This window comes from Saimiri boliviensis, chromosome 1 (genome assembly GCF_048565385.1).
Source record: "Saimiri boliviensis isolate mSaiBol1 chromosome 1, mSaiBol1.pri, whole genome shotgun sequence".
Taxonomy (NCBI): Eukaryota; Metazoa; Chordata; class Mammalia; order Primates; family Cebidae; genus Saimiri; species Saimiri boliviensis.
In genome coordinates this window covers 170215705-170500188 of record NC_133449.1, presented here as the reverse complement: position 1 = coordinate 170500188, position 284484 = coordinate 170215705, and the positions used below count along the sequence as shown (strand labels likewise).

Below are 284484 nucleotides of genomic sequence, written 5' to 3'. Positions count from 1 at the left end.
AGAGCACTTCCAGAATCTTGGACCCGATGGTACATCATCTGCTTAATCTTCATAACAAACCCATTCTGCTGATGAAGAGACTTAGGAAATTTACATAACCTACTCAGCTTTGTGAGTGGTGGATTCGCAACACAAACTGAGATTTGTCAGGCTCTAAAACGTGAGTGCTGCTTTGGGTATGGAGAGAAATACAGGACATAAAAAGACAAGAGATAGAATTTCTCCATCATGGAGTCTTCATGATGAAATAGAGATGATATTCAAGACATTTTTAAATATAAAACTTACAAGTTAATTGCAACCATGTTGAGCTACATTAACTAATGCTGAGAGATACTGAAGAGAATTACGTTGCAAGGTGGGCTACTCAGGTAAGGATTGGGAAGAAAGGGTTTTGAATGAGAAAAGGGCTTTGCTGGCTGGGTGCAGTGGCTCACGCCTGTAACCCCAGTAGTTTCGGAGGCCGAGGTAAGCAAATCACCTGAGGTTGGGAGTTCAAGACCAGCCTGACCAACATGGGGAAACCCCATCTCTACTAAAAATACAAAATTAGCCAGGCGTGGTGGGGCATGACTGTAATCCCAGCCACTTGGGTGGCTGAGGCAGGAGAATCACTTGAACCCAAGAGGTGGTGAGCAGAGATCGAGCCACTGCACTCCAGCCTGGGCAACAAGAGCGAAACTCTATCTCAAAAAAAAAAAAAAAAAAAAAAAAAAAAAAAAGAAAGAAAGAAAGAAAAAGAAAAAAAAAAAAAGGAGAGAAGGGCTTTGCTGTCATGGGAAGAGAGAAAGTTGTCAACCTAAAATAACAATAGAGAGATTCTCCAAAGACAATGAATTTATTTGAGAACCCACAAGATTGCAATCTGGGATATGTGTGCAATTCAGGAAGGCATAGATGTACTCAGAGAGCAAAAGGAAGGCAAAGGTTTTTAAAGGCAAAATGAGGAAGATTACATAAGTTGTTTTGGAAACTATTATCCTTGGCTACAAGGATCAATAACAAGGGTGGCATCACTCCAAGGCTAAACAGACAGTTGCTAGGCAGACATCCTTGTAGTATTCTGTGTGTGAGGTTGTGGTGGCCTTTGTTCAAGGTTGTGGTTTTCAGTAAGTCTAATCTAAAAATAGATTTTAAAATAGACATGTGTGCATCAGAGCCCCTCCTTTATGGCCTCCCGACTCCTATTTGTATGGCATAAGTGACTCCATTTTGATTCTTACAGCTTTTACAAAGTCATGACTATAATAGTACAAAAGCTTAGAACTTAGCTTAGAACACAGCCTTAGAGCTTAGCAAACTTTTATGTTAAGGAATAGATAGAAATGTTTCAGGCTTTGTGGACCATAGCTCTGTTGCAGCTACTCCACTTTGCCATTGTGATTGTGAGCACAGCCATAAACAATACCAAATTGGCATGACTGTGTTCCAATAAAACCTTACTTATGATCATTGAAATGCGAATTGCATATGATTTTTTATTTTTATTTATTTATTTTTGAGATGGAGTCTCACTCTGTTGCCCAGGCTGGAGTGCATTGGCATGTTCTTGGCTCACTGCAACCTTCGCCTCCTGGGTTCAAGCAATTCTCCTGTCCCAGCCTCCCTTGTAGCTGGGATTACAGCCACCTGCCACCATGCCCAGCTAATTTTTGTATTTTTAGTAGAGATGAGGTTTCACTATGTTGGCCAGGTTGATCTTGAACTCCTGACTTCAGGCAATCTGCCCATCTCAGCCTCCCAAAGTGCTGGGATTACAGGCGTCAGCCACTGCACCCAGCCTCAACATACGATTTTTATGTGTCGTGAACTATTCTTCTTCTTTTGATTTTTTTTTCCAACTAGTTCAAAATGTAAAAACTGGTCAAGTACAGTGGCTCATGCCTGTAATCCCAGCACTTTGAGAGGCTGATAACCAGAGGATCACTTGAGGCCAAAAGATTGAGACCAGCCTAGGCAATATAGCAAAACTCTGTCTTTAAAAAAAAAAAAAAAAAAAAAAAAAAAAGCCGTTAGTCAAGCATGGTGGCAAATGCTTGTGGTGCCAGCTAGTCAGGAGGTTGAGGCAGGAGGATCACTTGAACACAGGACTTTGAGGCTGCAGTGAGCTATGATCATGTCACTGCATATCAGCTCTACACAGCAGAGCAAGACCACATTTAAAAAAAAAAAAAGTAAAAACTCTTCTCAACTCTCAGGTCAAACAAAAACAGGCAGCAGCCTGGACTTGGCCCCTGGGCAGTAGTTCGCTAATCCCAAGTTTAGTAGCAAGACAAGATAAGTTATTTGCTAAAAGATTAAGTAGAGACTTTAAGCCAGAGACTAATGCTGAACACCTCCTGAAAAGGAAAGAGAAAGGAAGATACAAATTTATAAAAGATCATAAAATATAAACAGGTAAATGGCTTTTATGAAAAGGTGAGTCAGAGGCTGGATGCCTTGGCTCATGCCTGTAATCCCCACTTTGGGAGGCCAAGGTGGGTGGTTCACCTGAGGCCAGGAGTTCCAGACCAGCCTGGCCAACATGGCAAAATCCTGTCTCTACTCAAAATACAAAAATTAGCTGGGTGTGGTGGCACACGCCTGCAATCCTAGCTACTCGGGAGGCTGAGGCAGGAGAATCACTTGAACCAGGGAACAGACGTTGCAGTGAGCCAAGATGATGCCACTATACTCTAGCCTGGGGGATAGAGCAAGACTCCGCCTCAAAAAAAAAAAAAAAAAAAAAAAGAAAGAAAAAGAAAAAGAAAAAAGAAAAAGAAAAAAGGAAGGGGAGGGAAGGGGAATGGATGGGGGTGGGAGAGGGGAGGGTCAGGCTAGGTGCAGTGGCTCACACCTGTAATCCCAACACTTTGGGACTCCAAGGCAGGCAGATCATCTGAGGTCAGGAATTCGAGACCAGCCTGGTCAACATGGTGAAACCTCATCTCTACTAAAAAGACAAAAATTAGCTGGGCCTGGTGGTGTGCACCTGTAATTCCAGCTACCTGGGAGGCTGAGACAAGAGAATCACTTGAACCTAGAAGGTAGAGGTTGCAGTGAGCTGGGATGGCGCCATTGCACTCTAGCCTGGGCAACATAGCAAGACTCCATCTCAAAAAGAAAAAAAAGAAAAGAAAAAGAAAACGTGAGTCAGAGGAAAGGGGTTCACCAATAAGAATTCAACATGGGACTCCCGATTCCTTGGTTTGCCCTCTTGCCACTGGAATTCCACAGATTTATTCCTTTCAGCAAATATTAATTTAGCGCCACTATAGACAAACACTGTGACTTTATGCCTAGACCCTGAAACTATTTAAAAAATGGTCTCTCTATTCTACAAAATGAAATTAACTAATTTCTCCTGTGATTTCTTCTTTTACCCATTGGCTATTTAAGAGTGTGGTTTGATTTCCACATATCTGCAAATTTCCCAAATTTCTTTCTGTTATTTCTAATTTTATCTCATTATATTTGGAGAATATATTTTGCATCATTTCAATCCTTTTAAATTTATTGAGGTTTGCTTTATGGCCTAGAATATTAGGTCTACCCTGGAGAATGTTCCACATATGCCAAAGAATAATATATAGTCTGCTGTTGTTGGGTGTTCAGGAAGTTTAAACCTTCCCTCTGAGGGTTCAGTAATTAGGTCTGTTGAAATAAACTGACAAAAGACAGATTAACAGAAGAGGCATACAAACGTATTAACCTGCAAGCCAATGGGAGTCATACCAAGTATGAAACTCAAAGGACCTGAAAGATGAAATTTAAATGTCTTCACAGGGGAGATGAAGGCAATTTTAAAGAAAGAGTGATATGGTTAGGCTTTGTGTCCCCACCCAAATCTCATCTTGAATTGTAATCCCTAAGTGTCAAAGGAGAGATCAGGTGGAGGTAATGGAATCATGGGGGTGGTTTCCCCCAGGCTGTTCTCATGATAGTTCCTGAGATCTGATGGTTTTATGAGGAACTCCTCCCCCTTCACTCAGCACTTCTCCTTCCTGCTACCTTGTGGAGAAGTATTGCCTGGCTTCCCCTTTGCCTTCTGCCATGATTGTCAGTTTCCTGAGGCCTTCCTAACCATGTTGAACTGTGAGTCAATTAAGCCTCTTTCTTTTTTTTCTGAGATGGAGTCTCACTCTGCCACCATGCTGGAGTGCAGTGGCGAGATCTCGGCTCACTGCAACCTCTGCCACCTAGGTTTGAGCGATTCTCCTGCCTCAGCCTCCCGAGTAGCTGGGATTACAGGTGCTGGCCACCATGCCTGGCTAATTTTTTGTATCTTTAGTAGCAATGGGGTTTCACCAGCTTGGCCAGGCTGGTCTTGAACTCCTGACCTTGTGATCCACCCGCCTCGGCCTCCCAAAGTGCTGGGATTACAGGTGTGAGCCACTGTGCCCAGCCAGGCCTCTTTCTTTTATAAATTACCCAGTTACGGGCAGTTCTTTGTGGCAGTGTGAAAATGGACTAATACAAAAAGTAATTTTTAGAGAAGACGAATGGGCCCAAAGAACAGACAATAGCCTGGGACAAAGGTCCTCTGGGCTCTGGGGAAGGTGGTGACAAGTTTTGGGAAGGTAAGGGGCAGAACTGCAATGGAAAGATTGTCTTACTATGCAAATAAGGTCTCTCAGGCAATATGAAAAGTCTGCTTGGGTGGGTGTAGTGACCCAAGAACATTTTGTTTCTTTTTCCAGATTAATCTTCCCTATGCAATGAGATTTTATTTATTTATTTATTTATTCATTTATTTATTTATTTAGAGACACAGTTTCACTCTGTCACCCATGCTGGAGTGCAGCGGCATGATCTTGGCTCACTGCAACCTCAGCCTCCTGGGTTCAAGTGATTCTCATGCCTTAGCCTCCTGAGTAGCTGGGATTACAGGCTTGCACCACCACACCCGGTGAATTTGTGTATTGTTAGTAGAGATGGGGTTTTGCCATGTTGGCCAGGCTGGTCTTGAACTCCTGACCTCAAGTGATCCACTCACCTCAGCCTTCCAAAGCACTGGGATTACAGGCATGAGCCACTGCACCAGGCTGGCAATGAGATTTTAAACAGTGGATTGAAGGCAATTGTGGTTTTTTTTTTTTTTGGAAGAACTTCCTTCAGTGAGAGATAAGGGACCTTCAGAGACAGCCTGTCCCTGCCCTTGTAGAGAGAAACAAGAGAAGGTCAGAGAGACCTTGATTCTGACCTTCTAAGCTTCTAAGGCTTTCAATTTCCTTTAATTCAAAGTACTCAGTATTCAAATAATACACCATACTTTGGCTTTAGCTGGCTAATAGTAGGATTTAAGACTTCTATTTCCTTATTGATCTTCTACTTAGTTGTTCTCTCCGTTATTGAAAATGGGTTGATGAAGTCTCTAACTGTTGCTGTTGATGGTCTATTTTCCCTTCAGTTGTGTCAGTTTTGCTTCATGTATTTTGCTGCTCTATTGTTAGGTGGACATATATTTATAATATCCACTTATTTTATGCATTGTCTTGATCCAGAAAGGATCTAGGAGGTTACAGTATAGCAAGAAATCACAGATTAGACATAGATGAGAAAGAAAAAGCAAGAGTAGCAACATAAAATAGACTTTATCTTCTTGTTCACTTTTGTTGCCATGTGAACAGAGCCTGTCACATAATAAGTCTTCATAGAATTAAAATAACACTAAGAATAAGGTCAATACAAAAATGAAGTTATACATTATAAGTGCACTGTAAACTTGGCATCCAAATAAAGTGGAGACCTGATTAGTTATACAATTGATAGTGATCCTGAGCAAAGTAAAACAAGAGATGATACCAAGAACAATAGAGAAATTCCTTCCCAGGGTCATCACTAACATTCAATTATAAATATACCAAAACAGACTCCTCCATCCTAAGCATAATATATGCTTTAAGTTAGTGAATTTCCCCTTCCCAGGAGTGATGCTACGGTTAGTCCACATGGGCTGCCACATCTGATTGTGCAAATTGTGTACTGCCCAACTCCAGGATATCCATCACATTGCAGTCTATACAAACAACACCCTCTCCCCAACCACACGCACTCTGCATTGGGCAATAAACAACCTAGGCTTCTACAGGAGAGACTCCATAAAATCTCTGAGTGATTCCTCTTCTGACAAATGGCTTAGTGTTCACTATATATTTAAGGATTGTAAAAGAACAGAATATGCTACCCCAAAATATGCCTCTTTGGCATAAGGCTTATTTTGAGCCGATTATTTTTAGGAATAGCAGACATGGGAGAATCTCTGGAAACAGAGAAGTTTCCCATTTGAAAAGGAAATTTACATTTATAAAGGAAATCTCCATGTGTAGGGATGTCTTTCTCTGTACTAGGAAGAGAAAGATATTCTAAATCACAAGAAATTCTTATCAATGGAGAAGGCACCAACTTATGTCTGCATAACAAAGCTTATACTTGTTTACTGTACATTTCCTGGTTGCCTTCTTATAATTTACCTCCACCACACAATTCTCTCACTGATTTAGCTGAAGATGGTGTTTAAGCTGGAATTCTAAGCCACCTCTCTGAGATTTACTCGTTTCCCTGACCTCCCACGTTTCTGTGAGATATACCTGTCAGTAAACTTCTGTTTTGTTTTTCTTCTTCTTCTCCTACTTTTTTTTTTCCAAATATTTCTTTCTCTCCTTTTTTTTTTTTTTTTTTTTTTTAAGAGATAGAATTCACCTTGTTGCATAGGCTAGTTTCAAATTCCTGGATTCAAGTGATTTACCTGCCTTGGCCTCCCAAAATGCTGAGATTATAGGAATGAGCCACCACAGTCAGCCAAGATACACATCTTAGTAAACTTCTGTTTGGTTTTCTCTTGTTAATCTGTCTTTTGTTACAGGAGCCCCAGCAGAGAACTTAGAAGGGTTGAAGGAAAATTATTTTTTCAAATAATTTTTTTTAAACATGCTGTGGGTGGCCAAGAAATGAGGAACAGTAGAGTGTTCATCTACAAGGAAATGAAGTCTCTGAACCTCATCTTTGGACACAATGTTCCTATCAGTTGCCTTAACCAAGTGCCTTGAAAAAAGAATAAGGTGAGTAGAGAAGGTGATTCACTTTTCCAAGCTCCCACGGTGATCAGGGGGTTCTCACATTTCCTAGGATGGTAGTTTTCTCACTGCATTTAGGGAGTATCACAAGAAACACAACTACACATGGGAAATGCTAAAGCTAGGAGCTCTGCACTGCCTGCAGTGTGTCAGGGAGACACAATATGCATTAATTATGGAGCAGAAGAGAAGTGACCCTCAGGGGCCCTCAGGGGAAGAAGCTTTGGTGGCTTGCACTCAACAGCAGCTTGTGAACATGCATGCTGGTTACTATAGGTCTTCAGGGAGCTCTGCTCAGGTGACTCAGAACAGGCCTCAGGCAAAGTACAAGAGAATCTCTAGTTCTAAATAAGATTACACAAGGAACAGAAAATAATACCTGAGTTTTTGTTTTGTTTTTAGACAGAGTCTTGCTCTGTTGCCTGGGCTGGAAGTACAGTGATGCGATCTTGGCTCACTGTAATCTCCGACTCCCGGGTTCAAGCGAATCTCCTGCCTCAGCCTCCTAAGTAGCTGAAATTGCAGGCGTGCACCACCACACCCGGCTGATTTTTGTGTTTTTAGTAGAGACAGGGGTTTCATCATATTAGTCAGGCTGGTCTGGAACTCTTGACCTCAGTTGATCCACCCACCTCAGCCTTTCAAAGTGCTGGAAGTATAGGTGTGAGCCACCATGCCCGGCTGCTGATTTTTTTAAAAGTAGTATAGAAATCCTGACCCAGTTATTCATAACTTCCCTCTCACCCTATCCCTAAGTTGGGACAGTCCTTTGTCACATCTTCAGTAACTAAAGCCTAGAGAGCAGCAAAGACAAGGCCCCCTCTATGTCAGCTCCCTCCCCTGGAGTGAGCACTGTTATGAGAGAACTGAGGTACAAGGTGGGACACCATCTGGCAATGAGGCCTTTTCCGAGTTCATTATGACAAAACAGCCCACAAAACCTCAGATTTCCATTTCAAACAGGATAACAGGCCACCTGCTTCGTGGCTGAAGGGAGGCTGGTTTTGTTTTTTGTTTTGTTTTGTTTTGTTTTTGCCTCTTGACACACCAAACATCCTCTTGCCTTATTTTTCCTTCACCTGGTGAGCCTGTGTCACTCCATCAGAAAGCGTGGTCAGATTAGCTTACAGCTGCTCCAGAACACCAGCGTACATTCTCCGTGATGTATTTCACCATAAAAAGTTGTAAGGCACATATTTTACTGTTCAGTGGCCTAACAAAGGGTCCTCGGATGTCATGGGTCCCAAAAACACTGTTTAAATAGCACATGACTTGAGCACTTACTTTAAGTGAAGGACTGTGCCAAATGATTTATATTTATCATCTTTTTTATTACTCACAATAAACACATGAGGCAGTGTTTATTTCTATTTCTATGAGTGAAAGAACAGGTCATATGGAGGTTAATTATTTTGTGTGTGTGTGTGTGTGTGTGTGTGTGTGTGTGTGTGTGTGTGTGTGTCTGTGTGCATGTTATTTTTCATTTTTATTATTGTTTTTTATTTTTATTTTTTTGAGACGGAGTCTCACTCTGTCACCCAGGCTGGAGTGCAGTGGTGCAATCTTGGCTCACTGCAACGTCCACCTCTCGGGTTCTAGTGATTCTCCTGCCTCAGCCTCCTGCGTGGCTGGGGCTACAGGTGCCTGCCACCACACCCAGCTAATTTTTGTAGTTTTAGTAGAGATGGGGGGAGTTCACTGTGTTGGCCAGGTTGGTCCTGAACTCCTGACCTCTGGTGATATACTTTCCTCTGCCTCCCAAAGTGCTGGAATTAGAGGCGCGAGTCACCGTGCCCAGGCTTTGTGTGTGTGTTGTTAGAAGATTAGGGCCAAGAGGACTTTATTTGGTTTAAGCCTTCATTTTACAGATGAGAAAACTGAGCTCAAAGGGGTTAAGTCACATGCCCATAATCACGCAGCCAGGAAGTGGCTTTAGGGTGGCACACGTCATCTGGCTCTCTGCGAGTCTGTGACCTAGACTTTCATGATTTGAGGGTTTATGCCACCCCCAAGTATTCTGTCATCTTGCAGCCAAACTATGCTAAAAGCGGGGGGGCAGGCACCCCACTCTCTCTGCATCAGATTGAAGTCAAACTTTGTGCCTCAGAACACACAGTCTGTCTGGCCCTTAACAATTTTCTGTTCAGGAAATCTGCCAAGTACTTGGTTACCTTTTGAGTTCTTCCTGGGTGTCAGGGAACACTTCTAAAAATAGATCTGTCCCCAGCTCTCCCAGAAGAGGCTTGTAACTTAAAAATGTCATTCCCTCCTCCCTTCCAAAACACAGACTTCACTGCTCCTTCCTTCCAACCCAGCAGCTGCCTAAGAATATACCTTCCTCTTACCTGAAGACTAGACTTCCTTCTTCAGGAAGGGACAATAGTGTCTCTTGCCAGGCAGGAAAGACGTTTCATATTAACTTTGGCAAAAATTGGCTTTCTCTAAAGCAGAATGACTTCAGGGAAAAGGATGTGGGTCTTGACCTGGTCTTTCATCTTAAAATCCATGAAATGAGACAATGGATGTAAAAGTATTTTATAAATTGTGGATACCAGGAACTATCATGTGTCTCTGCATGTGTTCCCTGTATCTTCAAAATTGCAGTGGGTGGAAGGGAGGCTTCTCTAGTGATACCTCTGGTGACACAGATTTTCCAGCCACAGAAACCCGGGGAAGTTTTTCCTGGCGTGGGCTTTCTGTGGGTAACGCCTTGTGTGCTGACATGACATTAGAACCATTGCAGAGAGCAGGCCTGAGTCTGGGCTGGGCTCACACCAGCTAAAATTGAGTCTTAAGCAAGCCAACAGAATTGGGGAGACAAAGAAAAAGAGCCTGTTCACCCGTGGGAGTCTCTCCGAGTTGATTCTGTAGCCTTGTTAACCCGGAGTTGGTCTTAACACCAAGACGCGTTTGCTAGCATCTCACCAGTACCATGCAGTGCTTGAGCTCCATCGAACACTTCGTCATGTTAGAGGTGTTTTCCGCTTTTTTCGTTTTATTCATGCATTCACTCATTCGGGCTGGAGTGCAGTGGCACAATCTCAGCTCACTGCAACCTCTGTCTTCCAGGTGCAAGCAATTCTCCTGCCTCGGCCCCAATGCCCCCTCCTAGTAGCTGAGACTACAGGCGTGTGCCACCATGCCCAGCTAGTTTTTGTATTTTTAGTAGTGACGTGGTTTCACTGTGTTATTTAGGCTGGTCTCAAACTCCTGACCTCAAGTGATCCTCCCACCTCAGCCTCCCAAAATGCTGGGATTACAGGCGTGACCCACTGCCCTGGGCCCCCCTACTTCTTTTTCACTCAGCTATTCATATGTTTATTGGTGTCCTGTTTTTTAGAAGATAATTCACAAAGACTTCAACATACAAACTAGATAACCTAAGAAAACAGAACTGTTCAGGCTACAGATAGAAAGCTGTCCTAATTGCCCCTAAAATTATTCAATTTTTAAAAAGCTAAAATTTTTACATATTTTTATATCAGCTTTATTGACACATAATTTATATACCACACAATTCTCCCATTTAAAAGATACAATCCAGTGGCTTTAAGTATACTGACAATTGTATAACCTTCACCACAATCAATTTTAGAACTAAAGAAAAGATAGCAGGCCCAAAATGGTGTCACTCATGCTAAGGTTCTATGCCACCAAACTGATAGCTAAGTTGTTTGCTTATAAGACCTTCTGAGAAACCAGGAGAAAGGTGATGGCCAAATCCCATAAAGCCAACAGGATTTCCTTTACACGTCTACAAGGAAAGTCGTCTTGAAATGATTAACATACTGTTGGTTCATTGTTTCTTCTTTCCTGCATTTTTTTTCTACATGTAAGACTCATCCATTCTGTCTAGCTTGTGAGAGCTCTTTTCTGTGTTTTACTTTATTTATTTATTTGTTTAAACAGGGTCTTTGTTGCCCAGGCTGGAGCACAGTGGCATGATATGTCTCCCTGCAGCCTCAAACTCATGAGCTCAAGTGATCCTCCAGCTTTAGTGTCCTGAGTAGCTAGGACTATAGATATATGCCACCATACCTATATGGCTGGCTAATTGTTTTTTTTTTTTTTTTTGAGACGGAGTTTCGCTCTTGTTACCCAGGCTGGAGTGCAATGGCGCGATCTCGGCTCACCACAACCTCCGCCTCCTGGGTTCAGGCAATTCTCCTGCCTCAGCCTCCTGAGGAGCTGGGATTGCAGGCACGTGCCACCATGCCCAGCTAATTTTTTGTATTTTTAGTAGAGACGGGGTTTCACCATGTTGACCAGGTTGGTCTTGATCTCTTGACCTCGTGATCCACCCGCCTCAGCCTCCCAAAGTGCTGGGATTACAGGCTTGAGCCACCGCGCCCGGCTAATGTCTGGCTAATTGTTTTGGTGGTGGTGCAGGGGCATAAGGTCTTGCTATGCTATTCAGGCTGGTCTTGAACTCTTGGCCTCAAGCAATCCTTCTATCTCAGCTTCCCAAAGCACAGGGATTATGTGTTAGCCACGGTGCCCAGCCCTCTGTGTTTTAGACTAGATGCTGCTCAGTTCATGAATTGCTACTAAAAACCAATTCGATCTTTGAAATTAAATTTGTTGAAATTTTGTTATTTGACAGAACATTTCCATCACCCCGCAAGGAACATTTCATATAAATGGAATCATACAATAGGCGGCCTTTTCTATCTGGCTTCTTTCACTTAAGATACTTTCAAAATTCATCCATAGTAGAATATATATCCACATTTAATTTATTTCTTTTTTAAAATTGAGATAAGGTTCATATACCATGAACTTAATCATTTTAAAGTATTTAATTCAGTACTATTTAGCACCTTCATTATGTTGTGAATTCATCACCTCTATCTAATTCCAAAGCATTTTCATCATCCAAAAAGCAAACCATATGTTCATTAAGCAGTCACTCCCCATTCCTCCCCTCTAGCCCCTGGCAACCACTAATTTACTTTCTGTCTCTATGTGGGTTTGCATGTTTTGGACATTTAATGTAAATGAGATTACACAGTATGTAACCTTTTGTGACTAGATTCTTTCATTTAGCATAATGTTTCTCAGGTTCATTCATATTATAGCATGTACATATACTTCATTTTTTTATTGTCAAATATTCCATTGTATGGACATATCACACTTTGTTGATTCATTCATCAGTTGATGTACATTTTCATAATTGCCACTTTTGCCTACTATGCATAATGCTGCTATGAACTTCTTGTACAAGTTTTTATGTGGACTATACACTTTCTTTAAAAGAACTATATTTTTTGCAAGAACATCATCATGCTACCTGACTTCAAACTATACTACAAGGCTAACCAAAATAGCATGGTACTGGTACCAAAACAGATATGCAGACCAATGGAACAGAACAGAGGCCTCAGAAATAATGCCATATATCAACAACCATCTGATCTTTGACAAACCCGACAAAACAAGCAATGGAGAAAGGATTCCCTATTTAATAATCGGTGCTGGGAAAACTGGCTAGCCATGTGCAGAAAAATGAAACTGGACTCCTTCCTTACACCTTACACAAAAATTAACTCAAGATGGATTAAAGACTTAAACTTAAGACCTAAAACCATAAAAACTGTAGACGAAAACCTAGGCAATACCATTCAGGACATAGGCATGGGCAAAGACTTCATGACTAAAACACCAAAGCAATGGCAACAAAAGCCAAAATTGGCAAATTGAATCTAATCAAACTAAAGAGTTTCTGGACAGCAAAAGAAACTATCAGAGTGAACAGGAAACCTACATAATGGGAGAAAATGTTTGTAGTCTATCCATCTGACAACAGGTTAGTAATCCAGAATCTACAAAGAACTTAAACAAATTTACAAGAGAAAAACAACCCCATCAAAAGATAGGCGAAGGATATGAACAGACACTTCTCAAAAGAAGACATTTATGCGGCCAACAAACATATGGCTTCTTATTATCACTGGTCATTAGAGAAATGCAAATCAAAACCACAATCAAAACCATATCCCTCCAGTTAGAATGGCAATCATTAAAAAGTCAGGAAACAACAGATGCTGGAGAGTATGTGGAAAAATAGGAACACTTTTACACTGTTGGTGGGAGTGTAAATTAGTTCAACCATTGTGGAAGACAGTGTGGTGATTCCTCAAGGATCTAGAACCAGAAATACCATTTGACTGAGCAATCCCATCACTGGGTATATACCCAAAGGATTATAAATCATTCTACTATAAAGACACATGAACATGTATGTTTGTTGAAGCACTGTTCACAATAGCAAAGACTTGGAACCAGCCCAAATGCCCATTAATGATAGACTGAAAAAAGAAAATGTGGCACATATACATCATGGAATACTATGCAGCCATTAAAAAGAATGAGTTTATGTCCTTTGCAGGGATATGGATGAAGCTTGAAACCATCATTCTTAGCAAACTAACACAGGAACAGAAAACCGAACACCCCATGTTCTCACTCATAAGTGGGAGTTGAACAATGAGAACACAGGGACACAGGGAGGGGAACATCACACACCGGGGCCTGTTGGGGGGTGGAAAGCTAGGGGACGTATAGCATTAGGAGAAATACCTAACGCAGATGATGGGTTGATGGTTGCAGCAAACCACCATGGCATGTGTATATCTATGTAACAAACCTGCACGTTCTGCACATGTATCTCAGAACTTAAAGTATAATAAAAAAAAAACTTTTTTTTTATAAAATCATATAATTTATGTGTAATATTAGTCCTGTGAGTCATCTTTTCAGGATGATTAAAAAGTTTATTTGCCCACAACCTTTTTCTTTTTTTTGATAAGGAGTCTCACTCTGTTGCCCAGGCTGGATTGCAGTGGCATGATCAATCACAGCCCACTGCAACCTCCATCTCCTGGGTTCAAGTGAGTCCCCTGCCTCGGCCTCCTGAGTAGCTGAGATTACAGGCATGCCTCAGTCTTCTGAATAGCTGGGATTACAGGCATGCCTCAGCCTCCTGAGTAGCTGAGATTACAGGCATGTGCCACCATGCCCGCCTACTTTTTTTGTACTTTTAGTAGAGACAGGTTTTCACCATGTTGCCCATGGCTGGTCTCGAACTCCTGACTTCAAGTGATCCACCCACCTCAGCCTCCCAAAGAGCTGGGATTACAGGTGTGAACCACCGCACTGAGCCACAACTTTGTTCCTTTAAAGCCAAATGTAATTTCATTTGTGAAAGCTTTAATGCTATTAGTCTATGCTAACTTAAACCACCAAGGAAAAAACTAAATTAAGAAATTTAAGCTGAGCATTGTGGCTTATGCCTATGATCCCAGCACTTTGAGAGGTTGAGGCAGGAGAATCTTTTGTGTCCAAAAGTTCGAGACCAACTTGGGCAACATAGTAAGACCTTGTTTCTATAAAAAAGAAATTTAAGAAAATTACTCAAGAAAACCGTAATCTGGGGGGATCATGTCTAGGTGGCTGCTCAAAAGGACCCGATGATGATGGAAGTGCTGCTGAAGTAACTCTATTCATGTCTTTATGTACTAGGGGCAACTCTATTTAATTACATACTGGAGGTTCGATTTTAAAATTAACATAAACATCTAATAGATTTTGCCTATGAATCCTGCCATTAATAGGATTGCAACAGATGGTTTAGTAAAATCAAAGAAGCAAAACACAGGACAAGGTTTTTTTAATGGACTCAGTCCCCCTCTAGACTCTAAGTTCTTTTTATTTTTATGTTTAATTAATTAATTAATTTAAAAGCCAGTCAAATTTAGCAGTGGGGGGTTGTATACCAACTTTAGTTGACACTAATGTTAATAAGTTCTGATAACCCACTACCATCGGACCAGCCTAGACTCTAAGTTCTTAAGAGCAACGATTGCATCTTGTTTGTGGTGGGCACATCAGAAATATTTGTTCAATTAAAAAATGAGGAAAGCTGTGTCCAGAATCAGATTTCCTAGCTTTTGCCCCACCCACCCACTCCCACCCTATTGTTTGCTCCTTCCCCAGCCCCCAGCCCTACCTAATTCCAAGGGACAAGATAGGCAGAGTCTCAAATCACAACATATCGAAGGCAGGTGTAGTTGTGGGGAAAGGAGGGAGTAGCATCAGCAATGGCAAACCAAATGATCACGTTCCATCCTGTGCACCTCATTTGCCAGTTTTGGAGAGACAGCAATTTTTTAATACCTTGGAACATTGGAGTTCGTATTGAGAAACAAAACAAAAAAGCCCCCAGGTGGCTGTGGAGGTCTCTGTTCCCTTCTTCCAAGGCTCCCTGAGCCCTCAGTGACCTGTAATTATAGCTCTGGGAGAAACAGAATAAGCAGACGGTTCAATGCTGCTGTTTTAGGCACCCAGTCTGGTTAGTTGCTGTGGACAGCAGACACTGGGGTTGGTGGAAGAAGCAATTACTAACCAGAGAGCCATGTACTTGGTGAGCCCCACTGCAGACACACCGGAGGGAGGTCCAAAAGCCCTTTACAGGGAAAGGCCTCTTTCCTCCTTGTTAGTTAAACCTTGACAAACATGCTGGGCAGGAATGACATACTCTATGTGTAAGTACCTGGAAAACCCCACGGTGCTCCCACACACTCACCTTAACCGGAAGCAGCATTTTCAGATCTGTTCATGCTGGTTCTTTTGTATTCGTTGATACTCAGTTCAGATTTCAGATGTGACTTTCCCAGAAGGGGCCTCCCTGGTGCCTCATGAAGGCCAAGAGACCACAAAAGTTGAATGGCCACACCCGGCTGGGCAGACGCAGTGCCCTGGCTATCTTCTCTTCTGCCGCAGAAGCAAACTACGGGTGATGGGCAGTAGTGAGTGGGAGGGCCACCATCTAAAATGTGCTGGTCCTTTTGATTAGTTGGTAGTCAGTTTTTCTGTTTTTAGCTCCTCTTCCGAAGAAATGATTGTGATTTTCACCCCATCCCCAACCAAACAGAACTGTGACCTATGTTTCCCAATGTTCATTGTGCATTTCATGCACCATTAAGTTTTGTAGTCTCCCATGTCCATTAGACTTTGCTTCCCCCTCTGGGATGTTGGGACATTGTGGGGAGCATATTGTGATGTGTTGGCATGCTGGCGACGGGGAGGCCACAGTTGACTTGGGAGAATACGTCCCTGGGTGACACTCACCCACACTGAGCACGGTCTTCAGACAAGGCAAGTCGACTCTTACTCCACTCCCCACCCTCACTCCATGGCAGCCTGACTCACCAACCACAGCTAAGCCCGGTGTGACCCCTTGGTTCTTCTCAACGCAGTTCTCCAGGCAGCCACCACCAATTGAACTGAATTGGCACTATTTGATAATCCGGCCTGACTTAAAATAACAATTGAAAAAGAAAAGACAAGACCGGGTGCGGTGGCTCACGCCTGTAATCCCAGCACTTTCGGAGTCCGAGACGGGTGGATCATGAGGTCAAGAGATCGAGACCATCCTGGTCAACATAGTGAAACCCCGTCTCTACTAAAAATACAAAAAATTAGCTGGGCATGGTGGCGTGTGCCTGTAATCCCAGCTACTTAGGAGGCTGAGGCAGGAGAATTGCCTGAACCCAGGAGGCAGAGGTTGCAGTGAGCCGAGATGGCGCCATTGAACTCCAGCCTGGGTAACAAGAGCAAAACTCCATCTCAAAAAAAAAAGAAAAAAGAAAAAGAAAAGACAAATCTGTCCTCCAGACTGGATTGTTATCATAGCATTGCTTGAATCTATTGTATTACTTGGAGCCCTGCACTTACAGTGCTATTCTGTGAATTTCTCCTAATGGCGAGAGTCCATATGGTAAGAGGTTCCTTGTTCTTTCAAAGAGAAAGAAAATCTCTCATAAAGCACCATTTAAACTTAAATTTTAATGTTGTTCAAGTATGAAGAAGTACAGACAAGAAAACATGTGATGGCCCACAGTCTTATTGCCTAGCTTGCTCCTGTCTGTATTAGATAATAATTATGATGTTACAATAGTAATACATGCATGTGGGTAGAAATATTAAACATGAGCCAGGCGCGGTGGCTCAAGCCTGTAATCCCAGCACTTTGGGAGGCTGAGGCGGGCGGATCACGAGGTCAAGGGATCGAGACCATCCTGGTCAACATAGTGAAACCCCGTCTCTACTAAAAATACAAAAAATTAGCTGGGCATGGTGGCGTGTGCCTGTAATCCCAGCTACTCAGGAAGCTGAGGCAGGAGAATTGCCTGAACCCAGGAGGCAGAGGTTGCGGTGAGCCAAGATCGCGCCATTGCACTCCAGCCTGGGTAACAAGAGCGAAACTCCGTCTCAAAAAAAAAAAAAAAAAAAAAAGAAATATTAAACATGAAAGTGTAACATAACAAGTGCTAACTTCTATTCCTTCCTTCCTAATGATAACAGCTGTTGATTATTAATAGTTTTTAATAGGTTCTACCAGCAAAAGTATATGTATGTATATGTTCTTTTCTAAAAGTGACAAAGAAGGGGAAAAGGGTGAAGCACGCACTACAGTATGTTCAGCAGTTTGCTTTTTTTTTTTTTCTTACTGAATTCTACATCTTGCATTCTTTCCTGATCCACCTCATTCATTCATTCACACGGTCTTCCAGCATATGGATGTGCCATAATATACTTAGTCAGTACCCTGTTAATGGTAAAACATCTTTTAAAGACTTCAGGGGGTCTTTAGCCACTTGAACTGTTATTCATCAACAAAGGAGGAGGGACACATTTCATTCATTCACTCAAAATCCTGCAGTTCCAAAGATTATTCAGCTTGGTCCATAACTTCTGGCAAATACAACTACAAAGGAAAGCATCAGCAGAGCTGGGGCTGGGGTGTGGTTTGAATAAAGTCATTTGCAATGCACCAGAATAAAGATCACTTGCAATGATCATCAGCCGTAAACACTGACAGTCCTAGAAGACTTGGTCATGTGATAGACCAGGTGGCATTGCCTGGAGTGACATGCAGCATTGCTTCAAGACCAGTATCTCCCAGAAGCCTTACAGCACTGAAAATGCTTCACTGTATTTTAATCATTAGGGGCATATTCACTATAGCTGCTGAGCCTGCTAAGCCAGACATGCTTTCCTATCACCAAGATGCCTTGGTGATACAGCCATCTTAATATAAACTTATTTAAAAATCATTCATGAAAAACACCTTTACTTTGTCTAACTTTCATTGTGCCAGGGAATTGAGTAGTCAGTTCAGATAATATTGAAACTAGCCTATTGACTACTTGTTATTTACATGTCCTAGAGCGTATCATCTAACCATTCTAAGCCTATAAAATGAAGGTAATGATGCCTACCCCACAGCGTTGATGGGATGATTAACTAGGACAATTTGTATCCACAGAAAACATGTATGGTATGCTCCCACTTATGTATTTAAACAGGTATCTCTATGTTTATCTACAAAGAGAGATGTCTGGAAAGATGTTTATCAAAATGTTAAGCTTGGTTTTCTCTGGGTGTGAGATTTCTGAAGATTTTACTTTTTTCCTAGTTCTTTTCCATGTTGATTGGATTTGTTTGTTTTGGCTATGTAATGGTTAGGAGTGATTTTTATATTAAAAAAAAGCCATTTTCAAAATGTAATAATGTTTATAAGGAAAATCACACATAAGTACTCAATCAGCATTGTTACTGTTAAAAGCTATCAGGAAAAGACCACTCACTTTATACCAGAAAAATCACCATTTAGCTATATTTAAGACCTACCAAAACCAATTCTTTAGGTTGTTTGTTTTTAGAGATAGGATCTCACTCTGTCACTCAGGCAGTAGTGCAGTGGCATGATCATGGTTCACTATAATCTCAAACTCCTGGGCTCCAGCAATCCTCCCACATCAGCCTCTCAAGTATCTAGGACTATAGGTGCATACCACCATTTACCACACCCAGGTGATTTTAATTAAAAATTTTTCTTTTTTTTTTGTAGAGACAAGGTCTTGCTATGTTACCCAGGCTGCTCTCGAGCTCCCAGTCTCAAGTGATCCACCCTGATCACCTTGTGCTGGTATTACAGTTCTGAGCCACCATGCCTGGCCCCAATTCTTAATAATACGGATTTTGGAATTTAAAAAAAAATGGATGTTTTCCTCCCTACAGCATTTTTTTTTTTGGCCACAGGGTTTTGCTCTGTTACCCAGGCTGGAGTACAGTGGTGTGATCTTGGCTCACTGCAACCTCTGCCCTCCACGCTCAAGCGATCCTTGCACCTCAGCTTTCTGAGCAGCTGGGACTACAGGTGTGCTACTACACCTGACAATTTTTTGTATTTTTGGTAGAGATGGGGTTTCATCATGTTGCCCAGGCTGGGTCTGAAACTCCTGAGCTCAAGCAATCAGTGCACCTCAGCCTCCCAAAGTACTGGGATTACAGGCATGAGCCACCATGCCCAGCCATGCTACGTCTTTTTTTTTTTTTTTTTTTTGAGATGAATTCTCGTGCGTCTTTTTAGATGCTACATTTTGAGGAAAACACTTCGCCCTTTGTAGCCTTGGTTCCTCCTCTGTAAAATAAAATGCTTTTCTCCTCTATCCAATAACCCAAATCCTACACAATCTTCAGACCTTTCAGTGTTTCCAGCTGTCCCAAACACTTGGGATTCCTAGAGTACTTGCAAGCAGGGCCCTGGATATAATAACAAAACCTAGTCATGGCCAACACAGCTAATTCTCTACGCAATGTCTACTCTTCTCTTTCTCTTTACCAACAGAACTTGGATTTTATGCAGAGTGGCAATGTGCCCAGTTAAAAATATTCAATTAGCCAGGTGTGGTGGCTCCTGCCTGCAATCCCAGCTACTAGGGGGTCTAAGGCAGGAGGATTGCTTAAGGCCAGGAGTTTAAAATCAGCCTGGGAAACAAAAGCAAGACCCCATATCTGAAATAAATAAATAAACAAAAGTTAAAATCACCTTCCAGACTTAATTGCCACTCAGAGTGGCTCAGTTTGACTACTGAGAAGTATGTCAGCAGTGTGAGGTATGTGTTAGTCTGTTTTCACATTGCTATAAAGAACTGCCCAAGAGTGGGTAATTTATAAAGGAAAGAGGCTTAATTGACTCACAGTCCAGCTGGCTGGGGAGGCCTCAGGAAACTTACACTCATGGTAGAAGATGAAGGGGAAACAAGGCACCGTCATAAGGCGGGAGGAAGGAAAAGTGCTGAGCAAAGAGGGAAGAGCCCCTTGTAAAACCATCAGACCTTGTGAAGACTCACTTACTATCAGGAGAACAGCATGCGGAAAACTGGTTTTTCCCACGATTCAGTTACCTCCACCTAGTCTTTCCCTAGACACCTGGGGATTTTGGAGATTAGGACGATTACAATTCATGGTGAGATTTGGGTGGGGACACAAAGCCACCCTATCAAAGTATAAGCAGTATTATCATATAAGGGGCTTCAAACACAATTGTACCCCTCATCAGAAGGGAAAGATTCAGCTGATACATGCTCTTTGAACTTCATTCTTCCCCTGTTCCTGCCTGAAGAAAGAAAACGACACCTAGAGTGGTTGCAATCATCTTATGAATATAAGAACCACACTCTAAGAATGACAGAACAGGAAAGCAGAAGAAACCCAGGTCTTCGTGGGTTGTTGATAAATCCTGGACCACATGCCCCAGACTTCTTGTTATATGATAAAATTAAACTCTTAGTGGGTTAAGCCACTATTGTCAGGATTCAGTTACATGCAGCCAAATGCAGTCCCGAATGAATATCCTATCTTAAAAGGTTGCTGTGAAAATTTGTTTGAGATAATGTTTGCGAAACAACCCAGTACCTGGAACAGAGGCATAGCCTAATAAATATTTGCTGATGAGTTGCAGTTTTCTTCCTTATAAAAGAGAATTAAGGGCTGAGAGCGGTGGCTCACACCTAAAATCCCAGCACTTTGTGAGGCTGAGGTAGGTGGATCACTTGAGGTCAGAGTTCGAGACCAGCCTGACCAACATGGTGAAACCCTGTCTCTACTAATAATACAAAAATTAGCTGGGCACAATGGCATGTGCCTGTAATCCCAGCTACTCAGGAGGCTGAGGCAGGAGAATTAGTGGAACCTGGGAGGCAGAGGTTGCAGTGAGGTGAGATTATGCCTCTGCACTCTAGCCTGGGTGACAGAGCAAGACTCTGTCTCAAAAAAAAAAAAAAAAAAAAAGAAAAAGAAAAAGAAAGAGGATTAGGAATTGAAAATCTGATCCAGATAATGCACGATAATAGAAAGTTGGGAACTTTATTTGCCAAGGTCTTAGAATAATGCCCAGCACACAAGAAACACTTTATAAGTATTTAATAAATAAGTATAATCCTAACAGATGTTTATTGAATGCCTGTTATGTGCCAGGCACTGTTCTAGATGCTGGGGCTACAGCAGCGAGCAAGACAGTGTTCCTGCTATTATGGTACTTTCACTTTAGAAAAAGTAGGCGGTGGTAAACAGTAAGAAAATAAAGGTCAAGAAATTGTCAAGAAAACAAGATGATGTGAAGGAACGTCTTGGGTGAGTTATAGAGGGAATGCCTTCTGAAGGTGGTGACATTTGAGAACTACAAAACCCTTGGCACAAATGACTCCATCCAATACCATCAACCACCCTCCCACCCTTGCTGCACTAAGAGACTTGACTAAACTCTAGCATGACTTCTGGCCCAGCCTCACTTTAAGTGCCTGCTCGAGAAAGTTTGGCATTGATAAAGAATCTGTTAGTTCCCCCCAAGACCTGACAATAGGCTCCTGATCTCTTTATTCTTAGAGCATTAACTTTAGAAAGCTTGCCATTATGAATCCTTTCCCTGACACTTTGAGATGTAAATATGTTACATTCAGAAATGTTTCCTCAAGGACTTGGGGGCCATCTCTTTGAAAGGTAGACATCCAGGGAGGTAGTGCTTCTGTCTCCCAGTTCCTTTGGAAGAGTAAGAGCCTAACTTCTGTAGGGGGCCTGCTCCAATTTACAAAACTACCTCCGGTCCTAATGATAGGAGCAGTTTGTTTCTCCTCCACAAAAGTTCCAGTGAACAAACCCAGATAGTCCAATCGGATAGATTAAGGTCCCTTAAGGTCCTTTAGTATCTTTCCTTTAGCACACCTCAGCATTTAAACGGCCTCCAAGCTTTTGTTTTGGTGGAGTTGAACTTCGTTTACACTGAAGTCTTTCTCCCTTGCTGCAGCAGTACTGAATAAATTTTGTCTTACCACCTGTAACAAGTGTCTGGCTCTGTTGATCTTTGACACATTGAAAGTAAGACCTTATTTGTAAGAAGGAACCAACTCCTAAAAGGTCTGGAGGAAGAACATTGCAGGCAGAGGGAGACTTGTCAAAGGACCTAAAGAAGTTAAGAGTTTGGCATTATGGAGGAATAGTCTTTCTGATATTAGCAAAAATTTGTATTTGCAACCACAGAGAGGAATGGGTATACAGGGAAAGTTCATATTTTGTGCAGCCTGAGGTTTATATAATTTGGATAACCCTCTTTAAGAAAAAGAACACAAATTTCCAAATATAAATGGGGCTTTGGAAGGGACCTTTGCAAGTGAGTGGGCCCCAAAGCTTAAGCTTCAGCTTTATGAACTTCCTAGAAAATCTGTTTAGACATAATCTGATGATGAAAACTAGATTTGAAGTATGAATTATTCAGAATTATTTGACTCTTTTAGCAGTGAGAAACCCATTTGTGCTAGAGTAAGTAAAAAAACTAAGTGATTTATAAAAAATTAAGTGATTTATAACAAGAATCCAGGGTATCTCACAGGACAAAGCATGAAAATTTAGCTGGGGCAAATATATGTTGCAACAGAGACTCAAACACCAGCAGCACTCCCCATCTTTCACCTCTACCTCTCTAAACCTACACATGCACTTTGTATTAATCTTTTCTTTGCAGATAAGCTCCATCTGCTTTTCTGACCCATGGGATAGAAAATCATGGCCATCTGGAGCAGCAGTCATCAATCTTTTTGGCACCAGGGACTGGTTTCACAGAAGACAATTTCCAGGGACAGGAGATGGAGGGATGGTTTTGGGATGAAACTGTTCCACCTCAGATCATCAGGCATTAGTTAGATTCTCACAAGGAGTGCTGAGTGCGTACCCAGATCCCTCACGTGCACAATTCACAATAGAGTTCCTGCTCCTATCAGAATCGAATGCTGCTGCTGATCTGACAGCAGGCGGAGCTCAGGCAGTAATGCTTGCTCACCTGCTACTCACCTCCTGCCATGCAGCCCAATTCCTAACGGGCCATGGACTGGTACAGGTCCACAACCCAGGGATTCGGAACCCCTGATCTAGAGCACTTCCTTAGGTGGCCTGCTCCAATCTACAAAACTACCTCCTATCCTAATGATAGGAGCAGTTTGTTTCTCCTCCTAACAAAAGTTTCAAATAGAATATAAAACTGTATTTCTCCTCCTAACAAAAGTTTCAAATAGAATATAAAACCAACTGGTGGTTGGTTACAGCTCCAACCACCAATTACATCCACATTCTCATGAAAGCACTCTGACTGAGAGGCTTGAGTCACATTCCATCCTCTGGTCAAAAACCAGCACCACTGTAATAGAACACTCAACCCTGGGATCAAGACAAAGGCAGTCATCTGAGAAAGAGGGATCACTGTGTTCCAAGAAGTAAACTCAAGAGGTGTCTGCCTCACCTGTTAATGTCTGACTGTAGAACAACTCTTCCCAAAAGAAATATAATGCAAGCCATAAATGTGGGCCACACATCATCTTCAGTTTTCTAGTAGACACATTAAAGAAATACAAAGAAACATATGAGATTAATTTTAGCAATGTACTTTATTTAGCTTAACATTATAACTTTAAATTGTACTCAATACAAAAATAAGATATGCTATATTCTTTTTTTTTGAGATGGAGTCTTGATCTGTCTTCCAAGCTGGAGTGCAGTGGCACAATCTCCACCAACCAGGTTCAAGCGATTCTCCTCCCTCATCCTCCCTAGTAGCTGGGATCACAGGTGTGAGCCACCATGCCAAGATAAGTTTTTGTATTTTTAGTAGAGATGGGGTTTCACCATGTTGGCCAGGCTGGTCTTGAACTCCTGACCTCAAGTGATCTGCTTGCCTTGGCCTCCGATTCTCCTGCCTCATCCTCCCTAGTAGCTGGGATTACAGGTGTGAGCCACCATGCCCAGATAAATTTTTGTAGTTTTAGTAGAGATGGGGTTTCACCATGTTGGCCAGGCTGGTCTTGAACTCCTGACCTCAAGTGATCTGCCCGCCTTGGCCTCCCAAAGTGCTGGGATTACAGGCATGAGCCACTTTACCCAGCCTGTTATGTTCTTTTTTACATACTGTCTTCAAAGTCCAGTATGTGCTTTACATTTACAGCACATCTCAGTTTGGGCTAGCCACATTTCAAGTGCTCAGTAGCCACACAAGGCAGGTGGCTATCACAGTGGACATGCAGGTTTCCATTTCTTGGCTGAGATCTGGTTGATGCTGCCACCCCTGTACATCACAGCAGACCCAAGTCTGTAGTGATCAAACGCAACCATTATCTTGCCTGATGCAATTCTTGTTATTGTGTCTCTACTCTTGAGCTCAGATAAGTGTGCAGGATTAATCATCACTGGCTTTCACAGTGCACGTAGCAGAAGCATCCTCACTGCCAAATTGCAATTACAGAGTTCTTTCTTTGATGAACTCAGAGTTAATGTCTTTGTACTTCCTTTATTCCAGAAATGAAATAAAAGCCACACACACACACACACACACACACACGGAGAAAGCTGCAGCTCCATCAGCAAATTGTTCAGGCATGGTGAGGATATCATTAGACTGGTTTTATATGGAGGCCATAAAGCATCAGGAGAGCAGATATATTTCAAAAAACTGGTTACTCAGCTGTACTTCAGCTCAGCCTCCCAAGGGTACTAAATGCATTTCTCCAAAGTGTGTCTGCTTTCTCTTCAATTTGTTGTATCCAGGTGCGTAAGTTCTATGAGGCATATTTTTTTCTCATTATATATGTATATTCCAAGCTTGACAACATGGATATTTACAGGTCAGACCTGCTCCATCTCACTTTGAGACCCTGGTTTCTAGTCTGTCTATAGATTTTTCAGGTGAGTTTTGTTCAAAAGAGCAGATGTAATGGTTTAGAAGTCTTATTTTTCCTTCTGGAGGCAATTTGTACCAATGGTCTACTAATTTGATAGCTACAATAAATTGAGCACTTATTATGTGCCAGCATCAGGTCAAGTGATTACAAACATGATGTTGTTAATTCTTGCAACAGTGCCATAGGTAAGTATTGTGAACCCCCATATTATAGAGAAGGAAATAGAGGTTCAAGAAGGATTGAATAATTCACAGAAAGTCACCCAGCTACTAAGCATCATAAGCAAGATTTGAACCCAAGTTGCCCGACTCCAAAGCCTTATTTGCTGAGTTCGCCATGCAAGTTAGGATAATTTCTGAAATAAAAGGTCAGAAATTACCCCAAGGCTTGCTTTAAAGTTTGCCATGCAATTTGAGATAATTTCTGAAATAAAAGGTCAGAAATTATCCCAAGGCTTGCTTTAAAGGGCTAGCACTTTCACCAGATGGCTTTTTGGGGCATGGTATCTGAGAAGAGAGGGCAGTGGGAAGAAGGTCACCAGTAAGTAGGGCTGGAAGCAAGCAAAACTGGTTTTTTTTTAATGTCAGAAAATATGCAGACAGATGTGCAAGTGCCTGGGAAGGAGGCAGCTGACCAATCCTAGCGAAGAAGAGCTGGTCTCCAGTTGGCAGCCATTGTAAACCAGCTTTGACCTCACTTAGCGGCCGTGGGCAGGCCACCTGGCTTTCAGTAATGTAGAGATATTGGCTCCAGCAGGTCTCCCTAAGGGGCTATTTGGATTAACTAGTTAATGGTTATATACTAGTTTGAATAGGCAAAGTACCCAATAAATTCTCTACTCAAGCTTTTTTAGCACAGAACTGAGCCCCTGTTGATTATAAACTTTAAAGGAAGATCAAGCCCTCTTGAGTTTTATTGTATTAAGCCATTTGGCAATACTAGGCCAGACAGGAAAATAATAGCATGCCCACATTAATTAGCCTACTTTACTCTGACAGAAAACGCCAGTCATGTTCTTAGATCCCGAATTTAATCTTGGCAACCTCAGTCGGAGGGCAGGCCTTAAGTAAATGTTTGTTGAAAGACTAAATGCAAGAATTTGGGACCGGGCGTGGTGGCTCACACCTGTAATCCCAGCACTTTGGGAGGCTGAGGTGGGAGGATTGCCTGAGGTCAGGAGTTCAAGACAAGCCTGGCCAACATGGTGAAACCTCATCTCTACTAAAAATGCAAAAATTAGCTGGGCATGGTGGCGGGTGCCTGTAATCCCTGCTGCTCGAGAGGCTGAGGTAGGAGAATCGCTTGAACTCAGGAGGAGGAGGTTGCAGTGAGCTAAGATCGTACCACTACACTCCAGCCTGGGTGACACAGCAAGACTCCATTTCCAAAAAAAACAAACAAAAAAGAATTTGGCATTTGCTTGAGCACTTATTATGTGCCAGACAGTGTATTACAAATATATATCAAGCTTTTTTTTTTTCTTTTTTTTTGAGACAGAGTCTCGCTCTGTCACCCAGGCTGGATATTGGACTTGGAGGCTGGGAAGTCCAATATCAAGGTACTGGCATCTGGCAAGAGCCTTCTTGCTGTGTCTTCATGTGGAGGAAGACAGGAAGGCAAGAGAGAGCAAGAGAGGGTCAAACTCATCATTTTATTAATGGCACCAATCCCAACCATGAGGGTGGAGTCATATGACTAATATGGTTTAGATTTGTGTTGCAGCCCAAATCTCATGGGAATTGGAGAAAGGGCCTGGCGGGAGGTGATTGGATCATGGAGGCAAATTTCCCCCTTGCTGTTCTCATAATAGTGAGTGAGTTCTCACGAGATCTGCTGGTTGAAAGGTGTGTGGCACTTCCCCATTTGTGTGCACTCTCTCTCTCCTGCTCCGCCATGGGACTAATGTGCCTTGCTTCCTCTTCACCTTCTGCCATGATTGTAAGCTTCCCCAGCCATGTGGAACTCTGAGTCAATTAAACCTGTTTTCTTCATAAACTACCCAGTCTCAGGTAGTTCTTTATAATTAAGTGAAAACGGAATAATAAAATAATCTGATCACCTCTTAAAGGTCTCATCTCTTAATACTGTTATAATGGCAATTAAATTTCATCATGCGTTTTGGAGGGGGCAAACATTCAAATCATAGCATAGAGGGAGGACAGAGAGCTTTTCTTGTATCTACTTCTCAATTGCCTTCAGCTCCAAATAATTGCTAGGTCTAAAGTGATATATTGTGAGGGGCATATTCTAATACCCTTCAGAAACATGTAGCATTTATTAAAACAAGAAAACAGGCCAGGCGCAGTGGCTGTAATCCCAGCACTTTGGGAGGCCGAAGCGGGTGGATCACCTGAAGTCAACAGTTCGAGACCAGCTTGGACAACAACGTCGCTACTAAAAAAATACAAAAATTAGCTGGATGTGGTGGCAGGTGCCTCTAATTCCAGCTACTTGGGAGGCTGAGGCAGAAGAATCACTTGAACCTGGAAGGTGGAGGTTGCAGTGAACTGAGATCGCACCACTGCACTCCAACCTGGGCAACAAGAGTGAAACTCCATTTCAAAAAAATAAATAAATAAGTAAATAATGGCCTGGCGCGGTGGATCATGCACTCTAGGAGGCCAAGGCAGGTGAATCACAGGTCAAGAAATCGAGACCGTCCTGGTTAACATAGTGAAACCCTGTCTCTACTAAACATATCAAAAATTAGCTGGGTGTGGTGGCATGCACCTGTAATCTCAACTACTCTGGAGGCTGAGGCAGGAAAATCGCTTGAACCTCAGAGGCAGAGGTTGCAGAGAACTGAGTTCGTGCCACTGCACTCCGGCCTGGTGACACAGTGAGACTCCATCTCACACAAAACAAAACAAAATGAAAACCAACCAACCAAACAGGAAAACAATAATCCAAACCATTAAATGCCATGAGCAGGCTGGGCACAGTGGCTCAGACCTGTAATCCTAGCACTTTGGAAGACTGAGGCAGGCGGATCACGAGGTCAGGAGTTCAAGACCAGCCTAGCCAACATGGTGAAACCACCATAGCTACTAAAAATACAAAAATTAGCTGGGCGTGGTGGCACGTGCCTGTAGTCCCAGCTACTCAGGGGGCTGAGGCAAGAGAATTGCTGGAACCCGGGAGATACAGGTTGCAGTGAGCCGAAATCTCGCCACCGCACTCCAGCCAGGAGACAGAGCAAGACTCCATTTTGGAAAAAATAAATTAATTAATTCAATGAAATTAACAAGCCATGAGCAAAGCAGATAAAGCTGTGAAAATTCAGAGAAGAAAATTCAGCTTCATGGAGAAAGTAGCTAAGTGGTGCCGGAGTTGGGATTTAAAGGATGAGTATGATTTGCATATACAAAATGGAGGTAGGCGGGGCATATTAGCACAAAGGACAAGCTGTAACTGATCAAAAGTAATCAATCTTGTTTTATAATATATATGTTAGTAAAACAGGTTGGAAACAGACTTTAATCTTGCCTTGAAACATTTATCTAAATGAAGTTTTAAAGCAGCTGTTGTTCTTAATTCAACTGAACACTCAACATCAGTCTATGAGGAATAGTCAAAAGAGTTAAAAATTGAGCACCTGCTGGTGGTGCAAACCTGTAGTAACAGCTACTGGGAAGGCTGAGACAGGAGGATCACTTGACCCCAGGATTTGGAGGCTGTAGTGTGCCATGACCACATTTAGGAACAGCCATTGCACTATAGCCTGGGTAACATAGGGAGACCCCATTTCTTAAAAATAAATATATAAAAAGAGTGGCAAATTGGTTTTATCTCATATGCCCTTGGAGGAACAGATATATTGTGTGTTGTGTGTACTGTGTGTTGCAAATAATTCTGAGGCTTTACTAAAAAGGGCTTGTGATTGATTACTGACATCAGGAACAGGCACAGGATGTAGCAGTGGCTCTGTTTGCCATCCGTGGATTCAGCTCAGATGTCTGAATTGCCTAGTGAAAAATGCTCCATAACAGTGGTTTTCAAATTGTTTTTGTTTTTGTTCTTTGCGGCAGAACCCATGGTTTCAATGAAATCTTACTCAGAATCCCTATCTATTAAAGAGTGGAGCTGTCCTTCTTGAAGCAGAGATTTGAGGGGTCAAGGGTCTCACTGCTGACCCTCCTCATCCTTCACCATAGGGTACCCAGAGCACTCCCTGAAAAATTGCTGCTTATGAGACTGTTGGTTTTCATGCGACAAGAAGAAAAGCACATGATAATTTGTTTATGTTGATTTCAACAAGAGGGATGATCATCACCATTTTACAGATGCAGAAACTAAGGTCCAAAGAGGTGAAGTGTTAAGCCCCAGGCTCATGAAAGATGGTTAGTGAAAAAGTCAAGAACTAGAAGCCAGATCTCCCACTTACATGAGCTAGGATGTCACTGGTCTCTGGCCCTGCAGCTCCATCAGAACTTGCCAGGAGACTGAACACCAGGGACTTCTGAAGAGAGCTGAGTTTGGGTTTAAATAAATGCAGTGAAAAAGGAGATAGTCCTGCCCTTCTGTCCGAAAATCTGTCTCACTCTGCCTTCGACTACATAAGATTTTCAAAGGCTCCTTTGTCATTGACACATCAGAGCAGCTCCAGACTCCAGCACAGGCTGAACTTTCCTCCACACTCCATGCGACTTGCAGGAACTGTGGCAACCTGAGCTTCCACTTCTTCCCTCAGCTGTTTTAAGGAGAGCCTGTCATCTCTGCCTGGACTAGAGCATGGGGTGGAGCTGCAAAGGGTGGTTTCAGGGATAGGGTGGTCACAGTGAGTCCATAGTAGGGCGTTTTACAAATTATAAAGCGTGTTTGTTACCCCACCAACCCGCTCTCGCATCCTCACCACCGCCACGTGTAGCCTGGACCACTACAGCAGCCTCCCGCTTCTCTCCTTACCCACTCTGGCCTCACTACGATCCCTTCCATTTTCCACACTGCAGGCAGAGAGGTCATTTAATAATGCAAATCTGACTGGGTCACTGCCTTGCTTAAAACCCTTCAAGAGCTTCCTATTTTCCTTAGTACCAGGCTGGAAGAGTACTTACTTGTGAAAAATTGTGTGTGTGTGTGTGTGTGTGTGTGTGTGTGTGTGTGTGTGTGTGTATATGCATGTATACTCTCGCAAAGGAGGGTGGTTTATGATATTTATTATTATTATTATTTTTTGAGACGGAGTTTTGCTCTTGTCACCCAGGCTGGAGTGCAATGGCGCGATCTCGGCTCACCGCAACCTCCGCCTCCTGGGTTCAGGCAATTCTCCTGCCTCAGCCTCCTGAGGAGCTGGGATTACAGGCACGCGCCACCATGCCCAGCTAATTTTTTGTATTTTTAGTAGAGACGGGGTTTCACCATGTTGACCAGGTTGGTCTCGATCTCTCGACCTTGTGATCCACCCGCCTCGGCCTCCCAAAGTGCTGGGATTACAGGCTTGAGCCACCGCGCCCGGCCTTTATGATATTTAAACTGGAACATGACATTAGTATAAGCTTCATTTGATACACAGAAGGATATATTTATTTATTCATATATATTTATTTAGGTCCTGGCTCATCCATGAAAGAATTGAAATGGCTGGGTATATAGAACTGTTTCCACCAGGCATGGTGGCTCACCCCTTTAATCCCAGCACTTTGGGAAGCTGAGTTGGAAGGATTGCTTAAGCCTAGGAGATTGAGATCAGCCTGGGCAACACAGCCAGATCCCAAGAAAGAAAAGAGAGAGAGAGAGAGAGAGAGAGAAAGCAAGGAAACTGAGTTGGAAGGATTGCTTAAGCCAGGACATTGAGATCAGCCTGGGCAATATAGCCAGATCCTGTAAAAGAAGAAAGAAAGAAAAAAGAGAGAAAGAGAGAGAGAGAGAAAGAAGGGAGGAAGGAAGGAGGGAAGGAAGGAAGGAAGGAAGGAAGGGAAAATTAGCTGGGTGTGGTTTGAGCCTGAGAGGTTGAGGCTGTAGAGAAATGTCAATCCTGTTGTATGTCAACTATAGTATTAAATACTAATAAATTAGTATTCCATTATTCTGAAAGTCCTGAAAGGAAACTAAGGAAATGAGATTCCTGCAGAGTTGCTCTCTCATAGCATCACGATTACTTCTGAATCACTCAAAGGGCATTGCAACGTGCACGGGAGAAACTGTGTCATTGCCTAAGACAGTATCCTCTTGTTTTTTGTTTTCCTTTTTGTTTTTTTGAAATAGAGTCTCTGTGTTGTCCAGGCTGGAGTGCAGTGGCACAATCTCGGCTCACTACAACCTCCGCCTCCTGGGTTCAAGTGATTTTCCTGCCTCAGCCTCCTGAGTAGCTGGGATTACAGGCATCCACCACCACACCCAGCTAATTTTTAATATTTTTAGTAGAGATAGCGTTTCACCAGGTTGGCCAGGCTAGTCTCAAACTCCTGACCTCAGGTGGTCTGCCTTCCTCAGCCTCCCAATGTGCTGGGATTACAGGCGTGAGCCACTGCACCCAGGCTCCTCTTGTATTAATATCATCCTAACAGTGGCCCCAGGCTCCTAAGTCATGGGGGCCATTCCCCTAACCATGTCTCTCACAATTTATTATTAGAAAAGGGCCCTTGGTGGACCAATTTTTAAAACATTTTCTTTGAAGTTACTTATTTTGAATTAGGTAACACAAAATATTTCAAAAGTCCAAAGGTACAAGAGTGCTTAAGACAAAGCTGCTCCTTCCCACTTGTCTTCCAGCCAGAACAATCACTGTTAATAGTTTCTAGAAATAGTCCGTGCATACACCAGTCTGCATGTTTGTGGTTTTAATTTTCATTCAAATAGTGGAATTCTCTTCAATGTCTTGTGCCTTGTTTGTTTCCCTATCTTGCTTTTTCACTCAACAGTTTATCTTGAGGCCCAGCTTCGCTAAGTGACTGCTCTCAACTATGACAGGCCTGTGTGCTTGAGACCCTTAAAGGGCAGGAGGGATTTGGTTCCCAATAAAGTCAAACTGTCTGACTTGGGGTGGGAGGGGTTCGGCCCATGTCTACTCAGCCTGATTCAGAAGCTCATCACCTGCAGGAAGGGTAGGTCTGGGGTTAGACAATCAGTGCTAGCCTTCTTAAGCACCTCACTCGGGGACGCATTTATTTTTAGAGATTTTAAATTACATAGGAAATACACAAATGTATTCCTGCTAGAAAAAAAAAAGTCAAACAATACAATTGAAGTAAAAGCCCATTTGAATTCCCAAATCCAAGTTTACTCTCTATTCAGAAGTATTCACTGTAGGCCGGGTGCAGTGGCTCATGCCTATAATCCCAGCACTTTGGGAGGTTGAAGTGGGTGGATCATCTGAGGTCAGGAGTTCAAGACCAGCCTAGCCAACACGATAAAACCCCATGTTTACTAAAAATACAAAAATTAGCCAGGCATGGTGGCACATGCCTGTAATCCCAGCTACTTGGGAGACTGAAGCAGGAAAATAACTTGAACCTGGGTGGCAGAGGTTGCAGTAAGCAGAGATAGCACCACTGCACTCAAGCCTGGGCAACAGAGCAAGACTGCATCTCAAAAAAATATATATATAGTCACTGTAGCCATTTGATATTTTGCGTGTTTTGAGATTTTTTTAACTTTTATTTTTATTTATTTATTTTTGAGGAGGAGTCTCACTCTCACCCAGACTGAGTGCAGGCTCACTTCAACCTCTGCCTTCTGGGCTCAAGCAATCCTTCTGTCACAGCCTCCCAAGAAGCTAGGATCACAAGTGCATGCCACTATGCCCAGCTAATATTTTTTAGAGATGGGGTTTTCCCATGTCACCCAGGCTGGTCTCAAACTCCTGAGCTCAAGCTATTCACCTGCCCCGGCCTCCCAAAGTGCTGGGATTACAGCCTTGAGCCACCACTCCCAGCCCTGAGACTCTTTTTTAATGGAGAGGTCGTTTTTGTTGTTTTCCTACTATCAAGGACTTCAAGAGGCTGCTATCACCAGACCCTTTCAGCAAACTGCTCATGGTTAATTGCAGTGACCCAGAAAGAAGTTTTTATTCCATGGAGCCTCTTTCTGAGATGCTCTGCTCATCACAAACTATGAGTAATGGGATTTTCTCAAGTCCTCCAGCTTTTTTCCCCATTCCACAGACCATGGCAAGGCCAGCTACCTCCCTAGGACTTCTGTGGATTCCAGGGCTGCTTATGTTTTCCTAGTCACCTCCCATCACCACTTCCTGCTTCCCCCGCCTTTTGGGACAGGGCCTCACTCTGTCACTCAGGCTGGGGTGGCATGGCCTCATCACTGCTCACTGCATCCTCCACCGGCTGGGCTCAAGCGTTCCTCCTGTCTTAGCCTCCAAGCAGCTGGAACTACAGGTGTGCGCCACCACATCTGGCTAATTTTTTATTTTTCTGTGGAGACAAGGTCTCCTTATGTTGCCAGGGCTGGTCCTGAACTCCTGGTTCAAGCCGTCTTCCTGCCTCAGTCTCCCAAAGTGCTGGGATTACAGGCGTGAGCCACAGTGCCCCGCCTACTTCCTGCTCTTCAATCTGCTGTTGGGCTCTTTGTTCTGACATCTCTTCCCATGCTTACCATCGCCACCATCCCTTCTTTATTCTCCCAAACACTAACCATTTTACTGACGTCTGTGGGTGAAGGAGAGGTGTTAGAGAACAATGTCAAACGGAAAATAAAATTACAAAAGAATTTTCCAGGCATCACTCTTCTGAAAAACTCCTCAGCCACTGTACCTTGGGAGGAATAGCTGGCTGAGTTCCTTAAGCCCTGATCTCAGGGCAACTTGAGTTACCTTCTTTTTTCCAAAATCCCTGTGCCATCTCCCTCAAATCTCTTCCCATTCAACTCTCCAGGAATAGCTTCCAAATTCCTATTGCTTTATCTAGTCTAGAAATTAACTCTCTTGGTATTGCAGAGTAGTTAAATGACTCCATCTGTTTGAATCAGGGCTCTGCTACTTGCTGCCTGGTAACCTCAGATGAGTTACTTAACCTCGCTCCACTCCAGTTTCTTAATATATGACAGGACTCAGGAGGCTGAGGTGGGAGGATCACTTGAGCCCAGGAGTTGAGGTTGCAGTTAGCGATGACTGCACCACTGCACTCCAGACTGGGTGACAGAGCAAGACCTGTCTCTTAAAAAATACATGTCTTTTTAAATATTATACATACATACATGCTATATATATATATATATACACACACACACATATATATGTGTGTATATATAATTATATCTATATAGGCTGGGCGTGGTGGCTTATCACTTTGGGAGGCCAAGGTGGGCAGATCACTTGAGGTCAAGAGTTTGAGACCAACCTGGCCAACATGGTGAAACCACTGCCCTGGCCCAGGTGAGAGCTAATGGGCCCCTACCTATGCTGGTGCAGGTGGAGATAGCGGATTTGCAGGTAAGCCCAGCAGGACTTGCTAGGGGACTGAGGGTGGAAGACAGGGGAAAGGGGACTCAAAGATGAGTTTCAGGTCAATACATTCTAATTTGGCCGGGCGCGGTGGCTCAAGCCTGTAATCCCAGCACTTTGGGAGGCCGAGGCGGGTGGATCACAAGGTCAAGAGATCAAGACCATCCTGGTCAACATGGTGAAACCCCGTCTCTACTAAAAATACAAAAAATTAGCTGGGCATGGTGGCTCGTGCCTGTAATCCCAGCTACTCAGGAGGCTGAGGCAGGAGAATTGCCTGAGCCCAGGAGGCGGAGGTTGCGGTGAGCCGAGATCACGCCATTGCACTCCAGCCTGGGTAACAAGAGCGAAACTCCGTCTCAAAAAAAAAAAAAAAACATTCTAATTTAACCTCTGTTTTATATATAGATATATATGTATATAGATAGAGAGAGACAAAATTATTATTATTATTTTGAGGCAGAGTCTCAGGCTGGAGTGCAGCAGCATGATCTCAGTTCACTGCAACCTCTGCCTGCCCAAGTGATTCTCCTGCCTCAGCCTCCCAAGTATCTGGGATTACAGGGCCACCACGCCCAGATAATTTTTATATTTTTAGTAGAGGGCAAACATGTTTCACCATGTGGGCCAGGTTGGTCTCAAACTCTTGACCTCAAGTGATCTGCCCACCTTGGTCTCCCAAAGTGCTGGGATTACAGGCATGAGCTACCACATCCAGCCTATATAGTGTGTGTGCGTGTATGTGTGTGTGTGTGTGTGTGTGTGTGTATATATATATATATATATATATATATATATATAATATTTAAAAAGACCTATATCTTTTAAGAGACAGGTCTTGCTCTATCACCTAGTCTGGACTGCAGTGGTGCAATCATCGCTAACTGCAACCTCCAACTCCTGGGCTCAAGTGATCCTCCCACCTCAGCCTCCTGAGTCCTGTCATATATTAAATCTGAGACTCTCTCTGTCCACTTATTTATGTGCTATGTTCTCCCCAACTAAACCGGAGGCTCCCTGAGGGCAGGAGCCTCGGCTGTCTTGTTCACTGCTCTGGCCTAGCATCTTGCACGGTGTACACTTGTTGAATGAATGAACAGATGAATGAACGAATGAGGAAAATGAAGAGGAAATGCCAGGGAAATATGGTCTGAGGAAGTATTCCAAGGTAGGGGTCCCAAGAGAACTATCACTCCATACAGGAGCCTGGTTCCTCCCTGTGAGGTGGGTGCTGATCTGAGCCAGGAGCATTGGCCCCGGAGTCTAGGGGCCTCCTGAGTGTCTTCCTGAGATGGAAGAGGGAGCATCCTCACCCTGCCCCAGTCATAAATACCCAGACTGCTGGACCAAAAGGGCAGAGCTGCTGCCTCCAATGCCGATTTCCACACAGCCGCTGCCTTCTTCCACCCACCAGAGAGCCCCTGAGTTTCCATAGCAACAGAGGACTGCACCAGAGTCCAAATAGGGATGTCTGCACCTCCCAGCACTTCTAGCTGGGGAGGCAGGGGATGGTCAGTCCACAGCTGTGCCTGTGCCCTCTCTCTGGCCTGTCTTGATCTCTAAGCAAACACCCTCCTCGGCCTTTCCACCCTCATTTCACTCCCTCACTTGAAAATATTAAGAGGATCTGAAAAAATATGGGTACTAGGCTTAATACCTGAGTGACAAAATAATCTGTACAACAAACTCCCATGCACTTTGGGAGTCTGAGGTGGGTGGATCACCTGAGGTCAGGAGTTCAGGACCAGCCTGACCAACATAGTGAAACCCTGTTTCTACTAAAAATGCAAAAATTAGCCGGGCGTGGTGGCACATACCTGTAATTCCAGCTACCCAGGAGGCTGAGGAAGGAGAACTGCTTGAACCTGGGAGATAGAGGTTGCAGTGAGCCAAGATTACGCCACTGCATTCCAGCCTGGGTGACAGAGAGACACTCCGTCTCTAAATAAATATAATTAATTAATTAAAATAAAATAAAACAAAATCTCAGGAAGCATTTATTTCAGGGTCTTCTCCTCTGCTTTCTCTCCCCACTGTGGAAGGAGAGGGGAAGGATGGCCTTATCTTTGTGTCCTGTCCAGGCCCACAAATTGGACGAAAGAACAAAGGAGCAGGATTCTCTGATCACTTACAGCTCTCAAGCCTGTCTGAAGAATGTTTTCTTTTTAAATACCACTTGGTTAGTCTAGCTGATCACCTCCCGGAGTGTTTTGGTTTCTATCAGCTGCCTTTTTGGTACCCCAAAAGAGACCCCTGAAGAAGCAAAACCTGCCTTTTACGTCCCAGAAGCTAAGAGCCTTTTGGAGTAGCTGCTGTTGTCTGTCAAAACAACAACAGCATCTACCACGCACTAAGTGAATGTGTGACATGCATCACTTCTCTCCATCCTTACAACTGCCCTGCAAAAAACATATGAGTAGTCCCATTTTGTTATATAAGGAAACTGAGGCCACACAGCTGTTAAGAGACCACACTGCAATCTGAGCCCTGGACTCGCAGACTCTAAAACCCAAGCCACTGGCCGCTGCTCTATGCTGGGAGGCATGGCCAGCTCCATGGAATGACATATTTAGCTTCCCCAGCCCCAGCCAATCCCTGGGTCCTCACGTGGCTCCCTCCCAGCCATGGTGGCCAGCAGTTGTTGGCTCTGTCCCCATGCCGTGTAACCCCCGCAGGGATCTGATGGAAATTTGCTCAAAGTGGGAACAAAGGCAGCATTTTTAGCCCCTTCTTTAGAAACCTTGACTCCCTGCCACATACGTGGCCGCTGGGATTGGCTGTTACCATGGCAACTGGCTGCCGCTCTCTGTCCAATTATGTCAGCCCTGAACTGCAGGGCTTCCATACCCATTTCCTGCCAGATCTCCCCAGCCCACCAGCCCAGCCCCTCTGACCTCCAGGCGGCTTTGAATGCCTGTGCTTTCTAATTACAGCTGCCTTTCAATTCTCTGGTCTTTTCTGAACCCTTTGTAATCTGCATGGAACTTCTCCTCCCACAGCCCAGCGTTACACTCGGCCCTCTGGCCCTTTATCTGTGGTTTCTACAGCATTAATTGTGTATCTGGCCTTGTACCCAGCATACACACACGCTCCAATGGGCACACAGCTTGGACACAGAAATATCAACTATCCCAGGCTCAGTGCCTAGCCCTGAGATGTTTCTCCTGCAATTGTGACCTTGCTGGGGGTCTCAGTGGTCTGATTTCAGGCCAGCTTCTTTGTACATTCATTTATTCATTCAGTGACTCATGAGCACCTATGATGTTGCAGGCACTAGGGATACCAAGTTAAACAAGACAAAATGGAACTTTATATTTTTGGGAGGTGCAGGGGTGATAAAACGTAAAATGGTAAGCAATTAAATAAATACATGTGATTTTGGAACATGTTAAGTGTGGTGAAGAGAAAGAAATGAGGGACCCCATTTCTGGGATGAACATTTGCCTCTGTCCTCACTTAAGCTCCCCACTTCCAGCCAGAGGGGCTCACTAGATGAAGGAGATGAGGAGGAGGTGCTTGGGGTTCATCGGGCACTTTGGATGCAAGTGGCAGAGACCAAACTTCAGTAGCTTAGGGAAGAGGGTGCTGTGTGCAGAGCTGCAGCTGGAACTCTGAGGCTTGAAAGTTACCAAGACTCAGTATTATCTTTTCTCTGCATCCCTCTCGGGGTGCCAGCTTCCTTTCCTCGAAGTAGCTTTTCTTTTATTTTTCTTTTTTTATTTTTTTGAGACAGAGTCTCACACTATTGCCCAGGCTGGAGTGCAGTGGTGTGATTTTGGCTCACTGCAACCTCCACCTTTGGGTTCAAGTGATTCTCCTGCCTCAGCCTCCTGAGTAGCTGGGATTACAGGCGTCTGCCACCATGCCCAGCTCATTTTTTGAATATTTATTTATTTATTGAGACAGAGTCTCGCTCTTGTCACCCAGGCTGGAGGGCAATGGCGTGATCTCCGTTGATTGCAACCTCAGCCTCCAGTGTTCAAGCAATTCTCCTGCCTCAGCTTCCCAAGTAGCTGGGATCATAGGTGTGCCCTATCACACCTGGATAATTTTGTATTTTTAGTAGAGACGGGGTTTCACCATGTTGGCCAGGCTAGTCTCAAACTCCTGACCTCAGGTGATCTACCCATCTCACGCTCCCAAAGTGCTGGGATTACTGGTGTGAGCCACTGTGCCCGGCCTTTTTCTCAATTTTTGAACTTTTATTATTATTATTGAGATGGAGTCTCGCTCCGTCGCCCAGGCTGGAGTGCAGTGGTACAATCTCAGCTCACTGCAACCTCACCCTCCTGGGTCCAGGTGATTCTCCTGTCTCAGCCTCCTGAGTAGCTGGGATTATAGGAATGCGCCACCACGCCCAGCTAATTTTTGTCTTTTTAGTGGGGATAGGGTTTCACTACGTTGGTCAGGCTGGTCTCAAACTCCTGACTTTGTGATCTGCCCCCCTCGGCCTCCCAAAGTGCTGGGATTAAAGGCATGAGCCACCGTGCCTGACTCAAAATAAATTTTTTTTTTTTTTTTTTTCAGACAGAGTCTAGCTCTGTCACCCAGGCTGGAGTGCAGTGGCGTGATCTCGGCTCACCACAACCTCCGCCTCGCAGGTTCAAGCAATTTTCCTGTCTCAGCCTCCTCAGTAGCTTGGATTACAGGTGTGCACCACCACATCCGACTAATTTTTGTATTTTTATTAGAGACGGGGTTCCACTGTGTTGGCCAGACTAGTCCCAAAATCCTGACCTACCACTTCAGCCTCCTAAAGTGCTAGGATTACAAGCGTGAGCCACAAAGCCCAGCCCAAAAAAATAATTTTTATAAAAAGAATTTGAGACAGGCATCTGAGAAAGTGTGCCCTTACACCTCTCCAGCTGCTTCAAGTGGTTTCTATGAGCAATCAGGGCCCTCTCTGTGGCATCCCAGGGCCTAGGCAGGGATAGATGCTCTGCCCGGGGCACTCACGCATAGATCTGCTGCTTTGTCTGACAGGCCATTTGCAGTCTTCTGGAGGCAGCGGTAAGAAACCAGATGCACACTTCGCTCCCCCAGAGAATTTATATGAAGAGAATTACCAAGATCTTGGTGTTCATTCCTTAGAAATCTGCTTCCTTTTTATAAACTCTAAGCAAACCGCAGGCTGTTTCTGAAAATGCATTTTACTTTGAATCTAAAGCTAGGCTGTGTGGTTGTTGAGATCTCTTCCCCTTCTTACATGATGGAAGTAGCAGGTATATTGGAGTAAGCACTGGGCCAGGAACCACGGAATTTTGTCATCTGGTTTTAGCCCTGATGAGGTCTGACCTTGAGTAAGCCCTTGCATGGCAGGGCCAGAGATTCCTTATCTGTTAAATGCATGTTTTGACTGGCATAATTTTCTAACATCTCAGCCACTCGAATCCACCATCATAATTTTTGTCATACCTGTGTGTCACCTGTATTTTTATATACTTAGTATTCTTCTGAAAACTGAACTAGCTTTTTAACTTGGATTCATGCCAGGCAATATGTCCAAGGAATCACATATTTAATGTACTAGTTTTATTTTTACCACTGTGTACTAGAACACTTTTTTGTTTTAGAAGACAGTCTCACTCTGTTGCCCAGGCTGGAGTGCTGTGGCGCAATTTTGGCTCACTGCAACCTCAGCCTCCTGGGTTCAAGTGATTCTTCTCTTTTGTCTCAGCCTCCTGAGTAGCTGGGATTACAGGCACATACCACCATGCCTGGGTAATTTTTTTTGTTTGTTTGTATTTTTAGTAGAGACAGAGTTTCACCATGTTGGCCAGGCTTGTCTTGAACTCCTGACGTCAAGTGATCCATCTGCCTCAGCTTCTCGAGTAGCTGGGACTACAGTCACATACCACCATGTCTGGCTAATTTTTTTTGTATTTTTAGTAGAGACAGGGTTTCACCATGTTGGCCAGGCTTCTCTTGAACTCCTAACCTCAAGTGATCTGCCTACCTCAGCTTCCCAAAGTGCTAGGATCACAGGCGTGAGCCACTGCGCCCAGCTTAGAATTATTCTTAATCATATTTATCTGCATAACCTCTGAAACCATCCTGTATCACCCTTTGGGAAATACTGGACTAGAACATCACTGTGGTTACCCAATGTCTTCTCCCCTACTGAGAAACTGTAATAATTCCAAAAGGAAATGCAATTTCAGAAACAAAGAAGAAGAAGAATAATATATATATATATATATATATATATATATATATATATATATATTCATTCCTGAGCCAACAACAGTCAGCATAACCCTTGAAACAAAATGGTTGTGTTTTGACAACTTTCTGTCTCCCATCACAGGTATGGGACCCAACTCTTACTTCCATGCTCCCATTTCCTGAGTCTGAGGAGTCTCCTGGGCCCTGCTCACTTTCCCTTGGAAGTACCACAGAATTCCCTGCAGCCTCCCAAGTAGCTGGGGTTACAGGCACCTGCCACCCATGCCCAGCTAAGTTTTGTATTTTTAGTAGAGACAGGATTTCATCATGTTGGTTGAACTCCTGACCTCAGATGATCCACCCGTCTTGGCCTCCCAAAGTGCTGGGATTACAAGCATGAGCCACCACGCCCCGCCACTCCTAGGTATTTACTCATGAGAAATGAAAACATATTTATAGCAGCTTTATTCATTATAGCCCCAAACAACCCAAAAATTTCAGAGGCCCAAATAGATGAAGAGATAAACAAATTGAGAAATAGCCAGATAGCAGAATGTGATTCAGCAGTAACAAGAACTGTACTATTGATATAACACACGAAACAACATGGATGAATCCCAGAAACGTACAAGAAACGAAACCAGGCACATAGAAAAATGATTTTTTTCTTGTCTTTTTTTAAATGTAAGTGAAACTGTGAACAGAAAAGAATGCATATTGTATGATTCCATTAATACTACATTCAAGAACAGGCAAAAATACTCTGTGGTGACAGAAATCAGAACCGTGGTTGTCCATGCAGGATAGGGATTGAGAAGAAGGGGAAATTTTCTGGGGTCATGGAAATGTTCTCTATCTCCTTTGGGGTGTTGGATATGCCAGTGTATACATTTGTCAAAACTCATCCAGTTACACTCTAAAGATTTTTGTGTTTCATTGTTTGCAATTTTACCTTAATTTTAAAAACAAAACTAAAAAAATTCATTCTCTGGCCCCACCCTACTGAATTCCTACTGAATGAGAATTCTTGGAAAACCTGCAAGTTTATGTTTTACACAACTTCCCAGGTGATTCTGACACACAGCCAAGTTTGGGAACCTTTGGCTCCCAAGCAAGTTTCTGCTGACTCATAGTTAATTAAATTTGGGGAAGTTACATGGCTGCTATTAGAAGGAGAGACCATAATAACATCTATTGCTTATTGAGCATTTATCTTCTCAAATTCTCCCAGTAACTCAGCAAGGCAGGTATTATTGTCTTCATTTTGCAGATAAAGAAACTGAGGGCAAGGCATTTGCTCAGATCAGCTGGGCAAATAGCAAAAATGACTTATCCCAACTCTTCCTTACCACAACCATCTCATTCTTTCTACCATTCATTCATTCATTCATTCAGCAATCAAAAACAGATAAGTACTGTGTGCCTTCTTGGTGTCAGGCACTATGCTGGGCATAATGCCACACCCACCTCCCTGAGAAGGCTACAGTGAGCAGCGATAGCTGTGCTAGATGAAGGCTATAAAGCAGCCTTTGCCTCTGCCTTGCAGACTTGGGCAGGGAAAAGGTTTCCAGGCCTCTCTTGATTTTAATTATTCAGGTAGTTTCAGAGAGAGGCAGGAGGTTTATGGTTATATAAACATGACTAAAGAAAACCTCTGTGTTGCTTACTTTGGGAACTTTCCAGAAGCTAACACCAATAACAGATCATGTTAAAAATGGGTTAAAGTCATTATGAGATTATGAATAATTCACCAGGCACCCCCTGTTGCCCATTCCATTTTGTACTACATAATTGCTTCCTGGAAGTCTGCTCCCAGTGCAGGGAATTGGGAGTATCCATGAAATTGAATATTTCTGCTTTTGACAAGTAAATTTAAACAAAATTGCCGATTAGTTTCAGTCCACTGCTGCCTGTACCCTTTGAGTTGATAAGACTGGTCCTTTACCCCCAGCAAAATAGTTGAGTGAGTAAAAAAGGGTCCAGTTCCTTTGAAAGGGAAATTAGCCCCAGATCCTATTCACACCAGGCAGTGTCCCAAAGAGTCTAAGTATTTTGGAGGGCTGAGTGTGGAAGTGGGGGCTGGAGGAGGGATGTCTAAAGGAGAATCAGAGTCAAGCCACAAAATGGACTCTGGATGGTGTGATATAAAAAAAGGGAATTACCAGAATAAGAAGAGCAATCATACTTTAAAAAAAAATTGGGGCCAGGCACAGTGGCTCACACCTGTAATCCCAGCACTTTGGGAGGCTGAGGCAGGAAGATCACAAGGTCAAGAGATTAAGACCATCCTGGTCCACAGGGTGAAACCCCATCTCTACTAAAAATATACAAAAAATCATCTGGGTCTGGTAGCAGGAGCCTATACTCCCAGCTACTTGGGAGGTTGAGGCACGTGAATCACTTAAACCCAGGAGGCGGAGGTTTCAGTGAGCTGAGATCGAGCCACTGCACTCCAGCCTAGGTGACAAAGTGAGACTCTGCTTCAAAAAAACAAACAAACAAACAAACAATTGGATTAGGTTGGTCTCCATGGCTCATGACTATAACCCCAGCACTTTGGGAGGCCGAGGCAGGTGGATCACTTGCATCCAGGAGTTCAAGACCAGCCTGGGCAAAATGGTGAAACTCCCTCTCTACAAAAATACAAAAATTACTGGGCATGGTGGTGCATGCCTGTAGTCCCAGTTATTCAGGAGGCTGAGGTGGGAGGATCACTTGAGCCCAGGAGGTTGAGGCTACAGTGAGCTGTGATTGCAACACTGCACTCCAGCCAGAGCAACAGAGTAAAACCCTGTCTCAAAAAAAAAAAAAAAGAAAGTTGGATTAGATGTAACTCATGTACCCAATATTAATCCTTTTAAAGTATACTTGCCACTGGTTTTTAGTATATTCACAAGATTGTGCAACCGTCACTATCTAATTCCAGAACATTTTCATTTTCATGTCCCGAAAGAAATTCTATATCCATTAGCAGCTACTCTCCATTCCCCTCTCTCTCCAGTCCCAACAACCACTAATCTACTTTCTGTCTCTATGGGTTTGCCTATTGTAGACATTTCATATACATGGAATCATGCAATTTGTTGCCTTTCGTTACTGGCTCCTTTTGCTTAGCATGATATTCTCAAAGTTCGTCCGTGTCATGGCATGTATCAAAACTTCATTCCTTTTTATTGCTGAATAACATTCTCTTGTATGGATAAACTAAATTTTGTTTACACATTCATTCACTGATGAGCAATTGGATTGTTTCTACTGTTTTGGCTATTATAAGTAATGTTGCTGTGAACATTTATGTACAGGTTTTTGTATGAAAATATGTTTTCAGGGTAGGTACAGTGGCTCATACCTGTAATCCCAGCACTTTGGGAGGCCGAGGTGGAAGGATCACTTAAACTCGGAAGTTCGAGACCAGCCTGGGCAACATAGCGAGAGCCCTTTCCCTACAAAAACAAAAAACAAAAACAAAAAAATTTAAAGAAAGTGTGTTTCAATTCTCTTGGGTATATACCTAGAAGTAGAATTGCTGGGAATATGGTAACATGTGTATAATCTTTTGGGGAACTGCCAGACTCTTTTCTACAGTGGCTACACCATTTTACATTCCTACCAGCAATATTCAAGGGTTCTGCCCTTCTCTACAATGTCCGACTTCTCTAGCAATGTCCTTACTTTATCTTCCTTGTCAAAACTTATCTGTTCTATGTACTATTCACAGCTTATATGAAAACCTCATCAACATTACTGATTCCCTGTGTCATCCTTTCTAGATAACATATTCACAGCTCAAGAAGAGCTTCCTGGAGGGACAATTAATCAGGACACTCCCAAATCCAAGTGGTCTGAAACAAAAAGAAAATTTATTTACTTATGTAGCTGGGAAGATAATGGGGTAGTTTATAGACTTTAAGGGGGAGTTATAGAAACCAAGACTTCAGGGTAACACCTTCTCTCTCTCTCCCTTGCTCCCTCTATCTCTCCTCCTCCTCCTCTCCCCTCTACCCCAACCCCTCCTCCTCTCCCTGTTTCTTTGCCCCTTTTCTTCTTCTCCTTCTTCTTCTTCTTCTTCTTCTTCTCCTGCTCCTCCTCCTCCTCTTCTTTTTTGAGATGTTTCAGTCAGTCACCCAGGCTGGAGTGCATCGACACCATCTCGGCTCACCACAATCTCCACCTTCCACATTCAAACACTCCTCCTACCTCAGCCTCCTTGGGTAGCTGGGATCACATGTGCACACCAGCTCAACCCGCCCATTTTTCCTTTTTTTTTTTTTTTTTTTGAGACAGAGTTTCACTCTTGTTACCCAGGCTGGAATGCAATGGCACGATCTCGGCTCACTGCAACGTCCACCTCCTGGGTTCAGGCAATTCTCCTGCCTCAGCCTCCTGAGTAGCTGGGATTACAGGCACGCGCCACCATGCCCAGCTAATTTTTCTATTTTTAGTAGAGACGGGGTTTCACCATGTTGATCAGGATGGTCTCGATCTCTTAACCTTGTGATCCACCCGCCTCGGCCTCCCAAAGTGCTGGGATTACAGGAGTGAGCCACCGCGCCTGGCCTCACCCCACCCATTTTTATATTTTTGTAGAGGCAGGGTTTCACCCTGTTGCTCAGGCTGATCTCAAACTCCTGAGTTCAAGTGACTGCCAGCCTTGGCCTCCCAAAGTGCTAGGATTACAGGCATGAGCCACCATGCCTGGCCTGGTGTCCCCTTTCTACGGCTCTCTTTCCACCTCTCATCTCTGTTGCCTCTGCTTGGCCTCATTCCACAGTCAGTTTCTTTCCTTTTAAGAATGATGTCTGGTGGAAGACTCAGACTAACACCCTCCCAGTTTAGTAACTCAGGGACAGGGGCCCTCTCTCTCCCAGCATTGGCTATGCCATGCCCATCCCAGGACCAATCATGTGTACAGGAAAATGTAGTCTAATGTTTGGCCCACACGGGCTCCCATGCCTGTCTCTGTAGCTAGATCAGAAGAAGGGGAAGGGATGTGTGGAAGTAGGCAGTGGCAGGCACACACTGGGCAGCCAGAATTAATTGTTGCCAAAAATCTTAATTTAAAGGAGAAGCTCCAGTGATAGGAATTTCGGACACCATGGCAGACAGGTAGAAGGGTATCTGGGGACAGGAGGAGCTGGAAATCAACCTCAGAGCTTACTCTGTCTAAGTCTGGAGGCATCCCTGCTCTGGACAGACTCCTGGGGTAGTAGAGAATACTGAGCCCCTAAAAAGCCAACAGGCACTTTTCAAATTATAGTGCAACATGCACCACCACACCAACCTGGAGACCAGGGAAGGCCCAGCACTTGACCGCATAACCGCCTCCCTAGTCATTTCAATCTGTGTAATTTTACTTTTTCCAAGTGAGTAGAGCAGTCTTTTTTAGAAAATGGAGGAATAACTTCAGTAATTGAAAACATTTTCTTTACTCTCAGTGGGTCCCAAAATCTGAGGACTCTTAAGGGACTTGAAAACACTTCTCAACTACGATTAAACAAGATATTAGAGTCCACACATTAAAAAGAGGAAATGAGCTGAATCCTCAGATGTCAGAACTGGAAGAGCCCATGGGACCACTTAGTTCCTTCTGTTGTTTTATAGAGGGAGAATCTGAGGCCAAGGGCTGGAAGGGACCTGTCTGGTCCTCCAGAGCACAGGCGGCAGAGCCAGCACTAAATCCAGGTCTCCCGGCTCAGCGTCCTTTCCCCCTGACCAGGCCTCTTCTTGGCTGTCCTCTCCCTCATGAGCAGGAACTCAGATTAAAAAATACAGCTCCAGGTACATAGTAAGTAAGGTGCCGAACCCATGCAAAGACTTTCCTGTTTTAATTTTCTCTTTGGGCATCATTGCAGGAACACAATCTATGTCTTGGGGCGGGTTTTTTGCTGAAATCAGCACTGCCTGTGCCGTAATCTAGCTGTGAGTCACAGATTGCACAGGAAGCATCTTAATGACATTGCTCTGAGAGAGACAAGAGGAGAGTACTTGGGGGGAGGAGCAGAAAGAAACGCAGGCATTTTTGGAAGTGGTATAACGAGCTGCAATCAACAGATCAATTCTGAGTACTGACAGCCTGTGACGTTCTGTGAGCAGTATGAAGACATTTCAGACACAGTGCTGTCTTCCACGACTACAATCTAGGGAAGCACACCTACTGCTGGGACATGCTTTGAGTCCTTTTGTTGTTGTTGTTTTCACATGAAAGTGTAAACGTCCTTTATTCAAGGGTTTAGTTCTTGTCTGTCTTATAGGTTGCAAATATTCCTCTTCAGTTTTCATTTGTCTTTTGACTTGTTCTTCTCTTCTGAAGTATTTAATTTGCATATGTAATCATGTCTATCAGTCTCTGGTGTCGCCTAAGCTTTGGTGTCATAGTTCAATAGCCTTTCTACTTCAATTTAGTTTTATTTTTAGTTTTTGAAACAGGGTCTCACTCTGTCACCCAGGCTGGCCAGGCTGCAGTGCAGCAGTGCTGCAATCACAGCTCACTTCAGCCTTGAACCCCTGAGCTCAAGTGATCCTCCCTCTTCAGCCTCCTGAGTAGCTGAGACAATAGGCCCAGGCCACTACACTCAGCTTTTTTTAAATTTTACTTTATTTTTTTTGGTAGAATCAAGGTCTCCTCATGTTGCTTAGGTTGGTCTTAAACTACTAACCTTAAGTGATTTTCCCACCTTGGCCTCCCAAAGTGCTATGATTACAGACATGAGCCACTGTACCTAAACTCTACTTCAATTTTCTTTACTGGAATTTTTTCTAATACTTCTAAACACTTAAACTATCTGGAATTTATTTTGGCAGAAAATGTAAGGTAGAAATCTAAGTTTTTTGTTTGTTTTTTTTCCAATGGTTCATTCAGTTATCATAATAATATTTATTGACTAATAATTTCCCTCACTTGCCAGTAATGTTTTATAGAGGCACAGGCAAAAAATGTGTGCTTGTTTTGTTGTTGTCTGAGACAGAGTTTCACTTGTATCACCCAGTGGGGACTGCAATGCCGCAATCTCAGCTCACTGCCACCTTCACCTTCCAGTTTTAAGTAATACTCCTGCCTCAGCCTCCTGAGTAGCTGGGATTATGGGCATACGCCACCATGCCTGGCTAATTTTTGTATTTTCAGTAGAGATGGGGTTTCACCATGCTGGCCAGGTCTAACTCCTGACCTCAGGTGATCCACTTGCCTCAGCCTCCCAGACTGCTGAGATTACAGGCGTGAGCCACCATGCCTGGCTGTTGTTTTTTTTAAAGTATGTGCACAAATTTTGGGCCACTACTTTTTCCTAAAGGTGCAATTTCATTTCGCTTTCCTTGAGTGTCAATGGACTTAATAAGTTCGCTCTCTCTCTCTCTTTTTAGAGACAGATCTCCCCTCTGCTACTCAGGCTGAAATGTAGTGGCACAATCATAGCTCACTGCAACTTCAAATTCCTGAGCTCAAGAAATCCTCCAACCTCAGACTCCCGAGGAGCTAGGAATACAGGTGCACACCACCACATCTAGCTAATTTAATTTTTTTTTTTTTTTTTTTAGAGACAGAGTCTCTCTCTGTTGCCCACCCTGTTCTCAAACTCCTGGCCTCAAGTGATTTTCCCACCTTAGCCTACCAAAGTGCTGGGAATATAGGCATGTGCCACTATGTCTGGACTGGACTTAGTAAATTTTAATGACTAAAATATGCTGGATAGTGTGAGTGAGTGACATGTGACTTCTGAGACTAAGTCATATTATAAAAGGCATGCAGCTTGCTTCTCGCTGTCTTGGATACCTACCCCAGGGGACACTCAAGCAGCCCTACGGGAAAGGAACTGAGGCTCCCCAGCCAACAGCCATGAGAGTACACCTCTTAGAAGTGGATCTATAGCCATTGTCAAGCCTTCAAATGACTGCAGCCCCAGTCACTGCCTTGAGTGTAAGTTCATAAGATACCCTGAGGACTGGGGGCGGTGGCTCAAGGCTGTAATCCTAGCACTTTGGGAGGCTGAGGCTGGAGGATCATCTGAGCCCAGGAGTTCGAGACCAGGCTGGGCAACATGGCAAAAACCCATCACTACAAAAAATACAAAAATTAGCCAAGCATGGTGGCATGTACCTATAGTCCCAGCTACTCAGGAGGCTGAGGTGGGAGGATCACCTGAGCCCAGAGGATCACCTGATCCCAGAGAGGTTGAGGCTGCAGTAAGCCATGATCATGCCACTACACTTCAGCCTGGGCAACAGCGTGAGATCCTGTCTCAAAAAAAAAAAAAAAAAAAAAAAAAAAGCCCCTGGGCCATAATTACCCAGCTAAGCCACTCCTGAATGCCTGACCCAGAGAAATTATGAAATAATATGTTTGTTATTTTAAGCTGCTACGTGTCGGGGCAGTTTGCTATGAAACAATAGATAATCAATACAATAATTATAGGATATTTGTTGAATGAATCAATTAGATTGTGGTGTGTTTACCATCTATCTATTCTTTTTCTCACCTCCTACCTTTCATTACATTCCCCTTGTGCTATTTGTATAATCTAAAAAGGCTAATTAGACCATTCTGTAAAATCTCCCCGATCTGCAGTAAGTCATATTAGTTGAGATGTTTGTTCAGCTGTTTTAACAAAGACCAAATAAAAACAGTTTTTAAAAGATAGATATGGCCAGGCACGGTGGCTCACATCTGTAATCTCAGCACTTTGGGAGGCCAAGGCAGGTGGATCACCTGAGGTCAGGAGTTCAAGACCAGCCTGGTCAACATGGCAAAACCCCATCTCTACTAAAAATACAAAAATTAGCTGGGCATGGTGGTGGGTTCCTGTAATCCTAGCTACTTGGGAGGCTGAGACATGAAAATCACTTGAACCCAGGAGGCAGAGATTGCAGTGAGCTGAGATCGTATCACTGCAATCCAGCCTGGGCAACAGAGTGAGACTCTGTCAAAAAAAAAAAGGTAGATATTTATATCTCTGCTATGTGAAAGTCTGAGCCTAGGTGGCCTGGAGGAAAGGGGAGGCTCTGCTTCCTGAGGGGGGCCCAGGCACTCAGATGCCTTCTATCTTGTTGCTCTGCCATCTCCAAGAGCCACGCTATCCAAAACTGCAGCCACTACACACAGGTGGCTCTTTTACTTAATTAAAATTAAATAAAATGAAAGATTCAAGCTCTCAATTACACTTGTCATATTTCAAGTGCTTAATAGTCACATGTGGCTAGTGGTTCCATATTGGATAGTGCAGATACAGATGTAGTATTTCCATCATCACTCTGCTCCAGAGGGTTACCTTCATCCACACATCCACAAGGTAGACAATTCTGCTCTACCATGTCCACATTCTAATTTAGAGAAAGAGAGAAAATAAAGTTTCCTTTCAGTGCCATGACCCAGAGGATGAATGGGTCACTTCTGTGCTCACATCCCATTGGCCAGATCTAGTCATGTGGCCACACCTATCTATAAGAGAAGCAGAAAAATATTGCCTCTTGGGAGAGTGGCTAACTTCAAGGTGAGACAGCCTCTTCCTGGAAGGAAGACTCAGAGAATGGGGAACCATTAGCAGGGTGTGCCCAGTCATGTTCCTCCAGGAGTCACCAGGTCTTCTCACACAGCATGCATGTTTCTTCCCACAGCCCATTAGGCTGCTGGCTCCACAGCCCTCTCCTCCACAATCCCCTTGGAAGAGCATCACCTCTGCCTTAACCATCATGAGGAGCCTGAGGCTTTCCTGGGCCCCAAGGCAAAGCGTTTCCTGCAGAGCTGGCCTCTCTGAGCTACACTGCCTTGCCTGGGCCCTCAAGCAGCTCTGCTTGGCCCTGAATTTTGGGAAGTCCCATCTTAAACTGTTCCGTCAGCTCATTCTTGCTCTAAGCCCCCTCCTTATAGAGTGCTTATGTCCAGTCTGACGGAGTGAGTAGGGGACACAAGTACTTCCATCTATTCCCAGACATTTCTTCTCCCTCTCACAGAGCAAAACTTCCCACATAAACCGATGGAGATCAAGGAGAGCTGTTGGGGATATGGATTGTCAGAATCAACAGCTGCCATATCACAGTGTGCTGTTCTGACCTCTCTCTGTTGACCTCACCTGAACCCCTCTGGCCTGACTCACCTGGTGAGCATCTGCCCGCTCACAGATCCACATTTCCCTCCCTAGACTTCTTCTCCGGAAACCCAACAGCTCCTGCTTGGCCCCAGAGATAACTGGCTTGCCTGTGCTTTTGTGTTATAGATTACTTAGCATTCTTGGGGAAAGAGTGCCTCCTGCACATGAGAAGGAGCAATCCTGTGTTCTAGAGAGGATTGTCTTCCCCTCTCCTCTTCAAACTGGCAATCATTGGTTAGAAATAGGTTTTTGTCTCAAGGGTGGGGAGGCAGCTGCTCAGGTGGACAGCTTGGCAACCTTCAAATCATTCATACCAGCCTTTTAACAAGCAGCTCCACTCGGAAATTTTAAAGGACACAAACAAAGATTTAGTGGCAAGATGCTCACTGTAACTTTGTTTATAATAGTGAAAAACTGACAATAGTCTAAATGCTCAAGAAGAAGAGGATTGACTAACTTATAGACAGCCATATGATAGAACATTAGTTGGCTTTTAAAAAGTATAATGTTTATAAATATTCATAGACATGGAAAGATGATCATAGTAAAGTGTTGAAAAAATATTGTAGTATGCTGCCTTTTTTGTTAATATACACACTGATACACATGCAGATGGATATATATCAAATGTTAACAGTGATTCGCTTGAGATCATGAGTATTTTTACTACCTTCTTTTTGCCTATGTGTATCTTCTTTGTAAAGGAAAGAAAATGATGAGAATTCTTTGCAATTCAAAACTAGACTGCTGGCTGCGTACCGTGGCTGGAGCCTATAATCCCAGCACTTTGGGGAAGCCAAGGCAGGTGAATCACTTGAGGTCAGGAGTTTACTTGACAAATATGGCAAAACCCCATCTCTAGTAAAAATACAAAAATTATTTGGGCATGGTGGCGAGCACCTGTAATCCCACCTACTTGGGAGGCTGAGGCACAAGAATCGCTTGAACCCAGTGGGCATTAGTTGTGGATAGCCAAGATTGTGCCACTGCACTACAGCCTGGGCGATGGAGTGAGACTCTGTCTCAAAACAAACTAACAAACCACCAACCAACCAACCAACAAAAAACCCAAAAAACAAAAATGAAAAAACTACACTGCCTCCCAATCAGACTAGCTAAAATCCAAAGGACTGATGAAACCAAATGTTGGTGAGGACATGGAGCAACCAGGATTCTCATCCATGGCTGATGGGAGTGGAAATTCTAACAATCACTTTGGAAACCTCCACCTCCCAGGTTCAAGTGATTCTCCTGCATCAGCCTCCTGAGTACCTGGGATTACAGATGGGGTTTTGAAATACTGACCAGGCTGGTCTCGAACTCCTGACCTCAGGTGATCTGCCCACCTCAGCCTCACAGGACTATATCTTGAGTGGTGGCTTTAATGGTACTTTTATAAAAATTCATCAAGCTGTATGTACACTTAAGATATAAAAGTTATATATCAATAAAATAATTTTTTAAAATTTAAAAAACTTTTTTTTTTTCTTGTGACAGAATTTCGCTCTTGTTGCCCAGGCTAGAGTGCAGTGGCTCAATATTGGCTCACTCCGCAACCTCTGCCTCTTGGGTTCAAGAGATTCTCCTGCCTCAGCCTCCCAAGTAGGTGGGATTATAGGCATGTGCCACCACGCCTGACTAATTTTGTATTTTTGTAGAGACAGGGTTTCTCCATGTTGCTCAGGCTGGTCTCAAACTCTCAACCTCAGGTGATCCACCCCCATCTACCTCCCAAAGTGCTAGGATTACAAGCATGAGCCACTGCATCCGGCCTTAAAAACCTTTTTAAAAAGAGGTTTAAGAGGCTGAGACAGGCAGATCACCTGAGGTCAGGAATTAGAACCAGTCTGGCCAACATGGTGAAAGCCCTTCTCTACTAAAAATACAAAAATTAGCCGGGCATGGTGTTGGGAGCTACTCGGGAGGCTGAGGCAGGAGAATCGCTTGAACCCAGGAGGCAGAGGTTGCAGTGAGCTGAGATTGTGCCACTGTACTCCAGCCTGGGCAACAGAGGCACTTTGGGAGGCCAAAGTGGGCAGATCACCTGAGGTTGGGAGTTCTAGACCACCCTGGCCAACATGGAGAAATCCTGTCTCTATAAAAAAAATTAAAAATAAAAATAATTTTTGTTTGTTGGTTGGTTTAAAAGAGGTTTAAGAGTTATATCAAGCAAAGAGCAGCTGCGCCAGGCCCAACATGGTTCAGCATTCCAAGGGCAACCCCTCAGGTCAGCTGACTTACTCACATGACAGAGACTCCACCCAGGGTGTGTGGTAGAGCAGAAATCAGTTCCACTAAGAGAAGGAAGAATGCCGAGTGCAGTCGTGTTCTCAGATGCCTGTAGTCCCAGCTACTCGGGAGGCTGAGACTAGAGGATGGCGTGAGTCCAGGAGTTCTGGGTTGTAATGTGCTGTGCCGATTGGGTGTCCGCACTAAGTTCGGCATCAATATGGTGACCTCCCGGGAGCGGGGGACCACCAAGTTGCCTAAGGAGGGGTGAACTGGCCCAGGTCAGAAACGGAGAAGGTCAAAACTCCTGTGCTGATCAGTAGTGGGATCATGCCTGTGAATAGCCACTACACGCCAGCAGCCTGGGCAACATAGCGAGACTCTGTTTCTAAAAAAAAAAAAGAAGGAAGAACAGAAACTTGGGGAGAATAGCCTACTGCTAATAGAGGTGTGGAGTGATTCTAAAGGTCTGCATTCAGCTCTTTATCACTGTTGGCTCCACAGCTGAAGACAGTGCTAGGGGACTCATGCAGAAGAAAGGCAGGCAAGATCTTGAAAAGGTCCTCATGGAAATAGCTGGTCCTTGTTCCACTCAAGCCCGAGAAAATCCACCTCCAAAGATCTACTCCAAGCCCCACAACTTAGGCCAGTGTTCCTGAGGTGGCATACACATATCAGATTATTTTAGTGGTATACCAGTACATTTTTTTTTTTACTAGTTGTGTATTTATTTAAAATGATAAGGCCAAGTGCAGTGGCTCATGCGTATAATCCCAGTGCTTTGCAGGGGCTGAGGTGGACAAATCACCTAACATTAGGAGTTCGAGACCAGCCTGGCTAACGTGGTGAAACCCTATATCTACTAAAAATACAAAAATAAGCTGGGTGTGGTGGTGTGTACCTGTAATCCTAACTACTGGGGAGGCTGAGGCAGGAGAATCACTTGGATCTGGAAGGCAGAGGGTGCAGTAAGCTAGATCACGCCACTGCACTCCATCCTGGCGACAGAGTGAGACTCTATCTCAAAAAAAAATATTATACATATATAAGTTTGTGTGTATATTTAAAGGAACATAAAATCCATGACTTTATAGGCAACAATTGATTAGGGTAATGTTGAAGTTTAAAAGATGATTGTAAGGCTGGGTTCAATGGCTCACAACTATAATGCCAGCACTTTAAGAAGCTAAGGCAGAAGGATCGCTTGAACTCAGGGGTTCGAGACCAGCCTGGGCAACATAATGAGATCCCATTTCTCCAAAAAACTTTTTTAAATTACCTGATCATGGTGACACATGCCAGTAGTCCTAGCTACTTGGGAGGTTGAGGTGGGAGGATCTCTTGGCCAGGAAGACGAGGCTACAGTGAGCTGTAATTGTGCCAGTGCACTTCAGCCTGGGAAACACAAAGAGTCCTTGCCTAAAAAAAAAAGAAAGAAAGAAAGAAAAATACTGCGTAAATAATGACACAAATAGTACATAAATAGAGAAAAATATCATGAAGTATGCAAATCTTTGAGGTTTAAAAAACAGTGGTTTATGCCACTTTCCCTCTGTGAACTGATCCTGAAGACCCAGGATTTTAGGGATGGGGAAAGGGAAAGTACAGAAGGGGCTACTCTATGTGGGTAAATCAGGAGCAAAATTAAATCTGCAATTTGTTCGGAATCTCTCTAACAGCTATCTGAAACTGCCCGTTGGAAGTTAATAGGCCACTTGCTAGAAAAACGAAGACTTCTGTAGAGACCAGGAAGACCTTTGGCTCTGAAGATTCACTGAAAAATCAACTGCAAAGAGAGATTAATTGGAGAAAAGTTGTAAAAATTTATTAATCATGTATATACAGGAGCTTTCAGAAAGAAGACCCAAAGATACAGAGGAAATTGTGCATTATTATGCTTAGCTTCAACAAATTATGGACAGCTGTGTTGAAATATGATTGGACCAAAAAGATATGCTCTAGCTCGGTGCAATGGCTCATGCCTGTAATCCCAGCACTTTAGGAGGCCCAGGAGGGCAGATCGCTTGAAGTCAGGAGTTCAAGACCAGCCTGACCAACATGGTAAAACCCTGTCTCTATCAAAAATACAAAAATAAGCCAGGCATGGTGGTGCGTGCCTGTAGTCCCAGCTACTTGGGAGGGTGAGGCAGGAGAATCACCTGAATCCGGGAGGCAGAGTTTGCAGTGAGCAGAGACTGAGCCACGTTACTTTAGCCTGGGTGACAGAGCAAGACTCTGTCTCAAAAAAAAGAAAAAAGACACTCCCTAGACAGAATGTGGTAACCAAGCCAGGCTTGTCTGTCTAGATTCTCCTTGGCCTTTCTGAGCAACATTCCTTCCTCCTGGTGTGAGGCAGGACCCTCTCTAGAAGGGGGTGTCTTATGGCCTGCAACCAAGTAAAGTAGGCCAGACCATTGCTTTACGGCCAGTTTTTTTACACAGAAAAGTCGGGAGGAAGTTATGAGTAATATTTTCATGTTTTATGGCTGGCTTTGGTGAAACGGGGCTCTGGTTGCTATGAATCTCCTTAGGGAAGGGGGATCTATGGGTAACCTCAGGGGAGAATGGGACTGAGAGACATGAGGGCAGGAGAAGGTCACAGAAAAACTTTTGCTCCTGTTGCTGTGAGGCTTTCATTTTGGGGTGTTATTTTCTGAGACTCAACACTTTTAAAAGACAGCAAACGGTGCAGCTTTCTCTACAGGAGCTTATACTGTAGTCGCAATAGAGATTTCCTTTTTGGTTTCCTAGGGCAAAGAGCAAAGGCTCCCACTCCTCACCCAGGTGACATCCCCAGAGCCATGCTCTTCCCAGTTCAGCCATCTCTCCACATGGAACTTCCTGTTTGTGGGGACCACAGACAAAATGGCTGCCCACAGGACAGAACAAAGGCTGGGATGTCTGACAGGATGATGACCTGACAGGGTTGACAGCCATGGGGAAGTACATATACTAAACTGTTAAACAAAAAGAGACATGGAACAGTAGTGGCCAGTATCTTAAATTCTACCAGTAGATCCATTTAGGTTGCCAGGCCAGGTGCAGTGGCTCACACCTGTAATTCCAGCACTTTGGGAGGCCAAGGTGGGTGGATTACCTGACATTAGGAGTTCCAGACCAGCCTGGCCAACATGGCAAAACCCCATCTCTACTAAAAATACAAAAATTATCCAGGCACCGTGGTGCATGCCTCTAATCCCAACTACTTGGGAGGCTGAGGCAGGAGAATCACTTGAACCTGGGAGGCAGAGGCTACAGTGAGCCAAGATTGTGCCACTGCACTCCAGCCTGGGTGACAGAGTGAGACTCTGTCAAAAAAAAAAAAAAGATGAAGAAAAGAAAAAAAGAAAGGAGGAAGGGAGGGAAACAAGGAGGGAGGGAAGGAGAAAAGAAGGATTTACACCAGATGCTTAAGTTATTGCTGTTAGAAAAGAAAGCGAGAAAGAAAGAAAAGAAAGAAACTACACCAGAGACCAGGTGTGGGTGTCATATCTGACTCTGCCTTTCACCAGATGAATGACAATTAGTGCCTCTAGACCTCAGTCTCTCCATTTGTGTAACAGCAAAATATGTATATTCAAGAGACACATAGATATATCATATATAATAGATATACATCATATCTATATAAATTCACCTTAAAGGTTTGTGCAAGGATTAAGTGAAATAAATATGTGCCTAAAGTTCTTGGAGCAGTGCTCAGAACACAGTAAATGCTTAATAAATACTGGCAATTACTTACACTGCTTGAGGTAGGTACTCTTATTGCCTCCACTTTTTAAAATTGTGGTAAAAATACATAAAATTTACCATTTTAACCATTTTTCAGTGCAGTTGGTGAAGTACATTCACACTGATGTGCAATCATCATCACCACCATCCATCACTAGAATTTTTCTCATCTTTCCAAACTAAAACTTTATCATTAAACAATAACTTATTCTCCTCCAGCAGCCACCTTCTACTTTCTGTCTCTATTTTGACTACTCCAGGTACCTCATATACCTAGAGCTATATGAATCAAAAAGTATTTGTCCTTTTTATGACTGGCTTATTTCACTTAGCATAGTGTGTTCACTGTTGATCCATGTTGTAGCGTGTCAGAATTTTCTTCCTTTCTAAGACTAATATTCCATTGTATATATGTACACATTTTGCTTATCCATTCATCTTTTGATGCATGCTTGAGTTAGTTCCATGTTTTAACTACCTGTATTCAGAATATTGCTTCCAGGAATACAGGTGCTGATAAAGCAGACTAAATATAGTCTGAGAAGGACTCTGTACATCCATATTTGAATCCTAGTGGACGAACTATAACATAGCCTAATAGGGAGACAAGATTGAAAACCTAACTTAGGAGTGTACACCTGTAACAATAGCTGAGTCTGCCAATCCCAGCAGCCACACTTCAACCACTCATACGCTGCTAAGTGTTCATCAAGGCTGACACCAACTTGTAACAGATCCAGCTATTTTTATACCTCACTTCTGATTTCTGTACATCATGTTCCTTTTTTTTTTTTTTTTTGTCTATAAATCTTCTTCTGCCACTTGGCTGTGCTGGAGTCTCTTTGAATCCGCTGTGATTCCGGGGGCTGCCCAATTCATGAATCCTTCATTGTTCAAACTCCTTTAAATTTAATTCAGCTGAAGTTTTTCTTTTAAGAGTATATAAATATCTCTTCAAGATTCTGCTTTCAATTCTTTTTGACATGTACCCAGAAGTTATATTGATAGATCATATGGCAAATCTGATTTTTTTTTTACCTTGAAAAAAATAAAAAGAAGCTGGGCGCAGTGGCTCATGCCGGTAATCTCAGCACTTTGGGAGGCTGAGGCAGGTGGATCACCTGAGGTCAGGAGTTTGAGACTGGCCTGACTAACATGGTGAAACCCCCATCTCCACTAAAAATACAAAAACTAGCCAGGTGTGGTGGCACGTGCCTGTAATCCCAGCTACTCCGGGTGGCTGAGGCAGGAGAACTGCTTGAACCCTGGAGGCAGAGGTTGCAGTGAGCCAAGATTGCACCATTGTACTCCAGCCTGGGCGACAAGAGTGAAACTCCATCTCAAACAATAAAAAATTTAAAAATAAAAATAAAATAAAAAGAGACAAGGCCTCACTATGCTGCCCAGGCTGGTCTCAAACTTCTGAGTTTGAGTGATCCACCCATCTCAGCCTCCCAAAGTGCTAATATTACAAGCATGAGCCACCACACCCAGCCCTGTTTGATATTTGAGAAACTGCTTTCCAGGATGGCTGCACCATGTTACATTCTTACCAACAGTGCACAAGAGTTCCAATTTATCCACAACCTCACCAACACCTGCTCTGTTGTTTCGATAGCTGCCATCCTAATGGGTGTGACTTACATCTCACTGCAGTTTGGATTTGCCTTTAAGTAAAGATTAGTGATGCTGGGCATCTTTTCCTGTGCTAGCCATTTGTATATCAAAGAACTTCAACTCAAGTACTTTGCCCATTTTTTAACTGATTGTTTTTTCTTGCAGTTGTTGTTGAGTTGCAGCAAAGTGTTTTACATGCATGTATTTCTTTCTTCCCACATGTAACTCCCTAGAAGGAGTGACATCCTCCAGGGCACCTCAGACACCCTCAGATGATAAATGAAGTCTGCAATAGTAGCTAGAGACAAGAAGTACACAAACAGAAAGGAGGGAGGGGAAGGCCAGCCAGGATAAAACAAACAGGCTCCAGTTCTCAGTCCAGTTCATATTAAATTAGCTACAAATTATCAGTGCCTCAAATCCAAAGACAAACTGATTTCATATAAATTTCATCCTTGAGCTTCACAAGGGAAATGGGTCTTTTGCACACTCTAGAGGCACCCTTCCAACCTCCCCATCAATGGAAGAGTGGCAACAAAGACCAGATGAAATAAGAAAAAGTTTGAGAGGCTTGGGAAGATGTTAGATCCTGTGCAAACCGCCTTTTGGAAGAAAAAACAGAGACAGTGCTTGCTCTCCCACCACATTCTTCAGAGGTGGAGTCTTTGAACCACAGTCTAATAAGGAAGTTGATGGCAACAAAACAAATGAGGCCATGATAAAAAGTTACGCAGAAGTGCTCGCCTCAGCAGCACATATACTAAAATTGCAACGATACAGAGATTAGCATGGTCCCTGCGCAACGATGACACGCAAATTCGTGAAGTGTTCCATATTTTTAAACAAACAAGTTATGGGCAAAATTCTTGCCAAGAGAATTAATGTGCGTATTGAGCACATCAAGCACTCTAAGAGCCGAGACAGCTTCCTGAAACGTGTGAAGGAAAATGATCAGAAAAAGAAAGAAGCCAAAGAGAAAGGTACCTGGCTTCAACTGAAGTGCCAGCCTGCTCCACTCAGAGAAGCACACTTTTAAAAACCAATGGGAAGGAGCCTGAGCGGCTGGAACCTATTCCCTATGAATTCATGGCATAAGAGTTGTTAAAAATAAAAAAAAAGACCTCTGGACTGCAAAAAAAAAAAAAAAAAAAAGTTGTGCAAAAGACATGTGAGAGTGAAATCACAGACCTCTAGAAAATGTAACCGGGGACCTTAGTTTTAAAAATCACCCACTTTTCCAGCCTGGGCAACATAGTGAAACCACGTCTTTACAAAAAAAATACAAAAATTAACCAGACGTGGTGGTGTGCCCCTGTAGTCCCAGGTGCTTGGGAGGCTGAGTTGGGAGCATCGCTTGAACATGGAAGTCAAGGTTGCAGTGAGCTGAGATTGCACCACTGCATTCCAACCTGGGTGATAAAGAGAGACCCTGTCTCAAGAAAACAAAAAAACAAAACACCTGCTTTTTTTTTTTTTTTTTTTTTTTGAGATAGAGTCTTGCTCTGTTGCCCAGGCTAGAGTGCAGTGGCATGATCTCAGTTCACTGCAACCTCTGCCTCCTGGGTTCAAGCAATTCTCCTGCCTCAGCCTCCCAAGCAGCTGGAACTACAGGCACACACCACCACACCCAGCTAATTTTTGTACTTTTAGTAGAGATGGGGTTTCACCATATTGGCCAGGCTGGTCTCAAACTCCTGACCTCATGATCCACCTGCCTTGGCCTCCCAAAGTGCTGGGATTATAGGCATGAGCCACCGCACCCAGCCTTTCTTTTTTTTTTAATTTTAGTTTTTAGCTCTAGGGTACATGTGCAGGATATGCAGATTTGTTACATAGGTAAATGTGTGCCATGGTGGTTTGCTGCACCTATCAACACATCACCTAGGTATTAATCCCTGCATGCATTAGCTATTTTTCCTAATACTCTCCTTGCTACCGCACTCCCCTGACGGGCCCAGGGTGTGTTGTTCCCCTCCCTGTGTCCATGTGTTCTCATTATTCAGCTCCCACTTAAAAGTGAGAACATGCAGTGTTTGGTTTTCTGTTCCTGTGTTAGTTTGCTGAGGATAATGGCTTCCAGCTTCATCCATGTCCCTGCAAAGGACATGATCTCATTTTTTCCTATGGCTGTTTAGTGTTCCATGGTGTATACATACCACATTTTCTTTATCCAGTCTATCTTTGATGGGCATTTGGGTTGATTCCATGTCTTTGCTATTGAAAGACTCACTTTCTTTTTCTTCCTTCCTTCCCCTCTCATCTCTTCCTTTTTCTCCCCTATGGACACTCCCTCTGGCTATGCATGCTAAGATGATCTAATTATGCTCTTGCTTAAGAAATCCCAGAGGCTAATCTTGAAACCAGGCATGGAGTCCCTTTTTTGGAATCCTGTTTAGGGGGAGTCACGAACAATTAGTCCACCACCATCAGGCCAAAATCAAGATAATACCAGCCAGACCTCAGAACAGGCAATTAGCCAAGATAGCCATCAGAACAAGACACACAGATATACAGATCCTGCACCCTGCACTGCTCCCCCATGTCTCTCATACCAAGTTTCCCTTTAAAAACCTAATGGTAAGTGTTTAAATTTAAGATCGTCCTTTAGAATGCTAGTTCACCTCTTATGTTTGGCTTTTTTTTTTTTTTTTTTTTTTTTTTTTGAGATGGAGTCTTGCCCTGTTGCCCAGGCTGGAGCACAGGGGTGACCTCAGCTCACTGCAACCTCTGTCACCTGGGTTCAAGCAATTCTCCTGCCTCAGCCTCCTGAGTAGCTGGGATTACAGGCACCCACCACCACGCCCAGCTAAGTTTTGCATTTTTAGTAGAGGTGGGGTTTCACCATGTTGGCCAGGCTGGTCTTGAACTCCTGATCTCAGGTGATCCACCACCTCAGCCTCTCAAAGCGCTGGGATTACAGGCGTGAGCCACTGCACCCGGTGGTGCTTCGTGTTTGAACGCAGAGTAGAGCAGACAAACCTGGCTCCAGTTACAGAAAGGCAGTAATCTATGAGGCACTTTGTAAACATACTCGCTCCTCTAACGGTGATTGCAGTCCTGCCCCAGGTTCCTCCCCTTAACATTAGAGTAAGACTATAGCTAGGCTTAGGAAATGTGCTAAAAATGCAGGGTCATGGGCACCATCCTTGAGACATGGCCCCAGTAAGTCAAGGTGGACCCAGGAGCCTGCATCTTTATCCAGATACCCACAAGGAAGGTGTTGCTGGTGGTCAGAGCCCACAATCTGTGTGAGCCATGCTGGCTACTGTCAGTGACAAAGAGACTCCCCTGGGCTTTCCCCAGTGTGTGGAACAGTGGTCATAGACTCTGTTCCACCTTTTCCTCCTCATATCCTGGAGAGGATTCCTGAGATTATAAACAGAAAAATCAGAGGGTGAGGACATATATCCCGTGACAACAGGATTCTTTCCTTCCCTAAAGAATTTGCTAAGAGATGCTCTTGTTTTTCAGGAACTTGCCTGTGTTTGCCATGTTAAGTGTGCAAGGGAGCAGTCTGGCAGATGTTCAGGGGACAGATAGCATTCAAGAGCTGTGGTGAACTGTGCATTGCTGAGCAATGAAGATAAAATGGGAATCATAAGCTAAAGTTACAAACAGAATAGGGTTTGACTTATATACTTGTCAAGAACACATCCATTTGTAATTGAAATAATAATGACAGTCTTGTCTAGATATGGTGGCTCACGCCTATAATCCCAGCACTTTCAGAAGCAAGGTAGGAGGACTGCTTGAGCTCAGAGTTTGAGACCAACTTAGGTTAACATAGTAAGACCTCCTCTATCTCTACAAAAGTAAAAAACAAAAGAAAAATTAGCCAGGTATGGTACATGCTTGTGGTCTTAGCTACTTGGGAGGCTGAGATGGAAGGATCACTTGAGCCCAGGAGGTCGAGGCTGCAGTGAGCCATGACTGTGCCACTGTACTCCAGCCTGGGTGACAAGAGTGATACCCCATCTCAAAATAATAACAATAACAACAGTCTCATGAGCAAGTCCTTGTGCTAATTAGGCTTTATATATTAATTCACTTAAAAATATATTCACATGGCCGGGCATGGTGGCTCATGTCTGTAATCCCAGCACTTTGGGAGGCCAAGGTGGGCAAATTGCCTGAGGTCAGGAGTTCGATACCAGCTTGGGCAACACGGTGAAACCCTGTCTCTACTAAAATACAAAAAATTAGAGGGGCGTGGCAGTGTGTGCTCATAATCCCACTACTCGGGAGGCTGAGGCAGGAGAATTGCAAGAACCCAGGAGGCGGAAGTTGCAATGAGCCGAGACTGAGTCACTGCACTCCAGCCTGGGTGACAGAGCAAGACTCCATCTCAACATATAATGTGCACATAAATTAACAAGTAAAAATTATTAAGAGGCTGCATTTACAGATGGTCACAGATCAGTTGAGCAATGCAGCCTGTGGTTTAGCCCATGAGCTCTAGGTAACTTCTGATTCGAGTCCTGGCTCTGTCATTTATCAACCATGTGACCTTCATAAGGAACAACTTCAGGCCTCAGTTTCCTCATCTGTTAAATGAGATGACACATGGAAAGCTCTTAGCACAGTCCTTGGCAGGTAGTAAAACAGCCTCTAAGTGTTTTTAGTGATTATTATTGTCATTAGTGCTGCCAGAACAGAGCATGCGTCCCTGCCCTGAATCAGAATGAGTCGGGGCTGAAGCCACTTTGGACTTCACATGGCCACAGAGAGATCCACAGGGATCCAAGGAGCGCTGTCAGGCTGGCCTAGATACCGAGATGGGATCATGAGATGACAGCAACCTGCCATCTTTTCTTTGTGTCCCTTTGATGAGTGGGACATCACTAGCGCTCAGGCTGGATGACTCTCCCTACACAGAAAGTATGTCCTAGAAACTGGGGAGACCTATAAAATAAGTGTGGGTTTGCTAAGAATCAAATGAGGTAGTAAACATACCGTGCCTGGCACATGGCAAATAATCATTATTATGCATTATTATAATCTATAATTTTATATAATTTGTTGTAGTGTCTCCAAAGCACAACCTCACAAATAACAATTAGCATTAATTGAGCACCTACTCCAAGAGCCATCCACTGGGTCTGGATGCCCAGTATCTTTACCTTTTCCTGATGACAGCACTCCATTTTCCTTTGGGGAACTGCCTACCCCATCCCATTGTTCTGGTGGGACTACCAATCACAGTCCTCTATTCCAATCCCTGACAGTTTCTTTAAAACTTGATCACCCAGAGACCACCAGGAATGAGCCTACAGTCTGATGAAATCAGATTTCTTGTCTCCAAGCAGTGAGGTGGGGCACTCCGGAAGATCTCCAGAAGGAGAGTAGCTCTCTTGCAAGATGTGAGTTCCTGCCCAAGGATTCTAAAGAGGGTTGAAGGAAAGCAGGAATCCATTCTGGATTGGATGCTGTTTTGGATGAGGGATTAAGAGGAGCAAGGATTAACTAGGGATTGAGCATTGTCATGAGGCCAGGGCGGCTGAGCAGTTGGTTATCCCCAGTATTAGATGAGAATAGCAAAGCATGCCTTTGCCTTTGTCTTTGGTCCTAGGTAAGAGAGCAGTGGCCACTTGCAGAGGGTCCTTATAGCATTTCACAGCCACTACATGACTTTGGGAGGAACAATGTTTCTTGCAGGCTTTGTAGCTGACTTTAACTTTTCTGTCCTCTTAACCTACTGTTTCGTTTCCAGGACAAGTTGATTTTCACTTTCAGTCCCCGGTAGAGTTTTACTCTTTTGCCCCAACTGTGACTTTGAACAGACACCTTTCCTCAAGACACTTTAGTGCTATTTACTAGAAAATTGTCACAATGAGTGTTCAAACCTCTGATGACTATGATGAGTAGCCCCTGACATTTACAAAGCCTGACTGCAATTATAGGCAGCAGCCCTGGCCCACATGCCCTGAGCTGGGGCAATCAGACATTGGGACCTGAGGCAGGACCCTCAGGTGGGAGGCAAAGGTTGGAGCAGGCTATCTAAGGAAAAGCCCCAAGAGAGGCTGGGCCACAAACAGTTGTCACTGAAATTCCTGTCACTGCCTGAGCTCTTCAGGGCCTCCCTGAGGATTGTTTATCTCTTCTTTTGAATTTGGAGCCATCCCAATCATTTCCTAGTAATCCTTGTTAAACTGAGCTAGTCAGTTTCTATTGCTTACAACCCCAGAACCCTAAATAACGTATCTGTTTTTGTAGGTCTTATGTTCGGTGCTCGGATAGAGAGGAATCACGTGCAGGCCCACTGGTGTACTCACTGTGTACCTATGATGTAAGGGAGTGACTACTCCCATGACAAAATGATTTTTCCGTTTCCAAAATAATTCACCCCTGGGTCCTTCTCTTTCTCTCCTGACCCCTCAATCTGTAAACTTTATGAATTCTCACTATATCTCCAGTGCCTGGCCCACAGTGAGCCCTCGACAGATTCACTGAATGAATGAATGATTGAATGAATGTTATCTACACCTCCATTTCTACAGATAAGAAAACTGAGCCTCAAAGAGACTCATAACTAAGCTATGCACATGCTATTAACAAGTGGTAGAGAAGAAATTCAAAACCAGGCCAGTCTGCATCTTCACTATACCACACATACTTCTCTTATTCATAACCAAGGTCCCAATGAAAAATTTTAATGTCAAAATGTCACCTTCCAATTTGGTGACTCCTCAAAAAGTTAAATGTAGAATTACCATATAACTGGCCAGGCACGGTGTCTCATGCATGTAATCCTGGCACTTTGGGTGGCCGAGGTGGGTGAATCACGAGGTCAGGAGATCTAGACCATCCGGGCCAACACGGTGAAACCCGTCTCTACTAAAATACAAAAAATTAGCTGGGCATGGTGACACATGGCTGTAGTCTCAGCTACTCAGGAGGTTGAGGCAGAGGAAACATTTGAACCCGGGAGGTGGAGGTTGCAGTGAGTCACGGTTGCACCACTGCACTCCAGCCTGGTGACAGAGCAAGACTCTATCCCAAAAAACAAAAATAAACAAACAAAAAAGAATTGCTATATAACCCAGCAATTCCACTCCTAAGTACCCCCCAAAAGAGTTTAAAGCAGCTACTCAAATAAGTACATGTACACACATGTTCATAGCAGCACTATTTGCAATAGCCTAAAGGAAGAAACAGCGCAAATCTCCATCAATGGATGAATGGATAAATTGTATATATACACACAACAAAATATTATGCAGTCATAAAAAAGGAGTATTGATACATGATGTAGATGAACTTCAAAAGCACTTCAAGTAAAAGAAGTTAAACACAAAAGGTCACATATTTTATGATTCAAGTTATATAAAATATCCAGAATAGGTAGATCCATAGAGACAGAACACAGATTGGTGGTTACCGGGACAGGAGGGAGAGGGAATGGGGAGAAACTGCTTATTAGGTACAGAGCTTCCTTTTGGGGTAATGAAAGTATTTGAACTTTCCAAAGTGGTGGTTGTGCAATACCATGAAAGTCCTAAATGCCTCCAACTAGTTCACATTAAAATGGCTAATATTTTGGTCAGATGTGGAGGCTCACACCTATCATCCCAGCACTTTGGGAGGCTGAAACAGGTGGATTGATTGGGCCCAGGAGTTTGAGACCAGCCTGGGCAACATAGGGATACCCTGTATCTACAAAAAGATTACAAACAAAAAAATAAAAAATTTTAAATGGCCCTAATTTAAAATTAATTTAAAAGTTTTTTAAATTTAAAATTAAAAAATTTTAACATCTCTATGTTATATGAATTTCACCTCAATAATAACAAAAATCTTAAATTTAGCCACTGAACCGTACATTTAAAATGGCTTAAATGGTAGATTTTATGTTATGTATATTTTACATACACACAAAATTCACACTCCAGGAGCCACCCTGCCACTCAGAAACACCAAATGTTTCCTATGGCATCTCTCCTAGCCCTGGGAAACACAATAAGGACTCAATGAATACTGATATTTTTAACTCGTTTTGAGGCTGTGCCGGAGAGAAGCCCTCTCCTGGAGGCAGTACGGTCGAATGGCCAGTAGTACAGGCAGCTGAGTTCAAACCTCAGGTCAGCTACTTATCAGCTTGGTGACCTTGGGTGATTTATAAATCTGTCTGTGCAAGTTTTCTCGTCAAGAAAATTGGAAACACAGTGCCTGCTGCACAGGTCAAGTGAAATGATCATGTGTGAAATGTACTTGGAACCATCCCTAAGACACAGTAAGTGTTCAGTATCAGCTGCTGGGATGAGGGTGATTATATGCTACAGTGGGTTCTGCTGCTCCCAATCCGTCCATTTTCACCAGTGTTTACCATACTACCTCTCTGTAATACATTTTGTGCTTCAGATAACTGTTTTTGGCAGGAAAGGAGCAGTACCTTCAAAGCAAGCTGACTCCCCAAAGAGAAGCCTTCTTGTGATGAAATCCCAAGGAAGCTCCAGAGAACCCCTCCTGGGTGTTTATGTCCGTCAGCAGTAGGCAGCTCCCACGAGATGAATTCTACACAGAATGATCAGTGGTTCTTGTGCCCTCTGGCTGCTTGTGTAGTTAAGCACATTTATCATGAGCTCCTCTTCTCAGTCATTTGCTAGGTGGGATGACGCTGCTGCCCTCCGGGATTAGGACTTCTCCCATTTCCACCCGGGCTGTTTCTTGTGCTCCATATGATGTGGAAGATACTTAGAGACGTGGGAAGCATCCTACACAGCTGATCAGCCAGGCACGGAGGTCCACCCACCTGCAGAAGGGTCACCAGGCTTGGAAACATCCTGTCCACACCTGCAAATCTATCCATGCCTCTTGTTCATGCCTAGCCCACACATTTGATTTTTTTCTAAATTCATTGTTTTCGAAATAATTAAAAGTCTCTTGCTTACTCTGACAAAATAAGCTGCCATGTTGTGAGATGTTCAGCCGAGAGGCCTATGTGGCAAGGACCAAGGGAAGGCTCCAGCTGACAGCTCATGAGAAACGGAATCCTACCAATAAACATGGGAGTGAAGGCCGGGCGCGGTGGCTGAAGCCTGTAATCCCAGCACTTTGGGAGGCCGAGGTGGGTGGTTCACAAGGTCAAGAGATCAAGACCATCCTGGTCAACATGGTGAAACCCCATCTCTACTAAAAATACAAAAAATTAGCTGGGTATGGTGGTGCGTGCCTGTAATCCCAGGTACTCAGGAGACTAAGGCAGGAGAATTGCCTGAACCCAGGAGGCGGAGGTTGCGGTGAGCAGAGATCACACCATTGCACTCCAGCCTGGGTAACAAGAGCGAAACTCTGTCTCAAAAAAAAAAAAACAAAAAAAAAAACGAACATGGGAGTGAGCCAGTGTTCCGCAAAAGGGCCGGATATGCAGAGCGACCCCAAATGCTAAAGAAGCCAAGAAACCAAAGGAGGCTGACAAATCCAGCTTGATGGTGAAGGATGATCTGCTGAGGTAACTTACAGACAGAAGGTGGTCTTTGGTGGCCACAAGACAGGTAGGTCTGTTACTCCCCAGACCTAAGGATTATATACGATGGGGAAATAGTAAATATGCTCTGGCAAGACAGTTAAAGGCAGCCCGCCAGAACAGTCAAGAATGCTGTGTGTTGCAGCCTACCATGTGTGCAATAACATCAAGGTTGCTTTTTTTCTTATACTAGGGACAACAAATAAAGCAGAAACCAGGAGACAAAAATAGCTGGGTGTGGTGGCACGCACCTGTAATCCCAGCTACTTGGGGGGCTGAGGCAGGAGAATCGCTTGAACCCAGGAGATAGATGGAAGTTGCAATGAGCTGAGATCACACCCCCGCACTCCAGCCTGGGCAACAAGAGCAAAACTGTTTATTTGTTTGTTTGTTTTAAAGACCTAGAGGGGCTAGGTGTGACAGCTCAATCCTGTAATCCCAGTATTTTGGGAGGCTGAAGCAGGAAGACTGAGGCAGGAGGATCACTTGAAACCGAAAGACCAGCCTGGGTAACAAAGTTAGATCCTGTCTCTACAAAAAAAAAAAAAAAAAAAAAGTAGGGGGCGGGGGAAGACCCAACTAAACCGCACCTAGATTCCTGACCTGCAGCGACTTTAAGATAATGTTGTTGCTTTAAAGCCCTAAATTTTAGTATAATTTGTCATGCAGTGAAGAATGACTAATATAGGTTGAGGGTCAGTTTTACATGTTAACTTGTCTAGGCTACAGTCCTCAGTTATTCTATCAAACAGTAATTTAGTTGTTGCTGTGAAAGTTATTTTGTAGATATGATTAAAGTCTAAAGTCAGTTAACTTTAGGAAATAGAGGCCAAGCATGGGGGCTCACACCTGTAATCCCAGCACTCTGGGAGGCCAAGACAGGTGGATTGCTGGAGTCTAGGAGTTCAACACCAGACTGGGCAACATAGTGCAACTCTGCCTCTAGAAAAAATACAAAAAATTAGCCGGGCATGGTGGCACATGCCTGTGGTCCCAGCTACTTGGGAGGCTGAGGTGGGAGGACTGCTTGAACCCAGGAGGTGAAGGTTGCAGTGAGTCGAGATCATGACACTGTACTCCAGCCTGGGCGAGAGAGTGAGACTCTGTCTCAGAAAAATAAAGGGAAGGCGAAGGGGAAAGGGAAGGGGAAGAGGAAGGGGAAGGGGAGGGAAGAGGAAGGGGAAGGGGTAGGGAAAGGGGAAAGGGAAGGGAAGGGGAAGGGAAAGGGGAAGGGGGGAGGGGAAGGGAAAAAAGGAAGGAAAGGAGGGAGGGAAATAAATAAGAGATTGTCCAAAATAATCTATGTGGGCCTGATTCAATCAGTTGAAAGGCCTTAGAAGAGAAGAGCTGACGTTTCCCAGAAGAAGAAATTCTTCCTGTGGACAGCAGCTTCAGTTCATGCCCAGGAGTTCCCACTTGCCGTCATCCCAGCCTGACCTATGGACTTCAGAATTGCCCTGCCATCTCCCACAATAATGTCAGCCAATTCCTTGTAATAAAATGTCTCTCTTTCTCTCTCTCTCTCTCTATATATAGAATAATCAAAATTGTTTATATAATGCATCACAGAGAATAAAGAAACCAAAACAATAACAAAAGGATATGCCATAAAAAGGAAGACTCCCTCCACTTGCTGCCTTTGAGCTCCCTTCCCCCAAGGAGATCAGTGCGACCTGTTTAACATCCTTCTAGAAATAAATAGTCTACGCATGCAGGAACATATATTTATTCTTACCTCCTGATCCTCATGTTTTAGCACACATTTTATACGCAGAGTTCTGTATCTTGCTTTTTAAAATTTATCTAACTATTGTGGTCGTCCTCCTATCAGTTTATGGAACTGGCTCCTTTTTAGTAGCTGTATTGCATCCCATTTTACAGATGTGCAAAACTATTCGATCAGTCCCTGATTGACGGATATTTAGGTTGTTCCAATCTTTTTCTTTAATAAGCCGGGATACCATGGATGCCCTTCCAGAAGGACAAAGGACTTAAGATTTCTTTCTGTTGGGTATGGGGCTTTCCCTCCCTTTCCCTCTCACTTTCCCCTTGGAGAGGGAATATCCTGGCTATATATGTAGGGTACATCCTGTATTTTGTCCGACTCGACTTTGTCAAGATTCCTTGAATGTCCTGTGTTCAGCTTTTTTTTTTTTTTTTCTTTTTTCTTTTTTTGAGACGGAGTCTCGTTCTGTCGCCCAGGCTGGAGTACAGTGGCATGATCTCGGCTCACTGCAACCTCCGCCCCATCAGTTGAAGTGAGTCTCCTGCCTCAGCCTCCTGAGTAGCTGGAATTACAGGTGCGCACCACTACCGACCGGCTAATTTTTGAATTTTTAGTAAAGATGGGGTTTCACCGTGTTGGCCAGTCTGGTCTTGAACTCCTGACCTCAGGTGATCTGCCCACCAGGGCCTCCCAAAAAGCTGGGATTAAAGGTGTGAGCCACCGTGCCCAACCCAGCTTTTTAAAAATACATTCGAAAATTCACCAGAGCTGCTTTTCTTCCACAGTAATTGGCGCCTAAATTAAATCACCTAAAAGGTAACACTAGCTGAAAAGGGGTATCTCCATAAAGATTTGGACAGTACCTTTCTGGTTTCATGCAGGTTCGGCTGAGGGAAGAAGGGAAGACTGAGAATTAAGGGTACTGATTTTCTTCTTCGGGAAAGGAAAACACTGTTCTTTGGCAGAAGTCCCAAGTCTTACACAGGAGCCACCGTTAATCAGAGATAACTTCCAATCATACACACGTCCTGAAAATCAGCCAGTCGGCGACAGCCCCTCGGCAGTGACTGCAGTCCTAAACCTAAGCAGATCCGCAGCAGCCGGAAAGGCAGCGCTCAGAGCCCGCCCCTCGGTGCTCGGCAGCAGCCAATCAGCAACTGTCTCGCTCCCGCGCCTGCGCCGCCGGAAGTCGGGGCGAAAGGCTGCTTTCGCCTGTGATTTGCTAAAACAGCTGAAAGGCCTTAGATTCTTAAATACTTACGCATCAGAAACGCCACCGGCCCCTGCAAGCCTCGCTTCCCTAAACCTTACACTAAGTCAACCCTGGGGTGTTGGGAGACTTTGCTGCACAAGTACAGATCTCTCTTGCACGCAAACCGGAAGTTCACTTTTTCTTTTCTTTTCTTTTTTTGGCGTTAGATGTCAGGTTCAATGCAACGCAACTTACCAGTCGGACTTTGTTTACGGTATGAGTTTGGACTTAACGAGTGACAGATGTACTGAAGCGGCTGTGAACTTGGCAAAATGAATCTCTTCCATTCTTGCAGTAGTTTATATGATCTGCTTTTTATTTGTGTGTATTTGAACCCCTGATTGCCAAAAAGCAAGTGTAAATTTTGTGATGAAATTTCTGAGCAGTGGACGTTTATTGAACAAGTAAAAAGTCCTTTTGAAGTGCTTTGTGCAGTATGCAATTGTTCATTTAGTATAAAAATGATAGAAAATTAGATGGAAACTAGCATATATTAATGGCTAAATATAAAAGAGATGTAAGATTTTCTCAATAGTACTAAGAAAAGTGATACAATAACACTTATTTTTATTAAGAGAAACTCAGATTAAGAAGACAAAATAGTTGTAACAGAAGTTCTAATGGTCTTCCACACTATATCATTATCAGTCTTTCTGCTGAAATAACTGTTTGAACATACTGCTAACAAAGTATTTCCTGGTTCCAAAATTGCAAGCACAATTTCAAATGCTACAATAAAATCGACTGCCCTAATAAAAAATATAATTGCTTAATTTATTATTACAGATTATCAAATATCTAAATGCCTCACCTTTTTATGGCATAGCCACAATACAAGCCTCACAATACATGTACAACTTTTCCTGCACGCATTAGTTTTCTCATGAAAAACACATGCAATAAGACAACTGCAGGTAGAATCTCTTCCAGGTGAGACTTCAGAAACAATAGCGAATTTTTTACAGCACCTCTTGAGTTAGCACTTAATGAGAAAAATTTTATTGCTTTTGTTGGAGATAATACAAATAGAACTTTTGGTGGATGTATGCATACAAGTACAGCATTTATTTGATGTTGAAGCAAAGCCTCAATGATCCTGTGGAAGATATTGGTAGTCCTGCCCATATTCTCATAATGCTGCGTAAATAGCATTGTATGTCTTCTACTGAAACCAAAGTAATTATCATGAAATTGGTCTCCTACTTTAGTACTTATAACATTCTAACTGAACATTTTAAAGATTTTTATGATTTTTTGGCATTCAGAATTCTTCATTTCTCTTGCATTCAAAAATCCATTGGCTCTAACAAATGCAGTTGAGAGAATCTTCCATTTATTTCAAGCACTGAAATTATACTTTAATTATGAATGAAGGCCCCCAAATTCTTGACTTTTTAAAAAATCCATTGAATGATGACTACTTCTCATAGTTTTCAATGTCAATTTTGCAATAGGATTCTGCAAATTGAAAGAGCAAATAGTGTTATGGAAGTACTACTCCATTGCTAAATGTATTTGTTGAATGTGTTGAAGGAGAATTGATGAAAACTGCATCCCTTGAATTACCAAAGCTATTCTTAAAAGGGACATTACATATAAACAGGAAAATAAATTTTAGTTCAAAGTGGACAATTATTAAAACACTTGCTATGACCATCTTTCAAGATGGATTTCATCCTTTGAAAAATTTATTTTTTTTTACACGGATGTTACTCTAAATAAATACTCTGCCAATATGGGTACAAGTGGAATCATCGTGTGTGGTGTGATGAAAAAGAAAGAAAAAAAATCTACACTACACTATATTACATGTATATTTTTTATCTAATACATGAGTTTTTATTCCTTCTTTTCACTACGCTACATTATGTGTTACACATACATGTAAAATGTTTATTCAAAGTCGAAACAAAGCCTAAATGATTAAACTACATGAAAAATTTCATGATAATGACTTCAGTCTCAAAAGAAGACATCCAATGCTATTTAAGCAGCATTATGAGAACATGGGCAGGACAGCCAATATCTTTCATAGGATCATTCAGGCTTTGCTTCCACTTTGAATAAACATTGTACTTGTTTCCACGCATCCATCGAAAGTTCTATTTGTAATCTATGTGTAGTGTAGTGAAAAAAATACATAAATACTGATAACAGTGCTTCTTTTTGTCAGTGGAAATTTTAGAGTCATTGACCAAAATATGCAATGTGATTCTGAAGAATGGAAAAGCAAGTTATGCATGAAAGATGATACATGTGCTTCAGCCAATCAAATTTGAAGAGTGATTCTCAGAGCTGGTAAATTTATGCCCGTACATATTCAATACACTGACTTGTAATGCTAATGTCGAGCATGATTTCTCATTAATGAATGTGCGGTGGCCAAAGGAACAAAATAAATTGAATTCGACGTCTGTAGAAGTCCTGATAAAATGTAAATGGAAAACAGACTATTGCAAGGAATTTTATAAACAAATTCTGCAAAATGAAGAACTATTAGGGAGCACCAAATCTCCAGGGAAATATAATAAAAGAGGTATGTAATTTAGATACTTATAATTTATTTTAGATAAGCAATGAATTAGCATATGAAACAAAGCAATGAAAAAGTACGAGTGCGTGCATGCAATATTTTTCTGTCCCAATGTACATATGCACAGGCAATTATAAAGAAGTCAGATTTCACTGATGTTCTATATTTTATTTGTTAAATCTACTCCCTCAGCCTCTGTGCTGCTGTGCCTTTGTGCCTGTCTGTAATGCCTTCCTCCTCCTCTTAAATGATCAAATCCTGACTCTTTTGAGCCCATCTCAAAATCCTGGTAATAATAGTAATGCTCCCTTAGTGAGGGCTAACTCTGTGCCAGGCACTGTTCTAAGTGCTTTATATATATTAAATCATTTGCTTCTCCCTGAGATTATTATTCTTGAGAATAATAGTACATACTATGTGGCAGGTATTATTTGCCCTAGATGCATTACATCATTTACCTTTCATGAGGCTTTTGATAATAATAGTACATACCATAAGGTAGATATTATTTTTCGTTTTTTGTGGGTGAAGCCATTAGGGAACAAAGACATATCACAAATTCCCAGAAGTTACACAGCCCAAAAGTGGTAGAGCTGGGATTCAAGCCAGATAGTGTGGTCGTGGAGTCCATTTCTGAACCCCCCGCCCCCGCATGTGCCCTGCTTTGCCCTGTGAGACTCTCCAAGATATGATCCGCTTTCCCATTTAATGTTGAAATCACACAATTTATTATATTGTTTTTTCCTTGTGATGGAGGCTAAAATTACTATATTTGTTCTCATTTCCCTCTTTAAAAGGAATTCTGCCATAGCCAAGAGGTAGAATCAACTCAAATATCCATCAACAGATGAATGGATAATCAAAATGTGGCAGGGAAAGGCATAACTACAGTGATGATAAGAAGTTCAATGAGGCTGAGTGTGGTGGCTCATGCCTGTAATCCCAACACTTTGGGAGGCTGAGGGGGGTGGATTACTTGAGCTCAAGAGTTCAAGACCAGCCTGGGCAACATGGCAAAACCCCATCTACACACACACACACACACACACACACACACACATACACACACTAGCTGGGCATGGTGGTGTGTGACTGTAACCCTAGCATTTTGAGAGGTCAGTGCAGCAGGATTGCTTGAGCTCAGGAGTTTGAGACTAACCTGAGCAACACAGTGAGATGCCCATCTCTACAAAAAAAAAAAATTAACAATTAGCTAGGCATTTTGGCCCATGCCTGTACTCCCAGCTACAGAGGAGGCTGAGATGTGAGGATTGCTTAAGTCTGGGTGGCGGAGGCTGCACCACTGCACTCCAGCCTGGGCAAAAGAGCAAGACCCTGTCTCAAAAATAAATGAAGAGCAAGACCCTGTCTCAAAAATAAATAAATAAATAAACAAACAAATAAACAGTTTAGTGATTGCCAAGGGGTTCAGAGAGTTAAATAGGTCTGAAATTATAGTGTCACAGAATTTAGTTTCACTGTCCTAAAAAAAAAAATCTCTTATTTTTTAGAGGATTTTTGACACTGTGTATGTGTCAAAATCCATAGAATTTTATAGCACAAAGAGCATACAAATAAAAATAATAATTTAGGTGAAGGATACCAGGACAGAATATAGAATATGACAAAACAATATAACTGCATTAAAATATATGAAACAACCCCACTGAAAGCTACAGTGGGGGGGAAAGATGCTGACAAAACTTTGGAAATTAGTGAAGCCTGTCAGATGAAAGGCAAAAGAAACTGTACATAAGTGCTGTGCTCTACTTGACAAACTTGTTTCAAATGGGAGTGTGGGTTACAATTCTGATACCGATATACATGTGTACTGCAATAAAATAATTAAATAAATTATTACGATTAGCAGATAGTAGGGTCAAGTGTGGTATATACATTCAATGGAATATTATTCAACCTTGAAAAGGAAGGAAATCCTGTCGCATGCTACAATATGGATGAACCTTGAGGACATTAAGTCAAAAAAGCTAGTCACAAAAAGACAATCCCTGTGTAATTCCACTTACATGAAGTATCTAGAGCAGTCAAACTCATACAGACAGAAAGTAGAATGGTAGTTTCTAGGGGCTGAGAGAGGGGAAAATGAGGAATTGTTTAATGGCTATAGAGTTTCAGTTTTGTGAGATGAAGAACTTCTGGAGACTGGTCACACAACAAGGTGAATATAGTTACCACTACTGACTTACAGACTTAGAAATGGTTAAGATGGTAAGCTTAATGGTGTGTGTGTGTGTGTGTGTGTGTGTGTGTGTGTGTGTGTGTTTACCAAATTAAAAGGAAAAAGAAAAAGGGATTCTGCCTTTGCCTTCTGAGCTTCTCCCCTCTCTCCTGCCCCTTAAGAAGCCAGTTTTTGGTGGTTTCAAATCTGGGCTTTTGAGATGAGAGAGAAGGGAGAAACAACTGAGACGCCAAAACTAGGCATTTGCATCGAAAAGGACTGAGAAATTTACTACAAGGAAGAGGAGAACAGAGCTAAATTAAAAGGAAAGCAAGGTAGAAACCTACTTTGGCTGATCATATGGGTGTGGTGTTGGGGCAAAGAGATTTTTTAGTTGAGGATTAAGAATGAGTGGCTGGCCGGGCGCGGTGGCTCAAGCCTGTAATCCCAGCACTTTGGGAGGCCGAGGCGGGTGGATCACGAGGTCGAGAGATCGAGACCATCCTGGTCAACATGGTGAAACCCCGTCTCTACTAAAAGTGCAAAAAATTAGCTGGGCATGGTGGCGCGTGCCTGTAATCCCAGCTACTCAGGAGGCTGAGGCAGGAGAATTGCCTGAGCCCAGGAGGCGGAGGTTGCGGTGAGCCGAGATCGCGCCATTGCACTCCAGCCTGGGTAACAAGGGTGAAACTCCGTCTCAAAAAAAAAAAAAAAAAAAGAATGAGTGGCTGGCTGGGTGCAGTGGCTCATGCCTGTAATCCAGCACTTTGGGAGGCTGAGGCAGGCAGATCACTTGAGGTCAGGAGTTCGAGACCAGCCTGGCCAACATGGTGAAACCCCATCTCTACTAAAAATACAAAAATTAGCTGGGCATGGTGGCACATGCCTGTAGTCCCAGCTACTTGGGAGGCTGAGGCAGGAGAATCACTTGAACTGGAGACGTGAAGGTTGCAGGGAGCCGAGATCGCACCACTGCATTCCATCTGGCAACAGAGCAAGACTTCATCTCAAAAAAAAAAAAAAAAAAAAAAAAAAAAAAGAGTAGAGAAGAAAGATTTACTGGTTAGCAACAAAAGAAATTAAAGAGGGAGAATTTTCAGAGGTGCTCTGAGTTCCAATTTGGAACATCTTTGATTTTCTTCTAGAGACACTAATAAAAATACTAATTTTCAGTTGCTGGATTGTTCCTCTGAATATCTCTGATGAGATGATAATAACAATATTAGGTTAAACAATATGAAATTGCTGATATTTTATAGTTTTTGATCCAGAAAAGTCACAACTGGTATTTATTGACCACTTGCCATGTGTCAGGTGTAGTTCCAAATGCTCTACATGTGTCAATTCATTTCATCCTCACATCAATCCTATGAGTGGCCATTATGATTACCCTCATTTTACAGTAGAGGGAGCTGAACTACAGAAAGGTTAAGAAAAGCATCCCAGCTAATTAGTGGTTGATTCAGAATCTGAATCCAATGGGCTTCGGAGCCAGGGTTCTGATCCGCATGGGGCTTTGGGTTTTCAATGCAAGGTACTACTGAGCTAGGGAGCATGGGAAACGCAGGGAGTCGTGACATATGGCTATCATTACAGGAGGTAAGACATGGCCTCAGCAAATGAGAAGGTGGAAAACAGCAAGTAACAATAAGAAAGGCTAAGTGAAAGCCTTGGCAGGGGATTCCAAAAACAGGTGGAAGGGGGCATGATGTTGGAGCATAGGGGTGGGGAGTGGGGAGTCTCTGATGGGTCTGATATTGCACCTCCAGACACAAGGGAGTAGGTACAAAGGTTGAATCTCTTGTTCACCACCCTCCCCCTTTGTGAATTTTTTTTCCTGAGTGTATTAGATATATTGCTGCATAACAAATCACTCCCAATTTAACAGCTTAAAACCACAAGTGTTTATTATCTCACAGCTTCTGTGGGTCGAGAATTCAAGAATGACTTAGTTGAGTGGTTGTGGTTAAGGGTCTTTCATGAGATTTCAGTGAAGCTACTGGCCAGGGTTGCAGTCATTTGCAGGCTTGACTGGGACTGGAGGATCGGCTTCCAAGACAGCTCCCATGGCTGTCGGGAGGAAGCCTTGTTTCCTTGCCACCTGGGCTTTTCCATAAGGCTGTTCGAGTGTGTCCCCCAAATGGTAGCTGACAACCACTGAGAAAGTGATCCCAGAGCCGAGTGCGGTGGCTCACGCCTGTAATCCCAGCACTTTCGGAGGCCAAGGTGGGTGGATCATGAGGTCAGGAGTTTGAGACCAGCCTGACCAACATGGTGAAACCCCATCTCTACTAAATATACAAAAATTAGCTGGGCATGGTGACAGGTGCCTGTAATCCCAGCTACTCAAGAGGCTGAGGCCTGAACCCAGGAAGTGGAGGTTGCAGTGAGTCGAGATCGTGCCACTGCACTCCAGCCTGGGCGGCAGAGTGAGACTCTGCCTCAAAAAAAAAAAAAAAAAAAAGAAGAGAGACAGCAAGCAAAGAAGAAGCTGACAGGGCTTTTATGCGCTAAGCCTAGAAGACACATCCATCATTTCTGCAATAACCTATTGGTTACTCAGGTCACCCCTACCCACTGTGGAATCACATGAGAGTGTGAATCACTAGGAGCCGTCTTGGAGGCTATCACACCGAGTTACTAAAATTCATAAAACTGTAGTTTCTAGAGCCTGGAGGTCCATGAGGGTGTGGACTTTGCTTTATTCATTGTTGTGTCCCCAGAACCTAAAACAGTGCTGGCCACATAGTAAAGGCTCAATAAATATTTTATAAATGAATGAAAAAGAGGACCACAGGGAACAGGTGGCACTTTATTCGGCTTGAATGGAAGCATACGATTCATTAAGTTTGCAAACTTTTTGCTGTTGTTTTTCCTTCAAGACAAAATCAATCATTTCATACAAATATTAGGCAGAAAGTATCCTACCCCGTAGTACCCCCTTTAAAAAATATGATGAGTCAATGAGACAATGCTTTAAAAACCTTTAGCACAGTGCCCAGCACAGAGTAGATGGTCGATTACTTTGATCAAATCTTTTTATTAAAATTCCTTTTTCTTTTTTTTGCCAAATGTGTCGAGGTTTGTTTGTTTGTTTGAGAGTCTTGCTCTGTCACCCAGGCTACAGTGCAGTGGTGCAATCTCGGCTCACTGCAATCTTCACCTCCCAGGTTCAAATGATCCTCGTGCATCAGCGTCCTGAGTAGCTGGAATTACAGGTGCGTACCACCACTCCTGGCTAACTTTTATATTTTTAGTGGAGACAGGGTTTCACCATGTTGGCCAGGCTGGTCTCAAACTCCTGGGTTCAAGTGATCCGCCAGCCCTGGCCTCCCAAAGTGCTGGGATTACAGGCATGAGCCACCCGTCCTGGCCAGATAAAATCTAAGTAACAAGTTAGTGTGTCTGTAGCAGATTGTATTTTTTAAACTGGCCATACTTATATGTGTATCCCATCCAACATGCACTTCTTGTAATATTACTGAATTTCTTACACAGAGAGATGGGGGTCTATGTTTTCTCTTTTTAAATCTGGGAAGGGGCTTGTGATTTCTCCAACCCACAGAGCTCAGCAGAAGTGATGCTATATGACTTCTGAGACCACGTCAGGAAAAGGACACAGCCTTAGCCCATCTTTGTCTCTTGATATACTTGCCCTGGGAACCCACTGCTACGTTATGAGGCAGCCCAGGAGACGAGGATGGCCATGTGTGAGTGTTCTACTGACAGTGAGCACCAGATGCCAGACGTGTGAGCCAATTAGCTTTCATATGATTCCAGCCTCAGACTTTGAGTCTTTTTAGTAGAGATGGGGTTTCACCATGATATCATTGCCACTGTATCCTGTCTGAATTTCTAGCCCACAGAAATTGTGAGAAATAAGTCATTATTGTTGTTTTCAGCCACTAAGTTTTGGGGTGATCTGTTATGCAGCAACAGATAACTAATAAAATATCCTTCCAGAATTTCCTCTAACTAGCTTCAGGGGAAAATATTTAATTATGTATTCACTCATTCACGCACTCAACCATGAAACCCAACAGGGTATATGTGGCTTCAGACATGCTACTCTAGGAGGCGCAAATGTCATCAGAGTTCTCTGTCTTCTGTTTGTTGTACCTTTCGGGAGTTCTAAGCTTTCCTCCATTTTTTTTTTTTTTTTTTTTTTAAGACGGGGTTTCACCATGTTGGCCAGGCTGGTCTTGAACTCCCGACCTCAGGTGATCCGCCCACCTTGGCCTCCAAAGTGCTTGGATTACAGGCATGAGCCACCGCGCAAGATCTCAGGAGAGGTGTATTTCCCCCGAGTAGCTGCATAAGCCCCAAGGAAGACCTGAGTCACCTGCTGTGGCAGTGAGTCACGTTTTCAATTTCAAGTCACAGGAAATCTCCTAGCAATGAGTTTAACCGTGAGTTTAAGCTATAAGGACATTTATTATTTAGTGAGAAGACGTGCAGAAGTAGGAGGCCCCAGCACTAGTCAGGCATCAAGGATGTCAGTGTTGTCTCTCCTCCACTTTACCCTTGTGCTTGGTGCTTCACAGTCACATCGTGGCTTCCCCAGCTTCAGTCATCGCATTGCTTTCAAGGCAGAAAGAAAGGGAAGGAACCAGAAACCGCCAGCTTGTTTCTCAAGCACAACACTTTTCTCAGGAAGTAAAATATCTAACCAGAAGCCATCCTCCTCCCTCACTGGGCAGAACCAGGTTACTTGGCTCCCCCGTAGCTGTGAGAGAAGCTGTGAGAGTCGTTGCCTTTCCAGTTCCTCCAGTGGGAAGCAGCAAGGGAGAAGGAGGCTGTGAATGGCTGCTGGGTTAGTGTCTTCCATGACTGCCTGGCCTTGAACTAATCATGGAGTCTCTAATTGGTTCAAAGGGTAGGGCCAGCACCACCCAAACTCTATGAATTGAGCGGAATTTGAAGGATAACATCTGGGCAGGTTGTTTGCCCAAAGCAAGGAGGCATTAGAAGGTATAAAAATATCTGACCATACAAGAGTTGCTGGGTGTTCCATTGTATGGATGAACTCACAATTCTTTTAATTTGCCAACTTTAGTTCCAAGACAAGAGGATGGGAGGATTGGTGTGGGTAGCAGTTGAAACACAGGTGTGGAGTAGGAGTAGTACAGGGAAACAGGAGGTTAGGGCTAGAGAGCATTTCAGTATGGTTAAGAGAATGGGCTGTAAGGAGGCTTAGGAAGAAATAATGGGTAATTACAGCTGGCTGTGAACGCCATGCTATGCTAATATTTCATTTAATAATCACAACAGCCACACGAGGGCAGTATTACTTAATTTCCACTCAATTCTCATGTTTCAGGTAAGAAAACTGAGACCTGGAGAAGTTGAGTCATTTGCTTGCATTACTCACTCAAGAACCAGAAATTAGCCAGACCAGAATTGAAACACAGGTCTTTCTGATTAGTCCCCAGGCGGACCCAAGATTGGGCCTCCAGGCTTCACAGAGACCTTGCACTGGTTCCTTGCAGAAGGGCAACTCAGGGGAAATGGGCTCAGTGAGTCACCAGAAGTCACTTTCCTCCTGGAAAGGTCTGGATGCAGATGCTGCAGACCTGGTCGGTGTTATCAGATGTGTTCGGGGATTGGAGCTGGAGCTTCATTGTGAAACATCCTCATGATGAGACAACATTTCTGGTCGGGCACGGTGACTCATGCCTCAGCACTTTGGGAGGCCAAGGCAGGTGGATCACTTGAGGTCAGGCGATCACAACTAGCCTGGGTAACATGGTGAAACCCACCTCTACTAAAAATACAAAAATTAGCTGGGCATGGTGGTGGGCGCCTGTAGTCCCAGCTACTTGGGAGGTTGAGGCAGAAAAATCACTTGAACTGGGGAAGCAGAGGTTGCAGTGAGCAGGGATCATACCACTGTACTCCGGCATGGGCAACAGAGCAAGACTCCATCTCAAAAAATAAAAATAAAAAATTCTGACTCTTTAAAAACAAACCAAAACTACACCAACACTGAGCCATTCACATGCTCTCCGGATTTGGAAAAAGACACAAAACCAAAATAACACTGAGGCAAAGAGCAAGTCCCCCATACTGTAAAGGTATCAGCTCCACTACCTCTGGTCTCATCAGGGTCTCACCAGATGAAGCCTGCCCCTAGTAAGCTGGTCTCGCGCTACAGCTGGGCCCAAGGGCTGGGTGAGCGCCTGGGGCTGTCCACAGTGAGCAGATTCACCACGCTGACTGAGGAAGACCCTGTCACCGTGGGCACGAAGCCAGGATTCCTTTGGCCTTCTGCTGCTGGAGGAAAACTAGGCTGATTCAGGAGGTCTCGCCACTGCTCTCTAGCACTGACCAAAGTCCGGATGTCAGACTGTGAGGTCATAAATCACAAGTCTCTGTACTCCTCTGAGCTCCAGTTTCCACATCAATAAAATGGCAATAATCACATCTGACGATTGGGCAGGATTCTGTGAACTAATGGGCACAAAGCTCTTGCAAAACCCTACGTAACGGAAGGTGTTACTGACGACCAGCACTCAAGTCCTTCCTCCAGCCGCTGCATGGAAAGTTCCCAAGTGTCCCTAGAAGTCTGGAGAATTCTAATGTTGACTGGAAGGAATAAGATAGATCTCTTGTTCTGATATAGAAGCGTCCCGAATCCAGTCGTATCAGCTGGGAGGCAGTGCCAGCTCCTGGTGAAAACCGCATGGATTTGGGATTTGGACAGATCCCTCTGAATTGAAGTCTTAGGGAACCCACTTGCGCCTCTGGCCAACTAAAAAAGGAATGGCAAACCTACTTCACTGGAGTTGAATAAGGATTAAGTGAAATAATGCAGGTGAAATATCTGACCCTCGGTATATACCAGCCTCATGTGTATGTGTTCCCATTTAGGTAAAACAACAGTGTAAGCATATTCATAGAAAGCAATTCAGAATGTACACTAAACTATAAGCAATGGTTATCTTGGTGTGGGGCGTTGGGGAAACCAGGGGCCTGCCTTTTCCTCCATCATATAATGCTGCCAAGTTTGATCTTTAAAAAAAGGACCTTAAAAAGTCCAACTGTATTTTAAACAAAAATTATAATACCTGGGTAAATAGCATCTAAACAAAGAAAGAAACTGAAGGCAGAGCCAGGCCCAACCCTGGGAGACTGAGGAAGCGATTCTGCTCTGCCTGCCCCAGCTCAACTCCTGCACTAAAAATCCCCGGCTGCAGCCCCAAGGTCCAGGGGGCTGTCCTGGGGGCAACCCGGCACCCCCCAATTGTCGCTTTTCTTGCACACACACACACACACACACACAGGCTCGAATCCCCGCCTCCCAAGGGAAAGTGTGTGTGTGTGTGTGTGTGTGTGTGTGTGTGTGTGTGTGTGTTTGGAGACGGGATTTCACCATGTTGGCCAGGATGGTCTAGATCTCTTGACCTCGTGATCCGTCCGCCTCGGCCTCCCAAAGTGCTGGGATTACAGGCGTGAGCCACCGCGCCCGGCGGGAAAGTGTGTTTTTTTAGGGTCTGTTCCAGGGCCAGCCGGGTCCCGGGGCCGAGGTGGGATTACGAGTGCCCGGGGCCCCTCGCCGGGCAGAGTCAGTCCCGGCAGCTGCGGCCTGGCTGAGTCAGCCCGGCGGGCGGCGCGCGCGGCGCCGCGTGACCCGCCGCCACGTGACCCGCGCGGGGCCGGGCCGCCAGCGCAGTCGCTGCAGCCGTAGCGGGAGGCGTCCGCGTAAGTGGGGAGCGGGGCTGGCAGGGACCTTCCTCGCGGGCGGAAGCGCGGAGCGCTGCCCCAGCCCTCTGGCACCCGGGACCCCGGGGAGCCTCTCTCACCCATTTTCCAGGCGGGATTGGAGAGGCGATGGGGTCGTAATCGGGGTGAGGGACACGCTGTACCCCACCGATGGCCGCACGGGCTACCTTCGCCTAGTGCCTCCCCACTCCCGCTGACCGCAGTGCTGGGGAAGCAAAACGTCCTCCTTCGGAGCGATTACCTTTTCCCGCTTGTGCTTTGGGGGGAAACTGAGGACCCAGAGAGGTTCGCAAAGCAGGCCGGGCCAGTAGGAACACCCTTCCACTCGTCCTGAGACACCACGCAGCTCCCCAGGCAGAGCTCATGGCCCCAGCTGCCCTAGTGGCCCAGCACGATCGATCCCGTGACCTCTCTACTCCTGGAGGAAGAGTCGCGGGGTAGGGGGCGGGGAGGGGTAGAGTATCGCGCTCGCGTACCGGCAGCGGTAGAGGAGGCGGGGCTGCTGAGCCGAGCTTCTGTCTGGATGGCAACAGGCAACATAGTAAATGCTAGGTGGTTTACATGCGTTCTCTCATTTCACATTCCCCGTGGTGAAATCTGTGAAGTACGTACTATCGTCCCCATTTTTACATGGGAGGAAACGGCTCAGAGAGAACTTAAGTCCTTTGACCGAGGTCCTGCGGTGGGTAAGTGAAGGAGCTGGGGTTAGAGTGGCGCCTCCTGGTGGGTTGTGGGTGGTGGAGACGCCTGGCCCAGCCTCTTAGTTCCTCTGGGAGTAGAAAGTCAGGATTGTTGCTGGGTGAGAAAGGCTTCTCCTGCCACCTCCATCCCTTTCTCTGCCCCTTACCATTGATTCCTTTCTGTTATCCCCTCGCCCCCGCTGCAGGACAACATGAAGCTCATCATCCTGGACCACTATTCTCAGGCCAGCGAGTGGGCGGCTAAATACATCAGGAACCGCATCATCCAGTTTAACCCAGGGCCAGAGAAGTACTTCACCCTGGGGCTCCCCACCGGTGTGTTCTTGGATGGAGGGGCTGCCATGGATAGGGGTGGAGAGAGTAGGCAACAGGGGCCAGGTACATAGGCTCACTCAGCCAAGGGACTTCATGGGCGCTCTGGGGTACTGGTGCTGAGAGAGCACCTCCCTGCCCCTTCCATTTACAAAGGACCCAGCTTCTCTTATGAGTTGGTTTAGTCGCTGCCTGTTCCTGCAGAATCCTCGAGCAGAAAGGATCTTGGTTAGGCAGGAAGAACTTGATTTTTAGGCTACATCCTAAGTCAGCCTTGTCTACCAGGGTTTCTTAATAGAATTAAGTCTGATACCCTAACGCATTCATTTTATGTAATGAATTAATTTCTCTTCTCTGCATCTAGAGGGGTGCTAGCTAAGTACCATCCTTGGGAGAATTGAGAAGATAGTCACTTAGATAATCTTCTGTAAGGCTTAATTAAACACAGGACCTAAGTAAAAAGCAGTCCTGGTTTTTGGAAAAATCAACATGTGGCTTTTTTAGAAAGATATTTTAACCCCAGCTCCTCAAGACAAATGTCCTGATTATTTCTTTCAGAGATGGGTGGGTTTGCCCTAGTGGCCCTACATGATGCATCCATTAGAGAGAGAGGGAGAGACTGTGTGTGTGTGTGTGTGTGTGTGTGTGTGTGTGTGTGTGTGTGTTGGGGGGGGATCTTCGAACTTTTTCTTGTTTTTTTTTTGGTCTTCCTTGCAGTCCAAACTTTTTCTGTAAATGGCCAATAGTAAATACTTTAGACTGCACTAGCCATGCAGACTCTGTTGCAACTACTTAACTCTTGTTGTTTGAAAGCAGCTATAATTAGCCTGGTGTGGTGGTGCTCACCTGTAGTCCCAGCTACTTGGGAGGCTGACGTAGGAGGATTGCTTGAGCCAGTAGATTGAAGCTGCAGTGAGCCATGATTGTGTCACAGTACACCAACCTGGTTGACAGAGTGAGACCCTGTCTCAAAAAAAGAAAAGACAAAATATAAATGAATGAGTATGGTTGTATGTCAATAAAACTTTATGGACACCGAAGTTTGGCCTGACCAAGATGGTGAAACCCCATCTCCACTAAAAATGTAAAAACTAGTCAGGCATGGTGGCGTGTGCCTGTAATCCCAGCTACTAGGGAGGCTGAGGCAGGAGAATCGCTTGAACCTGGAAGGTGGAGGTTGCAGTGAGTGGAGATCGTGCCACTACATTCCAGCTTGGGTGACAGAGCAAGACTCTATTTAAAAAAAAAAAAAAAACAAAAAAAAAAACCAGCCGCAGGCTAGATTTGACCTGTGGTCCGAAGTTTGCTGAGCTCTGCCCTAGAGGTTTGTGGGAGTGGTTCCACCTGTGCCTGTGAAACCACCAATGTCTCAGGCCCTCTGGAGGCTGTGCTAACATCCTGTCTCCTAACTGTGGGGAGACCCAACCTCTGTATGTGTCAGAGTCTGGCCTTCTGAAACTGTTCCTTAGTTCCCATCATTGCAGAGTCAGATCCAAGCTCTTCAAGTGGCATTCAGGGTCCTCCAAGACCTGGCCTCTCCCTGCCTGTCCTTCGGGAACCAGCAGGACAGCATTTCCACATGGGTTCCTTGGAACATTCCTTCTGTTAGATGTGGCACCTGTCAGGGTTCTGAGTGGAATCCACAGAAACCAGCTCCAGCTAAATTAAGCAGAAAAGGAGTTTATTGGCTAGATATTGGAAAGCTCAGAAAATTGATGGGAAGGCTAGAGGTTTGGAAGATGGCAAGAAAGAGGAAGCCATGTAGCTCAGGCATAGTTAAGGCCTAGTCACACGGACCAACTGATTATTTTGGGTGGGCTCTGGAGAGCTGCCATTCACTCGGCAGGTATTTATTGAATACCCTCTGTGTGCAAAGCTGTTCTAGGTTGTGAGGATACAGCAATGAACAAAAAGGATATAAAATTCTGCCTTCTGAAACTTAAAGTATAATGGGAAAGACAGATAATAAACAATCAGGAAAATATAGAGCCTGCTAGATGGTGGTAAGAGGAAAGGAGAAAACATGAAGCAGGAAAGGATAGGGAGTGTGTCAGCGGGGCTGGGGCTCTGCAGTGCCGGATGGTGGCAGGGAGGCTGTCAGCCAGGGGCCAGGTTCTGTGGAGCCTTAGAAGGTCTGGTGTTGCTGAGAGTGAAATGAGAAGCTATTGGATTTTGAAAAGAGGAGTGACATGACGTGATCTAGATTTTTTTTTTTCCTTTCATCTTTTTATTTTGCAAAATTTCAAATATTCAAAAAAGCTGTAAAAACAGGTCAATACCATTCACCTACATTCACCAGTTGTTACCATTTTGCCACATTTACTTTGACCTTTCTCTGGCCCTTGTTCTTTATCTACACACACACAAGGTTTTTTTCTGAACCACGTGAAAGTAAGTTCCAGACATCCTGACACTTCTTTCTAAACCCTTCAGCATATAAATCCTAAGAATACGGACATTCTCCTACACAACCATGACACCATCATACCTAAGAAAATGAAAAATCAAGCCATCATCTCATATGCAAACTATGTTCACAAGTTTTTCTCAGTTAGTCCACATTTATCTTTTATAGGTTGGTTTTTAAAAATTTAATCCAGTGTCCAGTCAAGGTTAATACATCTTTAGTCTTTTAATATACAGTGTCTACCTGCCTTTTATTATGTGTGTGTTTTTATGACATCGACTTTTTTTTTTCTCAAGATGGAATCTGGCTCTGTTGCCCAGGCTGGAGTGCAATGGTGTGATCTTGGCTCACTGCAACCTCCGCCTTCCAGGTTCAAGTGATTTTTGTGCCTCAGCCTCCCAAGGAGTAGCTGGGATTACAGGTGCACGCCACCATGCCCAGCTAATTTTTGTATTTTTAGTAGAGGCAGGGTTTCACCATGTTGTCCAGACTGGTCTTGAACTTCTGACCTCAAGTGATCCACTCGCCTCAGCCTCCCAAAGTGTTGGGATTACAGATGTGAGCCACCGCACCCAGCCATGACATTGACTTTTTAATGAGAGTCAGCTAGGGCTTCACTGCTCCTCAGGGAAGTCTTCCTTGAACCCTGAAGCACTGGGTGAGCCTGTGCTTTACCCTGTCACAAATGATGTTCCTGCTTTGTGTTCTACTCCTAAGCAGTGAGTTCTTTTAGAGTAGCTACTGTCTTTTGCTCCCTGTGTCCTTATCACATGGCCCTGTGCCTTGCACATAGTACTTGCTTAGGGAGTATCGTGTCAGTAATTAAGTCTGACATTTACTCAGGTACAGATCAGAGTGATATCAGTCATCAGTGTGCTGGGCCCTGGGGATTCAGCAGTGATCAAGGCAGACACAGCCCTGCCCTCCTGGAGCTTACAGTCTAGTGGTGAAATAGGCATTAAACAAGCAATTAATGGATGGATGGCAGTTTGGATTGGAGTAGTGGGTAGGACTTCAGATCTGACAGAGTCTCCCTGTAAGCAGCCCTGATTCATTCCTGTATACCAGACTGGGGGTGCGAGGGGCTTTCATGGCTGTGGCCTCTCTTGCAGGGAGTACCCCACTTGGCTGCTACAAGAAGCTGATTGAATACTATAAGAATGGGGACTTGTCCTTTAAATATGTGAAGACCTTCAATATGGATGAGTATGTGGGTGAGTCTTTCTCTTTCAAAGATCTTTCCTGATTCTAGGAGACTCATGATGCTCCTCTCGTTGGCCCGGAATCGGGGAGCCAGTGACATTTGGTGATAGGCTCAATTATCAATACTTACCTCTTGGTTTACTCAGCTATAAAATGGGGCTAATAAAGCTGACCTCACAGGTTGTCAGCATTAAATGATATTATAATAGATGTGGAAGTTTCTTATACATAGCAAATACTTAATAAATGTTAGAGTATCTTCTTCTCTGCCTACTCCCCAACTCCATGCCATTTCTTTCTGGAACAAATGATTGCAAGTGGGATCCCGGCTAGGGTGCTTTCCCTGGGATTTGTGTCTGGGCATTCTCTCCAGTGTGCGGCCTCCAGCTCGCCTTTCTACCAGGTACACTTGGAGGGGACCTGAGATTGGTGTCCTTCCTGCTGTTGAAAAGCTCTATCTTGGTCTTCTATCACTTCACCTTCCCTGAGTCATTTTGTAATAGCTTCACTTTAAACATCCTTTAAAAAAAATTGTGCCACTTTGAGAGGCTAAGGCGGGCAGACCATGAGCTCAGGAGTTTGAGACCAGTCTGACCAACATGGTGAAACCCCGTCTCTACTAAAAATACAAAAACTAGCAGAGCATGGTGGCACATGCCTGTAGTCCCATCTGCTTAGGAGGCTGAGGCAGGAGAATCGCTTGAACCTGGGAGGCAGAGGTTACAGTGAGCCAATATCGCGCCACTGCACTCCAACCTGGGCAACAAAGCAAGACTCTGTCTCAAAAAAAAAAAAAAAAAAAAAAAAAATTGTGGTAAAATACATGTAACATGACATTTACCATCTTAACCACCTTTCTGTGTACAGTTCAGTAGTGTTAAGTCCATTCACATCTTTGTGCAACCAATTTCCAGAACTCTTTTCCCCCTTCACCAACCACCAGAAACCACCATTTTAATGCCTGTTTCTATGAATCTGACTAGTCTAGAATCACACTAGAGTATATAACTGGAATCATAAAGTATTTGCCTTTTTGACTGGCTTCTTTCACCTAGCATAAAGTCCACAAGCTTCATCCATTGTTGGAAAATTTCCTTCCTTTTTAAGGCTAATTTGACATATTCTTAATGCTTAACATTAAACATTTTTTTCTTCCTGGCTAAAAAAAAGTTGATTTGGGGGAAGCCCGGAGATAGTTCTCTCTAACCACCTGGTGTTCAAGCTGGAATTTATTCAGGCTGAGCGGGTGGAACTGGGAGTAGATGGTGGGGTGAGTGGCACAGGGTGAGGGGTACGCTTGCTTGCTTTCTAAGATGGTCCCAGCGCTACCCCAGGTGACCAGAGTGTCCCCAGCCTCTAGTGTATGGTCATTGCCTTATGAAAAGCAGATCAGAATGTGGGGATTTCCCATGCTCCTGGTGTGCAGTTACTCTGGCCCAGCCCTGTGGCCACAGATGGTGACACTGGGTGGGTAGACACTTATGGATACTGGCTCAGCCTATCCTGAGTGGCTAGGGGTCAGAAGGCTGGTGCCCAAGGCTCCCAGATGGGCAGACCCCTGGGAGTATCTCTATAGGTTGCATGGTGTCCTGGCATCCTCCTTAGGAGGGGGGCTTTGGCTTGGCCTAGGCTTGACTGAGTGTCCCATGGCCTGACAGGCCTTCCTCGAGACCACCCGGAGAGTTACCACTCCTTCATGTGGAACAACTTCTTCAAGCACATTGACATCCACCCAGAAAACACCCACATTCTGGATGGGAATGCAGTCGACCTACAGGCAGAATGTGATGCCTTTGAAGAGAAGATCAAGGCTGCAGGCGGGATCGAGCTATTTGTTGGAGGTGAGCTTGACGCTCTGCAGCACGCATGTCCAGGGCCAGACTCGTGGGAAGAAGGACAAGACACCATGCCTGTCACCAGACAGCTTCTTCTGGGTGTGCTGGTGACTGTAGAGACAGAGGTGGGAGAAATGGGCCCTGCCTGGCTCTGTTACTCAGGAACTGTGTTATCTTGGGGATCTCTTTCTGCAGTTTGATGCCTTGTCTGTAAACTGAGAGGTTTGAGTCTGGACTCCGAGTTTCTGTCTACTCCCCAGTCTTAAGGCTTTATGGATCAGTCCTGGAACTTATCTAAACATTTAACATCACAAACTCACGTAGTTCCAGAGGCTCCATACAGCCCCTATAGATAGCCCGTTGAACCCCAGAGAAGTTAGGTGACTCACTCAAGGTCCGCAGGCAAGAGCAGGTGTCTGCCTCTTCAATTTGCGCTCTGGTTCCTCCTCTGGGCTGCCCTTCTGTGTGTCCATCTGTTGCCACCTCTGGAGTTACCCATGAGGGGTAACATTGAACTGCCTTTTATTGCTCTAGAGATTACTCTTATCTACGAGAGTGGGGAGGAAGTGGGCAGGAGCTCTCATTCTCTGAGATATTAGAAGCTATCTGGGTTCTCTGGTGTTTTATTCACTGTACCTCTATCCCAGAAGCAGGATACTCTAACTCTAGGCAGAAGAGACAGAGAAGGTATACTTTTCTAACAATCTGGGGAGGCAGAAGCTGTTTGGAGTGCTGCTTCCTCAGCTTTTTGAGGTTGATAGCAAGTTAACAATGTCTGTGTGTGCCTCAGATAGTAATGGTGGGGAGGGTCTCCTCTGAGACAGTACAGCAAAGAGAAAGAAATGGTAGGGAGGGGGACAGATCACGTTTAAGGTGTACCTGCCCAGGGCTGCAAATGAGAAAGGTGACACAGTTTTCAATGGTTTTTTTTTTCAGACCCTAGTTAGGGAAGGAGAGATTGTCCATGCTTGAAATCTTGGATCCCTGGGACTCACAGGGCTGCGCTGGCTCTCTCCCTGTAGGCATCGGCCCTGATGGACACATCGCCTTCAACGAGCCAGGCTCCAGTCTGGTGTCCAGGACCCGTGTGAAGACGCTGGCCATGGACACCATCCTGGCCAATGCCAGGTTCTTTGATGGAGAACTCGCCAAGGTGCCCACCATGGCCTTGACGGTGGGGGTGGGCACTGTCATGGATGCTAGAGAGGTAAGGGTGCAAGGGCCCCACCAGCCTTGCACTGGGGTGGACTTGTCTTTCTCTTGTTAATCTTAACTATACTGGTACCACCTACATACTAAAGATGAAGACATGATAAATAAGGCTAAACTCCTTGCTGCCCTGTTACTCACTGTTCCTCTTGCCTCTTCGGAAGACATCATTATTCCCAGCGTGAGGTGAATCCCTTGAGCACTTTTTTGGTGCCTTCAGCTGACTGCCTGGGACACCAGGCTCTCTGGCCTCGGGCCCCTTTCATGCTTTTCACAGGCAGAGAGGAGGCCAGCATCGCTAATGTTGGAATATGAATTTGTACCTGACCAGGTATGGAGAAAGGGGGTCCCTGGTTCCTTGTAGTTGGTAGAGGTCACTGTGTGGACACCAGGGTTGCGTGCGTTTTTAGGCCCATGCTCAGAGATTAATAAATGTGGTGATGTGTGATTAAAATGTGTTTTAAGCTGAATTTAGTTTTTTCCCCTAAAACACTGGCTATCATTAGAATTTGGATTTTTTTTTAAATTTTATTTTATTGCATTTTAGGTTTTGGGGTACATGTGAAGAACATGCAAGATTGTTGCATAGGTACACACGTGGCAGTGTGATTTGCTGCCTACCTCCCCATCACCTATATCTGGCATTTCTCCCCATGCTATCTCTCCCCACCTCCCCACCCCCTGCTGTCCCTCCCCTATTTCCCCCCAACAGACCCCAGTGCTGAATTTGAATTTTTTGTGGTTCCAATTTCCTTGCTTTCATGAGAACTTTAGAAGCATTTTCTCTTCCTTTCTGACATGTATTCAGTAGGAAGCAGCTAAGACAGGTTAGATTTACATTTCTTTGCCCAAGTCAATAAACAAGCATCTAAATCAGTGAAAAAATCCATTTAAGGTGAACTTTTGTGAAATGAGTGATGGCACCCAGATTTCTTTTGGGTAACCTTCAATTAGTACATGGGGCTTGGGCGTTTACTTGCTGTTTTTGGCCTTGCAGCTTGGAAACGGGTTGAGGGCCATCCTTATTGTGAGGGCATCTTGATCTGGGAAAGGGCCTGGGGCTGGAAATCAGGAAATTCTTTTTTCTGAAAAGAGTTCTGGGTTGCTGAAGGGTCTGGAAGAAATAGTCACATTCCCTCTATGCTTCTGCATTCTAATCTTTTAGGAAACGAACAGCAAATCCTGTTCACAACTCTGTGGCACATGTGAATTAAAATGAAAGGAAATCTATGGAACTGAGGGTTTTTTTTCCCTTTTCCTGCCCTTGAATAGAGCTGAGTTCTTTAAGATCATTTACATTCTTGATATTTTAACTGTTAAATGGAGACTGTGCCTTTGTTTTATTATATATAAACAAAACCATCACCCCAAATCACATTAGGTCATAGGTTTAATGTTGTGAACTGAAAGTGACCAGATTATGGGGCAGCCTTTCTGGGATTCAGCCTTAGAGGCCCCACAGATAACTCCCATCATTGCTTGCAAAGTGCCCTTGCTGGTGGTACAGGTTGGCAGCCCTCTTTCACAAACTGTGCTTGTGGAAAGTCACCAGCTGATGAGATCACAGGCCTGGGCATGGCATGTCTGTTTGCAGGGCACCTTCACAGTCATCATCAAAGATACCTGGAGGCACTGTCATGTGGTGGTCAGGAACATGGACTTTGGGGTCATCAATGACCCTGGCCAAGTTACTTACCGCCCTGGGGCTCCATTTCCTTACCACATAACGTGGGGATAATAATGCTGCCTGCCTCGGGTTATTTGTGTGTTAAAGCGCAGGGAGCGCTGAGCAAAAGTATGTTGCGTGGTAACCACTTACAATGTGATATGAAAAACTATCATCCTTACAACTATCTGGGGTATATGGACTGCTCCCCTCCCTCATGGACTTGTTTTCTGATCCTCAGGTGATGATCCTCATCACAGGTGCTCACAAGGCATTTGCTCTGTACAAGGCCATCGAGGAGGGAGTGAACCATATGTGGACCGTGTCTGCCTTCCAGCAGCATCCCCGCACTGTGTTTGTGTGTGACGAGGATGCCACCTTGGAGCTGAAAGTGAAGACTGTCAAGTATTTCAAAGGTGAGGGAGGTGTGGGTACAGGAGCAGGTGGTCAAGCTCAGGGTGTGCTAAGAGTGAGAAGGAGATCCAGCTTTGATCCTCTGGTCATTTTAATTGACAATTGTAATCTTAGTAAATATCAAACTTGACTGCATCACACTACACAGTCATTTCTCTTCTGCCTGTGACTGCAAAGATCCATTTCTGGAGATCTGTTTGCTCTGAGAAGGAGAAAAGAAAACGCAGCGTGTGGTCCAAGGACTATGTGGTGACTTCGCAGTGCCATTGAGCCTCAGGCTTTCTCTTTTCAAATCTTATACAGCCATTCCCCTCTAGGTGAGGCACTGAATTATCAGGAGGATCTTCCTTTCTTTTACTTTATTTTTTTGAGACAGGGTCTTGTTCTGTCGCTCAGGCTGGAATGCAGTGGTGTGATCTTGGCTCAGTGCTACCTCCACCTCCCAGGTTCAAGTGATTCTCCTTGCCTCAGCCTCCCAAGTAGCTGGGATTACAGGTGCCCACCACCATACCTGGCTAATTTTTATATTTTTAGTAGAGACAGGGTTTTGCCATGTACCCCAGGCTGGTCTCCAACTCCTGACCTCAGGTGATCCACCCACCTAGGCCTCCCAAAGTGCTGGGATTACAGGCATGAGCCACCATGCCCGGCCCTTCTTTTACTTTAAAAGGATGCATGCTGCTTTAGGCAAACGTGAATATCCTCTTTTACACAAGCAGGTCAATTAGTAATTTGTTCTTTGCTGAAAAGACTAACCTTTAAATAGTCAACTCCCATAGTGATTGAATTTATAAAAGTTCCATGAATACAGTACTCACTGCGAATAACTCTTTTCATATTTTTAGGGTGTTTATCATTTATTATAGAGAAAAGAGAGACATGTCAGCTCTAAGACAAAATTTGAGAGCTCCTGGATGTTAGGATTGATAGAGGAACTCTTGCCACTGCCTGAATTAACTACTTTTTGTTTTTAATTTTTTGTAGGTTTAATGCTTGTTCATAACAAGTTGGTGGACCCCTTGTACAGTATCAAAGAGAAAGAAACTGAGAAAAGCCAATCTTCTAAGAAACCATACAGTGATTAGCCTGTGCTGGGACCGAGTGTCAGATACCCATAGGGAAAGGCAGGTCTTTCTGGAAATTGTCTTTAGAAGAAAGAATTCTATTTCTTTAATCTAGCATGGTTACTCCAGATAAGTGGGTGAACTTATTGTTCTTGGCTATGAGGCTGGGAGCCTAGTCATGGAGTTTAGCTATAGGGAGAATGATTTGTTTGTAACTTAATCAGAAAAAAAATCTCTGAAAAATGTATTCCATCATTTTGATGTCTGCCAAACCCAGGTTGGGAGTTTTAAGCTTTTTCTTCTGCTTCAGTCACATGTATGACACACTCTTGTCAGGAATTTCTCTCCTTACATGCACTGATTTTCAAGTGGGAGGGAATTAGGGGCTTGTGTATATTGGACACAACCTCTTTGAAGAGCCTTGAGAGTCCCTCTTGCACAGGCCTGCCCCTTGGTTGAGAACCACTGTTCCAGGTTAAGGCACAAAACTCTCAATATCTAAAGTAAGTGCAAAGAAGAAGTCTCTCTGGCCCGCAACAAGTGCAATGGAAAGAAAACGACCCCTTCCTTCCTTCCTCTAGTTGTTTTCCAGTTTCACAGCTCTTCTCTGAACTGGGAGTACTTGGGGGAGGATTTGGGTAGGTGGGGCCAAAGAGGTGGCTTCTACTGATAAACCCAGAGCTTCAAGGGGCCCGGCCACATCAAACTTCGCTCCCCCAGGGACTCTTCAGCACCAAAAGGAGGAAGGTGGAAGCCCCTTTCCCCCAGAGCCCTGTTTTTGTGAAAGGCCTCACTGTGGCTCCTGTTTTATATGCTCATTAGTAGGTAGGCGGTCCACTGGGGCAACAGACACTGCCACAATTTCAGGGTTGTGTTCAGCCAAGGGGACTGTCTGGGCAGGCAGCTTAAGTGTGAGCTTAGTCACAACTCCTGAGTGTCCCACTCTCCTGCTTCCCTAGGAAGTGAGTGCTGGGAAAACACTCCAAATGCTTCAGTTTTGTTTCCCCACTTACTTAAAATAGTTCTGCTCAGATTCACGTGGTGTGGTCTGATCTTTTGCCCATTTATCCTTCTCCCCAGATCCCAAGGTGGTCTGTTGCTCTGGCTTCCTTTCATTCTCTTAGGCCTTCATGGAGTGGATGCTGCCTCCTCCTTGCTGTTTTTGTGCCTGCTTGAAGCTGCCGCTGCCTCTCTCTCTGGAAGAGACTTTTGAGAGCCTGGCTCAGGCCTAAGGGCTATGTTTGGTACCCGTGTTTTGTCTTTAGCTTTTCTACGTGATTGTGCTGTCATTCTGTTTTAAGTTCATGGATCGATGGATTTGTTTACAATGCGATATTTTCTATTAAATCCAGTATTTTCAAATAACATGTCATTTGTGGATTTGAGCCCCAAATTTAGAAGACTCTCTGGGCTATTTGTACATTTTAAAAAGAGCTGGTTAGCAAAGCCTCACACTCGGTCCTAACAAGAGCTTGCAGGAAGGTCACACGCAGAGCAGCCATTTATTGATCTCTTCTCCAGTCATCAGAGTAAAAATAAGAGATTTTATGAAACTGAAGCACCTATATGAAAAAGGGTAGGAATGAACAGATGAGAAATTGTCATGTTCTGGCTGCACCTGAGATCCAGATGAGGATACAGCTGTTATAACAACTAAGGCAGATTTGTGATGAGGGATAAAAAATTGCAAAGTATGGAAAAATACATTTAGATTTTTATTTTTTTAATATGATGAAATAGCTTAGGTCAATATAGCCAATTAAGGAGGTAGATGTAGAAGTTGGAAGAAGGGTTTTTTTTTAACAATTTTGAGGCTGGGTATAGCGGCTCACACCTGTAATTCCAATACTTTGGGAGGCCAAAGCAGGAGGATCACCTGCAATCAGGAGTTCAGAACCAGCCTGCGCAACATAACAAGACCCTGTCTCTACGAAATTAAAAAAAATTAGACAAGCATGCTGGTACATGCCTGTAGTCTCAGCCACTCAGGAGGCGGAGGTGAGAGGATTGCTTAGGCCCAGGTGTTCAAGACTGCTGTGAACTATAATTGCATCACTGCACCCAGCTCTAGATAACAGAACAATACCCCATCTCAAAAAAAAAACAACCAATTTTGAGATATAATTTACGTGCTGATAAAATTAACATTTAAATATAAATCCAATTATTTTTATGTTTATGGAATTGTGTACCTCCTTACCACAATACTTTTTTTTTGAGACCCTAAAGTCTCACTGTGGTCTCCCAGGCTGGAGTGCAGTGGTGCAATCTCGGCTCACTGCAACTTCTGCCTCCTGGGTTCAAGTGATTCTCCTGCCTCAGCCTTCCCAGTAGCTGGGATTACAGATGTGCAGCAGCACATCCAGCTAATTTTTATATTTTTAGCGGAGATGGGGTTTCACTATGTTGACCAGGCTGGTCTTGAATTCCTGGCCCCAAATGATCTGCCTACCTCGGCCTCCCAAAGTCCTGGGATTACAGGCATGAGCCACCGCGCCCGGCCCCACAATCCATTTCTATCATTCCCCAAGGCTCCCTACTCCTAACTCCAGTCCCAGGCAATTACTGGTCTGCTTTGTGTCCATAGATTTACCTTTTCTGGTCATTTCACATAAATGGAATCATGTGAGATGACATCTTTTGTGTCTGGCGTTTTTCACTAAGCATAATGTTTTTCAGGTTCGCATAACACACAGTAGTAGTCCATTCCTTTTTACTGCTGTGTAGCATTCCATTTTGTGGACATACGTTTTGTTTATCCAATCAAGAAAGTTTAAATTTTAAGTATGTTATAGAAAAGAAATTAACTATATTAAAATTAAACAAAAAAGGATTTAGTGATGACAGCTAAACTGGATATGTCTGTATGAACTTGAGATCTTAGATCTGATGTCTTTCCCAAGTCTGTTTTCTTGGATGCTCAACAGCACTGTCCTGCTACAACCAGTGCTTATGTATTCAAGTGGGATATATACCCCTGGGTCAGCTTGGGCCTCTGATATCAGGGATCCTTGAATAGGAGCTAATCATATGTTTGGGGGCAGGGATCAGAGTGGGCCTGGAATATTTTGTTACTGGAAATAAGGGTGCTTTCAAAAATGTCTGGAGCTGGTCGGGCACGGTGGCTCATATCTGTAATCCTAACACTTTTGGGAGGCCGAGGCAGGCGTATCACCTGAGGTAAGGAGTTCAAGACCAGCCTAGCCAAGATGGTGAAATGCCATCTCTACTGAAAATACAAAAAATTAGCTGGGTGCAGTGGCATGTGCCTGTAATCCCAGCTACTTGCGAGGCTGAGGCATGAGAATTGCTTGAACCTGGGAGGTGGAGGTTGCAGTGAGCTGAGATCATGCCACTGCACTCCAGCCTGGGCTGCAGAACAAGACTTTGTCTTTAAAAAAAAAAAATCTGGGGCTTGTCCCAGTAAGGCTGGGGATGAAATAAAACAAAACAAAAGTGTCTGAGGCAGTTTTGAGAGGACAAAACAGCCAGTTTAATGGGTTCCCACTGACCATTTTCACAATTTGATCAAAAAGGAAATATTAAATACAGCTGACTGGATCAAGTTGAATTTGTAAAACAGCAAGTTTGAGAAGAAAGGGAAAAGGTAACATTAAGTGCACACAGAGTTGTATTTCAGGAAGAGTTACAGAATGTGTTTAAAGTTTTATTATATTTAGTGAAAAGTGGCAGTGTTAACATCAGTGGGTGCTGCTCTCCTTCCATTAGTCTGTTTATAAAGCAGAGGTGAACACAAGAGCCTGGCCCGCCATTCCCCCGCTGGCCTGCTCTTCTCCCCTTTCCGTCCTTCAGGGCTTGCCTCCAATGTCATTTATCAGATAACTCTTCCCCGACCCTCCAGTATAAAGCTGCAACCCCCAAGTTCGTATCCTTGCCGTGTGCTGTTTTCTCAGAACCTTTTCCCACCAGACATGTATTTTGTTTCCCCCTAAATATAAGCTCCATGGAGGCAGATGTTAAATACTGCTCTGTTCTGCTCCTATAGCAGTGCCTTGGTATCTAGAAGGCACTGGTATTTGTTGAACCATAAGCCTGGTAGTTGTCCCTGAGTAGTGACTGTATACAACCACCAGGGGAAATCATAGCATATTATATAATGGATGAGCCAAATAGCCTACTGAGGAGATCTAACTCGGAAAATCTGATGCTTCTTTCCCGGGAACCAAAATCCTTACTGTGATGAGATGCTAGTGAAACACGTCCATTTCCAGTAAGATACAGTGTGACAGGATTTTGAGTTATGCAGTAATGGGCAGACAAAACAGAACCTAGTCATTTGGACCCCAGGGGAGCCATTACCACCAGCTGGCAGTCATACTACATTAACAATCATACTAGTCCATTTAGTCTCCTCAAAGACTAATTTGTAAGGTCCCAAACCTCTAACCCCTCTACCCCAGCTTTCCTCTCAGCCGATAACCTCAAAAACAAAAGCGATCAGAAAAGAATGTCCATGAGTTCCCACCATCACACACCCACAAGCCAGCCCTGCTCTCACACTCTGCTGTCCTGTTACCTGCTCCTTGGCTGAGCCCTCTGCTTGCACATCAGATCCCGTCCTCTTTTGCCTCCTTGAAGATGTTGCTCTGACAACACTCCCATCTCTCACCTACAGCATCAAACTGTCCTCTCCTGGACCACTCCCATGCCATTCAAGACAAGATTTAAAAACAAAACTCCACCTCATTTGCCCTCTCAGCTACATCCTCATTTCTCTGATCTCCTTGAGAGCAGTTTCTGGAGTTACCCATGCTCTAACTTTAATCTCTCCCTCTTCTATTCTCTTTTCTCCTTCTGGTATGGTACTCCCCCTTCATCCACAAGGTATATGTTCCAGAATCCCCAGTGAATCTGAAATGTGGACAGTACTGAACCCGATAGTTTTTTTCTATATACATGTGCCTATGCTAAAGTTTAATCTATAAACTAGGCACAGTAAGAGATTAGCAGAAATAAAACAGAATTATAAGAATACCACTGTAATAAGTTATGTGAGTGTTGTCTCTCTCCCGCTCTCAAAATTTTATTGTATTGCACTTACCTATTTTTGGACTACAGTTGACCATAGAAAGTGAAACTGTGGGTTGCCGGGCGCGGTGGCTCAAGCCTGTAATCCCAGCACTTTGGGAGGCCGAGGCGGGTGGATCACGAGGTCGAGAGATCAAGACCATCCTGGTCAACATGGTGAAACCCCGTCTCTACTAAAAATACAAAAAACTAGCTGGGCATGGTGGCACGTGCCTGTAATCCCAGCTACTCAGGAGGCTGAGGCAGGAGAATTGCCTGAACCCAGGAGGCGGAGGTTGCGGTGAGCCGAGATCGCGCCATTGCACTCCAGCCTGGGTAATAAGAGCGAAACTCCGTCTCAAAAAAAAAAAAAAAAAAAAAAGAAAGCATTCTTATTATGCAGAGCTATGCTTTTCTTTCTTATTTCCTTCTTTCCTTTCCTTTTGTTTTGAGACAAGCTCTCACTCTGTTGCCCAGGCTGGAGTACAGTGGCATCATCTCAGCTCACTGCAACCTCTGCCTCCCAGGCTCAAGCAATCCTCCCACCTCAGCCTCCTCAGTAGCTGGGATTACAGGTTATGTGCCACCATGCCTGGCTAATTTGTGTGTGTGTGTATTTTGTAGAGACTGGGTTTTGCCATGTTGCCCAGGCTGGTCTCAAACTCCTGGCCTCAAGCAATCGCCTGCCTCAGCCTCCCAAAGTGCTGGGATTCCAAGTGCAAGACACTGCATCCAACCTACACTTTTAAAAATTATCCAACCATTCTTGGATATTCTGTTTTTAAAAAACTTTCCATTCCTTTTTGAAATTTTTCCATTTCAATTTGGGCAGTTTCTATTGACATATCCTCAAGCTCACTGATTCTTTGTGGCAGTGTTCAGTCTTATGAGCCCATCAAAGGTATTCATCTCCGTTTCAATGTTTTATTTCTAGCATTTCTTTTGGATTCTAAGTTTCCATCTCTTGCTTGTATTACCTGACTATTCTGGCATGTTTTTCACTTTTTCTGTTAGAGACCTGGCACATTAATCAGTTATTTTAAATTCCCAGTCTGATAACTCCCAAATCTCTACCATATCTGATGCTTGCTTTGTCTCTTTTTCCCTTTTAGCATGTTTTGTACTTTTTTACTAAAGCCAGACATGATGTATTAGGTAACAAGAACTGAGGTAAACAGGCCTTTAATGTAAGTTGTGTGTTTATCTGGCTAACAGGCTGCATCTAATGTTCGCCGTAGGTGCTAGAGGCTCTGATTTTCCTCAGTGTCCTTGTCTTCCCTGTTGTCTTTGGGTTTCCCTAGAAATTCCTTCTTAAAATAGACTCTGTGTCTTGCAGCTCTCTCTGTTATAATCCACTGTTATCCCGGAGCCCTACTGATGGTATCGTATTGGTGAGGAGAAGCACTGCATACTCTTATGATTAAATCTGTCTTTTCTTTTTTTAGTGGAGCCTTGTTTTTTTCCTCCTATGTGAGACACGAAGGCTAGAGGCAGGTTGAGCCATCCATCTGCCTTTCTCCTAGGCTAGAGAAGGCTCCTGCAAGTAGTTTTCCCTGAGAAAACTGTTCTCTGCCATGGAGAACAGAAGCTCTGGGGCTACTTTCTTCCTGGATGTATTTCAAAATGGTTACTTTCCCCTTCCTGTGTCCAAAGCACAAGGGAATTTTCCTGCCATCTTTACAGAAGAACCCAGTGGGTCTCCTTGAGGTAAAACCCACCGAAATGTGGGGTCCCCTTAGACTAGCTCCTGGTTTTGAATTCTCAAGCTAGTTAGTCCACACTTAGCTCACAGCAATTTGTTTAGATCTCAATTACTGGCTCCAGCAGCTTCTGCCTTAGGTGAGCCGATCTCTATTTCCCTGCTTGTCTTTGCAGTGAAGATTTGCCCTGTGACCTCAATTCTCTGACAGATGTAAGAAAAGCTGTTTATCAGTTTGTTCAGCCTTTTTCCTATTATGAGGACACCCCATTCTTTCTCAAACACATTCCAGATTTGCAACTGCCCTCCAATGAAACAGCACTTGTCAAAGTCCCAGGGACCTCAACACTGACTGCTACTATTGTTACAGCTCACAGTACTTGACCTTTTTGCAGCCTATGACACAGTTGATTACTCCTTCCCTTAAACTTGACTTGGTTTCCAAGACACCACACACAGCTGGTTTTCTTACCTTACTGGCCACTGTCTGTCTTTGCTGGTTCTTCCTCATCTCCTTGACCTCTTAGCATCTGGAGTGACCAATACTCAGTCCTTGGACCTTTCTCTACATATAACTCACTCCCTTAGTAATCTCATCTAGTCTCATGGCTTTAAATACCATTTACATGTTGACTCCCATAGTTCTATCTCTAGCCTGAGTCGTTCCCTTCAACTCTGGACTAGAATATCCTGCTGCCTATCTACCATCTCCCCTGGGATAACTACCAGGCATCTCAGACTTACCTGTCCACAACCAAATTCCTGATATTCAGCCACAAACCTGTGCTACCTACAGGTTTCTCATCTCAACTGCTCAAAAATACCTAGAAATCAACCCTGATGCATTATTTTCTCACATCATACATCAAGCCTATCAACAACTCCTATTAGTTTTACCTTCAGGGTAAGTACAGAATCTAATCAATTCTCGAGATTCTAACTTCTGGCACCCTGGTAAAAGCCAACTGCACTTCTCACCTGAGCTACTGTAAACGGCCTCCTAATTGGTTTGTTTCCACTTTTGCTCACCATTCCCCTAAAACACAAGCCAGACCCTATCACTCCTCTGCTTAATGCCCCCCATCTCAGAGTGGCAGCCAAAGTTCACACAGGCTCTATATAGTCTACAGCACCACCTGCTCATATCCTGTTTCTTACTCTTCCTTGGCTTGCTTCAGCCCTGACTGGCTACCACACTGTTCCTAGAGTCCACTTACATGCTCATATCCCAAGAGCTTTGCCCATGCTCTCTGCCTGGAATTCTCTCCTCCAAGGTGTCCAGAAGGTTCATTTTCACACTGCCCAGCCTTTGTTCAAGTGCTATCTTGATGGAGTCTTCTCTATAAGATTCCAACATTGCCCTGCCTCCCCTAACTCTGTATTTCTTCTCCCCAACTTCTAGGTTTTTTTTTTTTTTTGAGACAAAGGTCTTGCTTTGTCATTCAGGCTAGAGTGCAGTGGGGTGATCAAGGCTCACTGCAGCCTTGACCACCTGAGCTCAAGAAATCCTCCTGCCTTAGCATCCTGAGGGTCATACCACTGCAGCCAGCTAATTTTTAGGTTTTTTTTTTTTTTTTTTTTTTTAAGAGACAGGGTCAGGCCAGGCGCGGTTGCTCAAGCCTGTAATCCCAGCACTTTGGGAGGCCGAGGCGGGTGGATCACAAGGTCAAGAGATCGAGACCATCCTGGTCAACATGGTGAAACCCCGTCTCTACTAAAAATACAAAAAAAAATAGCTGGGCATGGTGGCGCGTGCCTGTAATCCCAGCTACTCAGGAGGCTGAGGCAGGAGAATTGCCTGAACCCAGGAGGCGGAGGTTGCGGTGAGCCGAGATCGCGCCATTGCACTCCAGCCTGGGTAATAAGAGGGAAACTCCGTCTCAAAAAAAAAAAAAAGAGACAGGGTCTTGCTATGTTGCCCAGACTGGTCTCAAAACTCCTGGCTTCAAGTGATCCTCTCACTTCAGCCTCCCAAAGCACTAGGATTACAGGCATGAGCCACTGCGCACGGCCTCATGGCACTTATCTTCTGATGAACCAGATAATTTACTTAGTGTCTCTTTCCTTCTGCCATAATTTAAGTTCCACATGGGCAGGGAGATAGGTCTGTTTTATTTACTGCTACATTCTCACCACCTTGAAAAAGAGTAAGGCCCGTTGCAGGGTATTCCATCAATATTTGCTAAATAAGTTAGTTATTCTAGGCAATACTATAGGTTGCAAAAAGTAGAATGAGACTGAGGGTAAGACCCACAATGCTTTTAAAATTTACGTGTATTTATGTTGAATTAGTGTAAGTTTAGTTGTTTTTCCTTTTTTCGTTTTTATAATGAAGGCAAAAAAAAAAAAAAAAAGAGAGAGATACAAGCAAGGTAAAGAAGTGACTATGCTGACTTTGAACTCAGCAACTTCAGCATCAAATCTCCCTAAGTTTCCAGTGTACACAACCTTTTCCAAAGCATCCTCTGGCTCAGAGAAATGTGGGAATCCTTGGAGGGGTAAATCTTCAGACAACCTGAGAAACTGTACAGTCTACAGTATGGGTGCTGAAAAGTGATTATTACCATCAACATTTGTTAAGAATACCCCTAAAGCTCCCATAGCCAGATTTCTGACCACACTCAGTCTGGACTGATTTTTTTAGTTAAGATAAGGTTTGGGGAGCAGGCTGGCTCCTCTTACCAGCATCAGAGGGGACCAATATTAAAATTCCTTGGTCCTACTTAGGAGTTTCATATACAACTTCATTTCCCTACTTCAGTTGCTGAAGGTAAGCGCCACTATCAGGAATGACACTCTGCTATGTAACAACTGCATGTCAACTGTGGTTCACTATAAAGTATTTAAAAATGTATGATAATACTGCTGTTCCTGCCTTGCTAGTATTGTCAGATACCATTCTGTCTACTAAAGTATAAAACAGACTATAATGAAATATAATGAGAAAAAATTAAATACCAGAAGTTACATCTACTTCAAAAACAAAACAGCATACTCTTACCTGTCTTAACCAGTGACTATATATTTTTTTCATCAGTTATCATTAGTTTATTATAAGAGATATGGAAATTATTTACATGATGAAAGATTTCAGAACTTCAGTGGAATGGGTAGCTTCATGTTGACACCATTTCAATAGACTCATTTCAGTCTGTGTACTTTCCAAGAATGTCACCATCTCTAAATAGGAAATAATCCTTGTCATCTAGAACTACTCTGGTGCCTCCATATTCTGGGAGAAGAACTTTATCTCCAACTTTGACGGTAACTGGTTGAATCTCTCCACCCTTTCCTTTAGAACCCAATCCAACAGTGACTACTGTTGCTTGCAACACTTTTCCTTGAGATTTTTCTGGAAGCATAATGCCTCCTGTGGTTACAGTTTCAGCAGCACTCTTTTCAACCAATACTCAGTCAAAGAGTGGAAGAAACTTTCTAAACGCCTGTCCTACCATGAGTCCCTCCGCCTCAGACTCATACTCTGCTCTGGGGCACCCTGGCGAGGAGACCACCAGTGACTATATTTTTATAGCATGGGAACTTCTGCCACCTGCTGGCAAAGTTAATACTAGGTGGGAGATCCAAACTCCAGTCAAAATTCTGAAATTCCCTTTCAAAGCAGACAGCCACATGAATAACTTTATTATTATCTCCTCTAATTAACTCTCATTACTCTTGACAGAAAAAATAAATACTAAGTACATTAAGAGATTACTAATGTAAATTAGAACTGTCTTGTGGGGAACACTCCCGTGTGAGACCCCTAAAAGGCGTGAGTCTCACTATACGGTGAGTTTGATCCCAAACACAGTTTCCTACTGGAGGCAGTCGAGCGATCCGGAAATATAGGAACTGAAAGATGAATGATCAGTTTCTAGTATCAACCACAATATCGTTTGGGCCTAAAATTATGCGTTGCTGCTAGACCGAGTAACCCCCTACCAGCAACCAGTTCCTGCTTTTAACCTTTTTATGACTTTAAGAATAAGTTTTGGCTGGGCGAGGTGGCTCAAGCCTGTAATCCCAGCACTTTGGGAGGCTGAGGCGGGTGGATCGCGAGGTCAAGAGATCGAGACCATCCTGGTCAACATGGTGAAACCCCGTCTCTACTAAAAATACAAAAAATTAGCTGGACATGGTGGCGCGTGCCTGTAATCCCAGCTGCTCAGGAGGCTGAGGCAGGAGAATTGCCTGAACCCAGGAGGCGGAGTTTGCGGTGAGCCGAGATCGCGCCATTGCACTCCAGCCTGGGTAACAAGAGCGAAACTCCGTCTCAAAAAAAAAAAAAAAAAAAGAATAAGTTTTAACCTTTACTTACCTAACTGCCTTGTACCCTAGATAATGCCACCATAAGGGATGGCTTTGATTCCTGACTCAGAGATTCCTGAATGGGGAAGCTGAGTTAAGTTGAGTCAGGAGTAGACAAAGGAGAATCTGATTAAAAGATATTCTGATGAGCAAAACCAAAAAACCTTTTCACATCTCAGTTCTAAAACAAGGTCAAACCAGAGATACCTGCAGCCAGGAGGAATGATGTTTGGATGTAAACACGCCTTGTGAACAATGTTTGGATATAAACAAGCCTTGTGAACAATGTTTGGATATAAACAAGCTTTGTGAATAATGTTTGGATGCAAACAAACTTTGTGATTGTAGAAAATTTTGTTACTTTTTACAACTATTGATCGCATATCTGACTTCTCTATTGTATAGGCCATGTGAGGCATACATTTACATTCCTCTTACTATGAAGTAAACCAAAGCCAAGAAAATGTATTTATTCCTGGCCTTTGAAAAATAAAATTTGCTGTTTAGGCACAGCCTATCAGCCCTCCAGACGCCTCGCTTTCTCTCTCTGTCTTTATTATTTTTCCAGGCGCTCTCCCTCTTCCAGGTATTGGGAACCTCTTGCAGGTCGAGAGACCCCCGGGCAGACGTGCCTACCCATCCGGACGGTCCACGACACTGTCTACTACTAAAAAAGACGACTTTGGGCAAATGACTTTGGGCCAGACATGGTGGCTCACGCCTCTAATCCTAGCACTTTGGGAGGCCAAAGCGGGTGGATCACTTGAAGTCAGGAGTTCAAAACTAGCCTGGCCAACATGGTGAAACCCCATCTCTACTAAAAATACAAAAAAAAAAAAAAAAAAAAAAAAATTAGCCGGGTGTGGTGGAGGGTACCTGTAATCACAGTTACTCAGGAGGCTGAGGCAGGAGAATCTCTTGAACCTGGGAGACAGAGGTTGCAGTGAGCCAAGATCATGCCATTGCACTTCAGCCTGGGTGACAGAGTGAGACTCTGTCAAAAAAAAAAAAAAAAAAGACTGCTGACAACACCGTAAGTCTGTCTGGGAATATGGCTTCTTCTGATTCTCAGCCTTTCTTACCTTCACCAGCTCCTCCACAGGTCAACAGGAAGGGATACATCTACTCAACAGGCTTTGGGATTTAGCTAAGAGGGCAAGCTAATTCTCACACCAGTGCACAGTCTAATGGGTCCAGCTGACTTCCGGACTTGATCAACTTGCCCAGTGTTTACTGTTTCTCAAGAAGCTGAGCAGAAAAATTACCAGAACAGGTGAACAGCCTAAAACTGCATATACAGCACTGGAATATCCTGAGAAGTAACCAATTTAAAGCTACAAAAGATCTCAGTCAAAAAGAAATCACTGATTTGCTGAGCCTGCTAGGATTAAGTTATCTGTCTAAAAGTTTTTTGGGCTCCTGCCCAATCCAGATATACCAAGGTATAACGAATGTTTATATAAAAATAAAAACAGATGAGACAACTGTGACAGCTGAGTGGGGTCTAAGGGAACACAATGACTAAATCTAATAATGTGGTACCCTAGAAGGGATCCTGGAACAGAAAAAGAAAATCTGAAAAAAGTATGAACTCAGTAATAGCAATACTGCTTCATTAATGTGATAATGTGCCACACTAATATGTTAATGAGGTAAACCGAGTATGGGGTACATAGGAACGCTGTACAATCTTTGCAATTTTTCTGTAAATCTATATTCTAAAATACAGTCTCTTTTTAAAAAAAGGATGGCTAATAAGGTAGCTAAATAAAATCATAATAATAAAAATTAAAACAAAAAAATGGATGAAACAAGATGCATCTCAATTGACAGAGGCAGGTCCTTAAGTTAGTTCGATCACAAGCTTAAAATGTCACAGAGCTTCTATTTTGACTTTTAAAAAAAGTTATTTGGTAGCTTATTTTCATTTATCAGCTCTAGACCCAAACTTTTTATGTAAAAATGAAGAGACACTGACTCTTCAAACTCCCCAACAAAACACCCAGTAGCCTAGGCACCATGACTCATGCCTGTAATCGCAACACTTTGGCAGGCAAAGGCAGAGGATCACTGGAACTCAGGAGTTTAAGATCAGCCTGGGTAATACAGCGAGACTTCATTTCTACTAAACATTAAAACACAAAACAGGCCAGGCACGGTGGCTCAAGCTTGTAATCCCAGAACTTTGGGAGGCCGAGACGGGTGGATCACGAGGTCAAGAGATTGAGACCATCCTGGTCAACATGGTGAAACCCCGTCTCTACTAAAAATACAAAAAATTAGCTGGGCATGGTGGCGTGTGCCTGTAATCCCAGCTCCTCAGGAGGCTGAGGCAGGAGAATTGCCTGAACCCAGGAGGCGGAGGTTGCGGTGAGCCGAGATCGCGCCATTGCACTCCAGCCTGGGTAACAAGAGCGAAACTCCGTCTAAAAAAAAAAAAAAAAACACACACACACACACACAAAACAAACAAACAAAAAAACTAGCTGGGTGTGGTAGCACGTGCCTGTAGTCCCAGCTGCTCAGGAGGCTGAAGCGGGAGGACTGCTTCAGACCAGGAGAACAAGGCTGCAGTGAGCTATGATTACACTACTGCACTCCAGCCTGGGGTCAGAGTGAGGCCCCATCTCAAAAGAAAAAAGACCCATGGGGTTCATACTAATTTATGGCAAATCTCAGCTCACTGGTAAAAAAGACTTTCATGAAATTAAAGCAGGTACAAAACTCTTTATTCTATCACATATTTTGCTGACACAGCAACCTTCTACAAACCCAATTGTTTTACAAGGCATTTGGGGAGTTACCCAAATCTTTCATTTTACTAAGACAAAAGTACTCTACCAAAGCTATACCATCTTAAAATTAGCTCATAACTCATGCTTCAAAAATACAAGCCCTATTTTCTTTGTTAAAATTGAGTGATAAAGACTTTGCACCTAAGAATCACTAATGCGACCAAATTTTTGAGACTAAACACCAAACACCTGTGTTGTGTTGTTACTATCATAAATGGGAAAAAGGCCTTTCATTTCTTTCATAAAACTTTATTATAAAGGCTTCTTTCCTACTTCCATGACATCATCAACAATGTACAACAGCTTAAAATAAAATGATCTCTAGAAAATAACAACTAGCTCATGAACTATAGAGCTTCTGAGTAGCCCTTTCTGAATAAATCTGAATTAAATTCCTCTTTGATCACAGAAATCACTCTTCTCAGGTATATATTGTAGAACCAATCATTTTAATTTCTTATCTTCCATTTATTCTTTAAATTAACCTCAATTTTTATACAAAATGTCCTGAATGGAAGACCATGAAACTATCTGGTTTAAACAACATATGGGCCCTAAAACCTAAGCTCAGTCACAAGCCCAGGTAAATGAGATGCTATTCTGTGACCTTTTTCTTAAGAATATGTTATATGCTGAACAATTTTAAAATGTGATTAGTTGCCTTGGTGACAGAACAAATAGCAGCAACTCTGTTCTAAGTATAAGATAATCTTAAAATTTATTTTTATTTTTAAGATTAAGCATCCTCTTTGACAATCCAAAAACATAGTCTTTGCTCACTCTGGACACACATACCTAAAACAGTTAAAAGTGATTGCTCAATTTTCAATGACAAAGTAGGAAAAAAAGGATACATCGTCAAGCTGCAGTTCGATTTTTCTGTCCTCTTTTCCGAAAAAATTTACTTTGCTACCTAGCCACTCACCAACAATAAGAAAAGACAATTTTTCAAAAAGCCAACAAAACCCAGAAAAAGGAACAGGTATCAATTCAAAATTATCACCCCAAACACTGCTGTTGCAAAAAAAAAAAGAGTATGAAGCCAAATTCCCATAGCTTGTTAGAGAAGATCTTTAAAAATAATTCAGAAAGTTAGGACTGGAACTACAGTGGTATAGACAAGTTATACTGTCATTATACGCACGTACAGTGGTCAATGTGGATCATTCAAGAACATTCAGCTTGGGACTATATTAAGCTTTCTCCTATTCCAGCAGAGGAAATAAAAACATGTGCTTCCGAAATATTAAAATTGTCCTTACAAACAGAAGGTAGGGAAAAGGTAATGAGGGAGAATGTGGAACAAAAGTAGCAAAGACAAGTCATTTTGAATCTAGGCTCTAATACCCAGGGAAGTTAAATAGAACTAAAATTCTTCTGAGCCAGTATCACTAAATTCTAGATTTGGCCTGAAACCAGTGGACCATATACACTACTAATAAATATCAAGTGCCCCACAGTGTTTGTGGTATTAGAACATATTTTTAAATTATTATAAATTTCCATTCTGAAAAGCAGATCAAAATGACACTGGACCATCCAGTCAGTTTCAGAGTAAAGGACTTCCTCTGAAGAGAACTAACTTGGCAGAAATTTAGATTGGTAGGAATGTGATTAACATGGAGTAAATGAGATCAGGTTCTCGGTATAATTTTCATAAGGCTTCTACCCACCCCAGTTGTTAGGAGTAGTACGGAGGGAGCTCCAATAGAATGTCTTAGAAGGATGCTTCTCAGAGACAAAAGGTCTCTAAGTTTAACTCTTGACCCCTCTTCTCCTTACCTAAGGCTTGGGGAAAGAAAATAAATATTTAATTTTTAACTATTCAGACCTTTGGGCACATTATAATATTCTGTAGTTTCATTTTCTGAACCTTTGGCTTATAATTTTTCTCAACTTACATTAAAAAATGTATGAATGCACCTTCTTCAGTAGTACCACATGAAAATATAAACCTTGTTCTTCCATAACTTCTACACCAGAAGAATGAATGAATAGTATCCTAAATATCCTGCAAAGTTATTTTGTGTACTTGACAAAAGACTAGGGAAAACCAATCCACGTCCATATCTTAAGCAGTAGTTAACTAGTCTTCAATCTCATCTTCCCAAATATCGTCAGCAACATCCACAGCATAAAACAGCCTGGAAGCATAAAGAAAGGTACATTTTAAAACACTTGAACAAAACAATATAAATTGCCTCTCCTTTTTCAAAAATATTTTCTGTACTCTTATAACATTTCTGTACATCTTTTCTTCTCCTTTAATCATTCCACTGAGGAGGGCTGAAATCTGGGTCCCTCTGAACAATCTACCCTAAAGTTGGTTAAGAACAGCCCTTTTAGGGTGGATGAGTGCCTGCCTCCATTCCCATCTGGCCTAGAAATTTAATTGGCTGTAAGTCTTTTGGCCGCAGAGGTCCCACTGAGGGCCTGGACTGAGGCAGGGAGGTTTGCCACACCACTCCAGCAACGATATGGGACAAAGTAAGTTTGACCATCAATGCTTTCTCTGGCAAACCTCAGCCAAAAGAGGGAAAACGAGAAATAAAAATGAAACATAAGTCCCACAACCAACTGAACAGACCCTTTCCTGGCCAAGGGGACCCCAGAGAAATCTTGAAAATGGAAAGCCAGATAACCTGGTCATAGCCCTCTCCCTCACTGACCACCATTAGGTTTTCTTTCTTAAGGGTTAAACAAACCAACCCTTTGGGAAGATTTGCTCCACAGCTCATATCAACCAACGGCCTGATGCTGTCCCTCCCTTCTACAGATTTGGCACAAAAAAACGGACCAGCATTTCTTCCTGCTAATAGATTGGTTCTAGCCAATCTATGGAGGATGTGTACTGAGGTTTTCCTGTTCTCTGCTTCACCTTTTCATGTCAGAGAACTCCCCCACAGATCATGCTAATACCACCTTTTTTCTTTTTTTTGAGATGGTGTTTCACTCTTGTTGCCCAGGCTGGAGTGCAATGGCACAATCTTGGCTCACTGCAATCTCTGCCTCCCAGGTTCAAGCAATTCTCCTGCCTCCTGAGTAGCTGGGATTACAGGCATGTGCCACCACACCCGGCTAATTTTGTATTTTTAGTAGAGATGAGGTTTCTCCATGTTGGTCAAGCTGGTCTCGAACTCCTGACCTCAGGTGATCTGCCCGCCTCGGCCTCCCAAAGTGCTGGGATTACAGGCGTGAGCCACCGCTCCTGGCTAATGCCATCATTTTTTGAACACGATCCCCTGAAGGGGAATGAAGCTCAACTGCACATGCGGCACGTTTCTCCTTTCATATATATTCATAACTCCTCCTATAGTTATTGAATATGTACATCTGGCTATCTTGCAGGGCATAAATCCCTGTCTTCCTCTTCCCACCCTTAAAGTGTCTGTTTCTAGCTTCTGGCTGAAGGCCATGCTTCCCAACCTGTCAGAATGGCCATCTTGCAGGCTGCAACTCTTTATGAAAAATAAAGCTCTCTTTTCCAAATTAAAACAAACAAACAAAACGGTCCTTTTAGAATCCAGACAAACTCTCCAGGACCAAGGATAAACAATAACGGGGGATGAGTATCACAAAACTGATACTCAGTGTACACAATACATAGAATAAGCCAAGACTGGGGAAGTCAGGCAATTTAGAAGCAACTGAACTCTTTCAAGACACTATTATTAATATTACATGTTCATCACTCCATTCTATCTTCACGGACCTTGTACCCTCCATTTGTAGAATGTTTTGTAGCTATCGATTTGTCTTCCTTTCCTTATGTTACCTACAATTTATGCAATTTCCGATGTTCAATTTCCAATAGTTCATGGCAGGGGTTGTTTCTTCAATTTCTCTTATAGTTTCACAGTACCAATGTATTTACTTAATAGATACCCCCTAACAAAGATCATCAACTGATGCTGAAAGTGGGAACTCTTGGAGAACAGGATATTCCCATTGTGCCAAGGAATCACCCCACAGATTACTTACTAATAACAAAATGGAAAACTTACCTTTACAATAAAGCAAACAGAAGAACTGAGCACCACACTAATGGAGGACATCATGGGCCTCCTGATGTGATCCAATGTGGAATACACATCACTCCTCATGAAGTATCAGCAGAAAAAATGTTACTCTAAATCTGATCAAACTTCAGTCTAGACCTAACTTCCAGTTTATAGCAAATAGGATACAGAAACAAGCTAAAGGACATCATGGACAAATAAAACTCTAGAAGGTAAGATGTTATATAAGACTACTGGCCTGGATTTTTCAAAAAATGAATGTTCAATACACACATACACACACACACACACACACACACACACACACACACACACACACACACACGTTGTGGGCCAAAGCTTTTCTGTATTAAGAGACTAAAAAGATAGAACCAAATCCATTGACTGAACTTGTTTAGATTCTGGTTCAATCAAATAACTTTAAAAGATATTTTCAAGGATAATTAGGAAGTTTCAAATACGTATGTTTACTAGGTAGCAATATGCCACTATCATTACATTTTTTTAAAGTACTGTCATTATGTAGAAGCATTTCCTTATCTTAGGAGAAAGATGGAAATATTTAGAGTGGAAGCATTATCATAACTCTATGTAGTTCATTAAAAATGTTAAGGGAACAAATATGGCAAAGTACTATCAATTGTTAATTTAGGTGGAAAGTATCCTACTATTCATAGTCCTATCCTTTCAAATTCTCTGTATGTTTGAAAACTCTCACTGCAAAAACTTCTACATAGTGTATATTCTCATTATAAAACTCATTTTTGAGAAAAATAAAAATTCCTTTATGGAGGAAAACAGGTAAGATAATTCTCTTAAATAAGCCCAAGTACTTAAATAAAACACTGGATTTATGGTCTGCAAATCAAGTACCTGAGGAATTCTGTGTATACATACCGGTTAAAACATGGTGAAGCAGGATCATTGAAATGTTTGTAAGGGTTTGCTCTAGACAGAGAACCCATGCAAATCCAACAGAAATATTGCATACAGCCAGTACATGTCATCTTGTTACATCCATCTAATTTCTGGTGGGAAGGATAGAAAGAGAAAACTATCAAGGCTGTAAAAGCAGAAGAGACATGCACATGCCAAAAAGATTCAGTACAACATTCTCCTAGTCACTGATAACTATGTAATGCTGTCTATTTTATATTACAAGTAAAATACAGAAAATAGGTAGCTAGTGTTACTACAACTAGCTACTTGGCACAGTCTCTTCTGATAAACAGTAGATACAAATTACACACACATAACTGGAACACGTAGTTAGATTAACATTAAAATATTTGGATGTAACAAGCGTGGGTTTTTAATTTTTACATAAATCTAAGTAAATATTTGGTACCAGGTCCTCCACTCTGTCATAGGGCTAAGGTATGTTAAAAGTGATTATATGGTCTGGTGCAGTGGTTCATGCCTGTAATCCCAGCACTTTGGGAGGTCAAGGCAGGCGGATCATTTAAGGTCAGGAGTTTGAGACCCGCCTGGCCAACATGTGAAACCCCATCTCTACTAAAAATACAAAAAATTAGCCAGGTGTGGCCGGTGGTGGCTGGCGCCTGTAATCCCAGCTACTCGGGAGGCTGAGGCATGAGAATTCCTTGAACCTGGGAGGTGAAGATTGCAGTGGCTGAGATTGCGCTACTAAACTCTAGCCTAGGCAACAGAGACTTAGCCTCCAAAAAAAAAAAAAAAAAAAAAAAGTGATAATATATAGTGCCAGTTTCCTCAATGGAATAACAGGAATCACCACTAGGTTCAGTTCAGACTTAACAGATTAGAACAATAGCATCAAATGCAAAGGCGTATTTTGATTTTAAAATATATTAAGATTTTTGTTAAGAAGCAATAGATTTGTCTAATTATTTTGGCTGAGATTAATTCCTCAGTATATCTTAATTAAACCTGTGTGCAGCATTCCAGGGTAGTTCTGAGAGATCAGATTTGATTTATTTTTTAAGCACATAGATGAAGTAAGAGCTGACCACAGCTCTAGTATGCTCTTCTTACAACCCATTCAATTTTGAGGTGCATACAATTTGAGAACAAAGGTCACTGTAAGAAAACACTTGGAAAAGGGAAGTCTACATATATTTAAGGCTGATAACAATATTTAGTAGTGAAATTTCCATCTTCCAAGTAAGAAAGTGTAATAATACCAGCATGTGTTTTCTAAGTCATAAAATTGACTAATAAGGCTTCTTAAGGTAATCATAACATGCTTGCAAGGCTGATGGCCTCCAACTCTGTCCCAAAACATTTACCTCTATGGGAGTTCCACAACATGGGCAGTTCTTGGAGTTCTTCTCTAGCCACTCTTTACTTTCCAGCTCTTCCAGTGCCTTCTGAATCACCCTCTTACCATACCTTTGTTCCAAAAGTCTTTTATTGGGCTCATCTGCTTGCAGGTATTCATTTCGTAAGTCCATTAATTTCTCTAGAAAGTGAAATGGAAAATTAACTTTTATATAGCTTTGTAATGCTTACTAAAAATAATTTTAAATGGCACTTTTTTTTCCAACTCGAACCTGACAGAATGGCTCCTGCAAAGAAGGGTGGTGAGAAGAAAAAGGGCCGTTCTGCCATCAACGAGGTGGTGACCCGAGAATACACCATTGACATTCACAAACGCATCTATGGAGTGGGCTTCAAGAAGCGTGCCCCTCGGGCACTCAAAGAGATTCGGAAATTTGCTATGAAGGAGATGGGAACTCCAGATGTGTGCACTGATACCAGGCTCAACAAAGCTGTCTGGGCCAAAAGAATAAGGTGCTAAAGTTATCTGAATTAGAAAGAATGTCTCATACTGAATCTGTGTGCGGTTGTCCAGAAAATGTAATGAGGATGAAGATTCATCAAATAGGCTCTATACTTTCGTTACCTATGTACCTGTTACCACTTTCAAAAATCTACAGTCAGTCAGTGTGGATGAGAACTAATTGCTGATCATCAGATACATCAAATAAACTTAAAAAATTGCCTTAAAAAATAAATAAAGAAGGCCGGGCGCGGTGGCTCAAGCCTGTAATCCCAGCACTTTGGGAGGCCAAGGCGGGTGGATCACGAGGTCAAGAGATCAAGACCATCCTGGTCAACATGGTGAAACCCCGTCTCTACTAAAGGTGCAAAAAATTAGCTGGGCATGGTGGCGCGTGCCTGTAATCCCAGCTACTCTGGAGGCTGGGGCAGGAGAATCACCTGAACCCAGGAGGCGGAGGTTGTGGTGAGCCGAGATCGCGCCATTGCACTCCAGCCTGGGTAACAAGAGCGAAACTCTGTCTCAAAAAAAAAAATAAAAATAAAAATAAAAATAAATAAAATAAATAAATAAATAAATAAATAAAGTGGCAATAATCTTTGACTATTCAATAATGCTATTCCTAGAACTTTATCATAAGGAAAAAATCCAAAGTCGTATGCATGGAGATGCATATAACAATGGCAAAAAAGTTAAATTTCTAAGGAAATAATGTTTGGAAGAGCCATTTAATGATGTAATATTCAATTATTAAAAACACAATTAAGTTGGCTACAACTCAAAACATTCACCACAGAATCCAGAAAAAAGAGTTTATGTTATAACTCAGTAAAAATTACACATGCACAAATGATAATGAATGGAAAGGACTTGCCCAACTAGAAAAGATGTATCTGTTAAAGGTGGTAGAATAAGATAGGCTATTTTTTTTCTTTGATTTTGATTTCTTAATGTTGGTATGTTGATGCAACTGGAAGTATGCAGTTAAAGACTGACTTATCTAAAAGACACAAAGGTTGAAAGACATTTTCCACTAAGTCAGCACCATTCACCATTTGATAATGAAGAGGCCTACCTACAAGATGCTGGCTGATGCAATTGAAATTACCTATCCACTCTTTCCCCTCAGGGTACTTTCTTGGAAATAATGACACTCTGCTAACATTAGCAAGTAATAACTACAATAATAATAGTATTAATAATTACCTTTTTTTTTTTTTTGATCCCACTCTGTCTCTTAGGATGGAGTGCAGTGGTGCAATCTGGTTCACCACAACCTCTACCTCCTGGGGTCAAGTGATCCTCCCACCTCAGCAACCTGAGTGCCTGGGACTACAGGTGTGCATCACCACATCCCATTAATTTTTATATTTTTTTGTAGAGACAGGGTTTTGCCACAGTGTTAAACTCCTGGACTCAAGCAACGCCCCGCCTTGGCTTCCCAAAGTGCTTAGATTACAGGGGTGAGCCATTGTGCCTGGCCCCATTTTGCATTTTACATGTATTAGCCCACTGTTTCTCAAACTATTTATGATAGAGGACCATTTTTTTTCTCCCCTGTCAAAAGTTTCTAACCCTCTCAATTTCTGTATCTTATTATAGACCAGTGTGACAAATTTAACTATTTTGAATAGCACTATATTAGTTCCTTTCATCCTTAAAATAACCCTGCGAAGTTATTGCTATCTGCTGTAGCTGCAATTTTGTGAAGTAGCTGTTATCACCATCCCTGTTAGTCTGAGAAAGACTAAGCCACCGAAGTCTAGTTAAATCGACATTAAGGACCTGATTTATGATTCCTATCTCGACTGGAGATGGCAAACACGTTTCACTCCTATGTCTATTTCATCAGAGGGCAGTTTTCCGAGATGCCATGTTGAGGAAGATTCTGAGGCTTCTCTGGGCTCAAGGAGAAAGCATTTGATGACTGGTTAAACACATGTGCCATGGAGACAAGAATGGCAGCTTAGATGCCCTGCATTTGCCATCCAGGATCTACATTATTCCATGTTCATAGATAGAATTTGCTGTGCCATTCCTTCTGGAATGTTCCTCCCTGATATCTGCATGGTTTTTCTTACCTCCTTCAAGTCTTTACTTAAACCATTTTGCCAGTGAGGCCTCCCCTGGCTTCTGTAACTAAAATTCCAAGTCCCTTCCCCTTCAGAACATTTCATATCCTATCCTTGCTTTATTTCTTTTGCCTCCTCAGCACTTATCACCACCTGATAGCCTTATTTTGTTTTCCTGTCTCCGCTAGTAGTATGTAAGTTCCATGAGGGCAGAGATTTTTGTCTCTTTTGGTGACTACTACAGTCCCAGAGCCTAGAATAGTCACTGACACAGAAATATCTGTTGGATGAAGACTTCCAAATTGAAGAATGAAGTCATAAGGCGCTGGTAGGGGAGTGAGATGTCAGGGAGAGATTGGGGATGGGGGTATGGGTTCACACAGTTAAAACATACCTGCAGTCACCTTACATGGAGAGACCCCATGGTAGGTCAACCTGCACAAGGTACAGAAGGCAAAATTGCAGCTGGAGCAGATACCCATGGTGCAGCCAGGCTCCTGCATCACAGGCAGCTGGCAGCATGGGCGGGGGCAGTACACCACATCTGCCATCAGGTCCAAGGTGGACTGGAGGAGAAGGCGGTCGTAACGGGCAAATAACTCTGCTTCTACTAACTCTTTGACCTAGAGGGAAATACAAAACACCATAGGTTTGATTATTCCACAATCAGTTCTGAACCTAAGGAGATTCTTAGGATGATAGTGTAAAACAGATGGGCACATAAACTAAAACCTCTCTTTCACTTCAAAATCAAACCAAGTATATACATTGACTGAGATGGCAATATATACTACACATATAGTTTGTTAAAACTAAGCAAAGTGTACAATTTATTTTATATTTTAGTTTTATTTCTTTAGAGATGAGGTCTTGCTCTGTCGTCAGGACTGGAGTGCAGTGGTGCAATCACAGCTCACTGCAGCCTTGAACTCCTGGGCCCAAGTGATTCTCTACCTCAGCTTCCCAAGTAGCTAGGACAACAGGCACTTGCCATCATGCCTGACTGACTTTTTTTTTTTTAATACATGGAGTCATGCTATTTTGTACAGGCTGGTTTTAAACCTCTAGTTTCAAGCGATCCTATCTTGGCCTCCCAAAGTGCTGGTATTATAGGTATAAGCTACCATGCTAGCCTTGTATGATTTAAATGTGTAGTTTAAGTAAAATTATGCTTTAATAAGAAAACAAAAAACTGTCCGGGTGCGGTGGCCCACATCTGTAATCCCAGCACTTTGGGAGGCCGAGGTGGGAGGATCACTTGAGGTCAGGAGTTCAAGATCAGCCTGGCTGATATGGTGAAACCCTATCTCTACTAAAAAAAAAAAAAAAATTTAGCCAGGCATGGTGGCGGGTGCCTATAATCCCAGCTACTCAGGAGGTTGAGGCAGGAGAATCACTTGAACCCAGGAGGCAGAGGCTGCAATGAGCTGAGATGGTGTCCCTGCACTCCAGCCTGGGTGGCACAGGAAGACTCTGTCTCAAAAACACAAAACAAAATGACAACAACAAGAAACCTAAGTAGGCTGTACTTATGCTAAAGTCTGTAAAAAAAAGTCGGTTAATCATTCCAAGAGATGTCCCCTTCAAATCCCAAACTCACACAAGGATAAGCTAGTGATTCCCCAAAGTTCATGGGATCTTAGCAGATATACAAAGTAAATTACCACAGTTACTTAATAACTACTTTAACACCCATCCTTGCCCATTGTAAGGCCAAAGGAAGCATTCCATTTGCTTAAGCAGTAGACTGAGACCACAGAATTCTTAAATGGATACAGTGAAACAACTCCAAGGCCTCAGACTGCCTCATAAACTCTATCAATGAAGTTCCCAAGAATATATCTCCATTTGTGGCAGAGAATTAAGAGGCACCCATCAGTAGGGTATAAACAGTTACCTGACCAGGAGTGGCCACCGAAGGGCACTTTGGTTCTGGACAGTTGAGGCACTGAACCTGGCCATCTCTGATCTGGATTTCAAAGTAGTCCTTCAGACAGGCTTTGCAGTACACATGCCTGCACTCCAAGAAGTACATGCATTCACTACCCAGCTTCTCACAGAAACAGATATTGCACAGGAACAATTTACTATTAAAGCATTTTATCTGCTGAGCTTGATCAAAGTCCAAGATTTCCTGGATCAGATTTGACAATGATTCCACATCCTGCACAGCTCTCTCATCCACAATTTCCTCTTGGTCTACATCAGATCCAGCAGCTCCTCCAAAATCTAGCTCTGTGCTGGGAGAGGCTTGAGCTGTCCTTCTCTGTACTTTTTTTGGAGAACCAATCTTGAGTTCAAAAGGAGAGACAATATTCAGGTATGCTAGGGTCTCTTCCTTAAGAAACTGCATCCAGGCAAACAGGACCACGCTGCCACGATGTTCTTCCCATAGATTGTCTAAGTGCTTGCATAGAGCAGATAGCTAGGAGAAAACACATGAAGATGTTGGTGAGTTTGGAAAGATGATGATGCTGCCAACTGTTGGTTTCCCTAGAAATCTTTTCCACTTGCAAGTTAGGCCCTTATACTTCCTAACACTATATTTTACTGCTACGATACACTGTGCCACAAGATAGTACAATCATTCTTATTGGAGTACTTCTTAAACTATTCAGCAACGTGAGCTGGAGTAGAACACAAAGTCAGGAGCAAGAAGCACCACGAGAACAAGAGAAACAGGAAGACTCCGTAAGACAGAGAAATAGCTGTACATTTTAGTCACTGAAATGGAGAACTTTTTTCTGTTCTTTAATCTTTTAGTATTGCCATAAATTTCATGTAGGAGAAAGAGATCTAGTTCTAAAAGTAAACTATTTTTCTTCCATTAGGAGTCCTAGCCCTGTCGGTATCCTAGAATAATGGTTAGAAAAAGAGTCATTTAAAAATACTATCCAAGTTTTAAAATTAATTTTCAGTTCTATCAAAAAGTCAACTCATCTGAAACAATCACTAACAGAATTCAGCCTCAGAATCCTTGTTTAGATTTACAAGCTGCTTTTAACTAAGCAATCTGGGCTTATATCAGATTCCAGTTAATGGAGAAAAGCTGACTGACATTGACCCTGGTCCTAATCAGAAGCCCTCAGCATGATTTAGCAGCCATAGAGAAAGCTTACACTTCCTGAGCTAAGCAACTCAAGTTAAATTATTTGGAATTTTTCTCTTTAAAAGTGGTCTGTTGGCCGGGCGCGGTGGCTCAAGCCTGTAATCCCAGCACTTTGGGAGGCCGAGGCGGGTGGATTACGAGGTCAAGAGATCGAGACCATCCTGGTCAACATGGTGAAACCCCGTCTCTACTAAAAATACTAAAAATTAGCTGGGCATGGTGGCGTGTGCCTGTAATCCCAGCTACTCAGGAGGCTGAGACAGGAGAATTGCCTGAACCCAGGAGGCGGAGGTTGCGGTGAGCCAAGATCGCGCCATTGCACTCCAGCCTGGGTAAAAAGAGCGAAACTCCATCTCAAAAAAAAAAAAAAAAAGTGGTCTGTTCAATTTGAAAGGCAAATATAAGAGGATTTTCCATTAGAAATATAAAATATTTGTAACAGAGCACAGGAATTACAAGCAGCTTTTCTTTTTTAGGTAAACATCCAAAAATAGACCTTCCAGAAGGCAAATTTTGTAAATTTAAATGACAAATAAAAAGGGACAAGATTTCCTGTTTCTTACACTCTGCGTAGTGCCAATGACTAAACCCTGCACAGCTACTACCTTTCTTATTGATCAGTTAAGATTGAACAACTAATAGTTTTTTACATTGCGTAAATATGCTTATAAATCAACCACACTTTTGAGAAATCTGCTAAAATCTGTAAAATGTGATAAATATAAAAGGGAGGCTCTGAGTGCTGTGTGAGCTACCAAGTCCTATGAAGAAGCCATTCTCCAACCTCTTTTCTTCTCCAGTCCCTTCTCAAGAGAGGCAGCTGGGGCTGGGCGAGGTGGCTCATGCCTATAATCCCAGCACTCTGGGAGGCCAAGGCAGGTGAATCACCTGAGGTCAGTTCCAGACCTGGCTGGCCAACATGGTGAAACCCCATCTATACTAAAAAATACAGAAAATTAGCTGGGTTTGGTGGCAGGTGCCTAGTGAGGGAGGAGACAGACAGCCGGGGAGAGGGGAGACAGCGAGACGGGGAGGGGGGCACCTGAGATGCATGTAAATCGAAGAGGGAGGGGAATTATTAAGGGAAAAGGAGAAAGAGACTATGTAAGTATATTGGGGGAGGAATAAGAAAAAATACTAGAATACTAAAACCACTTCCCTCTGTCTACCCACCCCGATTCAGGGAATGACAGCTGTAAGTTGTCAATTTCACTATTAACAGGTGAGAATCATAATGACAAGGAATCAGGGTAGAGCAACAAGAATTGAACCAAGAAGGAATATGAGATCAATTAAAATGTCGATTATGCATAAACAATTATTTGACAAAGAATCCTACTGTAAAAATTTTAGCTTGTAACACATAAAACAACTCTCTTCCCCAGCACACACCCAAACACCCAAATCCAGCATTAAGTAGATGCTGGTTAGCGGCAATCTGAAACTGCGACCACACATCCAGTTAATCTGTCCCTGTTTTGTGCATGTGCGCAGGTGCACACACATGCACGGATGTAAAGTATGAAAAGCTCGCTGGTGAAATGGGACTAAAAATATCTAAATAATTCAGCCAATTATCAGTGACCTAAATGCTAAACACTCTTGATATTCCTGGACAAATCATCAACTGTCTTGCATCTGCTGCCTCTGGCACAGATATTAGAATATAAAGTAATATTCCTTTTTATTCTAACTGTATTATCTTTTTTAAGGTTTAACTTTGCTTTAAAACCATAAGCTCAAATTTACAAAAGTACTCTCACCTGAAAGATTAGATTGTTGGATGGGGGAATGAAAACTGTATGATCCAAAGAGAAAAACTAATAAGCCCTTGAGGTCAGCAAATCTGACAGCTTTTTTGTTTTTTTGAGACAGGGTCTCTCTCTCTGTCACCTAGCCTGGAGTGCAGTGGTTCAATCTCGGCTCACTGCAAAACCCAGGCTCAAGTGTTCCTCCCACCTCAGCCTCCCGAGTAGCTGGGAGTACAGGGATGCACACCTGGCTGATTTTTGTATTTTTTTTTTGTAGAGGGTTTCACCATGTTGCACAGACTGAGCTCTTGTCTTAATACACATCAGTTTATCAATCTTCATTATGACTTCTAGAAAAGCAGCTGCTATTGATTCATTATCTATCCCAGAATACTTTATCTTATTTATATTTAGCTTCAAGTCATATTTATGTCTCAATCAAGAGTTGAGGTTACTAGAAAAGTATATACAACCCAGAGGAAATGAGGTTCTTTACGTAAGGTCTCAAGCCTTAATGAGATATCTACAGGAACTGTACACATTCTACTTGTATACATTTTTGTCTATGTGATACCAGTTGACTGTTACTTGTTATTAATATAGATCTTTACAAAGCAAAGCAGTTATTGTATTTACTCAGAAAATTTGCTTATTATAACTACATTAGCTCAATTTTTAATCCTAATTAAAGTGAAATCTTTCATTTAAGGAATGGATAAGAACCTAAGAAAAAAAGTGGTATCAATATTTAAGAAAAATGAGGAAGATCTTGTAGTCTCCATTATAATACAGATTAAATAGAAAAATAGCAAGACAAGAAAAGAAATAATATACTTGATTAAAAATTACTCCTACTACAATTCATGATTGCTTTAATTACTGCCATTCCTTTTTAAAACACCAAGCATTTTCAATTTCTTATCATCAGGATTCATCAAGGCAAGGGAAAAAAATTACAAAACCAAAGCCATTTGTTTTTCATGCACTGAATTCAAGATCATTAAGGTAGTCTTCAATTAAAGACAATTTTTAAGTTTCTAAAAATGGATAGGAAAAATTAAGTTTCAAGTCTAACCTGAGTTGGTGACAGCCATTTGCCACTAAGTGTGAATGAAGGTGGGGAAGAGGATGGATAATCTGGTGGCAGTTCAAAGTTCAGCACAAGTGGAGGCAGAAAGCAAATGGTGTATTCAAAGCCACTATTCTGGAGACACTCATTTGAATTGCCTGAACCAAAAACAAAGATTAGAAAGGATCAGTTGGTCAATACTTGAGTGTCATTTACTGTTGAGCAATGCTCAAGAAAGACTTAATGCTTTAGTAAGAGGGAATAAAAACCCTCCCCAAAGCACTTTCTATTTCCTAATTTTAACTTGGTAACCGCCACCTTAAAAAAATATTGTAACCCCTTGAAAAATCTAAGCACCATGAAATGTATAATGAAGATACTACAACTTATTCTTTTATACACTTCTGAGTACAGTCCCTAACACTAATGACCAAGGAACACACAATGTTTTGTTGTTGGTTTAGTTTATAGTAGATGATTAAAGACACGATCTAGAGAAAGGGTGTTCATTTCTATTGAACAGCCATGACCTACTTAGACCAGCATGTGTCAACTACCCATGAATCACAGTTGGGAAAATTTGTGCCAACACAATGATCTCAGGTTTGAGGATATGATATAGCACATAACATTCTCACAAAGTTTCATTTAAATTATCACACTTGCATTCCTTAATCCCTTTATAGTAGAAACATTTGGGAAAGAGTGCATCAAGGTCTTCTCTAAATATCTGTATCAAAAGCAGTTTTGTTTTTTTTCTGAAGCAAAAGGTCACAGAGTAACAACATGTGTCACATGTTTACAGTAGTTGAAATGATTCTGGAAACCAAACAGTATTAACAACCACCACTGTACTTGAGAATTTCCAAGTGTTTTCACATAAATTCATTTTCTCTTTGATTATCCCTGTTTAACAGCCAATGACTCATGCTGATAAACTGCTAGGTAGCAGACTAGGATGTATGAAATACACAGGATAATATCCCTCTTCAGTGATCAAAAAGGTGGAATCAAATTGAAAACTGCCTGCCCCCTCATTGCAGTTTTCATTTAAAACAGAAACATGCACTAAATCTGTAACACTACCACCTATCACTAATGCCTATAAACACAAAAAAGACAAATAGCTTAAGGTACACTAAGAAATAAAGAATAATCTGTTTAAGAAAATATTATTAACTAACCGCTCACAAATATCTTGAAATTCTGTGGCAAATCCAAATAGATCCTGGTTTCTCCACCTTGGACAGACTCTGCTTTTCTAAATTCATCTCCATCGTAAATACTCGCCAGGGCCAGCAATTCATCCTCCTGAGCTTCTCGGTCTTCTGACGACATTTAATTTTCTGAGGAACTGAAAACATAAAATCAGTTAAGATGCACAGAGGCTGGCCGGGCCTGAGGGCTCACGCCTGTAATCCCAGCACTTTGGGAGGCCGAGGCAGGTGGATCACCTGAGGTCAGGAGTTGAAGGCTAGCCTGGCCAACATGGCGAAACCCTGTCTCTACTAAAAATACAAAAATTAGCAAGATGTGGTGGCAGGCTGTAATCCCAGCTAATTGGGAGGCTGAGGCAGGAGAATTGCTTGAACCAGGAGGTGGAGGTTGCACTGAGCCGAGATTGTGGCACTGCACTCCAGCCTGAGTGACAAGGGCGAAACTCTGTCTCAAAAAAAAAAAAAAAAAAGAAAAGAAAAGAAAAGAAAATGCACAGAGGTGGGAAAAGTTTAATGGCAGTTTTAAAAATGTTCCTCACAAACAACTGCAAATAATTGATATTCTCACTTTTCTCCTAAACCAAAAATGACAGCCATAACTGGCATTCCATTAGCTTTGCAATAGTAAGTCTTTTTCAAAAGGGATGGTTGTGGTACTTCTAATTTCTGACTTCATCAGTTAGGTATTTTATGACTGAATTAGAGGAAAAAAAGCACAATTTGAAAATTTTCTTTGAAAAGGACAAATCACAAATTTTCTTTGACTTGTCCACTGAACCTAGCAAAGTGACTAGCTTGCAAAAGGGGTCAAAGTATATTAAAATACTTTCTTAAAATAAGTGAATTTGCCAAGCACAGCGGCTCACGCCTGTAATTTCAACACTTTGGGAGGCTGAGGCAGGCAAATCACCTGAGGTCAGGAGTTCAAGACCAGCCTTGCCAACATGGTAAAACCCCGTCTCTACTAAAAATACAAAAATTAGCTGGGTGTGGTGGCACACCCCTAGCTACTCAGGAGGTTGAAGCAGGAGAATCACTTGAACCTGGAAGGCAGAGGTTGCAGTGAGCTGAGACTGTGTCACCGCATTCCAGCCTGGGCAAAAGTGAGACTCTGTTTCTAAAAAAAAAAAAGTGAATTTTTTAAATCCACAGGAATCTTTAGGGCAGGCTTTCTTAGCTTCAGATCTACTGACATTTTGGAGTAAATAATTGTCATTAGGGAACAGTGTTGTGCACTATAGAATGTTTAACAGCATTTCCTGGCTTTTACCCACTAGATACCCAATAGTGCCCCGCTTCCACCCACAAGACCTGTGACAACTGAAAATATCTAGCCAGGTGTGGTGGTGCTTGTTTGTGGTCCTGGCTACTTGGGGGACTGACATGGGGGAACTGCTTGAGACTGGGAGGTCAAGGCTGCAGTGAACCATGATGGTACCACCACACTCCAGCTTGGATGACAAAGTGAAAGAGACCCTGTCTTAAAAATATATATATATATATATATATGTGTGTGTATATATATATATATATGTATGTGTATATATATATATATATATATGTATGTGTATATATATATATATGTATGTGTATATATATATATATATATATATATATATATATATATATATATATGTATATATCTCCAAATATAGCCAGAAGTCCTGGGGCAGGATGGGGGGGTTAAAGGCAAAATTGCTCCCAGTTGAGAAAACTGTGCTTGAGGATGTTACAGGCATAGATACTACACAAGAAAATTAGATAACTGAGCAAGCTGCAAAATATTAAAATTTTGAAACAGTTTGTCAAATCTAAGCAGCCATCAATATTAAGATTTATAATTATGACTCAAGAATATTTAAAAGATAATAATTTTTTTAAAAGATTTACCATTATTTTAGATAATACTAAGAATTTAGTTATAAGGGCCAGGCACAGTGAGTGGCTCAAGCCTTTAATCCCAGAACTTTGGGAGATCAAGGCAGGCAGATCACTTGAGGTCAGGAGTTCAAGATCAGCCTGGTCAACATGGCAAAAAAAAAAACCAAAAAACTCATCTGTACTAAAAATACAAAACTGAGCCAGGCATGGAGGTAGGAGGTACATGTCTGTAATCCCAACTACTCAGTGGCTGAGGCACAAGAATTAAGAATTGCTAAAACCCAGGAAGCAGAGGTTGCAGTGAGCTGAGCTTGTGCCACTGCACTCCAGCCTGGATGACAGAGAGACATTCTGTCTCAACAAAAAGAGAAACTAGCTACAATTAAAGTATGAACTGTTGGAAGGCTGAGGCGGGCAGATCACGAAGTCAGGAGTTCGAGACCATCCTGGCCAACGTAGTGAAACCCCATCTCTACTAAAAATACAAAAAAATTAGCCAGGCGTGGTGGCAGGCGCCTGTAATCCCAGCTACTTGGGAGGCTGAGGCAGGAGAAAAGCTTGAACCTGGGAGGCAGAGGTTGTAGTGAGCCAAGATTATACCACTGCACTCCAACCCAGGCAATAGTGGCTCACTGCAACCTCTGCCTCCCGGGTTCAAACGATTCTCCTGCCTCAGCCTGCCAAGTAGCTGGGACTACAGGCACACCACCACACCCAGGTAATTTTTGTATTTTTATTACCAACAGGGTTTCACCATGTTGGCCAGGATGGTCTGGATCTCTTGCCCTGGTGATCCGCCTGCCTCAGCTTCCCAAAGTGCTGGGGTTACAGGCGTGAGCTACCACGCCCGGCCCACAGTATGAGATTCTGTCTCAAAAAAAAAAAAAAAAAAAAGGTATGAACTGGCTGGGTGTGGTGATTCATGCCTGTAATCCCAGCACTTTGAGAAGCCAAGGCAGGAGGATTGATCGAGGCCAGCAAGATCCTGTCTCTATAAAAATTAGCCAGGTGTGGTGGTATGTGCCTGTAGTCCTAGCTACTCAGGAGACTGCGGCAGGAGGACTGCTTCAGCCTTGGATGTTGAGGCTGCAGTGAGCTGTGTTTGCACCACTACATTTCAGCCTGTGTGGCAGAGCAAGATCTTTTCTTGAAAAAACAAAATAAAGTATGAATCAATGTTTTTAAAAATTGCATTAACTGAAGAATATAACACAATTTCAGATAATTTAAATGTGCAAAAAATAGGCAATGAGAATTTACAAAAATCATTTCAATAAAATAAAAATACTACCATTCTGTCAATTAGAATATTGATCTACAATTGCATTTGCTAATATCCTCCCCTCACAACTAAAATACTTTTAATTAAAATGTTCAAAATTGAAACGTTAGGATTTTTTTGTTGTTATTGTTCTTGTTGTTGCCTAGGCTAGAGTGTAGTGACGCAATCTCGGCTCACTGCAACCTCTGCCTCCTGGGTTCAAGCGATTCTTCTGCCTCAGCCTCCCAGGTAGCTGGTATGCCTGCCACCACATCTAATTTTTTGAATTTTTAGTAGAGATGGGGTTTCACTATGTTGGCCAGGCTGGTCTCAAACTCCTGGCCTCAGATGATCCACTCACCTCGGCCTCCCAAAGTGCTGGGATTACAGCCATGAGTCACCACGCTTGGCCTGAAAAGTAAGGAATTTTTATATTCTAAAAGATGATACTATGAAACTTAAAATGGTTTCATTTTCAAAAAATACTTTTTTTCTAGGAGATGTTGGTTAATGGCTCTGCTTAAGCTGCATCCCTATCTAAGACACATTTACATATTCTACTTGAGGTCAGTTAGTACCTGTTAATAACAATCAGAAGAAAAGGATATTAACACCGAAGTCTGTATTTCAGTTCAGAGGGGACTTTGTGCACATCCCATTTATTCTCTAGCTGGCGGAGCTGAGACTGCTGAAGCTGGATAAGAGGCCAGGATGTGGAACTCATACTACAAATACTATGAAAATCCTGCCATCTGCAGAAAAGAAACACAGAAGATGGTGTTAGGACCCTCTCCAAATTAAAATTCTGCATTTCCATTATCACCAATTAAGTCGAACACATCCTAACATATAGCCAGTCCTAATCGACAGGTGCATTTTACTCTCCTAGGGCAGACTATCTGAGCCACATGATTAAAGGAGTGTTTGCATGTCCCCAGCAGTGACTGAGGACTTCTTATCTGTCTGCTCTCAGACATGGGGAGGAGCTAAGGAAGAACACCAAGGTCATATGAGAGGACAGGACACCAGGCCCCATAACAAACAGCCCCTTAAGTTTCTTTTTTGTTTATTTTTTTCTCCTCTTCTGCTTCTTATATTCCTTCATTTGCCATCTCCCTCCAGTTTTCCCCCTCTCTTGCTCATGAATTTATCCTGCCAGTGACACTCAAGGTTAATTCTGATATCAAAAAAATACTTAAACCAGAGTATACAAACGGGAACACAAACTTTTTAAGTTTTATTCTAAATGCTTTAGAGCTAGGCTTCTTCACTGGGGTGAGGGGGAAAGGTAATATAGTCCATAGTTGGTGAGCACGTGTAATCCCAGCTGCTTGGGAGGCTGAGGCAGGAGAATCACTTGAACTCAGGAGGAGGAGGTTGCAGTGAGCTGAGATCGCACCACTACACTCCAGCCTGGGTGACAGAGCAAGACTCCGTCTTATTAAAAAAAAAAAAAAAAAAAAAAAAAGACAGATCCAAAATCAATTTACATTTGTTGAGCACCTACTATGTACTGTATTAGGGCCTTATACAGCACATAGTAGGTGCTCAATAAATGTAAATTATCTTCTTTTTGTCACATGATCTTATTTAATCTTAAACAATTTTACTAGGTGAGAGAGATGGTGCTAACTGAATTAAGCTTTTTGTTTCTTCCTGTGAAAACATTTGCAAATGGGATGAGAGATTAATTTATGCAGTTTATGATTTTTGGTTAGTGTTCCCCATCTGTCTGCACATTAGAATCTTCTGAGGAGCTGTTTTTTAAAATCTCAATACCCAGGCCGCACCCCAGAACAATTAATTCAGGCCTCAGTGGTTTTCCAAGTCCTCCGGGTGATGGCAATACGCAGCCAGGGCGAAGAACTTGTACTCCAAGCAGGGTTTCAACAGTTCCTCATGACCTACCCTACGAAATTTCAGCTTGTGAAGCTGTCACCTGGAATCCAGTACCTCAATTCGGGTTGCTCCCTCTCATTTCCCTCTCATTCTATTCATCTGGTCTTCGGGTGTCCTGGTTTGGGTTCAGCTCGCCACCCGGCGTGCGGAGTCGTTTGGGCCACTGTCCCCAAACCGGGGCAGGCCCACCAAGGCTAGCTATCAGCCCCAGCGCTGGGATCAGAGGGCGCGACGCGGGCGTGTGAGCTGCTGACCAGCCTGGGGCGTCCCGAAGGGGCAGGGCCCAAACCTTCCCTTTCCTGCTCAGCGTCCCGAAGGGAGTCCTGGCCAGGCAGGCTGCGGACGCCGGGTGCGGGTTTGAGAGACCGAGGCCCACTGAACAGTCCCGGCCCGGCCCCCTTCTCTGCCTCGCGCGCCCGGAGAGCGGTCCCCACCGTACCTTCCGGCCGTCCGGCGGTGCCGAGCCCCAAAGTTCCGCCCTCCGCCCTTGCCCGGGGCCCACTCACCGACGCCAGCCGACCAGGCCTAGAGACGCCCGGCAGAACCGGCGCACCGCCTCTTCCGTTCTCGGTATAGCTGTCAGCTGAGCCGGGCGGATCTTGCTAGGGCGGCCGCCGGCTTAGGGAGGGCTCTGCGCAGCCGCCGTGTCCGCCCCAGTCTCTCGGGCGCCGCCAGCAGGGTAAAGGCGGCGCTGCAGGCGAGACCACTGTCACCGACACCACTGCGGGCCCGGTGCTCAGAGGAGGCTCTTTTCAGTAGTACTGATGGGGCCCGAGAATTCGAATTTTTACCACTCCCTAGAGTGGTAAAAACAATCCCAGACCTGCTTGTCTAAGTGGACTAAGCAAGCGTACTTCCTCCCGTTTACCTTCTGAGAAATGCTGCTGGTCTTTCCGGCACTTCACTGTAGAAGCATGCACTCATGATTCATGTTCCAATTGTAACCCCGACCGCATTTATTGAGCAGTTAGGATGCTTCAAGCACTGTGATAAATGCTTTATGTAAGTGTTTTCTCTATCTTCACTGTAACCTTATGATTTAGGTACCATGTGTTATTCTCACTTTACAAATAAGGAAATTGAGACTTAGGTGCAAGAACTTACCAAGGGTCACATGATTATCATCAGGCTAAGCAAGAATTATATGCATCCTACCTCACACCAGATGCAAAAATTAACTGAATATGGATCAACGACCTAAATGGAAGAACTAAAATTGTAAAACCTTAGAAGAATGTAGGAGTCAATCTTTGTGAATTTGGATTAGGCAATAGTTTCTTAGATATGAAACCAAAGGTACAAGCAACAAAGGAAAAAAATACGTAAATTGGATTCACCAAAACTAAAAACTTTAGTGCTTCAAAATGTCAGAGGCATTTGAACCAGAGCAACTTCATCTTGAGTAGGGGCTGAACAAGTGCATCTTGAATAGGGGCTGGGTAAAAAAAAGGCTGAGCAACCTACTGGGCTGCATTCCCAGACAGTTAGGCATTCCAAGTCACAGGATGAGATAGGAGATCAGCACAAGATACAGGTCATAAAGATCTTGCTGATAAAACAGCCTTCAGTAAAGAAGCTGGCCAAAACCCACCACAACCAAGATGGTCATGAGAGTGACCTCTGGTCATCCTCACTGCTACACTCCCACCAGCGCCATGACAGTTTACAAATGCCATGGCAACATCAAGAAGTTATCCTATATGGTCTACAAAGAGGAGGCATGAATACTCCATCCCTATCATCAAGAAATAACCATAAAAATGGGCAACCAGCAGCCCTCGGGGCTGCTCTGTCTATAAAGTAGCCATTCTTTCATTCCTTTACTTTCTTAATAAACTTGCTTTCACTCTAGGGACTCCCCCTGAATTCTTTCTTGTGTGAGATCCATGAATCCCCTTTTGGGGTCTGGATTGGGATCCCTTTCCTTTAACAAAAGGAAACCATCAAGAAAATGAAAAGACAACCCACATAATAGAATGAAATATTTGCAAATCATATGTAGCTGATAAAAGTCTAGTTTTCCAAAATATATAAATAACTCCTGAAACTCAATAACAAAAAGACAAATAATCCCATTTTAAAATAGGCAGAAGGATTCAAATAGATTATTCTCCAGAGAAGATATGCAAATGATCAGTAAGCACATAAGAAGATGCCCGGCATTATTAGTCATCAGGAACATGCAAACCAGAACCACCATGAGAAACCCTTTACACACACTAGGGGGGCTATTTTTAAAAGACAGATAATAGCAAGTATTGGTGAGGATGGGGAGAAATTGGAACCTTCATATGCTGCTGATGGTACTGTAAAATGGTGCCACCATTTTGGAAAACAATTTGGGAGATTCTCAAAAAGTTAAACATAGTTACAATAAGACTCAGCAATTCTACTCTTGGAAACATATGTTTGCACAAAAACTTGTAGACAAATGTTCATAGTAGCAGTATTCACAATAGCCAAAAAAAATGGAAATGACCCAAATGTCCATCAATAGATGAATTAAGAAAATGTTATATTCATGCAATGGAATATTGTTCAGCTATAAAAAGGAATGAAGTGAGCTGAGATTGTGCCACTGCACTCCAGCCTGGGTGACAGAGTGAGAACTTGTAAAAAAAAAAAAAATGAAGTACTAATACATGCTACAACATGGATGAACCTTGAAAACATTATGCCAAGTGAAAGAAGTCAAACATGGCTGGGTGTGGTAACTCATGCCTGTAATCCTAGCACTCTGGGAGACCGGGGCAGGTGGATCACTTGAGGTCAGGAGTTCAAGACCAGTCTGGCCAACACAGTGAAACCCTGTCCCTTCTAAAAATACAAAAATTAGCTGGGTGTGGTAGTACATGCCTGTGGTCCCAGATACTCAGGAGGCTGAGGCAGGAGAATCGTTTGAACTAGGAGATGGAGGTTGCAGTGAGTCACTGCACTCCAGCCTGGGTGACAGAGCAAGACTCTATCTGAAAAAAAAAAAAAGAAGTCAAACACTAAAAGCCACATATTGTTTCTCATTTATATGAAATGTCCAGAATAGGCAAATCCACAGAGACAAAAAGTAGTTTCATGGTTGCCAGCAGCTGAGGCAGGAGAGAATGGGAAGTGACTGCTAATAGAAATAGAGTTTCTTTGGGTGATGAAAATATTGTGGAATTAGAGAGTAGTGATAGTTGTATAGCTGTGTGAATGTACTAGAACCACTGGATTATATACTTTTGAAGAGTTAATTGTATTGCATGTGAATTATGTCTTAATTAAAAAGTTTTTTAGGTACAAAGCACTGTTCTCAGCACTTGAAGTGGAATAAAATGTTGGCTACTGCTCCTAGGATCCATCAAACTAATGTGCCCCTCACAATCTAATAAGCTCCTGCACCCACTTTTTCTTATATTTCTTCCTCCAAAAGAGTAGCTTGCAGAGCTAGGACTCTAACCTAAGCCTACAAGATTCTAAAGCTCTTACCACCATTGCCTCATAGGCAGGATTAGATTCATGGGCCAGCAACCAATGCAGTCACATAGAGCCCTGCACTTAGAAGGGCCCCAGATTTAGAGGTGCCTTGCTCTTAAAATGATACAATGGACTTCGAGGACTTGTGGGGGAAGTGTGGGAGGGGGATGAGGGATAAAAGACTCCAAATAGGTATACTACTCCAGTGATGGGTACACCAAAATTTCATACATCACCACTAAAGAACGTATGTAACCAAATACCACCTGTACCCCCATAACTTACAGAAAAACTAAAATAAAAAATAAAATAAAAAAGAAGTGCCCTGCTCTTGATTTGATGCTATGCTTTCACCCTCTTGAAATTCTCGGTAATTTGTGAATGAGAGGCTGCATTTTTATTTTGCCCTGGGCTTTGTAAATTATGTAGTTGGTCTTATACCCAGGAGAGAGAAAAAAAACAAGTGAGTAAATGAGGGCACCCAAGGGCTTACCTGGCTGCCACAGAGAGAACCTTGAAATACAAATAATCACTTCTAATTTTCTGTACTATAAATCTTGATTTTGTCACAGGACAGAAACCTAAATACCCTTCTCATAGATACCAAAACCAGAAACATACCTCTGAAAAATGCAAAGGAAGGAAGAAGAATCTCCAAAGCCATTCATTAATATCATTATTCATGTTTAGCAAAAGGAATAACACCAAGAGCAAATGCACAGCAACCCTACCTCAGAGTGCTCAGAGAGGGAGACCAGAGACCTCTTAGATGGAAAAAGTGAGGGACCCCATGCATCAACCAACTTGGGAAATTCTCACAAAGTCAGAGCAGGAGGTGAATTGTGACATCAGGTCATGACCTCATGTCAGAGGTCACAGGATAGAGAGAATAGAGAATTTCAAAGCAGTGTTAATAATTTAGTGAATGTTTAAAGTGAACTAAAGATTTAGAGTCCAATTTTGAGGACAGAATTGGATAAAGAGAGCCTTCTAATAAGTTTTGGTTTTGATTCTAGGAAAATAATAGACTTTAGTGTCTTTGGTCTCTCCCCATGTGCCTAGCCCTCCGCTGTGCTAAATATTTCATGTACATTCTCTCATTTAAATGCCCAGGACCCTGTGACTTATGTAATTTCATGTCTCCACTTTACAGAAGAGAAAATTGAGGCACTAAGCTTTGTTTTTTAATAAGGCCTTTTATATTTACACAATTACTATTTATAACATTTTTATTCATTATTATTTTTAATATAAAAAGATGTAATAAAAGACAGCAATGTAGCCAGGCACAGTGGCTCATACCTGTGATCCCAGCACTTTGGGAGGCCAAGGCGGGTGGATCATGAGGTCAAAAGATCGAGACCATCCTGGCCAACATGGTGAAATCCTTTCTCTAGTAAAAATAAAAAAATTAGCTAGGCATGGTGGTGTGCACTGGTAATCCTAGCTACTTGGGAGGCTAAGGCAGGGGAATCGCTTGAATCCTGGAGGTGGATGTTGCAGTGAGCCAAGATTGCTCCACTGCCCTCCAGCCTGGTGACAGAGCGAGACTCTGTCTCAAAAAAAGAAAAAAAAGAAGACAGCAATGTCATAAACTTGAGCTCAACTGTATTATTATGCTTTGGGGTTTTGTTTTGTTTTGTTTTTGAGACCAAGTTTTGCTCTGTCACCCAGGCTGGAGTGTAGTGGTGCGATGTCAGTTCACTGCAACCTCTGTCTCCCAGGTTTCAGCGATTCTCCCAAGTAGCTGGGATTACCAGCGCACGGCCCCATGCCTGGCTAATTTTTGTACTTTTAGTAGAGACAGGGTTTTGCCATGTTGCCCAGGCTGTCTTGAATCCTGGGGTCAAGCGATCCACCCACCTCAGCCTCCCAAAGTGCTGGGACTACAGATGTGAGTCACCACGCCTGGGGCCACTTCTTTTTTTAACTTTTAAGTTCATGACTATATGTGCAGGTTTGTTACATAGGTAAACTCATGTCATGGGGGTTTGTTGTACAGATTATTTATCACTCAGGTATTGTCTAGTACTTATTATTCTCCCCCATCCTCTCCCTCCTTCCATCCTCCACTCTCTAATAGGCCCCAGTGTCTGTTGTTCCCCTCTCTGTGACCATGTGTTCTCATCATTTAGCTTCCACTTACAAGTGAGAATATGTGGTATTTGGTATTCTGTTCCTGTGCTAGTTTGCTAAGGATGATGGAGGCACTAAGTTCTGACCAGTATCACACAGTGGTGGAGCCACAGTTAGAGCCAATTCCTCCTCAGTCTGACTCTCTCCAGGAGCCTGTAAGATAATTAGGATTTTTTGTAACAAATGCACAGACAGTAAAATAGCTCTTGCCTTAAGAACTAAATGGGAAGGCCCAAGGGAAGTTAGGATTCGAGTTCATGACGTAAGGGTAGGCGAGAATGAGAACACAGAGAAAGAGATCCGATTCCACCCCGTCCCCAGGATGATGATGGAGCCTAGGGAGAGGGGAGGATACAGTGTACAACCTAGACCAGAGGTCGGGACCCAGGCCATGGAGTGGAGATTCGGAGCGAGTCACCAACTATGGCTTGTTACTCTGCAGGTTAGCAGATCTGACTGTGCTTGCATTTGTTCCCGTCCATCACTGGCATCCTGTGGGTGCCCAGAAACTTTGCTGAATTCATCCCATTGTCCCGAGGGGACTGCCTCCTTTTCCATAGCCACCACTCACAAGCACGCCTGAAACAAGCCCTTGAACATAGAGGGGCAGCAGTGTGGAAAGGAAAATCCTGTTTAAATCTTGGATAAACAGTAATGAGCCCTTCCACAGTACAGAAGTATCCCTGAATTCTTGCTGGTCTCTTGTCATTGCGTATTTACTCATCATGTAGATCTTAAAAGTCTATTATTGTGTGGGAATCCGCAAAAAAAAAAAAAAAATTTCTTTTTAAATAGAAGCTTCCGGCTGGGGGTGATGGCTCATGCTTGTAATCCCAGCACTTTGGGAGGCCAAGGCAGGTGGATCACCTGAGATCAGGAGTTCAAGACCAGCCTGGCCAACATAGTGAAACCCCGTCTCTACTAAACGTACCAAAAAAAAAAAAAAAAAAAAAAAAAAATAGCCGGGCTTTGGTGGTGGGTATCTGTAATCCTGGCTACTCAGGAGGCTGAGGCAGGAGAATCACTTGAACCCAGGAGGCAGAGGTTGCAATGAGCCCAGATTGCACCACTGCACTCCAGCCTGCTGGTAGTGAGACTTTGTCTCACAAAAAAAAAAAAAAAAAAAAAAGAAAATAGGCTTCATCCTAAAAAAATGGAAGCCCTACACACTAGAAGCACAATTATAAATAACTAACACCTAAGTGCTGCTTATGTCCCAGTCCCCACTTTAAGTGCTGTATGTTAACAAAGATAAACCCAACATCAACCCTATAGCACCATCATCATCATCTTCATACCTATTTTAAAGCTAAGGAAACTGATCACAGATAAGTTAACTAACTTGCCATTGTCACACAGATGGTAAATTACAAAGCCAATCCTTGAACCCAGGCAATTGGTGCCCTGAGCCCATGTCATTAACCCAATTGCTATGCTTAGACCAAGTCAATACTTGGCTCAAGGAAAGTGGGCAACTGGGTCTATAAGGAGAAATAGCCAGATTACCTGCATGACCAGCTTCCCTGGCCAGTGCAACCTGAACAATAACTCAGGTCAGGTCATCCCAGGGTTATATAAAGACTGACTGCTACAAGGGCTTGAGATGACTGACAGTATAAACTGTTTTCTGTGCTTCTGATGCAAGGTAAAATTTGATTTACAATAATAGGCACAGAATGATCATGTTTATACTTTAAACCTGGCATTTTATTATTATTCCCCTGAATAATAGTGAAAAGAGTTTTGTAACCCCAAGGTAACATGGTTCTGTAAGGAGGAAAGAGGGGTGAGATTTAGCAGCAGCTGCCATCATAAATCAGCGTGCGGCTGTTTCTCTCAGAGCTCCAGGCTCAACTCCTGGCTGTCATAAACTTATAAAGGAAAGCCCCTGAGAATTTATGTAACGATGGGAAGACTCATTTTCCTTCCTGCAAGAGCCTTTCTGAAGCAAGGAGAGAATTAGGCCGATTTAATTCTATATGAAGAAAAAAACCAAGCCAATGGTTTAGAGGAAGGGAAAATGTGGGTCAACTTGAGCTACTTCACTTGCCAAAAAAATGACCTTGTAAATAGAGAGGAACATGCCGAATTCCACCAAATAAATGAGTAACTGGATGACCAAATGATTTAATAAATGAGTATCATCTAGGCCTCCAGGGCGGTTCTTTCTGTGTAAAACAGTTCAATCTTGGAGTCACCCAGAAGCACCAAATACATAACAAGGCCAATCAACGGAGTTCGCGTTTGAATATTCATGCACAGATGATGCTCCCAGTCAATATGTTTGATTTTTTTGTGTGTTTACTAATAGATTTTCAAATTCACTGTGTAAACCAAAATTCCTTTTTTTTTTGGAGATGCTTTGTAATTAGTATATTAAGAAGACAATACATTTCAAGAATTGCTTAAATTCTGATACCCAGATTTAAGCATGTGAACATATGATGAGACTTTTAAACATACAATTAAAGCTATTCATCATAATTTGCTATACTACCAACATTAGTTACTTTGGGGCATAAGTCAAGTGGTTTAAAGTAATCCTGTAACATAGCTAAAGAACATCTTCCTATATTACGCATGCAAATTACTTCTCCACGTAAAGGTCTTTTCTCTTTAATTTTTTTTTTTTTTTTTTTTTTGAGATGGAGTTTCGCTCTTGTTACCCAGGCTGGAGTGCAATGGTGCGATCTTGGCTCACCGCAACCTCCGCCTCCTGGGTTCAAGCAATTCTCCTGCCTCAGCCTCCTGAGTAGCTGGGATTACAGGCACGTGCCACCATGCCCAGATAATTTTTTTTTTTTGTATTTTTAGTAGAGACGGGGTTTCACCATGTTGACCAGGATGGTCTCGATCTCTTGACCTCGTGATCCACGCACCTCGGCCTCCCAAAGTGCTGGGATTACAGGCTTGAGCCACCACGCCCAGCCTTCACTTTAATTTTTATGTTACCCAGCTCTGAAGTCACTACTTGGGCTTATCACCGTCCACAGACAAGGAGGGAGGGGGCGGTAAATAACCAGGACTGGTTAAGATACATATGGATATATATATGGATGGCACAGCAGAAGAAAACAATTCTGGAAGTGCAAGCCTTCAAGAAGCAGCATATTATGATAAACCCCTCCTACAGAAAGGTATCATTTTAATCACTGATACCACAGGATAAATTATATATCATGCCATCTTCAAGTAACAGTTGAGGCAATAGAATAAATGCAGAGGCACTACAATGAATCCCGCTTAATGCAAAGAACTATACAGACCAACACTTCTCTACAATTTTTTTTCCTCATTGCCAGTTAGATACAGTTTTACTTTCATAGCTTAACAATGAAGGGTCATATATTGAAGCCAATACGTATACCTAGCATTTCAGTCAAAGCTTGTCCACGTACATAGCTGAAGTCAATTTCAAGGTTTGATCTAGAAATGCTAGGGGAACTTCTCTGTAAAGTAGTTTTTACAGGTATTAGACTGTATTTTGCACACAGGTCATCATACAGGGCAAAGTCAGAGCTTTTATATTTGCATGTATTGTTCATTTAACTTTTTAAAATACTACTATAGTTGAATATTAAAAACCAGAGCAAGTAGTGAACATATTATGATTACAATCCTTCCTCATTCACTACTGCATGTAAAATGCCAGCAGTGAGTGTTATTTACTGGCCCATTAAGAGGTCTGACAGTGAACACCACCTCTGGGATGATGTCCATTATCCTCACATGCTTCTCCATTGTAATGGCACCATCTTTCCTGATTTGGATCAAAGTCCACCAGTTTTATTTGGTCCACCTCATCAGTCTCTTCCACTTCCTTCCTCTCTGGTAGGAGTTTTTCCAGCAAAGACAGTTTATCAGGAGAGAGAAAGCCATTCTCAGGAAAGTTTACCTTAAATTCAATGATTAGACGACCTTTTTCATATGGTCTATGATAAATTGGCATGCCTTCATTTGGTACACACTTGATATCTCCATGCTTGACAATCTGACCTGGATGAGAGGTGATAACTATGGTTCGGCTGTCAAGAGTAGATATCAGCTTTTGGAAGCCACACAATGCTTCAACCAGCTGTATGTCCATACACATGAAAAGGTCTTCTCGTCGTCAAGTAAAAACAGCATGGTCCTTCTGATCTAACACAGTGATAATATCTCCTGGCTCCAGTCCTGGTTCTTGGTCTCATTCACTGTGGAATGTTATCTTTTGGCCATCTTTCATGCCTTTGTCAATATGAACCTCTAGAATCTTCTTCTCTTCAACTATCTGCCTTCCACTGCAGCGTTTACATTTATCTTTAGGACTGACGTGCTCCCCATGGCCCTGGCACTCCATGCACACAGACTGAATTTGCTGAACCCTTCCAGTCCTATCTGATGAATTCTTTGCATTCCAGTACCTCGGCAATTGGGACAGCACTCTACTGCTCCTTTCTTACCTCCTCTACCTTCACGTTTGTCACAAATCACGTTTTTTTGCAGAGCCAGTTTTCTTGTTGCACTATTATATAAGTCTTCTAGGGTTACTGAGAGCTGATGTACAACATTCTTACCTCTCCATTCTCTCTGCATCCTTCCTCCTTCTCCAAAAAACGTATCAAAGATGTCCAACGGGGAGCCAAAACCGCCACCTGCTCCACCCTCTTTAATTACCTGTTCTTCTTTGTCATATAATTCCCTTTTCTTTGCATCTGAGAGAACTTCATAAGCTTGAGAAATCTGTTTAAACTTCTCTTCACCATTTGGATTCTTATCAGGATGGTACTTCAAGGCCAGTTCTCTATAAACCTTTTTCAATTCTTCCTGAGTAGCATTGGGTTTGACCCCCCCAAAACATCGTAGTAAGTGATTTCTTTCACCATCTTCTACTGCCGGTGAGTGGGCTGAGGCCAGTGTGGGAAGGAGCGCAGAGCTGGGCGCAGCTCGGGCAGCTACCGCTCCTCCGCCTCTCACCAAGTGTTCTAGAAAGTTCATCCCAAAATTCCTTTTTTTTTTTTTTTTTTTAAAAAAGGAACTTGTGTTGAAAGCATAAATTATTTCTGGGCACAGTTGCCAGATTAAAATATTTATACTAAAAATTATTCATTGCTTATCTGAAATTCTAATTTAACTGGGCGCTCTGCATTTTTATTTACTAAATCCAACAACCTCTTTCTGGACCAATAACCCTACATAGAGGAGAGAATAGAAGATAGTGTCTAGGGGACATGCCTGCACCTGGGAGTCGGAAGAAACAAAAACCAAAGAAGGAGCCAGAGAAGCAGATAGAGGAGTTTGCAGAAATATGGAGAGAAAGCCAGGTGAGTATGGAGCGCTAATGAGTAGTGACACAGGTGTGGGGTAGAGGTGGATATCACGAGGGTGCTGGGTTAAGAAAGGCCTGATCGCTATAGAGTTTGGCCTTTCTGAGAAGTTCTAATGAGTGGTTCTCGATGAAGTTGGGGTAGAGATAAGGATACATGTCAGAATAACCCAGAATATATCAAAATTGAAATCTATATACCAGCAGTAGTGCCCTTCCTCTCAAGGGTCAGGGAGGACGTGAGTATGTCACTCTTATCAACCCAGAACTCAAGTGGTCCAGTTTTGGGTCCATGTTATGGCAACTAAGGCAAAAAATAAATTTGGAAAAGAACATATAAATCTTTTCTTGTATTTTTCTTGAAAATCATAAAGGAGGTCTATAATTTGCAGTAACAAACTCAGAAGTCTTTTTCATCTTCCTTCTACCTCCTTCACAGCCTCTGCTGTTGTCTGGTGTACTGCTCTCCGTAATTTCCTCAGATTGCAGAAATCCCCCTCCTCCCGTCTATTTATTTTTATCACATAAATCAACTTAGCCTGTCTTTCCAGCAAAAAGGTCCAATCAACTTCCCCAGTCCTGTCCCAAATGATCTGAAAGATGAAGCGTTTTAGAAGCAGGGAAGGGCGTGGAACGGAGCTAGCAATTACAGAATATTCTTTGGCAGTATTCTGGGAAAGGGAAAAATATGAATTTTCTTGCCCTGTCCTTGGTATTTTGTAAAGTTTTCCAAGTGACTTTGATATCTGGCCCCTTTTGAGAACTGCCGCTCTTAATCAAGACATAAAACTTTTTCATTTCTTGAAAAGTCCTATTTCTTGGCAAATTTCTCCCTGCAAAATACCCTCTTTTTTCTGCACTGACCCTAGAAAGAGGTGCCATTGTGTGGGAGTCAACATCTGTCACCTGTCTCTCCAAAGTCCACAAAGTACCATGCCAGGAGCAGATAACTCAGAACATCTACCTGATTCTCCTAGTCAAGATTCCTGGTCTGACTAGGAATCTAAAACTTCAACCAGATCTCCCTAAAAAAAGATGCTGAGCTTGGATGATCCAGCCACCTTCCTATCTGGGATGAGCCTAAGGATGCTTCTTGGCTTCTGCAAAGCTGCCTTGGTGATGATGCTGTGGCAACCACAAGGCAGATTCACAAGGAGCCAGCCTGGAAGACCTGAGCTCTGGAAGCAGGCAGCCAGCCCAGCAGGACATACGTAGGGGTGGGGTGTAATCTTAGCCTTCATTTAGCTGGCCTGCGAGTCCTCCAAGGGTGAGAGTCACACCACACTGGTCTGATCTCTCAAGGTTCCTTAGGGCTCCAGGTGTTTTAAGAAGATTCTCTGACCACCCCCCCACCCCTCCCACTTCACCCCTCAGCTCTCCCCATGGTTAAGAACCCAAGTGTGAACAACTCCAAGGTTGGTGGTGAGTGAGGCTTTCAAGCACAACCCTAATCCTGCCCTTTTAAAAAAGTATTTTGGACTTAAGGGAGGCTGTCCTCAGCTGTTTCAAACCTATTTCAGAGTACCTCCACTCCTTCAAACCTATTTCAAAACTCAAGGAAATGTCGCCTTTCCAGACAAACTCTAGTGACAGCTCCATTCACCCCTTGGCATTTGACTGCTAAACAGCAGCTGACCCCTGCAGCCAGAAGGAGGAGAGAAAATTATTAAACAGGGACCTCATTCTCAGAGGTGATCACCTTTAAAAAGCCTGGGCCTTGTTTGCCAGCTTTGAAATCTCAAAGGGTTATCTTAGCTTCATGCCCCCAACGTGAATAAAACAAACAATATAAACCACCTGTAAAATGTAAATTCAAACTTTCTTGTGACCTGTGCATCATTTTTTGCATTCACATTCTCAGTCAAAACAACACACACACACACACACACACACACACACACACACACAGAGCAGATATAAAACTATATGTAAATATTTATATATAGAGAGAGAATGATGTCCTCTGAAGAATATAAATGTTAACGCAAGTAAAATTATCATGAATTCCATAACTGCTTCTGCGGCCTTACTCCATATTAGGTTTTCCATTAAGAGACATTATTGTCATCTGCGAGTAGCCTCTCCCGTTGTGTTCTTCTGTGCAGCAAGGGGGACTGGAGCTGTGGATATTTATGAACCCCAGGCCCCCACTTCTTGTCTTCGTGGCTGTCCCCTGTTCATGCTTCTGTGCCTTTTTCTCTGTCTTTGGCCACCAGATGGCGTTCTGGAAACGCGTTTTCTGTATCAAAGCTCCCCTGCATTCTCTTAACTAGGCTCCCTCCCTCTTCTCTGTTCCCTTCCAAGCCATTTTCCAGGGTGCAGCCGAAGGGCCTCTTTGGAGGGCATATCTGTGTGATCTCGGGCCAGTTACCTAACGCTCTGTGCTCAGCATCTTCAATGTGATGGCATGGCTCTGAGTGCTGCATGAGAGGATGTAGGTAAAAAACTCAGGACATGTTCTCATTATCCTGCATTGAGCCTTTCAAAAGCTCTCCATGACCTTCGGGACAAGGTCCAAATCCTTAGCCAGGGGAACCCAGGCTCCTGCATCATCTGAGGATCCCTGCTTATGTCCCCAGCCCCATCTTCCTCCCTATTCTACCGCATGGTCCCTCTTGCAGCACGACCATGAGTCAGCCTGCCCACCTCAGGGCCTTTGCCCGTTTTGCTTCCGCCACTGAATCTGCCTCTCCCCGCCCATTCAGCTTCCTCGGGCTCACTCCTCCAGGTCCGTCAGGATTCAGCACGTGCCCTCCATGTGGAGCCTCCTGGCCCCCCAGGCCTGATTCCAGAGCCACTCCACTGGACTCTCGCCTTTCATTTTCTCTGCCTTGCGACTGTCAGCCCCTTGTCTTGTTCACTGTGTGGCACACAGGGGGATGAATGGGGGCCTGACAGTGAGGCCATCATGTGGGCTGACAGCCAGCAGGGGGCAGTGAGCACCCTCGTGTCCCTGAGCTCCCAGGGGTTGCTTGGCTCCCCTGGAAGCTTAGGCAGCACCTTGCCCACACCAAGCTGAGGGAGAGACCTGAGAAATGGGATTCCTGCCAAAGAGGCCAAGAAAAAAGTGAAGGCACAAATGCAAGGCCATCTTCATCATTTGCATATGAGGCACAAAACCTGGAAGATAATAAAAGGCAAAATCATGGTCCCTACGTACTGAGTGCTCTCTCTGAGCCAGGCCCTGTGCTGAGTTCTTAAACTACCTCGTCAGATGGACGACAGCCCTTACAGAAGGAAACAGAGGCTCAGAGGGGTTCAGTTTCTTGTGTAATATCTCAGAGCTTGGGAGTGGCCTGTCTCCAAGGCCATCCTGTAGGAGGTGGCCCGTGGATTCAGGCCTCTTGCTACTGTTTGATAGGTTTCAGTGAAATAGTTGAGAAACCTCAGGTGGGATATGGAGTTAAAGAAAAGAAAAGCCAGAGAGAAGGGAGGAAGTGCAGGTGACTAACCCTTAGCCACCCAAGTCCTGATGGCCACAGGCCTCCATGCCCATAAGCCCTGACTGGGGCCACTTGGGTCTAAACATAGCACTCTGGTCCCAAGGGCTTAGTAGCAAACACCCATCTAGGGAAGCTGGACTTCATTCTCATCACCTCAAATGCTTCACAAACCTCAGGGATCAATCTCGAGGGGGGTGTAAGACAGGGAGAATGTTGGGGGCAGCAAATTGAGGGGGGCAATGAGAAGCAATAAGGCCACCTCAAAGGCCACCCAAGCAAACTGCACATTCACCTCCTTCCTTCCTGAGCTTCACCATATGAGGAGGTGAGTGGGAGGGAGGGCATCCCTTAAAACATCTAAGAGGAGAGTGGGGGGCAGCAAGGGAGTTGTGCTTCCAGGACTCTTATAAACAGAACTGGGGAGAGAAGAATTGGAGGAAGGGGGAAAGACACAGATGAAAGGGAGGGGAAGGTGTGGGAGAGGGAAATGTATAAAAGCTTCCAAGAGGAGTGGGAGGCGGGGGGTTCCCCAGACAGACTTAGGCTGGACCAGATGCAGAGAACAATGGACTTCAAGGCTGCGGGGTCGGGGGCATGGAAGGGAAGGGGGAGGAGAGCCTCAGTCAGATCACACAGATTCTTGCAGCTTCTGGAATCAAGACCATGGGCACCCTCATAGGTCAGTGTGGGCAGGGAATGCCCCAGGGCCTATGCAAAATCCAGAGGTAGCCACAGGGTGAGATAAGTTGTGCAGATTACAACACTCACCCTTGCTATAACGTCACTGCCTGTGACTCGGGGCCAGGCCCAGGACAAAGCCCTTCATGCATCGTTTCATTTAGTCCTCACAATTTGCTGCTGAAAGGGCAACTATTCTTATTCCTGTCCCCACTCTACAGATGAGGTAATGGAGGCCCAGAGAGGTTAAGTGATTTGTCCCAGATGGCACAGCTGGTAAGTTGCAAAGTCAGAATTTGAAGCCAGGCAGTTTAGCTCTGATGGCTGGCTCTGCTAATCACAGCTGCTTTGCAGTGAGACAAAATGAATGATCAGGGCAGAATCAACAGGGAGAGGTAAACAAGAGTGGAAAAAAGACGGGAATGAGAGAGGAATGAATGGGGAAAAGATAGGAACAAATAGAGATGGGGAAGGGGAGAGAGACAGGGAACATGACTTGCCCAGGAGGGGCATCAGTCCATGTGCAGGCAGGTGGAGGCTCAAGTTTTCTGCTCACTTGGTGATGTAAAGGTTCCCTTTCCCTCAGCAGCCACCTTGCTGCACGGACAGCGGCTTCCCATCTGGCCTGTCCCGGGAGCCCCCGGCCTCATCCTCCTCAGTGGCAGGCCACTCAGCTTCACAGGAAATGCTCTTTCTCTAATTGGCATTGAAACTCACAGCCCTCCCTTTTCCTGTAGGTGGGGTTTCCATAGGAAAAAGCTGCTTCTCTGTTTCCCCAGCCTAGCAACTGTTTGGAAGTCAGAGCCCCACATCCTGCTCAACTGGGTCAGGTCCCTCTTAGACCGGCTCTTGTCCATCATTTGCTGAAGGAGACCAACTAGTTCCCCTGTGGGGGGTCTCCCCTGGCAATTCTTGATTGGTGTTTGGACATCTCAGATCATTTCCGATGAAGATGGCCTTGCCTGGGGGTCCTGCTTGTTCCGTCATCATCTAACTATGGGACAAGGTTGTGCCGGCCGGTCTGGGGGAAGGAGCACGGGGCTGATCAAGCCATTCAGGAGACACTGGAGGACTTGTCCAGCCTTGAAAGAACTCTAGCGGTTTCTGAATCTAGCCCACTTGGCGGTAAGCATGATGCAACTTCTGCAACTTCTGCTGGGGCTTTTGGGACCAGGTGGCTACTTAGTTCTTTCAGGGGATTGTCAGGAGGTGACCACTCTCACGGTGAAATACCAAGTGTCAGAGGAAGTGCCATCTGGCACAGTGATCGGGAAGCTGTCCCAGGAACTGGGCCGGGAGGAGGGGTGGAGGCACACTGGGGCTGCCTTCCAGGTGCTGCAGCTGCCTCAGGCACTCCCCATTCAGGTGGACTCTGATGAAGGCTTGCTCAGCACAGGCAGGCGGCTGGATCGAGAGCAGCTATGCCGACAGTGGGATCCCTGCCTGGTTTCCTTTGATGTGCTTGCCACAGGGGATTTGGCTCTGATCCATGTGGAGATCCAAGTGCTGGACATCAATGACCACCAGCCACAGTTTCCCAAAGGCGAGCAGGAGCTGGAAATCTCTGAGAGTGCCTCTCTCCGCACCCGGATCCCCCTGGACAGAGCTCTTGACCCAGACACTGGCCCTAACACCCTGCATTCCTACACTCTGTCTCCCAGCGATCACTTTGCCTTGGATGTCATTGTGGGGCCCGACGAGACCAAACACGCAGAACTCGTAGTGGTGAAGGAGCTGGACAGGGAAATCCATTCATTTTTTGATCTCGTGTTAACTGCCTATGACAATGGGACCCCCCCCAAGTCAGGCACCAGCTTGATCAAGGTCAACGTCTTGGACTCCAATGACAATAGCCCTGTGTTTGCTGAGAGTTCACTGGCACTAGAAATCCAAGAAGATGCTGCCCCTGGCACTCTTCTCATAAAATTGACTGCCACAGACCCCGACCAAGGCCCCAATGGGGAGGTGGAGTTCTTCCTAAGTAAGCACATGCCTCCAGAGGTGCTGGACACATTCAGTATTGATGCCAAGACAGGCCAGATCATTCTGCGTCGACCTCTAGACTACGAGAAGAACCCTGCCTACGAGGTGGATGTCCAGGCAAGGGACCTGGGTCCCAATCCCATCCCAGCCCATTGCAAAGTTCTCATCAAGGTTCTGGATGTCAATGACAACATCCCAAGCATGCATGTCACATGGGCCTCCCAGCCATCACTGGTGTCGGAAGCTCTTCCCAAGGACAGTTTTATTGCTCTTGTCATGGCAGATGACTTGGACTCAGGAAACAATGGTTTGGTCTACTGTTGGCTGAGCCAAGAGCTGGGCCACTTCAGGCTGAAAAGAACTAACGGCAACACATACATGTTGCTAACCAATGCCACACTGGACAGAGAGCAGTGGCCCGAATATACCCTCACTCTGTTAGCCGAAGACCAAGGACTCCAGCCTTTATCAGCCGAGAAACAGCTCAGCATTCAGATCAGTGACGTCAATGACAATGCACCTGTGTTTGAGAAGAGCAGGTATGAGGTCTCCACGCGGGAAAACAACCTACCCTCTCTTCACCTCATTACCATCAAGGCTCATGATGCGGACCTGGGCATTAATGGGAAAATCTCTTACCGCATCCAGGACTCTCCAGTGGCTCACTTAGTAGCTATTGACTCCAACACAGGCGAGGTCACTGCTCAGGAGTCACTGAACTATGAAGAGATGACCGGCTTTGAGCTCCAGGTGATCGCAGAGGACAGCGGGCAACCCATGCTTGCATCCAGTGTCTCTGTGTGGGTCAGACTCTTGGATGCCAATGATAATGCCCCAGAGGTGGTCCAGCCTGTGCTCAGTGATGGAAAAGCCAGCCTCTCCGTGCTTGTGAATGCCTCCACAGGCAACCTACTGGTGCCCATCGAGACACCCAATGGCTTGGGTCCAGCAGGCACTGACACACCTCCACTGGCCACTCACAGCTCCCGGCCATTCCTTTTGACAACCATTGTGGCAAGAGATGCAGACTCGGGGGCAAATGGAGAGCCCCTCTACAGCATCCGCAGTGGGAACGAAGCCTGCCTCTTTGTCCTCAACCCCTACACGGGGCAGCTATTCATCAACACCACCAATGCCAGCAGCCTCATTGGGAGCAAGTGGGAGCTGGAGATAGTGGTAGAGGACCAGGGAAGCCCCCCCTTACAGACCCAAGCTCTGTTGAGGGTCATGTTTGTCACCAGTGTGGACCACCTGAGGGACCCGGCCCGCAAGCCTAGGGCCCTGAGCATGTCCATGCTGACGGTAATCTGCCTGGCTGTGCTGCTGGGCATCTTCGGGTTGATCCTGGTTTTGTTCATGTCCATCTGCCGGACAGAGAAGAAGGACAACAGGGCCTACAACTGTCGGGAGGCTGAGTCCACCTACCGCCAGCAGCCCAAGCGGCCCCAGAAACACATTCAGAAGGCGGACATCCACCTCGTGCCTGTGCTCAGGGGTCAGGCAGACGAGCCTTGTGAAGTCGGGCAGCCCCACAAAGACATGGACAAGGAGACAATGATGGAAGCAGGCTGGGACCCCTGCCTGCAGGCCCCCTTCCACCTCACCCCGACCCTGTACAGGACACTGCGTAATCAAGGCAACCAGGGAGCACCGGCGCAGAGCCGAGAGGTACTGCAAGACACTGTCAACCTCCTTTTCAACCATCCCAGGCAGAGGAACGCCTCCCGGGAGAACCTGAACCTTCCCGAGCCGCAGCATACCACGGGCCAGCCACGTTCCAGGCCTCTGAAGGTGGCAGGCAGTCCCACAGGGAGGCTGGCTGGGGACCAGGGCAGCGAGGAGGCCCCACAGAGCCCACCAGCCTCCTCTGCAACCCTGAGGCGGCAGCGACATCTCAATGGCAAAGTGTCCCCTGAGAAAGAATCAGGGCCCCGTCAGATCCTGCGGAGCCTGGTCCGGCTGTCTGTGGCTGCCTTTGCTGAGCGGAACCCCGTGGAGGAGCTCACTGTGGATTCTCCTCCTGTTCAGGTACCTGGGACATGGGCAGCCCTTTCTCTGGTCACCCCTGGACCACCCCTGGTCACCCCAGACACCCCCATAACCTGCACAGTCCTCATGTTTCTTCCTTAGGCTCACCTGGCACTTTCTGATGCTTTGGGTAGCAATGGTTCAGGGCACAGCTTTGGGATCAGCTGAACTTAGCTGTGTGATCCTAGGCAAATTCCTTACTGTCTCTGGGCTTTAGGTGTCTAATCTGTAAATTAGAAATGATAGTAAGAGTATATATCTCGTAGAGCTGTCCAGCCAATTTGATTGACTAATTCCTATAAGGCATTTATGGTGCCTTACAAGTAGACACACAGCAAAGATTAAGAGTATAAGCTTTGGGCAAGGTTGCCAGGGTTCAAATCCTGGCTCCACTTCTTCCCAGCTCTGAACTACAGGGAAGTTAACTTCTCTGTTGAAGATGTCTGTGTTAACAGCACCCATCTTCCAAGTTTGCTTGAAGAGAAAATGAGTGAATGCTCTTAATGCCTGTAGAACAGCATCCATCTAACGCGCAGTCAGAACTCAGCAAATGATTACTACGACTTCCTCGAAGCACTTCTCCTTCTCCACTCTTCACCTGCCCTCATCTCATCTGAGCAACCTCCCTATGAAGAAAGCCAGCACAGGCATCACTCCACCCAAGGTCAGGGGCTGCATACAATTTTTCCGAGACCCAAGAGCTTTCTGGCTGGGCCTGCAGGATAGGGCAGTAGAAATAACCTTAGAACTTTGCAGTTAGGCAGATAGGGGTCCAAATTGCAACACAGCCACTTAGGAGCGGGGCAACCTTGTACATGTCCTTCAACGTCTGAGCCTCATTTTCCTCATCTATAACATGGGGATTATGAGACCAACGTACCCTGTGTCTACCTCCTTGCAGTGCGAGGGCTAAATGGGATGATGAGTCACAAAATGTCTAGGGACCCGAGCTTTTCTAGACACAAGCGGGAAACATTTCAGGGATGATGCCTGATCTCACATTCATATCTGCTTCTGTGAACCTCGGATATTTTTACTGTGCCAGGCTGCCCACCCAAGGCACACTTCTGTTTGGCCAGGCCATCAGCTCCGGTTTCCTGTGAAGCAAAAATATGGTTTCCTTCCCTTACTCCCTCCTCAGGAAGCCACCTGGAGATGGCCCAGCTGTTCTCTTAGGAATCTTGCCCTGGGAGGGCTGCAGACCCAGAGGTTGCCAGAGCCAACCACTCATTTATCCCTCCATTCATCCATCCATTTATCAGGTGCTTTTTGGATAAACTCTTTATGCTGAACACTGTGCTGGCTGCTGGTGGATAGGTCAACAGAGACTAGGCATTATGGGTGACCCCACTGGGATGATAGAAAGAAAGGTGCCCATTTGGGATCAACTTGAGGGTAAGAGGCAACTTGCTCAATGCTCGTATCTTTCCAGCAGCACAGTAGAGTCAGATGTGACTTTAATTTCCAGCCCTCCCACTAATTTCTGTGTAGCCCCTGTGAGCCTCCAGTTCCACCTCTGCAAAATGGCCATAATGGTATCTCTTCTCTCGGGTGTTGTAAGAATTAAATGAGATTACATGCCACTGGACAATTACTGTTTATCATGAGATCTATTAATAAGCTCATTTAAACCTCATAACCCACCATATGACCTGGGTCTCATTAATATTCACTTTTTTTTACTGTTGAGGAAACTGAGTCTCAGAATGCTTAAGTAATTCCTCAAGTCCACATTGATGGGAACTGGGGCAAGGGCAGATTTAGAATTTGAACCTGAGTCTGACTGATTCGAGTCTAACTGTGAAGTGACCCTAAATGACAGCGCTCAGCATAGGGCTTGGCATATAGGGAGTCATATTATGAAATGCCAGCTGTCACTTGAGCAAAAGGTGGCAGGTGTCTTAGGAAGGCTTCTGGGCTTGGGCTGGAAGGTGAGATCTGCCCTGAGGCAGGCAATGAGACCCAAGTCTCCCAAGTCACAGTGAAAGCCCAGTCCTGGCCATCTCCTCTTCCACCCCTCCTCTGAAGTTGGCACTTCCTATCTCAAGCTGCACAGAGGGGCACAGTGGATCTCCTAAGGGAGGAAGGGGGTGGGCCCAGGAGGCAGAAGCAGTGTTTCTAGGAATAACACCTCAAACTCCCTGCTTTTGCAGAGGATTTTTAACTTTTTCAAACCATTTAATCCTGACAACACTGTGAAGAAGGTTGTGTGGGTATTTCTAGCCTCACATTAGAGATGAAGAAACTGAGGTCTGAGGAGGTCTAAAAAACCTGTCTAACACTATACAATAAGCTACAAATGGCCTTGAACTAGAACTCCGCCTCCCAGGACTTGATCTGTTGCCTCTCCCTCCCAATGCCCTGTAGGGTCTGACTCTGATACCTCACCCACCCCCTGCCCCATTCTCCAGTCTTTCTGAAACTCCACCATCTCTTCCAGCCTTTCAGCATGCAGCGCTTCTGCCTGAAACCCCCTCACCCCTTGCCCAGACCCTCACTCTCTCTCCACTTGCCAAACTCCTGTGGAGCCTTTGGGTCTCACCAGAGGTGCCTGGCATGTAGTATGAACTCAGTCACATCTGCTGAAATAAATGAATCAACTTCCTCCAGTACCACCCCCCTGCTTCCTCCCTGCTCCAAGTTGGGTTAGGGGCCCCCCTCTGCTCCCACAGAGCCCCCACTCTTTCCCTATACCCAGAGGCACCCTGTGGTGACCACTCTTGATGCCCTAGTCTCCAGTCAGCCTCCCGGTGGGGCTGCCTGCACCCTACACATCCTGACAGATATGACCATGCTGAGGGCAGCAGCTGGGTCTCCTTCTCCTTCTTACTCCCACTGCAACCACCCTGCCTGGCACTTACTAAGTACTTGTTGAATGAATGAAAAGATGAATAAATGAATGATTCAATGACACCATTTTGCCTTCTCTACAACATAGTCTTACATCTGGTCCACAAAAATTGGCTGAATGTCCAAATACTGCTAAAGGGAAACATAGCTCTTTAAAATAATCTTCATCAAAATAATAACAAATTCAGGGTCAGGAAATGCCTTTTCACCTCTATCCCTCAGAGTCCACCAGGCGCAGGTCACTTGGAGGAATGAGTATGCGGGGCCGGGTCCAGAAGGTCCTCTTGCTCTCCTTCAGACACTCAGGTCCTAGGGTGACATGACCTAACAGGGGACCTGCCCGTCTAGGTCCCTGTCTCCATCACTGGGCACCATCCCCCATCTGATCACACAAACATCTGAAGCCAGAGGAAAGACTATAAAAAGAAAGCACCGGCATTGAGGGAAACATCCGGCGAGGAAGTGTGCTGAGTCGGAATTGTGTGGAGTCAACAGATTTTTCCTGTCTTGTAGCAAATCTCCCAGCTGCTGTCCTTGCTGCATCAGGGCCAATTCCAGCCCAAACCAAACCACCGAGGAAATAAGTACTTGGCCAAGCCAGGCGGCAGCAGGTAAGCAGCACGTAGCCCCCACAGGCATCTCAAGGCCCCCACCGGTGGCCCCTCATGTCTGTAGCCTCTCTGAGTGAGGAAGGGTGAGCACATCCCGGAAACCAGTCTCCTGGGAGGGTGCAGCAGACAGCATCCATCCTCCCACCCTCAGAGGCTTGGTCATGGGGCAACTGTATATGATAGCAATTACGGGACCTAGAGTCACCAAGGAAATGACTTCATCCAAGGCTCTACCTGTCCGCTGACTACAGAGGTGCTGTAAATTGCCTTTGTATCTGTAACTTTCACCTTTCTTTCTCTTGACCCATAAACATAATATGAACTAAAGACATGCATGTGTGGGTGTGCCCCTTTGGGCAATCCTAGAATTGAAGAGACCTTAAGAGAACATCAAATCTAACTTCTTGTTACAGATGGTGAAACTGAGGCTCTGAGTAGTCTGATTCAGCCCAGCTATGTAAACTTGAGCAAGTGAGATAATCTCTCAGGACCTCAGTTTCCCCATCTGTAAAATGGAAGCCACCCTACTTCCCTTGTGGTAATGGCAGAGTTCCTGACTCCTGCATCAGTGCTCTTGCCCTGACAACTTACAGCTTCTTTTTATAAGGATGGTGAGAGGTAGTGCAGAGCAGGGGTGAGTCCACACACTCCAGATTCACACTGGCCTGGATTTGAATTCTTGCTTTATCTCTTAATCCATGGGGAACTTGGGAAACCTGCCAAATCTTCACAAGTCTTGGTTTTCTCATTTGCATATTGGGATGATAAAAGGGAACCCCTTACAGGTGTGGAAAGTTTGAATGAGACAGTGCATGCACCCTGCATCGCATGAGGCCTGACTCAGACTCACTGCTCAATAAACATTAGTTGTCATTATCACCCACACACTCGCCACCTCCCTGCTCATTTCTTCACAGCAGCAGAAATGGCGACAGGGGAAAAAAACCAACAGAAAAAATTCCCATGCCTTAAAACCCTTCAGGGAGCCTTCCCACCTGCTGCGATGAGGGTCCAGGCCCGTCCCCAAGTGTCTATGGGAGGGAGGGGACAGGATGGAGACAGCAGGAGACTGGGGTGCAGGGAGCAGATTCCGAGCAGCTTTAGGCTTCTCACTCCAGCTGCACCCTCCAGATCTGCTCTTCTGGCCTGGAATTTGGCCTAAAGTAGGAAGGAAGGAATGTTCAGTCACTCATTAAGTATTGATTCAGCACCTACTGTGTGCCAGGCCCTGTTCTGAGCATCGGTGAGGGAGCAGGAAATGACACAGGCAAAAATCCCGGCCTTGCTGGAGCTCCTCTCCTATGGAGGGGTGGACGGCTGCACTGGCTCCACTGAGGTTTCCGAAACTCCTCCTGTGTGCCAGGCAATGCATAGGTGTGGGAGGGGCAACAAGAATGATAATATCAATGAACTCATCTTCACTTCTGTCTGCTGAGTGCTTATCATGTGCCAGGCTCTGTGGTAGGTCCCTTTACCTACAATGTCTCATTTTACCCTCACAGCACCCCATGAGGTGGGTATTATTTATTATTCTCACTTTACAGATGAAACAGAGTAAGAGGAGGGCTGGAATCACATGATCCAGGTTGGTCTGACTCTAGAGGCCAGGCTGTGTATCCCGCTCCCTGTACGGGTAAATGAATGCAAACATGAATGGGCATTAATGAATGAATCTATGTGAGAATTTCCCTACCCATGGGCTGGTTGGTTTCTTTTGCAGAAGTGCAATCCCAGACACAGATGGCCTAAGTGTGAGGGCTGGAGGCCAGACAGACCCAGAACAGGAGGAAAGGCCTTTGGATCCTGAAGAGGACCTCTCTGTGAAGCAACTGCTAGAAGAAGAGCTGTCCAGTCTGCTGGACCCCAGCACAGGTAGGGACTCCCTAGAGTCACACTGACCCTGCTTCAGTCCCATGGTGTCCAGGCTTCGGAGTTCTGCTCCAAGCCCCTGCAGAGAAAAGCCATTCTGTTTCTTTGGAGGAACATGAGCAACATTTTATTTCCCTTGCAGCCTCATAAAGTATTTATTTAAAGACCGGGTTCTACTTGAATTTCTTTCTTTCTTTCTTTTTTTTTTTTTTCAGACAGGGTCTCACTCAATCACCCAGGCTGGAGTACAGTGGTGTGATCACAGCTCACTGCAGCACTGACATCCTGGGCTCAGGCAAGCCTCCCACCTCAGCCTCCTTAGTAGCTGGGACCACAGGTGTGCATCACATCTGGCTAATTTTTTATTTTTTTTTGTAGGGACAGGGATTCACATGTTGCCCAGGCTGGTCTCCGACTCCTGGGCTCAATCAATCCACCCACCTCAGCCTCCCAAAGTGCTGGCATTAGAGGCATGAGCCACCTGTAATCAAAACCAAAGTAGGCACCCGGTACTTTGATTATTCATTTTAAAAATCATTCTAGCCGGGCGCGGTGGCTCAAGCCTGTAATCCCAGCACTTTGGGAGGCCGAGGCGGGTGGATCACAAGGTCAAGAGATCGAGACCATCCTGGTCAACATGGTGAAACCCCGTCTCTACTAAAAATACAAAAAAATTAGCTGGGCATGGTGGCACGTGCCTGTAATCCTAGCTACTCAGGAGGCTGAGGCAGGAGAATTGCCTGAACTCGGGAGGCGGAGGTTGCGGTGAGCTGAGATCGCGCCACTGCACTCCAGCCTGGGTAACAAGAGCGAAACTCCATCTCAAAAAAAAAAAAAAAAAAAAAAAAAAAATCATTCTAAGAATAGCAAACATGCTAGGCACTGGGGAAGCACCTTAGGTACATGATCTCATTTAAGCCTCCAACCAATCCCCGCAGGTAGAGAATTATTACCTCAAATTTACAGATGAGCAAACTGAAGCTCAAAAAAAATAAAGTAATCTTCCCAGAGTCACCCAGCTCACCAGTGATTGAAGGGGAGCCAAACCCTGGACCAGCTGGTCCTCTGCGGACTTCTTACCACTCATTTGCATTTGCTTGGTGTGTTTCAATATCCTTTCACCCTGGGAACCAAGTCAACTCTTTAATATGCTAACAACTGCAATTAAAACAAAAAGATTTTTTTTTTTTTTTTTTGCAGAGAAACAATTAGCTTTGACAATAAATACATATCGTGAACTTGGATTTAGGAATCTGCCAGCGCTCCCCGCCCCTGCTGTGGACATTGGTCAGCCTCCTTTGGCAACACACCCCAGGGCAGACCATCCCTGGGTTGTGGTTTTCTGTCTATGTAGTTAACACTGTTTCTCATGTGCTCCATCTGGCTCCAGACACACTGAAGGCACAGCAGGGACTTTTCCTTCCTTGGTTAAAAAAATATTGCTAACGCTTATTGGGCACTTTCTATGTGCAGGCCCTGTTCTAAGTATCTCATGAGAAAATCTTATGAGATAGGGGCTATTCATTATCCTCACTTCATAAAGGAAAAATGTGAGGGTCAGGGGTGTTTAATAATTTGCCTAAGGTTGTGCAGCTCATGGATGGTTATTAACACAGGCAGTGTGGCTCTAAATTTTAGAGCTGTGTTGTTCAATGCAGTAGTCACTACCCACATGTGGATATTTAAATTTAAATGAATTAAAATTAAATAAAATGAAATATTCAGTTCCTCTGTCATACCAGCCACATTTCAAGTGCTCAATAGCCACATATGGCTGGGGGATATAGCTTTGGATTCTATCTCTATTAATCAGCTCTGGCTGGAACCTGTGGGCTCAGTTCTCACACGGTCCTGCTTGCTCATAGCACAAAGGGTACTGAACACAGGGGCACTGTAAGGAGTAGGGGGTAAGGAAGGAGGAGGGGCAGAAAAGCCTTTGCTGCTCACAGGCTGGACTTCCACAGGGAGACCAGGATCTTGTGGCTCCAGATCTGCTTCTGCTCTTGCTGCTTCAGATTGATATTGCCCCACTTGAGAATGTGACCATGACAATGATTTACTGATTGCATGAATTCACTGAGTCTCACAACAACTCCACAAGATGAGTACTACTGTCTCACCACTTCCTAAGAGGAAATGGGAGCTTAGAGAGGTTGCCCCATTTTCCCCAAGGTCACACACACTGCTTCAAAGTGGCAAAGCTGGGAAATCAAACCTGGGGTGGCCCAGCGCCCACCTGCAGCTAGAACTCGTGGGTGATGCTGGGTGAATTCAGCATCACTTTTCAGCTGTTCTCATATGCTCCAGTGATTTTTCTCATTCCAAGCTTCGCTCCTTCTGAAGCTCTCTGACCCGTGTATAAGGAAAGGCCTTATCCGGCCGGGCGCGGTGGCTCACGCCTGTAATCCCAGCACTTTGGGAGGCCGAGGCGGGTGGATCACGAGGTCAAGAGATCGAGACCATCCTGGTCAACATGGTGAAACCCCGTCTCTACTAAAAATACAAAACATTAGCTGGGCATGGTGGCGCGTGCCTGTAATCCCAGCTACTCAGGAGGCTGAGGCAGGAGAATTGCCTGAACCCAGGAGGCGGAGGTTGCGGTGAGCCGAGATCGCGCCATTGCACTCCAGCCTGGGTAATAAGAGCGAAACTCCGTCCCAAAAAAAAAAAAAAAATGGAAAGGCCTTATCCTATAACACCAAGAGTTCTACCCAACCTTACGGCCTCAGAGTCTCAGGGAACTGAGGTTTACATTTCCCAAATGTTGAAGGTTAATATTTATTTTTATTCAATTATTCAACAAACATTCACTAAGTCCCAGATATGGGGCTAAACCCAAGGATCCAGTAGGGCAGGAGCCCGACACTGTCTCCCAGCCTGCACAGTCCAGAATGCAAGACAGAGATTCATTTATCAACACAAAAATGACTAACCATGCTTCAGAGCAACTTTTTCAAATTACATAAGTAGAATTTGGTTAATATAGAAAAATATAGATAAACAAAAAGAGAACAAATTGCTTCTGCCCAGGGGTAATTTCAGTTAACATTTTGACATATCTCCTTCCAGTCTTTTATTCTGTGCACAGATTTTAAAGTAACTCACCTTAGGCAAACATTAGATAAATGTTAATTAGATGTTGTGTGTGTGTGTTTTTTTTTAAAGACACTGTTTCTTAACTACAAGACTTACAGTTTCTTTCCTCTGGCTTCGTCTCTGCCATCAAGCCTAGGACTGGTTTCTTGGAACAGGATTTTCTGTTGAAGGGATGGGAAAGAAGTGTGATTGTGCCACTGCAAATGTAGGGGCCAGTTTTTTGAATTCCCAGCCAACAGACTGACTTGTCACTGCCACTACCCCAGTCCCTCTCCTGGGACAGACCTCGGACAGGTAGCCCCTCCTCAGCCTGACTCTAGGCCGGGGTTTCCTGCAGCTTGAGAGATGAAGATGTTGAGGAGGATTTGAGGATCTGGGGCCAGGTGGTAAGAGTACAGACCTTAGGTAGCCTGGGAATTCCAGAGGCCCTAGCTGGGCACCTGGAGTATCCAGGGGGAGGAAGGGCCAGCTCTTCAGAGAGAGGGTAGTGTGGTGCCATCATAGGGAACCTTCAGAGTCATCAAACCTGGCATTAAATTGAGGTTTGGTTGCCTAAGAGATGTGTGACTTAACTTCTTTCAGCTTCAGTTTCTTCATCCATAAAATGAGGGTAATACTGTTGACCGTCATCGAAGATTTGTGTGGAAGTTAAATGAAATAATCATGGAAATTGCGCATCACATAACTACCTAATACGTGCTCCTATTATTACGGATAGGAACAAATGGCAGCGCCAAGTCAGGAACTCCAGCCTTGGCTAAGAAAAGTGATTTTCCCCCATCTTCAGCTAGTGGAGCCCTGAAGAAGTCACCCTGAGGGGTAAAAATCCTGGCTGAACTATAGAAAACACTGAGACCAGAAACACACCACAGCTCAGATTGGGAAATTCTGTAGAAAAAGGCAAATTTCTACTTCTAGGCCTTCTCCGTCTCCTGCCACTTCCTCCTCGGTTCACGGGTGTGTCAGTTGACTGCTTTCCTACCCAGGGAGCTTCCCTGTCAGCGCCTCTTCCTTCCTGTCCCCCTCTGGCCACTCCGTCTGTCCCCTGCCATTTCCCTTCTCTCCTTTGTCCACTGCCCTTGCCCTGCCCACGCCCTGCCCACTGCCCCACCCTCACCCGCCTGGCCCTTCCCGGAGCCTGGCCCTCACTGTGTCCCCTCCTCCCTCCACAGGTCTGGCCCTGGACCGCCTGAGCGCCCCCGACCCAGCCTGGATGGCGAGACTCTCTTTGCCCCTCACCACCAACTACCGTGACAATGTGATCTCCCCAGACGCTGCAGCCATGGAGGAGCCAAGGACCTTCCAGACGTTCGGCAAGGCGGAGGGACCGGAGCTGAGCGCAACAGGCACGAGGCTGGCCAGCACCTTTGTCTCGGAGATGAGCTCGCTGTTGGAGATGCTGCTGGAACAGCGCTCCAGCATGCCCGTGGAGGCCGCCTCCGAAGTGCTGCGGCGGCTTTCGGTCTGCGGGAGGACCCTCAGTCTAGACTTGGCCACAAGTGCGGCCTCAGGCACGAAAGTGCAGGGGGACCCAGGTAGAAAGATGGGGACTGAGGGCAGGAGCAGAGGCGGTAGCAGCAGCAGCAGCAGCAAATGCCTGTGAACATGCCTTGGACACTTCTGGATCCAAGAACCGGGGGCCTGAGGATCTGGGGACATGAGCTGATTTCTAAAATCTTGGAACTCAGTAACTAGCAGTGGCCTGAGAACTTCAGGGTGACTGATGCTACCCCTACAGAGGAGGCAGTGGCTCCAGGACTAACATCTGACTGACCAAAGCAGCCCTTTGTAAGCGACTCGTGAGTCTTTTGGAGGACAGGGACAGTTGTGGCTAAGTGTTTGCTGGCAAAACATACATAGAACACAAAGGGTCAGCCCTCTGCACAAAGGGTCAGTCCTCTGGCAGAACAGATGCCATGGAGTATCACTAGCAGGGAAGAACGGCCTTCTTGGGTAGCAGAAGTTGGGGGGCTGTACCCTGGGGATGCCAGGCAATGCTCTCTGACCTACCAATAAAGGAAAAAACAGTGGCTCATTCTCCTGCTCGCACCTGTCATGATGGAGAGGGGCAGAGTAATACAGTGAGGGGTCTTTGTCATCCAATCCCTGGCAAGACTGTCACACTGGGCCTGGACAGGAGTGGGGCACCTTGGTACACGGTGACAGGTACACAAATAGCAGACACGTGTGCTCTTAACCCTGTTCCCCTGTCACTATGTTATCAACTAATCTGCTTCTCAGCTACAAAATTAGAGCTAAGAAAGCACAACTATTTATAAAGCATTTACATGAGCCAGGCGCCAGGCTTTATAATAGGATTTAACTTGATTTTCCAACAATCCTGGGAGGGAGGTATTATTAACCCCATTTCACAGACATGGATATGGGGCTTGGAGAGGTCAAGTGATTTTCCAAAGATCAAGCAGGGAGTAGAGGCAGAGCCAGGATTTGGACCCAGGCTGGCCCAACACCAAAACTCATGCCTTCAACCTTGACACCAGCCTGCCAACCAAGGAGAGGCAAAGCAAAGGCCCTGGAGGTGAGCTGTTGGCAGCAGTGAACTTGCCCGGGCTCCCGCTGGAAACGCTGTTGAAACGAACATTTCCAAAGCTGGGAAGCCCTGCTCTCGCTACACTTCCAAGCACAAGGCAGAAAGAACTTGGATTTGAACCGATGCAAGCCCCTGTTCTTTCCCAGCAAGCAGCTCTCAAGTGCAGAGGTCATCTTTCCTGATCCCATTTGTGGATAAATCTTTCTCTGTCATTGCAGGTTCAGGCTTGTGAATTCAGGTCCCAGAGGACACTGTGTGAACTGGGTCTATGAAATTGGCACTGACAGCAGCCAGCCTTCCAGGGGATGGGGGAGGGAAGAAATAGCAGATATTTTCCCAAGGCTCAGCTTTATAATTTTCTTGGAAATTGCCGAGCAGTCAATCAGCTAGCTTCTAAACAGTGCGGGTCTCTCCTGGACACTGAAGGCAAAAGTTCCTCTATCTGCTTCTCTTTGTGTCCTTTCTTGGAGCTCAGTGCTCATGTTCACTGTTCACAGAAATGGGCCAATCATACTCCCAACTAGGGATAATGGGCATCATACATACTTGGAATACAGTGTGGTATCATTATTCCATTTTACAGATGAGGAAAATGAGGCTTCCCAAAGTTAAGAGCTTCAGGGGCAGAGTCTCTTGGTTTCTGTTCACCTCACTCTAGGCCAGAGCGATCTCCTTACAGAACCTGTAATTTTCAGGCTGGATCACAGAACTGTTGGGTTCTGTGGGCCAGTGAGAGAAACTGGGGAAAACCAAGCAGGCAGGCAGGGTCTCCAGCCTGACCAGCCAGGTGCCTGCCACAAAGCAACACTTGATGACTACCTGTTGAATGGATGTATGAATGAATAAATGTGTCAATAAATGCTTCACAGGCCCCTTGTATCCGTACTGGAGCTCCAGGTAGGACTTCATTAGAATAAAAGATTCTGTTATATAAAAGCAAAGTCTGAGAACCAAAGCACTAGAGTAGACCATGCTGACCTCCCAGTTACCGGCAGATTTTCAGTGCAGAGCCGATGTTGGGAAGGTAGAGAGAAGATGGCGGGCAGGGAAAGGTGACCCAAGGAAGCTGGAATTATAGCTGGCAGCGGGATCACTAGATACGTGGGACCACTGCGTCGTTCTAGTTGAAAAGCCCTAAATCTGTACTCCTTGGGCCCCAGGAATACTAGGTAAAACTTTGTGTTTAGGCATTTTTTAGGCATAAGATACAAATTTCTCATCAGAGTCTCAAAGGAAACCTTGACCTTTAAAAGGTTATACAGGATTGCTTTAAGATACTATCTAAACATCCACAGACATGGGCAATTGTCATAAGGAGTCTGAACTTTATCTGTTTCAAGTCTTCATTTTATAGCCAAAAATATAGAAAGAAATGGCAGATGACTTGCCCAAGGCCACCTGGCAGGTTTGTTGGGGAGAGCTTTCCAAATTAAGATGACATTTAACTGAGTGGTTGGTCAAATTAGGATTCAGTATGGTGGTCTTTCTAATACAAGGATTCTTAATCTGAGGGCCTTGGTTGGACTGCAGGATCTACGAACCTGCTGAACTGCATGCAAAATTGGGAGGATATGCATTTTTTCTATGGAAAGAAGTAGGTACTTCGATCATATTCTTTTTTTTTTTAAAGATGGAGCCTTGTTCTGTCACCCAGGCTGGAGTGTCATGGCATGATCTCAGCTCCTGGATTTAAGCAATTCTTCTGCCTCAGCCTCCTGAGCAGCTGGGACTACAGGTGCACACCACCATGCCTAGGCTAATTTTTTTTTTTTTTTTTTTTTGGTATTTTTTGGTAGAGATGGGGTTTCACCGTGTTAGCCAGGCTAGTCTCAATCTTCAGACCTCATGATTCACCCACCTCGGCCTCCCAAAGTCCTGGGATTACAGGTGTGAGCCACCACGCTTGGCCAGATCAAATTCTCAGAAATTTAGCCCCCAATTAAGATGAGGGGCCACTACAGTCCTCTAGGTCAGCCCTCAGGCTGCCTTCCCTGGAGAACTCATGGGTAGAGCTGCTCCTGTTCTGAACTTTGATCAGGATGGAGGTGTATGCATGTGAGGGACTGTGTTCTCTCCTGCATCATGTATCCCCTCCTGGTGAGCTGATACCAACTCCTTTCCCAATAACAGGCTCAGAGTGAGACAGTGTCTCTGGTGACAGAATTGGGTGTGCTGAACAGGAAGGTTACAGAAACTTCTTGACATCAGCCAAGATGTCAAAGCTGAGATTTGGACACGCTCAAAACAGTTTCCACCAAGATGGGCTCTGCCCCCCGGGAGACTGAGGGAGCAGGCGAGCCAGCAAGCACTCACTTAAATGCCGTCTTAATTTGGAAAGCATAGAGGGACATTTTTATCAATAGTCAGCCGTTCTCCAGCACCAGGAGTACAATGCAGTGCTCAGAGCCTGGGGGCAGCTCAGAGATTGACAGGCAGCCGCCTTGTCTGTCACCCAACTTCAGTTTGGCAGCTCGCTGACCCTACCTCTTCTCTGGCTGAAGTAAGAGTGAAATGGCAACCATTACCCTTGAAACTCTGGAGAGAACCAAATCCCAAAAAAGGGAGGACAGGAGAAGGGAGAGCCAGGCTTGGCCTGGCACATAGTGTGTACCTAGAAAATAGATCAGCATTTTCTAATTCCTGCTAAGTTTTGGATACAATGGGGGAGGAGTGGGACATGATCAGAAACACACATGCAACAAACATTTTGTACTTATTGAACAGTTACTAAGTGCCAAAAGTAGCACAGGGAACCATGTGTGTGCCTGTGTGCGTGCGTGTAGGCAGCAAGCAAGGTGGGGGGGGCAATAAAGAATTATTCATTTAAGCTATTTAAAGTACCTACTATGTGCTGGGTAGGCTTGGTGCTGGTCATTGGGTGGGGCAGGGGTGAGTATAATCACTCATCTGTTGAACGTGTATTTGGCATTAAAGATAAAGTGAACCAAATAGCCTTTTTCCCATCATAGTGTCAGGACTATGAAAACAGCATCTCCGGATAGGGAAACTGAGGCAGCAGAGCTTCACACGAACGCCAGGCTGTGACCCAGCATCCTGACCCAGGCTGGCCCTGCTGATGGGAGTCACCTCCCTCTCCTCCTCTCACGCTTCCTCTGGGGCACTGATGGTGAGTCATTAGCAGCAGAATTTTAATGGCAAAAGCACAGCAGTCCCCAGGTCTGCCAATGAAGCCCATCCCCCTGGGGCTGGATCAAGACTGCAGTGACTGAACAGCCAAGGACTTTTGGTCCCTTGACAACACCTTTCTCACGACTCTGCCACCCTTCCCTTTCCACAGGAGAGGCCCTTCCTTTTTAAATTGGAGAGCTTAAAAATATCCTGTCCCCCCACCTTTGGCATCCCAAATTGAATCAGTATTTAGTTCAGCAGTGACTGGCGGGGAGGGAGACCCACTCAGGGAGGGCTGCATCTGGCCTTCACCACAGGATGCCCGGTGTCCAGACTGAACCACCCCTTGGCCCCGGGTACAGCTAGAAGGAAGTAGTCAGAAAATCCAAAATGACAACAGAAGGGAGGAGGCTGGGGAGTGGGGCTCCACAGGGAGGACACACAGTGACATTTCATGCAGAGGGTGCTCCAGGAAGGCTCAAAGGCAATCTGTAGGGAAACAGGCTCTGGGCTCAACTCAGTGAGGGAAAACACTGGGTTAACCAAGTTCTTTACTGGAGGACTTCTTGGAACCTCGAATATGCTGATGTGTATTGTCAATCTATAAAAAGGGGACGTCTGGTGCAGCGTTAACTCACAGAAACCTTTGTTTGTTTGCTTTTTTGGCAGACAGCTTAGCGCACTGCACAGCTTAAAACCCTGAGCTTGACACCTCAGGTTTCCTACCCTGCACGGGGTTCTTGTACTCAGTGCTGAGGACCCTGGAATACAAAGACAAGGTCCCTGCTCCCAAGGAGTGCCATCTGTGGAAGGCAGCCATGTGCAGGGTTCAATGGCGGTGAGCCAGTGTGCAGGGCAGCCCTGAAAAGGAGGCAGGGAGCAGGCGAGGAGCTGGAGCTAGAGGACGCCTGGGTTCCCCGGGCAAAAGGGAGGTGCTAGAAAAGTGTGACACGACCACTTAGAAGTTGAGAGAGGTGCGATGGGAAGCAGGGAGGGAAACGTGGACAACTATCCCCCCTCAAATCTTCTCCCCTTTGAACTGACCAAGCCAGCTGCTCTTTCCCACTCAGTCACAGGATTGTGGTGGGTGGGCCCTCTATCCCTCCCAGCCCCCACCCTCAACCACATCTATGTTATTCAACTTGGGCTAACATCCAGAAGCCAGGGAACAGCTATTCACAAATTCAGTAATTGGACTCATTAGCGTTGACTCAGAAATCTTTTTTTTTCCTAAGTCTCTCTCAGAGAAGCTTTTAAGATCCTTTAAATTGGTTAATGGAGAGTTTAGAAATGAGGACAGAGCCTCAGCTTTCAGCTCCCCCTGCCCATCTCCCTGGCTCTCCCCAACATACTCAGGGCAAGAGTGATGAGATATTCCAATATCTGTTTTATTAAACACCCAGACATTTCTGGCACACATTTCCCAAACGGGGACCTCAAAATCTATACTCTCCAGCTCTAAGACTCCTAGCACTCCATCTACATTTACTCTCCCATGGGTAGGACAGTAATAATGCTTTCACATAAAACTGCAGTGTGAACTGATGGACAAGAACCCTGGAGTCAGGAGGCCCAGGTAACCTCATCCTGGCTTGGCGACCCATAAAGCCACGCACCCATGGGCATCACCGCCTCCAGGGCCAAAGTGAGTACCAAGGTCTTCTCTGTGGTGAAATGCCCTTGCATTTGTCTTATAAGGCAGGAGGGCAGACACCATTGCCTTTGGTCTACAACTGAGGAAGCAATCCAGGGAGTCAGGTAACTGCTTCAAGGTGGCAATGGCCAAGCAAGTGGCAGAGTCAGACCTGGGTCTACGCACCCTCCTCTTCTTGACTGTGCTGGCGCAGGTGCATAGGGTTTGGGGGAAGGTGGGTGGGTAACTGGCCTCTTCTTCGGGACTCAAATTGTGATATATATCTGAGAACCCACAGGCTCCATCTTTAGGGCTGAGGTGAGAAGTTCTGAAAGTCAAGCAGACACATCCAGGCATTTGGGCAAGAAACTTCTTCCTTCCAAATCAAAGGTGAAATGAAAACAATTATGAGCTCATAGGGGATGAATAGAGGTGAATGGTGGAGCTAGTCTCGAGGATGGCCTGATTTAGTGTTTCCTATGTGTCAGCCACTCACAGAACCACTCCTATGATTTTTTTTTTTTCTTTTTCTTTTTTTTTTTTTGAGACGGAGTTTCGCTCTTGTTACCCAGGCTGGAGTGCAATGGCGCGATCTCGGCTCACTGCAACCTCTGCCTCCCGGGTTCAGGCAATTCTCCTGCCTCAGCCTCCTGAGTAGCTGGGATTACAGGCACGCGCCACCACGCCCAGCTAGTTTTTTGTATTTTTAGTAGAGACGGGGTTTCACTATGTTGACCAGGATGGTCTCATCTCTCAACCTCGTGATCCACCCGCCTCGGCCTCCCAAAGTGCTGGGATTACAGGCTTGAGTCACCGCGCCCGGCCCACTCCTATGATTTTTGCCACCTCTCTGGATCTGTGCTCCCTTTTATGCTATGTTTTTCTTTAAACTGATTCAGTTTTTTTTTTTTTTTGGAGATGAAGTTTCGCTCTCATTGCAAGTGCAATGGCACAATCTCGGCTCACTGCAACCTCTGCCTCCTGGGTTCAAGCGATTCTCCTGCCTCAGCTTCCCAAGTAGCTGGGACTACAGGCATGTGCCATAACACCTAGCTAATTTTGTATTTTTAGTAGAGACAGGGTTTCTTCATGTTGGTCAGGCTCATCTTGAACCCCCGACTTCAGGTGTCCCGCCTGCCTCGGCCTCCCAAAGTGCTGCGAACATAGGCGTGAGCCACCTCGCCTGGCCCTGATTCACTTTTTTCAAAAGTTAGCTTTATTCTAGACAGAACATCTGTCAAGCTGCAGGTCAATATGCTAGTCATACTTTTATATTATATGTTAAATATAGAACTACTGAAATAGAAAATATTAATTTGAGTGCCACCTAAAATCTTCTTGTGAACCAGGGGTACACACATCAAACATTGGCAAAGAGTGGTACTGGTTTAAGTGTGAGAAAACTGAGGCACAGCAAGGGAGAAGGTGAGTGACTTGCTCAAACACAAAGGCTAAGGTGAGCACCAGGGTCTGTTGACCCTCCAGTAGGGTTCTTCATAGGTCACTGAATGCATCCTTTGGTGCACAGACCGAAATGACTGTGAACGCATCCCAGGCTCATCTGTGAGGCTACCAAATGGGGGGAACGATCAGTTACGTACTAGCCATGTACGTGAAATTGCTTGAGAACCTGAACTCCAGCTGGAATTTCTACCTGGAAAGGATTGCTGACGCTCTGTTTTTGTTATCCAACCTCCCGCCCCCTCTGGCCCCTAAGAGGCACCAGTGACTATGTTTTATCTCACCTTAGCCAAAACCTAGTCTGACGACGCTCCTTTCCAGTGGGCAGGGGTGTGGGGGGACAGCCCTGCTGGGGGCTTCCGGGCTGGCTCTGAAATGCCGACTTCTGCAGAGAAGGTCAAGGTTCCCTGCGCTTGAGGCATGTGGTAGGCGTGAGGTTCCTGCCAGCAGGGTGTTCAGGCTGCAGAGGGAGGGGCTGGAGAAAGACTTCAGTCCTGTAACTGTCAGGTCGCTGGGCCCCGGGGCTGTAAGAAGAGGTGAGAGCAGCCATTACTCATGCTGTATATTCCTGGACTCCTACTTTGCAGCCAGGACTTCTTCAAAGGCTTGGTTCCCCAGGCATTGTTAACTCCCAACCCCAGTGACTCATGAGTGAGCAGGGCTCTCAGAGCCCTAGAAGAGTAACTCAGACAACCTTGGGATATTGTCTCTCCTACAAAAGCATCAGAGCAGCTACCATTTGTTCAGTACCTACTGTGCTGTCTGGCTGTGCTAAGCCCCTTACAGTCATCTCATTTAATCCTTATGACAACCTAATGAGTTAGGTTTTACCACTGCCTTTATTTTTAGAGGTGAAGAAACTGAGGCACAAAGCCATGGAGTCTAAGTTCAGTGACAGTGGGGGTTAAAACTCAGGTATGGCTGGTAGTGGTGGCTCATATCTGTAATCTCAGCACTTTGGGAGGCTGAGGCGGGTGGATCACCTGAGGTCAGGAGTTTGAGACCAGTCTGGCCAACATGGCAAAATACTGTCTCTATTAAAAATACAAAAAATTAGCTGAGCATTGTGGTGGGAGCCTGTAATCCCAGCTACTCCAGAGACTGGGCCAGGAGAATTGCTTGAACCTGGGAGGTAGACGTTGCAGTGAGCAGAGATCGCACCATTGCACTCCAGCCTGGGCAACCAGAGTAAAACTCTGTTTCAAAAAAAAAAAAAAAACCAACTCAGGTTTGTTTGACTCCAAAAGCTGTGCTCTTAGCCACCACCGGGGTTGGAAATGGCAAGGAGACCAGAGACTATTGCCACATACTATTCTGTCACAGGGTACTGAGCTTAGGGAAGGGACCTGTTGGCCTGGACTTGGGTCTGTACCTGCAGCCTCCATGGAAAAGAGGGCTTGCAGCCTCTCCTGGGCGGCCTCGTTTCCCAGAGCCGCTGACTGCTGGTAACATCTCAAGGCCTCTCCCAGATTCCTCTGCACACCAAGGCCTCTCTCGTAGCAAATTCCCAAGTGGTACCTGCTCTGTGAGTCCTACGGGAGAAAAGGGACAGACAAACAGATACACACACGCACGACTGAGGAACTGAAATACTAAGGCAGGAGGAAAGTCAGGTCAGGCATGCTGGGACTTCATCCACGCAGGGTCAAGGCCGAGCCCTGGCCCGCCCCATAGCAAGGGATCTCAACTAGGAAATGCCAGAGGCTCAGAGCCCACTCAACACAAAGGAGAAGGGGATCCCTCCACCTGGGCAGATTCCAGCCAGGGCAGTGTGGAGGCTTCTCTTGCACAGGCTGGCTGAAAGCATGCAGAAGGAAGGCTCTAGGAAACAGCCCAGTTACAGAAAACCTGGGAGTCGGGCTCTACATTGCCCTGAAACAGCAAAGAGGTAAGGGTAGAGAGTCACCTTCCCAAAAACCCTGTGCCTTCCTGAATCTCTGCCTGAAAGCGCTGACCAAAAGAAGCAATTCTTCTCCTTTAAAAAGCTATGCTCTTTGCCCTGGCTCTGGATCCTTTCTCCTCTCACTGAGGGCTATGCTCAGGATCAGGTAGAGGCCGGGTGTCCAGCTGCACAGCCAGACTGTCTGCGCTCCCGTCATGGCTCTACCACTTCCCAGCTGTGTTCACTCAGGCACATGACTCTACCTCTTGGTGCCTCAGTTTCCTCACCTATAAAATGGGATACTAAAAGCACCTACCTTATTAGGTTGTTGCGAGGATTAAATACGCTATATGAAAAGTGCTTATATGCACTATATGAATCATATTCACTCTCCCAATTTAAAGAAACAAAACAAAACACTATTGACTCCCAACCGTGGTTCCATTTCTCTTCTACCCAACATGGTCAAATTTCTGGAAGAGTTGTCTACACATTCTGCCCCCACTTCTAGAACACACAGGCCAAAGCCCCTCCAATAAATATGGCAGACTTATGCCTACAGGTCAGGTTCTAACACAGCATTGGACACATGTAAGGCCAAACCACCACCCCTGCAACGCTGCTCAGTACAAACCCAAGAAGACACAATTCCCTGTGGGGTGGAAAAGTGTTAGGTCTGAGTCCCAAGACAGTGTCACATAGCATTTGACAGATATCCTTTTGTGCACTTTTCCTGCTAGCATGCTGGTCTGATTAAAGCAGGCCAGCGTGCCCACAGGTTTGCCCTGCATATGGATGTGCAGACCTGCCCAACTTTGAAAGGCCCTGTGGGGCTCTTTCAAGGCAAGGTAGGTACAGCTCTGGATATTGACTGGTGACATTGGTCCCCTTTTGACAGCTACTGCAGATACTTTGGGCAACAGAGTAGACAAGGAAAAGCATTTTGATCCCCAGGAGTTCAATGAAGCTATCAGGGTGTTAGCCAGAAAACAAAGGAAGCAGCAGTCCCCTATGTAGGGAATCATGGTACACGCATATATTGCTTGATTTAATCCAAGACTCCTGGTCCGTCAAGATGCAACTCAGAAGATACGCTCGTTAAATACATTTGAGGAATACAGCAAACCACAGATGGCCTTTTCGATGATCTCAGTGACATAAAGCTTTGAGACTTCCTGCATTAACAATAACTGTTTAACTGAGTATTTCCCCAACCCATCTAACCGTTTTTTTCCTCTCATGACTTATAAACATCTCACGGAACTAACGCTTCAGGGAACACATCTCAATTGTCTGAATGCCAGTGCCCCCAGTTCAGACAACCAGACATGCCCACCCACCCCAAGCTGAGCAGTGTTCACTGTTTACTGTCTCCACCTGATGCGTCTTCTGATTTCCCTGGGTTACCATCACTTGTAATGATGCATTTTTCATGTGTACAGGTTACGCAGCACTCTCACACCTGTCATCTCAGTTAGATTTTGATCCTCTCAACAACCCTGTGAAACAGTGGACAGGTAAGGCAAACTGTATTATGCTGATTTTAAAGACGAGGAAATAGGTTTCAATCAAGAAGTGACCAGGCCCAGTAGTGTGCTGGTAAACCCTGAACAACTGGCTCTCTAGGAGGGAAAAAGTGCTGCTTTGTGGCATTCAGCAATTTCTGTGGTGCAAATATTCCCACCATCACAGATTTTAAGTTGCACGCAGCTCTCACAGCCTGATCCAAGGGTCACACAGTAAGTCAGCGAGAGCTAAGGCTTAAAGCCAGCCCAAAGCTCCTAACAAACAATCTCCTAAGCACAGAATCGGTACCAGTTCCAAAATCCCTTCTCTTATCAGGCTTCAGCCCTAACATGCTTGCACACTAGAGATCTCATACCCCGTTGTTGGCTGCAAGCCAAAGATATTTCACAGCTCTCTGCTCATCCAGGTAGGGCTCCTTGGTGAAAAGCACCCCGAGGAAAGCTTGGGCCTGTGGTCAAGGAGGAAGGAAAAAAAGGCATCCTGGTCAGTTTCGGGCTCCACAGGCCCCAGAGACCTTGGACAGACCCTGCCAATGGTACTCACCTCTCTCAAGCCTGAGTCTGCAGCCTGCTTCAGCATGGACAGTGCCCTCTGCCGCTCAGGGGCCCACGAAGGGGCTGGGTCTCGTAGTAGGCACCTGGCATAGCGGTACTGAGCCAGGCTGTGGCCCTGGCTAGCAGCCAGTTGATAATAAAGGACCGCCTGTGGCAAAGGGAGAAACACCCAGTCAGCTGATAACTCTGTAAGCAAATTTTTGTTTCAGTGAAATTTTTAAAAATTATTTTAATTAAATAATATATAATTATAGAGTAGTCAGAAAACTCAGATAAGCCAGAATTTAAAAATATAAACCAAAAATAGAAACATAAAATCCCAAGAAATTCATCCTCCTAAAGATCATTCTTGCTTAAAATGTTAGTGTTCAGCCTTGCAAATATCTTCCCACGTGTTATACATACTCACACACATACATTTTAGACATCTATGTATTTGCACACGTGTGTGGGGGGGGGCAAAGAGAGAGACAGACTTAGATCATAGTATACTACTTTATAACCTGTTTTTAAACTTTAATGATACACCATGAATGTCTTTGCCTGACAATATAGATCTAGCACATCATTTTAAGGCCCAAATAGACGTAATTAACCAGTTTTCTATTGAAGAAACTTTCAGGCTTTTTTTTTTTTTGTCTTCACATACAACTTTAAGAAATACATTCTTATATATAACCTCTTTGTGTTTTTATCCTACTTTAAAAAAAATTAATTAATCCATTCATCAAGATGCTATTCTAAGCCGAGAATACACTTGCAAAGAAGAAAGACAAAATCCCTGCCCTCCCTGATTTTTGAGTCTAAATTCCTGGAAGTTAGGAGCTTCTTTCTTACTTTTCTTTCGCAGCTGGGCTACAACCCATTGGAAAAAAGAAGCCAAACTTTCCCCCTTCCCTGCCCACTGCTCATTTCTAGACATCGCTCTCAGCAGCCCAGCACAGCAGACGGGCTTGGGGGCAGGGGAATACCTTGCGGATGTCCCTGGGGGTGCCTCTGCCATGCTCATGACACAAGCCTGCGTTGTACTGCGCTTTGCTGTAGCCGCGGGCTGCAGCTTTCTGGAAGTAAGAAAAGGCTGCCTTGTAGTCACCACTCTTCATGTTCTCTGTCCCTATAAGAAGACACAGGGCACAAACACTCATAGCTTCCTCAGTGAACTTCCCCGCACCCTCAGCCAGGTACCTACAGACTCCTCATCCGATCCTCCTCCCTTTCCTTTTCTTGTGCCAGACACTTTGCATATATTTCTTTCTTTCTTTCTTTCTTTTTTGTGAGACGGAGTCTCGCTCTGTTGCTGAGGCTGGAGTGCAGTAGCGCTATCTCGGCTCACTCCTCACTGAAACCTCTGCCTCCTGGGATCAAGCAATTCCCTGCCTCAGCCTCCCAAGGAGCTGGGGTTACAGATGCCTGCCACCACGCCTGGCTAATTTTTATATTTTTAGTAGAGATGGGGTTTCATCATCTTGGCCAGGCTGGTCTTGAACTCCTGACCTTGTGATCCACCCACCTCCGCCTCCCAAAGTGCTGGGATTACATGTGTGAGCCACCACACCTGGTCTTTTTTTTTGTTGAGATGGCGTCCAGCTCTTTTGCCCAGGCTGAAGTACAGTGGTGCAATCTTGGCTCACTGCAACCTCCACCTCCTGGGTTCAAGCGATTCTCCTGCCTCACCCTCCTAAGTAGCTGGGATTACAGGCATAAGCTACTACACTCAGCCCTTTGCATATATTTCTATCCTCTGAATATTTCACCGGTTTGCCATAGACAGCAGTTGGTTCTGCCCTACTATAGACCATTCCTCCTTCTCTTGGTAATAGCATCCAGATTTCCCGTTGGGAACAACTCCTCCCCTAGCGCTGCCAATGTGCTTGCGTTCTTCACAACCACAGAGATTTTTTTCCTTAGGAATCTGAAGCTTGATCTGGTTGGGAAAAGGAAAGAAAACGGTCCTTGTAGGTTTATTCTGACAGAAGCACTCTGAAGATACAATCAGCTGCTGCCTCTTGGGTCTCTGGAACTTCCGATTCCTGTCCTTTCGGAGGCTTGGCAGGTCAATAGATCCCAACAGATTCCTTTTGTGCTTAAGTGAGCCTGCGTGGGTTTAGGTTGTTCATAACCAGCAAACCCTAACTGATACAAGTGATACCATTAATCTCGTTTCATGAAGAAATTGGGAGCGGTAATACGGCGGCATCGAGACCTGAATGCAAGCACATCCAACTCCAAAGCCCATGTTCTTTTCATTACCCAAACAAAAAGGGCACAGGAAAGGAGCAGGGCACAGCCAGTTCTCAACTCAAAGCCTTTGCTCCATCTGCCTCTCCTGCCTGGGATCTCTTTCCACCTCCACCATCAAAGGTCCCATCCTGTGTCTGCTCTAGAACCTTCAGCCCACACTCAGCCTTTAAACACTTTTTTTTGGCACTTACTTAATATACCAAACCTTTTTCTAAACCGTTTCGAAAGTACAAGTCCTGTCTCCTCAATTGGACTGTAAAATCCTGGAGGCAGAGCAGAAAAAGAAATGTAGAAGAAATAACTTTGCCTAGGGTGAAGGCACCATACAAATGCAAAACATGATTATGGCTTATGCTCCTTTTGTGTTCTGCCACTGTACCAAGCACTTGCTGAATAAATGAATATATGAATGAAGGGATGGGCAAGAAAATTCCGAGAAGAGACTCTTTGCCCATCAAAATCACATAAAGCTAATGAGGGAGAAACCAGGTTCCAGTCAGCCAGCAGTGAATTAAATAAAGTTGCCTCCCTGCTGCCTGAAAACTCACTGTCCCGGGTTGACAGAGCCCTCTGCCCTTGGGGAGAAGATTCAAGAGTGCAAAGGATCCCACTATCCTCCTGTTTCCCACCTGGCTCATTAATATACCCAGATCCATCTATTCTTGTTGCTCTCTCCTTTCTCTAACCTAGACCATGCCACCGACGTGTTTTGTTTAGCTGTCACTAACAGCACCTACCTGGTCTCCTGTTTCCCCTCTAGCAACCCTACAATCCATGTCTGTCTACACGGCAGCCAGAGAGATCTTTGGAAAAGTACATCAGATCATGTGACTTATCCCCTTTCCTGCTCCCGCTTAAAGTCCTCCAAAGACTTCCTGTCTCGCTTAGAAAATCCATACTCTTTTTTTTTTTTTTTTTTTTTTGAGACGGAGTTTCGCTCTTGTTACCCAGGCTGGAGTGCAATGGCACGATCTCGGCTCACCGCAACCTCCGCCTCCTGGGCTCAGGCAATTCTCCTGCCTCAGCCTCCGGAGTAGCTGGGATTACAGGCACGCGCCACCATGCCCAGCTAATGTTTTGTATTTTTAGTAGAGACGGGGTTTCACCATGTTGACCAGGATGGTCTCGATCTCTTGACCTCGTGATCCACCCACCTCGGCCTCCCAAAGTGCTGGGATTACAAGCTTGAGCCACCGCACCCGGCCGAAAATCCATACTCTTTACCGTGGCTCAGAAGACCTCACCTGACCTGACTCCTGCCTGCTGTTCTGGCTTCATCTCCTGTCACCCTTCCCAAGATCTCAAAGCTCCAGCCACACTCACCTTTCTTTTGTTCCTTTAGCAAGCAAAATCCAATCCTGCCTCAGGACTTCTGCACTTACTGTTCCTGTCAGGTGGAAAGCTCTTTCTCCAGATTGAAACAAAAGTGGCTGTTTTTGTGACGGGTCTTAGATCAAAGGTCTTCTGCTCAGAGAGGACTTCTAAATCAAAAACTGCTCCTTGCTCAAGTCACTAACACATTCCCTTGTTTTATTTTCTTCATAACATTTATCAACATCTGAGATTCTTTTTATTTGTTTCTTAATTATTGTTTTTCTGCTCCCTGAGAATAAGGACTTCTTCTTGCAAATCACTGTATCCCCAGTACCTAAAATAGGACCTAGCAAAAGGTAAATGCTCAATAAATTTGTTGCGAATGAATCCCAGCCTCTCGCCTATCTGCCCACTAGACCTCAATAGGTGCTGTGGGGAGTCTGAGTCTCCACATTAGAAGGCCTGAAACGAGCCAAGTCACTGCAGAGACCAGGACAAATGGTGAAAGGGCATTTGGAGTCCTCAGATGAGGGGAAAATGTTCCTGTTCACACATTGAGAATCTGCTACAAAACTCAGGAGCCTGTTCTTTCCTGAGTGTGGCAGAGAATGCTAAGTGACCGCCAAGATTTATTTTCTCCTTCGTACATAGTAACTTGGCAGGATCCTCTGTGGTGAGGTGTGGCCATGTGCCTACATTCCGGATAAAGATTTGTGCAACGTCTAGATTAAAGGGAAGAAGTGATCCTTTAGCTTCCCCACTTTGCCCCTCCTAGCTGGCTAGAATATGGACAGGAGGGTAGTAGCTGGAATTGCCAAACTCTGCCTCAAGATGGGAGCCAGTTTTAAGAAGGCCAGGACACATTTGCATAAGAATGGGTCCCTGCCATCACTGAGCCACCATGCCAGATTTGGTCTACCTACCTGGGAGAAAATAAAATCTCTCTTGTTTAAGCCACTCTCTATCCTGACTCTATCTGACCCACCCCATACCCTTTTCATTTTCCCACCCTCCTGCCTTGATGCAGGGTCCATTTGGTTACCCAGGAAGTTGAAAGCGATGGAAACACTGAGCTGAAAGAGCTGCTGAATGGAAGTCACAGCCTCCTCGAGGGAAAGAGTTTTTGATTTATCTTGTTCCTGGGGAAGAAACATAAAGACTCAGCAAGGGATGGTTCAACTGGGATTGCCACCTGCCCAAGAGAATGTTATGGGGATCCAGGTGGCCAAATCTAGATAATACCTGTTCACCAGCATGCTGAGGCTGGGCTGGTTTTGCCTTGGACTTGATGCTGCTACTGGCATGCAGGAAGCCAAAATCACTGGGACCTGCAAGGGAAAGGCCGACACCCAGCCAGGGCAAAGGAGAAAGTTGTAGTTCTTTTCTCCAACTCTTCCAGCCTACCCAGGCTTTCCATCCAGCACCCTTGCCAGGAATTGAAATAACCTTCAATCACCTCACAAGGCATGGGACCTCACAGGAGTGCCAATTCCCTTCTATGGGAATATGCATCAACCAACGTCCATCTGCCCAGCTCCCCACCACCACCCATCTCTGCCTTCTGCCGATTCCATGAGGCAGGGACGTACCTTCCTCAGAGAAGGGGTCCTGAGGACGAGCTGCTCTCGAGGAGTTGTGTGAGGAGAAGTTCTGGGGCTGAGCTGAGGCTTCTTCCTGGCCAAGCCTGGGTTCTCTGAGGCCAGTGTGCCTGGGAGCTGGGCCATCAGGGCTGGGGAGGACGTGCTGCCGCAGTGCTGCAAAGAGCCAGCAAGAGTGGTCAGGTCAGAGCCGGGTGCGCTGGCTCACACCTGTAATCCCAGCACTTTGGGAGGCTGAGGTGCATGGATCACCTGAAGTCAGGAGTTCAAGACCAGCCTGGCCAACACGGTGAAACACCATCTGTACTAAAAATACAAAAATTAGTGGGGTGCAGTGGCATGCGCCTGTAATCCCAGCTACTTGGGAGGCTGAGGCAGGAGAATTGCTTGAACCCAGGAGGTGGAGGTTGCAGTGAGCCAAGATTGTGCCACTGCACTCCAGTCCAGGTGACAGAGCAACACTCTGTCTCAAAGAAGAAAACAAAAAAAAAACACGTGGTCAGGTCAGAAAAGGATCAGTGTAGACTGCTCGGGCTTGACTGAGTCCTCCCTGAGGTTTTAGAGGCCATAGGAAGATTCTGGAAACTCCTGTAACACTTCCTTCATACTCCTCCATCTCTGTTTCCTTGGCATCCTTCCACAGGAGTCTAGAGGGGTCTGTATTTGTGCTGATCTCCCACCCTAAGCATCAATCACTCCTCTGCTTGAATTCTTCAGTGGCAGGGAGGCATCTACCTTACTCACTGTTGTAGCCCTAGTACCTAGCACTTTCTTTGATAGTAATATTGCTAATTATTATCATCATAATAAAGACAAGAACTAATGCTTAAACTAATAATTACTATGCATTTACTATGTGCCAGGCACTGCCCTAAGTCCTTGATATGGATTAACTCATTTAGTCCTCTCAGTAAACCTATGGGGTAGGCTTTATTATTACCCCATTTTATAGATGAAGAAACTAAGGCAGAAGGAAATTAAAAGTGACTTGTGCGCCGGGCGCGGTGGCTCAAGCCTGTAATCCCAGCACTTTGGGAGGCCGAAGCGGGTGGATCACGAGGTCAAGAGATCGAGACCATCCTGGTCAACAAAGTGAAACCCCGTCTCTACTAAAAATACAAAAAATTAGCTGGGCATGGTGGCGCGTGCCTGTAATCCCAGCTACTGAGGAGGCTGAGGCAGGAGAATTGCTTGAACCCAGGAGGCGGAGGTTGCGGTGAGCCGAGATCATGCCATTGCACTCCAGCCTGGGTAACAAGAGCGAAACTCCGTCTCAAAAAAGAAAAAGAAAAAAAAAAAGTGACTTGTTCAGGGACATAAGACATAAGTGTACAGCCTGGCACAGTGGCTCACACCTATAATCCCAGCACTTTGGGAGGCCAAGGTGGGTGGATCTCAAACTGAGGTCAGGAGTTCGAGACCAGCTTGGCCAACATGGCGAAATCCTGTCTCTACTAAAAACATAAAATTAGCTGGGGATGGTGGCAGACACCTGTAGTTCCAGCTACTCGAGGGGGTAAGGCAGGACAGTCACTTGAACCTGGGAGGCGGAGGTTGCAGTGAGCCGGGATTGTGCCACTGTTCTCCAGTTTGGGTGACAGAGTGAGACTCTGTCTCAAAAAAAAAAAAAAAAAAAAAAAAAAAATACTAGTATGCAGCAGTTTTGGGACTTGAACCTTTATAATCTGACTCTAGAGCCTCCACTACTAGGCTATGTTGCCTCGGTACCATGGCACAGAATAGGTGCTCAATAAAGATTCATTTATTCCTGAATGACTGAGTGACTGACCAGAGAATAACCTAACCGGTTGAATGTGGGACAGGAAACCACACCCAGAATCGAAAGTGGTCTGGACCTGTGGGGCTCCCTCAGCTGGAGGTGATGGGAGGAAATGGAAAGACACTGAGGGGCAGGTGTGGCCCACACCCTGGGTGGATAGAACTTCGCCAATTCCTCTTCCTCTGACTTCAGATAGGAAAGGCAAGGAGCTGCTGACAGCTCTTTTCCTGAGGTGTGTCCAGAGATGCTTCCTGACCCAGAGAGACTCCCAGGCCAGCCCTCCTATCCCCAGGACTGAGAACTCACAGGAGCATGGGTGCCACAGGGGAGATGAGAGGAAACGGCCCAGAGGACTGTGCCAGGAGCACTGTTCCACCCGGCGAGGTCCTGCCGGCAGGGATGCATGGAAGTGGATCTGCCTTGCCAGCTGCAGGGCCAGCACGGCCAGAGTGCCCTGGGAGAGACAGCGACATTAAGGACACGGTCGTTCACCAGTCAACTCCGTCAGACTCAGCCTTACACTCAAACATCACTTCCTCAGGAAATCCAGCGGGGGGCATCTCCTCTGCTACAAACTTTCACAGCACCCGAACTTCTCGGGAGCCCTGACCACATGGGCATTTAAACAATCATCTCTAGAATTATTTATCTAAGGTCTGTCTCTTCTGTTAGTCTATAAGCACAACATGGGCAGGGACCGAGTATGTTTTACTCACCAATGTATCTCTGGTGCCCAAGTACAGCACAGTGTGCTAAGATACAGTAAGGATGAGATATAAGTACAAACTGAATAAGTGTCTGACCAAGGGACTAAATAAGCAAAAACTAAGCCAGCAAAAAGACAGTGGGGTAGGCTGGGTATGGTGGCTCACACCTGTAATCTCAGCACTCTGGGAAACCAAGGCGGGTGGATCACCTGAGGTCAGGAGTTTGAGACCAGCCTGGCCAATATTGTAAAACCTTGTCTCTGTGAAAAAATACAAAAAATTAGCCAGGCGTGGTGGCGGGCACCTGTAATCACAGCTACTCAGGAGGCTGAGGCAGAAGAATCGCTTGAATCCATCAGGTGGATGTTGCAGTGAGCAGAGATTGCACTATTGTACTCCAGCCTGGGCGACAGTGAGACTCCATATCAAAAAAAAAAAAAAAAAGATAATGGGGTAGGCTGGCACCTAGTTGCAAATATAACAACAGGTCAGAGTTCCCGTTAGGCTCTCTTTCCAGTCTGTACAACCCCTCCTTCTACCAACTCCCATTACCCCAGTCAATCACCCCAACACACACACATCTCCAGGTGTAAGCTTTGTAAAGATGTTTCTTCTCTCAATGGTCTGCAGGAGACTTGAGCTAGCTCTTATCCCAGAGGCGACTTAGTTTATCCTGTCTCTCTTTGTGTTATGCTTAAGAAGGCTGACCCAGGGTCGGGCACAGCGGCTCATGCCTTTAATCCCAGCACTTTGGGAGGCCAAAGCAGGCAGATCACTTGAGGCCAAGAGTTCAAGATTGGCCAACATGGAGAAGCTCTATGTTGAAAGTAGAAGGTTAAAAACTCTACTAAAGTAGAAACTCTACTAAAAATACAAGAATTAGCCAGGCGTGGTGGCACACATCTGTAATCCCAGCTACTCAGGAGGCTGAAGCATGAAAATTGCTTGAACCTGGGAGGCAGAGGTTGCAGTGAGCCAAGACTGTGCAATGTACTCCTAAAAAAACACAAAGGTCGACCAAGATACTTGTTGTAACAGGCACTGCATACAATAGCAAGTAAGACAGACATAGTTTCTGCCCTCGTGAAGTTTATATCTTGTGTTTAAAAAGACAAAACACAAGTACAGAGAGAAATAAATACAACTACTACCGATGCTAAATGCCAAGAAGGAAACAAATCAGAGTTACACAGAGCGTAAGAGGGGTTGTGACAAGACAAGGAGTCAGGGAGAGCCTCCCTGTGGAGGTGATTTGTGAGCTAAGGCCAGAAGAAAAGGCACCAGTATTGTGAAGAACAGAGACACGTATCTGTGGCACTGGGGACAGCTTGTATGCAGACCCTTTCATATGAACAGTAGTGTCAGAGCACAGGGACGGCATTAGGACTTCTGGAATCCAGGCACTCTTCCTACTTCTCACTGTGGGACAGCCTTAGAGCTCAGACCATCTTTGGCAATATGGGAAAATGCTCATCCCTTCAGGGTATGATATGACCTTAGTCCACAGGTCCCCAGAGAGAGGTAACCCTGTCGTGGAGACATCAGAGGCTCAGCTGTGCTGATGATACCAATTCACAGATGAGAAAGCTAAGGCTCATAGAGGTCAAGTCGTTTGTCCAAAGTACACAGCATGAAAGCAGCAGGGGTAAGCTGTGACAGACATGAGAGTGATATGTGTGTCAACTTCATTCAGAAGACCTTATAAGGAGAACTTTTACCTAGAATTTTACCTGAAAAGCAAAAGATTCTGCCCTATGAGACTTAGTGTTCATTATTAAGAATCTGACCTTACAGATCAGATTCAACAAATATTTACTGAACAATTATTATGGGCTAGGCTCTGTATTAGACACAGGAACTAAGCAGTAGAACATGAACTCCAGAGTTAAATCTGGCTCCTGCGCTTAATAGGTGTGAGTCTCTAAGCATGTTACCTAACATTTCAGAGCCTGAGTTTCCTCATCTGTAAAATGAAGGTGATATTTCCTTTGTAAGATTTTTGTAAGGATTACACAAGATAATGCAATGTATAATACTTTACATTTATAAATAATGCTATGTATTATTATTTATTGTAAGATCCATGAAAGCAAGAATATATCTACCTTTTTCTCTGCCATGTCCCTAGTACCTAGCAAAAATGCCTGACCCAGAGAAGGTGTAAAATAAATGTTTACTGAATGAAATGAGGAAAATATACATGGCGGGGTAGGGGGAAATGGCAGTATCTCCTTGAATATGCTCCAATGCTATGGGTTACTTGTTAAATGAACACAGTGATTCCCTAGCCCTTGTTTTCAGGTTAAGACTATACATCTACAGAGGATCATTCTCATCTACATTGAAGGTCAAGGACAGGGCTGGGGATACCTTACCCATGATATGGCATCCCGTAGGGTGTTCGGGGAGACACGGGCAGACATCCACTGGAAGGCATCCTTCCATCCATGGGACTTTGGCCCCCTGCTCCTACCTGGGCCTTGGGGACCCGACCTAGATGATGCAAGAAGAGGCTGTCAAATTCTCTACAAAGTAGGACCGAAGGAACACCAGGGGAGGAAATGAGTGGCAATACGGCAGTATCTTACCTGTCAAGGTTAGGCACAGGAACCAGCAAGGTGGAGGAGGTAGTCTGAGGCCCATCTGGGCTGGTGAACTTGGGAGTCACCCTCCAGAGGCTAGGTCCCAGCGTACGGGGAAGAGCTGCAAAGAACCACCAAAACTCAGATACCTCAACAAAAACCCAGGAATCACTGTCATCTGCCTCAGCAGAGGTTTTTAAACACGGATACACATGAGAATCTTTTGTCAACTACAAATTCTAGCACCAGAACCAATTAGTTCTAGAACCCCAGAACCAATAAACTAACATTTCTCAGGGTAAAGCAACCACTTTTTAAAAAAGCTTCCATGTGATTCTGCTGCTCTCCTGTGGCCGCCTGTGCTGCTCTCCTGTTGTAAGATGACTAGACGTTTATACACATACTCTCAATAATGTTGGGGGCGCTTTGTCTCTAAACCTCTCCTCTCTTCATTGGCTATGCCTACTCCATTGGCCCCTAATGGTCTGTAATTCCTTCAGTTCACCATCTCCTGCCATTGGTCTCCTCCCCCTCCCAATAGTCCCACCCATCTCCTTGGACTCCACCCTCTTCTCGCTAGGCCCACCCACATCTCGAATTCCAACAGCCCTTGACTTCCCCGCCCCCTTTCAGGCCCCGCCTTTCTTAGTCTAACCCCGCCCCCAAGCGCTCCGGCTGTTTCCTCCGGCCTGCCCCCACTTCAGTTCCATCTCCTCGGCCCCGAGTGGTGCTCGCTGCTCGGACGCCCCTTACCTAAGCTCAGGAGTCCCGGGAGGCGCCACATGTCGCTGCCGGCACCATAAAGAGCTCGCAGCCGAAAGGGCGAGGCCGAACCTCAGGACAACGGCTAGAGAAGCCGCCACGTTGCTCCCGAGTGGCCGAGTCCCCGAGGAAGTTCTGAGCCGGCCAATTAGAGGGGAGCCCGGCCGGAAAGACTGCGCTTCCGAGAGGAAGTGCAGGGAGGAGGCGTATTCCTGGCCAGCGTGGAGGTGACGTGCGGCAAGGGCATGGGGATGTGGGCCCAGCCTTCCGTGGGGGACGTCCTTGGCGTTGGCACGCGGAGGCTGGGGACCTCAGGTGGCAAAGCGAGCCGCTCGGAACCGTGACGGTTGAGAAGCGGGGCTGGAGCGCCTTCGGGGGGGCAAGAGGACCTTGCAGACGCTGAGGCCGCGAACGAGGAAAGGCTTCCCCAGGCCCTAGGCTTGAGGAGGTGGGAGTAACCAAGCTCCGTGGCGGAGGAGAGGAGCCCCGGGGTCCAACAAAAGAAGCCAGTAGGCCGAGCTTCCATCCAAGGCCACCTGCCTGGAGATGCCAGGCCAGGGCCCGACCGCATAGGCGACGAGAAACCGCGCAGGGCAAGGTTTTGATTCTGGCTTCTAGCTCCGGCCCAGCTTTGTCTCACTGTGCAGCTTCATGCCAACCCCTTACCTTGCCGGGCCCTATTCCGCGCCAAATAGGGTCAGGTGGAATGACTGGCCTGACAGGCTGGGATTCTTGGGTAGCTCCTTTCAAAATACCTGAGACACCTCCGCGCCCTGTTAGAACCCCGGTCTTCAGATACGGCAAAGGTTATCTATTTGTTTGTTCTTTTGTGAAAGAGTTCCTCTTTCACCAGACTTGAATCCGTGAAATAATGGAGCTCACATTCAAGTGTAAGATTTCCTCCCTATCCCCTTCCTACGGGTATATGACTTTAAGATGGTTGGAAGTCTCTAGCTGGGGTAAAAGTGTACTGGGGACACCTACTTTTAGACCTAGGCATATGACCTGAAAGTTGTATTAATTTGTTAGAACAGCTTTTTATTTGGATACGGATTCTATCTAGCTCTGTCGCCCAGGCTGGAATGCAATGGTGCGATCTTGGCTCCCTGCAGCCTCCGCCTACCGAGTCAAGTTCAAGCGATTCTCTTGCCTTAGTCTCCGGAGTAGCTGGGGTTACAGGCGCCCGCTACAACACTTAGCTAATTTTTGTATTTTTAATAGAGAGGGGTTTCACCATGTTGGCCAGGCTGGTCTCAAACTCCTGACCTCAGGTGATTCACCCACCTCGGCCTCCGAAAGGGCTGGGATTACAGGCTTGAGCCATCGTGCCTGGCCGTTAAACAACTTTTGAGCCATATATCAGCCCGTCCTAGGATCTGAGAAGACAGATGTGGAAAGAGGATTTGTGGCCTCCAGGAACATGGTCCAGTGGATTAAGAGTGGGCTTTGGAGGCCGGGCGCAGTGGCTCACGCCTGTAATCCCAGCACTTTGGGAGGCCGAGGCGGGTGGATCACGAGGTCAAGAGATCGAGACCATCCTAGTCAACAAGGTGAAACCCCGTCTCTACTAAAAATACAAAAATTAGATGGGCATAGTGGCACGTGCCTGTAATCCCAGCTACTCGGGAGGCTGAGGCAGGAGAATTGCTTGAACCCAGGAGGCGAAGGTTGCGGTGAGCCGAGATCGCGCCATTGCACTCCAGCCTGGGTAAGGAGCGAAACTCCGTCTCAAAAAAAAAAGAGTGGGCTTTGGAGTCCCACAAATCTAGGTTGGAGCCGGGCGCGGTGGTCATGCCTGTAATCCCAGCACTTTGGGAGGCTGAGGCGGGTGGATCACGAGGTCAAGAGATCGAGACCATCCTGGTCAACATGGTGAAACCCCGTCTCTACTAAAAATACAAAAAATTAGCTGGGCATGGTGGCGTGTGCCTGTAATCCCAGCTACTCAGGAGGCTGAGGCAGGAGAATTGCCTGAACCCAGGAGGCGGAGGTTGTGGTGAGCCGAGATCGCGCCATTGCACTCCAGCCTGGGTAACAAGAGCAAAACTCCGTCTCAAAAAAAAAAAAAAAAAAAAAAAAAAAAAAAATCTAGGTTGGAATCACAGCTTGCTTACTCTCTAGCTATGTTATCTTGTGCAGGTTCCTTAACACTAAGTCTCAGGAGTTTCATCCATAAAATAAGGAAAATAATACCTCATGTAATTGTTGTGAGGTTTCAATAAAATAATACACTAAAAATGTTTAGCATGGGCCAGGTGCGGTGGCTTGCTGTAATCCCAGCACTTTGGGAGGCCAAGACGGGCAGATCACTTGGTCAGGAGATCAAGACTATCCTGGCCAACGTGGTGAAACCGTCTCTCTACCAAAATATAAAAAATTAGCTGGGCGTGGTGGCACACACCTGCAGTCCCAGCTATTCGGGAGGCTGAGGTAGAGGTATTGCTTGAACCCGGGAGGCAGAGGTTGCAGTGAGCCAAGATCAGGCCACTGCACTCCAGCCTAACAGCGGAGCAAGACTCCATCTCAAAAAAAAAAAAAAAAAAAAAAAAAAGTTTAGCTTGGTGTTTCAGGAATACCCTTCAAAAAATAATAAATAAATAAATAAAAATGTTTAGCATAGTAAAAGCCCAGTAAGTGTGTTAAGTTGCTGTTAATTATAGTAGTAGGGGAGGTAAGCAGGCAAGTGTAATAGATTATGTTCCCATAGAAACATGAGCAATGGGTTGTGGGATCCCTTCGAAGGCTTCAGAAAGATAGTTGCATTTGAGCAGGGCCTTTAAATATGAATAAGGGCTTGCCAGGTGGAGAAGGAAGAAAGGCATTGCAAACAGAGGAAACAATAAATAAAGGCCCAGAAGTTTGATATTCAGAAATAGCCTTGCTTTGGGATTTGGGACAGCCACCTTTCACATTCCTTGTGTTGCTGCCCTCAAAATAAAGTAACAAACAAGTATGCTGGTTCGGCCTTGCTCTTCCTCCTGGGTCTTTTATACCCTCCTTCCTTTCAGACTATCCATAGTTTGTGTCATTTCTCAAGTCTTAGCCCAATCCCAGCTCTTCAGTGTAGACTCAACTGTTTGAGCCCTCCCTGCTCCCTACTTTTGCCAATTCCTATAGCACTTAATTTCTTACTATACAGTTTAGCAGTAATTATATGCTATCGTGATATTTATCTTATGTGTTTAACTCTAGCCTTCCCAGTTCTTTCCCTCAAGGCATGAATAGCATCTTCCTGTTTCCTGTCCCATATAGAGCTTGATGTAAATTGTCAGCCCAAAGAATATATTCAAACAATGCCTATTGACAGAATACCTTGTATTAATGATTATTACAGCCAAGGGTACCAGACCCCAGTTTGGGGATTTGCTGATTTGAGTGGAAATGTATTGCACATACATACATTCATTGAGGGCCCTCCCTCAATGAATGTTTGAAGGTAGTTTGAAGCTAGCTGAAAAGTTTTGAAGGAGAGAATAGGACATCTGTCCCCATGTATAGACTAACATGGCATCTCTTGTCCCCATAAATGGGAACATCAGCAAATGACTTGTGTGAGGGTGGATGGTAAGGGTGGCTGGAACCCACAGCAGATCACCTGTTCAGTGCAGCTCACGAGAGCACTGTGGGAAATGGCAGCTGCTTCAACTGCCAGGCCTCAAACCATCAGCCTTTCTTTTCTGCTCCCAAACTCTATGGTGTTGGATTGTGGTTTAGTCCCTCTATGCAGTCCCTCAAGTTGACTCAGTCCCTCCACAAAGGTAAGCTGTCTGTCTGATACTGGGAACCTATTGTCCGCTGTCCATTTAATCACCTTTCATGATGACTACACATACCATTGTGTACTTTGTGTACTCTCACCATGGCAAGTGTTCTAGATACTTGTTGCCTTCGTTTTTGTAGGCATTCTTAAAGAGCAGTAGTCAAATATATCAGAGCGTATTTTGTGCTAAAGGATATCCTAAGTATATAACAATTTTAAAACATGGATGTGGGCTGGGTGCAGTGGCTCACACCTGTAATCCCAGCACTTTGGGAAACAGGTGGGCAGATCATGAGGTCAGAAGTTTGAGACCAGCCTGGCCAACGTGGTGAAACCCCATCTCTACTAAAAAATACAAAAAAATTAGTGTGGTGATGTGCACCTGTAATCGCAGCTACTTGGAAGGCTGAGACAGGAGAATCGCTTGAACCCAGGAGATGGAGGTTGCAGTGAGCCAAGATCACACCATTGCACTCCAGCCTGGGTGACAGAGCAAGACACTGTCTCGAGAAAAACAAAAACAAAAACAAACCTTGGATGTGGTTGGTCCCTGCCCTCACAGAAAATAACCTAGGAGGGCAAACAAAGTAGGCAATTAAAATGCAGAGTGATATTTTAGTTACTTATTGCAGCATAACAAATACCCCAAAATTTAGTTGCTTAAAACAATCATTATCTTCCACAGTTTTGCAAATTGACTGGGCTCAGCTGGGCAATTCTGCTGGTCTCACTTGGGATCTTTCATGAGGTTGTAGTCAGATGGCAGCTGGAACTGTAGTCATATGAAAACTCAAGTAGGGCACTGGAAAGGCTTGGCCTCTTCATGTAGTCTCAGGGCCCCTTTGCTCCACATGTCCTCTCCAGCTGGGTGGCTGAACTTCTTACACAGTTGCTTAGAGCTTCCAAAATTACACAAGTGGAAGCTGGCAGGAACTGGCATATCATCACTTCTGCACTCTGTTGGTTAAAGCAATTCACAGGGTCAGCCTGGAATCAGTGTGGGAGGGGAAAACACAAGGTCACGAATACTAGGAAGTAGACTTTGGAGGCAAGCAAGTGCTATGGGAACACCAAGGGGAGGCCCATAACCTAGGCATGGAAGTCAGGAAGACTTCCTGGAAGCAGCAGTGCTAAACTAACCTGAATGATGAGGCCTGGGAACTAACCAGGTGAAGGAGAGAAAAAGAAAGCCCAGTTCAGGCAGGGGACACAGCTGATACAAAGATCCAGGGAGGAAAAGAAAGAACAATTTAAGATCAGTGTACCTGGAGCTGGGAGGGAGTCAGGGAGTGATGGTGATGGGGTAGTGATAGGCCTTTAGTATGGAGAGGTAAAGGGAGCAAGGTCATAACACCTTGTAAGCCCCCAAGATGTTTGGACTCTGTCCTGAAGGTGTGGGACCCCTAGTAAGGGTTTTGGCAGGGGAGTGACCAGGCCATAGGGATCTAAGAAAGGCTGTTGACTGCTGTGTGGGGATGGATTAGAGGGGGTCAATCCCTCATTTTCACCCTGTCCCCTCTAGGCTAGTGATCTCACTTTCAGCACTGAGAAACCTGAGTCATCACCTCATCTCCTCAGCACTGATACTAGCTCTTTTTGCTTTTGCTTGCTATTAGTGGAAATATATACACACACATATATATGTGTACATATACATATATATATATATATTTTTTTTTTTTTTTTTTTTTTTTTTGAGATGGAGTCTTGCTCTGTCACCCAGGCTGGAGTGTAGTGGTGCAATCTTGGCTCATGGTAACCTCCGCCTCCTGGGTTCAAGCAGTTCTTCAGCCTCAGCCTCCTGAGTAGTTGGGATCACAGGCCTGTGCCACCACGCCTGGCTAATTTTTGTATTTTTAGTAGAGATGGAGTTTCGCCATGTTGGCCAGGCTGGTCTCAAACTCCTGACCTTAGGAGCAGAGGTCTGATCAAAGTGTTGAGATTACAGACGTGAACCACCCAGCTGGGATTTTTATTATAAAAGAGTGCAAATGGCTGGGTGTGGTGGTTCATGCCTGTAATCTCAGCACTTTGGGAGGCTGAGGCAGGCAGATCACTTGAGGTCAGGAGTTTGAGACCAGCCTGGCTGACATAGTGAAACTCCGTCTCTACTAAAAATACAAAAATTAGCCAGGTGTGGTGATAGATGCCTGTAATCCCAGCTACTTCGGAGGCTGAGGCAGGAGAATAGCTTGAATCCAGGAGGTGAAGGCAATGAGCCAAGATCGTACCACGCACTCCAGCCTGAGTGACAGAGCAAGACTCTGTCTCAAAAAAAAAGGGGCAAATGCGTTTATACAAATATTTTTGTTTTGTTTAATTTCTTTTTAAAGAACATACCAGAAAACCTACCTGGTAGGAATCTGGATGTGGGGTTGGTCAGAGGTCAGTTTATACTTAAGAGTGACATTTATTAAGGAAGAGCCCACTGGCAGGGAGTATAGAGCAAGCCAAGCTCAGTGGATTTGACCCCCCTAGATAAATAATGGTTGTTGAAAAGCTCTACTAGCCGGGTGCGGTGGCTCATGCCTGTAATCCCAGCACTTTGGGAGGCCAAGGCTTGTGGATCACGAGGTCAAGAGATCGAGACCATCCTGGTCAACATGGTGAAACCCCGTCTCTACTAAAAATACAAAAAATTAGCTGGGCATGGTGGCGCGTGCCTGTAATCCCAGCTACTCAGGAGGCAGAGGCAGGAGAATTGCCTGAACCCAGGAGGCGGAGATTGCAGTGAGCCGAGATTGTGCCATTGCACTCCAGCCTGAGTAACAAGAGCAAAACTCCGTCTCAAAAAAAAAAAAAAAGAAAAAAGAAAAGGAAAGTTCCTACTCTAGCAAAAATTCAAATAATACTAAAGGCTTATATCAAAAGACAGCAGACCTCTGCCACACGCTCTCTACCCTCTAATCCTACTCTCTAGAGGCAATTATTCTGAATTCCATGAAGTGTCAGGAAGCAACACAGGAGAGCAGGATTCTAGAATTGAATTGTCTAACATGCAACACAGCTGTCTCCCTTACCAGCTGGGTTACCTTGGTCACGTTCATTATAATATCTTTTCCCTCAGTTTCTTCATCTGTATGATGGGAATGATAATTGTACTCTTCTTATGAGATGACACAGTTAAACTGCTGGGCACACGGTCTATAAATGGTAGCTATATGATGATGACGAAGGAAAAGCTAACTTGAGAGCAGCTGTGAGAACACTTGGACGTTAGCTGCACACTGAACAAATAAATATAAGGCATGTTTATGATTTGGCGGAAATGACAAGAATACAGACTCAGTTGGAGAGGTCTGTCTCTTCCCTTTGTTCTAAGACTAAACTGTGTTTGTTCTCAGTCTCATTCCCTTCCTGTCCCTTTTAGAACCTTGTCTCTATAATTATCCTGACCCTCATGCCAAAACATACATCTTCCTCCTACCTTTTTTCTTTCTGCTTGTGAAATATGTACAGGCCTTTCCAATCTTGGGGGGAAAATCCTTTACTTGATCCTCCTGCCCTTTTCAGCTACCATTCTGCTTCTTTCTCCCTACTGCCAGATTTCTTAATTAAGTAAAACACATGCTGCCTCCCATTTCTGCATGACCCCTTCACTTTTCAGCCTTGTCTCCCAGCTTCCATCCCTGTTCTTCTGAAATAGGGGTCACTAGGGTCATCAAAGCCACCTCATTAACTACCAGTGGATCTTTGCTCAGTCAGACTCTTGACCCAGAGCACTTGACTCAGTTGGCCATCCATGCCTTAAATCTTACACACAAAACCTCATTGTCCACTTCCATTTTTCTGGCTATTGTGTTCTTTCCCCAAGCCACCCAGGAAAGGAATCTTGAACTCATTGTCGGCTCAACTCTTCCTTCTCTGCCCTCCCCCATACTAGTTTTCTTTTTTCTTTTTTTCCTCTGGTTCAGGTTTTCTCATGACCCCACACTAGTTTTGACTCTTTCTGCAAGTATTAGAAAGTCACTGAAGCTAGCTTTTAAAAAAGTTTTATCAGGGTACGGAAGAGTGGCCAGGACACCTAATGGATCCCAAGAGCAGGAGACAGCTGGGACCCAGAAAAGACCGGAATGATAGACTCAGGAGGCAACAAAGTGAGCGCTTAGTCTCTGGCTTTCTTTCTGGGTTTCTCATGATCTGTCCAGATACCCCAAAGGGGTCAGACACTTCCATACCCAGCTAGTCACTGGGTCCTGTGAAAATTGCCTTCTTTTGCATCATGCCCTTACAACTGCCTCCTCCCCAGCTTCCCTGGTCCTCCGTCTCTCTTGTTTATCTCCTCACCATTCTCCTGTATCTGGCAGTGCTGCTTCTTCCTTCTGAACCCTAGTACCAGCATCATCCATATGTCCATTCTTTCCCTGTTGCTCTTAAACTCCCTCTGTGCTGTTGACTCTTAAATGAGACTACAGTGGTTAAGAGCTTGGGTTCTGGAATCCTAATAATCCTTGTTTGAATCCTCCACCATTTTCTCGGTTGTGTGAACTTTGGAAAGTTACTTGAATTTTTTGAGCCCCACTTCCTTATCTGTGAAATGGAGCACATGTAAAGCTTAGTTAGCACAGTGCCTGGCACATGGAGCCCGGCACACAGAGCCCAAAATGGTCACAATCATTAGCCTTACCTTTGCCCTCTTTCCTGAGTTCCAGTCCAGGCCTCCACAACCTGCGAGGTTTATCCATTAGATGTCCTGCTGTGACCTCAGATCCACCTGTCAGAATTCCCCAGATGCTGGTGGAGGATGCAGCTTTCTGACAGCCAGAGGGCAGGGAGATTTGAAAAAGGCAGGTGGTCTCACCAAATTCTCAAAGGAACCCCACGCCTGACCTCACCAAGCCTCAGCAGAGAAGGCTCTAAAGAACAGCTCTCCCAGAAGCCTCCAAGCCCTGTGCTGGCTGACTCTTTGAAGTTCTAGGAGGGCAAATGGAGGATGTGAATTCAACCTTTAAAAAAAGCTCCAGGTGGTGAGAGGAGGTGTAGCAGGATCAGTGGAGCTCGGAAGTGGGTGAGAAAGGTGAGAGCAACACCCTCAGGGCGTTGAGCTGGGTTTAGGCTGGGGCCTCCCTCAAGCACTGGGGATTTGGCAGCAGGGAAGCTAGAGATGCTCCTGTTTTTAGCTGAGCTACTGCAGGTCCCCTTTGCCGCCCTTGTGAACATTCCTCATTAAGCGCCACGTGTGAAACAGGGTGGTTGCTTTCCCCGCCCCTCCTCCCGCTCTCCTTACCTCCTCTCTGCTCCTGGGTGGTGGCAGGTGGCAGTCCTACTGGCAGGAACCCAGGAGGGGCAGGGCTGCACTCTACCCAGCACAGAACTGGAGTCATGAGGATAGGAGGTGGGTAATCTCACAGTGGTTTTCTCAAGGCAGCGTGACCAAGTAGTTCAGAGCTCTGGCTCTGAATCAGAATGTGTGTGCGCCTGTTTGAATCTTGCTTCTGCTTTTACTCTTTTTGTGATACTAGGCAAGTTGTTTAAATTATTTATGTCTCATCTGTATAATGGGGATGATAATAGGCCTCTCTAACAGTTGTGAGTTTTAGTTAGATAATGCAGGTAGAGCACTCGGCTTAGTCCGTCTATGCAACTTGGAGCCAAGGGTTCTGTCCTTGTAGGAACGACCACCCCCATTGCTGTCTTTGTCTTCTGTTCACATATCCATCTCTGCCTTTGAACTACAAGCTCCATTAAGTCAGAGACTGAATTGTATGTCTCTGGTGCCCAACACAGGACCTAGCATATAGAAGATCTTAATAAATGAATGTTTACTCTTGGAAGGAACTGCTGGAACAATGTAGAAGACCCAGGATTCCCTCTGGCCTGAATCCTACCATCCACTCTGTGTCATTTACCACAAATGGAGAGCCCAGGCCAGTCACTGTCCTGGGGACTTGAGGATACAGCCACAAATGCAATAGGCCGGGCTCCTGGCCTCATGCAGTGAATTGTCCAGGGGGTGATGGACAGGAAACAACAAAACTGATGCTACATTTCAATTAGGAAGATTGCTAGGAAGGAGAAACTGGGCTGCTATGAGACCATAGAGCAGAGAAACTATATTTTGGGCAGAAAGGAATCAGGAATAGTTTCCTAGACAATGTGACAAGTAACTGAGGCCCAAAGAAAGGGCAGGCTGGGCTGAAGAAAAGGTGGGAAGGTGCCATCCAGGCAGAGGGAAGAGCAGATGCAAAGGTGCTGAGGCAGATAGGAACTAGGCTGGCTGCTGGGTGGAAGTCGAGGTTAATGTAGCTGTAACCCAGTGAAGGAAGGGGTCAGTGACCTCTCCAAGGCTGCAGAGCCAGGAGCACGGGTTATAATAGCCTTGTAGGCTATGATGAGAATTTGAGCCTTTATCCCTGATTCTGATAGCTAACATTTATTAAATTTTATGTATATGTGCACTGTGTTAAGTATTTCGCATGTTTTCTCATTTACTTTTCACAGCTTCTCCACGAGTCTGGTGCTATTATTCCCATTTTACAGATGATGAGACTCTGGCTCTGGGAGGTACATTTGTTCAAGGTCACATACTTGGCCGTAGCAGAGTTGATTTGGACCCAGATATCAGGATCCAATCCCAGCCCCTTTAGGCCCCGTGTGGCCCAGCTTAAGAGCTAAGTGTAAACTTGGAGATCTGCACTACACATTCCTCAAGGCCTTGGGTTCCTCTTTCGCAGCCTCCCTTTCCCCCGGGATGGGGAAGGCAGGCACAGGTTCGCCCTGACCAGAGGAGCGCCCAGGCGGCAGGCTTGACTGCCTGCGGAGGCAGCCCCAGGATTGCCCGGGGCCGGGCCGCACCCACGTGACGGCCCCGCGGCTGAGCCGCCAAGCACCGCCGCAGTGCGGTGGGCGCAGGCGTGTGCGCGCTCCTGCTGCTGCCGCGGCTGTGAAATCTGGAGGGAACCGACCCCACACAGCGGCAGGGGGCCTGGGAGGGAGGGCGCCACTCCGCGCCCGGCAGGAGGCTCTCTCTCCCCACAATCCCAGGGCTAAGCCCGCAGCCCCGCTGCCTGCATCACGTTCCCTCCAGCCTTGGGGGGAAAGCAGCGTTCATATCTGATTAAAAACGACTATTTTTAATGGGCTTCATTCTTTATTTCTTGCTGTCCTCTCCCAGGGCCGGAAAGAGGCAGAACGCGACACTGAGAATCCATTCCAAACGAGCAGCCAAGAGGAGACGCGGCAGCTCCCAGATGTTGATGTTTTGTTTTTTGACATAAATCTTTGCACTCATATGGGAGTTTTCATTGATTCATGTTCCCATCTGCTGAATTTTCTTTTATTTATTTAATATGGCTTTGGGGGGAAATCTTGCTCTGAGGCTTTGGAGGAACATAAACTGTGGCAACCGTTGCACACCCCCACCCATCCCCAAAAACTTCGGTTGCCGAGGGAGGGAAATTCAGTGGCATCCTGCACTCATGCTCTCCTCTTGGAGGCCAGCGCTCGAGGCCTGCATTTACGTGGCTATTCTACTTGGGACCTGCCCAAGGTTGTAAACCCAAGAAAGAAACAGCATGAGAGAGCTGGGGGACGTTGAGTCTCTATTCCTCATCCTTCCTGCCCACCCACAATACCGTGTTTCCTTCATGCTAAAACACACGTACTCTGTTTTTAACAACTCGGAAATCAGGAAATATCTAACAGCGGATGTCAGTATTAAGTGCGTTAAGATTATATCCTTCTCCCTCCATTCATCCTGCACACCCCCATCCCACTAGTGATTCTTAGCAATGAAGAATTCCAGCTCTGGAGTCAGACTGCCTGGGCTTGAATCCTGACTTGCTTTCTATAATGAATTCTTGAGCAAGCTAACTGCTCTGAGCCTGGATTCCTCATCTGTAAAATGAGGATAATATCTATCTCCTTCTCAGATATAGGTACATTTTACCGATGAGGAAACTGAGGCTGAGAGTAATTAAGAGATTTGCCCAACTAGGGCAGAGCTAGGAACACCTCCTAGGTCTTTCTGAACCTCACCCTATCCCACCACCTCTTCTACGCCCATAATCTCCTGTGTATATCACATCCAGTCCAACCTTCTCTGCATGTACCACACGGGACTGTCTTTGCAGGACAGGATATGGCCGGACTCTATAAAATTGGTTCTAAGCTTACCCTTTGGGTGCAGATGCCCTTAACCCTTCAACTATGCATGCCCTTTTATTGGAATTTCTATGCATGGTAAGTAGGCATGATGCCTTTGCATGTGCTTAGTATCTAAGAGAAGTAAGCCCTCAAAATATGTTTATTTAAGAAAATTTGAGGCTGGGCGCAGTGGCTCATGCCTGTAATCCCAGCACTTTAGGAGGCAAAGGCAGGTGGATCACTTGAGCTCAGGAGTTTGAGGCCGGCCTGGCCAACGTGGTGAAACCCTGCCTCTACTAAAAATACAAAAAAATTAGCCAGGTGTGGTGGCACATGCCTGTAATCCCAGCTACTCTGGAGGCTGAGGCCAGAGAATTCCTTGAACCCAGGAGACAGAGGTTGCAGTGCACTGAGATCACACCACTGCACTCCAGCCTGGTGACAGAGTGAGACTCCATCTCAAAAGAAAAAAAAATTGATGGTGTAGAGGACATTTTTGTTCACATTGCCCCAAACCACATAGAATGAAATTATTGCCTTCTTGAACTAAAGCCTACTCATTGGTTCCATGATTTATCATTGAGGTTGCCATGAGATAGAAAAGAAGCAGAAATTATTAATAAAATTAAGCAGGAAAGAAATAACTCCAGAAATAATGGGAGATGGGTGAGTAATACATTGTAGCAAAATGGCTAATTATCCACCAACATCCATTCTCCCCTTCTTCCATGGCATTAGAATTTAGCTGGGATGTGGCTGTCTAGTCAGGGTCTACATTTTCTAGCCTTTCACAAAGATAAGAGTAAGTTAAAAGAAAAAAAAAAGCTCAAAACAATATGTACAGTATGATCCCTTTCACTTATATTTCAAACTGCATACATGGGTAACAAAACTATGAATAAAGCAAGGGGATAGTTTTACAGATACATATGTAATAGATATATATTAATATAGGTTTATTAATATAGGTTCATATGCAGTTTTAGACATCCTCTGTATATATGTTATATTTCACAATTACCTTTTTAAGATGTTACTTACTTGGCTGGGCACGCATGGTGGCTCACGCCTGTAATCCCAGCACTTTGGAAGGCTGAGGCAGGTGATTAACCTGAGGTCAGGAGTTTGAGACCAGCCTGACCAATATGGTGAAACCCACCTCTACTAAAAATACAAAAATTTGCTGGGTGTGGTGGCACGCGTCTGTAAATCCCAGCTACTTGAGAGGCTGAGGCAGGCAAATAGCTCGAACCTGGGAGGCGGAAGCTGCAGTGAGCTGAGATCTGCCATTGCACTCAATCCTGGGCAACAAGAGCGAAACTCTTCTGAAAAAAAAAAAAAAAAAAAAATTACTTACCTGATAGGGTCGTATGGGAAGCGAATGAGGTAATGCATGTAAGGCTCTTAGCTCCACTGCCTAGTGCATTGTAGGTACTCAAAGGAAGCAACTTTTTTCATTTATTATTTTTTACTATTAAAATTATTTACTTATTTTAGAGATAGGGTCTCACTCTGTCACCCAGGCTGGAGTGAAGTGGCATGACGATAGCTCACTGAAGACTTGAACTCCCGGGCTCAAAAAATTCTCCCTCCTCAGCCTTCATAGTTGCTGGGACTACAGGCACATGCCTCTTCCCCTGGCTGGCAGTAACTTTTCATGTTGAGGGAAGGATTTGAGGCCTTGGGGAGGCCCCATAATTAGCCAATGATAAGATTTTTAAAAGGTCTTACTTTTTTCTATGAAAGACATTGACTCCCCTCATATATATATATATATATATATATATATAATTGATATCAAAAATATCAATTTTTTGAGACTTCAAAAAAATAGGAAATATATATATAAGAAATATATATACTTTTTTTTTGATGAGTCTTTTTTTTTTTTTTTTTTTTTTTTGAGAAAAAGTCTCATTCTGTTGCCTAGGCTGGAGTGCAGTAGTGTGATCTCGGCTCACTGGAACCTCTGCCTCCCAGGTTCAAGCAATTATCTTTCCTCAGCCTCCCTAGCAGCTGGGATTACAGGCATGCGCTACCACTCCTGGCTAAATTTTTTTTGTATTTTTATTAGAGATGGGTTTCACCATGTTGGCCAGGCTGGTCTTGAACTCCTGACCTCAGGTGATCCACCTGCCTCAGCCTCCCAAAGTGCTGAGATTACAGGGGTGAGCCACTGTGCCCAGCTGACGTCCTATATTTGTGTATGTAAGTGTATGTGTATGGAAGTGGTGAGTATTGATTTATTTAGGGTTAATTGATGGTCACGAACTTAGTGAATACTTGAAAAACTTCACCCTTCCCTTCAGAGAAGACACAGAGAAGAAAAGGAAAATTGCTTGACTTGAGGAAGCCTGGATAAGAAGAGGTAAGAGCAGTGAGGATACAATTATATTTACACTGGCTCCATATGAGAGGCTCAGGCAGGAGGCTCCATCCCCTGGATGTTCCGCCTACACCCTTTTGGCTGTATCATGCTTCCTACAGTGTGGATGAGGCCTCAGAAGTCAGCACAGGCAACAGTGGGATGGCCCAGACCCAGCTCAGTGATGCTGAGGGAAGCTATTCTGCTGACTATGTGCTCTAAGGGACCGTGGCAGCAGGCAAGAGTGAGAGCAGTCACCCAGCCAGAAGGCACTGGGATCAGCCAGGGATACCAGGAAAATCTGGCTAGAGTCTTCCAGCCAGGCCATGCCAAGAGAGCTGTATACCTCTGGATGCCACACCCCAGGGTCACAGAGCCAAGACTACTCTACTCAGTCTTGGCCATGAGCTCCCAGAGGTGCCTCCCCTAGAGGAGCCCTGTCTGGGGCCATGGGGAAGGCCTTGTTTCCCTAGCATAGTTTGCTGATTTCCATACTACTGGCTGATAACAGTTTGTCATGCAATGGAAGCCACAGGGAGAAGGGGGTTTAAATGCTGGTCCCACTACTTAGACTGTGGATTCTTGGACTAGAGACTCCTTTTTTCCCTTCTACTCTGATCCCTTCTAGTTAATCCAATTCAGTCATTCAGTTCACTCTGTATCAGGCAGGCTGTGGTGGCTCATGCCTGTAATCGTAGCACTTTGGGAGGCCAAGGTGGGTGGATCACTTGAGGTCAGGTGGTTAGGACCAGCCTGGCCAACATGTTGAAACCCTGCCTCTACCAAAAAATACAAAAATTAGCCAGGCATGTTGACCTGCACCTGTAATCCCAGCTGCTCAGGAGGTTGAGTCAGAAGAATCGCTTAAACCTGGAGGCAAGGTTGTAGTGAGCCGAGATCACACCACTGCACTCCAGCCTGAATCACAGAGCAAGACTCTGTTTCAAAAAAAAAAAAAAAAAAAAAATCGCCCTATATCTGCTGCCCACATGTAATGTCTAGGTACTTTTTTTCTTTCTTTCTTTCTCTTTTTTTTTTTTTTTTTTTTTTTGAAGCAGAGTCTTACTCTCATCCAGGCTGGAGAGTGCAGTGGCACAATCTCAACTCACTGCAGTGTCCATCTCCCAGACTCAGTCAATCCTCCTTCCTCATCCTCACAGGTAGCTGGGACTACAAGCACATGCACCACCACCCCCAGCCAATTATTAAATTTTTAAAATTAAAGATGGGATTTTGCCATGTTGCCCAGGCCTTGGCCTCCCAAAGTGCTAGGATTACAGGCATGAGATACCATGCCCAACCTCAAGGCGCTTTTTCCAAATGCTGGCATTATGATGATGAAGAAGAAAGACGTGGGCTCAGCCCTCATGGAGTTTACAGTCTGTGGGAAAAGAGGTGCAGGATAAGCCATTACAATTAAGATGTACTTTACGAGCCGGGCGCAGTGGCTCACGCCTGTAATCCCAGCACTTTGGGAGGCCGAGGCGGGTGGATCATGAGGTCAAGAGATCGAGACCATCCTGGTCAACATGGTGAAACCCCATCTCTACTAAAAATACAAAAAATTAGCTGAGCATGGTGGCGCATGCCTGTAATCCCAGCTACTCAGGAGGCTGAGGCAGGAGAATTGGCTGAGCCCAGGAGGCGGAGGTTGCGGTGAGCCGAGATCGCGCCATTGCACTCCAGCCTGGGTAACAAGAGCAAAACTCCATCTCAAAAAAAAAAAAAAAAAAAAAAAAGATGTACTTTACAAAAAGTAAAAGGCTCAGGGATCTATAGAAGAGAATCAGTTGGAAACCTAACATTGTTTAGCAATGTTTCTCAAAATAGGGTCTTGGACCACCTGCATTAGTGGTATCTGAGGTACTTGGACCACCTGCATTAGTGGTATCTGAGGTACTTGTTAAAAATTCAGGTCCTAGGCATTATGCCAGGTATACTGAGTCCAAAGCTCTGAATGTGGGGCCTATGGAATTTGATTTTTTTTAAAAATTGAGGTAAGGCCAGGTGTGGTCGCTCGCCTGTAATCTTAGCACTCTGGGAGGCTGAGGTGGGCAGGTGACCTGAGGTTAGGAGTCCAAGACCAGCCTGGCCAACACAGTGAAAACCCGTTTCTACTAAAAATACAAAAATTAGCCAGGCATGGTGGTGGGCGCCTGTAATCCCAGCTACTTGGGTGGCTGAGGCAGGAGAATCACTTGAACCTGGGAGACGGAGTTTGCAGTGAGCCAAGATCGTGTCATTGCACTCCAGCCTGGGGGGGAAGAGCGAGACTTTGTCTCAAAAAAAAAATGTACACTTCAGTGGCATTTAGTACATTCACAATGTTATACAAATCATCATCTCTATCTGGTTCCAAAACATTTTATCATCTCCCAAAGAAATTCCTGACTCATTAAGCAGTCACTCCCATTCTCCCCTCCCCCATCCCCTGGCAACCACTAACCTTTTTTCTGTCTCTATGAATGGACCTATTCTGGATATTTCATAGAAATGGAATCACATGCTATGTGACCGTTCGCATCTAGCTTCCTTCACTTAACATAATGTTTTCAAGGTTCATCCATGTTGTAGCATATATAAGTACTCCATTTGTTTTTATTGCTGGATAATATTCTATTTCGTGGATATACCACATTTTGTTTATCCATTCATCCACTGATGGATATTTGGATTGTTTTCATCTTTTTGCTCTTGTGAATATTGCTACTGTGAATATTTATATACAAGTATTTGTGTGAGCACCTGCTTTCAAGTCTCTTCAGTAAACACCTACAAATGGAATTGCTGGGTCATAGGGCAATTCTGTGTTTAACATGTTAAGGAACCACAACTGTTTTCCACAGTGGCTGCACTGTTTTATGTTCCCATCAGGAAGGCCCAAGGGTTTCAGTGTCTCCACATTCTTGCCAATACTTGCTATTTTCCTTAATTATAGCCAGCATAGTGAATATAAAGCCGTATCTCATTATAGTTCTGATTTGCATTTCCCTAATGACTATTGATGTTGAACTTCTCTTCATGTATTTTTTGCCATTTGTATGTCTTCTTTAGAGAAATGTCTATTCAAGTTCTTTGCTCATTTAAAAAATTGAATTATCTAGGCCAGGCACAGTGCTCACACCTGCAATCCCAGCACTTTGGGAGTCCAAAGAGGGTGGATCATTTGAGCCCAGAGTTTGAGACCAGCCTGGGCAACATGGCAAAACCCCATCTCTACAAAAAAAAATTAAAAAATTAACCTGGCATGATGGCATGAATCTGTAGTCCCAGCTACTCAGGAGGCTGAGGTGGAAGGATCACTTGAGCTCTGGGAAGATTGAGGCTGCAGTGAGCTGTGATCTTGCCATTGCACTGTAGCCTGGGTAGCAGAGTGAAACCCTTTCTCAAAAAAAAAAAAAAAAAAAAAAAAAAAAGGTTGGGGGTTGTCTTTTTGTTATCAAATTGAGGAGTCCTTTACATATTCTTGATACTAGAAGCTTATTGGATATGTGATTTGCAAATTGACAAGTGAAATGAAAAATATCTTTTCACTTTCTTGAAGGTGTTCTTTGATGCATGAAAATTTTTAGTTTTGCTGAAGTCCAATGTATTCATATTTACTTTTTGTTGCATGTGGTTTTGATATCAACTTTAAGAAACTATTGCCAGCTGGGTGTGGTGGCTCACACCTGTAATTCCAGCACTTTGGGAGGCCAGGCCAGGCAGATCATGAGGTCAGGAGTTCAAGACCAGCCTGACCAACACAGTGAAACCCCTGTCTCTACTAAAAATACAAAAAATTAGCCGCGCATGGTGGCGGGTGCCTGTAATCCCAGCTATTCAGGAGGCTAAGGCAGGAGAATCACTTGAACCCGGGAGGTGGAGGTTGCAGTGAGCAGAGATCATGCCATTGTGCTCCAGCTCAGGAGACAGTGCGAGACTCCATCTTAAAAAAAAAAAAGAAAGAAAGAAAGAAACCACTGCCAAATCCAGGGTCATGAAGATTTACTCTTATGTTTTGCCCTAAGGGTTTAACAGTTTTTGCTCTTACATTTAGATATTTGATATATAATGAGTTCAAATTTTTTGTTTGCTTTTCGTTTTTGTTTTAGTCACTAAGTTTGTGGTAATTTGTTACATAGCAATAGGAAACTAACACAGGACCAGAACAAGAAAAGTTTCTGAAGCTATGGCAGGTATGATCTAAGCTGTTTTCCCTCTTGGGCCTTGTGACCCAGCAGATTCAACAGTGCTCCAAATATCTACTGCAGATAGGAATGCTGGCGAACCATCTGGGAATCCCTGATAGAGGTATCATGGTGTAGACTCCTAGAGTTTTTTATTGCAGCTATACCCTCTTACACAAATCACTCATTCACACTTTGGAAAAAAAAAAACAACAACAACAACAAAAAAAAAAAAAAAAAAAAAAAAAACGGCTGCTGGGCTTGTTCCTAGGGCTCTGGTGGAGACCAAATGCCTGACCTAGGATGCCAAGAGAACATGTAACATTTACCCCTTTATCATAAGGAGTATTTTAAAGGATACAGATGAACAGCCAGATGAAAGAGATGGATAGGGAAGACTATGTGGGAAGGGACAGAGCTTTCACACACTCTCCAGGCATGCCACCCACCCTCCCTCCAGTATCGGCATGTGTTCAGCTATCCAGAAGCTCCTTAGTGAGTTAATATTTGTATGTGATACGAGATAGGGGGCCCAACTTTCTTCTTTGTTCTTTCTTCCTCCTTCTTCCTCCTCCTCCTCCTCATCCTTCTTCTTCTTCCTCCTTTCTACTTCTCTTCCTTCTCCTTCTTCTTCTTCCCCCTTCCTTTTTTTCCTCCTCTTCCTCCTCCTCCTTCTTCTTCTTCTTCCTCTTCTTTGTTTTTTGAGATGGGAGTCTCGGTCTGCCACCAAGCTGGAGTGCAGTGGCTCGATCTTAGCTCACTGCAACCTCCGCTTCTCGGGTTCAAGTCTGGGACTACAGACGCGCACCACCATGCCCAGCTAATTTTTGTATTTTTAGTAGAGATGGGCTTTCACCATATTGGCCAGGATGGTCTCGATCTTCTGACCTCGTGATCCACCCACCTCAGCCTCCCAAAGTGCTGGGATTACAGGTATGAGCCACTTCGCCCGGCCTTCTTCTTTTCTCCTCCTTCCTCCTTCCTCCTCCTCCTCCTCCTCCTCCTCCTCCTCCTCTTCCTCCTCCTCCTTCTTCCTTATTTTGCACGTGGATATCCAGTTGTCCCAGCATCATTTGTTGAAATCACTATTCTTTCCCCATTGAATGCTCTTGGCACCTTTGTCAAAAATCAGTTGACTCCATAGCTGTACGAGTGTATTTTTGGACTCTCAATTCTGTTTCCTTGATATATATCCTTATTCTACTATCACATTATTTTGATTACTGTAGCTTTGTAATAAGTTTTGAAATCAGGAAGTGTAAGTCTTCCAACTTTGTTTTTCCTCCTATCTCTGGAACTTGATAACCACCATTTTACTCTCTATGAGTCTCTATGAGTCAGGCTACTCTAGGTACATCATATAAATGGAATCACACAGTAGTGGTCTTTTTGCAACTGGCTTATTTCACTAATGTCCTGAAGGTTCATCCATATTGTAGCATGTATTTGAATTTTCTTTCTTTTTAGGGTTGAATAATATTCCATTGTATGGATATACCACATTTTCTTTACCTATTCAGCTGTCAATGAACATTTGAATTGCTTTCACTTTTGGCTATTGTTTAATAATGCTGTTATGAACATGGGCATAAAAATATCTCTTCAGGGCCCTGCTTTCAATTATTTCGGATATATACCCAGAAGTGAAATTGCTGGATCATATGGTAATTCTATTTTTTTTTTCTTTTTTTTTTGAGACGGAGTTTCGCTCTTGTTACCCAGGCTGGAGTGCAATGGCGCCATCTCGGCTCACCGCAACCTCCGCCTCCCGGGCTCAGGCAATTCTCCTGCCTCAGCCTCCTAAGTAGCTGGGATTACAGGCACGCGCCACTACGCCCAGCTAGTTTTTTGTATTTTTAGTAGAGACAGGGTTTCACCATGTTGACCAGGATGGTCTCAATCTCTCGACCTTGTGATCCACCCGCCTCGGCCTCCCAAAGTGCTGGGATTACAGGCTTGAGCCACCGCGCCTGGCCGGTAATTCTATTTTTAACTTTTTGAGGAACCACTATACTATTTTACATAGCAGCTGTATCATTTTACCCTCTCACAAAAGTTCCAATTTTCTACATCCTCACTTTTCTTTCCCTCCCTCCCTCCCTCCCTCCCTCCCTCCCCTACTTCCTTCTTTTTTTGTTTGTTTGTTTTTTTTGAGATGGAGTCTTGCTCAGCCTCCCAGGCTAGAGTACAGTGGTGTGATCTTGGCTCACTACAGCCACCGTCCCCCAGGTTCAACTGATTCTCCCATCTCAGCCTCCCAAGTAGCTGGGATTACAGGCACCATCATGCCCAGCTAATTTTTGTATTTTAGTAGAGATGGGGTTTTACCATGTTGGCCAGGCTGGTCTTGAACTGCCGACCTCAAGTAATCCTCCCGCCTTGGCCTCCCAAAGTGCTAGGATTACCAGCATGAGCCACAGCGCCCAGCCTCTTTCTCTCTTTTTTTAGGGAGGGACAGTGTGTGGCGATATTGCATCATGGTTTTGATCTGCATAGGAATCTGCCTTTTTTTTTTTTTTTTTTTTTTTTTTTTTTTTTTTTGAGATGGAGTTTCACTCTTATTGCCCAAGCTGGAATGCAATGGTGTCATCTTGGCTCACCACAACCTCCGCCTCCCAAGGTCAAACGATTCTCCTGCCTCAGCCTCCCAAGTAGCTGGGATTACAGTGATGCGCCATCACACCCAGCTAATTTTGTATTTTTAGTAGAGATGGGGGTTTCTCCACGTTTGCCAGGTTGATCTCGAACTCCCGACCTCAGGTGATCTGCCCACCTTGGCCTCCCAAAATGCTGGGATTACAGGCATAAACCACCACCCGGGGCCAGAATCAGCTTTTTTAATGAACTTTTTATTTTGGAATAATTTTAGATTTACAGAAAAGTTACAAAGATAGTACGGTGAGTTCCTGGACATCTTTTATTTGGTTTCCATTTCTCCTAAGGTTATCACCTTACATTACCATGGCACTTTACCAAAACATGGAATCTGCTTTGTACTAAGCCCGCACATGTGCGCGCGCGCACACACACACACACACACACACACATCACATATACTGATTATTTATTTATTTATTTATTTGAGACAGTCTCTCACTCTATCAGTCAGGCTGGAGTGCACTGGTGTAATCTTAGCTAACTGCAACCTCTATCTTCTATGTTCAAGTGATCCTCCCACCTCAGTCTCCTGAGTAGTTGGGACTGCATGCTCATGCTATTACCAGCTAATTTTTTGTATTTTTTTGTAGGGTCGGAGTTTTGCCATGTTGCCCAGGCTGGTCTTGAACTCCTCAGCTCAAGAGATCCACCCACCTTGGCCTCCCAAAGTGCTGGGATTACCGGTGTGAGCTACTGTGCCTGGCTGATTCTTACATGCACTACACTTTGAGAGCCACTAATCTAGGGGTCAGGAAAGTTCTTCCAGGGAAATACATTTCAGCTGTTACTTGAAAGATGAGCATGAGTGAATAAAAGGAACAGTGTGTGATCCAGGCAGAGGAAACAAACTGTGCCAAAGCCTGGGGGTAATAAAGCACTGGGAACATTTAAGGATAATCATAATAGCAGTAATAGTAATTTATTGACACTTACCATATGCCAAGCACTGGTAAGCACTTTAGAACATTATTTTACTTAATTTTTCACAACAATCCTATAAAGTAGAAAATATGATCACTTCTGTTTTATAGATGAAGTAACGGAACTGTAAGAAGTAGCTTGCCCAAGGCCACACAACTGTAATGTGGCAAAGGCAAATTTGAACTTAGGTCTTTCTTTCCAGATTCCTTCTCTCCCACTAGACCCCAGCAAATTTTATTCACCTGCTTGCAGCAAGAAGCAAAAACCTTAAATATGCAGCTTTCCCTCCTTCTGGTCTACTCTTCCCACTCTCTTCCCCAGATTCTCATCCTTCAGTCTTCGGAGAGGCCTTCCCATTCAAAAGTTATTCCCTTTCATAAATTAATGAATAAATATAAATAAGCAGCCTTAGCAACAATTTGCAATTATATACTCATTCATGCATTTATTTGTTTAATGCCCATCTTTCCTGCTGTACTGTAAACTTCATGAAGGCAAGGATCCATTCTGTTTGATTCACCTAGTACCAGGAGATGCTTACTAAGTATTTGGTTTTTTGTTTTTGTTTTTGTCTCGCTCTGTCATCCAGGCTGAAGTGCAGCGGTGCTATCTCAGCTCACCGCAACCTCTGCCTCCCAGGTTCAGCGATTCTCCCTGCTTCAGCCTCCCAGGTAGCTGGGATTACAGGCACCCACCACCATGCATGGCTAATTTTTGTATTTTTTAGTAGAGATGGAGTTTGGCTATGTTGGCCAGGCTGGTCTTGAACTCCTGACCTCAGGTGACCCGCCCACCTCGGCCTCCCAAAGGGCTGGGATTACAGGCATGAGTCACCATGTCTGGCCTAAGTATTTGTTGAATAAATGAAGAAAGATAGGAACTCAATGAAACATTTTTTGGATGTTGAGTGAGCAACTTTTATTTTTGAGAAAGAAGAAAATCAAATGGGTTGTTGAATAACATTTAAGATATCAACCATAGGTTCCCTTTCTCTGCAGCAAAAACCTCAACTTTACTGGGCACGGTGGCTCCTGCCTCTAATCCCAGCACTTTGGGAGGCCAAGGCAGGTGGATTGCTTGAGCTCAGGAGTCTGAGACCAGCCTGGGCAACATGGTGAAACTCCATCTCTAGGAAAACAAAACAAAATAAAAAAACAATTAGCGGGACATGATGGCACAGACCTGTAGTCCCAGCTACTCTGGAGGCTGAGGTGGCAAGATCGCTTGAGCCAGGGAGGTGGAGGCTGCAGTGAGACGAGATCGTGCCACTGCACTCCAGCCTGGGCGACAGAGGGAGACCCTGTCTCAAAACAAACAAACAAAAAACCCCTCAACCTTTGTTTATCCAACTGTCATACCCCATGGAAAGTGACAGTAGTTTTAATTCCATGGAGAGAGATACAGGAGAGACCCTGGTCTGACTGACCTGAGAAACATCTCTTTTTTGAGAAGTTCAGATCTGAAGATAGGGGTGGGAAGTCCCTCTTCCTGACGCAAAAGGTTAAGGGTATCCGTCGAGATGAAAATGTCATCGTAACAACTTCAGAAAGTCAACTGGTCGCAAGGAGGGAAGGGGGCAAGTGACCTCCCCAGGTCTTTTTCTACTCTGGGGTTCTGCTTTCCAGCATAGCACCGGAGTGCTAGCGGAGTGACCATGCTGCAAGTGAAGGCTAATTGCTCCCTACTTCCGCTGGCTCCCCCAGTGTTAAATTAGCTTTATGTCGATACCACATCAGCAGCCAGGATGAATTATTGAAGCTCATTCATTGCAGTGAGCCCAGGTTCCACTTGCTTTATGAAATGGAGGTGAATGTGAGCATAATATTTCTGTTTGTTTTGTTGCAGTCAGTACATTTTCAATCTGTTGTTAATATGAAGGGACTCAGCCCTGGCAGGCAGATAATCCCAGCCTCTGCTTCTCATGAGAGCTACAGAGATAAGCTTGGTGGGAGTTTCAGAGCACATGAAGTGGGAGGGGAAGAGTGTAGGAACACATCTGCTGGCTCCAAACTCACAGGGGCTCTTAGTTATCACAGTTTATATGGTAGTTCCCAAACACCTATTCTTACACACATAAACAAAAACAGTCAACACACACATACACACATATATGCATATATACATTCAGAGTCTTAAAGGCACACTCACTAGGGGCCCAGGAATAAAAATGTGGAGGGTGCCAACATTTTAAAGAACGATTTTCTCGAAGACTGTACATTTTAAAGCCTTTGTCGGCCAGGCGCGGTGGCCCACGCCTGTAATCCCAGCACTTTGGGAAGCCAAGGCGGGCGGATCACGAGGTCAAGAGATCGAGACCATCCTGGTCAACATGGAGAAACCCCGTCTCTACTAAAAATACAAAAAATTAGCTGGGCATGGTGGCGCGTGCCTGTAATCCCAGCTACTCAGGAGGCTGAGGCAGGAGAATTGCCTGACCCAGGAGGCAGAGGCTGCGGTGAGCCGAGATGGCACCATTGTACTCCAGCCTGGGTAACAAGAGCGAAACTCCGTCTCAAAAAAAAAAAAAAAAGCCTTTGTCTCCCCGCACCTTCGGCACCAGTCCGTCTCTAGAAGTGCTGGCTAGCTTGCCCCTGACTCTTGGCAGAGATGGCTGGCCTGGGATGTCTAAGGTCATAAACAGGAAACCCACTTGTGGGAGGCTCCTGTGTGCATGTTGGGGAGCAGTCTTCCTTCTCTGCTCCCCTCCAACTCCCTCATGAGTTCATATATGCTTGACTTTCAAGATACTGTTGCTTGGCCCAGATGCCAAAATTTTCAGTTATAGCTCTCCTTCTAACCATATGTACACCTGCACTGACATTCACAGTCACAAACATGCAGCCACACTCCTACAAGCTCATGCTCACATACTACATACCCAGAGCCAGGCCTCCTAGCCATATGAGTTGGTTTGAAGACTGATAAGAAGGCCCCCTGACCCTGTCTGCTGGTCACATGCCTCTCAAAGATTTCACCATTAAATATTTATCCTTTTGGGAGTACTCAGTTAAGAATTAAGACCTCAAGTCAAGGCAACACACCATAAAGTTATCATCTAACATTTTGGCAGGAGCTCACTTCTACCCAGGAAACTTCTTTCTCCTTGAATAGCTGACTCTTACTCATTCTTCAGGTCTGATCCAGCCTCCCCTGCTCACCCGCAACCTCGTACTACTGAGGGAAGGTAAGTTCCCCCATTATCCATGCTGATTACTCTCTGTCATTTTCCTTCCATGCACTGATAAAAACTGTAATTAAATTATTATTTATGTGATCACATTTACATAGTTTGTGGCACCAGTAGAGAGCTCCAGTTGCTGAGGAGTTGTCTTTCTGTTCTTCACTATACCCCCACTGCTAGCACCATGCCTGGCACAGAATTAATGTTCAATAAAACTTAAATGAAGTTGGAGGGTTTGGAAAAGGACAGTAGAGAAGAAGGAAAACAGAAAGTGTCAGAACAGATGGTTCCAAATCCTTCTGATCTTGGGCCTCTGAATATCACCAGTATCTCCCTTTCTCACCTGCCAGGGTGGCACCATGTCACTCTCCTGGGGCATGTTAAGATGCCCAGCAGAGACCAGGTGTGCTGGCTCATGGCTGTAATCCCAGCACTTTGGGAGGCCAAGGCAGGTGGATCACTTGAGATCAGGTGTTTGAGACAAGCCTAGTCAACATGGCGAAACCGTTCCTCTACTAAAAATACAAAAATTAGCCGGACGTGGTAGCATGCGCCTGTAATCCCAGCTACTTGGGAGGCTGAGGCGCGAGAATCACTTGAACCCAGGAGGTAGGTGGAGGTTGCAGTGAGGCAAGATCGTGCCACTGTACTCCAGCCTGATAGACACAGTGAGACTCTGTCTCAAAAAGAAAAGATGCCCAGTGGAACCACACAGGGATAGCACTAGGATTGGAGGAGACAGAAACTTCTCAGCTGGAAGAAACAGACTCAAGGGGCATCCTGGCCTGGTCTGGCTCTGCGCTCTTCCAGAATGTGACTAAGAGCTCATAGTTCTAGAGCAAGCTTTGTGTGAGGAACCTTCTATTCCAGATGTTTTCTGGCAATTAAGATGGGAGATGTTTGTTGCCGAGATCATATGGTATTGATAATGATAACAAAGATACTATCAGCTACCATTTATAGAAAGCTTACTATGTACCAAGCACTGGGCTAAGCACTTTATATATAGTTACACATAATTAATTAATCTTCAACCATCTTATGAGAAAAGTATATCACTGTTTCCATTTTGAGAAAAAGTAATTTGCCCAACATCATACAACTAGGAAGCAACTGAGCCAGGACAGGACTCTGAGGCCAAGCTCTAACCCAGGCGTCCCCAAACTTTTTACACAGGGAGCCAGTTCCCTGTCCCTCAGACCATTGGAGGGCCGCCACATACTGTGCTCCTCTCACTGACCACCAATGAAAGAGGTGCCCCTTCCTGAAGTGCGGCGGGGGGCCGGATAAATGGCCTCAGGGGGCCGCATGTGGCCTGTGGGCTGTAGTTTGTGTAGTTTGGGGATGCCTGCTAACCAGCAGGATAGACTGCCTTCCATTTAAGTTCCCAGGAGATGCCAGACCACCACATACTCACTCAACAGATATAAAGTGGTGCCCTTTAATGGACTTGGGATTTGTTTGCAATCTTAGAAGCTACCACTATTCCCTTGTCTTAGAATCACCAGGACCTGGCTCCTGATTCCTGGAGTCACAGAAGAAGAGAGGTGCCAAAACATCTGGAACTGCAGAAGGAAGCAAATACAGACAGCTGGAAGGCACCCGATCCGTGGAGTTCCACAGCAAAACGCTCCTGCCTCCCTTGCCCTCCTGCTTGGAAGATGGGACCACTTTGAATCTTTTCCCTCTATATTTCTCTTCTCCCAGTGGTGATCCTGCAGGCTCATTTCAGAATGATGATAGTCTTGAGGCAGGTGACAAGTAAGCCGCAGAGGGCCACATAAACCATCATCAGCCAGTGTGAGAGAGAAGGTGCTATGGAAGGTGGGCCCTGTGTACCTGGGGCTGTGCTTGTGGCCTTGTGTACAGGCGCTTGCAGGAAGTGAGAGCTCCAAGCCTTTGACATTGGGTCATGGTGTCTTCTGTCCACCTCTCTTCCCTCTGTACTGACTTCAGCTTTGTCCCTTTAATGATTCTGAGTCTGACCTCCACAGCTTCAAATTAGGTCTGGAATCATTTTAAGACTACTATGGGCCAGGTGCAGTGGCTCATGACCGTAACCCCAACACTTTGGGAGGCCACGGCAGGCAGCTCACCTGAGGTCGGAATTAGAAAGCAGAGATCGGCCGGGCACGGTGGCTCAAGCCTGTAATCCCAGCACTTTGGGAGGCCGAGGCGGGTGGATGACGAGGTCAACAGATCGAGACCATCCTGGTCAACATGGTGAAATCTCGTCTCTACCAAAAATACAAAAAATTAGCTGGGCATGGTGGCACGTGCCTGTAATCCCAGCTACTCAGGAGGCTGAGGCAGGAGAATTGCCTGAACCCAGGAGGTGGAGGTTGCGGTGAGCCGAGATCGCGCCATTGCACTCCAGCCTGGGTAACAAGAGTGAAACTCCGTCTCAAAAAAAAAAAAAAAAAAAAAAAAAGAAAGCAGAGATCAGGAAGCTGAATGGCTGTTGCAGCAGAACCCCATGTCTCCAGGATCCTGCTTGCCAACAGAAAGTCCAAAATAGCAGAAAGAAGGCATCTTCCTCCTTTCTGTCTTCCAGTCATAGAAATGTGTCTAATTGTAAAGGAGTCCTGGAAATGTATTCTAGCTCCCCAATCCCTGTAACACATTAGGAGAAAATAAGAATAGAGGATGCGTGCCAATTGACTATATTCAATGCTAACTTAAACCCTGCCTTTTAAGAGTCTACAGACTAGAGAGAGAACACCACAATCAATGTAGGTTGAAAGGATGAGATACAAAGTGTCTGTTTCAGACCAAGTTTAAGTGGCATGAGTCTGGGTCCATAGTAGTCTTCTTTTTTTTTTTTTTTTTTTTTGTGCAATGGAGTTTTGCTCTTGTTGCCCAGGCTAGAGTGTAATGGTGCGATCTCGGCTCACTGCAACCTCCTCCTCCCTGGTTCAAGCGATTCTCCTGCCTCAGCCTCCCGAGTAGTTGGGATTACAGGCATGTGCCACCAAGACTGACTAATTTTATATTTTTAGTAGAGATGGAATTTCTCCATGTTGAACAAGCTGGTCTTGAACTCTTGACCTCAGGTGATCCACCCACCTTGGCCTCCCAAAGTTCTGGGATTACAGTCGTGAGCCACTGTGCCTGGCCAACCTTCCCAGGTTTTACGACCTGCTTAAGGGAAGAAGGGAGAGGAAAAGGTGAGAGTGACTCTCCTGCCTCTGCTGTTATTTCAAAGGCCAAGTTGCCATATTTTGGAGTACTGTGTCCTGAATCCCATCATTATCCTGTCTGAAACTTTCCCAAGAAGTTTCACAGCCCAAGAACTCAGCTGGTAGATTATTGCAAAACCCACTGAACCAGTCTCTCAGTTCAGGAATAACTCAGTCCATTTAAATAGTTAACAATTGTATCTCATTTCATTTGCTACGAGGTATTACAAGTGGGCTTCTACCAAAGTTAGGCCTCTAAGTAGTATAATCAATCAGGCATTTAATAAGAGGCATTTCCAGACAAACACTAGAAAAACAAACATTAACAATTAGAGCAATCTATAAACTCAGTTTTTGGGAGTGGAAACAAAACAATTTCTAGATTTGAGCTCAAGGCATCTTGAGATGGTGGAATGAGGACAGGCAGTGGCAAGCTGAGAGATTTTCCTGGTTTGCAGTTTGCATGAGGTGTTCTGGGAAACTTTCTGAGTAACGCATACACCAACAGGTACAAAAATTGTTCATTTATAGCTGCTGGGATTTCTCTGAAGTCTGTATGAAGTTGTCCAGCTTTAGCTTGCAGAGCTTTGGGAAAAGGGCAGTTTTAATTTTTACTGATTCTCAGTCATAAGGTGGGAGAAAAATTGGAAATTGTTTGGAGAGTTATAACCAGATATCAGAAGAAACTAGAAGAATTTAAGATCCAGTCCAGAATATAGGTAGATAATGAAACCTCAAAAAGGAACAGGACTAGAATTCAATAATGGATGCACTTTAGTTTTCTTCTGAGATGTAATTTTTAAATCTACAGTCACCTCTGTTTCTACCAAAGGTGATCAAAATAAGACAAACTTCTTTGCAAAATAGGCCCAATTTCATTAAACTTAACCTAATTATTTGTATAAGTGTAGCAAAATAGTGATTGATCATATAGACTCATTTAAGTTTGCTTTGCTGGAATTTTTCATAAGGAATCTCAAATTGGACTTTTAAAACCCAGTCAAGTCTAGGAAGCCAAACCAAGGACTTACCATCATACTTTTCCTACAATACCTATAGATTTGGGTGAATTCTCTCTTCTTGAAGTCCCTAAAATAACCTGAGTTCCCAGAGCCTGTCAAAAAGTGGCATTACTTACTTACCTGTAAGGTAACTATACAGGGGAACCACATAAGGGAACCATGTATGCAGACTACCAAGCCAGTTTTTTCTAAGGGGGTTTACTAGATCAATAAAGTCAGCCTTAGTTCTTTATTTTATTTATTTATGTATTTATTTATGTATTTATTTATTTATTTATTATTTTGAGACGGTGTCTCACACTGTTGCAGGTGCTAGAGTGCAATAGCGCAATCTCAGCTCACTGTAACCTCTGCCTCCTGGGTTCAAGCAATTCTCCTGCCTCAGCCTTCTAAGCAGCTGGGATTATAGGCGCCCACCACCATGCCTGGCTAATTTTTTGTATTTTTAGTAGAGACGGGATTTCACTATTTTGGCCAGGCTAGTCTCAAACTCCTATCTCGTGATCCACCTGCCTCAGCCTCCCAGAGTACTGGGATTACAGGCATGAGCTACTGTGCCCAGTGAGCCTTAGTTCTTTAAAGTATTCTGGTTATACCTGAAAATAGGCATTCCAGTCAAAGCCTTGGTAATATGGCCAATATTTCCAATGTATTCTGCTACAAGGGAAACAGGTTCTTTTTGAACTGATGTAAATAACTATATTGCCATAAAAATAAAATTCTCACTAATAGTTTCTAAATTCTGGAGGAATCAGATAAGTAGAAAAGTAATGACTTCAATTTTGTTTATAAAAGTATACTTTATGGCCAGGCAGGGTGGCTCACACCGGTAATCCTAGCACTTTGGGAGGCCTGTAATCCCAGCACTCTGGGACTCCTGATCATGAGGTCAGGAGATCAAGACCAGCCTGGCCAACATGGTGAAACCCCGTCTGTACTAAAGATAGAAAAAATTAGCCAGGCATGGTGGTGCATGCTTGTAATCCCAGCTACTTGGGAGGCTGAGGTAGGACAATTGCTTGAACCGGGAGGCAGAGGTTGCAGTGAGCCGAGATCATGCCATTGCACTCCAGCCTGGGCAACAGGGTGAGATTCAAGACTCAAAAACAAACAAACAAAACATATACTTTATCAAGTGGCTGTAAGCTATAGATGGCTTAAAAGTGAAAAAAAGCCAGGCGTGATGGCTCATGCCTGTAATCCCAGTACTTTGGGAGGTCGAGGTGAGTGGATCACGAAGTCAGGAGTTCAAGACCAGCGTGACCAACAGGGTGAAACCCTGTCTCTACAAAAATTAGCCAGGTGTGTTGGCAGGTGCCTGTAATCCCAGCTACTCAGGAGGCTGAGGCAGGAGAATCACTTGAACTAAGGAGATGGAGGTTGCAGTCAGCCAAGATTGCACCATTGCACTACAGCCTGTGTGACAAAGCAAGATTCCATCTCAAAAAAAAAGTGAAAAGTTTTTTTCTTAAATATGGAAAACAAAACATTAAAGAATCAGCAATGTTTCAGACAAAAAGTCATCCCCCAAAATTATCCTTATTAGTTTATTCAGTCTCATGTAATCAACTCTTGTTTTATTTGATTTTACTTAGCAGTTTCATGAATTTATCAGTTTCTTCATTAGAGTCTTGGAAATTCTTAACCCAGTGCAATGGTATGATTTTTAAGTTATCAGAAACCTGAACCTGTATTCCAGAGTACTTGTTAAAACCTTTTTCATGAATATCCTTGAAGAAAAAGCAATTTTGGACAATAGTTGATTACAAATACTTTCAGCCAAGAATAAAAGTAAAACAACACCTGTCTGTGAATAACAACAAAAAAAATGGCCATGGTTAAAAATATGATGAGAGGCCGGGTGTGGTGGCTCAAACCTGTAATCCCAGCACTTTGGGAGGCCGAGGCGGGTGGATCACGAGGTCAAGAGATCGAGACCATCCTGGTCAACATGGTGAAACCCCGTCTCTACTAAAAAAAAAATACAAAAAATTAGCTGGGCGTGGTGGCATGTGCCTGTAATCCCAGCTACTCAGGAGGCTGAGGCAGGAGAATTGCCTGAACCCAGGAGGCGGAGGTTGCAGTGAGCCGAGATCGCGCCATTGCACTCCAGCCTGGGTAAGGAGCGAAACTCCGTCTCAAAAAAAAAAAAAAAAAAAAAAAGAGTGGGCTTTGGAGTACCACAAATCTAGGTTGGAGCCGGGCGCGGTGGCTCAAGCCTGTAATCCCAGCACTTTGGGAGGCCGAGGCGGGTGGATCACGAGGTAAAGAGATCGAGACCATCCTGGTCAACATGGTGAAACCCCGTCTCTACTAAAAATACAAAAAATTAGCTGGGCATGGTGGCGTGTGCCTGTAATCCCAGCTACTCAGGAGGCTGAGGCAGCAGAATTGCCTGAACCCAGGAGGCGGAGGTTGCGGTGAGCCGAGATCGCGCCATTGCACTCCAGCCTGGGTAACAAGAGTGAAACTCCGTCTCAAAAAAAAAAAATATATATATATATATATATATATGATGAGAGTTCCTGATAATAATGACACAATTGATGAAGAAATTTGATTATTTCTGTAGAATAAAATATTTGAACATAACTAAAATTATGACTGAAAACATATCAAATTTTTAGGAATTTTTTAGTTTCTGGAACACACATTAATAATATACCCATACAAATATAATTCAAAGAAGGTTAAACATTTCTTAGTTGACAATGTTTCCCATGCAAATTTAGCATGTCAAATAAGCCAAATTAGTTTAATATCTCTCTTTTTATAAGGTGAGAAAACAAATGCTTTTGAGATATTCCGGAGACCCTCTAGAAGCTCCCAAATTTAGACTGAGGTCAAAAGGGTTTAATTTAGAATTTAATTTGGGGAAGTTTGTCAACAATATCAAAAGGCTCATAACTCTGGATTAAATCAAGTTCTTTGTTAAATATTTAATCAAAGTGGCAACAAAATATTTTAAAAGCAAGTACAGAAGGTTACAAGTTGTAAAAAAAATCTTTAGTTCTTTTAATATTGAGAGAACTCCATTTTCTTAAGTAATCAAAGACCTAATAGAGACCATGTGAAATGAAGATTTTGTTTTCTATGCCAATTGCTTAAAAGGTAAAGAAAAGGCCGGGCGCGGTGGCTCAAGCCTGTAATCCCAGCACTTTGGGAGGCTGAGGCGGGTGGATCACGAGGTCGAGAAATCGAGACCATCCTGGTCAACATGGTGAAACCCCGTCTCTACTAAAAATACAAAAAATGGGCATGGTGGCGCGTGCCTGTAATCCCAGCTACTAAGGAGGCTGAGGCAGGAGAATTGCTTGAACCCAGGAGGCGGAGGTTGCAGTGAGCCAAGATCACACCATTGCACTCCAGCCTGGGTAAAAAGAGCTAAACTCTGTCTCAAAAAAAAAAAAAGGTAAAGAAAAAAAACTTTTAGCCGGGCGCGGTGGCTCACGCCTGTAATCCCAGCACTTTGGGAGGCTGAGGCGGGTGGATCACGAGGTCAAGAGATCGAGACCATCCTGGTCAACATGGTGAAACCCCGTCTCTACTAAAAATACAAAAAAAAAAAAAAAAAAATTAGCTGGGCATGGTGGTGCGTGCCTGTAATCCCAGCTACTCAGGAGGCTGAGGCAGGAGAATTGCCTGAACCCAGGAGGCGGAGGTTGCGGTGAGCCGAGATCGCGCCATTGCACTCCAGCCTGGGTAACAAGAGCGAAACTCCGTCTCAAAAAAAAAAAAAAAAGAAAAGAAAAAAACTTTTTATAATCCCTTATCAAAAGCAGACCAATATGCCCCCCATCAAAAAAACTTTGTCTTTAACAGAGGAAACCAAATTCTAGTTTTGCATCAGTGTACTATTAATATAAGGCTAATTTAAAAAACGTCTTCTGAATAAATCTATCCAGTCTCAGATAGCTTTGACCACAACAGGTAAGATTCCTTTCCTAAGATTTCCTTCCTCAAACCCTTTACAATGTTTTAAAAATATCCATCAACATTTCTGACCCTACATTTTTCTCTTTTTCATTCTGGGAAGATCAGTCATTCTACTTTATGACAGATTTAATTCTCTTTTTTCCCTTAACAGAAAAACACATCCCCATGCCTTATAATTTTCCTTACCAAAAGTATATCTTCTTTTCCTCACATTGTTTACATACAGAATTGTTACACTTACAATTTCTAGTAGTTTTAATTCTATATATTAATTTGAATTTTAAATTTTAGTATCCTTAATTTCTTTTTTTTTTTTTTTTTTGTGAGACGGAGTTTCACTCTTGTTACTCAGGCTGGAGTGCAATGGCGCGATCTCGGCTCACCGCAACCTCCGCCTTCTGGGTTCAAGCAATTCTCCTGCCTCAGCCTCCCAAGTAGCTGGGACTACAGGCACGCGCCACCATGCCCAGCTAATTTTTGTATTTTTAGTAGAGACGGGGTTTCACCATGTTGACCAGGATGTTCTCGATCTCTTGACCTCGTGATCCACCTGCCACGGCCTCCCAAAGTGCTGGGATTATAGGCATGAGCCACCACGCCCAGCCTATCCTTAATTTCTAGTGAAAACTAAGAAGTAAGCTACTGTGAACTGTCCCATACCAATATTCTGTAGATTAACACCATTTCATAATTTCTAGAAATACATGCATCTCCATAATATAATTTTTCAATGTGGCACAGGACATTTTTACTGAGACCCAAATATATTTAGTTCTTCTGAAATAATAAACAAAAGTAGATAAACTCAGGCCGGGCGTGGTGGCTCAAGCCTGTAATCCCAGCACTTTGGAAGGCCGAGGCGGGTGGATCATGAGGTCAAGAGATCGAGACCATCCTGGTCAACAAGGTGAAACCTTGTCTCTACTAAAAATACAAAAAATCAGCTGGGCATGGTGGCGCGTGCCTGTAATCCCAGCTACTCAGGAGGCTGAGACAGGAGAATCGCCTGAACCCAGGAGGCGGAGGTTACGGTGAGCCGAGATCGTGCCATTGCACTCCAGTCTGGGTAACAAGAGCGAAACTCAGTCTCAAAAAAAAAAAAAAAAAAAAAAAAAAGTAGATAAACTCATGTTCAGTGATTAATGTTTCAGAATTTTATCTTACTTAGAAATGACCCATTTGTTAAATGTTTGTTACTCAATTTAATTTAGTATAACTTTAAGCTTTGAAGTTATCAAAAAAAAAATTGGAACATTTTTAACTGGAATATTTTGTAAAGCATAATAGTGGTTGGAAAAGATTATTTATAAGCTTTTATCCCACTTATATCTCATTTAATTCACTTGTTCTTAACAATTATGCTTGAATTAAATTGCTCAAGAAAATTTCATGAGACATTAAACAAATCTAGCCACGATCTTGTTATTTTTCTTGTTGACAAATTTGGCAAGTATCAAAAATATCACAGAAGCAAAGAAACTAAGTTAAATATATGAGTAGAGATAACATAAGCTTGACTAGTAAACCCAAGTAGAAAAAAAAGTCTGAATTATATTTAATGTTAACAGTTCTGAAGACATTTCTGATTTTCTTTTAACAACAATTTAAAACTAATCTTATTTCTTGAAAATTTACTCAAGTCAGCCAGGCACGGTGGCTCACACCTGTAATCCTAGCACTTTGGGAGACCGAGGTGTGTGGATCACAAGGTCAGGAGTTTGAGACCAGTCTGGCCAATATAGTGAAACCCTGACTCTACTAAAAATACAAAAATTAGCTGGGTTTGGTGGCAGGCACCTGTAATTTCAGCTACTAGGGATGCTGAGGCAGGAGAATCGCTTGAACCTGGGAGGTGGAGGTTGTAGTGAGCCAAGATTGCGCTATTGTACTCCAGCCTGGGCAACAAAAGTGAAACTCTGTCTCAAAAAAAAAAAAAAGAAAAGAAAAGAAGGAAAATTTACCCGAGTCATGTAAACTCAAAAGAGCTTGGGGTTAGTTTCTATGTTTCTTTCTTTCTTTTTTTTTTTGAGACAGAGTTTCGCTCTTGTTACCCAGGCTGGAGTGCAATGGCGCGATCTCGGCTCACCGCAACCTCCGCCTCCTGGGTTCAGGCAATTCTCCTGCCTCAGCCTCCTGAGTGGCTGGGATTACAGGCACACGCCACCATGCCCAGCTAATTTTTAGTATTTTTAGTAGAGACAGGGTTTCACTATGTTGACCAGGATGGTCTCGATCTCTTGACCTCGTGATCCACCCGCCTCGGCGTCCCAAAGTGCTGGGATTACAGGCTTGAGCCACTGCGCCCAGCCGTTTCTTTCTTTTTTTAAAGAGAGAGAGAAGGATGAGGTCTCACTATTTTGTCCAGGCTGGTCTTGAACCCTTGGACTCAAGGAATTCTCCAAAAGATTCTCCTGCCTCAGCCTCTGCAGGATCATGTCACTACACCTGGCTTAGACTCTACATTTCTGAGACTTTTAGGAATACTTTATATAAGCACTCATTTATTTCCAAATTACTTTGAATAGAATTACTTTAAGGAATTTTATAAATCAATTTGATAATACTATCCAGAGGTAGGAAAAATATCACATATGCATAACACACAAATATACATACATATGTAAACATACAGACAGATGCAAAGACCTTATAGCTTTTAACATGTTAGTCATGTGCCAGGTACAATAATTCAAAACACACTAATTTATAAAATAAATGGCTAGATCTAAATTGTGTTTTTGGCAGGTATAGCAAGTTAAGACTACCTGCTCAGTTGTCTAAAGTTTTTTACTAATATTTGTGGAAAATACTTTTAAGATTTTTTACTCACCTGGTTTCAAATAGCTCCTTTAAAAACATTTTTTTTTTAATGAGAAACCCCTCCCTGAAGTTTGTATTTCCAAAAGGTAACTATTAGGTTCTGAAGAAGACAGGGTAGGAAATCTACAACTCAAAGGCACAGAAAAAGAATGCAAGTTTTGGAGGCATATTTGTCTATTAATCAGAGGTCAGTCTCATGGAGGCTGTGGACTAATTTTAGACGAGTAACTGAGACATCTAGTGGCTATCTGCCTCCAAGGCCCATCTAAGTAGACAAACATCCATTTTTGTTTCCAAATCGTGTTTTTCTTTCTCTCAGCCTCAAGCGGTTGCTTTCAGGAGTCTCTGAGTCCCTTGAGAGCTGGAGACCTAAAGTTCAAGTAATTGAGGCTCTGGAGAAGGAAGGGAAAAGGGGGCACATCAAGAATTCAAGGGAACTGAAAGGAAGACCAAAGTGAAAGGAGGAAGAAAAGGCAGAAGTAAATAGAAGAGGTCTTGGAGGAGCTAGTCTGGGGGAATATTAGCCTTCTCTAAGAGGCAATTAAGGTCAAGAAAGAAAGAGATACACACAGTTGGCAGAGAATATGGTCAGAAGGAGATGATGGATCAGTCTACTGAGACGCTCCCATGGGAAAAGCAGGATTTGATAGAGAGAACAGAGATGCCTTAAAATGTATATATTCTGTGCCGGGCATGGGGGCTCACACATGTAATCCCAGCACTCTGGGAGGCCGAAGCGGGCAAATTACTTGAGGTCAGGAGTTCAAGACCAGCCTGGCCAACATGACAAAACCTGGTCTCTACTAAAAATATAAAAATTAGCCAGGAGTGGTGGTGTGCGCCTGTAGTCCTAGCTACTTGGGAGGCTGAGGTATGAGAATCGCTTGAACCCAGGAGGCGGAGGTTGTAGTGAACCAAGATCATGACACTGCACTGCAGCCTGGGCAACAGAGCGAGACTTTGTCTCAAAAAAATACACACACACACACACACACACACACACACACACACATATACATATATTCTGAATATCAACTTTCAATTAAGCAAACTTCTCACCATAGAATTCTTTAAAAAAACAAATTTAAAACTTTCGTTTTATCCTTTTTCTTATTTTAATCAAAGATAGCAATCAAGTGACTCAGAACCAAAACCAATGTCTTTCTTTTTTTTTTCTTTTTTTCTGAGACAGAGTCTTGCGCTTTTGCCCAGGCTGGAATGCAGTGCGCCCTCTTGGCTCGCTGCAATCTCCGCCTCTGGGGTTTAAGCGATTCTTGTGCCACAGCCTCCCAAGTAGCTGGTACGACAGATATGCACCTCCACGCCTAGCTAATTTTGTATTTTTAGTAGAGTTGAGGTTTCACCATGTTAGACAGGTTGGTCTCAAATTCCTGGCCTCAAGCGATCCAGTCATCTTGGCCCCTCAAAGTGCTGAAATAATAGGTGTGAGCCACTGTGCCTGGCCCAAAACCAGTAAGTCTTTTATGACCCAACCATGGATGAAAGAGATGTCCTCAAAAGAGGGTACAAAAAGATTCAGTCCTCTCAAGATCTTGAACCACTCCCAAAGACAGCCTAAGAAAAACAAAGACCTTCATTGTCACAGGTGGTAAAGGATGGTGTTTGTGAAAATCGTGTCTCTGGTTTCCCATGAAATGTAGGACACCTCCAGTCACATACACACTAGTCCATGGTACCAAACTGGTGCTACTGGGATGGAAATTTCCCAGTAGTAACCAAACAATGAAGATTGAAATGAGAAAAGCCAGGCCAAGTGAGGTGGCGCATGCCTGTAATCTCAGCATTTTGGGAGGCCGAGGTGGGCAGATCACTTGAGGTCAGGAGGTGGGCCCAGCCTGGCCAACGTGGTGAAACCCTGTCTCTACTTAATATATAAAACATAGCTGGGCATGGTTGTGCGTGCCTGTAATCCCAGCTACTCAGGAGATTGAGGCAGGACAATCACTTGAACCCGGGAAATGGAGGTTGCAGTTAGCTGAGATCGCACCACTGCACTCCAGCCTAGGTGACAGAGCGAGACTCCATCTCAAAAAAAAAGAAAAAACAAAAAACAAAAAACAAAAGAGGAAAGCCCCTAATGGACTGGGATTTCTTATTAAGAGTAGGCAGGCGTGCCGGGCGCGGTGGCTCAAGCCTGTAATCTCAGCACTTTGGGAGGCCAAGGTGGGTGGATCACGAGGTCAAGAGATCGAGACCATCCTGGTCAACATGGTGAAACCCTGTCTCTACTAAAAATACAAAAAAAGCAGCTGGGCATGGTGGCGCGTGCCTGTAATCCCAGCTACTCAGGAGGCTGAGGCAGGAGAATTGCCTGAACCCAGGAGGCGGAGGTTGCGTTGAGCCGAGATCGCGTCATTGCACTCCAGCCTGGGTAACAAGAGCGAAACTCCGTCTAAAAAAAAAAAAAAAGAGTAGACAGGCAAGCAGAAGTATGATTGGACAAAGGTGAGGTATAGTCTAATGGTAATAAACTGGAGAAACCTTAGCAAGGCCTCTTTGTCCAAATTCTACTTGGTAACTCTGGGTCTTTGAGGGCAAGGAGGTTCCTTTACTCTGGGTATGGGGAGGATACCTCTGGAATGAGAGTTTTATGATCTACCTCAGGAGAAAAGGGAGGAAGATGGTCAGAGGTTTTATGGCCTACTTCTGGGAAGAAGGGAGAGGGGCAGGTGAGAATGACCTTCCTGCTTCTTCCGTTTTCTCAAATGTCAAGTTGCCACATTTCAGTGTAGTGTATCCTGAACCCATCACCAGTATGGTGACAGGTAGGAGGCCAATTAAGCAAACACAAAAATACATTATCATAAATCAGCTTCTCATACTAATGACCAATAAGTTATTAGTTATTCCCATTCAGAATATAACAAAGACATTCAAATTAATCAAATCATACTTTCTTTTTTTTTAAGATGGGGGTTTCACCATGTTGATCAGGCTGGTCTTGAACTCCCGACCTCAGGTGATCCCGCCCACCTTGGCCTCCAAAGTGCTTGGATTACAGGCGTGAGCCACCACACCTGGCCATATTAAATACATGTAGTTCTTTGTATATCAGTTATATCTCAGTAAAGCTGTTTAAAACAGCAAATTCCAAAAGAGATCAAGGCAGGGACAGAGCAGACAGGTAGGCAGGCAAAGAAATAGACTTGTATTTCAAGAGCTTACATAGAGGGGACAGAGTGGCAAACAAGCACACAGTTCAAATGTAGGAGTTCAAAAGTCAGCTATAGACTTACTGTTGAATGTAAATTAATGTGTGTGTGTTCCTCAGACACACACACATGCACACACACACACACACACACAGAGCATGACAGAATTCTCTTTCTTAGTTTGAAAATTCAGCACTTTTTTTCACTATGATGGCTCCAAATGGGATGAAAAATAATGTAGAAGGTAAAAAAAGGTATGTGTATTAGGAGGATAGGAATCAAGGTGGAGTGATAAGACGTCAGTGAAAGGAGGAAAAATGGAGTGGGAACAATGCAAGAAGACCTGGAAGCCGGTGGGAGGGTAAAATGAGAACGAACTTAAGTTGAAAGGAAGGAAGGAGGTGAATGAAAGGGTGTTTGAGGAACAGATAGGCAAGAAAGCCAACTTCCGCACTCCTAGATAACTTACTCTCTATTGTACAGTATCTGGAAAAAGTAGGCATTAGATAAACATTGAGCTGAAGAACAAAGTCGGAGAGGCTGGGGGAGGCAGGATCACACAGGGTAAGGTATGTATGTAGTAATAACTACTAATATTTATTGAGTTTTACCATAAGGCACACACCCTGCTAACCACTTTACATGATCTATCACTTTAAATCCTCACCAATGCTCTGTGAGGTAATTCATAGTATCCCCATTTAATAGATGAAGACACAGAGGCTCAGTTCAAGTAACTCATCCAAGATCACACAGTAGTAAGTGGCAGAGTCAGGATTTAAATGTTGACTTGTCTGACTTCCACACCAGTGTTTCTCACCACTATACCAAATGTATTCCGGGCCAAAAGCCGTGGCTCACGCCTGTAATCCCAGCACTTTGGGAGGCTGAGGCAAGTCGATTGTTTGAGGTCAGGAGGCCAAATAGTGAAACGCTGTCTCTACTGAAATACAAAAAATTAGCTGGGCAGGGAGGTGCATACTTGTAATCCCAGCCACTCGGGAGGCTGAGGCAGGAGAATCACTTGAACCAGGAGGCAGAGGTTGCAGTGAGCTGAGATGGCGCCACTGCACTCCAGTCTGGGCGACAGAGTGAGACTCCGTATTTAAAAAAAAAAAAAAAAAGTATTCCCCTTTGAGTAAAGGGTAGGTGTATGCCCCTCTCCCTTACCACCCCATACACATAAAAGTTTGGAGAGGACCCCAAAAGACATGATCCCAAACCTAGTGAGGAGAGTACTAGGAGAGGAAGAATGGGGGCAGGCTCCCGGGCTGAGGAGGGACCAGATTAAAGTCTGATCTTCAACAACATAAGAAAAACAATTTGAAACTTAATCATCTCCCAGAATTATGATCCCTCCCCGCAGCGGGGAGCACATTAGCAGAGCTGAGAAATGATAATTCAGCAGCCCCCAACCCAGCAGGGAGGGAAAGAGAGGAGGAGGGAGAAGAGCAGGAGGAAAGCAGAAACAGAGGCACAGAGAAAGATGGGGAACGCGGGGAGAGGCAAGACCTGACCTCTCATGGCTCTTCTTCTTGCCCAGGTCTGACACAGCGTTCCAGGGGAGTGCTCTGGTGGCACTTGGCCCTTCAATTATGCCCAGATAGGACAGGGGTCAAGGTGCTCCCTAGGTCAGTTCTCAGCACCGATGGATCCCCACGTCCGGAGCTGCATCCAAGCTCATTCGGGCCAAGTGTGGTTTAGTGGTCTTAGCCTGGTTGAGAGAAAGCTCTCGAGACACCAGGGCTGGCTCTGAGTGCCCCCTTGTCCGACGGCACCTAGGCGAATCAGCGGTCCGTCAGGACCCGAGGTGCTGGACAGCTCCTGGTCCTAGAAAGGATTCTCCGGAGTCCTCTGGAGAGGTGGGGCGAGGCTGCCCCCAAGCCGCGGCAGTCCCCACCCTCCGGAGACGCGCGAAGGCTGCTGGGAGCTCCTGGGGAAAGGGCTCGGGGTCGTGAAAGGGTCCCGATGGAAATCTGGTGGGGACCTTGAGACTGGAGCCCCGGGGGTAACTTCTCCAGACGCATTCCTTCCTTCTGAGTCTAGACCTCTTCACTCCCCACACCACCCCCCGCTGGGGACAATGGCGCCTTCAGCTCCCAGAGATGAATGGGGCCTTTGAGAGCCGAACGCCACGGGGTCAGCGACGGCCACGGGGTCCCGGGGGGCTGCCCAGCCTCCCGATCAAGGAGACTCTGGACGGGGAGAGTGGGGAGCTCTTGGGGGAGGAAAGGAATCCCATGGACCCTGTCTTAGAGACTAGTGGTCTCTGTAGAAGACATTCATCTGGATCAGGCAGTTCCCAGTATATAAAAATCTTCAGGAGGTGGGGAGGGAAGAACCCCCACTATCTGTGGCAGGGAAGGGAAGATTCTGTGCCCCTTCCTCAGGAGGCAGCAAAGCCAGCTGCATGGGGGAGAACCTACCAAGCTTTTGCTACCTCTTCCCCCCAACCCACCCTCCACCCCACCCCACCCTCCACCCCACCCGGCTCCCCAAATGAGGGTCCCACCCTCAGTTTGCATGGGACATCTCCCCGCTTCTCTCAGGGCCCTTGTCCCTTCATCTGAGGCTGTCCCTAAGGCTTGGTCCCTCCTTCCTGCTCCCGTCTCCCCTCCCCTTCTTGCACTGCACAGCCTACCCGGTTTCTATGGAAACAAGCTGGGAAGGCTCTGCCAGGAGGCCAAGGCCACTACTGCTCTTGGGGGGAGGGGAAGATAGAAATGGAAAGAGAGATGCAGGAGGTGAGTTCTGGCAGTTCACAGAAGGTGGAGATCTGTTGAGAGAGACTTCACTGCCAGAGGGGTGGGGCAGAAGGAGAGGTGTAACTGAGTGATGTGACCGAGACAGAGTCAAGGGGTGCCTCTTCATTCTCCCAGTTCCCAGTGCTTCTGACATCTAGACAGGGGAAAGTGGTGGATGAAGAAGGAAAAACTAAGAGCTCTGCCCATTCCTACCTTATGTGAGGCTCTATCCTTTTACCCCTCCTGGGGACATGCCCACTTGACAGGAGGTCTCCAGGGAACTAGAAGGTTCCCAAGAAATGGGAGGGAAAATCGGAGTGCAGTGTGAGTGGTCAGGGATGTTCAGGAAGCTCCCTTAGGAAGGTGAGATAGAGGTGGGCAGAGGTCTTGGAATGTCAGCTACTTTTATGGTACCCCTCTCCAGCACCTCCACTGAGGAGTTGGTGGAGGGCTGAAGACTGTCAGCTTCCTCCCCTCTGTCCATCCCATCAGGATGTTGGGCTATGAAAAAAGAAAAGTGGCCTAGTAGGGGTTGGGTGCAGAGAAGGGGAAATAAGCCTAAGGCAGGAAGGGCCAGAAAACAGGCGGGTGAGTGAGTGAGTGCAGATGTTTGTGGCTAGGGCAGGGAGGGAGCATCTTAGAAGCTTCAACTGTCAGCTCCTGGGAAGTGAGCCCCAGCCCTCACCCTCTCCTGATGCTCCCACCTTAGGCAAAACTGCTCCTTGGACAGGGACTACTGGAAATCTCAGAGTCCTGGGAGATTGCTGTGGGGGGGGTTCCTTGAAAAGGGGCCATCCAGGTTACCAGAAGGTTCAGCAAAGCTTCCCTGGGGAGAGGGAGCGTGAAACAGGTACCCTGTAGCCTAGGGTTTCCTGGATCTGAGCCATCGGCTCTCCTTCAACCATAGTCTCCAGCACAGTCGTCTTGTGTTTGCTTATTTTGGTTATTTTTTGATCAGATATTTTGGCACTGAGCACACTGCCTCCTGTTGCCATGGCAGCCGTGACAGGGGCTGAGGCACCGTGAGAAAAATACCAAAATTAATGAGTGAGTGAAAGTGCAGCCGAGAGAAAAACAAGGTTAAAAAAAGAGTTAAAACAGTAATGAAAACAGGCTTCCCAGATCCACAGCAGAGCAGCTGCTGAGGCCTCCCCAGAGCAGCAGCCCCCCTCCCAGCCTAGGGCTCCTGGCATCTCCCAGACCTCAAGGCAGGACTTACTTGGCTCTCCCCACCCAGCTAGTCACTGACCCAGCAACAGCCACTTGGGGACTACGATAGGCACAACCGTAGATCAGCTCTAACAGTACATCAGCTTCCATTTCAGGTAGTATCCTGCCTCCCAGAACAGCTTCTCATCTCCTAGACAATAGAGTCTCAGCCACAGCCCCCACACAACAATGGTGGAGCAAAATTACCAGGAAATGGCCTCCTAGCTATACCCAAGCTAAGAGTTATAGCTGGAGGCATCCCAGCTAGAGTCCTGCACACAGTAACAGCCCAGCCACAGTCCTGGGCAACAGCATCTTAGCTATAGCCAATCCCCAGTATGCTGTCATCACAGCTACAGCTCCAGGACCAATAGCAGTTCAGCTACAGTCCTATACACAACAGTAGCTCTGCTCCTATCCAGATAACAGCCTGTCTCCCAGGTACAGGCTCCTAGCAACAGCCTCTCATCTCCTAGGACCTAGGCAATGGATTCAGCTACAGTCCCATGTACATCATATTAACAGGGAACAGCTTCTCGGCTATAGCCAGTCTCAGGCATGCCAGCCTCACATCTATAGCTTCAGGTCCAACAGCATATCAGTTACAGTCCTCCTTCAACATGCACACACATGCCCATATACACACAGCTTGGCAATAGCTTCTCAGGTAATCTTATGGGCACACCAGCGTTCGAGCATTTCAACAGTGTCCCAACTACAATCAGAGGCAGCAGCCTTGGTGTTACAGTTCCAGGCCCTACAACATCCTAGTTCACTTAGCCACACCCCATCCCAGGTACACCGATATCACAGCAAGCACTCCAACCATTCCCATAGCCGGCATTACCCTAGTTCCAATCCCTGGCCACAGTCTCAGCTGGAACTCAGGCACCACCAGTTTCAGAAGACTCCCTCAATCCTTCACTTGCCAAGCAGGTCCTCCTCCCAGTTTGGTACAGGGCCAAAAGTCCGACTTTTCTCCTATTCAAATGCCACCTCCCTTGCAGTCCTTCCCCCAGTCCCTGCTCTCTCACCTGCCCTCTTTCCAGGGGAAAAAAGCCCCGATTCTCATATCTACATTACCCCTGCCTCAGGTCCCCACAGAGCCCAGCCTGGCAGCTGGAGTAGGAGGGGCTGGGGAGCAGGGAGAAGGGTAGGCACACCCTGGTGCTGCTGCTCTGGCCCAGTTCTGCTCCTACCACTTGGTGCAGAATTTGAGTTTGATGGTGGTGGAGCAGGGAGGATGGAGGAGAACATCTGGGAGATTAGCATTTCCTGCCCAGCTCTGTGGCTGCTGATCCTGCTCAGCCCTGAGCAAGAGAGGAGAACAGAGAAGCCTTTGAATGGCTCCCAGCAAGCAGACTGGGGAGGGTTTGCTGCATTGGGTGGCGGGCACACGCTGGGGGCAGGGAGACTGGGGCAGCTCCTCTGTGGAAGATTTCTTCTCTCTGGGCCACTGATTCCCTCCTCAGAGCTGTGCTCAATGATGTGGAGAGTATGAGCTTTCAGGAGACAGAAAGAAGCTACTTACAGGACAGATCCACCCCCCCTTTCACTAGTTTACCCCATCTCTCATTTAGAGTCTGTCTGTTCCCTCCCACCCCCCGGGCTTCTGGGGATGAGAGATAGAGCAGGACCCAGGCCAGAAAAGGAGTCCAATTAAGGGGGACAGCTCTGGGAGAGATCTTGGGCAGACTTTGCTTGCCCCCTTAGCTAGATTCAGAGCCAGAGATTCCACTCTTACACTGAAAAGCATCCCACAGAGAGCGGCCAGAGCTGAGAAGAGGAGGAGGTAGAAGACAGAGGAAAGGCACAGAAGAGTAATAGGAACAGGGAAATGGGGAAAGACAGAGATGGGGATTCGGAGGCTATGACAAAAAGAGGCCCAGCGACTGGTCCTCCCATAACAAGGGCCTTTCCTCACCCAACACAAGGCTTGGCTAAGGATAGCATTTCTCATTCTTTTAACCTAGAACACTCTGCCTGGGCCTGCAGTCGAAGAAGGCAGGAGGTCCTGTTGAAGTGGGGCACTTGGTACCCTGGGTTACCAAACCACGAGCGCAGGAGAGGGAGTTCCCAAGCTGCTCAGAGACCTCTAGATGGCGCCAGAGAGCCAGAGCTGAATGGGAAAAACCGAATATTGGAGTGAGACACTGCGTGTGACACCGTGTGTGATTTGGTGAGTGTGAGTGTGATAGGGACAGTGTGGCACTGCGAGGGCGTGTGACACAGGCCGTGACACTGTGCGGCCTCGCGGGGCAGGGACCCGGTGACTGTATAATGTGAGTCACTGGCAAATGCGTGTGGCCGCAGCACTACGCCTCCCAGAGGACAGGTGATCAGGGGACCCTCGAATAGCCTGAGCTCAGGCTTATCACTTCGTCTTCAGGCTTGTGTATCTTCTCCATCCTCACTCTAGAACCCCCGTGTCCCTTAGCCTCCTCCTCCCACGGTCCCCTCCGTAGCCCCACCCCCACGGCTTGCTGCGGCCACCGAGGCTGACCGCTCTGCGTCTTCGGCCGGAGGGGGAGGGGTGGACTTTCCCCGAGCGCAGCGGGAAGGGGAGGGCCACACAGGGTGATCGGGGGTCTGGGCGGGAAGAGGGTGGATATGGAGGAGCAGGTGCCCAGGGAAGAAGGCTCTGTGGGAGACACTTTCCCTGCTTCGACTTTCCAGGGGGCAGAGCCGGGGACAGGTGTTTGAGTAGGGTAAGGAGGGGAATCCAGGAGCGGTCCTAGATGGAGGCTTGGGTGGGATAAGCGTAAGGTGAAGCTCAGACGAGGGGACAGCCTGTGTGCCGGGCCTTGGGCAGTGAGGAGATGGCAAAGGGAGGGGTCCAGCTTTGGGGAGCGGTGCTAGGGGTCCCCTCCCAGCCGGACCGAAGCGGTCCCGAGCTCCACCTCCCGGCTGGAGGGGGGGCGGGGAGGCGGGCGGGTCGGGAGGGAGGGGGGAGGGAGGGGGCGGGCCGGGCTGTGCGCTCCGCTCTCTGCTGGCTCCGCCGCCGCCGCCGCCGCCGCCGCCGCCGCCACCGCCTCACACACTCGGGGAGCGGGAGCGCGGCGCGGACGCAAAGCCGCGGGGCTGCTGCGCCCAGAGCCAGCCGGAGCCGGAGCCCGAACCGCAGCGCCAGCCCCAGCCGTGCGGATCGGCAGCCCCGGCAGGGGCCGGCGGCGGCTCATGGACAGCGGGGCGGGCGGCCGGCGCTGCCCAGAGGCGGGTAAGGATCGGGCGGCATAGGAGGCTGCAGCGGCTTGGGGCCCGAAGCGGCCATGGCCGGCGGGAGCTGAGGGAGGGGCGCTCCGCGGAGCGAGGCCGCGGGGGCCCAGCTGGTGCTCGGAGCGTGGGGGTTGAGGTGGGGGCGGCCGGGAGCCCGGAGTGGGGGCTGCGGCCGAGGCATTCCGGCCTCCCAGGTCCACGGCGAGAAGCCGAGGGAGGGGAGGGGGTGCTAAGCAAGACCCTAGTCCCCGCGTCCCGAACCTGGGCACGCTCGAAGAGACGGGGATAAGGAGATGCCAGGAGCGTGCGGCGTGGAGGATGGGTTTGGGGAAGCGCGCGGCCCCCAGTTTGGTGGGGGGGCTCCCGGAGGACGGAGCAAGCTCCCGGACCCTTGTCCACAACACAGACATACACACTTGTTGGGCTACTAGCTCGGCTCACTCAGGCGCTTCCAGCTTCCCGCAGGCACCCAGAGGGCCAGATCGTGGACATACATACACACATACATATATCCGTACATATGTGCACACAGACATACCTCCCGCACACCAGCGCCCACTGGGGCACCGTCACCAGCTCGAAATCCGCTTCTGTGTCTGCACGATCAGCAGCACGGACACACAACCCGTGGCTTTACAGAGCAACAACACAACCGAGTGTGACACCCCGCGACGTGGACACACAAACACAATCTCATGCCCTTATGTATGAGTGTCACAGCCACGGTTCGCTACATGAACCCTCAAAACCTAGCCATCCCTTACATTTCTTTAAGGAACACACCCTACCATATATTGTCTTACCCACTTCTTGGCCAGAACATATGTACACAGCACAGGTCTCCTTGCACCCCTCGACTGCACCCACACAAACACACAACCCAGTATCTCAGCACACGCTTGACGGCACACACCCTAACACAGTCAGTGGCACCTACAGCAGCGCCTCACCGTCACAAACACAGAACCCACTGTTTCACCCATCTTAACACTGGGTGTCACACACACCTTAAACCAACAGTGTCACATTACACCCTGCAGCGCACACACACAAACACACACACTCCGTTCCTCTCCCTCGGAGTCCTGATTCAGGCTAGAGAAGCCGCCGGGATCCCTCAGCTAGCCCCCAGCGCCCCGTCACCTTAATCACGACATTGTTATTGTAAATACCGGCACAGCGGGAACCCTGGACCGGCCTGCCGACTTCCCAGCCGGCGCCTCCCCAGCCCCCACTCCCGGGCCCAACTGGCCGCTGTTCCGGGAACTAGTTGGACCTGGCTGGCCAAGCCATCACGCCTCCCCGGGGCTCCGGGGTCCCAGGTTCCTTTGCAGAGGGTGCGAGGCGGGGACTGTGATTGCCACCCTCTTCCGGCCATTTAGCTGAGTTTTCGGAGCCACCTGGGTCCCCAGCACACCTGGGTCCCGCACACCTTCGTGGATCCCGCACGCCTCGGCCCGTTTCACACCTAAGCGCCCCCTCCGCCTGGTCCCAGCTGTAGGCCAGTGTGTGCGCGGGCAGGCCCTGGAGCCAGAATGGAGATCGCAGCAGCCACAGGAGCAGAATTTGGAGGCGACATGGTCTCGCACCCCTTCCCCTCCTCCCAGCTACCCTCCGTAAGTCAGACTTCTGGCCTCAGTTTCCCCAACAGTGGTCGGTTACTATTTCTTCTGCCAGGAAAGACTGGGGGTGGCACTGAGGCCTTGGAGGATTGAGCGTAGGGCAAAACTCCCCTCTGCCGGCTACGAGAGGGTCGGTTTTATGAGAATGTCTCCGCCTAGCCGGGTTCGCGGCTTTGTGATTCCGGCGCCAGCTCCCTCCCCGCCCCCTCGCGGCGCCCGCTGCGCTGCTCGCGCCGGCGCCGGTTTGCTGGGGACCCTAGGCTGAGGTCGGAGACGCCGGAGAGGAGGGATTCCCCGCGGCGGCCTGGATGCCGGGGGCGCAAGCAGCCCGCTAGCCGAGGCGCGTTCTCACCACGCCTCGCCCTCGCTTTGCCTTGGGCTCTTGGAGGCCGGGCGCTGCCGGGGTGGGGGTGGGGCAACCAGAGTCCAAGCAAGAAACTACCGCCACCCCCAACCCCCGCAACACACGCACGCACGCACACACACACACACACACACTCTCTCTCTCTCTCTCTCTCTCTCTCACTCTCGGCGTCCTCTGGGAGGAGTCGCTCCGCGCGCTGGGTGTGTGCTGGGAGCGCCTGCTGATCAAGGCGGTGCGTACTGGGGCAGCTCGGACCGGCAGAGTCCTGGACTTCGTGCCGGAAGACGCCGCGAGCCTTCTAGCACCTGCTCTGGGTTAACCCTTGGGAGCCGCCAGGAAAGGGGCCTCCCAGAAAGTTTTTATGACAACCCGTAGGGCTAGCTGTGTTGTGGGGTGAGGAAGTAGGTGGGTGTTACTTTATTGACGTGAGGGTCTGGTGGTGGTGGTGGTGGGATTGAAACCTGTAATTACAGCTAAACTAGGGTATAGGGTGGAATGGAGGGAAGAGGAAGACTGGCCCCAGAGGTGGCTAGAGGCAGTGTGGTAGGGAAGCAAGTCTGGATTCAGTTCTGGCCGCATTTAGTTTTTCCCCTTCTCCTACCCACCTCCAATTCCCAATTCCAAAAGAGACTTCAGCAGGAAGGGGTTGTCTTGCTGGTCTGGCATCTTCCTAGCAGAGGGCCTACTGCTGTGGCTGCTTCTGCAGGGGAGCTGTGCTAGCGATAGTAAGCTAACTGCTGGGAAGAATGGGCTTGAAGGGCCAGGAGGGGGCCTGCGAAGGTAGGGGAGGAGCTAAGTGGGAGTCAAGGTTGGGGGAGGGGCAATGGGGAAGGAGGAGGTCCTTCTGATAGTGGGTGAGGGCTGCCCCTGCCGCGAGCAAGGATAGTTGGTGCAGAAATTCTGTTCAACAATGTATTGAGTACCTTTTATCTGCCAGGGCTCATGGTGGGTGCTGAGGATGCAGTAGTAAGATACATATCATCATTGCCTTCATCAGACTTGCCAACCAGCAAAGCTTGTTTATTCATTGAACCAAGGGGCACCTACTGTGTGCCTGATGCTGGAAATAAAATGGTCTATTCAGCAATTGGAAGACTTAAAAAAAAAAAAAATGATTTGTCCTTTACATATAATGTAAAGAGACCTTAATGTAATAGACCTTATAGGCATGGGATCTCATTTAATTCTCCCAAATAATTTCAAGAGGCAGGATTCATTATTTCTATTTCGCAGTATGGAAAACAGGTTCAGAAAAGTAAATTCACTTGGTTAATGTCACACAGCTATGGAGCGAGGGTTCTAACCCCAACAATCTGACTCAAGCATGCCAGGTGCCTGGAATCCCTGCAGAGGCTAATAGAGGGTTGTGGGAGACAGGGGAGACGAGCTGAGGTCTGCACACTTGCTTCTCTGTGGGAGGCTTCTGTTCAGCTCCACCCAAGGCAACCGCACTTGCTTCCCCTCTCCTCCCAGACAGTCCCTTTGTCCCTTGGTGTTTTGTGCCCTCGGCAGTGACCATTGTGTTAACAGTGCTGGGGTGGGGGTCGGGGGGAGAGTCAGAGCTGACCTGGCTACTAAGACAGTGGTGGCTGCCTCTGTTTTTTCTCTGGCCACAGCACTCAGCAAAATGGACCTTAGTCCCCGGGGTGGGCTGGAAATGAAGTTTCCGGGTGAACCCTCACCTCTGTTCTCATCCCTTCCCAGATGTTGACACAGATATTTCCCTTAGCTTTTCTGGGATTCCATCCCCTCCTTATCCCTTCCTCCTACACTCCTGATGGCTCTTCTGCTCCTCTATCTGAGGCACATGGGTTCCTGTGCCTGTTCCCCTTGAGGCTCTGGCTTCTCAGGGTCCTGAGTGCCCATGTCACTGGCGGGAGGTGGGGCACTGTTCCCCAGGAAGGCAGCCAGTGCCTGGGGAAGGGCAGATAAGGCGCTGAGTGTTTCAAAGGCTGCCATGTGGGACTAATGACTCCCAGTGCCCAATTACTGAGGACAAAGTTCAGAGATGGTGGGGGCAGGAGTGAGGAAAGGCCTTGTTATTGCTGCTCCTGCCCTTCCAGGTTCTCTCCCTGTATCCCTATGGGCCCCTGGGTGAAGAGCAGCAGCCTAGGAAGCCTGGGCTCATTCATCTTTGACCCTTAAGCCCACTCTTATTCCCTCCTTACTGGGCAGGGTTGGCAGTCCAGGAATGGTGGGGAGGCCAGTGTGACATAAGAAGTATCAGATTCTAGCCTCAGATATTTTTGTTCCTTTCCCCCAGATGCTGGTATGTGAAGAGGCATTCTTCTCAAGTCCTGACTCTTCCATATACTGCTTCTGTGACTTAAGACAGTTTATTCTTTCTCAGCCCCCATTTGATCATATGTACTATGGGAAGGAGTGTGATAATAAATAGCACCCATTTCAGAGGGTTGGGAGGAAAGAGATCGTGTGTATAAAATGCTTAGTACTGCCGGGCGCGGTGGCTCAAGCCTGTAATCCCAGCACTTTGGGAGGCTGAGGCTGGTGGATCACGAGGTCAAGAGATCGAGACCATCCTGGTCAACATGGTGAAACCCCGTCTCTACTAAAAATACAAAATATTAGCTGGGCATGGTGGCGCATGCCTGGAATCCCAGCTACTCAGGAGGCTGAGGCAGGAGAATTGCCTGAACCCAGGAGGTGGAGATTGCGGTGAGCCGAGATCGTGCCATTGCACTCCAGCCTGGGTAACAAGAGTGAAACTCCATCTCAAAAAAAAAAAAAAATGCTTAGTACTGAGTAAAATCTTAGTGAGTGTTTGCGGAGATGATAATGATAATGATGAGTGATGATGGCAGAGGTGATGGTAAGAGTTTGCAGGACCTCAGGCTCTTTCTTAACTCCCGAATTATCTCAAAGTTGTACCCAGAGGGTCTGACCATTGCATCACAATTGCTTGAGGGTTTCTCTAGGTCCCACATCCTGAATAAAGATTCCTAAGGGTGGGGCCAGATAATCCTCATTTTGTAGGAACTCTCCAAATGCTTGAAGGGCCTAAACCCTCTTCACCTCCTTTCCCCACTCGGAGCAGCTCCCTCTAACCCTGTTTTCCCCACTTACCTCCTACTTTCTGGGACCTTTCTCTGCCCCACCATCCCATAACTTTCTTGAGTTGGACATTATTCTGTGGTTTTCCTTCTCTTTCCAATTCAGAGTTAGATACCACAGTCCTTAACTGGTTGTTTTGCTGGCTGAAGGTAAGGCATCGCCTAAGGATGAGAGAGAAAGTGTGTGTGGAGGGAGGGAGTAGTCTCACCAGCTTGTGTGCCTATTCTGCCTATGAGGTTTGAAAGGTTATAGGGCCTCAGGTTGTGACTCTGAGATGGAGGAAGCCGGAGGTAGGGGCTTAATTCGTAGCTCTTGGAGTGGCCACACATCATTTCGCCCTGACTGCCAGATCATGGCTCCCTGAATTTGCAGCTAAAATTTGTGAACAGTCATTTTTCCTAGAAGAATCTGCACCATGGTTTTATAAAATTCCTAAAGGAAGATGTGACCACAAAGATTAAATATCTTAAATATCCTTGATCTGGAGAGAGCAGAGGCAAACAGTGACTTCCTTATTTCTCCTCTTGGGCAGGTTTAGGGTAATTCCCATGGGCTTCCCCCATAACGCCTGGCCTGCCAAGACTTAGGCAGAGATTTGGGGTGCACAGTGATACCACCTTGTGTATGCAGAGGAGGGTGGCAGCAAGATACAGTGCCCTTAAGAGAATGAGGTTCTCTAGAGATGGTCCTTTGGGGATGTGTTTGGGTTGGGGTCAAAGTGGTCAAATGAGCCTTATGCCAGGTCCACGCAGGTGGAAGGGAGGTGGCTGGAGGGTGGGTGGACCCAAATGGAGTATCAGATAAATTCCTGCTTCCTTTAAATAGATTAAAATTACAGCTGGCAGCTGGGGGACGGTAGCTCACGTCTGTAATCCCAGCACTTTGGGAGGCTGAAGCAGGCAGATCACAAGGTCAGGAGTTGAAGACCAGCCTGGCCAACATAGTGAACCCCTACTAAAAATACAAAAAAATTAGCCAGATGTGGTGGCAGGTGCCTGTAATCCTAGCCACTTGGGAGGCTGAGGCAGGAGAATTGCTTGAACCTGGGAGGTGGAGGTTGCAGTGAGACCTCGACATTGCATTTCAGGCGGGGCAACAGTGCGAGACTGCATCATCTCAAAAAAAAGAGATTGCAGCTGGAAACAGACATATACACTAATCTGATAAAGGCAGCACAGACTCTAGGGAGGGGCCTGTGCTTGGAAGGTCACACAGAGGAAGGGAAGTGTTTGACTTATCTAAGGACTCTGTGCATTCAGTGAACATTTGCTGAGAGTCTACCATGTGCCCTAAACACAAGAGACTTAAATTTTACTCCAGGAAGTTCTTAGTGGAGTAGGGGAATAGGGTAAGTGAGAAAGTAAAAGAACAATGGTCACACAGCAAGTATCAGGAAAGGCTAAGCCCAGAAAGCCAAAATAACAGTCATTCAAGAGCTGCTGAGTGCCCACTGTGTGTCAGGTCCAGGGCTAAGCTCTGAGGAGGTAGGAATAACCAAAGTAGAAACTGTCGTGCTCTCTGCTCGCCATCTTGTAGCAAAGACAACTAACACATTTTCCAAACAGGTACATAACTAGAATGGTGCTAAATGCTTTGAAGGAGTCCTTCGTTGAATACTCAACATTTAACCCACAGTATCTCAAACACCCTAGGAAATCAGAGTACTAGCCCCATATTACAGATTAGGAAACTGCTGCACTAATCCTTTGCTTCAGGTCATGAAGCCAGGAAGTGAGGCGATGGGTTTGCTTCAGACTGCTGAGGCCATAGCCCTCGATCTTCTCCACCCTCCTGCCTTACATTTGCCAAATCGTATACAGAAGCAACCAAACAAAATGAACAAATAGTCACTGAGTTAGAAACATTGTCACGGCAGATTGGGCCAGTCTTTTCTACTTCTGCATCCCAGTGCCCAGGACAGAGCCTGGCACATTGTAAATGCCCAGTAAACATTTGTTAAATGCATGAGTGAGTCCCTACAGTGTACCCAGATGTGCAAAGGTGCATTGCTGGGGACAGAGGATGAGTGAATATACGGAGTACTGTCCCTTCCTTCAGGGTGCTTGGCGTCTACCTGGAGAGACAGAGAACTCAGGAACAGGTGTACAATACTGAAGCCGAACAACAACACAGGCGGGCGGTGTCCCAGTCAGCCCAGTGATTCATTACCTTGGGATCGGAGCAGACAATAAGCAGCTGTGAGTTGGAGGAAGGAGAGGTCACCGTGGGCAGGAGAGGGCTGTGGTTTCCTGGAGGGCTAGAGCCTGCCTTCAGTGGGATTGATGTGGGGTGGGTGTTCCAGGTAAAAGTGGGGAAGTGGGGAAAGGAGACTGAACCAGAAGCCTCTAAAGAAACTGCTGATCCAAAGATTTTGGATTTGAATAGAGGAGAGGGTGGCCATGATTTTGCTGGAGAGGAGGGGACATTCAAGACAGACAGTAGCTGAGTCTGGCTAGGATCCGCCAATGCATGACCTCAAAGAGAGAGGAGATGGGCAAAAGAAGGGGGTTATTGTGGTGGTTGGGGTGCAGCTTAGGGGTGGGCAGGGAGAGGTAGGTGTGAAGTGGGGGCTGGATATACAAGGACAGAGGTCAAATAGGAGCCAGATGTTCATCCAGAGACCAGAGGGTGTGGGGTGGGGGAGTGGTCAGGGAAAGGCTGGTGGTGTCATCAGCAGCAGCAGCTCTGTCCCAGTTAGACCTGCTGGGCTCCCGGTTGCTAAGGACAGGCCAGGGCAGCTCCCAATGACAATTCCAGGGCTAGTCAGCCCTGACCACAGTTCTGACCCCAATCTTGATCTGTGTTCCCTTGTACACACCTGCCCGTGGCAGCAGGAGGGAGAGGAGAGGAGCCCTAGCAACTGTTCATGTGCCTGTGTGCGTGCCCTGTGGCCTGTGTGCGTGCCCTGCGGCCTGTGCGCGTGCCCTGAGGCCTGTGTGTGTGCTCTTTGGCCTGTGTGCTTGCCCTGAGGCCTGTGCGCCTGCCTTGCGGCCTGTGCGTGTGCCCTGCGGCGTGTGCATGTGCGTGCTCTGTGGCCTGTGCGCGTGCTCTGCAGCCTATGCGTGTGTTCTGTGGCCTGTGTGCGTGCTCTGCGGCATGTGTGCGTGCTCTGCAGCCTGTGCGTGTGCTCTGCGGCCTATGCGTGTGCCCTGCAGCATGTGTGTGTGCCTTGCGGCCTGTGCACATGCTCTGTGGCCTGTGTGTGTGCCCTATAGCCTGTGTGCGTGCTCTGCAGCATGTGTGTGTGCTCTGCAGCCTGTGCGTGTGCTCTGAGGCCTGTGTGTGTGCTCTGCAGCATGTGTGCGTGCCCTGTGGCCTGTGTGCATGCTCTGCGGCCTGTGTGTGTGCTCTGCGGCCTGTGTGTGTGCTCTGTGGCCTGTGTGTGTACTCTGTGGCCTGTGTGTGTACTCTGCAGCATGTGTACGTGCTCTGCGGCCTATGTGTGTGCTCTGTGGCCTGTGTGTGTGCTCTGCAGCATGTGTGTGTGCCCTGTGGCCTGTGTGTGTACTCTGCAGCATGTGTACGTGCTCTGTGGCCTGTGCGTGTGCTCTGAGGCCTGTGTGTGTGCTCTGCGGCCTGTGTGTGTGCTCTGCGGCCTGTGTGTGTGCTCTGTGGCCTGTGTGTGTACTCTGCAGCATGTGTACGTGCTCTGTGGCCTGTGCGTGTGCTCTGAGGCCTGTGTGTGTGCTCTGCAGCATGTGTGTGTGCCCTGTGGCCTGTGTGCGTTCTCTGTGGCCTGTGTGTGTGCTCTGTGGCCTGTGAGCATGTGCTCTGAGGCCTGTGTGCGTGCTCTGCAGCATGTGTGTTGGGGGAAAGTCAGGGAGCTAACACCTACTTCTCAACCCTAACCATTTTCACAAGCCTTGCCCAACTCAAGCTGGCCTTTTATGGGGGTGGAGAACACTGGGCACCGTGGGTAATTGTCAGAAAAAGAGAATTTGAGTTGTCGTACCTCATGCATATGCACTGGCTTGGCATCTCAGAATAAAGAGAAATGAGACATCACCCCCTCTCCCTCCAGTCAATCTTAATGGGGCCCAGTGTGAGAAGTCATGGTCCCAGGATGTGGGGTGTATAAAAAGGTACTTGTGTCTCTTTCCTACCATGTGGGAAGGGGTGCTCAAATTGGGGGTACTCGAGGCCTCACCCTTCCACTGGCTCTCTCTCCCTATCTCAGTATCAGAGTAATTACCATGGGTGACTAAGGCAGGATGCTGGTGAGAAGGAGGTATTGGGTGAAGCAGAGAGCAGGGAGGGAGAGAAGGAAGGAGGGCGGGTGGCCGGGCTTGGGCCTCGGGAGCGTCAGGTGGGTGAGGGCGTTCCATGGGCGGGAGCTGCTCTAGACCTGCCAGGCCTCTTACTGGCTCCTCCAGCTGGGGCAGACACGGCTGCTACACCCAGCTGTGGATGAGATTCAGGGATTTGAGTCTCTGGAGTTGGGGCTCTGTGCTGGGACTGACTGCCCTTGTGGAGAATCGTGTGTCAGTGGGAGAGGGTGAGTATGGGGCCAGCTCTGGGCAGCTCCCGGCCAGCCTCCTCTTCCCAGCTCATGGTCTCTGTTTTGCCTTTTCCCCTTGCAGCCCTCCTGATTCTGGCGCCTGCCAGGATGGGGCCCCTGAGGCGCAGCCCGGGCCCTGGGGGGCAACGGCTACTGCTGTCTTCCATGCTTCTAGCAGTGCTGCTCCTGCTGGCTCCATCCCCAGGCCACGCCACTCGGGTAGTATACAAGGTGCTGGAGGAACAGCCGCCCAACACCCTCATCGGGAGCCTCGCAGCCGACTATGGTTTTCCAGATGTGGGGCACCTGTACAAGCTAGAGGTGGGTGCCCCATACCTTCGCGTGGATGGCAAGACAGGTGACATTTTCACCACTGAGACCTCCATCGACCGTGAGGGGCTCCGTGAATGCCAGAACCAGCTCCCTGGTGAGCCCTGCATCCTGGAGTTTGAGGTGTCTATCACAGACCTTGTGCAGAACGGCAGCCCCCGGTTGCTAGAGGGCCAGATAGAAGTACAAGACATCAACGACAACACACCTAACTTTGCCTCACCAGTCATCACTCTGGCCATCCCCGAGAACACCAATATCGGCTCACTCTTCCCCATCCCGCTGGCTTCAGATCGTGATGCTGGTCCCAACGGCGTGGCATCCTATGAGCTGCAGGCCGGGCCTGAAGCCCAGGAGCTATTTGGGCTGCAGGTAGCAGAGGACCAGGAGGAGAAGCAACCACAGCTCATTGTGATGGGCAACCTGGACCGTGAGCGCTGGGACTCCTACGACCTCACCATCAAGGTGCAGGATGGCGGCAGCCCCCCACGTGCCAGCAGTGCCCTGCTGCGTGTCACCGTGCTCGACACCAATGACAACGCCCCCAAATTTGAGCGGCCCTCCTATGAGGCCGAACTATCTGAGAATAGCCCCATAGGCCACTCGGTCATCCAGGTGAGAGGCCCCCTCCATATAACTGTCAGGGTGACCCACCATTAGAAATGGGAGCCCACCCAACCAGATGAGAGTTTCCTTCACTTAGGGGGAAAACTGCCAGGATACTGTAGTGAGACCCCTTCTCCCTAGCCTCAGCCAGGGGAGTCCTTCCCACCCCACTCCAGCATGGTGGTATTACTTTCCTCTATCAGGCTACCTAGGTGACAGTGACATAGCATATGAACAGTAAGCCTCCCACCCCTAAGCCAGACTCAAGCTGAGGAAACCTCTGAGAAGTGAAACTCCCTCCCTAGTCAAGTAGATCCTTCTCTGCCAGCCAGGTGAGCCGAGTTGGAGCAAAGGAATCACCTTTTATCCAGGTAGAATCTCTCCTGAGATGAGAGCATCTTCCCAACCAGGGACAGTTTCCCTTTAGCCAAATGAGGTTTCCTGAAGCTGGAGGATATAGCCTCACTTTGCGTCTTCCTGACAAAGTCAAACGAGATCATTTTAGCCAGGTGGGTCCCTCAGAGTCCTGAAAAGACATAACGAGGTGTCTGTATACCTGTCTCCTCTCCTAGGCATGGGGTGCCCATAGGTGTAGGGTGCTTGGCACAGTGGGTTCAGTGGGGGGTCAGTTTCCTCTGTTGAAGTTCTCAGCACCCCTCTCCATGGGAACTGCCCCAGGCGCTGGGCAGCTTGGTGGGGCTGGGGCCTGGGAGGGAGCAAAGACCGCGTCCCTGCAGACAGGTGGGTGTATCTGCCGCTGCCATCTCAGTTCTGGCCACCTGCCAGCCCAGCTCCTTTCTCCTTCCCCATGGGCTGAAGATGCCTCTCTCTTTGATGTGAGGGAGCTAAGGAGGCTCGGCCTGCCCTGGACGCCGTTACCCATCCTGGAAAATCCTTAGTCCTGGGTCCTCAAGCTGAAGCGGGAGATGGGTGGGAGTTGCAGCCTTTTTTTTAGAGTCCGGTGGACTGAGACTTGGAAAAGAGACCGAGAAAGAAAAGGGAGACAGACAGTCGGGGATGGCAAATAATAATAGCCTAGGTGCCAGGCACTGTTCTAAACATATGATATGTATTATAGCATTTAATCCTTATAGGGCAAGGTAAGCATTATCCCCATTTTGCAGATGGGAAATGGAGCCCATAGAAATTAGCAAACTTGCCTGATATCCTACAGCTGTTGAGTTCAGAGTCCACCTTTGCCACATCCAAGAGTCTGACTTCAGAGCTTAGGTGTGTAACAGCTTTACCACCTTCCAGTGAGGTGAAGCAGGAGAGTACAGCAGAGAGTAAGCTGAGAGGTCAGCTGGGCTGAAAAGAGAGGCTGAAAGAAAACAGGCCATGGGAAAGGAGCAGAAGCAGAACTGAGCAAGGATGGGAAGGAGACGGAAGCCAAGAATCATAGAGACAAAGGGAGGTAAGACAAGAGGCAGTTAAGAAGCTGGATGACCAATTTAGAGGCAAGGGAGACAGTGGGGATCCTCATGATAAAGTTTGTGACAGGTAGACTGGGGTGAGGGGACAAGAAACTGTTAGGGTCTGGCACTCAGAGATGTGAGCAGAGACCACGGTAGCTGGGGAACCGTGGCATCCTATGAGCTGCAGGCTGGGCCTGAGGCCCAAGGGCTATTTGGACTGCAGGTCTGGAGTGGTAGAAAAAGCCCAAGCAGGGATAACTAGAGTTCCCATTGCCAAGGAGGAGAGGACTGGCAGTGGCTTGAGGGCTCATTAGGTGCATTGCGCAGCACTGCGTTAGCACTGATTTTTCAGAGACAGGCGGGTAGGAGGGTAGACAGTTGGACAGACAAAAAGAGAAATAAATGCTATTTAGGGAACACTTCCCCTGTTTCAGGCAGTATCAGTCATTTTTGCCTGTGTTATCCCATCTGATCCTCACCACGATTCTGTGAAATAAGTTACATTATTATCCCCATTTCACATATTCGTAGACTGAGGCTTAGGGAGGTTAAATAATTGGCCCAAGGTCACATAGTTACTTGGGAAGTGGTATAACTGAGATTTGAACCCAGGGCTCTTCTGTTTTGTTATCCCAGAGACTCTGCCAAGTTACGGTTTTTCTCCCCTCACTCCCCAGAGCTGTCACATTCTGTCTGGCTGTGACCTAACTCCAGCCCTCATGTTTCTCCCTGTCCAGTGGTACCCCGTGGCCATTCCCACCTGGGTCCTGTTGCCCCATTACCAACCATATTTGTATAGAGTTGGGCCGAGTGCGCGTCAGAGTTGGTGTGGGAGGGCGTGCCCGCTGACTGCAAAGGGACAGACAGTTCATTGTTTGATGCTGGGAGCCCAGCCTACTGCCAGCAGGCTCTGTGGCCTGCATCAACCCCTCCCTCCTGGCTGCAGGCTCAGGCCGGATTCCTCGCACTGGTGCCTCGCCAGCCAGTGCCAGCCGGGAGGAGAAGGAGCTGCTGAAACAGGTTTCCCCGGTTTGACAGAGCGGTGGCTGGGGCCCGGCCTGGAGGGCTTCTCTGACCCACAACCCTACCTGACTTCTTTCAAAAGAAATCCCGCTCCCCCCGCACACCTGGAGCCTTCAGGTGGGCATGTGAGTCTTTACTCCTGTGTGCAAGCACACACATACACAAACACATATACCTTCTCACACAAAAAACCCACATAATCATGCATTCTGACACAATCGTACACATAACGTATGTACACGCGTGCATATTGTGCACATTCATACGGGCATGTACACCATCTCTACTACCCACACCTCTCCGTCTCTGCAGGAGGGCTCAGGCAAGGTTCGTTGGTGAAACGGCTTCCCTAGTTCTACTGGATCCTCATCCTCTCCTGGTATTTTCGTGGGCCCATACAGCAATGACAAGTGAAGTTTAATTCTGCCCTGTCCCATCTCCAGTAGTTGCCGATACCACTGTTTAGGATTTGCAGGCTGCATCTGAGCTTTTCAGGAAAATAGGTCAGTAATGCCTGCCAGAGTGTCCAAATTGGGAAAAGGCAGTACACACATGGCTTCTGGAAAGGGAGCGATGTTGGATTGGCTGGGTCTGCCATGCTTGTTGGAAAGGACATTGGCAGCACACATGCCCCTTTATTTGCTATCCCTGATCTAAACCATCTCTGTTCTCCTTGTTTTTCCCTCCTGCCCCATAGGTGAAGGCCAATGACTCAGACCAAGGTGCCAATGCAGAGATTGAATACACGTTCCACCAGGCGCCCGAAGTTGTGAGGCGTCTTCTTCGACTGGACAGAAACACTGGACTTATCACTGTTCAGGGCCCCGTGGACCGTGAGGACTTAAGCACCCTGCGCTTCTCAGTGCTTGCTAAGGACCGAGGCACCAACCCCAAGAGTGCCCGTGCCCAGGTGGTTGTGACCGTGAAGGACATGAATGACAATGCCCCCACCATTGAGATCCGGGGCATAGGACTGGTGACCCATCAAGATGGGATGGCTAACATCTCAGAAGATGTGGCAGAGCAGACAGCTGTGGCCCTGGTGCAGGTATCTGACCGAGATGAGGGAGAGAATGCAGCTGTCACCTGTGTGGTAGCAGGTGATGTGCCCTTCCAGCTGCGCCAGGCCAGTGAGACAGGCAGTGACAGCAAGAAGAAGTATTTCCTGCAGACCACCACCCCACTGGACTACGAGAAGGCCAAAGACTACACCATTGAGATTGTGGCTGTGGACTCTGGCAACCCCCCACTCTCCAGCACCAATTCCCTCAAGGTGCAGGTGGTGGATGTCAATGACAATGCACCTGTCTTCACTCAGAGTGTCACTGAGGTCGCCTTCCCAGAAAACAACAAGCCTGGTGAAGTGATCGCTGAGGTCACTGCCAGTGATGCTGACTCTGGCTCTAATGCTGAGCTGGTTTATTCTCTGGAGCCTGAGCCGGCTGCTAAGGGCCTCTTTACCATTTCACCTGAGACTGGAGAGATCCAGGTGAAGACATCTCTGGATCGGGAACAGCGGGACAGCTATGAGTTGAAGGTGGTGGCAGCTGACCGGGGCAGCCCTAGCCTCCAGGGCACAGCCACTGTCCTTGTCAATGTGCTGGACTGCAATGACAATGACCCCAAATTTATGCTGAGTGGCTACAACTTCTCAGTGATGGAGAACATGCCAGCGCTGAGTCCAGTGGGCATGGTGACTGTCATTGATGGAGACAAGGGGGAGAATGCCCGGGTGCAGCTCTCAGTGGAGCAGGACAATGGTGACTTTGTTATCCAGAATGGCACAGGCACCATCCTCTCCAGCCTGAGCTTCGATCGAGAGCAACAAAGCACCTACACCTTCCAGCTGAAGGCGGTGGATGGTGGCGTCCCACCTCGCTCAGCGTATGTTGGTGTCACCATCAATGTGCTAGACGAGAATGACAACGCACCCTATATCACTGCTCCTTCTAACGCCTCTCACCGGCTGCTGACCCCCCAGACACGTCTTGGTGAGACGGTCAGCCAAGTGGCAGCCGAGGACTTTGACTCTGGTGTCAATGCTGAGCTGATCTACAGTATCGCAGGTGGCAACCCTTACGGACTCTTCCAGATTGGATCACATTCAGGTGCCATCACCCTGGAGAAGGAGATTGAGCGGCGCCACCATGGGCTACACCGCCTGGTGGTTAAGGTCAGTGACCGTGGCAAGCCCCCACGCTATGGCACAGCCTTGGTCCACCTTTATGTCAATGAGACTCTGGCCAACCGCACGCTGCTGGACACCCTCCTGGGCCACAGCTTGGACACGCCACTGGATATTGACATCGCTGGAGATCCAGAATACGAGCGCTCCAAGCAGCGTGGCAACATTCTCTTTGGTGTGGTGGCCGGTGTGGTGGCCGTGGCCTTGCTCATCGCCCTGGCGGTTCTTGTGCGCTACTGCCGGCAGCGGGAGGCCAAGAGTGGTTACCAGGCTGGTAAAAAGGAGACCAAGGACCTGTACGCCCCCAAGCCCAGTGGCAAGGCCTCCAAGGGAAACAAAAGCAAGGGCAAGAAGAGCAAGTCCCCGAAGCCTGTGAAGCCAGTGGAGGATGAGGATGAGGCCGGGCTGCAGAAGTCCCTCAAGTTCAACCTGATGAGCGATGCCCCTGGGGACAGTCCCCGAATCCACCTGCCCCTCAACTACCCACCGGGCAGCCCTGACCTGGGTCGCCACTACCGCTCTAACTCCCCACTGCCTTCCATCCAGCTGCAGCCCCAGTCACCCTCGGCCTCCAAGAAGCACCAGGTGGTACAGGACCTGCCACCTGCAAACACATTCGTGGGCACCGGGGACACCACGTCCACGGGCTCTGAGCAGTACTCCGACTACAGCTACCGAACCAACCCCCCCAAATACCCCAGCAAGCAGGTAGGCCAGCCCTTTCGGCTCAGCACACCCCGGCCCCCACCCCACCCCTACCACGGAGCCATCTGGACCGAGGTGTGGGAGTGATGGAGCAGGTGTACTGTGCCTGCCTGTGTGGGGGCCGACCTGAGCCAGCAGTGGGAGGTGGGGCCTTGGTGAGAACACTGCTGCCTCACCCAGGCACAGGGATTAGGCTGAGTGAAGATGAAGGGAAGGTGGGCTCTATGGTCTCCTCTCTGCCCGCTCCCAACTGGGAAGTGACTTGCCAAGTCCCCAGACCCTGGACCAGCTGCTGGGCCTTGTGGGTGGGGACTGGTGGGCAAGTGAGCAGAAGTGGGTAGGGGGGAAATGGGGAAGAAGTCTACACCAAACCTAGGTCTCTATCTGAGACCAGCCCTAGGTGCTTCTCTAGGAGGGAACAGGGAGACCTCTGGTCCCGTAGATAACTGAGTGGGGAGTGTGCCCGGGAGGGGGAGTTTCCCACTGTGCCTTCTGTGTCCTGTGCATCAACCTCTTCCTCACCACTAGGCTCCTGGGGTGGGGTTCCACATGCCCTTGGCCCTGATAATAAAGTTCTCTATTTTTGGAGTTTTGGTTTCTTATTTTCTGGAACTGAGAGAAGAAGCGAGAGAGACTGGAAGCAGCCCTTTGTCCTCAGTCCTACTTCAGTTTCCCCTTCCCTTCTCTTTGCCCCTTGCCACTTCCTAGACCTGCCCACTGCACCCCACACTATCCTACTTTGTCATCTTGCCATCCACCCCTATGTCCCTATCCACGTCTGGAAAAGTGCCCTTCCAACCAGCCTTCAAATGGAGGTGTCTGGCAACGTGTCCCCTTGCCCCATGTCTGTACGGTTTTCTTCCTAAGAATGTTCCAGAAAGGGGAGGTGGAGCTGTACACAAGTCCTGCCCCACCTGAGGCTGGATTTTTCTAATTTGCTCAAACCGAGTTGCCTCTGACAGACCTCAGACTGGAGCACCTGGTAGGGGGTGGCATTCAGCCTTCCTGCCTTGGGTAAAGGCAGAGAACCTCTCAGTTAACGCCAGCCATCTTCCCCCAGGGCACCCTTCCCTTAAGTCCCTTCCCCAGCCTCTTCATCACAACAGCACTCAACACCCAGCAGTTAGCTGGCCCTGCCCTGTGTCTCCCTACCATGATCACCAGCCCAAGCTAAAGGGAGGGGGCCGAGGGGGAGAAGAGGGAATTCCGAAGTTCTCTGCATTTACCTGCCCTGCACCCCCATTCTTAGGGGGTCCCCTGCTCATGAGCAGAGGCTTCCTAGTTCTGCCTGTGATGCTACCACCCTCCCCTCTTTCCGTTCCTTGCTCTGGCCACTCTGGGTTGCTGGCTCTCACTCTCTCTCTCTCCGTCTCTCACTTCTTGCTCTCCTGGGTCTACCCTGTCTCTGGTTGTGCCTGAGTGGGAGGAAGGCTAAAGCGTGGCTGAGGGGCCTCAGGTCCTGCGGGAGTCTCTGAGGCCAGAGGCAACCTATCTCCATGGTGACTAAAGAGGCTTGAGACACTCCCAGGAGGAACAAGGCGCCAGCTCTCTCCTCTGATTCCATCCACAAACTCCCGCAATGCCCTGGGTGTGGGGGAGAGGGCAAAGTAAGAACTCCTGGGGTCTTAGAGGAGTGGGGCCTGGGGAAGTGAGATCTAACCACAGCGTGACCTCCAGCAACTCCTGACCTCCCCATTCTTTCTCTTCCTTTTCTGTCCTTACTAGCACTGCTTCTATCTTTCTCCTATTCCTTTAGTGTCTTCATCTCTTTTTCTTTCCCAGGGTCTGAGGGATTGTCTTTTACTCAGCTCTAATCCATCCTAACCCATCCATCGAGCCACATTGAATGTCTTCTCTCAACATTCAGATACAACCAAATCACACCACCTGTTGTCATCATCAACACACACAGGCCAAGTTTCCACTGAGTGCTCAGCATGGTACTAGACCCTGATGAAAAAATGGCTATACTTGTACAAGACAGACAAGTGAATGATGAGGCAATTGAGAGTCTTAAGAGTTGAATGAGAAGTGCCCTACTAAAGCTTTTCCCAACGTACCCCATGAAACTACGTCTACTGCCACCACTCACTTCCATTTTTTGAGTCCTTACTAGGTGGGAGGTACCACACTAAGCACTTTGTGTGAATTAGTTCATTCAGTGCTCATAATTCTTCATGATATGGATCATTTTAATGTTCAGTTTGCAGAAGTGAAAACTAGATAGTGATGCAGCCAGATTCAAACACAGAGCAGGCAGTTCTCCTGTTAGCTATTCTGCTATAAAAAAGGGGTTCTGTGATGAAGTTAGTTTTGGTAGTAAGAGATTCATGCTTACATTCAACTATTAAAGGCTCTGTAGAGTCCTCCAAAAAAGGGGGAACCTGTTAGACATTGTTTTAATTTTAATTTTTTTGAGACAGGGTCTTGCTCTATCGCCTGGGCTGGAGTGCAGTGGCACAATCTTGGTTCACTGCAACTTCTGCCTCCTGGGCTCAAAGGATCCTCTGGTGTAGCTGGGACTACAGGCATGCACCACCACACCTGGATAATTTTTGTACTTTTGGTAGCGACAGGCTTTTTCCATGTTGCCCAGACTGGTCTCAACTCCTGAGCTCAAGCGATCTGCCCACCTCAGACTACCAAAGTGCTGGGATGACAGGTGTGAGCCACCATGCCCAGTCTCAATTTTGTTCACTTCTTGAGTTTTCTGAATTTATTTTACCATATTGCCCCTCTCTTCCTTTGACAAGCACAGTATGGGAAAACTACACAGGACATGGAAATGGACTTCTGGAAGGAGAAAGTGCAACTTGAGCCAACTTGTCAATGAGGAGCAGGATTAGGGCAGGAGGGTCCCCTGCCTCCTTGCAGGGTCACCGTGTGAGCAAACTCCTGCGGCAGGAGTGAACCAAGTTGGAGGTGGGGAAAGGGCAGAAAAAGTAATGTTCTGGCAAGAACGGAGGGCCTAAGAGAAAGCTGAAAGATGAGACTGGAAGAACTGCACGTTGTAGAGGACATAGGTGCCTAAAGTACTTCGGAAAGAAATAGTCCCTGAAAGCTCATGAGTGTTTTCGATGAACTGAGTTTTAGAAAGTTCGCTGGAATATATGGTGGGCTTAAAAGAGTATAGAGATGAAGGTACACGACTGAACCTCTAAGGTTTGGACTGATGGTGGCAATGGGGGTGATGGATGGATAAATTTGGCCAAGGTTAGGGAGAAAGAACCCACAGGATTCAAGGGATAATTGGATATCGGGTAGGGACGGGGAATGAGGGGAGAGCTACCAGGACTTCCAGGTAGACATCAGCCTTCTGAGTCTGAGTAATGGGATAGCAAAGAGATGATTGCCCATACAGGAGCTAAGTGAAGAAGAATTTTGTTTCAGACATGTCGAGTCTTAACGGCCAGTAGGCAGAGCCAGTTGGAAATAATCAGCAAGTGTCTAGAGCTTCAGGACTCAACAAGTTTGAGAGATTTTTAATCTGGGCTTATTTTACAATTTGATAGTCATAAAATTAGAGGAAACATTAAGTGTTGCGTATAACCCAACCCTCCATTTTACGGAAAAGAATTATGGGAAAAGAGACCAGGACTGAAGCCCTCAATTACCAGGTGCGGGTTCTGCAGGCGGTGGGACTGCTGGCCAGTATCTTGAAAGAAAACTGGAAAGAGAAGCACCAAAAACCATGCTGCCCCGTGCCTCCCAGACCCTGTGGGCCCCGTTCACCCCTATACCAGGTGGACAACACTGGTATAGGGGTGAACAGGTGGACTCCTTTGTAGCCTCCCAGACCCAAACGTCCATGTCAGTTTTGGAGACCTTATCAGTCATCACCCAGACCCTTCAGTGTTTTAGCTCCATACAAGGATCCCAAGAACGATCGCTTATTCCTGAAGATGAGGTGGGAACCATCTTTAGGAATGGGGATAGTGGGGAGGCAGTTCTGGACTACCTTTCCGGCAGCTCCAAAAATCCTGTCCTGATAGGCTCTCCCACCCTAGCCGCCTTGAATGGGGCTTTAGGAGGGTAAGTCTACAAAGCCAGGGCCACCTCCCCTGGCCATCTTCATAACCTCCTATCCAGAGTTACTGAGTAAGACAAAGCACTGCCAAAGTCTTGGAGGATTGGAAGGAGCTTGGAGACTCATCAGCAGGGCCCTGGGCTTGGCTGTTTTCACCCCTGGCCTCCAGGGGCCCTGGGTCTGCGCCCTCCACAACTCCTAATTTCTGGTTGGCAGGAGAATCTGTGGCAGTCCCAAGTGGGTATTTGGGTGGCTGGCTGGTTGTGCCAAGTGCCAAGTTGAGGTTGCCAGGTTCCAGGGCTGATCATTAACCTGTGGCAGGCCTACAGGGCTGCTGGCTGGGAGCAGCCTGTTACCCTTCCACTCCCCCGACCCCCAGTCCCCAGTCCCCAGTTCCCAGTCCAGGCCTCCAAGTCTGGCTCCTCATCTGGCCCCTCATCCCGGCAGCCCTCCCCGAAGCTCCTTTCTATTTCCTGGAAGGAGTCTCCCTTTGAGACCAGCTTTCCTAATCCCTAATGGGTGCCATGCCCTCCCTGCCATGTCCAGGCTCCTGGAAAGGCCCTGCCCTCTCCAGTGAATATTCTATTTCCTAATCAGGAAGACTGAGGCGTTTCCATTGTTCTGCTTGCCCCCTTCCCCCAGGTGCCCTGGTTTGTTATCAGGCTCCTCCGTCTGTTTTCCACTCCCAGATCTCTCTGGAGAGGAGTGAAGTGGGGATGGGGGGCTGAGTGGGAGAGGCCTCAGCTGGGAGTCCTGAGGCTGCTGCAACATCACAAACCAGGGATGAGGAACAGAGGATAAGAAAGGTTGGCCCCTCATTTGGAAGGAGACAGTGGCAAGAGCAGTGAGACAGGTGAGGAGCTGGAGTCTGGAGGGTGCTGTTTGGAAATGAGGGAACTGTTCTGGTGTTGGTGAGCTGTTTGGGAGTTAGGAATCTGCTGCTTTTAGGAAGCTATTCTAGAAATTGCAAGCTATGCTGGTGTTTCGAGGCTATGCTGGAATTAGGGAAGTAGGGTGGTATCATGCTACTCTGGTAATGGGCTCTACTCTGTATTACAGGCCATTTTGGGATTAAAGGGAGGCTGTGCCAATATTGGGAAGCTGGGTTAGAGCTAGAAGGGTTGTGCTGTAACAGGTGGTTGCACTGGATGAGGGTTATTGGGGTGGCACAGGGGCTGTAATAACACTGGGGCCTGCGCTGTATTGGGACTTCCACTATGTGGACTTGGCTGTACTGGAGCTGTCCTAGAACTCAGGAGCAGTCTTCTACTGAGGCCTGTGCTTTCGGGAGGAGTGTGCTGTGCTGGACCTGGGTCCCTTCTTAGTTGCTGTTGAGGCCTGGGGAGGGTGGTGCTTGGCTTGTACTAGGGCTTGGTATGGCGGTGGGCCCTGGGCAAGCTGGGTGGTCAGTAGTGACAATCTCTCTCCCTGCAGTTACCTCACCGCCGCGTCACCTTCTCAGCCACCAGCCAGGCCCAGGAGCTGCAGGACCCATCCCAGCACAGTTACTATGATAGTGGCCTGGAGGAGTCTGAGACACCATCCAGCAAGTCATCCTCGGGGCCTCGACTCGGTCCCCTGGCCCTGCCTGAGGATCACTATGAGCGCACCACCCCTGACGGCAGCATAGGAGAGATGGAGCACCCCGAGAATGGTGAGGCACAGCACCATGGTCGGGGCACCCCAGGAATAAGTGGAAGCCTGGGAATGGTGATGAGGCCTTAAACAAATCCTCTTCTTTTTCTTTTTTTGTTTGTTTTTTTTTTTTTTTTTGAGATGGAGTTTTGCTCTTGTTGCCCAGGCTGGAGTGCTGTGGCATGATCTTGGCTCACTACAACCTCTGCCTCCCAGGTTCAAGCGATTCTCCTGCCTCAGCCTCCCGAGTAGCTGGGATTACAGGCATGTACCACCATGCCCGGCTAATTTTGTATTTTAAGTAGAGACGGGGTTTCGCCATGTTGGACAGGCTGGTTTTGAACTCCTGACCTTAAGTGATCCACCCGCCTCGACCTCCCAAAGTGCTGGGATTACGGGCTTGAGCCACCGCGCCCTGCCGTATTGAGTTCTTATGTGTTCAGTCATCATCGCCACGCAGAGGGCTTTCAGGTATACACACATTTAATCCCCAGAACCACTCTGTGATCTGAGAGCTTTATGGCACCCACTTTACGACGGAGGAAACTGAGGCTTAGAGAGGCTAAGTCACTTGCCCAAAGTCATACATCTAGAAAGTGACAGACCCTGGGAGGGATTCAAACCCAGGTTTCTCTGACTCCAAAGTTATTGCATCCAGCCATGTTTACACTGCCACCTGGGAACAGGGACTTGAGCGTCGTTGGCCAGAAGGCTCACATAATGGTGAGGAAACCTTGAGGAGGTGGATGGTGGTCCTCTAATGGATGGGAGGGCCTTGAGAATAGAGTATGGGCCCTGGATGCTACAGGGGTCTCAGAGAACGCTGTGACCGTCCACTGGGGAGAGGAGTGGGAGAAGGTTTGGCACCTCTTTGAGGAAGAGAGGCAGGAGGTCTGGTGAGGAGAAAGACCTGACTGGGAGGGATTTTGAGGATGATGGCAAAAGGGAGGTGTGAGCTGGAGCAGAGATCAGCCTGGGAATGGATGCTGAGGTATGCTGTCAGAAAGTGTGTGTGCAGTGTGTGTGCTGTGCACATGCGTGTGCATGTGTGAAGGCGTCCATGGCAGCCTGTGGAGGAGAAGAGTGAACGAGCTAGCCCCTGAGATGGAAAGACTCTCTAACTTGGAGCTGTCTTCGGGTCTCACCCACTCCCTCAACTCAAAGCCTCCCCTCCCGACAAAAGATGGGAGGTTTCACTCCCCTGCCTCAGGCACAGGGCCCTTGTCTCACCTCCCAGGCACTAGGTCTCAGAGTGTCCTCCACCCCACCCCGCCCCTCCATATGTGATCTCATGCCCGTCTCGTCCTTTTTGTGCCCGCGCAGAGCCGGCTGGCCGGAGCAGGCCCTGAGGCAGAGTGCCAGGTATGTGGGAACTGCTCTGGGGTCTGGGGTCTGTGGGACTCTGCCCAGCACCCAGCCTCGCCCACCCAGTGCCCATGCTCTGCTCTGAGCCATGTTGGGTCCCCCAACTCTGCTCTGAGCTGTAGAGCCTTGGCACTTTGAGGGTTAACAACAGAGCTGTCCCCTCCTCACCTGGCACTGGCAGGAGGCCAAGCCAGGGTGGGTGGTGCCAGGGGAGCCCCTGTCCCAGGCAGTGTTGCTCAGCCATGTCCCTGGGGGGTGGGGGGTCACTGCCTGGTGCTGTCCCTGAGCAAGGGCAGGACAGGGACAGCTATCACAGGAAGTGCTCATGGCCCAGCCGTTCCCATGGAGACCCCTGCTGCCCAGCAACTACACCGGCTACTGCTGATGTCAGGCAGCCAACTCCTGTTCCCGTGGGTGTTCTGGGCAGGGCGCCGGGGCAAGGCCAGGGGTGGTGGATGGTTTAGGGGCCAGAGTGAGGTGGGGAGGGGCTGCATGAGTGTGCTTGTGGATGTGAGTGTGTGCTTCTATGTGAATACCCCACATAGAAGCTCTCCCTTCTCCCTGGCTTTAAAGCAAGGCCTTGCTGTGCTGGGGGAGGGTGGGGGTTCCAGGACCACTGGAAGCATGTGAGGCTTGAGGGGGTTCTGAAAGAAGCCATGTGCCCAATTTCATCTTACAATAGAGGTGCCCAGTGTAGTAGATTTGTGCATCCATGCCTATCTGTGTGTGTGTAAGAGAGGGAGGGAGAGAGAGAGATTGATTGTATCCTTCAAAGAGGATGGGGGTTTCCTCAACCCCACCTGAGGATAGATTTGGATGTTTAAGCCAGTCTGAAGACAGAAGAGGCAGTGTGTAGATAAGTGTGTGTTTGTGCACCTGAGGGCAAAATTGGTGGGTGTGTGAGAAAAGCACTGTAGGGTAGGTGAGGCTGGAAGGAATGTGTCTATTTAGGGTTCAGTGGCTCACACCTGTAATTCCAGCACTCTGGGAGGCTGAGGCAGGAGGATTGCCTGAGCTCAGGAGTTCAAGACCAGCTTGGGCAACATGGCTAAACCCCATCTCTACCAAAAAATACAAAAATTTAGCCAGGTGTAGTAGTGCATGCCTATAGCCCCAGCTGCTCAGGAGTCTGAGGTGGGAGGATCACCTGAGTCTGGGAAATTGAGGCTGCAGTGAGCCGAGATCATACCACTGCACTCCAGTCTGGGTGACAGGAGTGAGACACTGTCTTGAAAAAAAAGAAAAAAAAAAAAAGGATAATGCTGGGCCCAATGGCTCACACCTGTAATCCCAACATTTGGGAGGTTGAGGAGGGTGGATCACCTGAGGTCAGGAGTTCGAGACCAGCCTGGCCAACATGGTGAAACCTCATCTCTACTAAAAATCCAAAAAATAACCAGGCATGGTGGCGGGCACCTGTAATCCCAGCTACTCGGGAGGCTAAGGCAGGAGAATTGCTTGAACCGGGGAGGTAGAGGTTGCAGTGAGCTGAGATGGTGCCATTGCACTCCAACCTGGGTGACAAGAGCAACACTCCATCTCAAAAAGAAAGAAAAAGAAAGGATAGATTTTGTGTGTGTGTGTGTGTGTGTGTGTGTGTGTGTGTGTGTACAGTAGGTGGATCGTGGGAGTACATGTGTCTATTCGAGGGTGTGTATGCCCGTGAGTTCAGTGGTCAGGAAGGGGCGTGTACCCCTGTCATGAGGCAGACTTTAGCTGCCAGTGGGAGGCCATGACGCAAAGCTTTGCAGGCGCTGTATGTCTGATGACTGTCCTTCCCCGTTCGTTTCCTACAGACCTTCGCCCTTTGCCTGATGTCGCCATGACAGGCACATGTACCCGGGAGTGCAGCGAGTTTGGCCACTCTGACACATGCTGGATGCCTGGCCAGTCATCTCCCAGCCGCCGGACCAAGAGCAGCGCCCTCAAACTCTCCACCTTCGTGCCTTACCAGGACCGAGGAGGGCAGGAGCCTGCGGGCGCCGGCAGCCCCAGCCCCCCGGAAGACCGGAACACCAAAACGGCCCCCGTGCGCCTCCTGCCCTCCTACAGTGCCTTCTCCCACAGTAGCCATGATTCCTGCAAGGACTCGGCCACCTTGGAGGAAATCCCCCTGACCCAGACCTCGGACTTCCCACCCGCAGCCACACCGGCATCTGCCCAGACGGCCAAGCGCGAGATCTACCTGTGAGCCCCCTTCTGGCCGGCCGGTCCCCCTCCCCCAGCCGCCGGCCAGTTCCCAAATGGGCCCATTCCAGGGCCTCACTCTCGACCCCTTCAGCGTGGACTTCCTGGCCAGGGCCCCAAGTTGGGGGTAACACTGGCCTCATGACCACGCTGGCCCTTCTCCCATGCAGGGTCCAGGTCCTCTCCGCTCATTTCCATCTCCCAGCCCCCAGGGGCCCCTTCCCCTTTATGGGGTTTCCCCCAGCTAATGCCCAAGAGGGCTCCTCTACAATGACTGGGCTCCTTTCCTTGACTTCCAGGGAGCACCCCCCTCGATTTGGGCAGATGGTGGAGTCAAGGGTGGGCAGCACACTCCTAACTCATTGTTTCCCTCATGGCCGACCAGGGCGGGGATAGCACGCCCAATTTTAGCCCTGAAGCAGGGCTGAGCTGGGGAGCCCCTTTCCCTGGGAGCTCCCAGAGGAAACTCTTGACCGCTAGGGGCTCCCTGAAGGGCTTTCATTACCAAAGGTGGGGTAGGGACGGGGGGTGGGTGGGAGTGGAGCGGAGGCCTCGTCTTCCCTTGCTGCCCCTGGGCTGGCCCACCTGCCTGCCACATGCCCACGCCTAGTCCCATCCGGGCCCCCCTTCCCTGCTGGTCATGCAGTGTCTGTATATAAGGACCTTGGAATGACGTTCCCATTTCTGCCTGATTTGCAACTTTTATTGTTGATGTTGTGTTGTCTTGGGGGACCCCTCTGGCGGGGGACCTGCCCTGTGCCCCCTCTTCCCTGCCGCAGTGCCCCCCCAACCCAGGCCTCTATTGTTCCGTGTTGTAAATACCCCTGGGGCCATGGTGGGATGGGGGTGCAGGCCAGGAAAACAACGGGTGGGTGGGGGTGGGGACGGGGGTAACATTTGCCTATCAGCAGAGCTGGGCTTTTATTTAATTTTTTTTAAAAAATACAAATCTCTATTTTTTTGGAACTGTTGCGCTGTGCCCTGGGGGGGATCCCCGCTCAGGCTGGCCTCCCACATCCAGATGAGCATCACAGAAGGGCCCTGAGGCTGTGGGGGGGCAGCTGGACAGGGGTGGGATGACTGTGCCTCTGGCCTGGTTGGGTGAGTTGGGAGCAGGAAGGTTTGCTCAGGGGGTGGCTGGGTGCTGCTCCTGATACAGGGGGCCTGCATCCTGTCCCCTCCCTGCCCCCCCAACCCCCAGCCCCTGCCATGACTGACCCGTCAGCCTGTAAAACCACCATTGCCTTGATCTCAGGGGGTGGGAGGGCTGCCTCAGGGCACCCTGGGCTCCAGGCCCCCTTCTTCCAGTTGGGCTTCCCTTTGCCAGGGTCAGGGGTCCCATGGGAGAGGGGGTTGGGAGGTTGGGGGGCAGAGAAGCCCAGTCAGCCATGATGAGGTGGAGTTCTTTTCTTCACCTCAGGGGGCCAGGGTGTAAGGGGCGTCCTGCCGAGCCCCCATCTCCCACTGTGGCCATCTCAAAGCTTCAGCCCCTCTTCCTTCCAGAAACCCCCACTGCCTTGGCCCATACCTCTCCAGCTCCCTAGGGGCCCAGGCTGGGAGGCTGGAGACTCAGGGTATGGCCCTTGCTTGACTTAGGCTAAGCTTGGGGAGGTGGCCCAAGTGTGGGAGGGGTGGGTACAGGCTGCTGGGTCGTCTGGTGCCTTTGGGAGCTGTGCTGCTGGGGTCTTGACTCCTGTACCCCAAAGACCCCACCCCCACCCAGGAAAAGCCAGGGGGCTGAAGAATCACCCTATTCTCTGCCCCCCTTTCCCCTAACTTGGCTTGGGGTGACAGTGCTAGGAAGGAGAGCATTGTTAGGCTGGTGGCCCCAGCATACACAGGCCTTCTATGGAGGGGAAGGTGTAGAGTGGGCTGGGGTAGCAGCAGCCAGGTCTAGGGGTTGGCCAAAGGCTCCTTTCCCTGGGGGAGGCCCAGGAGATGGGCAGGGGGCTTGTTAATGAGACAGCCCTTTTCCCCTGCACAAACGGGGCAGGTGCAATAGTCTCGGAGTTGGTAGTATTGGGTGCCCAGCTGGTGGGGCAGTGGCCTCAAAGATTGTCCTGGGTCCTGGAGATCAGGATTCTGGCAAGAAGATTGTATGAGGCCCATTTGCTTGGTGGAGAAGGTGGTCCAGACAGGCAGCATTCCTGGGGTCACTGGACTCCCACTGGAAGCCCCTGGTGGCCTGGGTACCCTGCCCTGGTCTTAGAGACCCCTGAGCACTGAGTGGAAGGGCAGAGGAGCATTTTGCACAATGGAGAAGCCAGAAGAAAGAGGGTAGCCCAGATGGCTGGGAGGGCTGAGAAGCACAGAGCAGAAGCCCTTCCTACAGGCAAACACAGAGCCCCCATCCCCCTGGTTGGGGCCAGGGCACTGCGTCTGTTACCAACTGGGCACTGGAGAGATGAAACCAAAGGTGGGCAGGGGATGGTGACAGCACTGGGGACTACACCTGTGGGTCCTAGGTCTGTGAAGCCCCTCCCCAACGTCTGTGTCGCGTACAGTTTTATGTACCAATAGGCGACATTTGGCCAGAGGAGAGCCCCCCTCAAACCCAGCCTGACCCAGTCTGTGTCTTCCTAGAGGGGACCTAGTGGGTCCCCATCCCCCTACTTCAGGGCATGTCTCTCGGTAGGGGGAGGGTATATGGGGACATATTTCTTTCCTGGGGTCCCTGAAGCATGTCTCACGTCCCGGGGTGGGGCGAATTTCTCTGGGCATCTCTCACCTCTGGGGGCTCTCTAGGCCCTCTCTCTCCCCTTGGGAGTCTCCGGGGGACATGTGTTCCCGCTGAGGACCACGGGAGCATGTCTCCCCCGCTTATCCAGGCTCTCTGGGGAGCCTGTTTTCCTCCCAGGGTTCCTGGGAGTACTGAAGGCAAGTCAGTCTGGGGCCATCTCTCTTCCCAGGGAAGGGGGCTATCTCTGAAGCATGTCTGGGAAGGGATGTTTCTGGCCCTGCCCCCATCTCTCCTATGGGGGTTTCTCTGCCCTGCAGCACTTTGGGATGAGGCTGGGCATCTCTGAGTTGTCTTTTCTCCTAGGGACCCTGAGATACCTCTCCCTCCTGAGGGTGGGGCCTCTGGAGCCATTTCTTCCCTGGGTCGGGGCTGTCTCCGGGTGTTGGGAGGGCTTGTGTTGGCCATGAGAAAGGCTCTTAAGGGGCGTCTCCATGGGGGACTTCTCTGGGAGGGGGGACTGTGTCTCGCCCACCGGGTTTCGGGCGGGTGTGTCTGCCCATGGGGAGGGGAGACTGGGTCTCCTCGGGTTACCTGATCGGGGAGGGGGGCCGTGTCTCTCTCGTGTGTAGGGGGGTGGGGGTCGGGGTGGGGGGTTTTGGGCGCGTCGGGTGCCCACACTGGGGTCGTGTTTCTCTTGGTTCGTGCCACTTCCCACCGCCTCGCTCCTCCCGGGAAGGGCCCCCGCCCCGCCCCCACCCCATCCCTGGCGCTGCGAGCACAATCCCGTTGATTTGTAATGATTTCTGTCTCTTTCCGTCTTTCTCTTTCTCTGACCCCCCCAACCCCCGCCGCGAGCATGCGCAGGCACCGCCCCTACCCCCTCCGGTTCGGTTCGTTTCCGGTTTGTTTGCTGAGCTGTCAATGAAAGACCCGTGTAATTATTCCCGAGCTTTACAATAAAAGTGTGAAAACCGGACCCCACTCCGCTTCTTCCGGGTCCTCGGGCCTGCGTCCCGTGGATAGTAGGAGCTAAATCTGGAGACCTTAGAGAGGGCTGGGGGAAGCGAGGGACGAGAGACTGAGACCTGCCCTGGTATTAATCGGGGATGGGGTCGAGCTGACGCGGACTGAGGACAGACCCCTAGTCCATACACCTCAAAGTGACCCCTGCTAGCTCCGCTGGGTCCGACCTGCTGTGGGCACCCCTTTTCCCCCAGAACTCAGGTGCAGGACGGGGTGAGGGTGGCTGCCGGGAAGGATGTGCTGCCGCTGCCTTCTTCCCCCGGCGCCTCCAGGACGTGCAGTCGTTCCCGGGTGTATCCATTCCCACTCCCCACTCTTTGGCAACGAGTGTGAATTGCGGAACTGGATGGGATAAGGGGCGGGAGACAACTGTCTGTCGGGTTCTCCCACGCTCAGGAATCAGAGTTGGAAGTCGATTTAGGGGATGGGAACCGAAAAGGTCTCAGACTCGGTCTCCAACTGCGCTCCCCTCCCCCCTTCCGGGCTCGATCGGCCCCGGCCTCCTCCGTCCGGCTCCCGGGTAAACACCGGCTCCGGAGAGGTCGGAAAACAGAGACCGGATCAGCAGGTTCCCGGCCCCGCCTCCCGGGGCGCTGCTCCCTCCTCCGCCCCCTACTGCGTCGCGCGCTGTTGCTGGGCCCGCGTCCTCGCTCCCCCGGCCGGTGCTGTGTGGGCCTCGCTCCGGACCCCGAGGTCGGTCCAACCGCTGGGGGATTAGCCGAGCGCAGGGACTAATCCCGGATGAGCCTCGTGTAAACCCGGATCGACCGCGGGGAAGGCGGGGGTTGCTGGCACCCCTTCATCCGTTCCCCAGATGTGGAGCATCGCGGGGCCTAGAGCCCACCCCGAGGCTCCTTGCTGCTTTCGGAGAGACCTGAGTTGGAGCTGCCGTTGGGGGCGGAGCGGGGCAGGGAATGAAGAAGGGAGGGCCGGATCAGACGCGCTGCGCGGAGAGCCTGGCGGCGGGGTGACGGGGTGTGGGGAGGAAAGGCACAAGGTTTCTCGGGCAGGCTTTGAATCAACAGGGTTAGGTCAGCTCCCTAGCTCAATCTGCAACCCCAAGCCCCCCCACCTATCTCCAGTTACGGAATCACAGATCCTCCCACTACCGGTGGCTGTGGCAACCCTTCTCTAAACCTGAGGCCTCACCTCTTTAGGAGAGGCGCTGAATCAGCGGGGGAGGGCCCCACGTCGTCTCCACCCCTGACTTGACCCCACAGTGGAGGGTGAGGAGCTCCTTCTGTCAAGGCCTAGCCCAGGAAAAGATGTCAGGAGTTAAGGAAGTTGGGGGAGATGAGGTGGCCGACTGGGTACCAGAATCCTGTCACTGGTTGATTTACTCATGCTACAAACATTTCCTGAGCCCCTCCCATGTGCCAGACCGGCACTGGACCCCAAGAATGACACACAGTCTCTGTGGGAAAGGCAGACAGGTAAACAACGACCATATCTTGTGTTCGGCCCTGCCTTGAGCCGGAAATTCTGGCAGGGGACCCAAAGGCACCGTCTCCTCCAAAGTCTACAGGCTTCCTGGAAGGGGTGGTGCCAGAGCTGAGTTTCAAAGGGCAGATGAGGGGTAGGCTACTGAGGAAGGAGTCGGCCTTGCAGTCTGAGGAGAAGTGTGGAGGAGAAGGTGAGGTGGCTCAGGAGGGCAGAAGTTGGAGAAGAAGGCAGGGGACAGAACTAACGACCTGCTGGTCAACTTAAAGCGCTTAGATTGACGGGTTGGGGAGGAGCCATTTACAGATTTTAAGTCTGTTAAAGAAAAGGTCAGATTTACATTCGTCTGGATTCTGTGTTCCTCCCTTCCCTGCCCCAGGTTTCTCTGGGGATGGCTGGGTTGGGAGTGGAGACACACAGGCAGACAGACAGGAAGATGAACCAGGTGCAATTCAGACTAGTTAAGAATGGTTCCTGGCCAGGCGTGGTGGCTCACACCTGTAATCCCAGAACTTTGGGAAGCCGAGGCGGGCAGATCACGAGGTCAGGAGTTCGAAGCCAGCCTGGCCAACATGGTGAAACTCTGTCTCTACTAAAAAAGTCAGAGTTAGATGGATGTGGTGGTGCACACCTGTAATCTCAGCTACTTGGGAGGCTGAGGCAGGAGAATCGCTTGAACTCGGGAGGCAGAGGTTGCAGCGAGCCGAGATCGCACCACTGCACTCCAGCCTGGGCAACAAAGCAAGACCCGTTCTGGGAAAAAAAAAAAAAAAAAAAAAAAAAAAAAGAATGGTCCCCACCTTCCATCACACTTGGAATCAGAGACCCATGTTAGAAATCTGGCTGTACCTCCTTCTAGTGGCATGACCTTGGGTAGGTGACTGAGCTCAGTTTTTTCCTCTGTACGGTGGGGATAATAGCGGTTACCATTACTGAAGGTTATTGTGGGGCGTCAATGAAAACATTTGTCCACTCTTTTATTTAGCACACATCTAACACCTACTAAGTGGCAGGCACTGTGTCAGGTGCTAGCATTAGGGTGCTGAATAAGACAGGCATGATGCCTGCTCTGTCTCCGGGAACTTACATTCTAGAGGAAAAGATAGACAATAAACAAATAAATGAGATAATTATAGATTGTGTTAAAGTGCTGTGAAGGAAACAAACAGTGGGACATGAAGGAGGGTAACTGGAGGTGGGGGAGGGAGGGGGCTGCTTTACCCGGCCTAGCTGGGGAAGCCTCTGCAAGGAAACCTGAAGGTTGGCCAGTGCACTCCAGCCTGGGTGACAAAGTGAGACCCTGTCTCCAAGAAAAAAAGAAAAGAAAAAGAAACCCTGAGGGTTTATAACTTGGTAAAGAACATTCCAGGTATAAGGAAATTGCAGCGTCAAAGGCCCTGAGGTGGGAGAAAAGAGCATAGTCTGAGTACTTACTCTAAGATGCTAAGCTTCCTGAGGGCAGTTACCTGGGTCTCTCTTTTCTTCTAACCTGGGCAAAGTGAGGAGAAATGGAGGGGAGTTTCCATCCTACTGAGGCAACCCCCTTCCCCTCCACCTCCATCCTCTGGAGTAGTATTGGGGAGATGCGGGTCTCATCAGTCAGCCCATCTGTCCAGCTTAATCTTTCAGCTGTTCTATAGCTGCCTCCAATCCCCCTCCCAGTTTCAGGACAGGTCTCAGCCTACTCAGGACAGGTCCAGCAGGGGCTGAGGGGAGGATGTTTCCCAGATGAAGATGGCCAAAGGGTTTAGGGGTTTAGGCCTTTTAGAGTCTCCCCCTTGGCCTGGGTCTCACTTGAGGGAGGCAGCCTGGATCCCTGTCTGATTCCCCCTCAAGGAATGTTTCTTGGAACATAGATACATTTCACACAGCCGCCCGCCCCTGCTACGGAGCGCACATGGCTCCTCTCACACACACACCATCCAGCTGCACCGTGCGTCTCCATGGCAACCAGTAGGCCTGGTCCACGGATGTTAGAAATAAGTGCCAGAGGAAGAGGAAAGAGAGAGGGAGAGGGAGAAGGGGAGAGAGAGAGAAATAAAGAGACTTAGAAAGATAGCCTCCCAAGGCTACCCTTTTCTTATACCCCCTGCCAGGAAGAAGTGAGTGGATTTGGGCCCTGAGGATGGAGGAGCTCAGGGTGGGGACTAAGCAATAGATTAGGGGCTGTCTGGACCCAGGTAATGGGCACAGTGGGCAGTGAGGAGTGGGCAGGATCAAGGGAACTTCTCTTGACAGTCTTGGAATAAGAATTCTTGGTCTAGGTGAAAAAGGCAGATGGGGGTGGGTGGGTAGGGGTGGGAGATTTGGGGAATCTACTTTCCCTTCTTCCCCAGCCTAATTGGCTCTTCAGCCGGAAACCACGTCTTAGTCACTTAGTCTAATTAGAATTGTTCCGGAGAAGACAATGGGGGAGGGGAAGGAGAAGCAGGGGTGTGAAGGGGGAGGGTGGGTGGAGACAGAACTGGATGAAGGTGGTGGTGGGAGTTCCTTCCACCACCTGCCATCCATTCTATCGCCACCCGATGGATGGGGTGGGCTGTGACTTTACAGGCTGATGGGTAAATCTAACAGCCCTCCAGCTGCCACTAGCACCCCCTCACGCCCACCTGCTTTCTACTCTGCCCCTTCTCATCTGTCTCTCTACTCTGCCCCTTCTCATCTGTCTCGTGTATCTGTCTCTAGCTCTAGCTCTCACTCTCACTCTCTCCTGCTCACCCTGGCTAGCTCCTCACCTTCCTTTCTCTCCTTCCTAGGAGTCTCCTAATCTCTGGCCACCAATGTTTGTCTATGGAACAGATAAAGGATATAGGGTTGCTGATCTGGGCCGATCCACTGGGGAATGGAGGAGGAACGGGGGGGGGGGCGGTGAGGGGGGATTGTACTGAGAGGAACCCCTGTCTTTGGGGAGAAAGAGGGAGTAGGGCGGATGCTGGCCGGGCTTGACTCCCCTGCCACACACCCACATGTGTGTGAGTTTGGTCTCTGGAGCTAGGTGGGCTGACTGTCTCGGACAAGTTACTTAACCTCTCTGTGCGTCATGTTTTCTAACTATGAGATGAGGCTAATACATTCCAAAAATGCAGTGTGGATTTAAGGTCAGAATGCACATAAGTTGCTTAGCATGGTAAATTGTAAAGAAAGGCTCAATAAATGGCAGCTTTTGTCATCACTCCAGACTCCTGTCCTTTCTCTGGGGTCCTTCTGGAGCCAGGACATCTGCATCTTCCAGTCCCCTCCTGCTGCTGCTTCTCCATTTTGGGGGGCCCAGATTGCCTCTCAGTTCCCGGACTCATCCCCCTTGCCTGGCTCCCAGGGCTACTCATTATGTGTCACCATGTAGAGGGTGAGGCTGGGATCCTGCCCTCTGCCCACAGGGTCTGGAGGGGCACACTTCTCCTCCAGCTTAAGAGTCTGTTTTTCCCTTCTCTGCAGGCCTCAGAGGGGAGGAAAGGGGACAGCTATAAATGATGTAGGGGAAGCGTACTTGCTGAGGGGGACAATAAGGGATGAGCAGCGTCCAGAAACCTAAATATTTCATGGGGCTGCAGCGCTGGGAAGGGCAAAGTCCCTGAGCTGTGTTTGTGCATGTGCGCGTGACTCCACGTGGCTTGGAGCTGTTCCATATGTCCAATGCCCTCCTTACCCCAACCCTCAAAATGCTACACTCAGGAAAGCTGCCCTCGTGAACCCTTTCCTGGCCAGGATCCCTCCAAAACCTTCTCAGCACATGTATATTTCATTTCTTCCAGCAGTAGTTCCTGCAGCTTTTAGGCTGTATGTTTGCATAGTCATGTCTTTTTTTGCCCCTGTGTTCAGTGCACCCCCCCCCCCCGCCCTGCTTTAGGGGCAAAAAAAAAAAGACATGACTCCCAAGGACTGGTACCCTTAACCCTTATTTCCTCAGCCTTGTCAGGTGACTCCCATAGGTGGAAAAAGCTGGTGGGGTGGGAGCAGAGACAGAGGTTGGGGTGGTAGACAGGAGGAGGTCTCCTGAGTTTATGTCTCTGTCATGGTTGACTAAGGAGGAAAGTGTCCATCAGAACAGGTGGGAATGGAGGGACAGCATCGAGTCTAGTGGCTTCTATGCCCCCTGCTTGCAGATGAGCTGGGGGACTGCCTCTGCCAAACCTCTGCCTCAGGGTAGCCCCTGTAGGGCTCCTGTCTGTGACTCTGTCCTGACAACATACCTAAGGGAATAGAAGGTGTCCCTTTCAATCCTGGTCGCAGGCCCCCCTTGTCTCTTTTCTTGATCGTATTCCAGTCTATGATTATTCAGTCATTGTGTGCATTCAATTTCTGCCTCTTCCCACTAGAATAAAAGTTCGCAGGAGGCAAGAACTTTGTTTAACTTATTTACCACCACCAAAAATGTTTGTTGCATGAATAAATGAATGAATGAATGAGTGGATGGAAGGAATTCTGCTCGGAAATTCTGTAGCCAAAGCAAGAAAAAGGAGGGAGAAGGAGGGCAGGCCCCAGATGAGTAGGGCTTTAGGCGACAACTGTGGTGAAGAGGGAAAGAGTGTTAGAAGGTGAAGGGAGTGAGTGCGATGTGTTGGGAGGGACCATGGGAAAGGGGTGGGGACGAGGAGGAACCTGGGATAAAAGTAGATGGAGCTAGAACAAGGAGGCATGGACTTCAGTGGAAGGGATGCAGGTCCCCAGAGGTGCCAGAGTCAGGGACTTCAGGGAGGAGGAGGGCAAACCTGGAACAGTGAGTCAAGGACAGGGTGTGCCCTTGACAAGGGCAAAGGGATACCTGAAATTTGGGTCTGGGGCCACAGTGAGTAGAGTGCAGGGATCCACCAAGAGCAGCTGAGTCATAAGGATTTCCCAGGGCATCCTGGTACCATCAATGTCCCTACAAACTCCCTCTCACCCCCAAATCTCCTCCCCTTCCCTTCCAAGCTCGTAAACAGGAAATGCCCCAGGCTGGGCTGGCCCAGCTGCCCTTATAGAAAGAGCCAAGGATCCTCCTCTGACTGGGAAGGGTGTACAAAGCCACAGGGGCTCCTGACCCTTTGATTACGCATACTCTACCCAGGGAGGCCTCTTCGGAAGCCTCCATCCTCCCAAATCAAGGGTGACAGCAATATTAACTCATTACCACTAAGCCCCTAGAGGAAACTGGATTTGAGGAGTAATCTCTTCACAGGGCCCCCGCCTTGTTCATTGGCCCTCTCCCCAGCCCAGGAGCTTCCTGAGAAGGCAGGCAAGGGGCAGGGGAGAAAACCTGGAGGCTGGAGGGTGGGGAGATTCCCATCAGAGAGGCGGTGTCTCCCCTGAATTGGCCAGAGTGGCTATGTGTGTGGGGGTGGGGGTGAGTGAGCAGAGGAAATTGGAGGTGTGCACCTGCAGTGGTTGTCATGGTAACCTGGCCCAAGGGGGTGGCCTCTCCCCCAAAGCCCTGTAAAGCTTGGAACACACACACACACACACACACACACACATACACACACACACACACAGAAAGGCTTTGCAGAACTCCTGGGAGTGTAGTCAGCTGCCCCTCTTCTCTCTACTTCTCTGGGTGAGGCTGGCACCAGGAAGGGGGCTGTGGGAAGAGGATGTGTCAGGGTGCCAGCAAGGGGGAGGCCCTCCACAAGGGGGTAAGGGGCGTGCTTTGCAAATGCGTGGGTTGGTGTGGGATTACATGTTGCAGCATAGCTGGGGTGGTGTCCCCATATCTGCAGAGGACATGTATATACCCAGGTGACCCAGCTGCAGTCCTGCAGTCAGACCACACAGGAGAGGGATTTGGGAGGGAGATAATTATTAACATAGACAACAATAATCACAGTTATCTTTAATTGAGAGCTTATTAAATTCCAGCTATGTGGTTGTGGTAAACATTTTATAGGCAGTGTCTCATTTGATTCTCATGACAATAGTATAAGGTAGGAACTATTAGACCCATTTACAGATGAGAAAACTGAGATTCTAAGAGGTTAAGTAATTTGTTTCAGGTCAAGGAGCTGGAAAGAGACAGGGCAAGACTCTGCAGGAGGGGAGGAGGCACAGGACAGGGGTGCCAGCTGCTGAAGTCACTAGTCCCCTGACCCCAGGGGTCACTCATGCCCATGTGTCCCCATGTTCCTTGGCAGGACTGGTCTGGTACCATGCCAAGAGGCAAGACTTGGGAACTTCAGATCCTGGTACCTGCCTGGGCTGGGCCAGGCTGGTCTGAGGCAGCTGAGGGCACCTGTGAGGGTACGGGGTACACCATGCAGCGGGCATCATGATTGGCATGAGCCAGGGGAGCGGCTGGCAGCCTTGTTCCTGGTAAACACGAGGAGAGGTTACTTCACAAGGAAACAGTAATTAACTTTAATTAGCACCTTGCATCTCAGAATATTATTAACATCTCAATTTCTCTAATCAAGGCAGCAGGAGAGGGGCGGCATCTGCTTTGCTGACTCCTTCCTGGCCATGCTCCCTGGCTTGGCTTGGGTTTCTGCCCGGCCCCTACCCCCTGGAAGGCGCCCAGGAGTACCTCCTCAGAGGTGGGTTGCCAAGGGGAGCCTGGGCTGAAGGGCAGAGAGCAGGTATGGGCCAGGGACACAGCAGCCAGCCCCAGCAGATGCGGGGCAACAGGACAGGGACAGGGCTCTTTACCTGGCCACCCTCTCTTTCTAAATAGACTCTAAGCACCGAGGACAGCCAGGCTTCTGTTCCTGATCCCGGGAACACACATGGCTACCTTGCTATTTTCCCTTCTCCGTCTCCTTGTTTTCCTCCTTCCCTTCTTCCCTTTCTTTGTTTCTTCTCTTTCCTCTTTCTCCCCTCCCCTCCTCTCTCTCCCTCTTCTTCGAACTAGCCTCTTTGTCTCTTATTTTTCCCACTCTCTCCCTCACTCCCCCTGTCCTCCCCATTGGAATTCTCCATTTTAACAAGCATTTATTAAGCCGCCCTTACAGGACAGGGCCTCTGCTCCCACAGCTAGGGATGCAGTAATGGGCACAGGGTAAATCCTGCCCTTGGGGAGTTTAGATCCCGAAGGAGAGATAAGGCTTGGGTATAAAGAACTCTCATTTGGGCTTCATACTGATAGGCATCATAATAGAGGGGCAGGTAAGGGGCTGAGGGTTAGTAGGAGGGAGGGGGCACAGGAGGGACCAAGGCCCTAGTTGTGGGGCACCAAGGCATGCGGAGGGCAGCAGGATCCAGAGGCACTTGGTGCTGTTCAGCCCTCTTTAGAAGGCCATCACAAGGGAAGTCCCTGAGGGTGCAGGAAGTGACTCTCTTCATTATACCCACCCTCAGTGGCTGTTAACCCTGCCGCGTGTCTGATATTAATAACTGACTGCCCTCCTTGGTCTAATTACAGCGACCTGCTGCTTGCACAATTTGTTATTTATTTGGCAGTGTCCTCGGGGTATCTTCCTAGTCCATCCAATTTGTATTTATTGAGCACCTATTATGCCTGGAGGGCTGGGTCTGCCCTGGAGTAGCCTTCTAGTGCTGGAACTCCTCTCTACAGAGACTGGAGGGATCAGGAGAGAGCTGCCTACAGGCCTGGGCATTTCAGAAAAACAAACAAAAACACAGCACACACACACACACACACACACACACAAACACACACACACACACACAAACAAACACACACACACACACACCCCCGCAGTGTCAGCGGGAGGTTCCCCTTAGGGAAGAGTCTGGCTCCACATTGCCCTCATCAGCACCCCTGCCCTGCTGCTGTACCTGTGCCTACAGTGTTGTTGTTGGGCACCCCCCAAACGCATCTCTCAATTTTTTTTTTTTTTTTTTTTTTTTTTTTTTGAGACAGAGTGTTGCTCTTGTTACCCAGGCTGGAGTGCAATGGCGCGATCTCGGCTCACCGCAACCTCCGCCTCCTGGGTTCAAGCAATTCTCCTGCCTCAGCCTCCTGAGTAGCTGCGATTACAGGCATGTGCCACCATGCCCAGCTAATTTTTTGTATTTTTAGTAGAGACGGGGTTTCACCATGTTGACCAGGATGGTCTCGATCTCTTGACCTCGTGATCCACCCGCCTCGGCCTCCCAAAGTGCTGGGATTACAGGCTTGAGCCACCGCGCCCGGCCTAATTTTTTTTTTTTTTTTTTGAGACGGAGTTTCGCTCTTGTTACCCAGGCTGGAGTGCAATGGCGCGATCTCGGCTCACCGCAACCTCCGCCTCCTGGGTTCAGGCAATTCTCCTGCCTCAGCCTCCTGAGTAGCTGGGATTACAGGCACGCGCCACCATGCCCAGCTAATTTTTTGTATTTTTAGTAGAGACGGGGTTTCACCACGTTGACCAGGATGGTCTCGATCTCTTGATCTCGTGATCCACCCGCCTCGGCCTCCCAAAGTGCTGGGATTACAGGCTTGAGCCACCGCGCCTGGCCCGCATCTCTATTTTAATGCCATTTACAGGGTAGAGTCAGAAGATTCAAGTCCAACTGCAAATCTTGTCCAACATTAACCCAGAGGGCAGGTTAAATGTTCAGCGGAGACCCCAAACTCAGACCTACCTAGCTGGGAGGGCACAGACCATTTGATTTTATTATTTACCTTGGTTAAGAAAACTGATCGGCCAGGCGCAGTGGCTCAAGCCTGTAATGCCAGCACTTTGGGAGGCCGAGGCGGGTGGATCACGAGGTCGAGAGATCGAGACCATCCTGGTCAACATGGTGAAACCCCGTCTCTACTAAAAATACAAAAAATTAGCTGGGCATGGTGGCACGTGCCTGTAATCCCAGCTACTCAGGAGGCTAAGGCAGGAGAATTGCTTGAACCCAGGAGGCAGAGGTTGCGGTGAGCCGAGATCGTGCCATTGCACTCCAGCCTGGGTAACAAGAGTGAAACTCCGTCTCAAAAAAAAAAAAAAGAAAGAAAGAAAACTGATCACACATCAAGTTGCCAGGTGCAAAGTGGGATCGGTTATATCTGACCGCCAGCTAACGTGGGCCTCCGAACAGGGATGGCCATTTGCTTTTCCTTTGCTATCATTCTACTCCCCAGTTATGATCAGCTTTCGTGGAGGCCTACAAGTTCTCACTTATTTAATTCTCATAGTGACCTAAAGGAGTGGGAATTACTATATCCATCTTACAGTTTGGGAAACCAGACAAACAGGTGAAATCACATAGCTGGTAAGAAAGTGAAAGCATGGCAGGTAGAGAACTGCTGGGATCACTTCCTCAGTTTTCATCTCTACAGTTTATTGGGGGCGCTTTGTCCTCCTGGAGCTTGAGCGCTGGGGAGGAATGATGCTGGACATGGCCCCTGCCCTTAAGGAAAACCACTTGCCAGTTAGAAACTCTAGGTCTTGAGGCCGGGCGCGGTGGCTCAAGCCTGTAATCCCAGCACTTTGGGAGGCCGAGGCGGGTGGATCACGAGGTCAAGAGATCAAGACCATCCTGGTCAACATGGTGAAACCCCATCTCTACTAAAAATACAAAAAATTAGCTGGGCGTGGTGGCGCGTGTCTGTAATCCCAGCTACTCAGGAGGCTGAGGCAGGAGAATTGCCTGAACCCAGGAGGCGGAGGTTGCGGTGAGCCGAGATCGCGCCATTGCACTCCAGCCTGGGTAACAAGAGCGAAACTCCGTCTCAAAAAAAAAAAAAAAAAAAAAAAGAAACTCTAGTTCTTGGCCGGGTGCAGTGGCTCAAGCCTGTAATGCCAGCACTTTGGGAGGCCCAGGCAGGTGGATCACCTGAGGTCAAGAGTTTGAGACCAGCCCGGCCAACATAGTGAAACCCTGTCTCTACTAAAAATACAAAAAATTAGCTGGGCGTGGTGGCACATGCCTGTAATTCCAGCTGCTTGGGAGGCTGAGGCAGGAGAATTGCTTGAACCCAGGAGGCAGGGATGCAGTGAGCAGAGATTGCACCACTGCACTCCAGCCTGGGCGAAAGAGCGAGACAGTCAGAAAAACAAACAAAAAAAAAGAAACTCTAGGTCTCCGTCTCTCTCTCCAGCCCCAGCTCCAGCTCCTCAGGGTAGGGGGCTGAGCCTCTATAATTGCAGAGTAGTCCACATAGGGCGGGGAAGAATCTGAAGTTTCCAAAGGCCTTTTTAATGTTGATGATTATGGCGATGACGAGGCTGCCTGTCTCCTACCAAGACTGGGGTCTTTCTTTGTTTCTCTCTCCAACGAGGTCTCTTTCTGTCTGCCCTGAGGACTGGTGTTGTCAGAGGACCAGCATTTGCTCCTCTTTTGGCGAGGAAGGTGAAGGACTTGGCCAAGTGAAAGCTGGGGATTCAGCCCTGCGTCACCTTCCCAGTGCTGGGCAAGGGGGAGCGCTGATGTGATCATTAGCATAGTATTTGCATAAGGAACAATTGAGGAGATTGGAGTCGAGCCTCAGAGGAAACACCTGCTAAGAACTGTGAATGAAAGCCTCTCCCACCCCCTACCCTGAGATATTTCCTACAACCCTCCCTAGGATTGGGGAGGATAATAGGAACCCAATGTGACTAAAGATGATGACGATTGGTTGTAATTCACAGAGTGCCTACTAAGTGCCAGGTACTGAAGTGAATGTTCTATTTCTCTTGATTTTCACAACCACCCTGGGTGGTACATCTTATAAGCCCCATTTTACAGAGGAGGAAGCTGAGGCTCAGCTTCCCACCTCAGTCATATACACTATGTTAGTGGTATGACTGGGCTTTGGAATCGGGTCATGTGACTCAGTGCCCTGCACCTGTCACAGTGGGGCAAAGTGCTCTGGGTTCACCTTAGGCATCAAGATCCAGTCTCCATGGGTTCTGGGGGATCCTGGGAGGCTCAGAACCAGAGCCCGAAGACAGGCTGCCTTACACAGACACGCATGCTTGTGCACACACATGCACAGCTGCTCTGCCCCTCCCCCACCCCTGCTTCTGGAAGCAGAAGAGTTGGCTGACTTGGCCCATAACCAGGTTAGCCAAGATCCAATTAACTAGTTAGCGCAGGCAGAGCTGGGGGCAGGCAGGGCGCACAGGAGAGCAGGACGGATGGGTCGGGTAATGTGCAGAGACAGCCAGAGACAGTGGCTCCGCTCTAAACTGATGAGCAGCTCCCAGCATCAATGCGCCCTGCCCCCGGCAGGCGAAGCAGCCTCGATCTGGGGAGGCTGGTGGGGGTGCTGGCTCAGCCTCTGATCCTTGTACCCCACCACACACACAGTCAATTCATAGCCCTTCAACCTCTGGCCTCCCCTCAGCAACCCTCACTCCGACTCTGTCTCCTTCCAGGCTGGGAGGCAGGCAGCTTCTGGGAGATACATTTTCACCCAAATGAGGCCAGAGTAGAAAGCTAGGAATATCTGTCATCGCGCAAGAAAGGTATGGGTGCAACAACTACCTCGAGGCGGGAAGGTGGGGACGAACCTGCTGGAGGAGTTAATGGGGGAGGTGAAGATAACAATAGCCACTATACCCATCTTACAGTTGGGGAAACCAGACAAACAGGTGAAATCCCATAGCTGGTAAGACAGTGAAAGCATGGTGGGTAGAGAACTGCTGGGATCACTTCCTTAGTTTTGATCTCTATACTTTATTGGGGGCCCTCTGTCCTCCTGGAGCTTGAGCATTGGGGAGGGGTGATGGTGGACATGGCCCCTGCCCTTAAGGAAAGCCTCTTGCTGGTTAGAAACTCTAGCTCTTGGCCAGGTGCGGTGGCTCAAGCCTGTAATCCCAGCACTTTGGGAGGCCGAGGCAGGTGGATCACAAGGTCAGGAATTCAAGACCAGCCTGGCCAACATGGTGAAACCCCATCTCTACTAAAAATACAAAAATTAGCCTGGTGGTGTGTGCCTATAATCCCAGCTACTCGGGAGACTGAAACAGGAGAATCGCTTAAACCTGGGAGGTGGAGGTTGTAGTGAGCTGAGATTGTGTCATTGCACTCTAGCCTGGGCAACAGAATGAGACTCTTTAAAAAAAAAAAAAAAAAAACCCAACCCATTATCCACTATTTATGGAGTTTGCTGCGCCAGGCATGGTGCAAACCATTTATGTGTATTATCTCATTTAAACTCACAATAACCATTTGCGGCAGGTACTATTAGAATCCCCATTTTGTAGATGAGATAACTGAGACGTAGGGCACTTTAGAAACTTGCTCAAAGGGCTAGGCACGGTGATTCATCCCTGTAATCCCAGCCCTTTGGGAGGCTGAGGTGGGTGGATCACCTGAGGTCAGGAGTTTGAGACTAGCCTGATCAACATGGAGAAAACCCATCTCTACTAAAAATACAAAATTAGGCGGGCATGGTGATGCATGCCTGTAATCCCAGCTACTCGGGATGCTGAGACAGGAGAATTGCTTGAACCTGGGAGGCAGAGGTTGCAGTGAGCTGAGATTGCTCTATTGTACTGCAGCCTGGGCAACAGGAGCGAAACTCCATCTCAAAAACAAAAACAAAAACAAAAACAAACAAACAAAAAAGAAACTTGCTCAAGGTCATACGTCTGTCAAGCTGCTGCCTCAGGCTCAAAAGCACCACACTTCAGACCGCCCCTGAAATTAGGTCTAGGACTAACAGTATTACCAATAGCAGTCCTACTCATTTTTGTATATCACCTTAGAGTTTTCAAAGGTGTTTTGGATTTATGCTTATGACAGGCCCATAAGGTAGATGTTTTCTTTCTTTTTTTTTTTTTTTTTTGAGACGGAGTTTTGCTCTTGTTACCCAGGCTGGAGTGCAATGGCGCGATCTCGGCTCCCCGCAACCTCTGCCTCCTGGGTTCAGGCAATTCTCCTGCCTCAGCCTCCTGAGTAGCTGGGATTACAGGCACGCGCCACCATGCTCAGCTGATTCTTTGTATTTTTGGTAGAGATGGGGTTTCACCATGTTGACCAGGATGGTCTCGATCTCTTGACCTCGTGATCCACCCGCCTCGGCCTCCCAAAGTGCTGGGATTACAGGCGTGAGCCACCGCGCCCAGCCAGATGTTTTCTTTCTAATATCCATTTCACAGATAAATGAAATTGAGGCTTGGAGAGACAATGTGACTTGTCCCAAACCTCACAAGTGATAAATGACAATCAGAGCATGCACCCAGGCCAGGTCTTTCTCATTTCTAGTCTAGTATTCTTGAGAAGACAATGGAAAAAGAAAAAAAAAAAATCTCATCCCAAAGTCAAGGTGGGTCATGTGTCCATTTATTTGTTTATCACAAACTTATTGGGAGCCAACTGTGTGCAAGGCACCACGCTGGGCATGGTTATTCAGGGGTGGAGAAAGCAAATGGCTTCTTGCCCTTACAGAGCAGATAGAGAGGAAAGCCCTGAATTTCGGTGTTTGGGGACTTGGGGCTGCCTTGGTCAGAGGATTCCAGGGAATGGAAGGCCAAAAGCTATTCTTTCTTTGCCTTTTATGGCACCAGACCATCTCTGGTTTGATTTTCCTTGTGTTTTTCAGAGGCTGCACCTGAAATCAAGAAAGTTAAGTAACTTCCCAAGGTCACACACAGAGACAGCAATGTAAAACAGCTCTCCTGCCGTTAAAGCTCCTTTCTTCTCAGCCTGGAGCCCCCTATTAATGGCAGGATGGGGACTTCCTAATCCTACAAGCTCTAAGTTCTGTCTGACATCTCACTACCCAATAGTGAAGAACAAATGCTGTGCCACCCATGCCCAGGTGAAGGGTCCCCATTTTCCTCACTCTGCTCTGGTAGGAGAACCAGCTGAATACTTGCTGCTTTAGATAACCTGGGGCTTTGGGGTCCAGAGCTGGGAGGTGCGTGTTGAACAGGGCGGAAGAAAAGGAAGGCCTACACCTGTGTGGGACGTAGCATTTGGGCCATTCTACAAGAACGTATGTGCACATCTGTGTTGCTTTCTTTCTCTGATACCAGCACTAGAAGGGTTAAGATGTCCCTAGCCCAGGGGATGGAGAAGTTGTCTGAGCAGGAAGCTGCTCTCCCAGTCCCAAAGGCCTGGGGGAGGGGGAAGGGGAGCGCTTTTCTCATCTCTTTCCCAGGCTCCTCAGCCTCCCTGGGGACCCAGCTACATGCCAGAGAGGTGGCCCTTGACCCGTTCCCCTCCACAGGCCCTCCCCAGCCCGAGGAAAGTCTGATCCCGCACAAGGCACTGGGGCACTGGGAGTGTGGGACCCCTCCCAACGTCCTTACCTCTTTTTTTCCCACCATCTCACTTAATTCCCCATAGTGTCCACTCCACTCCTGTTCTATATACACCGTATTCAGAGCCCGAACTTCTTCCCCCACCCCAGCTCCAGGCCCTCAGTTCTCTCCTCCAGCCCCCGCATTTGTAATCTTCTAAAAATAAAAGCCTGTGATTCAAGTAGGCAACTCCGGAAATATACAATCCAGCCCAGGCATCCGCTGGGTGGGGGACAAGGAAGGGCCCACATACAGAGAAATACCCAGCCCCAGCTCACCACCACAGGTAAACACAGGAATACAGTCACACAGTCCGTTCCTGAGAAAAAAGAAGGCCAGGGGAGGAGAATACTGCCAGGTGGGGCTCTTGAACTAAAGTATCCAGCAAAAGAGTCTGGGGTCTCCGTGTGGCTTCCTGTCTGTCATCATGAGCCATTGTTCCCCTCCTACTTTCTCAGCAATGGCTTAGAGAAGTGGGAGCTGCTTCCCCCAGCCACCAGCCCTGACCATCTAGAGTCTGGACCCAAATCCTTGGAAATCCAGGCAGCTTTGGGCCCTACCCCTTGCAGGGTGTCCTGTTTCCCATGATGTGGAAGCAGGCCACTTCAGGCACAGCTGTTCAGAGGCATATAGTCCCCATTCCTATTGCCTCCTTACGCACCCTGGCCAGGCCCGAAGCCAAAGGGAATCCAGGAGCTGTATCATCTAAGATTCCCCATGTGTTTCCGCAGAAAAGGAGGCTCTCCAGTGGTCTGAAAGGACTCTAGCCCCGACCTGGGCCATATCCTCAGCGTGACAGAAGGTCCAGGATCAAATCATACTGGACTTTGGAGAGAGTAACTCCCATACTGGACCATATGGACTTCCTGGCTGGAATTGGTGTAACTGCTCAATCATAGTACATTTGGGGACCTCATGAACTATAGTAATCATTTTTTTTTTAAAGATGGGGTTTCACCATGTTGGTCAGGCTGGTCTTGAACTCCCAACCTCAGGTGATCCACCCGCCTTGGCCTCCAAAGTGCTTGGATTACAGGCATGAGCCACCACACCCTACCTATAGTAATAATTAATTAGAAGGACAATGGCTAACATTTTTCAAGCACTTACTATGCACCAGACCTGGGCTAAATACTACACATGCATCATTCTCACTTGATCCTGTCAGGAACGAACTTTTTTTTTTTTTTTTTTTTTGAGACGGAGTTTCGCTCTTGTTACCCAGGCTGGAGTGCAATGGCGCGATCTCGGCTCACCGCAAACTCCGCCTCCTGGGTTCAGGCAATTCTCCTGCCTCAGCCTCCTGAGTAGCTGGGATTATAGGCACGCGCCACCATGCCCAGCTAATTTTTTGTATTTTTAGTAGAGACGGGGTTTCACCATGTTGACCAGGTTGGTCTCGATCTCTCGACCTCTTGATTCACCCGCCTCGGCCTCCCAAAGTGCTGGGATTACAGGCTTGAGCCACCGCGCCCGGCCTAGGAACTTACTTTTATCATCCCTAACTTGTGGGTAAGGAAACTGAGGCCCGGATCCCTCACAGAGCTGGCACTAGGTCACACTAGTAAATGGCAAAGCTGGGACTTGAACTCAGGTCTGCTTGACTCCACAGCCTTTTCCCTTTAACCTCTGTGCCTGTGCCAGGGCGTGAGGATGTGGAACCCTGCTGAGGGATATCTGGAAAGCCACTGTGGTCTCAGGCTCAGGTGGGCACCATTCATGTCCTGGGGGTAGAAGCCTGCTGGGAGGCTGGGGTTTCTTTCTGTGCCTAATGGCAAAGTCAGCAGGCATGACACACAGGGGTCAGTGGATCCTGGCTCCTTCCACAACCCACTGCACAACCTCAGGAAGGCAGCAGTGGCCAGCTGGAGGGTCTCTGGGAAGCTGCCCCATCAGCCTCACCCCTAGATCTCATCCCCAGATGACTGGCTTCCTAACTGCCAGCACGAGCCATGCAGCCTTCCAGACAGCAGAATTCTCATTTTCCTTCCATTTCCTTCTCAGGGAGGAAGGAAGGGGTAGTGGGCAGGGCAGGCAGCCTGGACACGGCCCCACCCACAGCATTGTCAAGGAGACAAAGAACTGACCAGAACCTGCCCCTCTTGTCTGCGTCTTTGGGTCTTTTTTCCAGCCTTTGTCAGCCTGGCACTTCTGCTGTTCCCCCATATCTGGCTTTGCATCCTAGGGAAGAATCGACTCCTCCTCTTAGGCCCACGGGAGCTGTCCAGCTATTCCCATACATGAGCAATCCCGCCCAAAAGCAGACATTTTGGATTACAGCCTTTTTGGTTTAGACAAAATTTATCATATGCAAATTAGGTGGTATGCCTGGAAGATCTCACCATTAAAGTATATATATATATATGTTGAGTATAGTAGGGGATCACTCAAAGGACCCCTTAGACATGTTGCCCATAATAGTAATGCTAACATTATCAGCTACTGTTTATTATCAGCCACAAGCCTAACACCATGCTAAGCCCTTTACATGCATTCTTCTTTTTTTTTTTTGAGACATAGTCTCACTCTGTCACCCAGGCTAGAGTGCAGTGGCTCGATCTTGGCTCACTGCAACCTCTGCCTTCCAGGGTCAAGTGATTCTCCTGCCTCAGCCTCCCAAGTAGCTGGGACTACAGACACTCACCACCACATCTGGCTAATTTTTGTATTTTTAGTAGAGATGGGGTTTCACTGTGTTGGCTTGAACTCCTGACCTCAGGTGATCCACTCACCTTGGCCTCCCAAAGTGCTGGGATTGCAGGTGTGAGACAACGCGTCCAACCTGCTTGCTTGCCCTTCCTTCCTTCCTTCCTTCCTTCCTTCCTTCCTTTTCTACCTTTCCATCCTTTCCTTCCTTTTGTTTTTTTGAGCTAGTGTCTTGCTCTGTTGCTCAGGCTGGAGTGTAGTGGCACCACCGTGGTTCACTGTAGCCTTGACACCCCAGGCTCGAGTGATCTTCCCGCCTCAGCCTGCCAAGTAGCTGGGACCACGGGCATGTGCCACCACACCCTGCTAATTTTTTAAATGTTTGTAGCAAGTCAGAATTTTGCTATGTTGCTCAGGCTAGTCTTGAACTCCTGGACTCAAATAATCCTCCTACCTCAGCCTCCCAATGTGCTGAGATTACAGGCATGAGCCACCGTGCCTGACCATATGGGCTTGCTTGCTTTTTTTTTTTTTTTTTGAGACGGAGTTTCGCTCTTGTTACCCAGGCTGGAGTGCAATGGCGCGATCTCGGCTCACCGCAACCTCGGCCTCCTGGGTTCAGGCAATTCTCCTGCCTCAGCCTCCTGAGTAGCTGGGATTACAGGCACGCGCCACCATGCCCAGCTAATTTTTTTTGTATTTTTAGTAGAGACGGGGTTTCACCATGTTGACCAGGATGGTCTCGATCTCTTGACCTCGTGATCCACCCGCCTCGGCCTCCCAAAGTGCTAGGATTACAGGCGTGAGCCACCGCGCCTGGCAGCACATGGGCTTTCTTGTGGTCATTCTGCTCGCGGCTGGTTGACTCTTGTGCATACTTCGCAAGGGCACATGCCGCTCAGATAAAGTTGGAGGCATTTCCTGAAACTCTAAAACTGCTCCAGGAAGTTCTAAGAACTGCGCCAGGCAGCTCTCATGGAATAAGACATGTCCTGCAACCTGGGTTGGGCTTTGCTTTAAGCCTCTAATTGGCTGCTAGACAGCATCCGCCTAGCTCTACCAAACTCTTCTGATCAATAACTAGTGGATGCTTTCACACTTGTGAAGCATGGTTAGTCCATCTCATTATGGCAATTCTCGATAGTTTCCCCCACCAAAGAATCCCTTCATCTCTTTCATGTTTGTCAGTTGAGCTACTAATTTATATACTCCCTTTGTCCTTTACTTTTAGGTCCTCCCTGATCCTCCCTCCCACTGTGACCTTGGGGGTCCAGGATAAATTCCATTAAAACTCCTGCTCCCTGTTCTTACCAGGATGGCCTTGATACATAAATTTAGCTGTAGCTCCTCTGTCTGCCTATCCCGTTATCTCTTTCTTAATATTTCTTTGGTATTATTCATCCTACTACTCCTCTGACTGTCTCTGGTGTCTCAATCACTGCCTCCCTCCCCTGAGCCAATGCCACGGAACCGCCCAACATGTGTAAGTGTGACTGCCTGGAAAATGTAACCTTCAAAGAGCCTGAAGTTGAGTGACAGTAAATAGAACCTTGGAGACCCAGACATCATCTAGGGTTTACATGGACTCAGCAGCAGAGACTTGGAAACAAGGCAAGATGAGAGAGAGGGAGGGATGAGGATGATCAAAAGAATGAGCTGGAGGGAAAAGTAGGAACTAGGGAGAAGTAATATTGATTCAAGCAGGCCACAGAATCCTTGCTGTCAATGAGAGAAGGGCCTTCAGAGATCAGCTGGTCCAGGAGTGGCAAAGATGTTTCATGTCATGAACTAATGCTGAATAATGAGTAGCAGCTGCCTGGAACGATCCAGAAAAGAGAGTGCTGTTGTTGATTAGCAATGTCTGCCATGGGCGTTGGATGAGAAATGTTGGCATATATGCTAGGATTTGCCTCGTTGATCTAGTTGCAACCTCTTCATTGCAGCGCAACCCAGAAGTCCGCAGGGAAGGGACTCGTCCAAGGTTTTCACGGCAAGTTGCCGGCAGATCTCAAAGCTTTTTTTTTTTTTTTTTTTTTTGAGACGGAGTTTCCCTCTTGTTACCCAGGCTGGAGTGCAATGGCGCGATCTCGGCTCACCGCAACCTCCGCCTCCTGGGTTCAGGCAATTCTCCTGCCTCAGCCTCCTGAGTAGCTGGGATTACAGGCACGCGCCACCATGCCCAGCTAATTTTTTTTTGTATTTTTAGTAGAGACGGGGTTTCACCGTGCTGACCAGGATGGTCTCGATCTCTTGACCTCGTGATCCACCCGCCTCGGCCTCCCAAAGTGCTAGGATTACAGGCTTGAGCCACCGCGCCCGGCCAGATCTCAAAGCTTTTACGATCTCCTGAAACCCCAGTGGAATTTGCAAAACTAGATGTCGACAAGGGACTCAGGGAGAGTGGTGAGTTTCAGAAGTCCTGAGTGTGGAATAACCAGAAAATGAGGAGCTTCCACCCTGGAGCTGTGGAGAATGTGGATAAGTTGCAGACCAGACCCGAGTGAGTGCTTTGTTCTCACGAGAGGTCAGTTAGCTGGATCTGCCCGGCACCCTGGATACCTCTTGCACCTTTTTCCTCCCAGGGAGAAAAAGGAAGCCCCTTAGAGCAGAAACTTTGGCTCTCTCTAGACAAAGAGTGGATAACTCAGTGAGGAAGAGAAGAGGAGGAAAAAGGGCCTGGGCTGGGATGGCACCCTTAGGGGCAGATCCATGGCTATGTGGCAGTGGAAAGGGCCCCAAAAGAAGGTGGCAGTTAGGAGGACTGAAAACCAGGCAGGAGGCACCTGTGTGTTGGTGTGTGGGCCAGAGAAGAAGAAAGAGCCTCCAGGTGACAAGAGCTGCAGAATGGGGATAATGATACCCTGACAAAGCAGCAGAGCTTGGAGTCCAGCCCAGCCAGGGATCTGGAACAGCTAAGCCTCGATGCACCACTCACAGGTGGAGGATGTGGGCCAGTGGGTGGGATGGAGGTGGGGACTGAAGTGGCCCAGGACCAGTGCAGCCTTGGAGGTTTGCTTCAAAGCTCTTTTCTCTGCTGTTCTTCCCTTCTCTTTCTTTCTCATCCCATCTCTTACTTTCTCTTTTCTCCCTCCCTCACCCCTCTATACCACAGAGTCTCCACTGGAAGTGGAAATAGGGGAGTAGTGAGAGTGAGAAAGCTCTGGAAGCTGCTTTAATTCAGATCATCTACCTAAGGCTATGAAAAGAAACTAGGCTGCAAGTGTCCCAACAGCAGAGAATCAGATCTGGATACCAACCCAGTTTTTCTTTTTTTTTTTTTTTTCTTTTTTTGAGACGGAGTTTCGCCCTTGTTACCCAGGCTGGAGTGCAATGGCGCGATCTCGGCTCACCGCAACCTCCGCCTCCTGGGTTCAGGCAATTCTCCGGCCTCAGCCTCCTGAGTAGCTGGGATTACAGGCATGCGCCACCATGCCCAGCTAATTTTTTGTATTTTTAGTAGAGACGGGGTTTCTCCATGTTGACCGGGATGGTCTCGATCTCTTGACCTCGTGATCCACCCACCTCGGCCTCCCAAAGTGCTGGGATTACAGGCTTAAGCCACCGCGCCCGGCCTCCAACCCAGTTTTTCAAAAGACCTAACTGAGCTCTAGTAGGTGAAGACCTGCCAGTGTCAGTGTCATGGTCAGTCAAGTCTCCCATCTTCCTTCCCCGTCTCTGTGACCTAACCTGATCTTACCCCAGCATCTCAGGGTGGGCACGTAACTGGACCTGGTCAATCTGTGCCTTTCATCTCCAGGACACTGTGACTCACAAAAAATTAATCCAGTAACATGAGCAGTGGATCTTTTGCTGAACTATTGAAAGACGAGTGCTTTCTTTCTGTGTTGTTTGCCACACTAGTCAGTGTAAGACTGGAGCTTCTTTTTTATATTTTTTACTTTTATTTTAATTTTTTTTTTTTAAGAGATGGGGTTTCACCATGTTGACCAGGATGGTCTCAATCTCCTGACTTCATGATTCACCCACCTTGGCCTCCCAAAGTGCTGGGATTACAGGCATGAGCCACCATGCCTGGCCTAAGACTGGAGCTTCTTAAACTGCTTGGAAAGTGGCTGTCAGAGAGTAAAGCTAACACAATGGAGAGAGACCCAAAAGTTGAAGACAGATCCAAGTGACAATGTCTGAGCGCCTGGATTCAGTTATGCTTGAAGTCTATTCCTGTGCTTTTTAGTTATGTGAGCAAAAAAGCTTAAGCCAGTTTGGGTTGTATTTCTGTCATTTACATCCAAGAGACTCTAAGTCTACTTAGAGAAACAGAGGGAGAGAGGCCAGGTGCAGTGGGTCATGCCTGTAATCCCAGCACTTTGGGAAGCCAAGGTGGGTGGATCACCTGAGGTCAGGAGTTCAAGACTAGCCTGGCCAACATGGTGAAACCCTGTCTTAAAAAAAAAACAAAACAAACAAACAAAAATTAGCTGGGTATCGTGGCGCATGTTTGTAGTACCAGCTACTCAGGAGGACAAGGCAGAAAAATTGCTTGAACTCAGGAGGAAGAGGCTGCAGTGAGCTGATATCACACCATTGCCCTCCAGCCTGGGCAGAGTGAGACTCGGTCTCAAAAAAATAAATAAATAAAAGAGAGAAAAATGGAAGGAAAGAAAGACAACCCAGAGAGAGACACAACTACAGGGATGAGGACTGAGTCTGATGGGAAAGCAGGTGTGCATGAGGGTGGGGTGGGGTGGGATAGTCCTTTAGGGTCACTGAACTCACATTCAACAATGAAGCAGGGATAGCAGAACTTATTGGAAAGAACACACAGCCAAAGATGACTTTCCAGATGGGCCAATCTGAGGTTTCATGAAAGCTTTTTTATTGCTACATAGGCTATCTGTCTGTGTGATGACAGTAGTCTCTCTGAGCTTCCAGTCTGCACAGGGCGTGGGTCTACCTGGATGGGGAGGAAGACAAGGTCATTGGAGTTTATCTGAACAGTCAGCAACCAGTTGCAACCAATGTTCCTACTAACAACTCATCATGTAATCCTTGCTCCAAGTCCAACTTTTTCCTTCCTTCCTTCCTTCCTTCCTTTCCTTCCCTCCCTCCTTCTCCTTCCTTTTATTTGATAGAGTCTGACTCTGACGCCCACTCTGGAGTTCAGTGTCACGATCTTGGCTGACTACAACCCCTGCCTCCTGGGTTCAAGCAATTCTCCTGCCTCAACCTCCTGAGTAGCTGGGATTACAGGCACATGCCACCATGCCCTGCTAATTTCGTATTTTTTTGTAGAGATGGGGTTTCACCAGGTTGGCCAGGCTGGTCTGGAACTCCTGACCTCAAATGATCTGCCCACCTCGGCCTCGGAAAGTGCTGGGATTATAGGCGCGAGCCACCACACCCAGTTACGTCCATCTAATTTTTGTATTTTTAGTTGATATGGGGGTTCACCATGTTGGCCACACTGGTCTCCAACTACTGACCTCAAGTGATCCACCCGCCTCAGCCTCCCAAAGTGCTGAGATTGTAGGCATGAGGCACCATGCCCGGCCAATTTCTTTTTTAATTCTAGAGGCGAGGTCTCCCTGTTGCCCAGGCTGGCCTTGAACTCCTGGGCTCAAGCAATCCTCCTACCTCAGCCTCCCAAAGTGCTGGAATTGCAGGTGTGAGGCACAGCACCCAGCCAAGGCTGATCTTTAGGCCGAGCACAGTGGCTCATGCCTGTAATCCCAGTGCTTTGGGAGGCCAAGGCAGGCAGATCACCTGAGGTCGACTTCGAGATCAGCCTGGCCAACCTGGTGAAACCCCATCTCTATTAAAAATACAAAAAATTAGCCAGTCATGGTGGTGGACGCCTGTAATCCCAGCTACTCAGGAGGCTGAGGCAGGAGAATCACTTGAACCCAGGAGGCAGAGGTTGCAGTGAGCCGAGATTGCGCCATTGCACTCCAGTCTGGACAAGAGTGAAATTACATCTCAAAAAAAAAAAAAAAAAAAAGACTGATCTTTATTTATTTTATTTTATTTTTTATTTTTGAAACAGGGTCTTGGCTGTGTCGCCCAGGCTGGAGTGCAGTGGCATGATCTCGGCTCACTGCAACCTCTGCCTCCCAGGTTCAAGCAATTCTCCTGCCTCAGCCTCCCAAGTAGCTGGGATTATAGGCATGTGCCACGCCATCACGCCCAGCTAATTTTTGTATTTTTAGTAGAGACAGGGTTTCGCCTGTTGGTCAGGCTCATCCATAACTCCTGACCTCAGGTGATCCACCTGCCTTGGCCTCCCAAAGTGCTGGGATTATAGGCGAGAGCCACCATGCCTGGCCAAGGCTGATCTTTAAAGACGAATAAAAATATTCAACCAATCCCTGCTTGTCACATGCTAGACATCTCTCCCCCACCCAACCCCTTCCGTATCAGATGTCCCCAGATTTCATCTGACTTACTGGATACAAAACTTAGTGATAAACAAGAGAGCCAGAAGGAGGAACTAAGCCAAGATTGACTTGCACACAGTCCGTGTTTCACAGCTCCACCACATCATGAGATGCAGCCGAGAGGGTGACCCCAGCTTTTACCCTCACCTTTTAGTGGCAAGATGTGTTTAAGCCCCATTGATTATAAGCTGATGAAACAATCTCCTGGGGACTATCTACCATGGGCCTAGTCTACAGCTGCTTACAAGAGGTTCCAGGTGGGGATGGGGCTGGTGGGAGGAAGTCATGCCCAGCACTGATAAGAAACTCACTTCCCTTGTCCTAGGCACTGTGATGTCTGCACTGAGAGTTCTTAGAGGTAAGAGGGAGGACAGAGCTCTGATGAAAGACAGAGAGGGTGGAGGGTCTGTTCCTGGTGCCTGGGAGTTGCTATTTTACCCTTCCCCACCTTTTCCCCACTTCCGCTTCACTGGGAAATAATCAATGCTTTAAAAAAACAACTACAGGCTGGGTGTGGTGGCTCATGCCTGTAATCCTAGCATTTTAGGAGGCAGAGGTGGGCGGATCACCTGAGGTCAGGAGTTTGAGACCAGCCTGACCAACATGGAGAAATCTCGTTTATACTAAAAATACAAAATTAGCCCGGTGTGGTGGCGCATGCCTGTAATCCCAGCTACTCAGGAGGTTGAGGCAGGAGAATCCCTTGAACTTGGGAGGCGGAGGTTGCAGTGAGCCGCAATTGCGCCACTGTACTCCAGCCAGGTGCTGTGGCTCACGCCTGTAATCCCAACACTTTGGGAGGCTGAGGTGGGTGGATCACAAGGTCAGGAGTTCAAGACCAGCCTGACCAACATGGCGAAATCCCATCTCTACTAAAAATAGAAAAAATTAGCTGGATGTGGTGCAGGGCTCTTGTAATCCCAGCTACTCAGGAGGCTGAGGCAGGAGAAACACCTGAGCCTGGGAGGCGGAGGTTACAGTGAGCGGAGATCGTGCCATGGCACTTCAGCCTCGACAACAAGAGCAAAACTTCGCCTCCCAAAAAAACAAAAACAAAAACAAAAAAACACCTTCCACTGGCTGTGGGTGGAATAAGAAAGAAAAAGAAGCTTGTCTGTTTATTTTTTTTTGAGATGGAGTTTCGCTCTTCTTACCCAGGCTGGAGTGCAACAGCGCAATCTCGGCTCACAGCAACCTCTGCCTCCTGGGTTCAAGCAATTCTCCTGCCTCAGCCTCCTGAGTAGCTGGGATTACAGGCACGCACCACCATGCCCAGCTAATTTTTTGTATTTTTAGTAGAGACGGGGTTTCACCATGTTGACCAGGATGGTCTCGATCTCTTGACCTCGTGATCCACCCGCCTCGGCCTCCCAAAGTGCTGGGATTACAGGCTTGAGCCACCGCGCCCGGCTAAAAAAAAAAGTTAAAAAAAAAGTTAAAAAAAAAAAAACAAACGCAACAAAACAAACCAACCAACTACATAAACAAAATACGCATATGTAATATATTTGCACATATAAAATATATGTAAATATATTCAATATTTAAGATATTGTTATTTCCCTCCTAGATATAGAGAGGCTTCTATGCCAGTAAAGTTAAGGTATAGCCAGCCCCTCCTTCTTTCTTTCTTTCCTTTTTTTTTTTTTTGAGACAGTCTTGCTCTGTCACCCAGGCTGGAGTGCCCTGGTTAAATCTCAGCTCCCTGCAACTTCCACCTCCCAGCTTCAAGCGATTCTCCTGCCTCAGTCTCCTGAGTAGCTGGGATTACACCATGCCTGGCTAATTTTGTGTATTTAGTAGAGATGAGTGTTCCCCATGTTGCCCAGGATGGTCTTGAACTCCTGACCTCAGGTGATCCACCCCCACCTCAGTCCCCTAAAGAGTTGGGATTATAGGCAAGAGTCACTGCACCCAGCGCTCCTCCTCTTACAGCTACGTAGTCATTCAGTTTGTTTATCCGATCCCTTACTGATGGACATTTAGTTTGTTTCTGATATTTTGCTTTGCAAACAAGAACATCTAATACATTTTGTGCACATGTATGAGTGTTTCTTGAGGATTTATTCCTAGAAAAGAGATTGCTGGCTCAAAATATGTATGAATTTTTCATTTTGAAAAATACTGCCAACTTGGAGTGGAGAACTTTTTTCTGTGAAGGAGCCCTCCATTCTTAAGGCTGAACCAGCGATGAAAGGCACATAGGGTAGAAAGAGCATGGACTTTCCATTTAGATGTATTTGGGTTCAAATCCCAGTTTTGCCATCTTTTTCCTGTGTGACCTTGGTTAAGTCACTTAACCTCTCTGATTTTCTGTTTTCTCTCTCTCTCTCTCTCTCTCTCTCTCTCTCTCTCTCTCGGTGTGTGTGTGTGTGTGTGTGTGTGTGTGTGTGTGTGTGTGCACGTGCCAGGCTGGAGTGCAGTGGCACAATCTTGGATCACTGCAACCTCCGAATCCCAAGTTCAAGTGATTCTCCTGCCTCAGCCTCCTGAGTCGCTAGGACTACAGGCACATGCCACCACCACACCTGGCTAATTTTTTATTTTTAGTAGAGACCGGGTTTTACCATGTTGGCCAGGATGGTCTCAAACTCCTGACCTCAGGTGATCCACCCACCTGTGCCTCCCAAAGTGCTGGGATTACAGGTATGAGCCACCGTGCCTGGCCGATTTTCTGTTTTCTTCCTTTTTTTTTTTTTTTTTTTTAAATTTAAGATGGGGTTTCACCATCGTGGCCAGTCTGGTCTTGAACTCCTGACCTCAGGTGATCTATTCACCTCGGCCTCCCAAAGTGCTAGGATTACAGATGTGAGCCACCATGCCCAGCCAGATTTTCTGTTCTTTTTTTTTCTTGAGACGGAGTTTCGCTCTTGTTACCTAGGCTGGAGTGCAATGGCGCGATCTCGGCTCACCGCAACCTCCGCCTCCTGGGCTCAGGCAATTCTCCTGCCTCAGCCTCCTGAGTAGCTGGGATTACAGGCACGCACCACCATGCCCAGCTAATTTTTTGTATTTTTAGTAGAGACGGGGTTTCACCATGTTGACCAGGATGGTCTCGATCTCTTGAACTCATGATCCACCAGCCTCGGCCTCCCAAAGTGCTGGGTTTACAGGCTTGAGCCACCACTCCCGGCCCCTCAGATTTTCTGTTTTCTTAACTGCCCAGTGGAGATAATAGAGCTGCATCACAAAGCTGTTGCAAGGATCAAGTGGCATCTTGTAGGTCAAGCCTCTTGGCCCAAGTTAGTTCCCCTTCACTGACTGAACCCTTTTCTACATCCAACATGAAGACAAGCTCTGGGAAGTGGCTGGGGAAGGTGATTTATTAATGAATGTCACACAGGTGTCAGGACTCTAAGGTGGCTCCTTCTGAAGGTCACCTCTAAAGGCAACTCTTAGAGGTAGGGACCATTTCAAGTAAAGTAAGGATCTGCTTTTAAGTACACAGCCTAGGGATCAGACCTCACTGGAGGACCTCTTCCCAAACGATCCCTTCACCCCAGACACTGCCTTCCGTGCCTTAGTCTCTGCAGAGGAGGAGGAATAGAAGCCTTCTCAAGAAGAGGAGGGTGTCTGGATTTTACATGGGGAGTGTCTATTCTCTTCGCAGAGAATAGAACCAGAAAATAGACATCAGACAGACTGAGGTTGGGCAGCAGAGTGGGATTTCTGTCTTGGAGAGGCCGCATGTCTTGGGGAGGCAGCATGTCTTAGAGGGGAAGGGTGTCCCATTGGAAGTCCCCACCCAGGAAGTGGCCTGTCCATCTCCCTGTCTTGGTTCACTCAGGGGGAGAGGTCTGGAAATCCTTTGGGGGTAGTGGCCAGATTGTATCCATAGTCTCAGTCAGCCCCTCAGCAATGCCAAGAGCCTCTTAGCTGCGGGTCACTGTGCTCCACTGTCTCTAGGTCACCCTGCCCCACCTTCAGGGCTATAGTTTCTTTCTTCTGGAAACTACACCGGACATGAGAATCCCAGACTGGGCTGCCCTTCCTGGAAGAGGATGTGTGTGTGAGCCCAGCAGCCACTGTGATGGGGCTCCAGGTGGTGATATTGGCAAAAGAGGGAGGAGTTAGGCAGCGCGGTGACAGCAGTGGTGACAAGGCCTCCAGTAGATGTAGCCATGATGAGTGACGCTCAGTAGGGTAGGCTGTGGCGCCTTTATCCAGAGTCTAACCAGGCGTCCCCAAACTTTTTACACAGAGGGCCAGTTCACTGTCCTTCAGACCGTTGGAGGGCTGCCACATACTGTGTTCCTCTCAATGACCACCAATGAAAGAGGTGCCCCTTCCTGAAGTGCAGCCGGGGTGGGGCAGATAAATGGCCTCAGGGGGCTGCATGCGGCCCTGGGGCGTAGTTTGGGGACGCCTGGTCTAAACGCTTGCTCTCAGTTTCAGCTCCATATATTACAAGCTGTGTGGCCTGGGGACAGTAGCTTGCTCTTTCTGACCTCGGTTTCTTCATCAGTAAAATGAAGATGTGAATAACACCAGTCCTGTGTTCCTCAATGTCTCCAACCAGCAGGTGACTTTAACATGCCAAGGGGCAAGAGTGAATTCAGGTGGAGGTACTTTGCTAAAAGCAGCCCAGATGAAATGACTGAGCGGAACTGGCTGTGTTATTCCCAGAATGATTTCTTGCTTCCCCAGGAGACTCCTGTTGCTATGACGAGTTTTCCTGTT

General features: G+C 46.5%; 5 protein-coding genes, 1 long non-coding RNA gene, 1 other non-coding gene and 3 pseudogenes across 19 annotated transcripts; 5 read left to right on the top strand and 5 right to left on the bottom strand.

Annotated features, from left to right (window-relative positions):
• Positions 1-40757: 40757 nt before the first annotated feature.
• On the bottom strand, positions 40758-70626 carry LOC141580279 (uncharacterized). Its single transcript, XR_012512461.1, has 4 exons — positions 70395-70626; positions 66732-68336; positions 54273-54412; positions 40758-44128 (listed from the first exon to the last, which is right to left on the bottom strand). It is a non-coding gene; the product is annotated as an uncharacterized LOC141580279 (long non-coding RNA).
• LOC120365638 (U6 spliceosomal RNA) lies at positions 59079-59182 on the top strand. The gene has a single exon (XR_005580524.1). It is a non-coding gene; the product is annotated as a U6 spliceosomal RNA (small nuclear RNA).
• Positions 70627-83140: 12514 nt separating the features above from the next.
• GNPDA1 (glucosamine-6-phosphate deaminase 1) lies at positions 83141-95393 on the top strand. 2 transcript variants are annotated; one of them, XM_010338384.3, is made up of 8 exons: positions 83141-83196; positions 83823-83903; positions 84104-84233; positions 87750-87851; positions 89499-89681; positions 90698-90882; positions 92792-92966; positions 93949-95393. In XM_010338384.3, exons 3-8 carry the CDS (start codon positions 84110-84112, stop codon positions 94047-94049), a joined length of 870 nt encoding a protein of 289 aa, XP_010336686.1. In that variant the 5' UTR covers positions 83141-83196; positions 83823-83903; positions 84104-84109; the 3' UTR covers positions 94050-95393. The 2 variants fall into 2 exon arrangements, with proteins under 2 accessions (XP_010336686.1, XP_003920593.1); XM_003920544.4 differs by lacking the exon at positions 83823-83903 and having other exon boundaries at positions 83152-83196.
• A 4021-nt stretch (positions 95394-99414) lies between these two features.
• LOC141580278 (10 kDa heat shock protein, mitochondrial pseudogene) lies at positions 99415-105034 on the bottom strand (annotated as a pseudogene).
• Positions 105035-108564: 3530 nt separating this feature from the next.
• On the bottom strand, positions 108565-129508 carry RNF14 (ring finger protein 14). 4 transcript variants are annotated; one of them, XM_010338355.3, is made up of 9 exons: positions 129404-129508; positions 127577-127750; positions 123824-123993; positions 122646-122797; positions 118608-119135; positions 117105-117333; positions 114145-114317; positions 112775-112905; positions 108565-110002 (listed from the first exon to the last, which is right to left on the bottom strand). In XM_010338355.3, exons 3-9 carry the CDS (start codon positions 123975-123977, stop codon positions 109945-109947), a joined length of 1425 nt encoding a protein of 474 aa, XP_010336657.2. In that variant the 5' UTR covers positions 123978-123993; positions 127577-127750; positions 129404-129508; the 3' UTR covers positions 108565-109944. The 4 variants fall into 4 exon arrangements, with proteins under 4 accessions (XP_010336657.2, XP_010336665.2, XP_010336661.2 ...); XM_010338363.2 differs by having other exon boundaries at positions 129337-129469; XM_010338359.2 differs by lacking the exon at positions 129404-129508 and adding an exon at positions 128952-129325.
• LOC101039412 (large ribosomal subunit protein eL31-like) lies at positions 114417-114819 on the top strand (annotated as a pseudogene).
• Positions 129509-137282: 7774 nt separating the features above from the next.
• LOC101039093 (dnaJ homolog subfamily A member 1 pseudogene) lies at positions 137283-139351 on the bottom strand (annotated as a pseudogene).
• A 5341-nt stretch (positions 139352-144692) lies between these two features.
• On the top strand, positions 144693-160483 carry PCDH12 (protocadherin 12). Of its 2 annotated transcripts, none has more exons than XM_003920540.4 (4): positions 144693-147923; positions 151287-151384; positions 153105-153256; positions 157522-160483. In XM_003920540.4, exons 1-4 carry the CDS (start codon positions 145044-145046, stop codon positions 157950-157952), a joined length of 3561 nt encoding a protein of 1186 aa, XP_003920589.2. In that variant the 5' UTR covers positions 144693-145043; the 3' UTR covers positions 157953-160483. The 2 variants fall into 2 exon arrangements, with proteins under 2 accessions (XP_003920589.2, XP_010336638.1); XM_010338336.3 differs by lacking the exon at positions 157522-160483 and adding an exon at positions 154454-157503 and having other exon boundaries at positions 144694-147923.
• Positions 160484-163396: 2913 nt separating this feature from the next.
• On the bottom strand, positions 163397-180248 carry DELE1 (DAP3 binding cell death enhancer 1). Of its 4 annotated transcripts, none has more exons than XM_010338319.3 (14): positions 180062-180248; positions 179315-179429; positions 179102-179219; positions 176326-176473; positions 174231-174395; positions 173884-173969; positions 173684-173780; positions 171519-171590; positions 170058-170200; positions 169076-169234; positions 168888-168980; positions 166496-166655; positions 165408-165647; positions 163397-164038 (listed from the first exon to the last, which is right to left on the bottom strand). In XM_010338319.3, exons 1-13 carry the CDS (start codon positions 180090-180092, stop codon positions 165409-165411), a joined length of 1626 nt encoding a protein of 541 aa, XP_010336621.1. In that variant the 5' UTR covers positions 180093-180248; the 3' UTR covers positions 163397-164038; position 165408. The 4 variants fall into 4 exon arrangements, with proteins under 4 accessions (XP_010336621.1, XP_010336626.1, XP_010336630.1 ...); XM_010338324.3 differs by having other exon boundaries at positions 163397-164034; XM_010338328.3 differs by having other exon boundaries at positions 163397-163990.
• Positions 180249-226289: 46041 nt separating this feature from the next.
• On the top strand, positions 226290-257501 carry PCDH1 (protocadherin 1). 5 transcript variants are annotated; one of them, XM_039467506.2, is made up of 5 exons: positions 226290-226509; positions 236147-237009; positions 240136-242331; positions 247790-248009; positions 251152-257501. In XM_039467506.2, the coding sequence occupies exons 1-5, from the start codon at positions 226470-226472 to the stop codon at positions 251544-251546; spliced, it is 3714 nt and encodes a 1237-aa protein (XP_039323440.1). In that variant the 5' UTR covers positions 226290-226469; the 3' UTR covers positions 251547-257501. The 5 variants fall into 5 exon arrangements, with proteins under 5 accessions (XP_039323440.1, XP_010336607.1, XP_074237086.1 ...); XM_010338305.3 differs by lacking the exon at positions 226290-226509 and adding an exon at positions 226655-228124; XM_074380985.1 differs by lacking the exon at positions 226290-226509 and adding an exon at positions 228744-233764.
• The last annotated feature ends 26983 nt before the right edge of the window (positions 257502-284484 follow it).

Excerpts from the sequence above, each read along its gene's own strand:
- GNPDA1 (XM_010338384.3), top strand. The coding sequence starts at position 84,110 with ATGAAGCTCATCATCCTGGACCACTATTCTCAGGCCAGCGAGTGGGCG. Across the intron at positions 90,883-92,791 it reads CTGTCATGGATGCTAGAGAG|GTGATGATCCTCATCACAGG; the intron begins GTAAGGGTGCAA and ends TCTGATCCTCAG. Across the intron at positions 92,967-93,948 it reads GACTGTCAAGTATTTCAAAG|GTTTAATGCTTGTTCATAAC; the intron begins GTGAGGGAGGTG and ends AATTTTTTGTAG.
- RNF14 (XM_010338355.3), bottom strand. The coding sequence starts at position 123,977 with ATGTCGTCAGAAGACCGAGAAGCTCAGGAGGATGAATTGCTGGCCCTG. Across the intron at positions 122,798-123,823 it reads TTTCAAGATATTTGTGAGCG|GCAATTCAAATGAGTGTCTC; the intron begins GTTAGTTAATAA and ends TTTTTGGTTCAG. Across the intron at positions 119,136-122,645 it reads AATGGCTGTCACCAACTCAG|CTATCTGCTCTATGCAAGCA; the intron begins GTTAGACTTGAA and ends GTTTTCTCCTAG.
- PCDH12 (XM_003920540.4), top strand. The coding sequence starts at position 145,044 with ATGATGCAACTTCTGCAACTTCTGCTGGGGCTTTTGGGACCAGGTGGC. Across the intron at positions 151,385-153,104 it reads GCCAAGCCAGGCGGCAGCAG|AAGTGCAATCCCAGACACAG; the intron begins GTAAGCAGCACG and ends TTTCTTTTGCAG. Across the intron at positions 153,257-157,521 it reads TCTGCTGGACCCCAGCACAG|GTCTGGCCCTGGACCGCCTG; the intron begins GTAGGGACTCCC and ends CTCCCTCCACAG.
- DELE1 (XM_010338319.3), bottom strand. The coding sequence starts at position 180,092 with ATGTGGCGCCTCCCGGGACTCCTGAGCTTAG. Across the intron at positions 179,220-179,314 it reads CCTGTGCCTAACCTTGACAG|GTCGGGTCCCCAAGGCCCAG; the intron begins GTAAGATACTGC and ends TGCATCATCTAG. Across the intron at positions 166,656-168,887 it reads GGCTTGCAGCCAACAACGGG|GACTCACAGAGCAGGTACCA; the intron begins GTATGAGATCTC and ends TTTCTCCCGTAG.
- PCDH1 (XM_003920539.4), top strand. The coding sequence starts at position 235,890 with ATGGGCGGGAGCTGCTCTAGACCTGCCAGGCCTCTTACTGGCTCCTCC. Across the intron at positions 237,010-240,135 it reads TAGGCCACTCGGTCATCCAG|GTGAAGGCCAATGACTCAGA; the intron begins GTGAGAGGCCCC and ends CCTGCCCCATAG. Across the intron at positions 248,010-251,151 it reads GATGGAGCACCCCGAGAATG|ACCTTCGCCCTTTGCCTGAT; the intron begins GTGAGGCACAGC and ends CGTTTCCTACAG.